Source organism: Sebastes umbrosus, chromosome 6 (genome assembly GCF_015220745.1).
Source record: "Sebastes umbrosus isolate fSebUmb1 chromosome 6, fSebUmb1.pri, whole genome shotgun sequence".
NCBI lineage: Eukaryota > Metazoa > Chordata > Actinopteri > Perciformes > Sebastidae > Sebastes > Sebastes umbrosus.
In genome coordinates this window covers 15,261,389-15,507,604 of record NC_051274.1, presented here as the reverse complement: position 1 = coordinate 15,507,604, position 246,216 = coordinate 15,261,389, and the positions used below count along the sequence as shown (strand labels likewise).

At 39.9% G+C, this 246,216-nt stretch overlaps 12 protein-coding genes across 22 annotated transcripts; 6 read left to right on the top strand and 6 right to left on the bottom strand.

Moving 5' to 3' along the window:
- Nucleotides 1-4,226: 4,226 nt before the first annotated feature.
- On the top strand, nucleotides 4,227-47,884 carry LOC119489501 (adenylate cyclase type 6-like). Of its 2 annotated transcripts, none has more exons than XM_037772021.1 (24): nucleotides 4,227-4,459; nucleotides 9,447-9,669; nucleotides 9,792-10,734; nucleotides 34,347-34,496; nucleotides 35,474-35,595; nucleotides 36,404-36,515; nucleotides 37,160-37,287; nucleotides 37,407-37,565; nucleotides 37,879-38,020; nucleotides 39,033-39,161; nucleotides 39,256-39,284; nucleotides 39,371-39,518; nucleotides 40,224-40,321; nucleotides 40,984-41,071; nucleotides 41,174-41,290; nucleotides 41,382-41,540; nucleotides 41,697-41,872; nucleotides 42,501-42,527; nucleotides 42,644-42,673; nucleotides 42,766-42,898; nucleotides 43,113-43,376; nucleotides 43,480-43,684; nucleotides 43,773-43,897; nucleotides 45,066-47,884. In XM_037772021.1, the coding sequence occupies exons 2-24, from the start codon at nucleotides 9,650-9,652 to the stop codon at nucleotides 45,192-45,194; spliced, it is 3,633 nt and encodes a 1,210-aa protein (XP_037627949.1). In that variant the 5' UTR covers nucleotides 4,227-4,459; nucleotides 9,447-9,649; the 3' UTR covers nucleotides 45,195-47,884. The 2 variants fall into 2 exon arrangements, with proteins under 2 accessions (XP_037627949.1, XP_037627950.1); XM_037772022.1 differs by lacking the exon at nucleotides 4,227-4,459 and adding an exon at nucleotides 5,922-6,124.
- A 1,396-nt stretch (nucleotides 47,885-49,280) lies between these two features.
- LOC119489503 (testis-expressed protein 49-like) lies at nucleotides 49,281-53,438 on the bottom strand. Its single transcript, XM_037772025.1, has 4 exons — nucleotides 53,217-53,438; nucleotides 49,746-49,925; nucleotides 49,523-49,646; nucleotides 49,281-49,428 (listed from the first exon to the last, which is right to left on the bottom strand). The coding sequence occupies exons 1-4, from the start codon at nucleotides 53,305-53,307 to the stop codon at nucleotides 49,380-49,382; spliced, it is 444 nt and encodes a 147-aa protein (XP_037627953.1). The 5' UTR covers nucleotides 53,308-53,438; the 3' UTR covers nucleotides 49,281-49,379.
- Nucleotides 53,439-55,947: 2,509 nt separating this feature from the next.
- LOC119489289 (polypeptide N-acetylgalactosaminyltransferase 6-like) lies at nucleotides 55,948-63,561 on the top strand. The gene is made up of 11 exons (XM_037771524.1): nucleotides 55,948-55,993; nucleotides 56,596-57,009; nucleotides 57,720-57,892; nucleotides 58,240-58,389; nucleotides 59,772-60,006; nucleotides 60,407-60,524; nucleotides 60,616-60,816; nucleotides 60,916-61,047; nucleotides 61,326-61,427; nucleotides 61,820-61,981; nucleotides 62,149-63,561. Exons 2-11 carry the CDS (start codon nucleotides 56,630-56,632, stop codon nucleotides 62,260-62,262), a joined length of 1,767 nt encoding a protein of 588 aa, XP_037627452.1. The 5' UTR covers nucleotides 55,948-55,993; nucleotides 56,596-56,629; the 3' UTR covers nucleotides 62,263-63,561.
- Nucleotides 63,562-64,958: 1,397 nt separating this feature from the next.
- LOC119489914 (glucose-6-phosphate 1-dehydrogenase) lies at nucleotides 64,959-80,336 on the top strand. Of its 6 annotated transcripts, none has more exons than XM_037772942.1 (14): nucleotides 64,959-65,053; nucleotides 68,176-68,217; nucleotides 68,323-68,447; nucleotides 70,740-70,777; nucleotides 70,884-70,992; nucleotides 73,343-73,560; nucleotides 74,023-74,181; nucleotides 75,911-76,036; nucleotides 77,249-77,342; nucleotides 77,494-77,680; nucleotides 77,779-78,014; nucleotides 78,170-78,246; nucleotides 79,039-79,131; nucleotides 79,218-80,336. In XM_037772942.1, the coding sequence occupies exons 1-14, from the start codon at nucleotides 65,032-65,034 to the stop codon at nucleotides 79,306-79,308; spliced, it is 1,617 nt and encodes a 538-aa protein (XP_037628870.1). In that variant the 5' UTR covers nucleotides 64,959-65,031; the 3' UTR covers nucleotides 79,309-80,336. The 6 variants fall into 6 exon arrangements, with proteins under 6 accessions (XP_037628870.1, XP_037628873.1, XP_037628875.1 ...); XM_037772945.1 differs by lacking the exon at nucleotides 64,959-65,053 and adding an exon at nucleotides 65,089-65,177; XM_037772943.1 differs by lacking the exon at nucleotides 64,959-65,053 and adding an exon at nucleotides 65,105-65,255.
- Nucleotides 80,337-83,558: 3,222 nt separating this feature from the next.
- LOC119489188 (glycerol-3-phosphate dehydrogenase [NAD(+)], cytoplasmic) lies at nucleotides 83,559-92,520 on the bottom strand. The gene is made up of 8 exons (XM_037771353.1): nucleotides 92,373-92,520; nucleotides 90,018-90,195; nucleotides 89,576-89,716; nucleotides 89,239-89,377; nucleotides 87,914-88,026; nucleotides 86,445-86,681; nucleotides 84,791-84,897; nucleotides 83,559-84,680 (listed from the first exon to the last, which is right to left on the bottom strand). Exons 1-8 carry the CDS (start codon nucleotides 92,414-92,416, stop codon nucleotides 84,584-84,586), a joined length of 1,056 nt encoding a protein of 351 aa, XP_037627281.1. The 5' UTR covers nucleotides 92,417-92,520; the 3' UTR covers nucleotides 83,559-84,583.
- A 2,612-nt stretch (nucleotides 92,521-95,132) lies between these two features.
- Nucleotides 95,133-158,625, bottom strand: LOC119489187 (acid-sensing ion channel 1-like). The gene is made up of 12 exons (XM_037771352.1): nucleotides 158,492-158,625; nucleotides 157,860-157,991; nucleotides 153,457-154,687; nucleotides 147,241-147,436; nucleotides 103,690-103,840; nucleotides 102,729-102,856; nucleotides 101,325-101,475; nucleotides 101,179-101,235; nucleotides 100,869-101,022; nucleotides 100,036-100,127; nucleotides 99,866-99,945; nucleotides 95,133-98,637 (listed from the first exon to the last, which is right to left on the bottom strand). The coding sequence occupies exons 3-12, from the start codon at nucleotides 153,816-153,818 to the stop codon at nucleotides 98,515-98,517; spliced, it is 1,494 nt and encodes a 497-aa protein (XP_037627280.1). The 5' UTR covers nucleotides 153,819-154,687; nucleotides 157,860-157,991; nucleotides 158,492-158,625; the 3' UTR covers nucleotides 95,133-98,514.
- spryd4 (SPRY domain containing 4) lies at nucleotides 158,588-161,262 on the top strand. The gene is made up of 2 exons (XM_037771354.1): nucleotides 158,588-158,785; nucleotides 160,305-161,262. Exons 1-2 carry the CDS (start codon nucleotides 158,653-158,655, stop codon nucleotides 160,844-160,846), a joined length of 675 nt encoding a protein of 224 aa, XP_037627282.1. The 5' UTR covers nucleotides 158,588-158,652; the 3' UTR covers nucleotides 160,847-161,262.
- Nucleotides 161,260-177,678, bottom strand: LOC119489186 (glutaminase kidney isoform, mitochondrial-like). The gene is made up of 18 exons (XM_037771351.1): nucleotides 177,461-177,678; nucleotides 175,208-175,295; nucleotides 172,900-173,021; nucleotides 170,231-170,360; nucleotides 170,070-170,149; nucleotides 169,776-169,939; nucleotides 169,240-169,298; nucleotides 166,593-166,625; nucleotides 166,439-166,497; nucleotides 166,294-166,360; nucleotides 165,372-165,422; nucleotides 164,741-164,917; nucleotides 164,509-164,640; nucleotides 164,322-164,414; nucleotides 164,113-164,174; nucleotides 162,737-162,813; nucleotides 162,573-162,636; nucleotides 161,260-162,449 (listed from the first exon to the last, which is right to left on the bottom strand). The coding sequence occupies exons 1-18, from the start codon at nucleotides 177,676-177,678 to the stop codon at nucleotides 162,293-162,295; spliced, it is 1,833 nt and encodes a 610-aa protein (XP_037627279.1). The 3' UTR covers nucleotides 161,260-162,292.
- An 8,502-nt stretch (nucleotides 177,679-186,180) lies between these two features.
- col2a1a (collagen, type II, alpha 1a) lies at nucleotides 186,181-210,409 on the top strand. The gene is made up of 53 exons (XM_037774132.1): nucleotides 186,181-186,462; nucleotides 189,539-189,555; nucleotides 189,690-189,722; nucleotides 190,475-190,507; nucleotides 190,650-190,703; nucleotides 190,922-191,014; nucleotides 191,621-191,698; nucleotides 191,985-192,029; nucleotides 192,149-192,202; nucleotides 192,537-192,590; nucleotides 192,995-193,048; nucleotides 193,150-193,203; nucleotides 193,302-193,355; nucleotides 193,473-193,517; nucleotides 193,670-193,723; nucleotides 193,825-193,869; nucleotides 194,019-194,072; nucleotides 194,561-194,659; nucleotides 194,753-194,797; nucleotides 194,909-195,007; nucleotides 195,112-195,165; nucleotides 195,252-195,359; nucleotides 195,467-195,520; nucleotides 195,658-195,756; nucleotides 195,865-195,918; nucleotides 196,451-196,549; nucleotides 196,766-196,819; nucleotides 196,924-196,977; nucleotides 197,068-197,121; nucleotides 197,328-197,381; nucleotides 198,050-198,094; nucleotides 198,337-198,435; nucleotides 199,348-199,455; nucleotides 199,597-199,650; nucleotides 199,740-199,793; nucleotides 199,896-199,949; nucleotides 200,905-200,958; nucleotides 201,053-201,160; nucleotides 201,303-201,356; nucleotides 203,190-203,243; nucleotides 203,363-203,524; nucleotides 203,721-203,828; nucleotides 204,141-204,248; nucleotides 204,405-204,458; nucleotides 204,583-204,690; nucleotides 204,778-204,831; nucleotides 204,923-205,030; nucleotides 205,130-205,183; nucleotides 205,788-205,895; nucleotides 205,994-206,282; nucleotides 207,239-207,426; nucleotides 207,534-207,776; nucleotides 208,567-210,409. The coding sequence occupies exons 1-53, from the start codon at nucleotides 186,369-186,371 to the stop codon at nucleotides 208,711-208,713; spliced, it is 4,257 nt and encodes a 1,418-aa protein (XP_037630060.1). The 5' UTR covers nucleotides 186,181-186,368; the 3' UTR covers nucleotides 208,714-210,409.
- A 1,759-nt stretch (nucleotides 210,410-212,168) lies between these two features.
- aaas (achalasia, adrenocortical insufficiency, alacrimia) lies at nucleotides 212,169-221,469 on the bottom strand. 2 transcript variants are annotated; one of them, XM_037772352.1, is made up of 17 exons: nucleotides 221,289-221,469; nucleotides 219,168-219,313; nucleotides 218,262-218,389; nucleotides 216,953-217,008; nucleotides 216,762-216,853; nucleotides 216,618-216,664; nucleotides 215,562-215,660; nucleotides 214,985-215,128; nucleotides 214,508-214,628; nucleotides 214,293-214,417; nucleotides 214,022-214,082; nucleotides 213,817-213,907; nucleotides 213,540-213,636; nucleotides 213,197-213,264; nucleotides 213,009-213,090; nucleotides 212,801-212,885; nucleotides 212,169-212,407 (listed from the first exon to the last, which is right to left on the bottom strand). In XM_037772352.1, exons 2-17 carry the CDS (start codon nucleotides 219,276-219,278, stop codon nucleotides 212,255-212,257), a joined length of 1,560 nt encoding a protein of 519 aa, XP_037628280.1. In that variant the 5' UTR covers nucleotides 219,279-219,313; nucleotides 221,289-221,469; the 3' UTR covers nucleotides 212,169-212,254. The 2 variants fall into 2 exon arrangements, with proteins under 2 accessions (XP_037628280.1, XP_037628281.1); XM_037772353.1 differs by having other exon boundaries at nucleotides 213,540-213,633.
- map3k12 (mitogen-activated protein kinase kinase kinase 12) lies at nucleotides 219,212-236,202 on the top strand. Of its 3 annotated transcripts, none has more exons than XM_037772350.1 (14): nucleotides 219,212-219,339; nucleotides 225,314-225,846; nucleotides 227,806-228,001; nucleotides 228,100-228,291; nucleotides 229,157-229,315; nucleotides 229,591-229,749; nucleotides 229,953-230,061; nucleotides 230,214-230,323; nucleotides 230,545-230,661; nucleotides 230,748-230,882; nucleotides 230,990-231,713; nucleotides 231,810-231,877; nucleotides 232,016-232,313; nucleotides 233,780-236,202. In XM_037772350.1, exons 2-14 carry the CDS (start codon nucleotides 225,375-225,377, stop codon nucleotides 233,933-233,935), a joined length of 2,895 nt encoding a protein of 964 aa, XP_037628278.1. In that variant the 5' UTR covers nucleotides 219,212-219,339; nucleotides 225,314-225,374; the 3' UTR covers nucleotides 233,936-236,202. The 3 variants fall into 3 exon arrangements, with proteins under 3 accessions (XP_037628278.1, XP_037628279.1, XP_037628277.1); XM_037772351.1 differs by lacking the exon at nucleotides 219,212-219,339 and adding an exon at nucleotides 222,962-223,228 and having other exon boundaries at nucleotides 227,818-228,001; XM_037772349.1 differs by lacking the exon at nucleotides 219,212-219,339 and adding an exon at nucleotides 222,962-223,228.
- Nucleotides 236,203-236,922: 720 nt separating this feature from the next.
- Nucleotides 236,923-243,488, bottom strand: pcbp2 (poly(rC) binding protein 2). 2 transcript variants are annotated; one of them, XM_037772354.1, is made up of 13 exons: nucleotides 243,311-243,488; nucleotides 242,380-242,516; nucleotides 242,210-242,233; nucleotides 242,089-242,121; nucleotides 241,850-241,966; nucleotides 241,616-241,747; nucleotides 240,688-240,816; nucleotides 240,513-240,587; nucleotides 240,181-240,240; nucleotides 239,770-239,842; nucleotides 239,618-239,673; nucleotides 239,319-239,488; nucleotides 236,923-238,170 (listed from the first exon to the last, which is right to left on the bottom strand). In XM_037772354.1, exons 2-13 carry the CDS (start codon nucleotides 242,446-242,448, stop codon nucleotides 238,134-238,136), a joined length of 975 nt encoding a protein of 324 aa, XP_037628282.1. In that variant the 5' UTR covers nucleotides 242,449-242,516; nucleotides 243,311-243,488; the 3' UTR covers nucleotides 236,923-238,133. The 2 variants fall into 2 exon arrangements, with proteins under 2 accessions (XP_037628282.1, XP_037628283.1); XM_037772355.1 differs by having other exon boundaries at nucleotides 240,199-240,240.
- Nucleotides 243,489-246,216: the final 2,728 nt, after the last annotated feature.

Here is a 246,216-nt window from a genome sequence, read left to right as displayed (position 1 = left end):
TCAGCCTTGCATCAAGTTCATTTCAGCTGTTTTTTCTATCTGAATTACTCAACAAATTGGAGATGTGGGAGGTGATTTAGAGATCTGGAACCAGGTTAACTTTGTGCCATTTTCACCTGTTGCTCCAGCATCTGGGCAGACCCCTGAATGGTCCAGCCTTCGTTGCCCAAACTGCTTTTCTGAGCAGTCCAGCCTGTCTCACTGCAGTCACTCAGCCCTCTCAAGCTTACAGGTTGTCAACCCTTGACCTGCCTCATAGGTTGACCCTAGTGTGTGATATTCCTCATTGCTAATGTTGACAACCCTGGTGCTGTCCACCGACAGTCAACTCATATTATCTATTTTTGCAAGTTCTGCTTATCCACTGTAACATGTTCATTTTTGTTTCAGTTTTTGAGAGGGCCTTTATCATCTGTCACCTTTTGTACACACGGCCCCGTCATGTCTGATTTACTTCAGACACTGACAATTTAAATCATTCGATTTTTCTTACAAATCAGACCCTGTAATGAGCCTGGCTCATGCCAAGAATTCACTGTGATTATTTGGTTGGTCACTACCGATGGATTTGTTATTTCTGCGTTTGAGACTTATATTACTTAAATTTTTAAACTAAAATTGAAAATATTAAACACCTTGGAGTGGTCTCTCCTATTGTATCAACATATTAATCAGTGGTTTAGTTATATAAAGGGACAAAACTGAGTCACTGAGCCTACGGTTTGCTATTACAAACCACTTCCCAGCAGCTGATCACATTTGCTGTATGCAAGTGATGGAAATTACATTTATGATAAAATATACGATATATACTGTATACCAAAATAAATAAACTAAATAATGCATTGGTGTCGAGGAAGGGTAAATACAATGGCGGAAAGTAACTAAGTACATTTACCCAAATAATGGACTTAATAAAAATGTTTAGGTACTTGTATGTACAATTTATGCTTCTTTATACTTCTACTCCACTAGAGGGAAATATTGTACTTTTTACTTTGCTGCAGTTACTTAACAGCTACTTACTTTGCTGATTTTTACATTAAAAACTTGTGATCAGCTTATTAAATATGATCATTTATTATAGATTAAAGGCCCCACATACCCCTACAGGTGTTTTCAGTGATGTTACTGGTTATACTCAGGTTGGAGCTGTGCAAAGCTTTATGATGGGATTTACGTGAGGTCATCAATGTACTTATAAAAGTATAGTATAAAGTTGTAAATTAACTAACAGGAGAGCCCCTGAAGTCCTGAAAAAATAGTTTCTAGATTGTTGCACATGATAATAACGTGTGTATACAAATCATTATCTTGTGTACATATGATAAAAAAGGATATATCATCATGCGAGACATTGAAGGCTGCATGATTTAACACACTTTGCAATGTTAGTACTTTTACTTTTGATACTATAGTATATTTTCTTTCAAAGGTATTTTTATTAATTGTCAATAATCAATAGAACAGTCTCTATACAGGGAAAGTTCATTTTTGTTTTTCTGAACAACACTCACCCGTGAAACAACACATCATTCAATCATACCTGACAACAACATACACACAGACAGCCACAGCTGGCCACAAAAGACCTAACTGATTCTCAATCATGGATACATAAAATACAAATTGTAGAGAATACAACACAGGGAGAGTATCCACAAATAAGTCATGAAATAATAAGAAGAAGAAAAAGAAGAGAAGAAAATAAAAATAATAATTTTATATAAATATATATATATATATATATACATACCTACATACACACACATACATATATATACATATACACATATACACGTATATACATATACACACATATACAGATATACATATGTACATACACACATATACACATACATATACACATACACATATACACACATATATATACATATATACACATATACATATACACACATATATATACATGTATACACATATACACATATACAAATATACATATACACACACATATATATACACATATACATATACACACATATACACATTTACATATATATACATATACATATACACACATATACACATATACACACATATATATATATATATATATACATATACATATACACACATATACACATATACACGTATACACATATACATATACACACATATACAGATATACATATATACATACACACATATACACATACATATACACATACACATATACACACATATATATACATATATACACATATACATATACACACATATATATACATGTATACACATATACACATATACAAATATACATATACACACACATATATATACACATATACATATACACACATATACACATTTACATATATATACATATACATATACACACATATACACATATACACACATATATATATATATATATATATACACATACACATATACACACATACACTAGTATATTTTGCTGGTAATATGTATGTATTTTTACACTGTGGAATTGTTAAGTAAAGGATGTGAGTACTTCTTCCACCGCTGCTGTGTGTCACAGTCAGCCTTTTACAAGGTTTACAAACTCTATTCAGTAAATAAGAATGAAGTTGTAATGTGACTTATCCTCCTCCACATCACTGTTTTCCCCTCTGGGACTCCTGCTGGAGATCTCAGCTGGTGGTGTTTGGCCGCCGGGCTGCTGCAGGGACTCGGCTGCACCGCTAGAGGGAGTACCGAGTTACTGAGAGTGGGAATGAGAGAGAAGTGGTGTGAGCAGCTGGGCCGAGGAGAGATGAGTCAAACCAGACACAGTTAAACAGCATCACACCGGAAATCTGATTTCAAAATAAAAGCCGAAAATTACTTGCTCCTCTCACAAGAGAAAATATTGTGTTTGGTATTAAGAGTGACTTGAGATTGAACAATCTGATACTGCTGGCAAATTTTTTCATCCATGCATCCAAATGAAGGAAAATGAAACCCCTATTTTCTGTTTTCAAAAGGGACCTTGTGGACAATCATCTCAGCGCTTTAAGACTAATGAAAGGACAACATGCAAAGTCTCTCCTCAGAGCTTATGAAGAACTGAACATATATGATGATGACCCCTAGAGTTACTATGGAAGAGTGCCGTCTTATTATTATTATTTTTTTAATGCATTTTCTTTTTTGTGGCTTTAATTATTTTCTACCCTCTTTTATTTTTGTTATTATATATATTTTTTTATAATTTAAGTTATCTTTCCTATCCAATTGTGCCTTGTATGTTAGAAGTAATGAGTTTAGATTACAATGCCTTAAAGGGACTGTTTGTAACTTTCAGAATTGCTTGTTAACAGCGACACCTGTGGCCGTTAAGTCAACGAAAGTCAACGTCGGGCTCGCGCTTGCTCGCTCTACATAGACATGAACGAGCATCGCTCAAAACAGTGAGGCGACACACGTCAGCTAAAACCACAATATCACTCTATATTTCACCTGCTTGGCAGTAATGTTAGCTGACCAGACGGTCTCTCCATGAACATGATTTAGATCTGATCCTAGTGTTGGCTTTTCCTGCCTCAGCCTCCTGACTGCGGCCGGCGGACACAGGGGAGACACCGGAGTTTTGGTGGGAGACGATAACGTTACTCGCTGAAGAGCCCCGTCACTTCACAAGACACGGGGAACCTCTGTTGGTCTGGAGGAGCTGCAGCAGTTATTTCTGCACAAACGTCCACTGTACATTCACTAGATATTCTCAGAGCTAAACTAACTCTTCTGCAGTGTGTAGTGTGTGTGCATGCACGTGAGGTGGAGCGCGAGACAGCTAGAACGCGCGCGGTGTGTGAGTGAAGAGAAGCAGCAGAGCAGAGACTCTGGCCCTGGAGCCCAAAGTTACGGTCTCCCCTGTGTCTTCTGGCCGTGGTCGGGGGGCTGGAGCAGGAAGAGTTTACACTGTTTAACAGACGGACTTCACTAGATATAACTTTGCGAATTTTGGTGCTTCCGTGTAGTTTGTGTTGGAGTCTGAGTCTGAACAGCGTAGCCACACACGAGCGCACATGGGAAACCGACCCGGGTGATTTATACGTGTAAGAAGTTACAAACAGTCCCTTTAATGTTTGTAAATGAATTATCTTCAATAAAAAAAAAAAAAACAGTCTCTTGAAGTTCTTCCTTCAGCAGTAGCTGGTTGTGAAAGGAGTTTTAATTTGAAAAGCACTAACCGGAAGTGCGCTGTTTGTATTTCCCGCCGTCTTGACAGCTGGTGCTTGGAGCCGAGAGGGTCAGGGGGAGGAGAGGAAAGGGAGTGGAGCAGAGAGAGAAGACGACAGACAGGAGGAGATCCACCAACAGGGTGACACATTTTAACCAGGACCATCATCCTCAGGAGGACAGCAGCTCGGCTACAGATGGTGCTGCACCCGGACCAGTCCGACCCACAACAACATCACAGAACCGGATAGTCCGCTGCGGTGCTGCCGGGAGAGAGAACCAGAAGATGATCACGGTGAGTCCGTCTCTCTCTCTATGACTGCTGCTGCTGCTGCTGCTGCTGCACACTGCAGGCCGACATATATAATATATGTTCTCCAACGCTGTTGCATTGAGCCTCTTCTCTGTCAACACACCACGTCTGCAGGAGTGAATGACATAGCTGGCAACAGTTGCTGTAAGGCCTTCAACACACTGCTACTGCTGGTGGTGGAGGAGGTGGAGGAGGATACACGGTCAGTACATGTTTAACCACTGGCTGGCCAATAACAACACATATATCTATGCTGGGGATAAAAAAAAAGAAAAAGAGCATCATGCATGTTTCTTATTCTCTATACTGACAGTCCTGATGGGTGTTATTATAACAGGCTGCATTCAGAGAGGCTGCATCTGATGCTCATAATGATTCATTTTTTTAATAACTTTAAACACCTCCATGTATATACACCCTACTTATACAAACACTTGCATGATGAGTATTATCCATGTCGTCCATCAGCTGACTGATTGATGCTGAGGAATGTGCAGCAGCATGTTTATTATATCTGTTTATTTATTTACCCCTAGACTCGTGTTTGTCAATACACTTAATCTATGTGTGTGTGTGTGTGTGTGTGTGTGAGAGCTTTTGCTGCAGGCTGAAGGACATTTGTGCACAAAAAAAATAAATAAATTGCAAGACGGATGTGTATATATGTGTCTTAACTTGGACTACTAAACCGGGAATGTTTTTTATGATGGTCCCCGTTATATGGTTGTCACATAGGCCACGGTGTTATGTAACAAGAAGCCTACGCTGCTTGAATGCAGGCCCTTACACTCACACTCACACACACACACGGCCTGCCTGTGCTGTGCATGGCATTTTATATACACCGGATTGCAAACATCCTCACATGATGAAGGAAATGTAAAAAAAAATAAGAAATGCCACATGCATATCTTTGATTTCCCCTTAATTTATCTATTTTTTTTGCATCTGGATGACAACTGCACACCACTACACACACACACACAGATAGAGAGAGAGAGATGCATGCACAGCTTGTCTAACTGGACACAATGAATGACTTTATGCTCGCTGTTTGTGGCTGTTTGTTAACGCCAGAGAGTAGCGGCTGTCCGGTTGAAAATGTCCCCCAGGAATAGTCAGTCACCCCTCCCTCCTCTCTGTAACGCTAGTGGGGGGAAACCGGAGAGTACAGCCAAGCACCATGCATGCAAACACACACCAAGCGACTGGCAACACCGCGACAAATGGGTACAAGCTGGTCGACCTTGTGCAGGGGAGCGAGGGACGCAGCCGGGGAAGAGGAGGAGGAGGAGGAGGAGGTGGTGGCGGTGGAGAGGAGGAGGAGGTGGAGGAGGAGGTAGAGGAAGAGGAGGAGAGGAGAGGAGGAGGAGGAGGAGGAGGAGGAGGTGGTGGAGGAGAGGAGAGGAGAGGAGGTGTGTGAGTGTGTGAGTGTGTGAGAGAGAGAGGGGGGCTGGTTTCTCCTTGAATCTTGTCGATCCTCTGCCAGAGAGGAGGGATAGGCTACTGCTTGGACGGATACGTGCCAGAGAAGGCGCATGCATGCAAAAAATATAGCGAGGAAATGCTATTTTTGCCTCTCCGGTGAAAATGCCAGTCCGTGTGTCTCTCTGCACTGTGTGGAGTTCAGGGGTGTCTGGAGGCCTGGTGAGATCAGCTGGTAGCATGACGTTTAAAGGTCCCATATCGTGCTCATTTTCGGGTTCATACTTGTTTTTTGTGATTCTAATAGAACATGTTTACATGCTGTAATGTTAAAAAAAAAAATTAAATTTTCCTCATACTGTCTGTCTGAATAAACCTGTATTCACCCTCTGTCTGAAACGCTCCGTTTTAGTACATTTAAACGGAATTGCAACGAAATTGCGTTGCTAGGTAACGGTGTGTGTCCATGTTTACTTCCTGACAGCTGATGTTATTAACATACACTGCAACCAGGAAATAAACTGGGACACATTTAGAATGTTTATGTTTAAAACCATGTAATGATTTATATATATCGTATATTTGTGACCTCACAAATGGACAGAAATCCCAACGGCTTATTTCAAACGCACAATTTCTAAATACGGGCTGTGTGTATTTCTCCGTATATTGAGCATTTTGATAGTTTAACAGTATTTATACAGCACTTAAATCTGCTTTATAATATAAAAGACATATATATACAATATGGGACCTTTAATTCCATCAGGACAACCACACTACTAAACTATATTAACTACTACTATACACACAAAAATGCTGTAGGGTTATTATAGTAATATTGGAGGTGCAGGTACTATAAATAAATGTGACCAGGTCAGCATAAAAAATGCAATTTGAATATCAAAGAAATGCCCACTTTAAATCCCTAGAGACTTTTTTTAAGGGGATATTTTATGGAATTTTTTATTGGACTTTATTAGTTGTAACCCACAGAAGACATTACACAAATGTGTACCATGATCTGCAAATATTTCACTATCCACAAACATGTATTTTTGTATTTGTGTTGTGTAAAGTCACATCCACAAAAATACAGGGCGAATTGCAAATACACATAACTTACTCTGTAAATACGTATTTAAAGGTTTACATGTAAAGTGATAAACACGCATTTGTGCATCTATTTCTACACGTGGAATGATATTAAAATGTTTTAGATTTTCTCTGTCAGGACTATACCCACAACCACAATGTAGCCTCATAAAATGGGATGCAGCATCTGACTTTTTTCCTCTCCCGATATCCCAATATCATTATTCATAGTTCTGCTTTTGGTGTGATAATGTCCTGTTTTGCCCTGGATGATGTGTATGTATGTACTGTTTATATCCCTCTCTACCGCTTGTATAGAATAGCATTTTTTTTTTTAAATGTCATATTAAATCACTCTATTTCCTCATTCACAACATCTCTTACTAACAGGCAGGAAAAGGGTATTCAATATAGGCTCTATATACCTACACAAACTGTGCTTATCTTTGACCTGTTAAAATCTATTATTGCTTGGTACTTTGTCCTCATTCGCACACCATATAAAATACCTCACGTTATCCGATACGAGTGCTCTCTTATCCCAACTTTATAGGGTCATTCTCTAGTGAGGTATCATGAGGGCAGGCATCGCTGTGGCACTGAAAATGGAGTCAGCGGCCCACCATGACTGAATAAATGTAATTGATAATAGAAACACAAAAGAACTGTATATGATGTAGATCAGTCTTGTTTGGTGCATACACAGTCCAATTAAACCTGCAGTAGGCAGAATGTTTCTGTCATCATTGGGCAAAATTTCCATAATAACCTTTCAGCATATTGTAATTCAAGTGTTCTGAGAGAAAACTAGACTTCTGCACCTCCTCATGGCTCTGTTTTCAGGCTTTAAAAAAAATCTAGCCCGTGAAGGGCGACTTTGGCCAATCACAGGTCATTTCAGAGAGAGAGTGTTCCTATTGGCTGTTCATTCAACGGAGGGAGCTGTCAATCACTTGTGAACTCCTGATCAAATATGAATCAATATTCTGTTACTGTAATGCACATTTCAATGTTTTCAGAAACATCTTGTAGTGTACTGTTTAGTTGTAAAATGAGAAAGTTTGCTCCGGCTGGTTGGCGGTGCTTGGTATTTCCTCAACTGATCTCAACATGGCTGCCGGGTCACAAACTTTCTCATTTTACAGCTAAACAGTACACTACAAGATGCTTCTGAAAACATTTTATGCAAGAAATAGGCATCACTAGTAACATAATATCGATTCATATTTGATCAGCACTGCCTAATTTGAACGTTTGATCGGAGTTTGCGACTGATTGACAGCTGCTCAGAGATGGCAGGCTCCAGCTCGGCTCTGATTGGTTGTTTCCCTCGGTCTGTGAAATCTTGCAGATGCCATTAGGAGCACCGCAGGACACAGAGGCACATGATTTTTTTCAGATTACCTGTCTCATGCACTACTGTCAGGATATAGTGACCTTTTTATAAAAAAAAACTATTTTTAATCATATTTGCTCCAATTCTACCCACTGCAGCTTTAACAAGGGCTTAGTTCATCCCTACTAATACACAAATGACTGTCATACAATCAAAGGTGCCCAGCCCACACGGGCTTACAAGACACAACTTACTGTACACATACACTGGCAAGAGAGAACAAGCAATATCAGAAAACTCAATTCATTCACAGGTGACACTTCTGTCCTTCTCTAGTGCTCACATATACAATATATTTCATCCAGCAACAACAGACTGATGCAATTACGTGTATCTCTGTGATATAATGCTAAAAGGGAAGTAGCTCGATTTTCTAGTAATTTCCAAACAACTTTTGGTTTAATGCCGCAGGGCCCACAGATCCCGTCATGCTGTCTCGAGATTTGTCTTGACAGTGTCCTGTTGTCCAGTGGCCTTTATCTGTATTTATTGCTCGTCTTTTATCATCGATTGTGATAATAAACAGAGCTCGAAGGAGTAACTCTTTATCTTCAGCCCAACTGACTCCAAAAGGCTGTTGTGTGTTTATACCAGAGGGTGTGTTTTTGTACGGGGGGTCAAATCGAGTCAAGCTCTGGTTCACCTTAAAAAACCCGGCCTTCAAGCTATTTTGGTCCCCATCCTCCCCCTAGTCCTGGAAGTAGCTTGTTCTACTCCTATTAATCAGTCCAGTTTTTATGAGATGAAATATCAAGTGTGTCCGGTTATCCAGGAAATGGGATTCATGACAATGATGTTTTTTATTTCCTGTCAGATTTGGGATGAAGGAGATCTTTGCTAACATGCTATTGAAAGAGCTAAATGTGTGTCAGGCCTGTTCATTAGTATTAGAGTATTAACATCAACGACAGACTGGACATCCACATTACTATTGTGATCTTGTGTTTCTCACCTGATTCCAACCACTGTTTAAATTTGAGCCACGACACCATCACATATCTATTTGTGCATCAGCTTTTGTACAATCTACTCTGTTTTTGTTTTTTCCTGTAGACCCAGCAGAAGCCGCGGAGATAGGCCTGGCAGCAGAGACTGGTCTTCTCATTAACCTTGGTCTCTGATCACCTCTTGACCCCATCCAGTCAGTCCCACCCCGTGGCCCTGCAGTGTGGCCTCTACAAACCCCTCCTCACTACTTTAACATTGTGTCCACGGGGATAAATGAGTGAACCGGCTGCAAGGGAAAGGGCTGGGACATGTACCAGAACCCCAACAGGTAAATGAACAACTCCTGGATAGAGGAGGAAATGGTCCTCCTCCCACATGGTATCAGCGCTGTAGCTGTTATCTGTCTTTGACCTGTTCCTGCACTGAACGTTCCTCTCTCTGCTCACACAGAATGTCCTGGTTCAGTGGTTTCCTAGTCGCCAGAGTGGACGACCGCAAGACTGCGTGGGGGGAGCGCAATGGCAAGAAGTCCAAACGGAAGGGAGGCTCATCTCTCTGCAACCCGCGTTACATGAGCTGTCTGCGGGACCCAGATGCCATGGAGCCCCCCTCTGGAGCCCCCCTCCATCAGCACCACCACCGCGGAGGGGTGGCGGGGGCCGTGGGAGGCGGGGGCAACTTCGGCGTCCGTTGCGGATGGCAGGAGGACCACTACGGCAAGAGGGGAGGGGCTCCCGGGGAAGGGGTGGGGCTGAAATCGGTCGACTTGGGCTTCGAGGACGGGGATTTGAAAGGGAGGAAAGGCGGGTGTAACGGAGGAAGCGGGGACATGGGCGACGACGGTCCCAACGGCGCAGCAGGGGTGGTGACAGCTGCGGACTGCTGGCTCAGGGTGGTGCGGGTGTTCCAGTCTAAAAAATTCCAGTCCCGCAAACTGGAGCGCCTATACCAGCGTTACTTCTTCAGGCTGAACCAGAGCTCCTTGACCATGCTCATGGGGGTACTTGTGATCGTGTGCGGCATCATGTTGACCTTCCACTGTGTCCACGCTGCCCCTCACGTGGCCTACGCGTCAGCCCTGTCGGTGGCGATGGCGCTCTTCATGGCTCTCATGGTGGTGTGCAACCGCAACGGCTTCCACCAGGACTACATGTGGATGGTCAGTTACCTGGTGATCGGGGTCTTGCTGACCGTGCAGGTGTTCGGGGTGCTCATGGTGGCACCCAGGAGCGCCTCAGAGGGCATCTGGTGGTCCGTGTTCTTCATCTACATCATCTACACTCTGCTGCCTGTCAGGATGAGAGCGGCGGTGCTGAGTGGAGCAGTGCTGTCCATCATACACGTGGTCACCAGCTGGCAGATCAACCAGGAAGACCAGTTCCTCTGGAAACAGGTAAGAGAGGTTGATATCTGTCTGTTTGACCGTTTACAGGTTTACCTGAACTGACACTGATGGTGAACAGGGTGGAAACTATTGTGACAGTTCTACATTATTTTTCCATTTCTGTTATCTCTCAGACCCTCTATATATATATATATCTATATAGATATATATATATATATCTATATATATATATCTAGATATATATATATATCTAGATATATATATATCTAGATATATATATATATCTAGATATATATATATCTAGATATATATATATATCTATATATAGATATATATATATATCAGCATTTTATTCTACAGTTTTTCCGATAAGTTTATGTTAACTCTGATCGAGTTTTATGTTTCTCCTCCTCTGACTCACAGATCCTTTAGTGGGTCCATCTGCACAATTGCATGTTGTGTAGCTAAGCATTCTTCTAATCCGGATAACTTTATTTTAAGGATCGGGAGTGATGAGGTCTAGAGCAAACTGTTATAGTTGGTGCAACTAACGTATAGCATGTTTTCATGAGAGTAAGAAGAGGCAGTGGCAGTGGAGACATTTACATTGCCTGCATCCAGCCTAGCTGTATCTTATAGAATGAACAGGCTCTGTGCATTGCATATGTCTTGCTGATGCCATATTACAAATACACATGATCAAAAACGAGGTCTCTCCATTTAGTCTACATGATTCAGTCGTTACGCATCCAGCAGACAGACAGGAGGTCACATTAGCATTCATCCTGAGTTGTCTTCGTGGCCACTCGCTGTCCTTATAGCTTTGTTTTGGTCTCCACCAACTCCTGAGGGAAATATCTGGCTCTGAAACAGCTATATCCTTCACCGTGTTTACCAGCTAGTCACTAGCTTTGTCTGTACAGTGGGTTTATTATAGTTTTTTTTGGCTGAGAACAGCTGCCTGCAGCTGCTCAAAACAGGGTCGATAAGAGCTGTAAAAAAACGGTAAAGTTGCGGGCCGTAAAACCAAAACAATGAGCGGAAAGATGCTAAACACACTGCTGAGTTGAGAGGAACTTCAGAGTTGGTTGATAGTGCATCACTAACCTTTCACACACACATAGGCTGCGTCCAAAATGGCATAATATGCACTACATACCCAATATGCGTACTATCGTTCAACATACTTTTGTGTGAATAAACAGTAGTATGTATCTTTTCGAACGCATTGAGCAGTAATTTACGTTGTCGCTTCCTGAGAGCCTCCTTGCCAGCTGGAGAAGTGTAACCATGGTAACCTGTGCCAACCACATGTGATCAAACAATGTCTGTTATGATCATGTCGTCATTACTGCATTGCATCGTAGGATATTTATGCCGCCGTAGTGTAACAGCGTTGCATACTATACATATACATAATATATAATACATAAAAATAATATAATACATAATATTTCACCGGAAATAGTATGCAATTCACATACTATTGGTTTCCTACTAAGGGTTTAAGACATACTAATAAATCTCACATACTGTTTGAGCATACTAAAGAGCATGTTAGTATGAAATTTCAGAAGCAACTATTATCTTATTTTTTTTTATTGTTAATTTAAAAATATTGAGTAGTGCAGCTTTAAATCCCAAGGTTTTCTAACACACCAAATATATCATTTTAGAAATCATACACAGGATGCATTTTTCATTTAATGTAACTGCTCAACCATTAACAAATGTCATCCGGAATATAAATTCATATGAACTCACTAAGTGTGATGTAGTTGCCAAACAAACAGAAACAACGCAAAACTAATAGCAGATTAAACGATAAGAATTAAATTAATTAAAAATAATTGTGAGGTGCAGGCCTAAAAACATGTTTCATCAAAATTTGAGGCTATTTTAAGTGGAAACATTGAAGTTAAAGTAGCTGATAAGTAATTAAATACATCAGGAAACTGAAAATAGTGATATATATTATATATAGTGATATGTTATCGGGGGCTATTTAAAATGTCTCCTCTGTCATATTTATGATAGGGTGGTGTTATACCGTGTGAACTGGTGCAGTGTATACTGTATATTGCTCTGCTGTGTGTTTTCGTCACCATGTTGTATTTACATGTATTCTGCGGCTTATGGGTCTTTCTGTACAGTGTGTTATTTGTGCGTCATGCCAAGGACCTAGGGGCTCGCTGAAGGTCAGCGGGCTGAATGAACTGCCGCGGCTGGACGCCTGTATGTGTGTGTGTGTGTGTCAGTGTGTGCTGCTGTGTGACAGTGGGAGAATACCATGATATAAAGCTGTATCACACAGGTTTCTGTGCTCTCACACAAGGGACGCTTTGTACTTTACTCCAAGGGTGGGGTGACGAGGGTAAGGCCGACTGGTGGTGGTGGTGGGGGGGCGCACAGTATGGTGGCTGCTCGCTGTCTGTAGAGCCATATCTGTTTTGCAACTGGCGTCTCCTTGGGGAAAAGTTATGGAAAACATAATGGGAAGGCCATTAAATGAAAACAATAGAGGGATATAGGACTTAATGATGAATCACTGATTGTCACTGTAATGTCTCTGCCATTACTGTAAGGTATGCATTCAGTAACTAACACATCCCCTCACGTGTCAGCCGGACAACAACAACCCTAGAGACAGATCCCTTTGTTATAATATTGTGATCATTCATTAGAAGTACAGGACAAGGTTGAGGATTCGTGGGAACTCAGTAACTCCTGTGTACTCTGTAACATCGTGCATGATATACCATAGTACAATCCATCTCAGGCTCCTACATTGTTTGCCATCATTAAGTGAGTGAATGTCATGAGAAAGCTGCGTCCATGGCAATGCTGTTTGTTCCTAAGGTCGCCTGTGTACTATATGTGACACAGTAAAACAGTATCATCAATCACTGCTTCGTGCTTGTGTGCAAGTATTTCCTCTTTCTCCACTAACTCATTAACCTCACTGGGTTTCTGTTGGTGGGTACAGATAATGATGAAGTTGTGCTGTATATGAGGAATGATCTAAATGCAGATTCTCTTTTCTGTCTCTTCTTTGCCGACTTCTGTGTGCTGGCACTACAGGTGTAAACGGGGAATTGAAAAAGAATCTGGGCAGTTGAGTTGTTAAATCTATCATCGTCTTATTTGTATATCAGACCGTAGTTTCATGAGCTGAGTGGATTGCTGAGTTACATCAGGGACCATGGGTAGTTTTAGAATACCCTTTACCAAAAATCTTGTATTTTCCTATTTATGTCAATCTCATAGTTCATTTACAGTAAGAGCAGAAGTGCCTGAGATATGAGGATCATACACAACAATTCATAAATACACAAACATTTATGTACAGCTTGTTCAGAAGCATGGACACTTCTTCACCCGACTTAACTGCTTCAGAAACACTTGGGCAAAAGGTCAGGGGTCAATGTCTGTGTCGCCCCTGATCACCACATCTGGGTCAGAAGCTCTGCGACGACCATAAAACCACTGAAGAGAAGTGCAATAAACTGCATTTAAAGGCCTTAAAAAACAATCTTCCTGTGAGCCATGTCCTACATAAAAACACAATTTTATATAACAACAATTTTGGTGACTAACCCTGAGAGATTTTCTTTCTTTTTTGTAGTTTTCTCTGACATTTTTTCACTTGTTTGATGTTTGAAGTGGGGGTTCATTTGGCAAAAGGTGATGTCACGTCACATATGTCCGCTTATGTTGCCCAGTCGCTGTCAATCAAATCTGAACGGCGCACACACACATACTCTTGATGAAGCAGATTAACAGAGTTTTTGACTGTTAGACATCCTTTATGATCAAATTAAAAGTTTATATAGAAAGTTTAATTATGATTGTTGCTTATGTAGTCATAAATACCTCATCTTACACACATATATTTAAGATAACCAAGTTCTTAGGAGCTTTAAAGGTGAAAGGCCTTCACATTATATAGCTTTGTGTTGTTTTGTGACCAAAGAGGTTCTAATTATTGTGCAATATGGCATACAATTTATATAATAAGTAATGTAATATATTCTGTTAAATTCTTGCTTAAAGAGTAAAGCCATACACACTTACTGTATGTACAGTATATAAACCAGTGGCTCTCAACCTTTTTCATGCCAAGGACCCATAACTTGATAGACATTAGGTCACGGACCCCCATTTGATGAGATTTCACATCAGGGACCTCCATCTGATAGGATTTGGTTGTTAAATATGACCATGATTCTATAGTTGTCAACTACAGTTTAGGAGATAACCGTGGAGGAGTGAAACATATTATCAGAATAGTCACACTTGTGACTCTTATGACTCACATTGGGCTCACTTCTATAGTTAATTAAATAGTGAAAATAAACTATTCCCCATTTTTCTTGGGACTGCTTCGAGGACCCCTGGGGGTCCCTGGACCCTGGTTGAGAACCACTATAAACATTTTGACAGGTAGGCTGCCCTGTTAAATGTAAACTACTAAATGACATTGTCAGTGACTTACAGTATATATTCCAAAACACAACACAAGTGCTCCAAATCAGAGACATGAAAGACTGTAATAAAAATGATAAAAGTCTTGACAGAATGGCTTGACAGGCCATTTATTCATTTATTACCGTGAAGTCTTATTTGAAACATAAAAGAAAAGACCAATTTAATTCAAGACATCCACAAAGAATATAAACTGGAAACAGGATGTAGTAAAAATAGTTTACTTAAGAAATTTAATTATATTTTCTTGGCCAAAATATACTACAATATAATAAAAATCCCACATTACAAAATTGTATTACTGTATCTTTGTACATGAAAATGGGTATTATTGGCTATTATTGTTCTCCTGTTTTTGTTCTTGTCATGTAAGACCAGAGTTAACTGAGGCTCTGGCACACATCCCAATGGTTTCTGTCTGCTAAGTAAGAACTAAGAAGTATTTCATGTTCTTGAAATTTACGGCCCTTAATCCCTTGAAACCTTTCAAAACACATGCAGTCCATCTGGTTGTTTCCTAAGCTGTATTGCTCTTGGCGTTGTTTGATATGTGTGTTTTTACAGCTGCGTACAGTAGAATCGAGAGTCTGTTCTTAGCTTCACTCTGAGTGTCTTTTTGTACGACGCTAACGCCATAAACTACACTATATAAGTGAGTTTGTACCACCTTGTTTATACGCAGGACTACTCTCCAAACAAACACCAATCTGTCAAAGCTTTAACATGTATTTTGTAACGGAGACGTCCTGTTGCATGTGATCCTCACTCTGCTGTTGCTCCTCGTGTCTTTTTGTGTCGCCATGTCTGTGATCCTCAGACTCCTCAGCTGAAATCAATTAGCCATAGCAGTACAGTACACACACATGTGCATGTCCCGCCCATCAATACACACAGACACACACACACATACGCACACACACCATCCCATGCTTTGTTGTGGTTGTCACCTTCCCTTCTAGTCTCTATTGAACGTTTGTCAGAATTGCTGCTGTTTGTTTTCTTTGAGAAGTAACGTCACAAAAACTATTGTCCTGCCTGCATGTGTGGGTGTTTATTTGTGTGTCAATACTGACATGTACAGTACAGTGCGTGCTTCTGTCCACGATTAAAAAAGAAAAATTCTCCAGTAAAGCCCAAGCACGTGGGGATGTCACGAGAACCGTTTCAGTACCAAGTCAATGCCAAAATTCTGAAAACGTGACGGTACACGTTTTTCTACAATATCGCAGGTACCGTAGGGATTGAGACTAGCAGCGTCCCGTCATAAAGGACACTCTAAACTCATGCTACATTGTGAACAACAAATCCGTGTTGAAATCGGCAGGAAAGCTAGTTAACATTATCTGTTAGCAGCTGTTGGGCAGCATAGTCCTGCTTGACTAAATAACGGAGCTAACCAACACATTCTCACTCCCAACTCACCAAATACCGCCGCTTGTTCAGAAAACGTGTTAATAAACGCTCGTTACATGCGTAGTGTCCTTTCAAAATAAACATCCGTTTTCACAGGAAGTTAAGTGTAGGCAACACAACCACTTAGTTAGGGTTAGGAAACGGTCATGGTTGACGTTTACTTCACTGACTAGCGACTCACGTGACTAACGGGGCTGACGATAGCAACGGGTCACGTGACTAACGACCGACTCAGCGTTACTTTTAGTTTCACACGGGACACAAACAGCGGTCTCTTGATTATGTTTGTTTGACCCATCAACCTCCACTTCCGCCCACCCTGAGTTGACTCCCACACTATTAATACTACGTCATTTTCTCAGACCGTTGAATAACACTGCGGGTGGGTTTACATTGGAATTAGTTGCAAGCCCGGTTTTCGCCACATACTGTCGATAAAGGGTGCCTCCGTGCGTCTGCGGTATTTGAGGAGTTGGGAGTGAGACCGGGTTGAGCTAACAGCTGTTAAAAGAGGTTGCATTGAGTTACATTATGATGCTTTCAAGCTCTAGAGGAAAGAGAGACGATCTCAGTCGAGAAAATTGGGCGACAGTTAAACATTATCATGATGTGTAAAATGTTGTTTTTGGCGACAAACTTAAATAAATTCAGTTGTTTGAAATAGGAGTTTTCACAGCAATTTAACTAGATATTAGAGAGGGAATTATGACCTGTTTAACTTCCTAACACTAGCTCTAAGTATTTATTGTTTTACTTTAGTTTTTACCGTGGTATCAAATTGGGTATCGGTATGAATTTCACTGGTACGGGTATGGACTACAGAGGAGCACGTTTTCTACTACTGCTTTTCTCACACACTGATCACTGCCGATGTTTTTGTCAATGAAACTCCTCGTGATTGTACATTCCCCACCCCTGGCGTTATTTGCTTTATGGTCCCCCCTACAACAAGCATTGTTGTATGGCTGCTGTTGACACAAGTGCTGTGAGAGGTCAAAAACTGGTTCCTAAAAATACCCAGCCCTTGGCGTTTCTGCTAACTGTTGCATCACATGGGACAGTCTTATCAGAGCCTGCGTCAGAGCAACAGGCAGGTCACTCTAACCTCCTTTTCACTGCATACACATGGGCCTGCGGTTTTCACATACCCCGAAGGCTAATACTGTATATTCACAACGATATCTTTATCTTTTTCCGCTGCGTGTCAGTGGTGCGTAAGCTAATGCATTTTGGGATGGATCTTTAATCTTTGACCGCAGCAGAGATGGCGGGTAAAGCCCCTAAAAGCTCATTAAACAGCAAAGAGGGCAAATCAGGCCTCTGTGTGGATTCTGGGTCAGGGGACAGTCAATATGTTTCACAGGTCTCCTTGTCAAGCTCCCGCTAAGTGTTTAAAGTGTTTTATTCAGTAGATAAGATAAGGGACTAGTGTTTAAATAATATTACGCTGCTTATGTAGTAATGCGCTTAGTCCACTCTGGTCTCACGTCAAACTTTCCAAATGGCTGTTTACTCAATCCTCAAATTTTCCAGGATGTTACACAGAGAGAGAGAAAAAAAAAAAAAGCATTTTAATGAGAGCAAATCTCACACTGTATCAGCTGTTCACAGTTTCACAGCAGCCTCCCGGTGCTGGAATAACCTTGTGTGTGCATCATGCATCAAGATGGGGAGTACTTGGATCCCAGTGGAGGAAGTGTCAGCGTGTGATGATCACCTGTGCAAAGCCGCAGCTATAGAATAAGACACCCAGTATAAGTGGAGGAGGAGGAGGCGGCGAGGCGGTGTGTGATCGGAGGAGAATCCGATATTCTCCCCACGCAGTCCTTTTCCACAGCCTCCTTGATAAATAATTTGTGTTTAACGCGGCAGCAGCATTTTAACGAGGATACCTGTCACATGTACACTTTGCTCACGACCAGGATGGTTGTTGACTGATGGGATCACACATACGCACACACACCACAGCTTTACTCAAAGGCTCCAGAGAGGCTGTAGTAGATACTGTCGTATCTTTCCTGCGACAGTGCTGTTGAAGTGATGAGAAAGGATGCTCCGCGGACACTGTTCTTGCTGGTATAATAGAGTTTATTACAAACAAGCAACAAATGTCATAACGAACGTCTAGAGCGTCCGGAGGTCTCAAGTCAAATCTGAAAGTCCTGCACTTCGGGGCTCTCGCGCCTCCTTATAATGTGTTCATGTCATGCTACATCTTGAGCTGAGCGCATGACCACGAATGGCTCCTTTGTCCTACATGTATATCCTCCAGCCCCCGGTCATATCATATGATCATATGTCTCCACGCATGCTTCTTACTCATAAGTTTACAATTAGGGGTCTCACTGTTTTGTGCAAGACTTGAAAATATACCACAATACAAATGTAAGCATTGATACACTTGAATGTGATTGTGTTTCGAAATTGTTTCTCCATATAACTACATTTCACTTGTTTGTAACTGCTTATATGAGGATTACGTGGATGCAGATTCACACACACACATACTCAAGACACCCATACCCCCACCGCCAATCTGTGGACCAATAAGAGCGCCGGAAAACGAGTTATCAGTTTAGCATCACTTCTGAGAATGATGGGGAATAAACAGCATTGCTAAGTGTCTCCCTCAGTGCTTGTGTTCAGTTGGTCCAGCGGTTGCCATGGAAACAACTACGACTCAAGCAGCCAGCAGACCCAGTTCAGCCTGCTGGTGTACAGTTTGGTAACCGTTGCTTGCTTCAAGTAAAAAAAAAAAAAAAAAAAAAAAATCAGGTCAAAATTGATTTCTGCTGTTCACTTTCTCCTTCTGAGAAATCTGAAAGCTCGAGGACCTCGGTGTCGGAGGGGTCCGAGCTTTCTAGACACACTGCTGCTCGGATGGATTCGTGCTTTGTTTTTCCTCCCCCCTGCTGTCGAAATGAGACGGTCCATAATTAAACATGGCGATGACAGAGGAGAGGTCATATGAGTGGAGGTGCTGCTGGGGAGTGGAGAGGGAGGGGTGCATATAGGATGTTGTTTGCCATGTTGTGTGGTTCAGTTAAGCTTATCTCTGGTCGACTGTGCATGTGTGTAGCCCCCCAGTACAGGGTGTGCTTTTAGGCCTCGAAGATTTTAAAGAAATCTCTCTGGCTTGAGTAATTGACCTTGTATGGTTCTGTTATTTCTACGAGTTTCTTTTTCTGGCACAGATCATTGTTTTTAATGCTAATTACAACTCCTTTACATTCCTGTAAGGTTGACATAACTCCTTTAAGAGGCTTTTTGTTTAATCACAGTAGTAATCCATGAACCTATTGTCCGTCCGCTGCACGTTAAAGCAGCAGTGGGTAGAAATGGAGCAAATATGATTAAAAAAAGTTATTTTATATAAAACAGTAACTTTATCCTGACAGTAGAGCATGAGACAGGTAATCTGAAAAAAAATATCATGTACCTCTGTGTCTTCTGGTGCTCCTAATGGCATCTGTAAGATTTCACAGACTGGAGGAAAACAACCAATCAAAGTCGAGCTGGAGCCTGCCGTCTCTGAGCAGCTGTCAACCACTCGCGAACTCCAACTAAACAGTACACTACAAGATGTTTCTGAAAACATTTGAGGCAAGAAATAGGCATCACAGTAACAGAATATTGATTCGTATTTGATCAGCGTTGCCTAGTTTGACCGTTTGATCGGACTGACAGCTGCCTCTGTTGAATGAACAGCCAATAGGAACGTTCTCTCTCTGAAATGACCTGTGATTGGCCAAAGTCTCCCGTCACGGGCTAGATTATTTAAAGCCTGAAAACAGAGCCATGAGGAGGTGCAAAAAGTCTAGTTTTCTCTCAGAGCACTTGAATTACAATATGCTGAAAGGTTATTATGGAATTTTTGCCCAATGATGCCAAAAATATACTGCCTACTGCAGGATTAAGGCGTCCTTGCAGGGGTCCCGTGCGTTCCAGAAAAACTTGGTGATATTGTGAAAAAAAGGTTTTAGTTTTCTCAAGCTCCTGTTTTTTTTAATGCAGATTTTATTGTTCTTTAAATAAAAACAGTTTTGCAACTCCTATGCCAAAATACTTTAATAGTCACACTCTCTCCACAGAAGTCACACCCGCCTGGTTGCCAGCAGAAATGTGTGTGGTGTGTAGTTGTTCAGTGTTAGGACCCCCGGCATGTCCCTGTCCATGTTTACAGAAACAGGACTGAGGAAAAAGGAGTTTGGTCAGTTTGATCAGGGTAACTAGCTTCTTTACATTTCAAGTAATTCTTCCAGACAAGGGAAGTGCATTATTTATATGGTCTTGTGTTTCAGTGCCTCTAATACTCAAAGATGTCTAAAACAGGAAATGCAGAAAAGTCAACAAATAGAACTATTTATGGAAATCTTCAGTCATACTTTTATGTTGATAGATAAGAAAAAAAATGTTTCTTCACAAATACAAGTGGTGACAGGGGAAAAGAGAATCAGTGTTTTTTTGTTTTTTTAGCTTAAAAAAAACATGTTTGTTGCAATAAAATATATTGTGACTGTCTTTCTGAATAGATTGCACTTTGGGGAGCAGTAACAATCGCCAAAACATTTGCACCATTTCCTGTTTTAAAGGAACATATCAGCCACCCACTTCCTGCTCTTTTGTTATGTATCACACTTTTGTTTAGACTCATATTTTGTATTTAAAATCCACAACAAATACAGTACTTCCTCCACAGATTGAAAGAGTCCATCTGCTAATGTAGTCTACAGTAAACTGAATCTACTATTACTTACTACAAAGCTCTGTGTAGATCATTTCTGGATGTCAGACTGAGGCTATGTCCGAAATCACTCTGTATATACTCTAAACTGCACTATTCGCTGTCTGTCTTAGTGTGAAATGTATGCTCCATATAGTGCCTTTAAATATTCCCATGATGGAATGAAAAAAACTATAGTACTTCCTGTTAACAATCACACAATGTAAAAGCTCAATTTACTGCTCATTATGGAGTAAACTATCATACAGAGTGAACTATTGAGTGTTTATTACAGGAAACAGTGAATGAGGGGAGGATTTTGGACACAGATCTGAGCAGTCCATATTAACCTTTTTTTTGTTTTTTTTCTTTACCACAAATAGATAGAAACAAGGATCCGTGGACTGGACTTTGTCACAATCTGTCCATGTAAAGGAGGACATATATCCATGATATTTACACAAGTCAACATTTCCCTTTTTTTTTTTTTTTCCCCCCTGTTATACATTTCACTGCACATCCTGTATGAGTACGTGACAAATAAAACTCTTGAATCTTGAATCTTATGCGTGCATGTGAAGATCTATGGTGGTATACCACAGTCTGCATTTATATTTTAAGAGCAAGTAAGATGTAAATCAAAAGAGACTTGCTATTCGCTGTGATGGAAACAAAAATATAAGTGAAATTGAAGTGAAACTATATGTTGGAGCAAAAATGATTACATGTTACGTCACACTGGTGCAGTTTTGTTTAGAGGACACTGTTTCATGTCAGTTGCAACGATGACAGATTTTAGAAACTAAGAATACCCTTAAACAGTTTGATTGATGTTTTCCTGGAAAATATTTTCCTGAGAAAGGACAAAACTCTTCCCTGCTGTTCATCACAAATTACATAAATGACAAGACTGTACAGGTGATTGTGCTCCAAAATATCCTTTCATCCGCAGCTTAAAAGATTATTTTTCCACTGTAAGACACAAATGTTTGATTGTAGTGCGTCTCAGTTAGTCGACGCTCACCTCCAGACAGTGTACAGACCACCCGGCAGAGTGAGCAGGCGGGGCTCCGCTCTTTATCTGTTGATGTGGTTCTGGTCATTTCAGATAAGGGCAGTGCGAGCTGTGTGTAGACATGAGGCTCAGGCTGAGTACACAAACCCAGCAGCTGCCTGGCACCGCACACACACAGACTCTTTCACAAAAGGCTAAAAGTGACAGCGAGCGCGAGTCGGAGCGGGAGGAGGCAGGAAAAAATAAATGAAATGAAAGAATATGGAAATAAATAACCGACCGCTCTCGAGGAAAGATAAGGGGCAACCTACGGGGGAGACTCTTGTGTTTTGTCACGAGTAAAGAACCGTCATTGTGTTTGGGGTGCTGGAGTGTGTTTTACAGAGCCTGATCTAACACAGATGTTCTAAGGAGTTCCAGATGCTCCTCAAAGGCCGATGAGCTTTGACTTGTACTCTCGCTGGCCCCGTTTCAACAACAATATCCCATCAGTCATTGCTCCCTCTGGGAAAAGCTCTTATAAATTTAGAGTCTTGTTCTTCACACAGTTTTCTGTATGTGAGCATGAAATATTGTCCTCAGTGTATTTAAGTGACCCCAGGAGTCCAAGACGGCTCCAAGTAAAAGCAGCGCAGAGAGGATTAGCTGATTAATTGACAGAACAGCGACTGTCCAATCACAGCTTAGCAACCGTAACTTGGCAAAGTTTTGGATGTCTCCACATGTTGAAGACGTGTGCATAGGACGTTTAGTATGAGTGATAATTGGCATTTAAAGATTTTTGAAGATGTTAAAAACACAAGAACAAAAGTGTAAACAGTATTTGTCTCATTTTATCATTTTGGAAATGTCCCAATCTGTCCACTCATTAGAGTCCAATCTTCAAAACACTGTCAGATATTTTCAAAATGGTAATTCAGCCAGATCCTATGATAGCTATTGTTGGCATAGTAGGAGAGAACAGTAAAATTTGAGAAATTAAGATTCACAATACATGCATCCTGAATGTTACTCTAAAGGGAGTAAGTCACATTTATTTATTATCTTGTATCTGTTTCTGTCATTGTAGCCCGTCACAGTGAGATAAGCCTTTGGCCTGTACTTTGTGCAACTGCCTGTTTGTTAATATGTCTGCGTATGTTTTTCTTTTTCTACATTGTCTTGCCTGACTACCATTTCCAGAGGCATCATGTTTTCTTGTGAACTCAATACCTCAGGGACGCCCAAAGGGAATTTCTTCAAATTTGGCACAAACGTCCACTTGGACTCAAGGATGAACTTATTTTATATATATATATATATATATATATACTGTATATATATACATTATTAACTATATATGTGACATTTGACATATTATATTTATTGCTCGTGAAAACAATTTGTAAGGGACAAACCAGAGTGAGAACACACTGAGAATACAGCATGTTCTGACTGTGGTATGTCGGCATAATGAGCCTGTAAAGACAAAGTCATCTACTCACCTACTACACCCCCTCCCTCCTCAGCCGGTCCCCACGCTGCACCCTCCCTGAACCAACCTGGGTGGGGGACGGCAGGTCATTGGAGGGAGGCTGTGGAATGTGGGTGATAGTTGCTACAGACGTAGGCAAAATTGTTGGTACTCTTCCGTTAAAGAAAGAAAAACCCACAAAGGTCACTGAAATAACTTGAAACTGAGAAAAGTAATAATAAATAAAAATTTATTGAAAATTAACTAATGAAAATGAGACATTGCTTTTGAATTTTGGTTCAACAGAATCATTTTAAAAAATAAACTAATGAAACTGGCCTGGACAAAAATGATGGTACTCTTAACTTAATATTTAGTTGCACAACCTTTTGAGGCAATCACTGCAAACAAGCGATTTCTGTAACTCTCAATGAGACTTCTGCACCTGTCGACAGGTATGTTGGCCCACTCCTCTTGAGCAAACTGCTCTAGCTGTCTCAGGTTTGAAGGGTGCCTTTTCCAGATTGCATGTTTCAGCTCCTTCCACAGATGTTCAATAGGATTTAGATCAGGGCTCATAGAAGGCCACTTCAGAATAGTCCAATGTTTTGTTCTTAGCCAGTCTTGGGTGTTTTTAGCTGTGTTTTGGGTCATTATCCTGTTTGAGGACCCATGACCTGCGACGGAGACCAAGCTTTCTGACACTGGGCAGCACATTTCGCTCCAGAATGCCTTGATAGTCTTGAGATTTCATTGTACCCTGCACAGATTCAAGACACCCTGTGCCAGATGCAACAAAGCAGCCCCAGAACATAACCGAGCCTCCTCCATGTTTCACATTAGGTACAGTGTTCTTTTCTTTGTATGCTTCATTTTTGCGTCTGTAAACATAGAGCTGATGTGACTTGCCAAAAAGCTCCAGTTTTGTCTCATCTGTCCAAAGGACATTCTCCCAGAAGCTTTGTGGCTTGTCAATATGTATTTTGGCATATTCCAGTCTCGCTTTTTTATGATTTGCTTTCAACAGTGGTGTCCTCCTCGGTCGTCTTCCATTAAGTCCACTTTGGCTCAAACAGCGACGGATGGTGCGATCTGACACTGATGTACCTTGACCTTGGAGTTCACCTCTAATCTCTTTGGAAGTTGTTCTGGGCTCTTTGGTTACCATTCGTATTATCCGTCTCTTCAATTTGTCATCAATTTTCCTCTTGCGGCCACGTCCAGGGAGGTTGGCTACAGTCCCATGGACCTTAAACTTCTGAATAATATGTGCAGCTGTAGTCACAGGAACATCAAGCTGCTTGGAGATGGTCTTATAGCCTTTACCTTTAACATGCTTGTCTATAATGTTCTTTCTGATCTCCTGAGACAACTCTCTCCTTAGCTTTCTGTGGTCCATGTTCAGTATGGTACACACCATGATACCAAACAGCACAGTGACTACTTTTCACCCTTTAAATAGGCAGACTGACTGATTACAAGTTTGAAGACACCTGTGATGCTATTTACAGGACACACCTTAGTTTAATATGTCCCTATGGTCAAATTATTTTCAATCTTTTCTAGGGCTACCATCATTTTTGTCCAGGCCAGTTTCATCAGTTTGTTTTTTAAAATGATTCTGTTGAACCACAATTCAAAAGCAACAGCTGATTTTCATTAGTTAATTTTCAGTAAATTTTTATTTATTATTACTTTTGTCAGTTTCAAGTTATTTCAGTGACTATTGTGGGGTTTTCTTTCTTTAACGGAAGAGTACCAACAATTTTGCCTACGTCTGTAAGTGAAAGCTGCGCTGCCATCTCTGATAATTCACAGCCTCCGTGGGTGTGAGTCTCGGGCCAACACTAAGCAGAACCTTTCACAAGACTGAGAAAGAAGCACAGAGAGAGAGACTCTTCAACAACATTGAGTTATATATATATAAAATCACCACCATCGTCACATCTCCATCTTCCACGCATAAGAGGTCTGTAATGACTGCTGGCTTCAGAATGAGCTCTCTAACGGGAATATTAAATCTGGAAAGTGAACATAATACCTGCATTAACATTATAGCACAGCTTGTTTCTGCATATCAACAACTTCTAAACTGACTGACGAGACAAAGCTTGTGTGTGGGGAAAATGGATCTGATTAAAGGGATTTAAAGTGTAAATTGCATGTCCTGAAAGAGCTTTTGGTCTGCAAATTCATTTCATTTGAAGCCTCTGAACTTTCCATTCTGACTTGTAAGGGCTCTGAGTAAATGAAGCGGTACAGTAGTAATACCAGGTGTCTGTGTAAAATGTTTAGATCTTCCCTGACCTTTTTAATTTTATGCATTTGCATGTATGCACACACACGTACACACCTTCCTGTGATCAGTGTTGGGTGTTGGCTGAGTATTGTTAAGTGGGATGGAGAGCAGGATGTGGGAATTAAAGGAGGGGTCGGGTCACCTACTGCTGTGTGAACATGCTGAGAAAAAAGAAAAGAGACACTCAGCTGACATTCTGCAAGAAGCACTGTGTGTGCACTATCCGGAAACCTCAGCCAGTTTGATTAAGATTGTTTGGTTTGAAATGGAATTGGCTTGTGAGTGCTGACTATTAGTCACATCCTACTGTCTGTTTTGGAGAGGCTTGTTTAATTACTTCATTGCACAGACAGACTATTTTTGCTTTTCCTGTTGATCAGTTTTCCTTTATGTTGACCCTTTAACCTGCAATAACAGATATTTTTAAAGGGCCACTTGGAGGCAGTGGAAACAAAGTTGAGAACACAACACTGACATATAATCAACTTTAGTTGGTTTGGTGTTAGCAAACAGTTGCTTATTTACACATACAGTTATGGAGCAACATTAGCTTTCATTTGGAGTCGTGTTTCTAGTAGGGCTGTCAAAGTGAACGTGATACACTTGTATCGTGCACTTGTGATTTAAGCATATTTTTTATGCTAAATGCAGTACCTGTGAGGGTTTCTGGGCAATATTTGTCATTGTTTTGTGTTGTTAAGTGATTTCTAATAAAAATTAAATACATACATTTGCATAAAGCAAGCATATTTGCCCACTCCCATGTTGATAAGCGTATTAAATACTTGACAAATCTCCCTTTAAGGTACATATTGAACAGATAAAAAATGTGCAATTAATTTGTGATTAATCACGGTTCACTATGGACAATCATGCATTAATCAGGATTAAATATTTTAATTGATTGACAGCCCTAGTTTTTGGACATTTCGCATATTTAAGTCCAATATTCTCTCTTTTAGCTCTGTTTTTGGTCTCCACCAACTCCTGAGAAAATATCTGTCTCTTTAGTTGTTAAATGCTTCACTGTGTTCACAAGCTAGTCGCTAACTTATGAGAGCGGTGAGAGTGAATCACAAACGTAAAATTGTGGGTCAGAAAACCAAAACAATGAGCTAAAAGATGCTCTGAATTGGGTGATAATGCTCTGTGGGTTCATCGCTACGGCCCCTTTCACATACAAGTCGCCATGCGATCCATTGTTGATAAAAATATTGACTATATCTGTTTTAAATAATCTTATGTAAGTACGTTACATTTGTGTCTGTCTTGTAGGTTGCTGTTAAATGTCCCATTTGTCCACGTCCTCTCACATTGCTCTCTCCTTCTCACATAATACTCTTTCCCAGTCTGAAAAGGGGCCTGATGGCCTTAAAAGTCAATGTTTATAGACTCACTGTCAGGACCAGAGACTTCCTGCTAAAGTAAATGGCTGCTAAAATCCATCATAAAGGAGGAGAAAAATTATAAATAAAGTTTCTGAATGTTCCATTAGCGCCCCTCTCATCCTCGTCTGCTCGTCCAACTCTGAGACAGTAGCTTCAGAGCGGTTTCGTGAGGTGTAGGGTGGTGGTGAGTGTTGTGTTTGGATGAGGAAGGAGGGTGCAGTGTTGCTGCTGAGGCATTTGGTGGATATCGTTGTTGCATTTGCCACTTCTTTGTTTAGACACCTGTATTTTCGTTTTACACCACCACCAGCTATGCTAGCGGCGTGGCTCTGGGGATGTTGGTCCACCACTTTGGTTCAGACTGAAATATCTCAATTGTTGGGTGGATTGCTCTGAAATTCTGTAAATACATTCAAGGTCCCCGGAGGGTGTATCTTACTGGTTTTGGTAATCCCTGACTTTTTTTCTAGCACCACCATGAGGTTGACATTTGTGGTTTTGACTATTGCCATGAAATTTTTACAAACCTTCATGTCGCCCTCAGGATGAATTGCAGTCACTTTGGTGATCCTCGGACTTTTCCTCTCGCACCATCAATGCCATTAACATTTTTTTGGTTTGTCCAATACTTTGGTTTATGACCAAATACATGCAAAACTCATTCCCATCAGCCTCAGCTGTACTTTGTGTTTTGTGGTAACTAGCAAGTGTCAACATGCTAACACACTAAACTAAGATGATGGACATGATAAACATTATACCTGCTAAATATCAACATAGAATAGAATAGAATAGAAAGCTTTATTGTCATCGTATTAAATACAACGAGATTCACAGTTACCACTTCTAGTCAGTGCTTTAAAACAAATACTTGACAAGACTAAACGTGGCAGATAAAACATATAACAGGTAAAACACACACAGTTATAAAGCAAATAAAACAGGTAAAGTAGATGTAATAAATAAATATAAACAGAAGTGTTACACTAGTAGTATAAAATATAAAAATAGATGTAATGTAAACAGAGGTAATTGCACTTGTAAAACAGGTAGGGTAGATGTAATAAATAAATAAATGTAAACAAAGTTGCACTTTAGGTGTATATTGCATCAACGATATTGCACAGACAAATGTAGCTTTGTCTTTGGGAACATTTAGCTCAAAGCACAGCTGTGCCGAAGAGCAGCCCCACAGTTAGGCTGCATTCACACCAGATCAGGCGTTGCGACTATTTGCCGCAGGGTTGTGCGGCGGTGTGGGAGAGTCACTTTAATGGCACATTAACTGCAACAAATCACGTCTTTTGTTCCTTTCATGTCTGGGTTGTACAGCTCTGGATCGCCGGTTCTGTCATTGGCAGTGTGACGTCAGGTTGCGTTTCTTGAAAAGTTGATTCTGTTTCTACCTTTCCGCCACAGGCCGCTATGGTTTTTTATGGCACCCCCTGTGGCCGCCGCAGCCCAAAACGCACTACCCCCATTAAAAATGAATAGGAAGACTTGCCTTTTTGCACTGCCTGATCTGGTTTGAATGCAGCCTTAGCCTTGTTTCAGCATAATTATAAGATACCAAGTCATTTCACGTACACTCTAAATAAAGTATCTCATAATAGTATCTTATGATTATGAGGAATAAAAAGTTACATCAGGCCATAAGGGGTTGGATTTTATTTGTGGCAGAATTGAACTTCCATAATGTTTCAGTTAAAGTAGCCTTACAATATGTTAAACTAATATACCCACAGTGATCGATTGAGTGAGTGCCACAAACACAGCTCACACATTCTTATTCTCATAATTCATATGAGAATTATGCAATTGTTAACCCCTTAACATCCAGTTTTCCACTTTAATCCCCCCCTTAAGTAGCTTTAAGGTTGTTAAAATCATCTTAGTTCACACTATCTGAGACAGTGTCACATATATTTCTGCATCAGCTCGTTCCAGCTCTTCATTGAAGCTATATGATGTTTACACTGAGGGAAATATTCAAACTTAAGACTGCAGGACTTTTACAGCTGCACCATTCCATCAAATGGTAATATTTTTGATTTATGCACATTTCCCCAAAATTCATTCACATGTATTTGTTATCTCTGTAAACTTTGGGATCCCCCATGATGGTTTAAAATACCTTTTTTATTCTTTAACACTCTAAATATCACAGATCATATCTCACAGTTTTCCTAACACCTACTTTATTACAGTAATTAAAATGTACTTTTAAATGTATGTTAGAGTTTTTTAACTTCATTGTGGGGGTATTTCAGGTATGCAGTGTACTTGTTAAGCACAGAGGTGGTCATTTATTCAGCAATGCATCCATAGAGCCATGTTGATCATTTATTGATTAAGCCTGCACATCCTCCCTAAGCTGTTCGGGGGCTTTCTGTAGGAAAATACATTTTAATCTATGTTGTGTGTACTGTTGTTTTGCCTGTCCTGTCTAGATCAGAGCAGCTCTTACATAATGCTATTTTGATATCCCGGGATTAAGCTGAGGTCCTTTCTACAGACTGGCTGGCTGCTTCCATCATGTTACCCTTCTCCACCCACCTCCCGGGGAAATGACGACTGCTTTTATGGCAAAAAAACAAACTATGTGATGTTACAGTGACGTGATGTTCAATTCCCGGTTTATTTTTGTCTCCACAAACTGAACATAACCCTTTTAGTAGGGCCGTAATCATATTGGTAACTCAGTCATGAACTCTACCTGACAGAGGGAGTGAGCAATGCAGATCATAATGCGTAGCGGTATGATTATAATGGTGCTGGACCAAACCGGAGGAACAGGAGAGAGGCTGGGCAGGATAAGGTAATAAGTGATGAGTTTAGACAAATGAGTGTGTTGTTGAGCTCAGAGGAGCAGGTGCCGCGGCCCTGCACCGGGAGCATGTACAGGTAGCAGGTAAACGCTGCCAAGCAGAGCTCCTAAAGAGGCGGAGTGCTGTTGCGTAAACACAGGACCTTACTGTGTACTCTGTAAACCCACTAGCCCTTGCCCTCTTGAGAAAAGCAAGCAATTAGTTTGAGCCTGTGAGCTCAGACGCATGGAGTGTGATACGCATGTTAAGTGAATCTCAACAGATAAATACTTACAGTAGCTGCAGCTCGTTGCATTTGGAGAGAAAACACACAAAGTCTGCACACAGACGTATAGACTGACGGGAGGCCTTCACCTGCAAACACACATCGCGCTGCTGCAGGTTTCACTTTTGTCTCATGGCTGTTTTTGCTTGATCAGTGAGAGTAATGTAAACAGAGCTGAGCGCTCCGAGCCATCTGCCTAATGTCACTGTGGCCCATATCTGTCCTGCTCTCTCTCTTTCTCTCTCTGAACATCTCACTCGTACTCTTCTCACTCTTGTCATGCTCACATTCAGTCTTTTTCCTTCCTCATCCTGCTCCTTTCCACTTATTTCCTTCCTATACCCTCAACATCTGTCAGTCTTCCATGTTATCTGTGTTGTCCATTATGCTGCTGCTGCTGGTCTATTTTTGACCCCACGCCTTGTTTGCTTTCTTTTTGAACTCATCTTTCCATTACCCATCTGTTTCTATTCTTGTACTCTGTAAACTATGTCACCTTAGGTCACCTTTATCCTCTGTTATTCTCATTAGTCCTTTTGTAGCCACTGTGTACACTGTATATTTGCATTAATGCATGCTCTTCTGTTTACATGTACATTTCTTTTGATTTAATATTAGAACAGGAAGTTTGCACCAGGTTTTTTTTTATCATCTCTTGTTCTACCGTAAACAACAGTAATATTTGACTTCACTAGTGACTTCACTACGGCATAATAAAATAAAAGTGCAGGAAATCCACTGAATAAACAAGGTTCAAACACAATGTGGAGCAGAAGCTTATGTTAAGATACACACAGATCAATTCAAAGCTGAAGGCTCGTTATTGTGAAATATAACATTTAGACTGCTTTCATACACCTTTGGATAAACTTTCCGGGGAAATTTCAAAAAGTAAAGGAAGCATGGTGATCAAACACGAATTGCTGAGGAAGAACAATCTATCTTAACAATGAAAGGTACTTAAGGGACCCAAAGTGACCTGGATCATGCTGAATAAGGGTGTTAAAAATAATTCTGGAAACCAAGTTGGATTGTTTTGATAAAAGCAGAAGAAAAAAAAGGTTGTTTTTGTTAGGCCTGTCAAAAATGTTTGAAGTATTGTACATTCAACATGGGCTACTTGAGATAACTTAACTTTTCTCCAGACCGGTCTTTGGGGCTGGAAAAAGAGAATAGTTTCCGACAACCAATTAGACTTGTTCTGTTACATTTCTCAATTTCAGAGGTCTTACTGTGTTTTCTTTATTATTTAAATGTGTTATTAAAGCATCAACAGTTCTCTCCTGTATTCACCTTTCTAATTCTATATCTAGATGTTTTTAACAAAACCCCTAAATTGATATTTCTGATTTAAAAATACGTTGATATGAAACATTTTAATGAATTTAAAATGTAAGTATTCCTGTTGCATTTCTGCCGGAAATGCATATTTTAAAATAAATAACAAACAAACCATAATTTTATGCCAGATACCGCAACGATTTGTGATGAAACAGTTTGGGAATAATATGTGGAGCTTTTAAAGGTGTTCTAAACAATATTCAGGGCATTAATATAGCAGTAAACATCTATTTGTTATGTAAAGATATAGAGGAGTAATGTCTACTTGAGCAGAGAATGAACTCTCTCCCTCCGTTGTAATCTGAGCTCTGTGCGTTGTTAACATAGCCGGGCCGGCCATGCTGCTTTTAGTGCATGTTAATGCACGTGAACGTGTCCCACTGGGTAGCTCAGGGCCGCCGCTCTGCACTACTCTCATAAGGCGGTTACAGCTGATCATCGCAGAAGCGTAGCACCCACCCTCTAATCTTCAATGATTTATGTTGTGAGTGTGGTTTAAAGGACATTTGGTTCTTAAGTTCTAATAAAAAAAACAACAACAAACACTTCTCAAAGGTCTGATGTTAATAATATACAGTATAATAGCATGTGCTGTCAGTTCAGTTACTTTATCAGATAGTGAATGTTGTTGTATTAGAAGTATTATGCTGCAATGATTTAAACATCTGTCCAGATTTGGAACATTTAGAATATTAATACTGGAAATTGTATATGTATTTATATCAAGAGTTATTACTATTGATTATAGCTAATATATGAATTCTGCACATAACATGTTACATGAAAGTGGTGAAGATCCTTTTAGACTAGATTTAGAGTTCTTTGGATGAGACTACGTGAATCCCCTCCACATAAATAAATGAACCTGTATTCACTTGATTAACAAACATTGTGATTGTGGTTGTGATCGTAGCTTTACCAGAACCCCTTGGCCTTTTGTGTATTTCCATTTTCACCCAGGAGATGTCAGTGTGTAAAAGATTCTGGCCACACACTGTTTAAGTATTGATCATAACTACTTGAGAAAGAAAAGAAGTACAAAATATTTTCTTTGGAAACTGATCTTATGGGATATCTGCAGGGTAAAATAGCAAAACCTTGTTTGAATTAAGGCTTCAAACCTTTTTCTTTGTTTCTTATTGGTGTTTGATACAGGGTGTATCATTTCTGCACAACTCAACTCAGTGTAATCATTGAGTATTGTGAGTTCAATAGGTTAATCACAAAGATTTGTGAAAGACAAAGCTAATTTAAACTGGTGTGTTTAAAAGAATGTGAATCATATTTTATATTTATAGAAAGCTTTGACCCAAATATTTGGATAAACATGTTTCTGTTTCATTTCACTCACTGATCTACAGCCGAAAACATCCTCTGAATAAAAATGAAAAGTGAGATTGGGCTAACAAAATCTTGGTAGAAGTCTGTGTCAGACTGTACGATATCAATTTGAGTTATGTCAAATTGTGCGATGCCTGTGTGGTGAATCGTAGCGCTATTATGTTGAGAGCAGAAGCACGTTGTCAGCTTGCATTATCCACCTGAAAATGCAGCAAAGCAATAAACCATGTTTGGCCAAAATGCCACAAACTATTTTTCGTTTTGCCTTCATCATTTTGATTTCTATGTTCACCCCATAAAATATTCAAAATGTCCCTTGAGAAATGTTATACCAACCAGTGTATTCTCCGTCATTTTATGTTTTATTCTGATTGGTTGGTTTATAGACGTGGGCAGGAGCTGCAGTCACATTGTGAGAATTTGGTCAAATCAGCCAAGTTTCTCTCAGGATTGTCAACTTTCGTCTCAGACAGCCCAAAATCAGAGTGTGTGGAGGGGCCTTAATGCACGTATACAGTTTGTCTTGAGTCTCTTGAGAGAGATGGGGAACAGAAATGTTTGCGAAAAGATAATCAATAATGTAACCCTTACAAAGAGTGCAATAAAACCCCATCACCAGTTCATGTTTTTATGTCTTTTTGTAAAGGTTTTCCCGTAAAGTCGAGCACTTGAGTTGTACTGTATCTCTATCAATCTATCTATCTTACTGTCAATGAAACCAGTTTTACTATGATTTAAGGTTGAATCCACAAAAACAAATTACATCCTGACTTTTTTTCAAATATTTATTTATACAATTTAAACGTGTTCATCTTGTGTGCTTTTGTTTCTCAGTAATGACTGAAGTTTTGATTCATGAAACCATTTTGTCCCAAAAGCAATAACAACAACACTGGTACATGAGAAATGAATGTGTAGTCTGATGAGAAAGTACTATCGGTGTTTTATTTTATGAGAATATTGCAGAATATTACACCTGCTTACCTTTATGCTTAAATCATGATCCAATCACTCCCTGAGTTACCTCTGCAGGATTAGCAGTATCCTCCTTCCGGCCTTATATCTTAAGCTTGACGACCTCTTCCCTCTCTCCTCTCTTGTATCTCCAGGTGAGCGCTAATGTCCTGATCTTCCTGTGCACTAACATCATCGGTATCTGTACCCACTACCCCGCTGAGGTTTCTCAGAGACAAGCCTTCCAGGAGACCAGAGGATACATCCAGGCCAGACTACATCTGCAGAGGGAGAATCAACAACAGGTAGGCCTGCACACACACACATGCATATATACACATCTGTCTATGTATATACAGTGTAACCATGTTGGCCAGAATATAAGACCTATTTCCAACACTTATTTTTGGAAAAAGTCCTCAACCTTGACGCCTTTTCTCTCGTAAAAATAAATAAATAATAATCCCACATTTGTGCAGTAGGGTTTTCAAGTGCAGCTAATTCTTCACATCAGTCTCATATACACTCTCCTGTTGGGCTCTTGGAGGCCGTTACTGGCAGTTGTCTGTTTGAGAGATGATCCGGTCCCTGGTCCAGTTTCTGCAGGAAAGACATCAGGAATTTGTTTCCTTCCTGGCAGCAAAACATGAGCACAAGCAGTCAGAAACTCTCATAGTTTGAACTGGATTAACTCTAAAATACACACTATAAAAGGACTTGAATTAATTTGCTAGCCTAGCAACATGAAGGCTACAAACAACCCTTAATGCAACACACTCCGTATTAACGGAATAGTTTGGGTGTTACAGTAGATGACGGTCGGCATGCTCCCGCGAAGTGCAGCCAAACAAAAGTTGGGAAAAGTTTAGCTTTTAGTGGCGAAATGCGAGCAGAGAGGACCTGCAGACAATCAGTAAACAGATCCTGTGACTCCTGTGTTGACCGACATTACAAAGAATTTCTTCCCACCTGAAACAATATCAGTTTAAGTGAACGTTATATTTAGAATATTTAACTTTAATACATAACATGTTCGTGAATATGATTTGTGCCTGAGCCACGTCAGATCGACTTTCATTAGCAATCACGGCGTCATCAAAATCTGTCTTTTGTTATTGTTTTGATTGAGAGACTCCTAGCGGCAGAAATTACATACTGTGCATTTAAGTCTTATACATGTTGCCTTGTGACTAAAATAAGAAATACACAGTGCACATAGACAATAATATTGTGAATGACACAATCTTTATTTTATTTCCTTTTTTTGTGTTTTTTTTTCCAGGAACGTCTGTTGCTTTCAGTGTTGCCAAGGCACGTTGCCATGGAGATGAAGGCTGACATCAATGCCAAGAAGGAAGACATGATGTTCCATAAAATCTATATCCAGAAACACGACAATGTCAGGTCAGCCGGGACACTTGGCCTCAGGGCTTGAGTTCATGCTTTATCCATGAATTAAAACTTATCTTACTTTATCAACCCTGTTTTCTGTTATAGTAGTAGTAGTAGTAGTAATATTTGAGTGCATGATATGGTGTACTATGATGTCACGTCATCCTCAAAACCTAAAATATGTGTTGCTTAATCCCATAGAAAACACAAAACAAATTTTTTTTTCCCGTAATTCTTCCTGAGAATGATTCACAACACATTCATACACACACACACACACACACACACACACACACACACACACACACACACACACACGCACACACAAGCGCGCTCACAGAGTCATAAGAGGGTAGAGTGGTTTGGCAGAGTGGAGGCTAATTAACACTAGTGAGGGAATACTTAATCACCAGCAGCCAAGATAAGATAATCCCCAAAGATAGAGAGCTTCAGCACACATTCAATTACAGCACTGAGCAAACAAACTGCACACACACACAAACACACACACACACACACACACACACCCACACACACACAAACACACAAACACACACACACACACTGGCACAGATCTCCTTCAGAAGACTTTAAGGTCAAACTTCCTGCCTCTCTCAAGGTCAGCAGCCCTGATAGTAACATACTGCAACATACTAGTGCTGCTGCTGCTGCTGCGTAGTGATGGAAATATGATCAGTGTCTGTTAGAGTTGCACAGTTGCTAACGCTAAAACTTCCATACTGAACCTAAATGAGGATGCTTGATAAGTTTAGTCAAACATTAATAGTGTTTTATTTTCTGTCTTTTATCTCGTCCTCAGTATTCTGTTTGCAGACATCGAGGGTTTCACCAGCCTGGCCTCTCAGTGCACGGCTCAGGAGCTGGTCATGACACTCAATGAACTCTTTGCCCGTTTCGACAAGCTGGCATCGGTAAGGATCCACAGCGTCATATGTCTGTTGTGTTTTTATGCCTCCAAGCCAGCGACAGCCATAGCCGAAGGAATTACGTTTTCAGGTTGTCCGTACGTACGTACATCCGACCCATTATCGTGAACGCGACATCTCAGGAACGCCGCAAAGGAATTTCTTCAAATTTGCCACAAACGTCCACTTGGACTCAAGGATGAACTGGTTAGATTCTGGCGGTCAAAGGTCACTGTGACCTCACAAATCATGCTTTTGGCCATAACTCAAGAATGAATATGCTAATTATGACAATATCCCACACATGTCTAGCAGGATAAAATGATTAAGTGATGACGTATTGGACAGACATGGATGTAAACTGCAACTTGTTGGCGGATGCATACAAACTAGTCTTAAGGGAGTAATTTGACATTTTGGGACATAGCTTTTGACTTCCTGATAGTCGGATTATGTTACCAGATCCTGGTTTACTGTTTCCCCTCGCCTCCAGTCTTTACACTAGCTAATCTTGGCTGAAGCGTCATTCTGACGACAACAGACAGATATTACAGTTCCCAAAATGTCCAACTATTCCTTTATTTTTTTTTGTCCTTTTAGACACTAACACTTTCATCTTCTGTCGTCCCTTTTCCCTCTCTCTTTCTCAGGAGAATCACTGTCTACGTATTAAAATTTTGGGTGATTGTTACTATTGTGTGTCCGGGCTGCCTGAACCCCGGGCCGACCACGCCCACTGCTGCGTGGAGATGGGCGTCGACATGATAGAGGCGATCTCGTGAGTGGAAATAGTTTTTGCATACGTGTGTTTGTTTCGGAGTTTGTTTGGTGTCTTGTGCAAAGATTTGTCCTCCCGCTGCGGAGGAGATGCTGATCTCCTGGGCTGTGTGTCTGCAGGCTGGTGCGCGAGGTGACGGGGGTCAACGTTAACATGCGCGTTGGGATCCACAGCGGGCGTGTGCACTGCGGCGTGCTGGGACTCAGGAAGTGGCAGTTTGACGTGTGGTCAAATGATGTCACGCTGGCCAATCACATGGAGGCGGGAGGCAAAGCAGGGTGAGGGAAATAAACACAGGTTCACACATACATGTACAGTTTACTTTTATAAAAATGATCACAGGGTACAATAGCTGTAAACACCATTTACTGGTGGTGAACAGTATTTCCTTTATTTGATAAAAACATGTTTACAAAGACACTTTAAGATTCTTTATAACCGATAAAGTGAAGGAAGTTCACTTAAAATGCTGCATAACTTTTTTTGACTAATTTATTATTAAATATAGAGATAATAAAGATACTTCTCTGTATTCGAAAAGCACAAAAAAATATAATTGATGTAATTCCTAGTCTTTGTGTCTTTCTGTAGGCGGATCCACGTCACTGAGGCCACTTTGCAGTATCTTAACGGAGACTATGAGGTGGAACCAGGTTTTGGAGGTGAGAGGAACGCGTATCTGAAGGAGAACAGCATTGAGACCTTCCTGGTTCTCGGCTGCAGCCAGAAACGGGTCAGTGCACAAAAACACACACCGCTTAATAAAGATATAACACGTTTATTATGGCATCTTGTTGGCATTTTTGCTGTACAAAAATATGCATTTTAATACTTATATTAAATATATTCATAATTGTTTTATTTTGAAATGTTATCCTTTGTATTCCCTTCTTCTAATCCTTATTTTTTAACCTTATTTAAATCATTATTATTATTACTTTTAGCACATACTTTGAGTAGGCCACTCCTGCATTTCACTGCACATATTAATTAGGTCTAGCCTTTTCAACATAAAATAGTGAAAATGATCTTTTGACAGTATATTGACATCATACCAGCAACAGTACTACAGTTTCAATGTCTATATCTGTAGAATATGTCACAGACGTGAAAAAAGTAAAAAAAATTGTTTTAACTCAACACTTCCAGTTTCTTTTTCAAAATAAAAGCCCTCTAGCGTTTTTCTGTGGATAGAATCCCTTCAATTGTTAACACAAGGCTTTTATTCTGAAATATTTGTAGGACAGTGTTGTGGAAAATGCAGTGAATTGCACGGTTCCATAAATGAATAGAATACTGGCTTTTAATTGTGAATTATTATTATTGTTTACAAATGAGCACACGCTTCTTAACCTTCTTTTCTGTCTGAAATAGATATAAATTAAATTTATAATGAAATGAAATGGCAAACTCTATGTAGAAAGAAAGGGCTGGCAGTGACAGACGCATCCCCACTGAGTAACTAAGCTAAGGGTCTAGAAGCTTTAAGCTGGTGGTGTTGAAGTGCAGGTTGGAATAACTGTAACATAAAGAATGGTGAAGGATGCATAATCTAAACAGAGAGAGTGGACAGATTTGTGAATGAAGTAATCTTTCTAGATCCTGAACTGACTGCACACTTCCCCTCGTGGGCGTGATAATAAAATGAAAAAGTGCTCTTCTGGTGTATTTAGTCACTTGTATTGTCATTGACTGTGTTGCATGAGAACAGTTGGTCAAGCCTTCATGTTCTTCCCTCTGAGCAGAAGGAGGAGAAGGCGATGATGGCGAAGATGCAGCGGACGAGAGCCAACTCTAATGAGGGTCTGATGCCTCGCTGGGTCCCCGATAGAACCTTCTCCAGGACCAAAGACTCCAAAGTCTTCAGACAAATGGTGAGAATGAGCAACAATAGACTCCTTCACGGTGATAGCGCCGGGCTGCAGCTTTTCTGAGACAGTCATATTTTGTGTCTCTTTTCTTCTTCAGGGGATTGATGAGACCTCCAGTAAAGACAAGTGAGTACTGACTCTTGATGAGTACTTGTGGTCACGTGACATGTGCTTCACTGGATTTCATTAACAACATTTTATCTTTTTTGCAGCCGTTGTGTTCAGGAGGCCATGAACCCGGAGGACGAGGTGGATGAGTTTCTGGGGCGAGCCATCGATGCTCGCAGCATTGACCAGCTAAGAAAAGACCACGTTAAGAAGTTCCTGCTCACCTTCCAGACATCTAGCCTGGAGAAAAAGGTTCAGACTAAAACCCCTGATTATCATCTGTGCTTCTTCAACTCAAATATAATCAGAGACAGTTCAGTAAAGGAGACGGCGCACTGAGAGTCAGTTTCCTGTATCTGTGTCACGTGGGTTTTGCCGCTGTATCGCCCCTTTAGGAGATTAGCGGCATGTCCTGAGTCTATTAACTCCAATGGGAGAAGTGAACATGAGCACAGATTATGACTGTCTTTCACCCTATAGTCACCAAAGTAAATATTGGAGCATTTTTCACAAGCTTCATATCTTCCGAACATTCTGACATTTTTCAGACGGACAAATCAGGAGAAAATCAACTTTGTTCGAGACCTTTCTCTCTCTCAGCAACACACTCTGGCGAGATCTGGCAGCTAACGTTCACTATCTAATTTTTGTAATGCTAAATATGTCTGTTAGCTGTGTAAATATCTAATGTTAGCAAAAGAAAATATAAATACATTATGCAAATATTATCCAGTCTACTTTCATCCATCCACACAATGTTCACAATACTTCCAAACGAGGAGGGGGGATGGGTGGGGAGAGGCAAACACGCCATGACCACGCCCACTTAGGAGACAGGAAGTGAATACTATTTCAAACAATTGGCGGAGCTTGTAATAAGTCATCTTTGTTATAGAGCATCTTTGATATAATTCATGTATGTATCTGACTCTCTTCTTCTGCTGTTTCCTGTTGCAGTATTCCAAGAAGGTGGACGATCGTTTTGGAGGTTATGTTGCGTGTACTCTACTAGTATTCTGCTTCATATCCTTCATACAGATTGTTATTTTTCCACAGTGAGTACTTCACATTGTTCACAAACTGTAGATCCACCAGTATGTTTTTTAAGGTTGCTTTCACACCTATAGTTTGGTTCACTTGAGTAAAATAAATACATGAATAATTTATTTATTAATTTTATATATATATTTACACACAAAAAATTATTCTCAGAACCATCTCAGAATTATTATTATTATTATTATTATTATTATTATTATTATTATTATTATTATTATTATTATTATTATTATCAGTTACAATGATCCTATAATAATAAACAGACACATAAACATGAAAAAAATGCATCTAACTACTGAATGAAAAATAACATCAGTGATATCGGTATACCATTACAACCCTAGTGTTACGTTTTATTAATGAAATGCTAAAATACAGTCGGACACAAGCTCAACACATCAGCTTTTCACTTTTAGTGAAAGATCTTGCATAAATATACATATGTGTGTTCATCACTTGTATATAAAACATAGAAAAACTAGATCTTAACATTTCACAATCAGCAGATGAATTAATATAAATGAGCTTTTGAATTCATGCTCAGAATATATACATATATCTGCTCTTACACAGTCGCATGCAAAAGAGTTGACAGCTTTAGCTGTGAGAGCACCTTAAATGTTTCTCTATAACCGTGTTTATGCATTCTATCTTGCAGTACCCCGGTCATGCTGGGAATCTACATCAGTATCTTCGTCATACTCGCCAACATCCTTTTCATCTGTGCCATATATTCGTGCATCAAGGTAGCGGAGCTTTTCAAAACACACACAAACAGATATTTTTGCTAATATGTGCATTCACTGTGTGTTTAATGTGTAAATCGTCTCTTTTCCCTCCTCTCGTAGCTCTTTCCAGCTGCAATGCAGACTGTTTCAAAGAAGATTGTCCAGTCTCGCACCAACAGCACCCTGGTTGGAGTGTTGTCCATTATCCTCGTTTTCATCTCTGCCTTCGTTAATATGGTGAGATTAAGGAGACAGCATATCCATACAATACACAAACTGTTGAACATCATGCTGAATACATGTGTACGTATGTTTGGCTCCACTGCAGTTTGCCTGTGACACCAAGAGCTTGGCACAATGTGTTGCCGAGAAGCTGAACACCTCCGTGACGCTGGTGACGCCCTGTTTGATCCGCAGCTTGAATGTGTCCATTGATGGGGGTCTAGAGATCTGTCCTAGTGAAGGCCCCTCCTGCCCCTTTCCCGAGGTGAGTTCATTGTTATGTCGCCACTTCACCGTTTGTGTTCCCCCACGCTACTGGTCAAACCTTTTCAAAAAAAGAAAATGTCACATTTGCATTTGTGCTTTTTTTTCTCTGAGATCTATTGTTGATAATAAACCTCTTTGTGACGCCGCTCTCCAGTATTTCAGCTACAGTGTGCTACTGACGCTGCTGGCCTGCTCGGTGTTCCTGCAGATCAGCAGCATAGGGAAGCTGGCCCTCATGCTGCTCATCCAGCTCACCTTCCTGCTGCTGGTGGAGTGGCCACAAGTAGCACTGTTCGACAACGCAGACCTCTTTGTCACCGCCAATGCCATGTAAGGGCTACAGGCTGTGGATGCTAATGCAGAGGGGAGGGGGGGCACAGGATAATGTTATATGTATAAAAAACAGGCAGCTTTTTTCTTGTCTTGATTGTAGGGCTGGGTATTGAACCTCAATACGTTTTGAATACCGGACTGACTATCAATGTGTATCTAGGGAATTGAAAGTTGGCATCGAATGCTTGGTCGGAGTCTTTTTTACTTTTTTTTTTTTTATCAGGAATGTTCTTATCTAAATCCGTAAACGTTTCCTACTTTAGACTTTAGATAAAAAATGTTTTTTATCAGCCCTGATGCATTGAGCAAGTTTGGCAGTATTTTGTATCATGACAAAAATATTTTAACATGCTCACATAGGGAATATGAGCATGTTAAAATATAGGTATATAAAGGTAAAATAAAGGTATCAAAAAAGTATTTTGGTATAAGTATCAAAACTAAGGTATTGTATTGGCACCAATATCAAACGTTTTGAAACAATACCCAGCCTGACTTGGACGTTTGGACCTATTTGTGCCATGAATTAAAGCAACTTTGAATATATAATATTATTCTAGTTAAATGTCAGAGTTTTGTTTATTCCATTATGTGTTCTAATGTTATTTGTTTTTATCCTTTTTAGTGATTTAAATGAAACCAGTGCTGAATGGTAAGAATTAAAATTTCTATTTAGACTCAAAAGAAACACTTTTATTATAATATTATAGCGATTATTTGCTTTATTTGTATTGACCAGAATGTTTTTTTTAATGTTTTTAATTTTAGGTCCAGTTTCAATGAAACTTCAACCCAGTGGTAAGATTACATTCAGTGTTTTTTTTATCTCTGATTCTATCATCTCAAAGCTTTTGTCCATTAATGTGACCGTGTTGTTCGTCACTTTGCAGCCCATTTGTTGTGACCAAAGTGTCCCTGAGGGTCATGACTCCAGTGATCCTCACAGTCTTTGTCCTGGCACTGTACCTGCACGCCCAGCAGGTCGAATCTACCGCACGCCTCGACTTCCTGTGGAAATTACAGGTATGTACAGCGTCCACTAGAGGGTGTCATCTGACCATGTGAACTACAAACCCAGACTCTTCACATTTCTGCAGAAGCTGATGAAGATGATTGAGCTCTCTCACAGTTTATTAATAGAATATCTGCAGTCTTGTCTACACCTCGACCCTGCCAGACATTTTATTACAGCATTCATAAACGCTGAATATATCTAACAAAGAACCTTCACTCCTAGGCCACAGAGGAGAAGGAGGAGATGGAGGAACTGCAAGCCTACAATCGCCGCCTCCTCCATAATATTCTGCCTAAGGACGTAGCCGCTCACTTTTTGGCACGTGAACGGCGTAACGACGAGCTATACTACCAGTCCTGTGAGTGTGTGGCCGTCATGTTCGCCTCCATCAGCAATTTCTCTGAATTCTACGTGGAGCTAGAGGCCAACAACGAGGGAGTGGAGTGTCTCCGGCTGCTCAACGAGATCATTGCTGACTTTGACGAGGTAAAGTTTGTTTGTAAAGCTCAGTGTGTCGTCCCTTTGACCTTTGCTTACTGCTAATTTTAAAAAAGAAATGTGCACAAATGTGATCACTATCTGTTCTCAGATCATCAGTGAAGAGAAGTACAGGCAGCTAGAGAAGATCAAGACCATCGGTTCCACCTACATGGCGGCGTCCGGTCTCAATGACTCCACCTACGACAAGGAGGGCCGTTCACACATTCTTGCACTGGCCGACTACGCCATGAGACTGAGGGAGCAGATGAAGTACATCAACGAGCATTCCTTCAACAACTTCCAGATGAAGATAGGTAGGCGACATTCAAATGTTTGGAAAGTTTTCTAACATGGTAAACGGGTTTGTTGATGCAGTGAAATGTTTTTGTCTTTAATTCCCAGGTCTGAACATTGGGCCAGTGGTAGCTGGGGTTATTGGTGCGCGGAAGCCTCAATATGATATTTGGGGAAACACAGTCAATGTGGCCAGTCGTATGGACAGCACAGGTGTACCTGACTGCATACAGGTAGGCGTCATTTAACAACTGATAAAATTCAGAACTAAATAGGTTTCTAAAGCGAAGTCAAGCTGGTTTTAAAAAAAAAAAATTGAAATACATTTAAGATTTAAATTGAGGTAGCAACAACAATACTTATGAAACATTGTTTGTATAACGTATTATTACATTAGGTACACCTGTACAATATATTGCAATTCCATTATATTTTTCCGAAGTTTAAAATGTTGAGTTTTTGTTGATTGTCATAAATCTGTGCATTCAGTTCTGTTTATTGCTGAGGTCATAGTTAAAGGTGGTATATTATATTCAGAGAGGCACAATATTAGAAATGCTTCTGAATATAAAACAGTCCAATACAACGCCACCACTAACTATGACCTCAGTGCTCAAACATCCCCAAAAAAACTGGAACAGGGAAAAAATGGAAGCAACCGCGGAGGGATCTCTCTCGCAGGACGGACAGACATGCAATAGATGTGTGTACAGAATAGACCAACATGATCAAATTACAGTATAGACAATCAGCATGACAAAATGATGCATAGAATGTGAACATACGTATATGAAAAATGTGGATGTCAAGCTGCTTCCAGGTGTTACCAAATAAATAGTAGACTTAAAGGCAGAACCGCATTCGATTGTACAGGTGTGTCTGATAAAGTCTCCGCTAAGTGTCTGATGAATACCTGGTAGATTACTGTAAGAACTCTTGTGTCACATTGAGTCACTGTTGATTTTACAGCTGAGATAATTTACCTTTCTCACAACCACCCAAGCAGCCAGCTCAGTCCAAAAATGTTGTGCAACCAAGCCAATAGGCAGCAGCTGAGGAAGATAGTTTTATGAATAGTCATTTGTATTTTGATGATAAATTTGTCACAGAAATTGGCCCCCAATGACTATGTGTGAATACTGGTATTGATTAGAGCAGATTTAAATGGAGATTTTTACTGTCATTATTTTTGGAATGAAGGTTACAGTACTTAGTTATTGTTGTCTCATAAGAGCTGAAATGAGTACCCTTCCACCTGCAAAATTTTAAATGAGAAAATTAAAATAAATAAAATAATAAACATTCGTAGTTTTCCACATTAAAAAATGTGTTCCTTAATTTGATCAGAAAAATATTTACACAGCTTCATATAAATCTGGCCTTTTTCCGTTCTGCTCCCAGGTGACTACAGACCTCTACCAGGTGCTTGCAAACAAAGGGTACGTGCTGGAGCATCGCGGGGTGGTTAAAGTCAAAGGTAAAGGGGAAATGACGACCTACTTCCTGAACGAAGGGCCGCCCAACAGTTAGCAGCCGTGGCAGCAGCAGATGTTGGGATGACCCCCACTGCAAGGACACAGCACCACTGAGCAAGGACTCACAGTGTGAGCGAACGGCTAAAAAACTAGAGACGCCATCACTTGAATCCCAAGTAAAGAGGAAAAAAAACTTTAAAGACTTCAAAAAGGAAAGTGTTCTTGATGAGAGGAAAATGTTCTCGTTTGACGGCCATTTTGGCTCACACACACATGTTGAAGGACACGTGTTTTTCTCATGTCTAGCCTCTCTCTCAGGCTTCTTGAAAGATGCAAAGTCTGTTTATTTAAAACTACGCCTTTTAGCCTGTGTCAAAAGAAGATTAACGCTGTACATAAGGCTACTTTTTATTTTTACTTTGACTTTTGTTTTCTTCCGGTATTTTTTTTTTATTTCACATGAATTATGAACAGGTACTCATGTTTTGTTTCTGGATTAATTATTTATTTTGATCTCGATGTTTTGTGCAAAAGGTCCTTTATGAAAAAGTGTGAATAGATACGTGCACAAATATCCAGTTTATTACACGTTTATAAGTGTGTATGTACTTGCATATTTGTGTGTGTATGAATATATGTATAAACTGAAGAGGAATATATTGACCAAAGACTAAAGTATTTACTAAAAGCAAGGCAAGACATGTTTGATATGTTCTCGCTAAAGTCAGCAATGATCACCGCCTCTGTTTTTTAGGCAGAAGGCCTGAACCCTCTGTCTTTTTGGCCAACTGCTGGCAGCACAGGCTGCTTCATTGTTTTCATACAATATGTACAATTAATTTATTTGGTCTGTCATTCAGGCAGCAGAGAGCTGATCACTTTAACTCTAAATTATGATGTTGCCTCAACCTCTAAACAAAATGACTAAAGACGACTAAGGATGTTATTAGAAGGTGATATATGAAATCTATATTTTTATCTCTGAGGAATAGAAGCAGCTCCAGCTGGGATCCTCTTCATCCTCATTTCATGTCAGATTGGTTCCTTAGAGCTTGGGCAGCCAGCTGGTTTCAGCCGTTACAGTATATATTATCATCGACTGCTCCTTCCCTTACAGAGAAGTATTTTTTTTTGGGTGCAAATGGAAATGAAGGAACTTAGATCCAGAGCCATCAAGGGGGGGGGGGGGACCTCGGATTTCAACGCAGTGGTACCACACAGCCTGATTCTTCTATGAAGAAGAATAGATGAAGGAAAGAAATATATATTGATTTTGACTGAATACTGTGCTTTGTAATCCTGAAGGGGCATAACTATTTTCACTGTGAGGTTTTTATGATACAACGAAAAACTGCTTTCTTGCCAAACATAACCGCTTTGAAGCATGTCTGATCTTGTTTTCATTTTTGTTTGTTTTAAACGTAGGGTATTTTGTATCACTTCTGTATCCATCATTTGTATATTCTTAATGTTGTTATTATTATTATTATTATTATTATTATGATGATTCTGATTAATTATTATGCTTATTATGATGATTCCATTCCAATGAAAAAGGATCAAAGACCAGCACGCTTTCTTGTAAAACGCCAGTTGTAAAGCTCAAGCTCACTGGTACCAACTGATCAACTGCAGCCGACAAATTCTGCTGTTTAATCCGAAATGTACAATACAGTATTTCAACTGGCGATAGGTGTGATCATGTATAGCAAGTAATAACCATTAGCTGCCTTTGCAGCAGAACCCGAGTGGTGTATGCTCACATAAGCATAGCAGTAAACACACACATATACAGATGATTCACTGTGCTTTTTTTATTTTATTTATGCCACTACTGCAGTATTGTAAATCTCCGTCAGGCTTTAAGGTGACCTCTCCCTCCCACACATTCACCTCTCGGTAGTAACAAATGACACTGTGTGAACAGGACAGAATTAATAAACATATTTATTGTATTATTTCCCCCTTCACTCAGTAGAAGTACTAATAGCTGAGTTTGATTGCCTTAAGTTAATATAAAACAAATCATAGTATATATCAGTGAACAGGAACAGTGCCTGGACTGCTGATGTTTGGACGGAGAAAAAGGGATAAGGGCTTGTCGAGAATAATCTCCAGTACACATTCTCATCATTGCAATGATCTCCAGCTTCAGCTTTTGTAATTGAGAGAATCAGCCCTGATTTAGCTCTTCCGCCACACTCCACAATGGCAACCAACAGTTGATCATGTTTGTACCAAAGCCAGCTCGCGCAGCCTTGTGCTATTGGTCCCCTCCTGTGCAATGATAGGGGGGGGGGGGGGGTTGGGAGGGGGGCACCAGAAGACAGTAATGTAACGGAGATCACCAACTCTCACGTGAACTGTGACCAATGAAGAGTGATTCATATAAGCAAAGAGTTTGGACATGAGTTTATAAAAATGTGCATTGTATGTATTCTATTTCTATTGGCTGTCCATAGACTTGTGTTGATTGTTAACTTGGGATGTTTTTTTTGGGGGGGTGGGGGGGGACAGGAGACGGGAGGAGGGTTGTCCCCCATACTACTGAAACAGTGTTTTGCTCAGGCCTGATGAATCCTTCCCTATTTGTTTTTGTTTTTATTTGTATTTTCCCTGAGTTGGAGGAGTTGAAAGGGGAGTGTTTTTTTGCAAAGTTGAAGGACAAGAAGAGTTGAGGACTATGACAAAGAGAAAAATAACATTTCCCCTTGAAGAAAAAAAAATTAAAAAAAATCAATGGCTGTTTTGCGTGTCGATATATTTACTAATGTTGTTAGATGTACTGCAAATATGTATTACCTGTGGCTTAAAGGAACAGAGGACCGTCATACATTATGCAATAACAATAACTAGAAAGTGGTATACACAAACTTAATAACCACATCTAGATTCTTCTAAGCTTTTAAAATTAAGTCATTATGATATAATATTATAATACTGACTGTATCCAATGACCCTGTAACTGGGAACAACATCCCTGCTTTTGGTGTGTTTAGAGTTACTCACACAGGCCACTCCATGTGCACAAAGTTTCACTTACTTCACAGAATCAAACCTTATCAGCACCATTATAAAGTATTTTAGACAACTCAAGCCTGCAAACAAGATATTCTCAAAGTTAGATGACAGTAATTGTAAGAAACATCAAAAAGAGATGCCTTGATGTTCACTAGTCGCCATTTTTACTGTGAAATAAACAGACTGGTTAAGAATACTTCAGGCTTTTTTTGCAGAGTCGCCACCTTGTTTGGACTCACCCACCAAAACAAGGACACTGGAAAGCACAGGAAACCAAACCAATATCCAGTTGCAGAGCTGCAGGATCATCGGTACCACTGAGTGCCACTTTGCAGCATCTACAGGCACGTTATGGTAAGTAACAGCCTTTTTGAATTTCGACACACTAATCTGCCACTTTTGTAGGCATGACTTTTGTAATGAAGTAATTTTGGGACATTTCGTTTGAGTAGCTAGTGCTCAAATCCAGCCTGAGAATTTCTTTGACTTCCTGTGTCTCTCTGGTGACCTGAGAAAACAATCCTGTGTCCATCATGACCCCTTCAGGATTTAGTCTTTCTGCACTGAAATATCAGCAAAATATTTCTTCAGGAGGAAAAATGTAAAACATGTTTTCTTTGCTTTCTTTGAGTGATGAAATGTTCCTGAACAGCTTGACATTTCTTGATTTTTGCTGCTTGTAAATTTGAGCAACCATCTGCAAGCACTGTTATGTCTCTCAGTTTTAGACAACCAGGTCACCTGCTGTGCATCAGGTAAAGAACTCCACATGGTCCAGTTACTAAACAACTATTCACATGAAGACCATTATCTCCTAAAATTTAGATGCAGTTCTTTTCATATCCTCTAGGGGGCAGGACAACCCCACTCTGACCCCTAGAGAGGTGGCAAGATGACTTCTTACATTATGATGTATGAACAGTTGACTTGTAAAATAGAAAGGTTGTAAGTCGATTTGAATTATTTGTTTAAGTTTAAGACTTCCTTAATAAAAGTTGTAAGATAAAAATATTAAGAAGTATTGTTCTTGAGAGGCATTTACTCATAGATCGTGTTAAAAAAAAAAAACAGGCTACCATAAAACTAGATTTAAAAGAAAAACACATTAGTGAAAGAATCAAAAAGTGTATCTGTTATCAGTTTAATCTCACAAATTCACATCAAAACTGATGCTGCTTCTGTTGTGTTAAATAATAATAACTGAAGAAGAAAAGTTGTCTCAGAACAGGCTGAACTCCGGGTTTGTCGTTGACATTTCTTTAACAAACCTGTGAAAGCAACAAGTGGATTAAATTCACAGAGATCTATCTTGTATTTATATAAAAAGAATAACACAATATTTGATTTGGAAATGTTACCCACTTTGTCATCTCGCTGTTCTTTTTGGGAAACCGTTTGACCTGGGTCCATGGTTCAGGACTCCTGGACATCATCCATCCATACTGCTGGTTGTCCGTTAGAGGCATTATGTACAGCTGGTTAGGGGCTGGAGAATAGAGCAGACGGACACCAGGAACACAGATGTGGTTTGGATACAACGTAATCCATCGGACTCTAAATGTCAAATTGTTCAATGTCAACTCACATCTGGGTGTTTGAATCCGTTTGACCATCTCTTTGTATTGCTCATAGCTCCCATGGTGTATGTCTGTGCTATGGGGAGGAGGCCGGTGGTGCTGCACGCTGCATATGTCTGTGCATCTGAGGGGTCGCTGTTGTTCTTGATGAGATGGAGGCGGTCCTGCTTTGCTGTTTATCCCACCATCTGTAAAGAGATATATAACGATAGTAGTAGATTAGACTGATCATTCATTCATTGGGGCCTTTGATCTTATTCCACAGACTCACATGCAATAAAGTGTAAGTAGCACCTGTGTCCACAAGCGCTTTCCCATGACGCCGACGTACCGTGATGGGCACAACCAACTGTTTTAGACTAGTGGGCGGGTGAGATGGAGATCCCACCACACTAGTAGACTTTTGCTTCTGGCAGTTCTTGGCTGCAGGCTGACTAGCAACAGTAGCCATGGAACCTTTTTTACTGGACGCTGAAGTCTGTTTTGACTCTGACTTTTGCTGTCTACTGTATTTTGAGCTACCTGGGAAGACATGAAACTGAGGGCAGAACCCTGGTGCATGCTCACCATGGCAACGCCAACACAAAACCATTTCAGGTCTCTTTATAACCTTCTTTTCAGTTGTACCATTAGCTTTGTGAGATTCGTTCAGAGTTCTCCTGTACCTTTTCTGGTTTTCATAATCTACTTCTATTTGACTCCCAATGCGGATCATCTCATCTATGGAGGTAACCCGACCACGGAGCTGACATGCCAGAAAGGGATTCATAGCCTTCAATATTCTTTTTAAAATCTCATCATCTGTGGCCGAAGAGTGCCAACGTTTGATAAGTGCTTGAAAGGAGAAAACAAAGTCTCGTAGTGACTCATTTCTTCCTTGCACCCTGGTTCGAATCTGTTCTTCCAGAACATCAACATAGTCCTCGGGAAGAAAAGATGATAGGAAAGCTCTCTGAAATTCCTCCCATGAATGGATTTTCTCCCTAACAGTCTCCCACCAATCACGTGCAGAACCATGCAATACACTTCTCATGGTCGCTAGGATCTCACCATGGGTAAGTGGTTTCAGAGACAGGAAGTCACTGCATCTTTGCAAATACACCAAAGGATCTTTCTCATCCTGAGGCCCGCCATAGCAAGGGAAAAACATCTTAATTGGAAGTTTGCCATCAGTCACTCTACAACCATCATCCTGGAAAATTTCACCCTTAGGAGCAGCAGCTCCTGAGCAATCTGAAGGAACTCCCACAGGTGCGGAGGTAGGCAACAAAACCACATTTTTAACAACTGGAGAAACAGAATATGTGTGTGCTTGAGACAAAACTGCAACAGGTGTGACTGCTTCTTTAAGGACCCATTCCTCTCGCTTATGTATTGAATTGACCTGAGAATTGAGTGCACACTGTTGACGCACAAGAGACTCAAGGGTAGCCTGCACTGAACCCATCTGCTGTTGCAATGTACGCACCTCGGTCACCCGAAGTTGTACATCCTTGTTTTCAGTGACCGCGGATGTAATGGAGGTCATCAAGTTTTGACGGTCAGTAATCAGGGACTCTTGGAACTCAGACTGTGTTTGTTGTGCATTCCACTGAATGGCATTTATGCACTTTGAACCAAAATCCCTTACTTCTGCGAGCAAATGGTTACTTGCTTTCTCCACCACATTTGTTATGAGAGTAGTACACATTTTTAGAGCTTTATCGATGGGTATGCCCTTTGAAATGTTTGACAGCCACTCACGCTGCCAATCCACTGTATTTTTAAACACAAGTTTCATCGACTCTACAGCATTAGCAAAAATGACTAAATCCGAATCTGAGTGTTCCTGGGTGGGAGGAGCTACAGGAACTGGGGATGAAGGCGGAAGTAATAAGCCCTCTAAAGCCAAAAGAGGATGAGTGTCCACAGACAATTGTGGTTCTACTGGAGCATCTACCCATCCCTCTTCATCATCATCATCATCATCATCCCGTAAGTGCACCTCCTGCCCAACTACAGGCATATCCAAGCTAACATTTAGAGAAAGCTCGGATTCCAATTCCGCAAGCGACGGTTCAAATGCAGTCATTGTAATGTCTGGATCTTCCCAAGACATGATGGATGGTCACTAGTAATTATTTGGACTAATAGTCAAGCTACACTCCAAATACACATTTCAGAAATATACACTCAAATACACTTGATAAATAGATATCAGAAGATGGGACACAAAACTTAATGTAAAGGGAAACAACAGCAAGCACCAGAGAATTGGCAGCTGCCACAGACTGATCATTCATTTGATTACATTAATACACGTGGCTATTACAAAAACATACAAGAGACTCAAGTTAAAGTTTAGAGTGTATTACTTGAGATTTCATAAAAATGCTAAAATATAGATTGTTCTATACAGCATCGAGGTCCCTAAAAGACATGCATTTGAGCACAAGGTCCTAGTATTTGATGGGATTTATGCATGACAACCCCAAATGAGAAAATGTTGGTAATTACAGACTATTTCTTGAGAGAGAAAGAGAGATAGATAGATATGGCATTTCAGATAATATCCTATTACTGGATTATAATTAGTGATGCATCAATGTGTACATCACTTTAATGTTGCAGCCAGTAAAGGTGTGGGTCATTATAATTATATTAATACTGCTTGGAAGCTTAACCTATAATGATGTATCAGAATGTATTAGTTGATTTATATTTTTATTAATAATCTAAATCCGCAAAGTAACTAAATCTATCAAATACATGCAGTGGAGTAAAAAGTACAAACTGTAGTGGAGTAGAAGTATAAAGTAGCATAAAATGGAAATACTAAAAGTACAAGTACCTGAAAAATGTTGTTAAATACAGTAACTACTTCAGTAAAGGTACTTAGTTACATGATTCCACCACAACCACTATACTATAAGTTACTATTATACTGTTAATACTATTTTAGTTGGAGTAAAGGCCTGCAGGGCAACAAACTGCAACTTCAATTCAATTCAATTCAATTTGCTTTATTGGCATGACTGTCAGGTGAACAATATTGCCAAAGCGTCAATTCAATAATAAATAAAAAGAAAAAAAAGAACAAAATAAAAACAAAAACTGTATATATATATATACAAATATACAATTCATTAAACAAATTACAATATATAGTTAGATATTTAAAAAGATGCATGCATGTAAATGGAAGAAAAACAATAAAGAAGTAATTAATGTTTGTTGTGTCAATAAAAACAAAACAAAACAAAATAAATTAATAACAATATATTGCAATATCAAAGGGATAAATGTAAAAAAAAACAAAAAACAACAACCATGAAACCATATCCTATATAAGCTAGCCTGCTTGTTAAGGTTGCTGTTTTTAAAGCCTGAATGTTGTTGAATAAGTCAGCTGTCAGCAGACTGCAGGCTCTGTTTTCACTGTGTGTAGCTTCAGTTGACTTTAGGTTAGTCTATCAGTGACTATCAGCAGCTCCTCTTACCTCGAGGATGAGACGCTCCTCTGGGATTCACTATCATCTTATCACCTATGGGGTTTTGATAACCTAGGTTTGTCACTCCGAAGAAGGCCATAATGCGGCAAAGTTAGCCCCGACCCGAGAAACCACCTTGAAACCGAGACACAGAGAAACAGAGAGAGAGAAACTGAGAAAGAGGCAGCCTGTAAATAAATCACAACTTTGGGTTTTGGTGTAACCATGGCAGCAAGCCCCGCCCACCACAGTGTCTCCTTAGGTCAGAGGTCTCTAAGCAACCTTCACTGTCTAAAGAGACATTTTAGCATTTAGCGTTGTGATGAAGGTAACACAGTTTATAGTCTAAGTATAGACTATATAAGTCTAATGCAGTGAGGGCCTAAGTGCAAATGTACTACGGAGTATTAGGGACACATTGAGGGAAAAAAACTGAGATTTCCAGAATAAAGTCATGACTTTACGAGAAAAGAAATCGTAAGATGACAAGAAAAAAGTCGTAATGTTACGAGAATAAAGTCAGAATATTACGAGAAAAAAGTCGTAATGTTACGAAAATAAAGTCATAATGTTGCAAGAAAAAAGTCGTAATGTTACGAGAAAAAAGTCATAATGTTACGAAAATAAAGTCATAATGTTACAAGAATAAAGTCATAATGTTACAAGAAAAAAGTCATAATGTTACAAGAATAAAGTCATAATGTTACAAGAATAAAGTCATAATGTTACAAGAATAAAGTCATAATGTTACAAGAAAAAAGTCGTAATGTTACAAGAAAAAAGTCATAATGTTACAAGAATAAAGTCATAATGTTACAAGAAAAAAGTCGTAATGTTACGAAAATAAAGTCATAATGTTACAAGAAAAAAGTCGTAATGTTACGAGAATAAAGTCAGAATATTACGAGAAAAAAGTCGTAATGTTACGAAAATAAAGTCATAATGTTACAAGAAAAAAGTCATAATGTTACAAGAATAAAGTCATAATGTTACAAGAAAAAAGTCGTAATGTTACGAAAATAAAGTCATAATGTTACAAGAAAAAAGTCGTAATGTTACGAGAATAAAGTCAGAATATTACGAGAAAAAAGTCGTAATGTTACGAAAATAAAGTCATAATGTTACAAGAAAAAAGTCATAATGTTACGAGAATAAAGTCAGAATATTACGAGAAAAAAGTCGTAATGTTACGAAAATAAAGTCATAATGTTACAAGAAAAAAGTCGTAATGTTACGAGAAAAAAGTCATAATGTTACGAAAATAAAGTCATAATGTTACAAGAAAAAAGTCATAATGTTACAAGAAAAAAGTCATAATGTTACAAGAAAAAAGTCGTAATGTTACGAGAATAAAGTCAGAATATTACGAGAAAAAAGTCGTAATGTTACGAGAAAAAAGTCATAATGTTACGAAAATAAAGTCATAATGTTACAAGAAAAAAGTCATAATGTTACAAGAAAAAAGTCGTAATGTTACGAAAATAAAGTCATAATGTTACAAGAAAAAAGTCGTAATGTTAGGAGAATAAAGTCATAATATTACGAGAAAAAAGTTGTAATGTTAAGAGAAAAAAAAAGTCATAATGTTACGAGAAAGAAGTCGTAATGTTACGAGAATAAAGTCATAACTTTACCAGAAAAAAGTCGTAATATTATGAGCATAAAGTCAGACTATTACGAGAAAAAAGTCAGAAGTTTCCGAGAAAAAAAGAAAATAACAAAAAACTTACTACTTTTTAATATTATGACTTTATTCTCATAATACTACGACTTTTTTCTCATAAACCTATGACTTTCATTTTGCCGCTGCAAATGACCGGAACTCACTACGAAACACGCTCAAACTAACAGCTCTCACCTCTCTCAACATGTTCAACCAAAAGCTGCAACAAGTCATAGTTGACTGCTGTACTTGCTGACCAGCCCGTCGTACCGGCGTACCGGCGTACCGGCGTACCAGCGTACCGGCGTACTGCAGCAGGCGTAGACCTACAACAATGATAAATAAAAATGAAAATGTAAACAAAGAACAGTTATTAATTTCCATTTTTGAAAATCCACAGGGAGCCACTAAAGAGCCGCAGGTTGCTGACCCCTGCCTCAGGGAAAAGTTGAAACTATAAATAAATACACATTCAATGTTTGTTTGTGGGGTTTTTTTTGCAATAGAGAGCCAAAGTTATTGTCACTCTCAGGTGTTTTTATTTTTTTTTAGTTTTTAAGATATTCATTAAGATTCTATACCAAAATCTAAATCTAAATCAGGAATATGAACATTTTAAAAATATTTGACACAAATCATGATGTAAAGGACAAAATAAAATTAATTTCGTTCTCAATCTCATTTAGTTCACAATATTGACACAGTCTTCCGTCTTCAATTGCACCTCTGTATCTTCCTGTTTCAATATGTATTGGTCATATACCACATATCTTAACTGTGCACAAAGTGGACTTTTAGGCAAATTATATTTAACATATTTTTTTGACATTTGTAATCTTTCTTGAATAAACAGTAAGTTCTCAATTTTGGCTTTTGCCAGATTTCTTCTGCCCATGATTGTATGCATTTAGCCCGGACTTGGTATTTAAACTCCTCCACCTCCAAATATGCTTCTTGAAAATAGTGTTAATAGTGTCATTTGTAAAGTGATGCAGTGTTGCAGGTATGTTCACACGAGGATCTTTAGACCGGTTTGAGCAGTTGGCATTCTTGCTCTCCATGACTGTGTTGACTGCATGGCACATAATAAAGGAGAGCACAGGAAGAGGGCAGCCAAAATACAGTAAGTACTGATTCAAAAAGATATTTTAAATATAATTTTAAAATCTATTTCCTTTGCTAGCTCAGAACTTGGTAGGTCTACACAGGCCTTTTATGACAATGTGTTGCCTAATTTATCTTCTTTATTTGGCATTTTACCTCCAAATATTGTTGTAAAATTGTAAACTTGTCTTATGTCTTAACTTTCTACAACTGTCTACTTCTTGAACTAAAACAATGTCTTGCATGATTAAGGCCACTTTCATACAAGTTCTATGTCAATTTTTTTTTCTCACATTTTTATTGTTCCATGAAGTCTGTATGGAAGTGTCTTTAGCCATGTAAGGCAAAATACACAAACACAAGGTATGTTTATCATATGCAAAATGTATGAATTTCACATTTTACAAAATTGTTAGTATTTTCAATACACACTCAGTATCTTAAATCTTAAATCTACCCTTATGGATATACATATTTATTGTTGTCATGGCTATAAAACTTGAGGGCCTGTAAAAAAAGAAGAAAAAAAAAGAAAAAAGCAATTAAAGAAAATAGTACTTGGTATCTAAAGTGTTGGTATATTCAGATTCATTGCTTTATTTTCATGTGGTCTCTTTTCAGCTCTGTTTCAGGTCAGCCCATCCCTGTGAATACCATGCGTATGTTTTGTCGACGCACCCGTCTAATAAAGGTGACAGCTTCCTGCTTGCTGATTGTACTATTCATTAAATCCTACAACAACACATCACACTTAACTGTGACAGATGTGGTCAGAGGAGCCACCCTTGGTCTGTTGCCAACTTCCACTTGTTCATCTGGCTTTTACACTGATGACGAGCTCAAGCCTCACCTCCAGAGGCCTCCCCAAGATCCCAGGGAGCCAGGTGCACATGGCAAAGCCTTTATGATGGGTCGAAAGACTGGTGTAGAAGTTGCAGAGAAATTAAACGGGTTTCAAAAACACCAGTTCAACCAGTTTGCCAGTGATCGTATCTCCCTGCACCGTGATCTGGGTGAAGACACCCGGCCACCAGAGTAAGCATGACAATTGTTCATTATCTCAGAATCATGTCAGTGGCCTTCTACTGTTACATTTATGTTTTTCTTCTTTCCTTTTTCTTCATGTATTATTTACATTTGAAATAGTTTTGCCCCAAACAAAGAATAATTAGCAAAGTGATTAAACCATCCTTTTAGTTGTTGTCCCTATACAGTGTTGCATGACATGGTAGAACGCTGTTAGAACCATTTCTTCCCCAGATACCCTTTGATATTGAATTTGTTTTCCAGTCCAGACAAGTGCAAGTGAAGCAAGGTCATTATTGAACCATATTGGTGCAATTGGGCTCTAAATATCTTTGGGAAGCCATTTTTCTTTGGGCCTGCTGCAGTCTGCTCAGTGGTCAGACAGGTTTAAACTGTGATTTGGCAGTCCATAGTGTGTTCAGATTAACCTTCTGTTTCTATTGTGAAGTTTTAAGAAGAGCTTTGCTAAAGCAACATGCCTGTCAAGTACAGCTTGTTATAGGCATTATTGTGCACTTGATACTGAAACAAAAATAACATCTATTTGTTAAGAGGACTTTGTACAACCTAAAAGCATGAAAGACCATTTAAATAGAGCATGCAGCCATCTGACTGTACCCAATTCAGCTTTTTGTGGTAGGTGACTCCAAACCTTTCAACGGTAGTGTACATCTTGTTACAGATCTGATACCTGTTAACCTTCAGTTTGCCTCTGACAGATGCGTGGAACAGAAGTTTCGGCGTTGTCCCGGCCTCCCAACCACCAGCATCATCATAGTGTTTCATAATGAAGCCTGGTCCACCCTGCTGAGGACGGTCTACAGTGTCTTGCACACAGCGCCTGCAGCCCTGCTCACAGAGATCTTACTAGTGGATGATGCCAGCACGGATGGTGAGTGTCTTCCCAATGCTGTACGTCAAGATGGATCCAAATTAATAGACAGATATATTTCTGTTCATATTGTATATCAGCGATTTCTAAACTCTTAAACTTTAAAATCATGCACATACTGTATATCAGTGGTGGAGGAAGTGATCACATGCTTTACTTAAAGTAAAAGTAGCAATACCACACTGTTAAAATACATTTCAGTATGTATTATTCTTATAGTGTCATTACCAGTCATAGCAGGCAGCTGTTTTCAGCTAAAAAGCTCCTAAGACCCACTATATACTACCTGCTTTACCTGTATTTCTCATTCCCTCATTCAATTTACTTGTTGACTCCTCTCTCTTTAGATCATCTTAAGACCCGTCTGGATATCTATGTGCAGCATCTGAATATAGTGCATGTTTTACGCCAGAAGGAGAGGAAAGGCTTGATCACAGCCAGACTGTTGGGAGCGCAGGCTGCACGAGGAGAGGTCCTCACCTTCCTGGATTCCCACTGTATGTGTCTCATAACTAGAGATGGGTATTGTATGAAACATAATAATACCAGTACCAATTCCAGTATCCTTAAAGTGATACCAATACCAATAGAGTACTTAATTTGATACTTTTTTATGCCTCTGCATTGGCGACAGCCGTGGCCGGAGCCATTATGTTTTTGGGTTGTCGGTCCGTACATTCGTACTCAAGGATGAACTGATTCGATTTTGGTGGTTAAAGGTCAAGGTCATTGTGACCTTACGTTGGTGACATTCTTGTGAAGGGGATATCTCAGGAACATCTGCAGCAAATTTCTTCAACACAAACGTCTATTAGACATAGATTGGTCAATTTCACGGTGACCTTACAATAGACGTTTTTGTCCATAACTCAAGAATTCATATGCTAATTATGACAATTTCACACAAATGTCCAACAGGATAAAATGATGAAGTGATGACATTTTGGATAGACATGGATGTAAACTGCAACTTGACTGGTTGGTGGAGGCATACAACCGCGATACGGTAATTCTAGTTTTCTACTTCATTCGATACCCATCATGTGAATGGAAGTATTCAGTCGCGTAAAATGCCACCACCACATTTATTTTTATCAGGCGCCACCGGCGTGTAGTATAGCCATACTTTGGAATGTTTTGGTGACATCTCGTGTGTCTGTTTGTAAATTGTAATACAGCTGTCTTTAATTACATTGTTAGGTGGGTTCCTTTTACAAGCCCTCAGGGTTTTTTCAACCCACCTGTGCATTTCTTTATGTTATTGTATATCTCTTCTCTTATGTTTTATTTATACCCAAAATAAAGAACCAAAGAACTATCTTGGCACGCTGAACTGCCAACTCAAATACACCACGCTTGACTTCACTACACCACAGACTGTATAGGTTGTAGCTGCTGCAGTAGTGGGCCAATCACACGTCGTATTGAATCAAAGAACGCTTTGGTGATTGGCTGCAGGCAAAACCATACAAAGTCATTTTATTCTAGATCTGGGAACAAAAAGGATCAAATGTAGGTATCGTTTAGATGCTACTTGATACTGGGTTATTTCAGTTGAGACCTAAAAAGTATCAAGTACAGACCTACCCATAATGCAATGCTCGTTGTCATTTTCAAGCAAGATTCAGTTGGTTGTTTTGAACTGGTGTCTGTTGATCAAAATAATGACCGTAGTGTAATGAAATGAGTATCTGTTGGAGTGTTTCTCTGAATGTTCGGCACACAGTAGATGTCAATGGTGGAAAAGGGGACAAGTGAAAACTGGGGGGGGGGGGGGGGGCCTTCAGTCATCACATTGGACCAATAACTTCCCAGCTACACCTCTGATTGTGAAAACTATTTTTACTGACTGACAAATGTCTTCTACATTCCTGTGTAGGCGAATGCTTCTCTGGATGGCTGGAGCCTCTTCTCGCTCGGATAGTAGAGCAGCCTAACGTGGTTGTGTGCCCAAATATTGTCACTATTGACCACAATAACCTAAAGGTCAAGAAGCCAGTCCCTGCACCGCAAACTCACAGACGAGGGAATTTTGACTGGAGGCTCACTTTTGGATGGGAGATCATCTCCAAAAAGGAGGAGAAGAAAAGGCCAAATGAAACATATCCTATCAGGTATAATACACACAGTTCTAGTTCTGTCGAAGCTGCACAATCCTGTTTGTATCATCTAAATTTCACTATCTTATGCAGTTTGTTTTTTTATTAGTCACCAACAATGAATAATACCAGGCAATAGAACAGAAAGTTAAAATGCTCTCCACAAAGGAATGATAGAAGAGGACCAATATACTGTATGTCTATCCACTCTAAACGGTCTCAGTTTATGAATGAAATATTGACCTTTCTATTTGAATTCCATGAAAGTTTGGCATGTATTATTGTTCCATCTACCACTTCAATAATCTCCCCATCGATACTCAATTGTTGGTGGGTGTTGCTGAACCTACACCAACCAACGAACTGATCACAGTTATGGTCAATGATAGTGACTGATTTGTGTCTGATTTTGTAGAACTCCTACTTTTGCCGGTGGCTTGTTCTCTATATCAAAATCATACTTTGAGCATATCGGGACTTATGATGACCAGATGGAGTTCTGGGGAGGTGAGAATTTGGAAATGTCCTTCAGGGTAAGAGGTTTTCAATGTTTTTTTTAATATTATGTTTTAAAGTGTTAACAGCTCCAGTCTTACCTTGTGCCGTGTGTCTTCTCTACTGCAGGTCTGGCAATGTGGAGGTCAGGTGGAGATTCTTCCTTGTTCTGTTGTAGGGCACATTTTCCGCAATAAGAGCCCTCACAACTTCCCCGAAGGCGGCCTTATGATCACCCGCAACCTTGTCCGCATGGCTGAGGTCTGGATGGACGACTACAAATGGGTCTTCTATCGTACAAAGAGACAGGCTGCCACCATTTTTCAAAAGGTTAGTACAAATGCACAATATCTCTACAACCCGGGAAGTTAGTCACATTATATTTATGATGCTGGATGACCTGCCTTATCGTTGTCATTTTCCCCTCAGAATTTATTTGGAGATGTTTCTGAACGTCGTAAACTCAGGGAGAGATTAAAGTGCGAGAACTTCTCGTGGTACCTGAAGAACATTTATCCAGAGGCCTACGTGCCTGACATCAAGCCGGTCATGCACGGACAGGTAAACTACTTTATCATTCATCAACATCTGATCATCTTCAGTGGGATGTTACAGTTTGTATTTCTAAAACGTACAAGTGTGCACAATTTTCCAATGCCCAAAATTTTGCTGTTTGTTGACATAAATTACACTCATTAATGTCTTAACTTTGAATCAACCCGTTTTCTACGGAACATAATTTCTCTTATTTTATCTAAACCTTAAGAAAGAAGTTACATTAAATGGACATCCAGACTGTTGGCTGTCCAGTTACTATATTATTATTATTTTTTCTGCAGTTGCAAAACGTTGGTCGGAAGTGCCGCCTGGATGTGAAGAAGACAAAAAGGCGATGGGAGCCTCTTCGAAAGTTCCAATGTATAGATAAGGGTGAAGCACAGGTACGCTAACTTCTGTTAGATCAGTGGCCCCCAATCTGGGTGGGGGTCATAAAAATCTTGGGGTGAATGAATAAAGGGATAAGAAACTGTGTTACACATAATTATGTTAATTTTTGGCACTTTTCTAGTTAAAATAAGGAATACTTTCAGCTCTTCAGGACTTCAAATACAGCCATATAAAAAGGAAAAAATCCCTCTGGTGAAATTGTTTCCACACTGAGTTCATATCCTGTAATGTCAGGTCACAAGTTTACTTTATTTTAGGGTCTTACAAACCAAAAAAAGGCTGCAGTCACTGTGTTAGATACAGTTTAAAATGTACTGATGGTAATGTGATTGGGTATTATTTTTGCCCATCTTTAAAATACCATTTGTTCTGTGTGATTTTGTAGTATTTTGAGTACACATCCAAGCAAGAGGTACGGCTCAGCGCCGGCATTCAGTTGTGTTTAAATGCAAACCCTAGAAGAGCTCGGGTGTCTCTTGAATTCTGTCAAGTGAAGGGAAACGTAACCACAGCGGGGTCTGAGCAAGTTTGGATCTACAACACACAGGTACAACATGTATTTCTACATTAACTCAAACTCTGAAGCAACTCATGTTACAACACTGTTCCAAGCTGCAAAAGGAAATACTTTTCCATTTCCTCATTCTGTGTCTCAACCCTCTACCTCTCGCATAAATGTAACCCTCTTACAGTTCACATTGTTGTTGTTTTCAGACAAACCATCTGTTGAACCAGTTGTCGGGGAAGTGTTTGACATTATCAGAAGGAAACGTGATTCTGACTGCCTGCAAATCCACCGAAGTCAACCAAAGCTGGGTCTTCGTCTGACTCCAGTCATGGATGTGAATAGTATTTAACATTTAACTTAAGATTTAAAATAATATATCTTAATACAATTCTCACAGGCCCTTATGTATATTCAAAGAGATATTGGTTCCTGTAATTGTTCCTCCTGTCCATACTGGCTGTGAAAGAATCCCTCCTAGTGCAGCTCAAATGTAAAAGATGGGGAATAAATCCACAGTCTTCGTTCTGTGCAAAAATGCCTGTTAAAGTTCAGCCGAAGCTAATAAGAGCCTTCAGCAGTCTGATTTATCAAGTGATATCTTAAAAAGTTATGGCCTTTTTAGCCCGAAGTTCCCTCTTTGGTGTTAATTTTCCTGCCACAACTCATAAAGAAAACTCTGTTCCTCGAAGGAAAAAGAGGGAGTTTTGTAACTGTATGGAAAATACCCTCTGGGTTTGATTAACTGAAGCCTCATATTAGCTTCGGCTGAACTTTAAAAGGCATTTTTGCACAGAACAAGGAGTCGCACCAGGAGGGCTTTACGCTTTACGGCCAGTATCAACAGGAGGAATCATAATAACTCTTTCTGTCGATGTGCATTTGGGCATGTGAGTATTCAATTAAATGATAAGACTTGTGATATTTTATATTTTTCTAATGGTCAACAAATGCCATGAGCAGACCAAAATCATCAATGCTCCTATGACCTAGTATTGCCTGTGTCAATGTATCCTCATACAATATTTGATATCTTACGAAAAGATATTTTGTTATTTTTCATGCATTTTCCTACGAATTTCCAGCAACGGGAGAGATCAGTGCACAAGCACAAGCCCCTGTGGTGTTTAGGCAACAAAACTACTTAGTTAGGTTTAGGAAAAGATTGTGGTTTGGGTTAAAATAACTACGGAAGTGGCGTTACTTAAGTACAGAAGTTACATGACAAATAAGTCAACAACCTCAATCATCTAAAATGCAGCAGCAATATTAATCCAAAAACATACAGTAAAAGACTGACAGGGACCACTGCACAATGAGTAGCCTACTTCTACGTTTGATAGGCTATTTCAAGTAAAGTTTTGAATGCAGGATTTTTACCTATAGAGTATTTCCACAGTGTGGTATTACTGTAGTAGGGTACTTGATCTGTATACTTCTTCCACCACTGGAAATAGACGATCGCCAACATTTTCCTTTAAAACAGACTCCAAAAATGAGCCTATCTTTTTTTTTTAAATATATTTTTTTAGGGCTGTCAAAGTTAACGCAATAATAATGTGTTGTTGCAGACTCAGTTTTAAAGCTAAAGTGAAGATACTGGTGTCGTATGAAACTAGAAAACCTAAAGAATCCATTGGTATCCATGTCATACTAGCTTTTCGGGAAGGAGGTTAAACTTGCGCTAAATTTTGGCGAGGAAAAACTGTCATTGCCATTTTCAAGGTCCCTTGACCTCTGAACTGCCCACTTTATAATAATCACAGCTGTTGTTGCCTGTTCGGCTTGAGTTTACCATGTTATGAATTGAGCATATTTTTTATGCTAAATGCAGAACCTGTGAGGGTTTCTGGACAATATTTGTCATTGTTTTGTGTTGTTAAATATATACATACATTTGCATAAAGCAGTTTATTTGCTCACTCCCATGTTGATAAGAGTATTAAATACTTGACAAATCTCCCTTTAAGATACATTTCGGACAGATAAATCAGTTTGTCTCCGGTCCTGGTGTAGAGAATATAACAAAAATCATGTCTGCGGTTCCATTTGAGCTCCTTCATAAATGACAAACTAGACCTTGATGAAGAAACCATTTTAATTTTGTTTATTTTGTTTATTTTTTTTTTTTTTTCCCAGTGATGCGGATTCTGCATATTTGTGTTTCAGATGATGTAGCTAAAATCTTGCAATTCCTCTGTGCAATTAATTGTGATCAAATATTTTTTAATTGATTGACAGCCCTAATTTTTGTTTTTGTTTTTTTGAGCCAATAATTGAGAGATTGTATTTAAAGAAAATAAAAAATAAAACAAGATTGAGTTGTTTCTTGTCTTTCTTCATCATTTCTTACTTTGTTTCCTCATACACACCCACATTGTTGGGAAAAATGAACTACATTTCCTCCATCCACCTGGCTGTCAGTATCGTATCGTAAATTCGTGAGCCTGGTTTGATAGCTCAGGGCTTATGCCCTTTTCCATCCATAGGAAATAGTTGGAGGGAGGAGAGAGGAGATGGTGGAGGAGCCCCGTTGGTGTTGAGGCATCGTGGCCCATGCCCGGCCAGTTGAGGAGTTTTTTTGTTTGTTTTTTTGTTTTATATATATATATATATGTGTATATATATATACACATATATATATACATATATACATATACATATACATACACATATACATACATATATGTATATACATACATATATACACACATATATACATACACACACACACACACATACATTTTTCCTTTTTTTTTCCTTCCTTCCTTTTCCTCATAACAAATAAAATATAATGAAATATGGATAAAACAAAATGGAGAGAAAAATAAATTAAAGAAATAAAAAATAAATAAAGAAAAAAATAAAGAAAAATAAATAAATAAATAAATGAACAAATAAATAAATAAGGAAATAAAGAAAGAAAACTTTAAAAAGATGTAAATATTGGATAATAACCTCATTGTATCTCAGGTTTCATTATGGGCTTTATGGTGTGAGTGTGTGTGTGTGTGTGCGCATGTGAGGGTGCGCGTATACTGTTAAACCACGCCCCCACCGGCAGACTCGATGACGTCACTGGATCGACAGTGATGGGAACTCGGGCGAGCACTGGTGAGTTTCTCCTCAAACCAATAATAACCTCTCGTTTTCTTCTTTGTCACTTGAACAGGGAAGTAGGCAGGGCTCCGCAGACACGCACCACAACCCACAACCTCGACTGGTTGTCTGCTGTTGAGTGAGTGTAACGTTAAAGCCCCGTACGGTGTCGGTTTAGGGTTTAACTGCCGAGGTTATCATCTCGTTAACGGACGTTGTGAGTAACTTAACCGTTGTTAACCGTTGGTAACCGTGGTTACCGTTTGAATGTACAGATAACGTCAGTTCGTTGTAAGCTAGCTAGCTGCTGTTTGATAGCAGTATCTTGGGATGTGTTGCTTTTCAAGTCATGTTATCAACACAGCATGTGAAGGGCTGACTGTTTTGGTATTAGCTAGCCCAGCATGCAGGCAGCGAGATAACAACTAGTTTTATAGCAGCATACTCCTTGTTGTTTCATCCTGGATGTTAGTAGCTAAACTGTCCAAAAAGACAACAACATGTCAGCACGTGTTATCTTGATTTGTTAGTATGCAGCTTTTATCACGGTTCTCTGCAGTCACGTTTAGCCCTCTAAACACGGGGATTTGTGTGGAGGATTTGACTAATATCATTATAGTTTGTTGTGAGTCAGGCCAAGTCTGGCAGCTATAGTGGCCAGCTGATATTAATACAACGTGCTGTCAACTCTTCAGTGTTGTTTTTATGTCAGGGGTGATGCTCATAATAGATAGATAGATAGATAGATAGATAGATAGATAGATAGATAGTAACTTTATTGATCCTGAGGGAAATTCAAGTTTCCAGCATCACAGTTCCATAGTGCAAAAACATGTTCGTAAAAAGGAAGTAAAAAAGTTAGTAGTGCAAAGTACAACGTACAAAACAAAATATACCAGATATAAAAATACAAGGAGATGAAGAAAACTGTTAAAACTGAATATAGTGCAGGGTAACAGCTGTGATACAGGACTAAAAGAGAATATAGTGCAGAAGAGACTGTTAAAAATGAGTATAGTGCTTTATTATCTGTCCTATAATGTAACCTTTCATAGCTGTTAATGTTTTTAATTCAGACATTTGATTTGTCTCTTGAGCCTGCAGGCTTAGTTAGTTAAGGGTGGAAATAAAGAAGTAGGTTATGAAATCAGTGAAGAAGAAAAAAAGAAGTACTTCCTGATTTGGCTCATTGTTACCACATTAAATGAGTCACAAAGAAATTCTAAGTTTGTTATCGCTCAAATGTGCTGCTCCTTCCTAATCTTTGAATGTTGGATGATGGAGGAAGTAAAGGATCAGTACCACTGGTTTTTCCTGTTATAACCCATCTAGTAAAATACATACTTTACATTACAGCAGACTATTTTCAAACAATAATGCTATGTTTTAAGGATTTAATCTTTTATTTCCTGTATTTCCAGTATGCACAACAATTACAGGGAAGCAGCCGTTGGGAAAAAAATATTGTTCTCAGGCTTCCTCCAACATTGCAACAACAAAATGTAAAAAAAATAAAGAGCATACAAGTTAAGAATATCCATTATATACTGTAAGACATAACACATAAAATAGTTCAGAGGTTAAATATAGAAGTAAAATATAATATATAGAGAATGTAATACTGTGGTTTCAGGCATCCATTATAGGGCTGCAGCTAACAATTATTTTGTTATTGATTAATCTGTTGATTATTTTCTTGATTAATTGCTTAGTCTATACATTTCTATCCCAGTTCTCCAGAGCTATTCAGTTTACAATCCTGGAAGATTAAAGAAACCAGCAAATAATTTGTGAAGCTGGTATCAGATAATTTGAGTATGTTTTTTTTTAAAATGACTTAAAGGACCAGTGTGTAACAAATAGGGGGATCTATTGGCAGAAATGGAATATAATATTAATAAGAATGTTTTCTTTAGTGTATAATCACCTGATAAGAATCGTTTTGTTTTCGTTATCTTTCTATCTACATGGGGAGCGGGCCCTCTTCACGGAGTCTGCCATGTTGTACCACCATATGCAGTAGCCTTGAACGGACAAACCAAACACTGTTAACTTTCCTGCTTGGGCTGGAGTCGATAATGTTACTTGCTCCAATCACCGCTCCTCTCTCTCTCTTGCTTCACCACTCACTTCCTACATGCACACACACTTGAAGCATTGGCTCTGCTCCAAATGTCTCTACAGAGGGTCATTTGGGTTTTCGCGTCGGCGACCGTAACTCTACAAAACGCTTGGCACACGGGAGAGTTCAGTTGGTTGCAATCTCCTCACCTCACTGCCAGATCCTACACACTGGACCTTTAAAACAATAAATTGCAATCGATTAATCAACTAACCGTTGCAGCTCCAGGTAAATCAGTCAATTTATTTATTCATTTTGATTAATCAGTTGAAAAAAACAGGAGCAGTGTATTTTGTGTCTTTTTAAATATCCGAAATGGTGAACTATGCCAAGTGATGTTGGCAAATGTCTTGTTTGTCTGACCAACCTTCCAAAACCAAAGATAATACTTTACAATTTTATAAAATGGAGAAAATCCTCACATTTGCGAGGCTAAAAACAGTGAATTTTTGGATCTTTTGCTTGCAAAAGTACTGAAATGATGAATTGTTATCAACATTGTTGACGATTCATTTTCTGTCCTGTCTATCATCTAATTGATTAATCACCTAATCATTTAAACACCATTCTTTTTATTTATTCTTGGTATGAGAACTTGTCGCTTACACAACGACCAATGTCAGTGCAGATGTTTCAAATCAGACACTGCACTGCTTCACATAAACTGCACCGATTATATAGGGATATTTAGGGTGCTGCCCGCCATGAGCAAAAGTCCATTGAATTCACATATGACTGAAGGACTCACAAACTTTATTCTATTAATTAATTTACTCTATTAATCATCGGCAACAGTCCTCTGCGATCTTCAATAGGCTGCTAACTGATTGTCATAACATACAAAAATAAATGGAAATCAATAGCATCCTGCAACTGACTAAAAAATGTATCCAAAGCACTAAAACGGTAAAACATGCGTGCAACACAGGTCAGCAGAAATGTAAAGTTAAACAGGGTTTGTAGTTATGGAACTAAAACTTTTCCTTTTATTGTTGTTGTTGTTGTATGTAAGCAGAACCTCCACCTCCGCCTGGAGACAACGGTAGAGTCCCGTTAGGTAGGGTACAGTCTGTGTTTGTTTTCGTGATGGTCGATTTAACATGAAAAGAACATTGGTACATTTTTTTTTTTTTACTGTTTTTTCTTTTTGTCTGCTTTTTAGGAAAAATGACAAACAAAATCCCCCTCTCTCGCTCTGAGGTGTTTGGGGAGCTGAGGAAGGAGCTGCATGAAGATGAAGAGTTCCATCAGTCCGACGTTCACGTCTTCATCATCATGGGTGCATCGGTGAGAGCAGGGGAGGGGAGTCGCAATCTAGACAGTCATTTATATAAATAAGGTGTAAGAATTGGAACTGATAATGCAGTGTACATTTGAGAATTTTAATGAATGGTCTTGATCACAAAATTTACTACGTGATTCAGAAAAGAATGAATCTATTCGGAGCAGCCAGGAACATGTAACTTTTCTCTGTGTTATTTTTGGCACATTTACAGCACAGGCCGTTAAGGCAAGAATTGTTGGCCATAATTACTAAGAAAGTGTGTTGAAATCTTTAAAAGTACTGCAATAATTGCACACGATGTGTGTGATTAAGGAAATGTCGAAACCGATTTCTCCAAGCTTATGCAAACAAGCAGTCATCCGAGCTTTCAAAAGGTTGAAATTGAGGCAATGAAAACCTCAAGGTTCCTCTTTGCTTATTTCAATAGTGTGTGTGATACATCTGACTGGGTATCATTCAAAAACCAGCATCAATGTAATACCTGAGTTTTGGTCCCATAATAAAAATATTCTTTCTAAAACCTTGCTTTGCTTAGCATAAACATATTTCTTGCAGAAACATTTTTTGTTTTCATTTAATGAATTAAATCAAACACACCCCTCAAATGCATCATTGATTACTTATTGTATTAATACAGACAGTTGTATAACAACCTTACTCAAATTGAATTAAAAAAATACGTTGGTAAATTCAACAACACTTTTATTTAAATTCTGCAAAACAGGATTTGATTGTTTGTAACACTCACTGTCACAGACTCAGTTTGGTTGTTATTTGAAGATTATTGGCGTTTAATGCACATGCCTAATCATAATGAAAGTTAATTTTGTTTCATTGCTAAAATAAATTAAATAAGTTGTTCAATAATGTGATAAGAAATGTCTCCCTTTCACTGTTTTACTATTTCCTCATACTCGTCAGGTGTCGAATTCAGGAACTAAAACCATTTACGGGTTTCTGAAACTATTTAGACTTGTTTCCTCATTTCTCTGTTACACAATCTTTGTCTCTTTTCCTTCTTCATCTCTACCAGGGCTTCAGTCTGTCCAGATATGTCATTTTCTCATTCATTTGTTTCTATCATTTAAATTAGACACGCGTAACACGATTGTAAATGGAAAAAAAATACAGAAACATGTTTGTATCTATGAGAAAATGTAAACTGCTTTGCTTTCGCTGCTCAAACTGTATTTTCTACAAAATAATTTTTCAAAAGAACCATTTTCAGATCTTTTTTTGTTGCCATTGCATGCGAAAAAAGATAATTTTTTTCAGTTTTTAGAACATCTAGTCAAGTTACAGTCAGTCATTGGCTGTGTCCTTTTTTCTCTTTCACTGTTTGCTCAGTTGGGAGAAGAGAGTGTCGCGGTGTCGCTGATTTTTGCAGTGTCACTGACAGTCAGCGTTTTTCTTTCAGTGTGTAACACTGGCAGGTCAGGGGAAGGGCTGGGCTGTGTGCAGTCTCGCTCTGGTTGTACTTGTTTAGTGTAGATATGTGTGTTGCTGCAACAGTTTTAAAAGGCTGCACTGCAAGCTAGTTTTTCATGTTTATCTCCAAGTGATTACATACAGTCACACCATATTTTCAAACATTTACTCACTGCTACTAATTCAATAGTTATAGCTGTTCAGCTTCATGATGATATGAAAGGTGTATTCAACAGGTTTGTCCTTTGCTTATGTTGTAGGACGTTGCACATACAAATGAATGGCCAACTTCTTAACCTAAGTGTGACATTAAAGACACTTTAAACAAAGATGCAGGGTTATAAGTTGAGTTGAGTTCCTACCAAGCTGAGGAATAGAGTCAGATTTTGATTTAGGCCAACCATATGCTTTTATGGGAATTACTTTTAATTAAGTTGACTTCTAATGTCCAGTCCTGTCCTTGTATTGATTGGAGGTTTCCCTCAGGTCGTCTCTGATTTCTAAGCTCCTCTTGTGTCATAGCTAGTAGTAGTAGTAGCAACAGGTTCTTCAACATGACTTGGCAGCACGACCGTCTTTTGTTTCCACACTGTCTGTTGGTGGTTTGCACTTGCTCTCAGTGGAATTACTACGGTTGCGCAATTCTTAAATAAGCCAAAGCAGCCTACTTACCTGTTGCCAGACGTTGTGACCTGTAGTGCTGCAGCATCTTGGGTCACGGAAAATAATTACCACTCTAGCAAAGTACACTTGTTAGATAAGCTGCACAGTAACTCCAAAACACAGCATCAACACTTAATGATTATGTTTGAGACCTACATTTATAAAGTGAAATCATATTTCTGATTGTGTGTTTGCACCTGTAGGGGGATCTGGCTAAGAAGAAAATCTACCCGACTCTATGGTGAGTGAACCTCTGACCCCGGTGAAAGAGTCCGAGGAAAGATACTCCTCTAATCTGGATTTGAGCTGCTGAAGTTTGAACCATATGTTTCTCTGTTCTCTCCCAGGTGGTTGTACAGAGACGGCCTCCTCCCTGAGCAGACGTATTTTGTGGGATTTGCTCGCTCTGACTTGACAGTTGATGCCATTCGGACTTCTTGCCTGCAATATCTGAAGGTAAAACTGGTCCATAGTTAATTGCGATTAATCACAAATTAATCACACATTTTTTATCTGTTCAAAATGTACCTTAAAGGTAGATTTGTCTTGTATTTAATACTATTATCAACATGGGAGTGGGCAAATATGCTTGCTTTATGCAAATGTATTTATATATTTATTATTGGAAATCAATTAACAACATAAAACAATGACAAATATTGCCCAGAAACCCTCACAGGTACTACATTTAGCATAACAAATATGCTTAAATCATAACATGGCAAACTGCAGCGCAACAGGCAACAACAGCTGTCAGTGTGTCAGTGTACTGACTTGACTATGATTTGCCCCAAACTGCATGTGACTATCATAAAGTGGGCATGTCTGTAAAGGGGAGGCTCGTGGGTACCCATAGAACCCATTTTCATTCACATATCTTGAGGTCAGAGGTCAAGGGACCCCTTTGAAAATGGCCATGAGTTTTTCCTCACCAAAATTTTGCGTAAGTTTGGAGCGTTATTTGCGACAAGCTAGTATGACATGGTTGGTACCAATGGGTTCCTTAGGTTTTTTTAGTTTAATATGATGCCAGTATCGTCACTCCAGCTTTAAAACTGAGCCCGCTACAACCTCCGAAAGATAAATTCCGTTAGTGCATTAAAGAAATTAGTGGCATTAAAACAATTATCACATTAACTTTGACAGCCCTAATTATTATTATTATAAGCAGAAAATGGAAATACTTTAGTAAAATACAAGTACTTCAATTGATTGTACTTAAGTACAGTACTTGAGTTAATGTATTTAGTAACTTTCCACCAGTGGGGTGGGACCATGGCTGACATCATATAAACAGCCACCAAAATGTCACATTATCATTATGTCACTTTTTTTTTTTTTTTAAAGCATCTCCATTAACTGAAAAAACAGTCATCAGCAAGTCCTCCTGATGGCTTATGTGACACAATAATCACTCTTACAACAATTAAATTGAATTACAAGTTCCCCATAAATGTCAAGCCAGGAAAATACAGCCTTGCACTTAGAGCCAGCCCCTCTCTTACAAAACCATTAGTCTTCACATTAGTGTAAATACCTCCTGTGTTTGCCTTCTTACTGCTCTTATGAATACAGAAAAGCTGATTTTTTTCCATGTAGACTTCTGGTATATTCCTGAAAAGCAATTTCATCATAAAGCAGAAATATGCAGCACTTCCAATACTCCCAAAGTTTAGTGTAGGCTCCAAGTTCATCCAACTTGTTGGCGTGCAATCTCACATTTCCCGTGATAAACCATGGGATGCTTGAGTATTCTGTTTCTTTTTCTTACATTTAGCATAACAAATATGCTTAAATCATAACATGGCAAACTGCATTCCCACAGGCAACAACAGGTGTCAGTGTGTCAGTGTGCTGACTTTACTATGACTTGCCCATAATTGCATGTGATTATCATAAAGTGGGCATGTCCGTAAAGGGGAGACTCGTGGGTAACCATAGAACCCATTTTCATCCACATATCTTGAGGTCAGAGGTCAAGGCACAACTTTGAAGCATTATTTAACCTCCTTTGGGACAAGCTATGTCATGGTTGGTACCAATAGATTTCTTAAGTTTTCTAGTTTCATATGATGCCAGTATTCAGTCTAGCTTTAAAATTGAGCCCGCTACAACCTAAAAAATCCCAGGTTGCCTAAATGCATTAAAGAAATGAGTGGCTTTCAAACGAATTTGCATTAACGCGCTACCCCATTAACTTTTGACAGCCCTAAAAAAAAATATGCAAACACTATGTAAATAAAAAACTTTCAAAGCAAGAAAATAATGTGTGCAGGTCCATCTTCCATTCCTCCCTCCCATCCCCTCCGCTCCTCTTCCTCTCTCCATTGGCTTAACCCTTAAAGCGATGATGAACCTACAGAGAATTATCACCTTAATCTGCAGCTCCACTCAGCTTTACAGCGCTTTAGTGACTTTAAGCTCATTGTTTAGCTGTCCAGCCCACAACTTCACTGTTTTGGTTCACTCTCGCCACTCTCATAGCGTCATTTTCGGCCAGAGCATGCAGCTGTTTTCAGCGAAAAAGGTCTAAAAACCCTCTAGCAAATTTGCCATGTGAACTTAAAAGGTGATGATATGTCAGTGTTGTGTTTACAGCTTGTTTCTGCTGCCACCAAGTGGCCATCAGCTCTTAGTGGGGTTATACAGTATAATCAGCCCATTTAGACCACAAGTCTTTTTAGAAACACAATAAATCTTTCCATTGCATGTATTTCATTTATCTTCCATTTCTCAGTTCCTGGTGTTTTTTTTCACTGCATTTTTAAACTTCCTTATTAAATCCATTTCTTGTGTGTGACTCCAGGTGACAGATAAAGATGTAGAGCGGTTGGAAGCCTTCTTCAGCAGGAACACGTATATCAGCGGGAAATACACAGAGCAGAGTTCCTTCTCCAAACTCGACAAGCACATCCTGTCTCTTCCCGGAGGACCCGAGGCAAACCGTCTCTTCTACCTGGCGCTGCCACCCACCGTCTACCACGATGTTACCAAGAACATCAAGCACGGCTGTATGAGCACCAAGTCAGTACACTTCTCTTACTTACTGTTGCTTTGTCACACTGTTTACTTGTCGTTTTGCTAGCAGATGTACAGTGTGCCAAAATCTCATCCTTTTTTTATATAAAGCTTTGTTGTTTTACTGCATTTTAGTGCATACAAAACAATCCCTCCAATAAAATGTGATTATAGATTTTACATCACATAAGACAGCACTAGTACCATGGTTCAGAGTTGTGTATTTGGGTGTCTGTCTTGCAACATAACCAGCATCAATGGAAATGCTGGGTGCTTCCATAGGTGCAGACATACACTGGTGTTTCTGTTATTTCATCCACTCCATTTATATCAATGAGGGTAAGCTGAATAAGAGAAACACCTCTCTGTATAATGCATTACAGTTAAACAGCACCATAACCTATCAATCAAAGTGGACTTGACCTGTTCCTTTTCTTCTCTGTGTGTGTGTGCATGTATGTTGTGTAGAGGCTGGAACAGGGTGATCGTAGAGAAGCCGTTTGGACGCGACCTTCAGAGCTCTGAAGAGCTGTCCACTCACCTCTCCTCCCTCTTCACTGAAGAACAAATCTACCGTATAGATCACTACCTGGGCAAGGAAATGGTGCAGAACCTCATGGTGCTCAGGTGAGAAAACCATCTTCACATATGGTTGCTTATTTTACATCCATTGATTTATTAGATAGGATATTGTCAAATGTTTGCTGGTGAACATGTGTAGAGGCACAGAGTCTCAGAGAGCCTGGCTGACCTGACTTTACAGTCAACAGTAAATGAGATACACCCACTAATAGGTTAAATAATAACAACATCCAATAGAATGAATACAAAAATATACTGGGTCAGATATGTCGGATTGTGGAAATCATTTGGGAGAATGAGGTAAATGTAACTATATCACCAAAAGTATGGAAGACTATAAGCTGTAATACATGGAAAAGAAGTTCATCATGTTGAAGAGAGTAGTCTTTGAAAATCAAGTTACGATTTTTTAAAAACACGTATTATTCACCAACATATTCTAATGAGGTTACATGAAATTATTGGCGAAGATGTGGGGAGAGCAACGCCAATAAAACCCATATATTCTTTTCCTGGCCGGTGTTGCATTAATATTGGACAGAATCAAGTAAAATCATGGATACCCACGTGTCCAGGAAAACCTGGAAAACAGCTGACTAATTTTCTTTTTTTTTACTGTGTTACCTGATGCATCTTGTTTTTTGCACTATTCCCTTTGCTGCTGTACACTGCAAATTCCCCCACTGCGGGACTCATAAAGGAATATCATATCTTATCTTATCTTACATTATCCTTCAGATATAAATATAAGTCACTGCTGGCTGGTAACTGTGGTAGTTTTTTTTATTATTTTATGATCAATTTGCCATAATTACTAAGCACTTAAGTAATGATTTCATAGATAAGTCATAGCCATAAACTGCACATCTTTTAAACCAGACTTCCACAGAGAGGAACATATTAGTGTATGCTGTGAAAATAATCCCTAGAAAAGAGTGGAAAACCTGCTCATTTAAGTGCACACTCTTTTTGGAGCCAGAGCAATCACTACTGGGCACAACACCCCAGTTTGTTAAGAGAGCAGCTGATCTTTGGAATGATAAGAGTAGAAGCACTTAAGCAGATAACAAAAAAAAAGGTTGAATACAACTGCACCACAAATAGTCAATTTGCAAAATGGAGAAGATAAATCATATGAATTTAGTTAACTTGTTTGAAATACGATGAAAGAAGATACACTAAAACTAATATTATACAATGAAAATTGTACAACATGCACAGACATTTCAGCACACACATGTCCTAGTATATCTCAGAATATGGAGGATATACCTAAGCTAAAACTACCTTTTTATTATATTTTATTTCTTTTCCATTTTCCCCTAAAGGTGCAGGGGCGGGGATAGATTATTGTGATTTTGTTTGTTTGATTTCTTGGGAAGTAATTCTTGTAGTGGGTTACAACTATCACATAAAAAGCCTATTGCGTCCTGATGAATAAAACTCAAATCACACAATACTACCAGCACATCTTTCTTCTTAGAGTTGTTGGTATTTCTCACTGAGCTTTGTAATTCTTTGTTTGGGCAAAGAGAATTTTCTTTTTTGATTTATAGGTAAATTGAATTATGCATAACACTTCAGTTTCAGCTGGTTTGTGGTTTAGAAAAGCCTCTTTGAATATCATACAAAGAAAACAGAAATTGGCCTCTAACCAAGAACAAAACAAAAATGTTTTGTTGTTTGTTCATGCATGTTGTCACGAACAGATGTCTTTGCACTGTGTGTGTGTGTGCACGCTGCTCAGCAGAGACTGATATGATGCTCATTGCAGGTTTGGGAACCGAATCTTCGGGCCGATCTGGAACAGGGACAGCGTGGCCTGTGTTGTCCTCACCTTTAAAGAACCATTTGGCACTCAGGGACGAGGAGGCTACTTTGATGATTTTGGCATCATCCGGTGAGTGGAGAAAAAAAAATCCCTGAAGTTTGTCTTTGCACTGTAATATTAAAGTTGAATGCTTTTGTACCCAGGTTTGAAGTGAAGTTGTATAAGAATGAGCAGATAGCAGTAACGGGAGCTTCTATACTTAAACACTGTATTTTTAGTTACTGTATACTGTAACAGTATTCAGAACAGAATTCTTATAAAACTCACCCGTTTAAATCATATTATGGCTCTTCAGAAACCTATGTTTTATCTATAACCATTTTTAACCATATTTTATACAGTCTATGAGCAGTACCTGGACCATATTTGTTGTTGTTTTGTGTTGTTTATTGATTTCCAAATATACATACGTTTGCATAAGGCAAGTATATTCTTCCACTCCCATGTTGATAAGAGTATTAAATACTTGACAAATCTCTCTTTAAGGTACATTTTGAATGGATAAAAAAGTGTGATTAACTATAGACAATTATGCGATTAATCAATATTAATTATTTTAATCGATTGACAGCCTTAATTATGGATATTTGAGTGCTTATAACTATAATTATACAGTGTTATAAGTGGATTATAATGCATAATAAGTATGTTTTATAATGCATTATAGACATGGGCGTCATAGAAAGTTTACAGAAATTTTAATTGAATACACTTAAATGTCCTTATATCTGTGTAGAACTACATCATAGTGTGTTATAAACCATTTATTAAATAAGGGACAATGTACAGCAAGCCGGTCATTGTTGTGAAATAAACCCCGACAGGGCGACGCAAGACTCTAAAAGGATTTATTTCATAACAATGACCTGCTCGCTGTACATTATCCCACTTATTACATGGCTACTTACTTAAGAAATCAATAATTTAACACAAAAATGGTCCTCCAGAGTCTGACATCGGAACTGTGTCCATAGCAACGGCCTGTATAAAGAAATAATAGACCGTTGAATGCCGTGATTGACCAATTAGAATGGAGTATTCAACAAAGCCGTTCAACTGTTTATATACTGCTTATGAATGTTAAATTGGGGGAAGTTAAAGTAAAGTGTTATTTTTTCATCAGTAAATAATCATTAGCAGCTCACTGCGAGGTAAATTACCTTTTAAATGATGGATAGACTTTACCAATTTTAACACATCTATCGGTTATAATTTGAATGAACATGATAACAGCCATCAGCTGTCTTTTTTCTGACCACCTGTTCCTTTTGTCCTGATCAGCGATGTCATGCAGAACCACTTGCTCCAGATACTCTGCCTGGTTGCCATGGAGAAACCAGCTTCCACCAGCTCTGATGATGTCAGGGATGAAAAGGTACAAAATCGTTTCCCAGAGTCCCCCGACAATCTCAACGCCTCCTCACTATTAACTACTACTAATTACTACACCAACACTACTACAAATATGGAGAGATATGGTTTGTTTCTAATGAATGGTATCTGTTCTCTTGTGTTCCCGCTTGTAGGTGAAGGTGCTGAAGTGCATCGCTCCAGTGTCCATATCAGATGTGGTGCTGGGTCAGTATGTGGGGGATCCAGAGGGTGAGGGAGACGCCAAACAGGGTTATCTCGATGATCCCACAGTTCCTAAAGGATCAACTCAGGCCACCTTCACCACCGCTGTACTTTATGTGCACAACGAACGCTGGGATGGTAAACACACCGTGCCCTTTACAAAACAAATCCCACTGATCTCCCATTCTCCCATGCTCTTTCATAATGCATTGACATTAAAATGTTTCGCTCCTTAGGTGTTCCTTTCATCCTTCGCTGTGGAAAAGCTCTGAATGAGAGGAAAGCTGAGGTGCGGCTGCAGTTCACAGACGTTCCAGGGGACATTTTTGGAGATCAGTGTCGCAGGAATGAGCTCGTAGTGCGTGTGCAGCCCAACGAGGCAGTCTATGCCAAGATGATGAGCAAGAAACCCGGCGTCTACTTTAGCCCCGAGGAAACCGAGTTGGACCTCACCTACAAGAGTAGATACAAGGCAGGTTCAAGTTGATTTGTTTATGCCTAGAGCAAGTGATATGAATAGCATGACAAAGAAAGATAATAAAGCTATCTATATATCACATCGTCAATTTCTTATCCATATTTTTCCAATAAAAAAGTAACAATGTAAAATTTGTGTTTTGTTTTCAGGATGTGAAGCTTCCAGACGCTTACGAACGTCTCATCCTGGACGTCTTCTGTGGGAGTCAGATGCACTTTGTACGCAGGTCTGTCTTTGTTTTTCACTAATGTTGTCTCATGTTACTACTTGTATACTAAACCTGTCAGTAAACATACCAGTTCTTCACACTAGATGGCGACATAGTGCATCTTTTGTCTGCCTCAGCATTAAGGAAAGGGTTGTACAAACCTTAAAGTGGCAGTAGGCAACAATATTTTGGCATAATTTGGCAAAAATTCCATAATAACCTTTCAGCATATTGTAATTCAAGTGATCTGAGAGAAAACTACACCTCTGCACCTCCTCATGGCTCTGTTTACAGGCTTTAGAAAATCTTGCCCGTGACGGCAGACTTTGACCAATCACAGGGCATTTCAGAGAGAGCGTTCCTATTGGCTGTTCCACAAAAGGAGATGCGCGTTCACGTCTGGTCTCTGCAGATAGTGAAAGCCTCGGTCAATGGCGGAACAACCTACTGGAAAGCTTGCTATTCCAGCATTGGCAGCAACTGCCTACACCTCAAAACAACCCAAAAAAAGAAAGACAGACTTTCAAAAAGACAGTCCAAACTGTTGATGTCGTTAGAAGGTAATGTGTAGCTCGCTGCGGTAGCCTCCTCAGATGTAGCGAGCACGTATGAAGCGCGTGCATATGCCCGTTCTCGTGTGGGGGGAGGGGCTTCGGACAGAGAGGGGAGAGCGGAGAGAGGAGAGAGAGGAGAGAGCAGCTCGAGGGGATGCAGGATTTTGCGTTTTCCGGATTTCTACGCACTGCAGCTTTAACCTACAGCTCTGATGTTATGTCCTCCACCACATGCTGAATTGTTTGTCTTTTGCAGTGATGAACTAAGGGAAGCATGGAGGATCTTCACACCTCTTCTTCATCACATAGACAGAGAGAAGCCCAAACCTATTTCTTACAAATATGGAAGGTAGGAAATGTGATTCTCTATACAATCACCTGGAGGAGTGGTTTAATACTGAGTGTTGATAGTGATTATTTCTCTTTTCTTCTCAGCCGGGGCCCAACAGAAGCAGACGACCTCTCAAAGAAAGTTGGATTCCGCTATGCAGGCACTTACAAATGGGTCAACCCTCACAGACTGTGAATTGTGATGGGAGGAGTAGAGGTAGAATAGTGGGAGGGGTGCAGCAGGGGTAAGTGAGCCATGTCATGTTCCAATACTAGAGTGTCTTTTGAGGAAGGAGGCGTTTCCACTATGTGGATCCAGCATCACAGTAGCAGACCAAGCTATTATTTCTCAGGTATGGCAATTATTCCTTGGAGCCAGTTCATCAGACATTCAAAAAGAAATGTATGCTGTACTGGTGGTACCTTTTTATGTGTCTTCATACGTTCACAGCAACTTTCCATGTTTTATTTGAGAGGTGGGACCAAGTCAGTTTGAGAGGGAACAAAAAATTTGAACCAGGATATTTATGTGAACCAATTAACTGTCTGATGAACTAGCTCCATGTCCCTGTCTCTATTAATTAGGTCTTAATTTGTCAGGATGTTAAATGGAATAACTGATTAACAAGAGCAGAACAACAACAACAACAAAACACTCAGCTGAGTCATGCTCACTCAGTGTAAGCACCGTACCAAAGATGGTAACTGAACACAGCAGAGACGAGGAACAACAGGAATGATTGTTCACCAGTTGTCACTCTTAATAACCTTTATGATTGTAATGCCATTATGCTTTGACTGCTGTTATTAATCACACTTAGTGGAGTTTCATTTTAACAACTTGCGTACTCTCTCTTTGCCTCCTCTTTAAGATAAATAGACTCTGTGGTTTACAAAGGGCAATGCAGGCAGTTTCTCTTCAAAGCATTCATACTGGAATAGTCTCAAGTGTCCTTATGGACAAACAAAACAAGCTCTCTGTCTTGTTTAGTAGCCTCCCCCTGAGCTTCATTCCCTTTTGTTTACATTTGTTTTCAGGTTTTATTGAAGTTGCTGATGTTCCATCCATATTTCGAAATATTCAGACAGCAGCGGTGTCTGCCATAGGTCAACAGTGAATGTCTTTGTAACGACGTATTGAATACTGCTGTTAACTGCACATGCACATATAAAGCTAGCTACATTTCCACTACTTGTAATAAACTAGTTTTGCTTCTCTGTTAACATGTTTCATGTTTTTATTGCTTCAAAGTCACTAAATTATGTTATGATAAATAAAATAAATAGTTTTGACAATTTGAGAAATAAGCTTATTCACTTTCTTGCTGAGAGTTGGATGGAAAAATCAGTACCACTCATATATGTACATTTAATATGAAGCCACCTGGAGCTTAGCTTAGCTTAAAGACCAGAAGAAGGGGGAAACAAATAGCATGTCTCTGTGCAAGATTTAACAAAAATACCATCGCCTCTCAAGCTCACTAATTAACATGATATACATGTATCTTACTTCTTTAGTTTTTTTAAAAACTACAAAGTTAACTGGATTTACTGCCTGTAAATTATATACCTCCACCAACCAGTCAAGATGCATCCATGTCTGTCCAAAATGTCATCAGCTCATCATTTTATCCTATTAGACATTTGTGTGAAATTGGCATAATTAGCATATGAATTCTTGAGTAATGGCAAAAAAAATGTTTTTAGAGGTCACAGTCGCCTTGATCTTTGACCACCAAAATATAATCAGTTCCTCCTTGAATTGTGACATTTGTGCCAAATTTGAATAAATTCCCTCCAGGCGTTCTTGAGAATTTGCTTTCGGGAGAATGGGATGGAACATAATGCCTCCGGCCATGATTATCACGATGTGGAGGTATACAAATGTAATAAAGTAGTCATAGTATAGTATGTCACAAAAGAGTTATGAAAAAGGTCAGAGTACAGTATGCCATAAACATGTCTTAAAGAAATCATAGTATAGTATGTCATAAAAATGTCATAGTAGCCTATGGTATGTCATAAAAAAAATTATAGTATAGGATGCCATTAAAATGTCATAAAAAAGTCAAAGTATAGTGGGTCATAACAATGTCAAAAAAAAAGTCAGAAAAATTATGTAGGCCAACATCATTCCTAGAACATGCACCACTTTTGATGAAAGTTGTTTTAAAGGAACAGTACGTAGAACTGACAGCTAGTGTTTTGATGCAATTGAGGGTTACCTTCTAGAAACGACTGTGTTAGCCTTTGGCCAGTGGCAGTCGGAATCACTTCCCCGGCTGTGTGTCTCAAATTCTCGCTGCCTTGATAACCCAGCTGCACATAGACCACAGAGAGATGTGAGGAGGCTTTCAAGGTCGGGTAGAATCTAACGTTAACGTTATCTCTGTTGATCCAGTGTGTGTGCTTGCTTTCATGGCTGCAGAAGGCTGTTTGTGTGCCAATTTGTTTCATATGTGGCAACAGGGTGTTGAAATGGACAGTGGACGGGATCACACCGTTCAAAACAAACACACACATTTCAAAAGAGAACATACTGGCTGTAGCATTGTTGTCGGAGATGATAGTACTTCAATTCAGCATGTTTCCTTAATCTCTGATGACAGGTTATGGTCATTTTATGATCTATTCCAGTAAATATTTATATTACATATTGGTCCTTTTAAAGTTTTTGCACCCTCAAAAAGTCATAGTATAGTATGTCATAAAAAATGTCATGAAAATGTCATAAAAAGTCATGGTTTAGTATGCCATAAAAATATCATAGTATAGTATGTCACAAATAATGTCATAAAAAATATCATTAAAAAAGTACTGATAGACACCGATATTCAACTATTTTTTTAACACCTTGGGATTACAAACATGCATGAATGTTTTTCCAAACCTTTTGGAAAATGCTTTTTATTCAATAACAATAACAACAATAATGTATAATAACAGAATACTTAAAAATGTATGCCTATTAATTAAACCGAAAGACGTGTTGCAGAGCTATGCCATCTATCTCAGCCGGGAACAAAGAAATGTTTGTCTGAGTCCTTCCTGAGTCATGTTATCGAGACGAACAAGTCAGAGCCATCGCCGCTGTTGCTTGTGTCGGAGTGTTCTCCAATGCAATCCATTGGGGTCTGAGACCGAAAGGTTCTCCGGAAGGTGTATTACTCAATGACCTGCAGCCGGGTACTGCTGGACACACAGTGCGCAATGCATGGAGACATCAGCTTCAAAACACCACCGTTTAGGGTAAGTATAGTATGTCGAAAAACATCATGAAAAAGTCATTGTATCGTATATTCAAAAAGTCATAAAAAAGTCGGAGCATAGCGTGCTGAAAAAAGTCATAGGATAGGATGTAAAAAAAGTGATGTATAAGATGTTGAAAAACGTCATAAAAAAGTCACATTGTGGTATATGGAAAAAAGTTGCTAAAAAGTCATAGTATACAGTTGTATGTTGAAAAACGTCACTTTTTTGACATACTATACTATGACTTTTTTTTACCACTTTTTTCAACGTATTATTTTATGACTTTTTAATTTTTTCAACATAATATACTATGACTTTTTTCGACATACTATACTATGATTTTTTCATCACTTTTTTTGATATACTATACTATGACTTTATCACTTTTCTTTTACATATTATACCATGACTTTTTTCGACATACTATATTATGACTTATTTAACTTTTTTCCCCGACATACTATAGTATAACTTTTTTATCACTTTTTTTTACATACTATGCTATGGCTTTTCTATCACATACTATACATACTATACTATGACTTTTTAATCACAGAAAAAGTCATAGTATAAAATGTCGAAAAAAGTCATCAGAATCATCATGTAGTGCGGTCTAGCTGTAAAATGATAAAGTTTGTGACCAGGCAGCCATGTTGAGATTTCTTCAAGAAATACCAAGCACCGCCCACCAGCCAGAGCACAGCCGATAGGAACGCTCTCTTTCTAAAATGACCTGTGATTAGTCTCCCATCACGGGCTAGATTTTTTTTAAAGCCTGAAAACAGAGCCATGAGGAGGTGCAGTAGTCTAGTTATCTCTCAGGACACTTGAATTACAATATGCTAAAAGGTTACTATGGAATTTTTGCTCAATGATGCCAAAAACATTCTGCCTACTGCAGGTATAAGACTTATTTGAGTTTGAACAGAACCATTTTGGATATGATGCAGAGCTAGTATTGTTATATAATCACTTAACTTTGAACCTCCTTCCACTGTGATAGTTTGTTTTTAGAGCATCAGTTTGTTATTCTGTGCTTTTTTTAATTTACGGTTTTATTCGTCACGTACACAAAACAGAATATTCTAGCAGTATTTCTTCCAACCAAGATTCCCACTGTGGTGCTGTAGAGTTAAAATAATAGAGATAATTGCCTTTCTAATACGAGAGGGTGAAAAATGATTCCAGCGATGATTTGACGACAGAATTTGTTTATTCGCATACAAATGTTGACACAATTTCCAACACACATTAGCCATAACTAAGTGAAAACGGGATCAGGCAGGGTCACAATGACAAATGGAATAGTGGACGGACGTTAAGTACTTAAGTCTTTGGTTGGACAAAAAAAAAGAAAGACAATGGCCAAGACTTAGCAACCGTGCATTCTAAGGCACTTGCATTTTTTATGTTAAAAACAGTTGCTGTGCGTTCAACAGTATATTAATATACAGTACAAGACAGGAAATATCATAGTGAATTTTTTTAAGACACTTTAGAGCATACAAATACATTAAATGAGGTATTACATCTATGATTATATAACTTGCGGTAATGGATAAGCATTCACTGGACGGCAACATTATTGTTAGATAACGATAATTCCCTCTACAGAAGGCTGTCAATAGATCTTTGCCCTGAGTGGTTGGCCCTGCCAAAATCTGAATGCATGATGTAGTGCTATATAAACATCGTACAAACATGTTACTAACCAAATGGCAGTCAAGGGTCGACTCAAACAGGAGTCAACAAATGTTTTTTTAAAAATTCATATTGAATTATGATCATTTTGATATCCAGTAAAGTCTGGATTTTTTTTATTAGTGTTTTTTAATTTGGCTGCCGTCTTGAAAAGTGACACCATGCATTCTGATTTTTATCTGGCTCAGAGAGAAAAAAACATATCTCAGGCAAAAAGAGCTATCTGACCATCACATGGGGAAAGCACACCCTTCAACAAATATCCTTCAACTTTCATGTATATGTCAGGAAATGAAAGAAAGCACTTAAAAAAACAAACTAAATGTTAAGGACAAAGTGGTAAAACTAGAATAGCAACCTCTCCAAAAAAGTGAACATGAACTACACTCACTGGCTGGAGCCGTTCAGTTGCATGACAGCTGAAGAGTGAGTGATCATCCCTGTCTGTTTCTGATGGGTAACCGGTGAGAAGTGGTAATGTTCTCCATTAAGAAGGCACTTGGTCAGTTTGTTGTTTTTTACATGTGCTCTGGGTGGTTCTGCAAACAGCTTATGAACTCTGCGACTGGACGGCCCTGATAGCAGATATGATACACTGCATTGAACAGTGGGAACCTGGGAGGAGGAGGAGGAGGAAGGTATTGCTCAGTGCAAAAATAATGCTGGATTTATGTATTTTCTAAATATCTATGAGATTCTCTGTGTTGTGTTGCTGCTTAACTTACTTGTCAATTAGGTTTTTATGCTTGAGGATGAGATGGACCTCAGCTGCTGTTGCTGGTCCCTGCAGCTTCTGACCGTTCAGCATCTCTTTCTCCAGCTCCTCTATGGACTGAGAAGAAAAACATGACGTGTGAACTCTTGTTAAATGGAAAAAAAAAGAGAGATGGTCCATGCACTCAATTTTACAACTTTTCTCAACTCGCATACCTCTAGCGGACTGTAAATTACCTTTAGTATGGTCCAGCGTGCTTAAAAAAGTTTTTCATTTTCACGTTTATTCATTTTATAATTATTTTCTTAAGGGTGAGGGTTGTTATTTGTCCCTTTCGTTATTATATAAAAGGTTGAAGATTTTATTTTGAAAGAGTTGTAACTGTAGGAAGCGAAAAAAGCACAAAACAGCAGTTTGTCTTCACAGTAAAAGTGTGTCTTCAAAACAACAGAAAATGTACTTTTTCTTTATTTAGTACCTGGCACAATGTTTGTCAGTGTTTTGTTTAATATTGTACTTAATATTGAGTAATATTATAATGTAATTTTATAGTTTTTCTGAATTTCAAAGTTGGTATGTGTGTGTGTAAGCTAGCAAAACTGCTATATTAGCCTAGTTCACTGCAATTTAGATTTGCTAATCTGCATCCATTATCTTTAACCGCTTATCCTATTCAGGGCCGTGGGAGGGGCTGGAGCCGATCCCAGCTGATATTGGGCGAAGGCGGGGTACACCCTGGACAAGTTGCTAGACTATCACAGGGCTGACACAGAGAGACAGACAACCATTCATGCTCACATTCACACCTACGGGCAATTTAGAGTCAACAATTAACCTAACCTGCATGTCTTTGGACTGTGGGAGGAAGCCGAAGAACCCAGAGAAAACTCATGCTAACACGTGGAGAACATGCAAAAATTCCTCAATCCAAACAGCTATTGGGCGAGATGGGAACAAAAAGCTTTCTGACAACACTACGCACTTGCAAATACCTGAAAAATTTGATTTAGGTACGTCATGTTCTCTAACAATGTGCTCCAAAGACAAAGTTATTGTTTTGAAAAAGATCCCTTATACATCGTAGCCCCTTCCTGAACCATAGCTGGAATGCAGAGTCTATTAATGAAGGTGGAAATAGCCCATTAGAGTTAAAGTGAGCGCCTGTTTATGTTTAAAGTGTGACCTAAACTGGGACCATATTTTCAGTGAGCCCATACAGTGGGGTTGACTGTCTGCCTTTTTTTGCTGAGAGGTAGTGGTGCACAAAGCATTGATGGTAAGGATACTAGATTGCAAGCAAATTGTTCCATCTCAGCCCATAATGGTCCTGTGCCCTGATAGAAATTTGGTACCCAGTAAATAACTTTGAATTCTAGAAACTGCACTATATAAAAGGTGAAACATGTTTAAACTAAGCTGCATTTCATACATAATTTTGTACGATATTCTAATTTTTTATGCTGAGAAAATGGTGGCGATATTTCATTTTGAAGTTTGATATATTTATATATAGCACTCTATTGGAGTTAAAAAAAAGTTTTAAAAGTTTGTAATTCATAATTGGAATATAAATGATAATTGGAAAAAAAGATAGATAGACAGACAAACAGACAGATTTAATTTTCTCATAAAGGGTAAATGTATTTGAAAATCGAAGCTCTCACCTTCCCCGTCTTCACAAAGGCTTCGGCTACTTTGCGGTTGCGGCCGCCGTAGCAGGTTGTGATGAGGTCGGCCACACCGCAGCTCTCCAGGAAGGTTGCGGAGGACACGGTACCAGCAGTGCAGAAAATGCGGGCGAATGCAATCATCTCCATCAGGCCCAACCTGATCACTGCTGCCTTTGTGTTGTCTCCGAAGCCCAGGCCGTCACAGAAACCTGCTCCGACCGCAACGATGTTCTGAAGGACGGACGAAGAGAGAAAAGCGTAAGCAAAGAGCTGAAGACACACCGGGACACTCTGGACAGAATGCAGACTATCTGGAGGATAGTAACAGCATTCAAATACTGTCTAATGCTCAACTTTCTAATTATATTCGAAGCATTAATTATCCCTTATAGAGGGCAATTTTGAAGTTATACCAACCCAAGAAAAGTGGCGGTAGTCCATGACGTTTTCAAATACTTTTGTTTTGTTTGAAACACAGTCAAAAATCAATTAATCCTATACGTGGGATAAGTTACATCTATACATTTTTATTAAAGTGTGTGAAGCCTATGATAAGTCTAATGGCTTTAAACTCACAAACCAACACCATGAAACATATTTCATCCTAAATATGCATGTTAAATTAAATATGAATCTGTAAATACTGGGCCTTTAACAATTTTTTAAGTACATTGCTTTGTGTTTTATTAAACATTTGGAGCTGGGCATGTTTCCCAGAGGCCAATTCATTCATTCAGTGTTGCTGCTTAGACGCAAAACTACTCTTGGTGGCGTAATGTTGTGTATATATTAGAGTAGTTTTACCGTCACAAAGATATATTTGACAGGACTGCCGTGATGGGATGTAACCAAGTACATTTGATTTTTGTCTCTCTTCTGCTCAGTGTACAAAGACAGAGCTGCTGAGAGTTTTGCAGCTGTCATGCTCGTGTAACGGAAATTTTCATATCCGAGTAGGCCAAAGTTCACCATGTACCTTTAGAGAATCTCAGGGCCTCAAATAGCAGACCTTGTCACCATAAGCATTAAAACAGTGACCAGACAGTTTTGTCTTCTGTGACTGTAAACAACAGAGGGCTGAAGTACTCGTTATGTCTTGTGATGCTCTGTTGTCTGTTCTGTGCTGACTTAAGGATAATGACTCACTTTACTATTTTTTCACGACTCTGCACTTATCTGTGTGTTTTGTATTAGTATGTATAAAGGCCTGACTATTTTTGTGTTCGGGGCTCACTTGTTTCAGTTCACTCAGGTGACTGTGCTCGTGAGTCCATCTGCAGATGCTTTTCTTATTGAATTATGCTTTTCTTATTAAATTTACTTGAAAGACAAGTTGATCAACTTGGCTAAACTATTTTCCATGTTGCATAATGGTAATTTTGCAAAATGATTTAGTGTAAGACGTAACAGGCATGAACCCCAATTTTTGTTGCATGCAGCTGTGTTTTGTAATAAAAGCTGACCTTCAGGGCTCCACAGATCTCCACCACATCACACTCCTCTACCACAGTGACTCGGAAGTTGTTGGTCTGCATGAGTTCCTTCAGCAGAGCCCCGTGGTTTTCATTCTTACACCCTGCAAGCAGAAAAAAAAGAACTTTACAAGATGACTTGTTGTCACCACCACTTAAAACTGGTAGACTTTTATTAAGAGTCATGATTAAAACACAGTAACTTTGCATCTTTTAGAGCAGGGATTCTCAAAGTGGGGTCCGTGACACTCTCCGCAAAATAATTTGCTATAAATTATAGAATTGTGCTGTATCATTAAAAAGTGCATATCTACAGATGGGGACCATTTGCGCCAATAAAACAAGCATATTGTGTCCATTACTCCTACCCACGTTAGATTTGGGCCAATACAAACTCTGATATGATCGGGACACATCACGTCAATCTGTCATGAATCACTTCACTCACTGTAATGTAATGTATTGTGTTGTATTGTGTTGTACTGTAAATTTTCTGAAGTAATAAGCTTAATTACTATGATGTGTTTTGTAACACTGATTGATTATGATAACTTCTGTTATGATTTGTTCAGAGCTTTATGCCAATGATTTGAATAAGGAGCAATACGTTCATTGTTTTAAAGTTGAAGCCCTTACTGAAAGTCAGCATTAAACTGGTCATTTTAAATGTCTGGATTCATTAGGACAGTGGTATATATATGATTCAATTTAAATGGGTTTCTGTTTATCACTATGAAATAGGTCTGAAGTAATTATGTTAAAATAATTTACAATACAAATAGTTTTCTAATGACTAAGAGTACAAATGATAGTAAGCATATGCCTACTTCTGATTGTCAATTACGATTAATTGTTATGATTATGAGGGGTCCTTGGAAAATGTTCTACCCTGTACGGGCTCCCTGGTCCCAAAACGTTTGAGAACCCTGTTTAAGAGTACAGCAGGAATGCTCCAAGGCCTCAAACAAGTTACATTTGCCAGCACTGATCCAATAAATATTAATCCTGTCACGCACAAATAATAAATCCCATGAAGCATGCTGCACACTGGGTTGTGAAGAAAACAAATGTCAAACTGAACCAACTCACGCTGTCATTTACACAGCAAGATTAAACTGTCCACTCATGCTGACGCTGCAGAAAGCTGGAGAACACAAACCGCGACAAACATACTTCCTGCTTCTAGGCTTAAACCTGCTTATTGTAACTTTAAAAATCTTGAACAAAGTGCAACTTTGTCTAAATTAAACAATAACCCTTTCTTTCAAAACAACAACCCTATGCTGAGCAATCAAAAATACGCATATCAGACTAACCGATGGTGGTTTCGCAAAACTTCTCATCAGCAACCTCATTGGCGATGTTGGCCCCCATCAGCACACTCATGGCGATACCGAGCTTCTCCTGGATCACATCGGAGATGAGTTTAAGTCCATCGGGCCCCTCGTCTACGCCCTGGAGGAACAAAAACACACACACAAGCAGCGTATTTACATTGAGTCATAGGAAGCTGGTATTTGGGTCAAAGGCCACACTGCACAACTGGCTCACGGCTGCTGTAACCTGGACACAGACTGTATGAGACAACATGAAGTGGCGTCACACCAATATTCAGACACGAAAAGGTGAAAAATTCAAAGAGCAAAGTTGAACCTTGATAAGGGATATCCCCAGCGCATCAGTCTTTATCTTGCCCTTTATGGTGTCGCACACTTTCGCAACAAACTGGTGCGGGATCACAAACACCAAAATGTCTGCATCGCTGGACGCCTCCACCAGGTCTGGGACGGCCAGCTGTGGAGGAAAAGGAGGGTGAGGATGATGCTGAAGGAGATATGATCTATATTAAAGAAAACTGATATTTTAGTGGTTAAACTCATTATAAAAACAGACTAGTAGTCTATAAAGGGAGGCTATTGCAATAAGAACAAAGGCAGATACAATGTATAATGTGTCTCTCTACACATAATGCCTCAAGGGCTCAAAACATTAAACATTTTGGTTACTACAGTACATCCATGCACTAAACAGACAGTAAAGCCAAAGGCAGAACACTGAATTACTGTTAAATGAGGAGAAACCAATAGTTTCTTACCACATTTTCTGGCAGCTTGTGCCCAGGAAGGTACTTGACATTTACATGGTCCGTGTTGATTATTTCAGTCAGTTTGCGCCCATTCACCGTCTCCTCAAACACCCACATTTTTACAGCGGTGTCAAAAGTTGAATTCTGAGCAGCATTGGCGCCCACTATCTTGGCGATGGCAGAACCCCTGCATTGTTAATAGATACAGAATAGTATTTCATTTGCATAAATAAACCATGTTAAAATTCCCACTGCATTTAAATATCTGTTTAAACTGAAAGTAACATCACGGCAAGAAAACAGTGTGGAGAAGAGATCCATTTATGATAAGCAGAGGTGCATTTAAAAGGGGAACTACGCCCATTTTCAAAATCCATACATGTATTTATGGTCGAAGAGAGTCCAAAAAATATTAGTAAACATGAACAACTCTCTTTAAATTCCAAAAACTAGAGTGCTAAGTCTCAAACTTGTGATGTCATCGGGTATAAAGTGTGTAGCTGCTCCATAAACAATGAATATGGAGAGATCTTCTAGATGACACTGAGAGCCCCCTGGGGAATGATCGGAGCATATGGGAACATTTTCTGTTTCAAATCACTACAGTAAAATAAAGCTCATTTAGGTATACAAAATAAAACAAACATCCTGCGGGTCCACAAAACCGGTCCCCAATTCATTGTCTATGGAGCAGCTCCAGGCTTTATACCCTATGACATCACAAGTTTGAGGCTTACTTCTCTGGTTTCTGGCTTTGAGAGAGAGAGTAGCTCATGTTCATATTAATTGAAATTTCCTAGGCCATAGGCCATTCTTAATTAAGGCGGTGTTCCCCTTTAAGTCTTGATGTTAAACACTTCACAGAGTTATTAATATCACGTGACTCCTAGTGTGATCACCGTGGCTCCTTATGTGTTTTCTACTGGTTCACTCTAAAGTTGCTGCACTACAATCTTCTGGCAGGCTGCCCTCAAGATAAGCTGAAATAGGTGGCCACCTACTGTACCCTTGATACGTGGAGGCAACACTGTGCCAAACTGCATTGAGAAATCTGTAGCTTTTACATTTGTTTACTCAAAAATGATGTTACATAGGTGTTAAACATGATTTTAGGGCATTCTTCATAATAATAATAATAATAATAATAATAATAATTCGGGGCCAACACATTAATTTGGCATAAAAACAATACATAAAGCATCAATGTGATGTAAATTTCTTCCAAACAACAGCTCCTGAACACTGTGTATAAAAACAGAGGTTTTAACTAGTTAAATACATCTGTTTGGTCAATAAACTAAAGCTATATTCAGAATTTACAAGAAGACTTACATAATTCATTCAATGCTTGAAATTCTGTTTTACCATTCTGGGATTTTGAAGTTGAAGTAGTTAACTATAAATTATAAGACTGTTGAATGGGGTTTGTTGTTCACCAGAGAAAACCATGCATTTGAGGAATGGAGGAATGTAAAGCCATGCCCATTGTAGATGTGTGATTAGATGGTGGCTGTAAAATAACAAACATATATTTCCACTGTAGATGTGCTAAGGAGAGGGAGCTAACATGTATTTCTGTTGTTGACACAGTATGTCAAACTCCATTGAGATCTCTGCTGATTTTATGTTGGTTTAGGTTAAGGTTTTAACTAATAAAATGTATCTGTTAGGTTGAAAGCTATAAGCCGAATTTAATAGAGGACTTAAACGATTTAAATAATGGCTTAAAAATCATGTTTTACAACTCTGGGATTTGGAGGTTGACATGATAACCTTAAATTATGAGATTGTTGAATGGGGTTTGGTGTTGACCAGAGAAAACCAGGCATTCTAGGCATCTGTTGGGAGGAATGTAAAGCCATGTCCATTGTAGATGTGTGATAAAATAACATAAACATGCCCATAAGCTATATGCCGAATTTAAAAGAAGACTTAAAAGATTCAATAAATGGCTTAAAAATCATGTTTTACAACTCTGTTACTTTGAGGTCGACATGGTAACCTTAAATTATGAGATTGTTGAATGGGGTTTGGTGTTGACGTTATATAGCTAACATAACTGCAGAACCGCAGTAATCGTGACTGACATGTGGCCAGTTTTCCGTCCACTCAGCCGGTTTCTCAGCACCTTAATTAATGCATAAACTATCTTATGTTGTAGCTAACTAGGTGTTATATAGTAGTTAAAGGTATAAACTTATCTAATCATGGTAAATGAAGGCTAGTTAACGATAGCTGGCCGGTTGCCCAGTGATGCTAAGTTGCCTAGCTACAGTTCACCAGGTTCACATCATTAAACACACAAAGTTAGTAATGTTTACCAGCTTAACAGCAACAGTTCAATACATAAACATGTCAACTTGCCAGTTCCCAGAGCCGATGATGCAGACTTTCTTCGGAGCTGCCATTGTGAAGAGGTAAAGCGATGAATGGAGGTTGAACCGAGGCTGACTGTGAACCTGCAGAGTTACGCAACAACAGAGCTGCAAAGTGTGCTCGGGTCTTATTGGCCTATCCGATGAGGAGACACTGACCCGCCCTTCAAAACGTCCTGTCATTCATTCATCCAGCCGTAAAAGGTTAGGAGGCTCAAAGTAAAGAGAACAAAAGTCACAATGTGAACTCTGCAGACTGTTATTAGTGATGTACATGTTGTGATAACTGAATGTGCACACATCTTGTGGACTAATCTTATTAACCAGACACATCTAGGCTTACACTAAGTACCGCACTGAAGTACACTTTTGAGGTATTTGTACTTTACTTGAGTACTTCCATTTTCTGCAACAAAAAAGAAGTACACATCAAGTTTATTTTACGTCAAGTAAACTTAATTATAGTTCAAGTTTATTCCCAAGTATACTTTATGTAATAAGTGTACTACTATCAAGGTACTAGTACATAAACTTAGTGGCGGAAAGTACTGTACTTAGAGGTCCCATATTGTAAAAAGTGAGATTTTCAAGTCTTGTATCTTATAAAACAGGTTTAAGTGCGAAATAAATACTGTTAAACTATCAAAACGCTCAATATACGGATAAATACACACAGCCCGTATTCAGAAATTGTGCGTTTGAAACAAGCCATTAGGATTTCTGCCCATTAGTGATGTCACAAATACACAATATTTAGACCATTACACGGTTTTAAACGTAAACATTCTAAATGTGTCCCAGTTTATTTTCCTGTTGCAGTGTATGTAAATAACATCAGCTGACAGGAATTAAACATGGACCCAAGCTGTTGCCTAGCAAGGCAATTCCATTGCAATTCTGTTGAAATGCACTAAAACGGAGCGTTTCAGACAGAGGGTTAATACAGGTATATTCAGGCTGACAGTATGAGGAAAATAACTTTTTTTTTTTAACATTACAGCATGTAAACATGTTCTAGTAGAAACACAAAATACAAGTAGGAACCTGAATTGGGCACAATATGAGACCTTTAAGTACAATTTAAGGTACTTTCCATTTTTACTTTCTATACTTCTACTCCACTATATTTCTGCAGGATATACTGTAGGCCTACTGTGCTTTTGTACTTAACTACATTTATTTGACAGCTGTAGTAACTTCATAGATTCAAATATATCATCCAAAAAATATATTTTTTCTTCGTAGAGAACAAAGTTACCTTGTAGAGTAAATTGATGAAATGCCAATAAAGTAAAACTACTCACAAGTTAATGCTTAAATGCTAATAATCAACTTTAATGTGTATAATAATATAAGCTTTTGAAAGGTACCATTCTGCATTCTGGATACTTTTACCTTTGATACTTTAAGTACATTTAGCTGAAACTATTTAAGTCCATTTTTAAATGCAGGACTTTTACTTATATTTTACTTATAATCGAGTATTTTTGCTACTTTGACTTAAATAAATGATCTGAGTACTTCTTCCACCACTGGTGTAACCAGTACATATTAGAAATACTTCTCATAACACTAATAAACTGGCGACTGACTGATTGTATGAATGATGATGCATTGCTATACATTAACCTACCTAATGTTATATAAGGTTGTTAAAAGCTCCACCCTCAACACAATAAAATGTTGCTTAACTGTTACAGTACATTTTGCAAATCGTGCTTTACTTAGTAAAGTTTTGAATGCTGGACTTTTAATTGTAATTGAGTATTTTTATTGTATGTTATTGCTACTTTAACTTAAATAAAGCACTGTGGATTTCCCCCATTACATGTCTTCTCCCTGCTTTCTCCACAGGACGCTAACAGGACACAGCTTGTGCTGAGTTGTCAATGTGCAGAATACAGCCAGCACATTGAGAGTCACAAGAGCGATCACAGAAAGTTCACTGTGTGAGAAATTATTTTTGGTCTGGAGGACTCACACAAAAGGGGAACTTGTTGTATAAGAGTTGGGACTAACAGAAAAGTAGGAAGGAACAAAACTCCAGATTCAGCAGTCTGGTTTCTATATGAGCAAAATCCAGCTTATGGAAAATATTTTATGGGAGTTTTCATGATTATATCCCCACCATAAACATTAGGATCATAAAGTCAAATGAGCTTTTATTTGTGGTTCAACCTTCATTTGCCTTGTTGAAGATTACATCAGTGACCTCTGGATAATTAATGAAGCAATGCACTCTAATAAAGTCACTGAGCCATCTCACGGCAGTGTTTTGAAGCTAAATGCTAACGTCACCATTAAAATTAAACATTATACCTGCCAAACAGTTTAGCAGGTATAATGTTTACAATGTTCACCATCCTAGTGTGTTAGCTTGCTGACATTTGCAAGTTATTTATATTAGACAAATTGATATTTTGATCCCCAATGATGGCTCTTCATAAAAAGTAAAGGGATCATCAATGTTATTACAATTCATCCTGAGGGGAACATGAATGTGTGAACAAAATTTCCAATCCTTCCAAAAGTTGTTGAGACATTTGACATTTTACTCAAAGTCAGAGGATCACCAAAGTAATTAAGGTACATCATCTGGGAACCATGAATGTCTGTCCAAAATATCATGGAAATTGATTTTTTTTTTTTTAAACGTACAGAAAATCTATACAGAAACTTATATCCACTGAAAAGAAAGATATTCCTAGCTTTAATTTCTAGTATAAATGATGACACAGGACACCTTGAAGTGAATAAAAGTAACATAAAGTTAGCGTTTAATTAATGTAATTTAATATAACAACTGCTCCATTATTTATTTATACATCACCAGACTAAAATAATCATCCTTTCGTATCTAAAAAAAAAATGGAAAATTAAAAATGGAGGCAAAAAATAAAACCTGAAAGCATGGCTTGTATTGAGATGCATGACCTCATGCAGTGGATGCTGGAAAACAACAATCCAGATGTTCATTTTTAATTTACTGATGATACATTAGAAGCAGCTGTGACTGTAGCAATACAAACAAAAAGAATAGAAATAGCGTCGTACTTTAATATTTGATAAATATACTTTTCATAAATAAACCTACAATCATGTACAGAAAAAGAGACACACAATATTTTATATTAAATAAATACAACAAGTACAGCATTACTCAGATCAGACTATGCTAATACAATGAGATTATTATCCAATATTTACATTACGTTGCAGTTGATGGAATGATTGTGCTTGATAATAACACTACACAGCTACACGCTATACAATTCCCATTTCCTGTTAAGAATAACATTGAGCTCAATGGGAATGAGTGCAAGTAGATTAACGCCAACAGAATATTGTTTGATTTTTGTAAACAGAGTCAGAATAGAGACAGTATTAAACATGCACCGCCAGAGCCGACATGTTTCCTAACTGATAACAGATACAGTGTTTTGGGATATGAGGGCAGCAGTTTGAATTTTTCCATTATCAGCTTCTGATTTTGCTGCAGATGTCGGGGCAACATTAGTAACACACTCACACGCGCACACATAAATACATGCTCACGATATTCAACCAAACACACAGACAGATGATGAACTGCAGATTAACTTGTTCATCAATGGACCACGTTTAGAGATGCCTACTGTACAGTGCTACATGCAGTTTAGAGCCCTAGAAGATGGCAAAACACATTCAACATATTTATACTCATTAATTTGATCTTGCCATGTTAGAACCTACCGAAGGTAAATTTCCTTAAATGTGATGAACAGCATCTACATGTGAAAATGTAAGACACTCCCTTAAATCAATATCTGTTTTGTACTCTCGCCAGGAAATACAAGTTTATGTTTTTAATTTCTCTGTATACAGTGATTGTCATTGAAAGGGAATTTGAAGGCAAATCATACAGTATGTAGCACCTGGTTGTATATACCTGTATGTGTACATTTAGTTTTGTGGCTGTGTATCCATCCATCTCTTTTTCATGTTAAAATACTTGTTTTAGCTCATTTAACTGTTTGTTCTTCAAAATACTAAAAGTGTTTTAAAGCTGCAGTAGGTAACTTTGAGCAAATATGAGAAAAAAATATTTTTACAAAACTGTCACTATATCCTGACAGTAGTGCATGAAACTGATAATCTGTGAAAAAAAAAAATCTGTTCCTACGTGTGATCCTGTGCTCATAATGGCATTTGCAAGATTTCATTGCATGCAAAGGAAAACAACCAATCAGAGTTGAGCAGCCGTTGGGCGGTGCTTGGTTTTGGCTCAACTGTTTTTAATATGGCGGCCGGGTCATAAACTCTCACTTTACAGCTAAAGAGCACGTTAAAATATGTTTCTGAAAACATTTGAGGTGAGAAATAGGCATTACAGTAACAGAACATTGATTCATATTTGATCGGCGCTGCCTAGTTTGACAGTTTCATCGGAGTTCACAAGATTCGTGAGCAGTGATTGACAGCTGATGTAGAGACTCCTCAGCTCTGATTGGTTGTTTTCCTTCGCAATGCAAATGAGCACTAGAGGATACAGAGGAACCTGATTTTTTCACAGATTATCTGTCTCATGCACTACTGTCAGGATATACTGACAGTTTTATAAAAAATAACTTTTTATCATATTTGCTCAAAGTTGCCAACTGCAGCTTTAAAGCAAAAGTTCAGCATTTGGGGTAAAAACGTGCTTTTGTTCTCTAGTGGAGAGAGAGAGTGGAGAATGTCTACAGCCAGCAGCCAGTTAGCTTAGCTTAGCATAATGACTGGAAACAGGGGGAAACAGCTAGCCTGGCTCTGTCCGAAGGGAACAATTTCAAAGAGTAAAAATGACACGTTATGGTTTTACGGGTTAGGGTTAAAGGCAGATTTTGTTGTCATTTGACGCAGCCAGGCTAGCTGTTTCCACTCTTCTCATCTAACTCTCTGCCAGAAAGCAATTATGCTTATTTCCCAAAAGTTGAACTATTGTCAATTCAGTTCAGAACAGTCAGGGATTTTGCTGCTACTAGCCTTACGTGGTCTGGTGTGACCAGTAGCTTATGGTGGCTAATGTGAGCAAACTTGAGCAAGATACTGCTGCACTACACTACATACTAACATTTACTATTATCCTGTAATGGTCCCGTAATTGTGGCCTTTTTGACAGCAGACCTTTTGACTAGTCATAGCAGGAAGAACACAGGTGTTATTATTAACACTATTAATAATGGCATGACAGTGTGACAGCGAGCCGACATACACAACACAAAGACCCTGCAACTGAAGCAGCTTAATAGAATTCATCATTAATTTCATTATTTACACCTTTGATTTTCCTACTGTGACGCTCCAAAATGTCTTCTGTTATAAAAAGACCTTTGACTGCTGCTCAGCAAATGTTACATGGGCTCGCTTTAAGGCCAGATATATTTTTTTCAACCTGTTCTACTCATTTCCAAAAATGGAAATGACCTTTTTCATTATTAATTTGCTTGGCTTGTAAATTCTTAAGGGCGCTCTCACCCTGCAAGATGAGGTAGTACAGTATATTGGCAAAATGCTCAGGTTTTTAACGAGGGAAGACGTCGGTCATAAGATGAGGTTTGATGCCATGAATATAAAAATGGAAAGTTGGTGGAAAGAAAGGGGGGAAAAGTCAAGAACAAAAGAGTGAAAGCAAACCTCAAAGACAAAAGTAAAGAATGTGCAGCACTGACATGCAAATACCTCAATATAAAACTAAAATAATAATGAAATGAAAACAAACCTGTCACATCAGATGACAAACACCACCACACAGCTGGGATTTCTAATGCTGATTTACTGAACACAGATGAACCTCAGCTCAGTTCATGCCCCCATTTACTGTATCTGTTACTATGTCTTGAGAAGCTGTTTACAGATGACCATGCAGTTATTCTGACATTTTTGAATTCATCACAACATGTTTGATCTCTGGTTTCTGCTGTCCTGCTGTCTGTGTGGCTTCTCCTCTCTTCAGCCACATGCTGTATTTACCTCACAAACCTTAACCAGGCACAGTTAAGACACTTTCGCTCCGTTTGCTCCTGCAGTCTGGAAAACTGCAACGAACAAAGTCCATGAAACCGCTCAGAGACGGGAGAGTGCAGCGGCTCCCTCCTCGCGTCTGCAGAAGCCTAGTGAAAGTTACTGACGTGACACTTGACGTCGTCTAAGCTCAGGACCGTTCCCTGGTCGTTGTTGTTGTTGTTGTGCTTGTGCTTCTTATCAGAGCAGCGACACAACTTGTACTTTATCACCTGAGAGGGTTAAAAACAGAGCAGGTCACCACGACAAACTGCCATTTGTGGCTCAACAAGGATTTTAGGAAAAGAGGGACAGCATTGTTTCTGATAGAAATACTGAGGTAACCACAACGCAATTTGAAATGTTTCTAATTATCTAATGATTTTTCATATTTTATTCAATTAAAGAGGTACTGCCATAGACTGTATATAAGAAGTGGACGTAGTCACCGTGACGTCACCCATTGGTTTGTGGACTGTCGTTTTGAAGCCTTGAGTTCGGCATTTTGGCCATCGCCATCTTGGTTTAAGCTAAGTACAACCGAACTCTGAATAAGACATTTTTTAGACGACCAAAAATGTAAAAATTTACTTTCATGAATTGAAAACACACTGAGAAAGGGTTAAAGATGTAAGACGAAAACGTGGATAACTCCCAGACCGGACAACACCGTGGTAGCGACCTGTCAATCACTAGGTAGCCACGCCCTAAACCATACCCTGCTTTATGGTCTATTTGACTCTAAATGGGACCATCATTTACTAAATGAACATCATGTTGTATTGAAGAAGACTTGAAACTAGCGATTGAGACCATAAACTCATGTTTACAATGTTTACTGAGGTAATAAATCAAGTGAGAAGTAGGGTCATTTTCTCATAGACTTCTATACAATCAGACTTCTTTTTGCAACCAGAGGAGTCTCCCCCTGCTGGCTATTAGAAAGAATGCAGGTTTAAGGCACTTCAACAGTGGCTTCACTTTTCACACCTGGTTGCCCACTGGGTACTGCATACTTTAACGTGTGTTTTGATATGACTGAACTGTGATGAAACCCATCAATGCTGGTGTTAATGTTGACATTTCTTACCAAATTTATGAAAATCAGCATTTCATTGGTTAATAATTCTCAACACGCCATTTACTGTTTTAAATCAGCCCTGAACCTTGCAAGGCCAATACTGACATAGAGCTGACCGGTTGGGCCTTATCTACGCCATGAAACGCCCTCTAATCAGAGCACTCACAAAGCAACTCCTGCCTCACATATCCACGCCAAAAAAAACAACAACTAGTGGAATCTGCCTATAAAATACAACCATGTGTACATTTTTACATCCCTTATGGTTGTTAAAACACCCCCATTCCCAGAGGACTACATGACCTCAGTGTCCTCAATGGTCCAGTAGCTTTAACTTTGTATTAGGTATATACTTACATGCAGCAGGATATTAGTCTCACCTCATAAAGGTAATCAAATATCTCCAGAATGGTGAGTATGCTTGCCCCGATAAAAAGTCCCATCTGACCACCGATATCACCTGGAATAATCAGATGAAAGCTGATGAAAAACATCATCTACCATAAAGACAAAAGATAATCCGTCGACAGTATATAATGGACCAATGTACCTAAAAGTCCAGCCACTTCATACGCTTTCTTCTGTTCAATAGTTTCATAGTTGAGAGCCTCAAAAAAGATGTCCAACACCAGAATATTCTCTCTGAAAAGAAAAGCGAGCAAGTCAAGACATTAGTATTCTATTTCAGGAAACACTTGAATCACTCTATTCAGCACTAATAAGCATTTAATATGGTTTATAACACACTATAAAGTAGTTGTAAGCAGATATACATGTTTATTAATGTATTTGTCATTAACTATACACCTCATGTGGGCACCCATAAGTGGAGGCTAGCATAGAAACAGATAATGACTGACAATATAATAAAATATGTTATAATTGTTGACAAATTATCTTTGCATATGCCTATGCTTCTAGTAAAATCATGTATTAAATATTCATATACTGCTTATAAATGCTAAATAGAGGGACTTTAATTGACACATTTTTGCTTGGATTAATTTAATGAAAGTATTATTATTATTATTATTATTATTATTATTATTATTATTATTATCATAATTAATTTAGTTTTATTTTTTGGTAATACATTTACACATTATTAGTATGTTCCTTTTTTGTTTTGTGTTTTTCTATCAAATATGTTTATGAATTAAATATATAATTATGTGCCATTTTTTTCTTTTTCATTTTTTTCTTTTATATATGGTTCTTTTTTTTTCCTTTAAAGCAAGAAATATCTTGAATTGCAGAAATAATGCAATGTAAGCAAATGGAAATTTGTGCACTCTTGCAATAAAATATATTCATGTATATAAAAAAGAAATACTTAAGAGGGTTTGTTTGCGTTTTACAAAAATGCAAACGGTTGATTCTTACTTAATATACTGCTCAGATTTGTTGTACTTCTTTGCCAGATATTTAGCAGAGGCCTTGCTGGGGATCTTGACGAAGGACAGCTCTTTGCTGTATCTGGTCATGTTGCATGGCGTCTCGCACACACAGAAATCATTGTCTCTCTCCACCAGGAAGTCTGCAGAGAAGAAAACCAGAGCTCGGTTTGACCTTTTGAACAGATCAATGCGGCTATGACTTTAAGATATCATTGGATGATGTGTGCATGTGCGTGCGTGTTTTTTATCTGTTGCTTAAAGACTCAGACCAGACGTGGACGAAGCCTTTTCCTTACCGAGAGCTGGGTCAGCACATTCTTTGTACAGCTCGGGGGTGCAGTAGGGAGCATCGCCTGCAGCCAAAGCAACACACACTCACAGTACAGTCATTTCTCATTAATTTAACTCTGATACAACACATAATAAGTAAGTGGTTTCCTACCAGGCATGTGCACCATGCGACAGTTGCAGTTGTCCACCAGGTAGCGCGTTTCACAGTCGATGCGACAGGCTGTGATGCTGTAGCTGTCGAAGAAGTCTGAATCCATCGCCGTCACCTTACAGTCTCCCCAGGGAGGAGGGAGATATATCAGCTGCAACAAACACACATCACTTACTATACACAAGCCGTTTCCACACTTATAAATAGTATTACTGACACTTTTTAAGAAGAAAAATAAATATATATACAGTACTATATATACAACACATACTTTTATTTAAAAGTAAATTAAAGCAAATAAAGGACAAACATCCATGAATTAAAAAAAAGGATGCTGCCAATTCCAGAAGAATAAATCATGCAAATACAAGAATAAATCAGCTAAACAACCACAATTAAGAAACCTCGGTGTCATTTTAGATTCTGACCTCAATTCTAAGGCACATTTTAATTAATTGACAAAAACAGCGTTTTATCATTTTTAGCAAAGGTGAAACCTCTATTGAGGCAGAAAGATTCAGAACAGCTTGTTCGTGCTTTTGTCTCCAGTTGCCTTGACTGTAATGCAGTATATACTGGCCTACTAAAAGCAGCCATTGCAAAACTACAGACCATTCAGAATGCAGCTGCCAGGGTTTTAAGAAAAACTAATATGAGAGATCATATAACTCCTGTTTTACACAATCTACACTGGCTCCTTGTATCTCTTGGAACTGGTTTTAAAATCATTCTACTGGTTTTTAAGGCACTATATGGGCTCGCCCCCTCTTATTTCACAGAATGCCTAATGTTTTATGATCCTCCACAAACTCTTAGATCCTCCACAAACTCTAACTGTTCCCAAGGTCGCCACAAAAACCTCTAGGTATGCTACTTTTAGCTACTACCCCCCAATAATATGGAACACCGCCTTTAAACGTTAGACTTGCTGACTCAGTGGACAGTTTTAAACGACAACTCAAAATGCATCTTTTCAATATTGCCTATAACTAGCAGCTGTCTGTTTTCAATCTTTTATAATAGAAACACTCATTTTCTCCCGTTTTTGTTGCTACATTGTAAATCACTTTGTGCTGCATTCATCAAGATGCATTCATGCATCAAATTTAGTTTTATTGTATTTCTGTATAAATTGACAAGTGATTTAAAATGACTTTAAACGAAAATGCTGGTTTATCATGACATCGCTCATTTTTATACTTTTGGCTATTTATTCCTCCTCTCAGTAATAGTAAAATTGTATTCACCAAGTTAATTCCTGAGATCTAGAAACAAAGCGATATTGCTAAAAAGAAGACCAACATGGCAAGAAACACAAGCAGATGATCATTCAGGTTTTAGACAAACCCCAGGTTGGGCAAACCCAAATGCCACATGTTTATAAAGATGATCGACAGTGTGTACCCTCTGTTCCTGGCAGGAAACAAACGTCTGAAACCCGGGTGCCACTCCAAACCCGAGCTGGTCGATGAAGGACGGCTCGTCCTGACTGTGGATCTGAACTTTGACCCCAGCTTCAAATGAAGTCTCATCTGCAGGAAGATAAAAGAATGTTGAATCAAAGTGAAACATCACGTTGAAAATGTGTTTCACTAATGAATACAGACACTCAGCAGAGTTTTGTCTCACTAAGTACATTTGCTCAAGTGAAGTTTTTTAATTTTATGCAAATTTATACTACATCTCAGAGGCAAATATTGTACTTTTTACTCCACTGCATTTGTCTGACAGCTTTAGTTACTTTTCAGATTACTATATTTCATACCCTTCCTGTCCAGTGGAAACAATGTATCTCCAGATTTGTTGATTTTTAATTTGATTGTTTCTGATGAATTGCAGGTTTAAAATGTTCCTTTATGGGTTGAGAAAATTCTCAATAAGTCACTGAGCTAAAAATGGCTGTTTTTCTGAGCTCATGAAAAGCAGTGACGCTACAAACATATAATGATCTTATAGAATATGATGCATCGCTGTAGATTAAACTACCCAACAGTATATACAGGAGTTAAAATTAGCACAACCTTAAACATCTAAAGCAGTAAAATGCAACATACACATTAATACAACAGTAATATTAATCCAAAAACATCATATATAATAGTAAAACACTGACAACTGCAAAATTACTACTTTTACTTTAGATAAGTAAAAGTACATTTTGCTGATAATACGATCTTTTACTTGTAGTGGAGTATTTTCACAGTGTGGTATTGCTACTTTCACACTAGTAAAGGATGTGAATATTGCCACCACCACTGCTGAGTTTCACTCTCTGAGGTATCAACACCTGCCCACACACACTGTGACACGTTGCCATATCTGCCAGCCACTGAATGAAGTGAATGATGCCTTCCCCCTTCCTCACCTGTTTCTCCCCAGATCGGCAGGTATTCATCCTGCTGAATGTCCAGCATGAGCTCGAGTCCATTACCCATACCTCCCTTAGTGGTAATGAGGGGAGTGCGTCCATCACCGCCGGCGTTAAAGGTGTAACACTTCCCGTAGCGAGTGAAGACCTGAGAGACACATGAGAGAGATTTTTTTTATTAGCTCTGCAAAACTGCAAAAGGTTTCTTACCAATGCTTTTCCACTGGGGGTCAGTGTTCAACTCTATTTCTGATATGTGTGTATGAACATGTGTGTATACGACAGAGGTAGTAAGAGAGAAAAGAAGGATGTGTGACAGGAAGAGAAAGAGGTGAGAGATGAGTGGAAGAGAATTAAAGAGAGGAAAGAGGGAAAAAGGAAGTCTTTCTGTGAGGTTTGTGAGTTACACAATCAACCCAGTGAGGTGATGGAGACTGGCAGACATTCCCTCGCATGCTCTTTATGGCACTTTATAATGGTCCTGAAGTTACCATGGAGACCAAGCATTCCAGCCAGTACGAATGCAGCCTTAATTTTGAAAGAAAAGCTAAGATTGTTAGATTGAAAGCTGTGTGAGATATCAGCAAAAGCCCACATGACATGTTCAAACAGCCATGAGTGCACGATAGTAAATAGACGGATGAATACTGAGATTTCTTTGGCGAAGAGTTAATCTTGCATTAGAGCGTTTAGTGTCATATGAGTCACATAACCCAAGCAGGGAGAGAGTGGGAGAGCAGGGAGCAACGGAGAGCAGGGACGTAAAGTGAAAGAGACAGAAAGAGAGGGAGAGGGAGGGAGAGAGAAAGGGGGAGTTTAGCTGCTGACGCTCGGAGCTGGCTATTGTTCAGCGTTATGGCACAGAATGACATATCTATGATTAGAAAGAACAAACCAACCAAGTAATCGTTGAGAGAGAGTTTGGGGCCTGCCAAGGGCAATTTAAACATTTTGGCCATATATCGTGTAAAGTCCGTGAGACACAGCTGGTTGTAGAAGCAAGACATCGATCTGAGTGGGGAAAAAACAATCAGCGCCATAAAGAAAGGTAAATTAAATGCACGGCGAGCCACAAACAATATGGGTGCACACATTTACACTCACTTACACACCTATAACAAGACTTAGGATTTAACACGTGTCTACAGCTATGGTCGCATCTCTGTAGATTCTGTCAGAATCAGGGGGATCTGTGTCCGACCATTTTCTGTAACTTTCCAAAGCCAACGACCCAACATTCACACACACTTCACACTGTGATTGGCCAGCTGTGTGGAGGTAGGAAAGGGTTTGAACTTCTCTCTCAGGATCTCTTTTTTCTGTCATTTTTCACGTGAACAACCGAGTGCAACACTACGAAGAGGGTTGACAGATTGGGATGGTTTCCGCCCAATTGGGCTACTTTTGATTAAGTTGGGCTGGGAATTATAGCCTTCGGCTGATAGATGAAATTTGGTGTAAAAATGGAGAAACCCCTCCAAATGCTTCTGTCAACATTTGCTGGGGTTTTGCAAATATTTTGAAACAATATTACCAAACAAACTGTAATTTTATGGTCAAAAACGCTTACAAAATTCAGTAAACTTCGTTGTGTCCACTCACTCATATTATTGACTCATTCAATCTGAGAAATAATTTTTCTCCGGGTACTCCGGTTTATTCCCACAGTCCAAAGACATGCAGGTTAGGTTAATGGTTGACTCTAAATTGCCCGTAGGTGTGAATGTGAGCGTGAATGGTTGTTTGTCTCTATCCGTCAGCCCTGTGATAGTCTGGCAACCTGTCCAGGGTGTATGTACCCCGCCTTCACCCAATGTCAGCTGGGATCGGCTCCACAACCCTGAATAGGATAAGCGGTTACAGATAGTCGATGGCTGGATGGATGGGATTTGAGAAATATTTGATTGACATGAGTTGTATTCAATTGTTGTTAGGGATATTGGACGTCAACATCATTGATAATGACATGGGCATTTGTGTATTTGGTTGCCTGACTGCACTCTTGTTGCGATAACCTGTTTATCTAACATTTTATATTTGGTTATTTGATGCAGATAAGAAGCTTTGCATGCTTATGTTGTGTTTTCTATTGCGCGTGTAATGATTTCATGGTTTTGCACAAGTTTCTGACAAGGTTATGATTTGAGCTGTTTTTTATTGAATTGGGCAGGTTTTAAGTTGTGATTGGGCTGGAAACGGTCAATCTGATCTGGAAACACTGACTACAAATTTCCTCTAAGAGAGACTGTCTGAAAATGTGCGCTGGTAAAGCACTATTTACCAGCTTTTCACTCCGCCTTGAAGTGCGACCGCTCTGAAAAACTTTCCACACTTTTTATTTTGTATGAACAAATTCTGTTTGAGCATAACCCTTTAGGCACAGTGGTTAAACATCCTCACAATGCTAACATGCTGATATTTAGCTGTAATGTTGCTTTCCATTTGAACTGAGAAGTCAGAATTTCCGAGTTCCCAGTTGGAAATTTCAACTTGAATGCCCCCTGAATTCGGATTTCCGACTCGGAAAGTCGGACAAACCTCATCAACGCTGACCTAAAAATCAAAGATGGTTGCTCCGCGCATCAATAGTAAAAAGAAAAGCTACAGTAATATACGCAGTCAACTCGTGTGTGACGTTATTCCCAGCTCCTACTTCTGATTTCCAAGGTAAATGGAATGCATAATGTTTGGCAAGTTCACCATCTTAGTTTAGCATGCTAACATTTGCTAAATCACACTAAATGCAAAATATAGCTGAGGCTATTTGGTCATAGATAAATTCAAATGGTGACCTGATGCTGCCGCAAAATGAAAAGTCAGTTAGGATCACCAAAGTCATTAGGATTCATCCTCTGGGGGCCATGGATGTCTGTACAAAATGTCATGGCAATCCATTTTAAAGTTGTTGAGATATTTCAGTCTGGACCAAAGTGGTGGACCGACCGACCAACAGACCGACATTGCCATCCCTGGAGCTAAGCAGATAACATGACTAACAACCATCCAGTAAACACAGCCTCTTTTAAACTATCCATTCTTTCTTTTCTTATCTTATCTTCTTTCATCAACCTGCTGCAGGTTGGCCTCCACTGCACATTCATTCACACGTATTGATCTGTGAACCCGGCCGGCTCGTTAAACATCTGTTAGAAGTAACCCGGCTGTCAGAGAGGCTCTGCCCTTTCTCCGCATAAATGTGTCAAATCATACAGCGGCTGCACTGACTGTACTTCATAAATAAATCAATCTTTACATAAATGTAAAATCCATGTGTGTGACGGGAGCATGATGTTCAGCAGCATCTGGATCGATACACTGAAGTGAGCTGACGTCGTGTAGCACTTGTTCTCTGCCTCTCGTTGAATAGTTGATGTGACAGAGGTGGTAAGAATGAAGTCATCAAACATGTATAATGCACGGCATGCATACTGCAGCTGCTTGTTCTGCTTGTTAGGAGGAATGAATAAATTATTGTGCACGTATGAAAAAGGTTTTCTGCAGCATATGGAACATATAGGAAGATACGTACGTGACAAAGAGAAATTCTGATTTTGAAAAGTGACAGTTTAATTTGCTTGTTAATTGTGACATGTGTACACTTTTAACACTATTTTACCGTAATTAAGGTACTTCAAAAAATCAATCTTTTTTACTTGCTGACTGCAGTTTACACAGACTATAATCGTCAGAGCTCTGTGATCAATAAAGCTGTCACTCACACACAATTTCCCGTGTATAGAAAAGCACTCAACAGAGCTCTGCTGTAATTAATCATTATGCACATAGTTATACATATCTGTTTTTAGAGCCACATCAGGTTTTGAAAAAGTCTCTAAAACACAAATCTGTGCACTTTCCCATCCATTTAGCGAAGTCTTTGCAATCTGTGAGCTGCTAAAAGATGTCTCAGCAGGGCAAATTCAATCCATTAGTGCTCTGCTGTTTTATTCCCCATTTTCCAAAGATTTTAAAGCCGTCTCCGTTAAGTGCCAACACTTTCACTGTTATTATGTTGTATGCTTAAACAGCTATCACTGGGAAAATGCTATTTAAATGCAACAGCGAGCAGGCAGCAGCCCACAGTGACCGGCACTAAAATACATCCACATTTGTTGCATCTTATTGTGCAGCTTGGGTAATTTAGGACTCTTAATCCGACCAGGATTTCAGTTGACCTGGAAAAACTGTACTGGGTGCCTTCACACATGAATAAACTTTATGGAAGTATATAAAGGGATTAATATTAATAAGACCAAGAGTGTATACGGCAATGCCAGCAGCTCTGAGAGGCTGTATTTAGAAAAGATTAACATCAGCATTCTAACATAACAATCACAACGCTAATATGCTGATGTTTAACAGCTATACTTTTTACCATGGTCAACATCTTATGTTAGCAGTATTTGATCATAAACTTTTTTTTTTTTTTTAAAGTTATTTTTTTGGGGGCATTTTCCATTTTTATGACAGGACAGTGGATAGAGTCTTGAAAGGGGGGAGAGAGAGAGTGGATGCGGAAAGGGCCACAGGCCGGATTCGAACCTTGGCCGCCGCGGTCAGGACCAAGCCTTAATACATGGACGCCCGCTCTACCAACTGAGCTAACCCAGGCGCCCGATCATAAACTTAAATATTGGGCAAATTCAAATTTTGACCTGATGATGGCAAAAAATACTATTATTATAAACGTGTCATTTTTTTTGTATTTTTATATCAAACGCTCTTTTTCTTTAAAGGTCCAGTGTGTAGGACTTATGGGGATTTATTGGCAGAAATGGAATATAATAATCATTACTATGTCTTCATTAGTGTATAATCACATGAAACTAAGAATGGTTGTGTTTTCGTTAGCTCAGAATGAGCCCTTCATATCTACATAGAGAGCGAGTTCTCTTCACGGAGTCCGCCACGTTACTCCGCCACGTTTCTACTGTAGCCCAGAATGGACAAACCAAACACTGGCTTTAGATAGAGGGCTTTTGCATTTTTACGTTACCTGAAAGCCACCGTAGTTCCCGGACACGCATGGAAAGGGAGGGGTGAGCGGAGGGGTATTAAGTTGGTTGCAATTTGAAACCTTAAGGCTGGATGCCACTAAATCCTACATACTGGTCCTTTAAAATCTAAAAATATTTTTAAGATCAAATGTGATTTTTTCGGTGACGAGCTAACCCCACCCATCATTTAAAACCTCACTAGAGCAAAATCATGGTTGGAGGTGTGTGTTTGGATTTCCACTAACAAAATATTTGTTTACATCTCCAAAGAATGTGGTTGACGTCTAATTTATTGACTTGAACTTTTATCCTCCTCCTCCTAAGCTAACATGTACCATATTCCCATTTTTGAATATCTGTACCAAATTTCATGGCAATCCATCCGATAGAATAAGCCAACCTCATGATGGCGCTAGAAGAAACATGAATGTATAAAATTTCCAAGCAATCCATCCAATAGTTTCAGTCAACAACTGACCGCCAGTGTTGCCAACTTGGCGACTTTGTTGCTAGATCATTTAGCGACTTTTCAGACCCTCTTAGCGACAAATTTATTGATTTATCCACATCAGGGAAAAAGTGAGAAATATATCATATTGTCATTCATTCCCATGCGTGGTGCTCAGAGTCATCACATCACGGCTGGGGTCTCTCCTCTCCTCTTGAACCGTGCACAGGCAGGCAGTCAGCTGACACAACCACTAAGCTTTATGCAAATTATGTGGGGTGACGTCACCAATATGCAAATGAGCGCATGACGTCATCTGGCGACTTTTAGCGGCTTCTGGAGCTAGTGCTAGCTACTTTCATTGGAAAAGAGTTGGCAACCCTGCTGACTGCACGATTATTCAGATGTGTGTTAAAACCAAAGGAAATCAGCAAAGCTACAAGTCAATAAAGCCAACGTGAACTGGTGACTGATTACGGTTTACACTCTTTGCGATGGGTGATCTGGGAGTCCGATCACTAATGTTTGCAGCACAAAAGTAAAAAGAATTCAGGTATAAAAGCATCAGAGGCAAATCCCCCCCACCCCCTGCCGCGGTTTGGTTCTGAATGAATAGCTGACTCGCCACGCTAATAAACAATCTTGGTGGAACAAAGCGCCTCTCCAAAGCGAACATAAACTATAGGGGATTGAAAGCCAGAGGCACAGTGGAGTTTGTATGTGTGTGTGTTTGTGTGTGTGTAATAATGATGCTCTGAACATGGAATCAGACCCTGAGTCACTGATTGTCAAAATAAAGTAGTCAAGACCAGAGGCTAAATAGAGTAGGTAGAAGCGAACCACAGGGCTCCTCTGGGAGTATGGATAACTAAAAAGCTTCATACAGAAACTTTCTCTTAATTAGAGGGAGAAGACCAAAGGCCCTCCTGCTCTGACAAAACATTACAGAGATAACAGCTGCATGAGTATCTGCCGGTAGTTTCAAAACGCTCAGAAAGGTCGGTCCACAACTTTGGCCCAGACTGAAATATCTCAACTACTGGATAGATTGTCATGCAATTTTGTACAGACATTCATGGCCCCCAGTGGATGAAGCTCAGTGACTTTGGTGATCCCCTGACTTTTCCTCTGGAGCCACCGTGAGTTTGACATTTTTGTTTTTTATTTAAATGTCTCAATAACTATTGGATAGATTGCCGTCAAATTTGGTACAGACATTCATGTTCCCCTCAGGATGGATTGTAATAATAACCTTCCTGATCCCTAAACTTTCCGTCTATTTGTTGAGGCATTTAACTCAAAATCACAAATGTCAACCTCATGGTGGTGCCAGGGGAAATGTCAGAGGATCACCAAAATCTGACTATACTGTCTTTTTGAGGTTGTAACGGGCTCAGTTTTAAAGCTAGAGTGAAGATACCGGTAATATATGAAACCTAAGGAATCAATTGATACCATGTCAGCTTGTCGGGAAGAATGTTAAATAATGCTCCGAAATTTTGACGAGGAAAAAATGGCATGGCCATTTTCAAAGGGTTCCCTTGACCTCTGACCTCAAGATATGTAAATGAAAACTCTACGATGAACAAAGTGAAAACTGTAACTTATTAGATAAAACAGATGTTGACAAACTGCATAATTTGCCATTTAAAAAAGGTAATAAATCACAATATATATTATAGTAATACTAAAATTGCAATAAGATCGTATCGTGACTTAAGTATCGTGATAATATTGTATTGTGGGTCCTCTGGTGATTCCCACCCCTACTGAAGAGCTGCTGGCTGACTAAAAAAGCAGAAAAATCTCCTAAAACAGCTCGGCAGTGTAATTTTTAGTAAAACAGGAGTGAATAGTGTATTTCTTGGGAGTTAGCAATATCAGGATTTGTCCACACAGCCAATTTATACTTTGAATATTTGACCAGTATTCTGCAGAACTGTAAAGTGCTTGAACCATTGTATTTTTTTCTGGAGGTCAAAGTCAGAATAATGAGTGTTAATTGATCATGCAAATCAAGACCGTCATGTCCAGAACATTGACTGGGGGATGACACCTTGGGGTGGTGCAGGCTGCAGGGCAGAACCGTGTAATGATCGCCTAATCGGTTCGGACGGCCGGTCCTCCTGACGTTATTGACAACAGAGGAGAAAACAGAGGACACGAGCTGTAAGCTAAACCTTTCCAGTGCTCGAGGAAAATGAGTTTGAAATCAGTTTAAATGTCAGAATTCAATATTTCTAGGAGACCATCATCAGTCTCTGTCTTACTTTACCTGCTACTTTACAGATGAAATATCATAAAAACCTCCCCCACTGTTGTGAGGGGAATTTTTATCTATCATATTTGGGATTTCAACCACCAGCTCCCACACAATAGAAATATTTCTAACCCTCCTACATTTCCTTCCTCCCTAGTCTGCATCACTCTTCCCTCCCTTGTGTCTCCTGGACTATGATGTTCTTTCCCCTGTGGACCCCTCTCCATCTCCTGCCGCACTTCCCCACCCGCCCTTGCTTCATTTGATGAATATTTCACAGGCCAGTAGAGACAGTCCTCCTCCTCGCTCATCCTATTCTCAGACACCGTCCGGGCTCTCAGTACCTATCACCTTCAGAGACGATAGCATCATAACGCCGGAGAAGGGCCACCTCAGGAGACTGGAGGAGAGCGGGGAGCATATCATATGAAGAAAAATGGAAGTGTGTATTCACTTAAGTTATATATGCCTCAGAGAACTGCCTCCATCTAAAAATCTGGACTGTGCTGACCTTAGCACTATCTCAACCTGACAGAGTGAATTTGAGATATGGGTTAAATCAGGCAGGCGTTATAATATAAGACCACAACATCTGGCAGGTGAGAGAAGAGGTGAAGACGTTGTTTATAGTCTGTATGGATGCATAACCCAGCCTGGTTGCATGAAAAGGAATGCAAATGACCAGATAATGCACAAGGCAAAAGTGTGCAATAAGAACGCCGTTCTTGCTTTAGGCGTGTCACTTTATGTAGTCATGTAGTCTGTATTAACTGCAATGTAATGATGTAGAATAAAAGGGGAGAAAGACCGCTAATGGCAGGCGGGAGGGGAGACCGGTGTTCGAGACTGGAGTTTTGTTGCGTAAGTTACGTTAGTCACGTGTTTTCCGTAGTGATGTTGTTTCCGTATGTATTTTACTTAGGTTACGTACTTATTTTAATGTTAACAATCAGGACATTTATCCTAAACCTAAGTAAGGGTTTTTGTTTTCTAAACCTATGTGTTTTGTCGCCCCCCTGCCAGTACTGCATACACGAGTGTAATATTCACGCCTCGGCAAGGCAAAACGTGTCACTGACACGCTATCCTGTGGTGGACAGGCGAAATGCGCCCATTACAAGTAAAAGTCCTGCATTCAAAATCCTACTTAAGTACAGAAGTCTTTATGGCAAAATGTACTTTAAATATCAAAAGCAAAAGCAGTCATTACACAGAAAAATGGCCCCTGCGACTGATATATTATTACAGGTACTGTATATATCACATTTTTACAGACATTTCCTTTGAAACGTGACAAGGAGCCCCAAACTAGACACTGCTTTTCTGTAAAGGATCATAAGAAAGAAATTGGGAATCACTGGTTTAATCTATAACAATGTATTCGGATTTATAAAATGATATGTTTTTCATGTAAAATCTTAATGATTTATTAACAAAGTCATTAGTTACAACTTTTAACCAATTTAGAGCTGAAACAACTAGTCGATAAATCAGTTAGTCAGTCATCAGAAACTATTTTTCAATCATATACTGGATATCTAAGCAAAAATGGCAAAAATCCTCCAGTTCCAGCCTCTAAAACGTGAATATTTGCTTATTTTCTTATTCTTCCATGAAAGTAAATTCAACATCTTTGGGTTTTAGACGGTTTGAAGACGACACCTTTGGCTCTGGGAAACTTCAAAGAGCATTTCTCACTACTTTTGGCATTTTATAGCCCAAATGATTCATGAATAAATCCAGAAAATAATAGGCAGATTAATCAGTAATGGAAATGATCTAAGAATACTATAAATTGGCACCAATATTTCATTTCATTTAGATGGATGAGGCACTCTGGGATCCAAATCTGCAGAGAATTAAAGAGAGACCCTTTCTGAGCAAAACAGAGGAGATTCACAACAAAACAACAGGCAGCAGAGCCTGCGGGGCCACTATCTGTCTCTGAGGACAACTAATTGTTGCTTTAATGCAATCCCTGGTCTCTATGGTGGATGGACTTGCAGTAGCACCACACACCGAGAAGAAATGACGCCCTGAGGGAAGGTTCCCCGTGATTCCTCCCACCGACTATTCACCGAAAAGAAGAGGGAGGGACATTTTTGTTCAAAAGCAACTTCAAATAACTACTGAGAAATGATACTTTCAAATTCCTGCAGTGCAGGAGCCTCTTGGTGAATAATGGAAATGGTCTTGTGAATTTGGATGAGCAACATAAATGTCTTAGAATTGTCGGTTCACATTCATTTAGAGCTGTTCAATTTGCTATAGAGTCTCTTGCAGTTAGCAGCCTCCCTCGTATTCGCTCCGAAGTGACCAAAAGTAGAGTGGGATGGTAAATGGCTGCTTTGGAGGACGAAGACATTCACTATCTGCCAGTAATGTGGTGCAGTTATACAGTACATTTTTTACGATTTAATTACATTAAATAAAATAGCTCTATGGCAGTTTAAAAGTACTTGCACTGCTTGCAAATTGTGACATGTAACATTAATCTCAGCTTCATCACCCCCTCCCTTTCCTCTCTCTCCGTCCCTTGTGCCAACCTCCTCTGCATGTCCCAGTCGTCACCGTCGCCTACAAATCTCCTGCCTGCCTGCTTGTGCCAGTCGTATGCAGAAGAACCCACGCTCAGCAGGCAGGCAGCGAGGCCATCACAGCAGCAGCTACAGTAGCTGCCCTATAACTCCAGTGTGCACCGCCCTCTTGTTACACAGCTGAGTAAACATCGAAGGATAAACAGCCCCGGGCCCAGTCGGGCCTTACTACAGCTGAGGGCACTTTAAGTGGCAGACAGCAGGGTTAACTAGGATTAAATTCTCATGTGTCAAGTGCAATGTTTAGGTTGTGCAAGAAAAATATGTACAAAATGTAGTATGAATGCTAGAGGTGTCCCTGACTAAGAATTTACATAGTCGAATCTGATTGGTCGAGTCTTGCCTATAGTCGACTGATCGTAAAATTATGTTTGTTATTTTTGCTCATTGACCCTCGTCTGTTTAAAGACCCTGACGCACCAAGCCGACGGTCGGCCGTCAGATAGTTTGGGGCCGTCAGTGAGCGTCGGTCGGCTAGTTTTTGTGGTGTGTCCCGCACCGTCGGCCTTTGTCTGCCCATGTTGGAAGTTTTCTAGCTGATTCAGCGGGTTGAATCGGCGGAGGAGCCCATCGGTGAAAGAAATCACTCTGATTGGCTGTTCAGCTTAAACGAATCAGTGCACAAAAAGAGAAACAGACGTGAGGAAAGCAAGTCAAGAGGACAAACACAGAAGGCTCTTTTAAGTTTTCATCTTCATCTCATCTGACTATCCAATACACAGATATTTTCACAACCACATGGCTATCTGGAATGAAGCTAAGTGGTGGGTGAGGGTGGTGTGAAAATGGTCGGCAATCCAAAGACAGAAGGGAAGCGACAGGGAAGCGAAGGCACGGTCAACAAGAGAGAGAGAGAGAGAGAGAGACAAGCCGCAAACAGCTGTTATATGCACCTCCCCCAGCTAATTTTATTCTAGAAAATCGTTCATAAAATTCAAAATATATTAGGTGCCTTGATAGTGCTACATTCCTATGTGAGTGTTCTGATTAATAAATGTAGGCCTATTCTTTGATTTGAAACAGTAGCCTTATGTTCTTGTTATGTATAAATTATCCTTTTTTCGTAACCACGTTTTCCCGTCGCTGCGACGATTCAATTGTGAGATTGGCAGTCGAATCAGGCTCCTTGGATTCAACCGTCGCAGAGCTGACTATTCGCGGTCACCCCTATTACATGCAATGCAAACAAAGGCAATAGATTAAAATAGAGTGACATGATAATATGAATTTGAGACTTAACACGACCATATGATGAGCATGAGTGAGGTGAATAAAAAAATTCTAATAAACCAGACCTTATATTGTGGCTGAGCACAAAGTCTCTAAGGAAAGTCCATGTAAAGGTGTCTGACAGTCTGAGGAAAGAAACGTCTCGTCAGCCTTTCTGAGATTGCCCTCAGGGTGCAGTAGTGCTTCTCTGACGACGGCAGAGAGAAGAGGCCATTGTTGGATTGGCTGGTGTCCCTAACAATTTTTTCTGGCTTTCATCCTGTAATGTTGGCGGTAAATGTGGTAATGCAGCCTGGACGGTGCGCTGTGCTGACTGCACCACCCTCACCACTCTCTGCAAGGCCTTCAGATCCTGCAGAGGGTGGTGCCCAAATGCTCTCTGTCAGGTTGCTGTCAATTAACCTGATCTGCCAGCAGTCATTGGAAACTGTTTGGAAAGGGCAGGCACTTTCATAGAATACTTGGCAGGTGATTGGATGAACCATCTGTCAATCAAACTCTTGCCATATCCAGTCGGGAGAAGAGAGAAAACCTCTTTTCCATCGAGAAAAGCCTTCAGTGCCGTTCTTTGCTCTTCTTTCAATGAAGAAAATACTAAAATAAATGTCCGATATAACTGATGCTATTGCAGCATCTATGCTAACCTTTTCAGAAGCCGCCATTGGTGTTTTGAACGAACAGTCGCCTCTCCGTATCGCGTCACACACATTAAGCACCTAAGCCCGTAGCTGCCCGTAGCTACCAGTAGCTCCTCACAGGACGCTGATTGGTCCGTGCTCTGGCTTGTCGGACACCAACACGTTACTTGAAGCCTGACAAGATGGATTTTTGTGTGATATATGATCCCGCGATTCTCGCATGATCACGTGACGTGGCGAGCATCCAGCTGCCATGCGAGGTAAACTCTCAATGGCAGTGTTAATAAAAACTATGACAAACTACATAAAAAATTTTACTACATTTTTCGTCAACAAATAAAAACTAAACAATAACATGAAAGAAAGTCAAATGGACAAATTATTGTTTTAATGCAAAGTATTATTCAATTTCCTGCATGCATCTGCATGAATCAGACAGGCCAACCAGGTTTTTTCTCCAGTTTTCTAGGACATGTGCTTATTTTTGTGCTAATTATTCCAAATTCTATTATCAATAAAACGTTGATGATATTACACAGTTTATGAATAATGCAAATAATGTCATCGTACTGATAAGTCAGCATCAGTGCTCTATAATCTTTAATATATGTGGTGGATGTGGTGGTGTCAGGTCATATAACCTCAAAAATGTGGACATGAGAAATTAATAGTAAAGGCTGTGTGATCCGATCAGGACCAAAACCGGCCGCAAAAGGTCAATTAAACCACACTTGCTGTTACCACGGTAACCCAATAAACTAGGAATGAAACAATTTCTGTGCTTCTGTCGCAGGTTTTTAGACAATTATATTATAAATGTTATATTATGTATATATTATCGTAGACATCGGTTGCTATAGGCTAAGCAAATTAACTGTACACCAGAGCCCAGATGGAATTATCTCCATGAGATAATAATAATGACGGGTCATTTCAGGTGAGTTTAAATTAGTCTCCAGACTCAGCATGTCTGTCTGGCTGCAGAGACCAAGACAAAAGGTTATCTGGGAATGATTATTACTAGCTAATTAATGATATATTTCTGCCTTACAATGGGTAGATGTTTGTTGGTGGGCACAGTGTGTGTATGTGTGTGTCAGTCAGTCCGTCTGTCAGTATATGTGTGATCATCCGAATATTTAAATGTGTGTGGATGTCTCCTCGGTGCATGTCTAATAATATGCATTGTATAATAATGAGCCGTAATCACCTTCCAGCAGGATGGAGGAAATTCATTTCGGAGAGCCGAAAGGCTGTCATTTCGCCCGACACCTGACTTGAACTCTCTAATGGCCCCAGAAGGCTCTCGAAATTGCATGTTTCACTTTGCACATTCATCCTGACTTTTCTCATAATTTACGCTGACTTCAATCGATACCGTCTTCACCCGCTTAATTAAATTGTGTATCATGCTTAAAGTCACTTTTAATGACTTTTTTTCCCATGTCGTCTGAAGCAGACAAAATAAGTTAAGTCAAATCCGCTTTACAAGAGTCCACGACCACTTTCCTCACAGTATCGCTGAGGCGCAGTGATGCCATTGTGCTCCTATGTGTGCGGTGAGCGCTTGATAAAATGGACACCTCCCTTTAAAGAAGAAATGCTGTGGATGCTGTGCAACAGTCAGACGGCTTCCTAGGAAAAAGCCATATAAATAAGTAAAACGCAGTATGTTCTTTGGTGAGATGAAGACCGTAAGTAAGAATGGACATATGGTAATATGTCAGAGGGTAACAGTACACAAACATGCAGAGATGCACAATGGAGAAGCGCTGACGGATGATGCGTGACATACATGCATCTCCATTCCCTCTGGACACCCCTCGTAAAACACACACACACACACACACACACACATATATATATAGTTCAGTTGCACAATAGAGTACTCATAGATTTATGTCAGGAATAGCTCCATGATTCAACATCTGAGTGGCTGAAATAAAGTATGTGCTCCTCAGGGGGATGAGCTTCGGGCCAGCTCGTACAGTAGATCTGCCCCGGGATGGAAACTGGACATGAAGAGTCACTGCTGCCCCGAGCTTTTGTGTACCGGCCAATTTGATCACTGGGGACTGTATCCCAGCGGCGGAAAAGGAGGAAGCCATCACCCTCATTAGTTATAAAACATCAAGAGACAGATAGAGGTGCTGCTGGAGAGGAGCACCTCTCTGCTTCTCTGCAGCTAACAACCCCCTCTTTCATCAACTGTCTTTCATTTTGCTATTCCCAAAATACCACCCAGCGAAGGTGGGACGAACCTCAATTAATAAATGCATTCATTACGGGACTGCTGTCACTTTTTGGTGCAGTTTATGGGGCGGGAAAACTGTCAGGAGGGAAAAAAGGCCCCGCGGCTCTTCCCCTGGAGTGAACCTCCTCCGTGTGACAAATTTCACACTCTGCTGAGAGAAATGCGCTGAGGCTTTAGATTTCCCAGCCTGTCACATGCTGTTGCTGAACACCGAGAGATTAATTCATTTTGCAGATGGCGCATGTAAGCAACTCGGACTCCCGAACATGCAACGTTCACGCCGTCACTACCTGCTCGATCTCAAAGCGACAACAAGGGAAGATTCAAGCCGGGAGGCGAGATAACAGACAGCGCACGCAAAGGTCAACATGTCAGGGACAAAATACCGCGTTTGTCAAATGAATCCTTCATAATATACGGTAGATTGCATAGCAACAACATGTTGGGCAAACTAATTTAACAACTTCAAGACATAATTAAATGAATGAAAAATGCTTTGAAGCGGCTATAATCAATTACAACAATGTGAAAATAATGTAACAATGTGGAAGTGGTTGCTCATACAGATGAACACACAGAGAATCACTTGACTCCCTTCAGCTTTACGGAGCTTTATAGCGAATTTCAGCTGTTTGGCTCGAAACCTATTGTTTAGGTTCACTCTCAACGCACTTTTAGCGTCATTTTCAAGTTCTTAAGACCCACTGTAGACCATAGACTGTATATAAAGATGGACGACATGACAGCTCCCAAAGGTGAAGCCAAAATATCTTGATCGCCCCCTGGTAGCTGGCTGCAGTATAGGTCATAAAGCCCACCTTCTTCATGTTAGTGGATGGGACATGAGCCAAACTAAAAAATCAAAGTACACGTCAAATACATTTTTACCAAAGATGGTTTCTGTCATTTTAGGTAGTTTTTATCACGCTGATGTATGTTCAAGTGTTAATTCGTCTGATAAGTTTGGTTTTAATTAGTTATTTGATGCTATGAAAAGGGGTGAGACGTCATGATTGACCAGCCCATTCTCATTCCCAGGGCGTCAAATACTGACGCTTTGCTATGGCCGACGGCATTTGATACCGCAGCACAAGGTACCCTTTAGAGCAGGTATATGACGCACCGGGCTTTCCATAAACTACAATGTAAACCCATCTGCAGCAACAGATAGACGAACAGGGAAAGTGCGCCGGGACTATGGTGATGTAGTTTAAAGAGTGAAAGAGACACACAGAGCAGGCGGGAGGGGAGGTGGATGGGTCCAACAACACAGGGCTTTCATCCAGGAGACCGTTGTTCATGTCCCATGCGTTACATTTCACTTTCACTTTACAATCAGCTGACTGTTTGTGTCCCGTGTTCACAACATATAGTCACATTTTCAAGGTAAAAACGTAGTAATTTTAAGCCCAACCATGTTGTTTTTTTCCATAAAGTGCTTTTCTTGCATAAGCAAGTGTTGCCGAGAGTCAATATTGGACTTATATTCATCAGGTGGCCAGAAAGACTACGTTGCTCCGTAACTGCTGGATCTGTAAGTTTGGTAACAAGTTCGCCATGTGAACTTCAAATCTTAATCAACTTTCTGCTGCCCCTAAGAGGCCAAAAAACTCAGTTATGGCAGCTTTAAATGTACCATTTTTGATACTTTACTGCAGTTGCAGCAATCATTAAACAGACTATAACTATATGCCCTGTCGCTTATGAGTCTTCTATCAATTGAATAGCAGAGCCACGGGGAGTTTTATTAAAGACCTCATCATACTTTTTTACAGAAGCAGAGCTCAAAGTATATTAGAAGATATGTTTTAGAAGTCATCTTCTGTTTAAAGATGCATCAGTAGCCTACATGTCCATACCCTCTGGCTTCCTATGATTGTTTTTGCTACTTCTATTTTGGAGAAACTGAAAGAAAATCTGTTTTACTTTCAAGAGGAATGAGCCATAGTTCAGCCATTCATTTTTGTGTTGTGCACAGTGTTTCAAAGAATCAATCCTTTTTTTTATTTGTCTCCCGCTGTGTTTGTTTCTTTTGTTGGTTAGATGGATGTGTATTTGTGTTGGGGGAAGGGGGGACACATCCTGCTGTGTGCTGTCAGAGATAAAGGGACAGCAGGCAATGACACAAACAGCAAATACTGCACACAAACTTTACTTTCAGTCCAACTGAAATCACATTAATCACCCCTTTCTGCAAAATAGCGTCAACATGTTTTAATGTATTGTTAATAGTTTTGTATTTTCAAAAAGGAAGAAAAAAAGGTCTTTGGATAAATATCAGAAATGCTCCTTTTCATCTCAGCTGGCTGGAGGGGCGTGTCGGTAGGATGAGCACATAGATGTATAAAGGGACCTCAACTACTCAACTACTGAGTATAAAATTACCCGGATCCTCCAAAAGAGCAAGAGTACAAACATTTCGTTTTACCCCGCCTCCCAACTGCTCAGTCTTGGCTCGCTCACATGAACTGAGCAGTTCATTATGCCGGGGAAAATAACTCTGGATTCAGCTAATGATTTAAATAAGGGCTTTTCAAGTGTTTGTACTGGGAAGTTGATTCACCTGAAGAATAAATGATCTGCTGATTTACAGATGTCTCTTTCCCGTTGCAAGTCTATGGGAAAAGTTTTTTGGGCCCAGTGGCATCACGTGATGGACACGGAAGTTGTAATTCCACGGTTTAGCCACTATGAAAATTGGCTTCAAAGCTCGGCACACTTCCTGGGAGCTTGGTTGAGTGCCGTCAGGGGAGCAACAGAAAAAGCAAACAAACTTGTGCTTTAATTTACAAGCCATTCGCAGATCCTATGTTAGCAGAGGTGTTGAAGATTAAGCACCACACCAGCTTCTAAACGGACGTGACATTTGCAAGTAAGTTTCTCTTGTCGAGGAGCAGGATGCTGTCTGACTGTTAGTCAGTGTGACTGTCCATCTATGTAGACGGAAAACGTGTGGTGTTCCATTGAATTAATGCGAAAAAAGATGGCGCCATCATGAAACAAAAAAAACGTTCTCAAAGGAGACCACAGGACAAGAGATTTACAGAGCAGATATGTATGCTGCTGTGGCAGACAAAAAATATGCAATTTAATTTGAGTTGGACTTTAAAGGCCCCGACACACCAACCCAACATCAAAGAACTAGCGGTGACAAAGGCCACCAGCTGCGTTGACTCACGTCGCCTTTGTCTTGGCAACTACCACGTATGTTCTGCACCTTCGTGACATGAAATAACTCTCCACACCAGCAGGTAGTGGTAGTCTGTATTTGACATTCAAAAAGGAAAACTGGAAGACCGACTGGAGGACTGCGGATATACAAGCTGTTGTTATGATACGCACATGAAACAAAGCGGCGTTTGCTGACCATTTTCAAACCACTCTCACTCACCACTTAGCTTCATTCCAGATGGCCATATTCTTGTGAAAATATCGGTGTATTGGAATAATCAGATGAGATGAAGATGAAAAATGAGAAGAGCCTTCTATGTTTTTCCTCTTGACTTTTCTCCTCACTTCGGTTTCTCTTGTCGTTTCACTCCATTTATTGTTGCAATGTGGGTGGTATGTGCAAATGAACAATGTTTGGCTTCCCTCCACGTTGCCGGTGCCATCGTCCGGCAGACTTTTCTGGGGGGCTCTGGGTGCAGCTTGGAGGGAGGTTGTATGTTGTTCATCTGCATATATTACCCACATTGTAGTGATACAAAGCTGGTTGAAAATCTGCAAAGTTTCCCTTTAAAGCTGGAAACGAAACCTGATGGGAAAGTCCCACTAACAAGACACGGAGCTGATTAAAAAAACACCGAAGATGTGACACACAAAAGAGTGCAAAATGAAATAGCAGAACTATCTCAGGCCATTTGCAAAACATTCAAAAATAATTGGAAGCTGTTGAAAATAAGGAAAATGATTTCAAACAATATTTCACACAATCAGTAAATGATAGAGGGCAGCAATTATAAACAGAGGCATACCAATCTGTGACAAATGGATATGAAATTGATTTGCATCTGTAAACGATTGTCTCCGATAAATTATTACCCCTGATTTTTCTCCCTTGAATGGCCATTATGGATTTCAATTCTTTTCTTATCAGTTTGTTAAATGGTGGATGAAAAAAATGCTTTGGCTGCGGCGCTTTTCTCTTTTCACTTTTACTGGGAACTGGTTCATTTTATAAATCCCACTCAGCTCACAGCAAGTGAGTAGTGTCGATGAGGGTCAGGACTGTGCAGCCTCTTAACAGGCTGAGGTTGCCATGGTGACCTAAAAAAAGGGGGATATTGGGAGGCTAACAGCTCGTTTAGACAGAGTTTCACTGTTATCCTAAACACCCATTTTACAACAGGTGTCAGATTATTATTGTGAGAGTGCATCGGTGAGTTTATTTGTTCATTTTCTGTGAGTAAAGATGTTTTCAAGGTATCCTACAGGGACAGAAAATAAAAGAAATACTGCAGCCATCATCCTCGTCTGGAGGAGCAGCCCAGGTCTGAGGCGCAGCTAATGAGAGGCATCATTCAAGACGCTTGGCATCTTTTTTTATCGAAACACACGATGCAATCAAATGATGACTTGATGAGCGCCTCGCTGCTGCACAAATCAGAGAGAAAGCAGAAACACACGGCGCTCTCTCTGGAGCAGCATTCTGCATATTGACAATTTGCAACTGCATGTGATACTGAGGCATGTTAGAAATAGAAGAGAAGTTTGAATTCAACTCTTATAAAAAAACATCAGATTTCAAAAGTGAGACTGTTAATGCCAGCAGCGTGAAAACTAGCTCAGTACTGCTGAGGATTGAGTTCTCTTGAGGGGAAAGGAGGAGGAACGAAGAGAAACATGGAAACATATTAGTTGTTGTTGTCCATCAGTGATTTTATAGGCCTGGCTGCAAATAAACTCTTATATAAACTCCCCTCAGCATAGCCACGACTGGCTCCTTCATACGTATGTCCTTAACTGACATTCTCTGAGCATTTGAGAGCAGCAGTGCACAGGTGAGTATCCACAGTGAGCGTACATCTAAACCCTCCATCTAAACTTTCCTGAAAACAAGATGAAAAACCCTGATCCATTTTTTTCTTTTCTGGACTACTGCAAGGTGTTTTTTTTAAGCTGTATATTTTGTAATTAGGGCTGTCAATCGCTCAAAATATTTAATCGCGATTAATCGCAAATTAAATGCGCTTTTTTTTATCTGTTCAAAATGTACCTTAAAGGGAGATTTGCCAAATATTTACTACTCTTATCAACATGGGAGTGGACAAATATGCTTGCTTTATGCAAATGTATGTATATATTTATTATAAGATCGATTGTGTTAACACGTTAAAGAAATTAGTGGCGTTAAAAAAAAATTGCGTTAACGCATTAACATCGCATTAACGGTGACAGCCCTATTTGTAATATATTAATGTTCTGCACAGTATGGTGGTTCACAGCATGAAGGTCCAGAGGGTATCCCAATGCATGCTGGGTTATATGTCCTGTCCCTTCTGGGATGATGAATAAAAATAAGCTGGTATTGTGTTTTCAATTATTCCGTCTGTGACAAGAGCACAACAGGCTCCATGTGCTAATGGAGCTACTAGGAGGGATATTTTGGCCGCCACAGGTTCAGGAAGTCCCATTCATTTTCTTTACAGGCATTTTCGGTGACTCACAGTCGGGGAATCATCAGTCCAGAAGATGAAAAACTGCGTTAGAAAATATGCAGTTCTGTGTACCTAAACACAAAAGGTTACGACCGCCAAGGTGCATTTCGGTAACAATCACTGAGCTTAAAAGTATGTTACGTGTCCCTTTAGGAGCCCTAAGGGTGGAAGCTAACGATGACTTTGTTGATAAAACTGAGGACACGGTGTGCAGCTTAAATAAATTCCCTCACAGATTCTGGGTCAACTTTAGGTGAATTCAGCAACTATGGCATTGTGTGCAACAATGAAGATAATATTAAAAGAAAAATTTGAAATGGGAGAAAAAAACACCTCTGCAACCAACTCTATAATGGTGCAGTCAGACCGAAATTCATTTCCTATTAATTTTCTATGTGGAACGTGGCGAGACACATTCGCTTCCTGACGCTAATAGACCTCGCTTCTTTCGCTTCACGCACAGCTCAATCTGATTCATTCACCGTTGACCTGTGAAATCGTAGGGCTCTCCGATGTCCAGCCCGTCTTATTAAGGAAATATTGTTAGTTTATATTCTTGCTTTGGAGAAATAATACAAGCAGCAAAAAAGGAAGGATGCTGCGTAGTTGCAAAGGACAATGACAGTGAGATTAATAACTGAAGTGTTTGATAAGAAGCATAGACTGTGTATAAAGATGGGGAGACTCGCTGCCTGACGACATATCCTAATCTCGACTATTCAAGGTCAACGCCGAACCTCAACCATATCGCGAGAGTTTTGCGATTTGCATGTTACCTTCTAGACACGACCTTCGTATCCGGGATATTTTGGCTTCACTTTTGTACAATCGGGAGGAAGTGGAGACATGTCATTCATCTATATATACAGTCTATGATAAGAAGCTGTTTAATTTAACTTTGTGGAGTGCTCTTGTTAGCCATTTAGCTCATGCAGTTTATGTTTACAACTCTAAATTCACCAGTGTGATCTTTTACAAATCTGAGAGAAAGGTTTTATTATATCGATGTTGTCTATACCGCATCTGACCTTTTCTTTCCCGTCACCTCTCTCTCTGTTTCCCTCTTTCTCCCGCTGCCTCTCTGTCGCCCTCTCCTATTTATTATGCAATCCTTTCTCCCTTCTCCTATCTGAACCCGCGCCGCCCACTTTCACAAAGTGGAACTCATTGTCTGTCTTCACATGCTAATAGAACACATAATGAATACCACTCAGAATTATCTCCACTCGCTGATATCAGTGTATAATTAAAACAACAGTGTCCTTAATAAGGTGTCAGAGGTGATAACGCGGGGCGCTGATAACTCTTTTAAAGAGACGCACATACACACGCATGCACCCAATCACTCCCTCGTTACCAAGCAACAATAGAGTTATAATGAGAGGGACCATCAGGACAAAATTAATTTGCAAGTGTGAGGATTAATGCTCTGATTGCTCAGTGGCCTTCCATAAGTAGGTTATTGTCTTTAGTTATTTACTATTTTAATTAACCTTTCCCACCACCCACACACACACATAATTTCTCTTAAGCTCAAAAGTTATTTTTAAGCTATTTCTTATGCTTTATATAAAGCCCTATAATCAATATTTTTAGATTAATAGTGTATCACATGACTACTCATGTGAAAGAGATCGCTCGTAATGACAAACCCACAGAGAATTATCACCCTTCCTCTCAGCTCTACGGAGCTTTTTAGAGTCTTCCAGCTCATTGTTTTGGTTTCCTGAAGACTCTACTACTAAGCAGGATTTGGGGTTAGCGAGGTAACTTCAGGGTTTCAGTCCTACGACGGTGGTTCACTTCTTACCGGGCTAGATCGCCATGGTAGTTTACGCTGAACACATAACCTGTTCCGGAGCAGGTAGAAGAGATTACAGCTAAGACGTTGGAAAAAATTACCTTAGAAAAGAAGGTTGGTGAGTTTTATGGATGTAATAAATGCAAGTCCATTATGATGTAAGGATACCGATTTGTCTTAGAATATTGAAAGTAAACTCCAGGAAAAAACAAGCTTTATTTTTTTCAGAAACACTGATGAAAGAAATGTCAAATGAGAGATTGTATTGAGTTGCGTAAGCTCTTTATAACCTCCTAATATCAGGTCATCTTGGGGAAGTTTCTTGCATCACTTTGCTGACAAACACTTGCTGTACTTTGAAGGCTGCTCACAAGATTTAAAAGGCAGAATCTCTGAGTCACGGCAGAGGCTATTGGAGCCAAAACTACAACTTGAGGCTGTCTAAGAAGAGTGACGCACCGTTCCATCAACCTTGTTTTCTGCAGTTCTGACTGAAAACATATTGCCCGATTCCCTTAATTGAGCACTGAAGTGCCATTGAGGTGGAGAGGACGGAGAGTAGCTGGACCGGCGGGGTCCTGCGGGGCAGACAGCAGCATCTGCACCCGGCGAGGAAGACTGGCGACTGGAGCAGCATAATAAGTTCCTGCTGCTGCTACTTTAAACAGGTGTGTCCCTGTCAACCGGAGGATACCGAGAGAGCCTGACAACTCTGCCTCGGCTTCAACTTCAGCTCCGCTCCACTTATCAGAGCAGCAGAGAAACAATGACCAGCAGAGAGTAAACAACGAACGCAAAGCCAATTTGCTTTTTTCCAGATATGCCTGTCACTCCCGCAGTGACTGATGTCCTCTATTCCGGGTGGCTGTCTGAACATCACTCACTAAGTGGTGATGCCTGCTTTACCTATAATGTCAATGCATAGTGGCATGAGGGATGTTTGTAATTTCATTTCATTATACAAAGAAAAGAGTTGCATCATATTTACTGTGGGAGGTAAATGGAGAAAAATGTTTATTCATCCCAATGATGGGTTTGATGTTCAAAGATAAAAAAGGATAAATCGTTTCTCCACTCTCTTTGTTTGTATCTCAACTTGATGAAAGAAGTGATCATTTTTTACGTGTCTGATGAGCCCACATAATTGTCCTCGGTGTCAATCCAGAGCCATCTCAGCTCCTCACATCTGACAATAGTGTATGACACTATTACACTTACACACCAAAAACTGACAATAACTGCACTATACTGTATAATGACTGTGCAATATCATTATCATTATTACTACTCAGGTGTAATTCATACTGTGCAATACTTTCATGTGGAATTTCATTTCATTCTCACTGTGCAATACCATTTTCTACTTCTGCAATTTTTTAATAGTCCGTTTATTGTCAATACTGTATATACTGCTCCTATTTTTATACTTCCTTCTATTTAAATGGTTCATATTTTGTTACACTTTGTTTAGCTCTTTTTTACTGTGTTAGCTGATGCTTCTTGTTTTTTGCACTATCCCCTTTGCTGCTGTACACTGCACATTTCCCCACTGCGGGACTAATAAAGGAATACCTTATCTTATCTTATCTTATCTTATCTTATGAAGTCACAGAGTAACAAAGAATATTAGCATGTTCAAATGCAGTTACAGATGGAGATTAAGTGGACTAATTGTGCAGCTCCACTATACACGACCAGACTGGTGGCAAAATTCGACCCCATTCAATGTGTAAAGGAAGCGACTAATTTGCTGCACAAAACATGCCGGGATGACCTGCGATGCGGACCAAGCTGGCGGTGCGACAAGGGGGGCATGACAATTTAAAAACATCAAGCTGAAGCAACGGCTCTGAACTGTGTGTACTACCAGGAAATGCTAAAGCGAAACTAATGATCGGATTTGATAATCTCTCCATGTAAAAACATATTTTTTTCAGCCAATGTTTTAGTTTCAATGATATTGTTAAGCTGAGATCAGAGCAGAATCCACTTTTTGAAAAGCATACATGTTTTAACAGCTTTTTCTCCCTCATTCATTTATGTTATGATCATTCATCTGACAGAAAACGGTTTGTACTGTTGCTTTTTCGTAAATTAAACACCTTTGTGTAGAGCTTGTAGAGAAGGGGGTGGGGAGGGGTTGTAGGATGGACGCAAATTTAAGCAAATTGGTCGCGTATAGCGGGGCTGCAATGTAAATAAGATTTCCGTTGCATGTGGTATTGAAAGAAACACACGAGTACTTGTAATAATCAGTAATCAATAGATGAGCAAAGAAGAGCTTCTTTGGCAAGCAGAATTATAAACCACTTGTTTATGGACTTTAAAGGGAGCTGTTCCATCACTATATGACTTTTCTTTTTTCCTTCGTTTGAACCTGAATTGATTTATTTACAAGCTGTAAACAAGACACTGACATTGCAAAAAGTTGATATAGCAAACTTGCTATACAGGTAGAGTACTGTAGGGAGCGAAAAGAGTGAAACGCACCCCTAACTACGCTTCCGAGTAAATAGCATCTCTGTGCTCCTGTGCTATTTGCATGTATTTAAATCAGGTAATATGCAGACATTTGGTGCACAATTGTCTGCTTTCAATGCAAAATGAGCCTCATTGCAAAAATAGTCCAATTCACCAAGATCAGCGTAAATAGCCACACGTCGTTACAGTGAAATTATTAGCGTCTTCCAAGAGTTGGTGGTAACTGAAGCGCATTTATAAAGGTTTAAGGATATATTTTCTTTTGTCCTCCGTTTCACATCATGCCATCTTCTTTTACAGTCTGAAGGTGAGCATTTGAAAACATCAACAGCACCGACAGACTGGAATATTAAATCCCAAACACGTTGTCTCTCTGACGTTTCGAGGAATGCCTCTGCACCTCGTCGGTCAGAAGCAGTAGCTCGCAGTCTGAAATATTTTCTCTCCCATTGTTCTGCCTACTGTGTTCTTGGCGCAAAGTCAGCATTTATACTTTGTCACATGGATAATCGGAATCAGACGCAAAAAAGGGTAAATTGCACTCCGCTGCGATGTAATATTATTAGCGCAATATCTTTTATGAATCGGACCTTGAGACGGGGCAGAGAGCGGTAAAAGCGCAATTCATGGTGCTACAGCATAGACTGTATATATAGATGGATGACGCGTCTCCACTTCCTCTCACTGTACAAAACTGAAGCCAAAATATCCCGGATACGGGAGCTGCCATCTTGAGATTATAATAATTAATCGTAATTTAAAGCTCTGTACAGTCTGTACAATGCAAGAGCACAATTCTTTGTGAATTCGTCAGTCTTTAGAAAAAAAAAGGACCTCAATGAAAGACATAAGCGAACGAAAACAGCTAAGTTAAAGGCCGTAAAATCAAAACAATGAGCAGAAAGATGCTAAAACGCTCTGTAGAGCTGAGGGGAACTGCAATCATACGTGATTTCTAGTCAGTACAATTTGTAAAGGTGAAGATGCTGCATTTAATGAAAAAGAAAATGTTATTTTTTCTTGTGAAATACTTTTTAATTGAGCCAATAAGTGAACCTCAGACATTTATTAATAGTTATTGAACAGTCCCCCAGGACATTTTGTCCTTTCCTCCTCCCTGTCAGCCTGTAAATGTCTTTCTATCTGTCTCCCAACTCTCCTGTCAGCCTGCATTGTATTCTGTGCGATAATCATAAAATGTCACAATGATAATCTTTCAAGAAAGTGCAGCATTCAGAGGAACCGAGGCCTCAACCAATCAACAATGCACCACACACACACACACACACGGGCCCGTGAACTGTGGCTCTGGCGGACGTGCCGTTATTTCCCGCAGACACATTAAAAAGGAACAACAACGGAAAGAAATGTTGCCTAAACTCAGGCTGCAGGCCAGCGCTGGTTAACTGATTAGCTCAGTAATTGCGGTGGAAATGCCAGTCTGAGGTTGATATAAAAGTGCAAAAGCGCATCCAGGAAATACTAATCAGTCTCCCGGCTGTTTTCCCAGGAGGCTGCTGCTGTTGTTGTGAACGCGACGGCCTCCTGCAACAACTCTTTATCTGTGTTTAGGTGTGTGTGTGTTGCATGTGTGCACCTGTGTCTGATCTTACTGGCATAGAAATTAATATCTCCTACTTTCCCTCAGACAATAATAAAAACCTTTAATATGAGCAGAGTAAATTTGGGCAGGATCTTCCCTGCACATTAAAATAAATGACTCATTATAGCAGTGTCAGGGTAAGACATGCAGAAAGAGCCGTCCTTGTTCCCTACTTGTTCTCATCTCCTGCCGCTTTCTCCCTCCATTCAAAACCTCCTCATTATAACCTTCATTTTTTGTTCTAAATAACATGCCTCTAGCTCATTTTTTTTTCTTCTCTCCCCCTTCTTTCATCCGTTTGTCCTTGACTCGCTCAGTTCGTTTCTGCACAGTTTCACACCTACAGTGACTACAGTCTACATCCTCACCTGTCACTACGACTGCTCCCATCTGTCTTTTCTCACTTCGTCCTGCCCTGCGTCCATTCCTCCGACCTCGTCACACACTGAGCCCCCGTCTGTCTGCACAGTTTTTGAGCGGTTTACACAAAAAGACATAAAAGCGGGTTTATTCTGCAGCTGCCTCTCTCTCTTCTTCTCTGTGTGTTTGCGTCTCTGTCGGAGCTGTTTGTACTGTGGCAGGATTATTTGATTGTTTACAGGTTTAGTGCTGTCTGCCATCGTTCAGTTGTGTTTACAGTGCATGTTCCCCGACAATACAGGACTATTAGGAGTTGTTGTTTGTGTGTGTGTGTGTGTGTGTGTGTGTGTGTGTATTCCTTTGCATCTGACTGGATAACCTATTTTAAATCACAAAAATGTTCCTAATGTTCCTAAACATTAAATTCCTGTTACGTAGCTTCATTTCTTCCACTCTGTTTAACAATATCTCATATATTCTGCATCTGCGTGTCACTGCGCTTCATTAAAGCAATATCACATTCATACTGAGAGAAAATGTTAAAATCCAGTATGTCATGTTTTCATGGCTGTGCCGTTACATCAAATTTGAAAGTCTTGTGATTGTGACTCGGTCTGACATGGTAACCATAGAAACATTCAATGCTGTCTTGAGTGGGTTTAAACAATAACATCCTGCACATCACAGCACATCATGTCAAAGATGTTAACCATCCTGATCCACCTCAGACCAAAACACTGCTCTACCCACAGTGGTGGAAGAAGTACTCAGATCCTTTACTTAAGTTAAAGTACTGATACAACAATGTAAAATACTCCATTACACGTAAAAGTCCTGCATTCAAAATCCTACTTAAAGGTTCAGTGTGTAGGATCTGGCGGTATCTAGCGGTGAGGTTGCAGATTGCACCAATTGAAGCCTCTCCTGTGTGCCAAGCGTGTAGGAGGACTACGTTTGCCAACGCGAAAAACATGAATGGCCCTCTCTAAAGTCATTTGTAAGATTAGCAGTAGCAGAGCCAGTACCTAGAGTGTGTGTGTACATGGGAAGTGAGTGATGAAGCAAGAGAGAGAGAGAGCGGCGACGGCAGCGGCGACGGCAGCGGCGACGGCAACGGCGACGGCAGCAAGTAACGTTATCGACTCCAGCCCAAGCAGGAAAAGTTAAAGGAATAGTTTGGATGTTTTGAAGTGGGATGTATGAGGTACTTATCCATAGTCAGTGTATTACCTACAGTAGATGACACGCCCCCAGTTTGGAGAAACAGCAAAGCAATACAGTGGTGTGGACAGGGATGGCAGGAAAACTTATTTTAGCCACCTAAAAGAAAGGCTCACCTAAAAAAATGTATATCCATTTAAGTGTAAATTTTTTTTTGAATATTTTCCGACGGTGAACTGAACCGAAAGTGAAACGTATCTATACTGTTTTTGTCATGCACTCAAATTAATATTGATTTTTTTAGGTGAGCCTTTCTTTTATGTGGCTAAAATATTTTTTTTTCTGCTGCCCCCCTCCACAGCACTGTATTGCTTTGCTGCGGTGTTGGTACTCTTGTCTGTTTCTCTAAGCTGGGGGCGTGCCGACTGTCATCTACTGTAGGTGATATACCTACTAAGGATAAGTACCTCATACAACCCCACTTCAAAACACCCGAACTATCCCTTTAACAGTATTGGGCTTGTCGGTTCTGGGCTACTGTAGAAACATGGCGATGCAACATGGCGGACTCCGTGAAGAGGGGACCCCCTCCCTATGGAGGTATGAAGGGCTCATTCTAATCTAACGAAAACACAACCATTGTTATTATCAGGCGATTATACACTAAAGAAAAATACTTATTAATATTATATTCCATTTCTGACAATAGATCCCCCTAATTGTTCCACACTGGTCCTTTAAGTAAAAGCACAGAAGTATCATGTACTTAGTATCGAAAGTAAAGTATTGACGCCCGTGACTGATATATTATTATATATTACACTATTAGACTGTTAATACAGATGCATCAATGCATCAGTAGTTGTTGTAGGTTGAGGTGGAGCTAGTTCTAATTACTTTATATACCAGTAGGTAGTTTAGTTTAGTGGTTCCCGACCTAGATGTCGTGCTCCCTCCGAAGAGTCACAAAATACATTTGAGGGGTTGTGATTTTTTCATGCTTTTAATGTGAAATATTGGATAATTTTCTCATTGGACCCAAAATTTTAAATTAAACCATCTGAGAAATTTAGAGGGGAATTGTGTCTTTGGTGGAAATGCAAACAGCTAACAGACATCTGAAACATTACAATGAGCCCCAACTAGACAACTGTTTTTTATAAAAAAAGATTGGAGACCACTGGTGTTTTTTTTATGCAAAATCTTAATTTGAAAAATAACTATAGTTTTCAGATAAATGTAGTAGATTAAAAATACAATATTTCCTTCTGAAATATAGTTGAATAGCAGCATTGGGTAAATGTACACAGTTACGTTCCACCTCTGAGTAACCAATCTCGCTGTCGCATCTCTCAAGAGCCCTTTGTGTCTCCCAGCCAGCCTCTGGAAACAAACAATTAGCCTGATTTAGGGTCAGGCGAGTACAGAGGAGCATAGTGGTCTGAACTGTGGCATCATTCCTTCTCCTAAACTCCATCCAGCAGTCTGAGTCACAGCTAGCCCTTTGCGAGCCTGCCTCCAGCCCACACAGAGCCCGGCCCTCAAGTCACCTGCACTAATCCTCAGGATAAATAAACCATGTGCAGAGCAGTGCAGCCAACCCGCGCTATTTTCAGCCCTGCATTTTTTTTTTTCTTCCTCCTTCTTCCCCGGTCCGAAATGTCTTCATAAAAAGCGTTTCCCCCTCTCAGGCCCAGGCAAATAGAGCGTGCATGAGCAGTATTACTGATCTGTCTAGAAACCAGCTGGAGTCATGGAGATGCTGTGTGACTGTTCGCCCTTTAACAACACAGGATGAGATATCTCGGGGGTTTAAGATGAACAGATTTGTTTGGGGTTATTAGAGAGGGAGTTACAGTTAAAGCATTGAATAGGCTATTAGTGTTCTAAAACAACTGGTGCTGTTTTGAAGTTCAGTGATTGCAGATGATCCCTCTCCCAGTGAAAGCTGATTTTTGCTTTTCATGACAAAACTGCACCTCTCCTGTATTCTTCCATCCTTCCTTCTCCTTTTACCTGCACATGATGCACTAATCTTCCCCCTACTAGTCCTTAAGAATCATCAGTTTCTCTGGTCTTAAAGGTGCTAAATGCGGGATTGGGAGCATTTCTACTGCCTCTGTACGCTTGTTGACATGGCGACAGATGAGCCGGTGGCTCGCAACTCTACAGTTAGTTGAGCTAGGCAGTAGGGCACGCTCACATGCAGGAACATGAACTAAGAGCACACACGGCCAGCCAGGCGATGTCAAAAAAACAGACAGAAGCTCGGATTACAACACGCACAGAGGGAGAGCAACTTCATTCTCTGCTCAGGTAGACATTACTCCTCTATATCTTTACATAGCAAATAGTTGTTTGATGCTTCATTAATGCTCTGGTTATCATATAGAGAACCTTTAAAGGAACAGTGTGTAGGATTTGGCGACATCTAGTGGTGTGGTTTCAGATTGCAACCAACTGAGTACCCTTCGGCCCACTCCTCCCTTTCCAAGACTGTGGTAATGTGAGCTGCCGAGTGCAAAACCGGGATAACGCCGTTGGCCTCGCTCACAGGCCATCCTAACCATAATAAAACTACTTTAGGGGCAACAGAAGTCAGACAGCAGCTGGCGGTACCACGGTTTAGCACTCTGCGACTCACCTTACCGCAGTTTCACAAGTATGTCGGAGAACTACAGGGCAGTCAGGTTTGGTTTGTCCGTTCTGGGCTACTATAGAAACATGGCGGTGAAACATGGCGGACTCTGTGAATAGGAACCGCTTCCTATGTAGATATGAAGAGCTCATTCTAAACCAATGAAAACAGCGATTCTTAGTTCCAGGTGATTATACACTAATGAAAACATAGTTATGAATATTATATTCTATTTCTGCTATTAGATCCATGAAATGTTACGCAATTTTCCTTTAAGAGCTGATTAAGAGACAGAAATGGAGAAAAGGGGAGAATTTTAAATTAAAAAATGAAATTAAAAACTTTTCAAATTAAATTTGTACATTTAAAAACAAAGTGAAACTGAGTAAAAACAATTAGAAAAGTCAAAATATTGCTGTTTTTACGCTTGGCTGAGGTGGAAAAGCTGGTGTGTCAATTAAAAAAAGTGATTTGGTGCCATTGAAACAGGCTTAGCTAATAACATTCCTCAAATTAAGGTTTGACTGGTGCTTTTTTAAGAACATCATCTTGTTATGCACTCTTCTTCTGTAATTGTTTAATGGCACCCAACTGGAGAAGTAGCGCCACCAGCTGTTCATCTCAATACGTCTAATATTTTGCATAACAGTAGTGGATGGAAACACACATTAAGTCACATTTTCTGGAAATTTGTTTCAAATTTGAGCTACATTTGGATGGAAAAGACTACAAAGGTCTTCTCCAAGTTTGGGGTTTCACATAATATCTTGTAATTTAACAAGGCTTTAAGTTGTATGCATGATGGGTTTAATCTGCGGGGATGTAAGGGAGGTGGATCTTTATTAAAATCCCTGTTTTAAAATATGTTTGATAAAGTTGCACTTGAGCTCTCCTGCTGCGTTTGGCAGTCTCGCTGCTGACAGTTGGCTTTCGTGTACAGGATTACTCTCCATTATGAGGCCTGAGTATTCACCTGCTGATCGGGATAATGTGGTTACTCTGCCCCTCAATCAGTCTTTGGAGGTGGTCAGCACTAAATAGCCCTCGTTCAGCACGGTGCGGCGGATATTAATTTAATCCTAAGTGTGCTCATTTGTTTATCACAGTGGGAATACATTTACGTTTAAGTGATTTTCTGTGTACTTAATATCTCCACCTAACCTCTCTTCATCAAGATTTCTTTTTGTCTTGTTTTTTTGTTTTTGAAAAGTCAAGGTTCCTAAGTCGGGGAGTGATGGGAGCAAAGAGAACAAAGGAAAGGGCATACGAGTGAGGGAGGGAAAGAGAGAGAGAGAGAGAGAGAGAGAGACAGGAGAGAGCATGACATGAAAACATAATGAGGATTGTCATGCCCATAGGGGCTGATGTGAGGGATGTACTGCGCAGGGGTTGAGACGAAGGAGGAATGCAGAAAATTGCTTAAGAAGGAGGGAGAGAGGGGGGGGAAATGAAGATAAACACTGCGACCGAGAGGTGACATAACTTTGCTGGCTCAGCACAGGAGAATGCGACAGGTTCAGCAGCCAAGATGTGGAGCGCAGCTGTGCTGACCCGCACGCCGCTGGGCAGTGTGGGTGGTGGCTGTGCTTCACATCTGTCGCTTCAGGCCACAAAACCCGGAGGAAATGCAAGCCTAAGTATATTCTTGCCAGGGGAAAGAAGAGCTGCCCCCACCCCCCACCCCGCCGGTTCTTTTCCAGCTCCCAACACGGCCGGAGTTGTCAGAGCAATCTGAGCTCATCATCACCCTCTGGGTTGCTTTTAGAGAGGTCAGGTTGGGGCTAAAGACCATCGCTACATGAACTTTACAGTGGTCTAACCGGAAACCAGACATGAAAGCAAACTGGATGTGTTTGCAACTGCAATCCTGCACTCCAATGACAACATCACAGTGCAGAAAGGAAACCGTATTTGGGATTTCAAGGGAGCACAGTGGCGGTGTTTTATGTTTTATTCCATCGCTAGAGGGTTAGGGTATATTTTACATTACTGCTGACCATTTTTCCAAAGCATACCATACATTTTAGATTTCCCACCTTTCAGACAGCCATTGGACTCAGTTCATGGTAACATAGTTTGAAAATATTGAAACTTCAGAAAAGTAATCCAAATGTTTTGTCAACATTACGTATTTATCTGCACCCGATTTGACTGTTATCAGGCCATTAAATAGGCATTATCAGATATCGTGATAGATGGGTCATTAGGGGCCTACCACGCCTATAACATCGTAAAAGTGAAAGTGAAATTTAAAAGCAACACATTCTAACATGTTGTGAAACTGAATGAAAGGTCAACTTTTGAACACAAACAAAAAGGCTTCTTTAGGTTAGGCAACAAAACTACAACTTCATTTCTTTAGGTTTAGGCAAAAAAAACAGTTAAGTTTAGGGAAAAACACTGTGGTTTCACATGGGATGCAAACTCCGGCGTCCTGGGTGAAAGCTTTGTGTTTCGTATCCCACTCCCATCCATCGCCCCCGACACCTGATGGAGTTTCAGGGTGTCTATACTACAGCACCTGACTTCGGCCTCTGCTCCTGTCATAATTACTACGGTCGCTAGAGATTGCTGTCGTGTTCTTTTATACCTTCTTTTGGTGATCTACCATGTGAATAGAAGATAAAACCTACTAATGGGTGTAGTAGGCCCCAACTGACCCACATCTATGGGGCTTATAGCGACTGATAACGCCTATTTAATAGCCTGACAACAGTCTAATCGGCTGTTATTTATTGTCAAAGTTATCTCTGCTGCATTATGTAACTGTGAGCAGTGACTGTTTTAAAACTGCAATGCTTTGGGAAATGGTCGATCGTAATGTAATGCAGATTTTTTTTAGTGAACGGGTTCAAACATGGAAGAGTGGTCCTGTTACATCAGCATTTCTTAAACAGAATCCTTTATACATTTACAGCTGCACAGCTTGCCAACGATAAAGGTGATACAATATGCAGTAATTCTCATACCACCGAGCTGTCTTGTCTCTTCTCTGAGGCACAGCATGTCTCACATTTTGTCTACAAAATCTACAAATGCGTGTTGCCTTCTTGAGACATGACAGCAGCGATCAGAGTACAGTTATTATAACACAACTGTCACGGTAGCAGTGTGCTGGGAGCTCACAGACACACATCTATTCCCAGGGTAGAGCTGTCAAAGCCCGAGTTTGACAAACGAAAGAGGGCCAAGCATCAGACCAAGAGAAGCGCTCGTCACGAGTGGGACTCACGCTCTGTTCTACTTTACTGGAGTTCACTGGTGAGTGGGTTTTTATAAGCGCAGTTTGCCGTCTACTTCAGAAATGCCTCCGAGTCCAATTAGCGCCGATGATTCTCTGCAACTGTTGAGGAGCAGAAGGGGAGCGCTGGGTGCATTCGATAACTCCGTAATAACTGCCGGAGTCAATTCTCCGTTTCTCAAAGTGTTTCAATGAGTGAAGGAACAATAACTTTTCACATGAGCCTGATTGGTTTTCCTTTTTACAGTCTTATAGAACTGAATTCAATTATCCAAGGAATATCATGGAAAAACACAGCATCAACAATGAGAGAAAAACAAATCACCTTCCTACACCGTGTCCTCGTTATAAGCGCTTCTGTTACATCATGTAAACAAACCACGGAGGCTACCTATCAGCTGTGCGCTCGAGATCAGACTGGAGACCTAACCACTTATTATCCTACGTTTGTTCTTTTTAAATAGAAAACATATATATTTAATATTGTAATATTTACTGGAAATGACTTACAATATAGCCAGCAATAGGAAACTTTCAGTCGATCTCCTGCCAATCTCCCTCCAGCCTGCTGCCACTTTATTTAGCTTTTTGTAGTGACATGAGGAGGTATCGTATGGATAACTCCTCATTTCAGCTTCACCAATAAGCCGTTCCTCGTCCATTGATGCGATTTCAAGGTGAGTGACCGGAATAAATAGAAACAGCTGGGCGTCTGACAAAAGTTCAGCTCAAAACATCCTGCCACTCCGTGGTGCTGATCACAGGCTGGTTTGCAGTATGGGAGTTGCATGTTGAGCCTCTCCATGGTGGCATAGCAATTGTCTGCTTTCCAATTGTCTGGAGTGGTGTGTACGTGTGTGTGCACGCGCCTGTCCCCAAGTCACCTGAGATGGTGGTTTAAACATTTTGGTAGGAAGAATAAGAATTCTTTTGAAGGAATTAAACTGAAGTTTAAAATCTCAGAAGAATCCAGTCAAGTGAATCCTGTTTTTAACTGGGAACAGTGTGTTACAATTATGGGGATCAATAGGCAGAAATGGACTGTTATTATACCAATATAATAATATAATATCATCATCGGCCGTCATGTTTCTAGTTCAGAAAGGACACACCACTGTGTTAACTTTTCGTGCTTGGGCCGGAGTCGATAACGTTTTTCGCTCAGAAGATAACCCCTGTCATTCCACTCAGCCGTCAGGAAACAAGAAATGGGAAACCTGTCGGTCTTGAGAAGCTGCAGCATTTATTTCTGCACACACCGCTTCTTCCACGGTACATTCACTTGATATTCTCAGAGCTAAGCTAACTCTGTTTTCTGCTCCACTACCTCACTTTTCCCTCACACACATTCGCCACAACTCTCTCTCTCTTGCTTCACCACTCACTTCCCACGTACACATAGAGAGGGCCATTTGCGTTTTCACATGGGCCACCGTAGTTATCCTACACGCTTGGCACGCGGTAGAGGTTTAAATTGGTTGTTCAAACAAATATTCAAATTCCCTTTTTGGTGCCACTCTTCATAAAACTCCTATATTAAAACACAGGAAATATTAGTGGTGAAGATGCAGAAAAATGAACAGGTACATTTGTAATTCTGTGACAGGAGATTCAAACGTATTGTCAACTTTCTCTACATCTCTACGTGCCATCAAAAGACTACCCTCTAGGCATCTTGCGATCACTCTATTGTTTTCCACATAATATGGTGTGACTTTTAAAGATGTGATCCCGTCAATTCAGTTGAGTGCTGAATCTGTATTCTTATCACATACAGCCTGAAATAGTTTCTTATCAGCCTCTCTTTTTCTTCTTTTGATCTTTTCACAAGGAACAGTCAGCTGGGATATACCTCTTTCCTTATTCATCATGCACTTTGCAATGAAACAATGAAAAGATTAACAATGCAATGCATCAAAGACGGTCTTCAAAGGAAGAGCGTTTTCCAGTTTTCTGGAGCTGTTCGGTGATGTAGATAACAAAGGGGAGTTGAGAGGAGAGAAATAAAGGCCTTAAACCTCTCCAGGGGGAACACCTTTCTGCTGCCACTATGTTCTGGCCAGATGCAATTTCCTGAACGCTGCGCCGCTCTTCAAAGAGAAGAGAAATTGCTCCATCACAGATGAGAGCTGAGAGGAGGAGGAGGACGTGGGGGACAGTTTAAGAACCTGTCCTGGACTTGTGAGCTACATAAATTAACGACCACATAAATTATCCATCCCCCTCAAAGTAGACAAAAACACGGAAAGGTCAAGAAGATGCTTGAGTGGGTGTTAGGACTGCACACACACATACACTAAAAACAACTATTTACATGCTTAACATGTGTGCATTTCATATTCCACTGCTGAAATGAATTATTGAAGCAGCATTAACCAAAGGTTTGGGAGCATGTGCTCAGAACCAGAAGGCTGTCAGGGAAAAGTCATGATGTAATGTTTGGGTTAAAGAGAAGAGCCCTCGGCTCAGCCAACAACTACTGCATCATTTAAGCGCCACAGAGCCACGATCGTCACCTCTCAGAGCAAGAGACTGTTCTGTTTGGAGGATTTAATATTTTTCTCTTCTTATTCCGAGGACAACACACTCATGGCAGGCCTTGTTATGTTTCTAGTGGGTGGGTTGAAAGGTGGTCTTGGCTCACGTAATCTTAATAGATCTTTTCACAGCAGACATTTTGACTTGTTGTAGTAGGAACAACTTATAAACGATGGCTCCGTTCCCAGACAGTAAGCAGGCATGCACAGTACCAGGACCTTGAAAGTGAAGCAGCTAAGTAGAGCTCAGTTCAGCCATAATTCATCTTATCATTTACACCTGCTGCTTTTCCTTCTGTGTCATGTCAAAATGTCTGCTGTGAAAAAACTACATTACTAGATTTCAGCAGTGGTGTGATGTAACAAATAGGGCTGTCAAAGTTAACATGTTAATTCATGTAAATTCGTTTTAACGCCACTAATTTCTTTAACGTATTAACGCAATCGATCTTTCGGAGCTTGTAGCGGGCTCAGTTAAAGTCAAAGGGAAGATGCTGGTATCATATGAAACTAGAAAAACTAAGGAATCCATTGGAATCCACACTAAATTTTGGCTAGGAAAAACTGTCGTGGTCATTTTCAAAGGGGTCTCTTGACCTCTGACCTCATGATATGTGAATGAAAATGGGTTCTATGGGTACCCACGAGTCTCCCTTTACAGACATGCCCACTTTATGATAATCACATTTAGTTTGGAGCAAGTCATAGTCAAGTCAGCACACTGACACACTGACAGCTGTTGTTGGGCTTGAGTTTGCCATGTTATGATTTGAGCATATTTTAATGCTAAATGCAGTACCTATGAGGGTTTCTGGACAATATTTGTCATTGTTTTGTGTTGTTAATTGATTTCTAATAATAAATTAACTATTTTAATCGATTGACAGCCCTAATAACGAAGTAATAATACTTTGTTATTATATCTGTACTTGTGTACCATAAATACTGTACTTTTACTCAAATGTGGCTTTCAGGTACTTCATCCACCACTGGATTTTAGTGTGCTCAAAAGGTACCAAAAACACATTTAAACTTCTCCATATAGATGGACAGCTGCTCTAACTGAACTACAGGTTGTAATGTATGTATTTATAAAGTTCCTAATGTCACAAGTAATAACAAATTAATCAGAATTTATCTCAAGTTTAGACTTACCCAAAGTCACAGAGTGGATCAGCAGCAGTTCCACACAATTACGTAGTTTATTGCTATGACATATCTGCTATAAAAACTTTGCTAAGAAATAATAAGCGCTTCCTAAATACTATACACAGATCTGACTACCAATTCCGACACCATTGCTCTCTTTAACGCGGTGTTGATATACAGTATGTGCAATGCTACTTCCAGAGGGGAAATTAACATGTTACAGCAGTACAAGAAACTGTCACGAGGGTGAGGAGAGGAAGGCACGCAGACAATCAAGGCAGATAAGGACAGCTGAATGATTTAATGGCAAAAGTGTCGGTACAGAGGCTTACTGGTGAGGGTAGCAAGTCCAAACACAAGTGGCTGAGAATCCACTGGCAAACCAGAATGAGGCAGGGAAAAGGTGCACATAAGCAGGCACAGATTCCAGTTTACAGGTTAACAGCTTAACAGGTAGAGGGATGGAGAGAAACGGGAGAAAAGCTGTTGTGTAGCAGGTTAACCGGGGCTTTCATACTGAAACTTGACGCACATAAGATAAGTGAATATTCACAGTCAGTGTGGTAAATCGCTAAATGATGTTGTGACAGTTACTTCTGATGGATAAATTAGCTTAGCTATAGCTTGAGTTGGAGGTTGCTGCAGTACAGCAACATCGGACTGTCGTCTCCAACTAAATCTCAGCCTCAAGATCAAATAGTTGGCTGTTAACAGGTTGATTATTTACAGACAACACTTACAGCCTTACAATACCAGAGGCCTGTACTACGAAGTGATTTCAACATACCCAGGGTATCTTCTCATTATCTGGCTTAACTAAACCTAACAAACGTGATCCTGCTAACAGTCCAACGACGGTGGTTATCAACTCAGTAAGTCAACCCAGGGTTTCCCAATCTGGCTATGAGCGCGTTCATTTGATAGGGGCGGTGTTTGCAGCATATGGCCAATCACAAATATGGACAAATCTACTGTATGCAGAGTGGCAGATTTTACAAACAAAGAGCAAAGTAGAATATTAGACAAATACAAAGAAGTTAAACACATAATCCAGACTAAAATGAACACAGTTGGAGCTGCCAAATGCAGGAAGGACAGCTGGCAAAAGAAAAAATTGCCGATGTGTGAATGCGTAAATTAACAGACTTATCCGATCACCGAGCTCTGATTGTAGGTGGTGCTTTTATACGAGTTGATCTCTTATCTCGAACATAACCTGCTCCAGAGCAGGTTAGGTGTTCAGCATAAGTTAAAATGGTGATCTGCCGGTAAGAAGTGAACCACCGTCGTAGGACTGAAAACCAAGGGTTAACCCTGAAGTTACCTCGCTAACCCCAAATCCTGCTTCGTAGTACAGACCTCTGGTGATTCAATCAAATATGTAGTGTTATAGATATCCAGATAAGCAATATCCTGCCACTGTGTTGAACTATGGGGAAGACTGAAGGGGGTTGACAGCGATCAACCATAATTCCATAAAAAATCAGAAATACGTCCATAAAAACCACTGAGAACAAGTGATAACTGTCACAGTCTTTCAATAAGCTGTAAATGAGCTGACAACGGTGCTGTCAGTTACCCGTGAGCGGAGCTCCACTGCTAAAAGCTACTGATTCTTTCAGTAACAACAATGATTCAGTCACTTCACTTTGAAGATTTGCTCGTACCATATCCGTACATGTACTGAACACCTCAACTCTGCAGGGCTTATTGAGGTAGAATTGTGACTCACTGAGAGTCATACGGAAATTGGAATCATCATCACATAAGTTTGCACGAGGCTGTAAGTGTACCTATATATAAGTGTAAAAAGTTAGACCCCCAGCACTATAGGAGGTGTATTTCTATGCCTTCAATCAAATAATTAAGAAATTAAAGTTTATTTCTATAGCAATTTTTCTTCAAAATAAAACACAAAAGCAAAAGACATTGAATCAGAGCGTCTTTGTAGCTGAGTGGTTACGGCGCATGCCACATTACTGCAGCGACCCGGGTTTGATTCCAACCTTGGGACCTTTGTTGCATGTCATACCCCTCATTATAGTCTCTGTCTCTACAATGTCAAATAAAGACAAAAATGCCCCAAAAACAATCTTAAAAAAAGACAATCAACTGCGGGTGTAAAGATAGAGTGTACTGATTGTATATTACAGATACAATATGAGTGTGAATAAACAAAATAAAATAAGTAGATAAAAAACTAAGGTAACACTTAATTTTACAGTTCCGCAAATTTCATGGTAATTAGATGATAATTAGCAAGTAACCTATTTGAAATTTCTTTGGAATTACTGCCAAATTACCTCAATATATTTACCTCAAAACTGATCAAAAATTACTTTATTATAAACATTATTTAATAATTATATTCCGCTATTTCCCAATAGCTGGTTATTTATTTAATACATTTCCAGGAAAAGAATACAAAGTTAATTGAGATGTTTTATTTCCATGTCTGCTGATAAATAGATGATAATAAGCAAATAACTTCTTGAAAATTTCTTTAAAAACTCCCTGAATCATGACATCAGCTACCATGTTACATTTTATGTAGACAATAAGTCATAAAATGGTGAGATTTGTTCCTGATCAGAAGTGTCTTCTATTAGTTTCGGTTTTCCACCTCCGATGAAGAGCAGCGCACAGACGCTTCTAAAGCCTAAGGGCCCTATTTTAACCATTATATGCTATTTTAGCATATAATTATTAAATTATGTTTATAATAAAGTAATTTTCGATACATTTTGAGGTAAATATTTGGGTTAATTTGGCAGTAATTCCAAAGAAATTTCAAATAGGTTACTTGCTAATTATCACCTGATTACCATGAAATTTGCCGACCTGTAAAATGAAGTGTTACCAAAACTACAAAACAAAAGCAGTAAACCAATAAGTCTTGAGTTGCATTTTAAAAAGGTATTTGCAGTGTTCAGTTCAGGAGCCACAATCTCGAAGCCATTGTTTCCTTTATTGTACATGTAGGCAGGTTTCTGACCATGCAGAGCTCTAAAAAAAGACCACAAGAGTCCCGAATTGAATTCTAAATTTATAGAGGAGCCGCTGCAAAGAAATCAAAACACAGAGTCAGAGTCGCTGCTACCAGAGACATCTAATAATTGAGTTGATCCAGACTAATATCACTACTTCAAACTGCATACAGAGACATAAAAAAAGCCTTCCAGTAGTTTTGCTTTCACTGGGTTAGTGAGAAAAATAGTAAAATTGCCCCTGAGCAGAAATATCACTTCAAAGCTACTTCAGTGCAGCTGCTACAGCAAGTGGCCGCGTGTAGAGCTCCTCTTTGGTGTCATTGTGTATGAATGTGTGTATTAATGTTCCCCACCACCAAAAATAAATCTCTTAAGCCAGCCTGCTCTGAGCCAGCTCAGCTGCTTAAATCAAGGTAAGAACCATTTGATGCTTTAATATATATATATAAATATATATAGGAGGATCTACAACCACTGAAGATAAACAGGAATCTTCTTGGGCAAAGATAAACTGCCATTAAACTTAATCCAATCTATTCAGTGAGGCTGCTGTGTGGAAAGATCAATGTTCAGCTGCAACTTAAACACCACGTCTGATGCCAGTGACCGTTGGCAACAGTGTCTGGGTGTGCCAGCAGCAACAGCCGGCTTTTATGGCATGGAGACATTACAGACACTACTTTTTGCTGCAGGGAAGACTTACATGTCAGTCAGTATCAGTCAGTATCAGTCAGTATCAGTCAATATCAGCCACTCAAGCATATGTAATGTCAGGCTCACGATACGATATTATCACGATGCTTAATTCACGATACAATCTTATTGCGATTTTAAACATTTTGAGATATACTGAGTATTGCGATACGGTATATTGCAATATATTACCTTTTTTCAACTGCAAATTATCCAGTTTGTCAACATCTGATTTATCTGATAAGATACAATTTTCACTCTGTTTATCTCAGAGTTTTCATTCACATATCTTAAGGTCAGAGGTCAGGGAACCCCTGTGAAAATGGCCATGGCAGTTTTTCCTCTCCAAAATATAACTTTGGAGTGTTATTTAGCGTTCTTCCCAACAAGCTAACATGACATGGTTATTAATCAATTCCTTAGGTTTACTAGTTTCATATCTTACCAGTGTCTTTACTCTAACTTTAAGACTGAACCCGCTACAACCTCTGAAAGACAGAATAGCGACCGGATTGGTAAGAGGTTAATAGTTTGAATAATGAAAGATTGATACATGACGTCCATGTATCGATACAATATTGCCACGCAAAATATCGCGCTACTATGCTGTATCGATTTTTCCCCCACAGCTTATTAAACACATTTCTTTGACCAGCTCCACTGCATTATTCCACATCTTTTCTCCACGAGGGTTTAATTTCAAAGGAAATTGCTTTACAATGCCAGCCCCACCCTTGTTTTGCAAGTAGAAAATGATAATAAAAAAGATGAAAAGGTAGATGTAACAATTTACTCGGAGCTGTGGGAATTCAATTAAATAAATAAAAAGCTTAAAAGAATGTTTGATCACAAATTTGAATAAGGACTTGTCGGCACAGATGAAAAACATATTTCATACACAGACTGATAAACACACCCCGACGTTCAGAATCAATCATAGAAGTGCATTTCTGATTTTGTATTATAAATGGTCTGGGAATAAAAGACATACTCGTTCACACAACAACATGTGCGGTGACATATTTACACCAGAGACGGTTTTGATTGAAACCAGCAGCATCCACAGACAAAAACACAGCAGGTATCCCCAGGTTATCAAACTAACCTAGAAAAATGTCTTTTGCTTCAGTTCGCTCAGCGGTTTGCTCTCTCTTTGCTGTGTTCATCATTCTTTAACTCACTATAAATAGATAATCCTATGATTTATACAGTGTGTGTTGTCTGCACTCTACTATTCAAACACAGAATAAAATGCACAGTATGTATTAAAAATGACCTTAATTATAAAGGAGAAGGCTGGTGTGATATTCTATATTTTTCTTATTTAAAAAAATAATCTGTGAAAAGACCAAAACTAACAATGTGTCAACAATGTGTTAATCCGCTTCACAGTACATCCCCACTTATCTGTCTGTCTGTGGCACTAAATCCCAAACTCATTTGTTCCAACCGAAGACGTAAATCTTTAAAAACAGGTCAGAATTTTTTTTTTTTTTTTAGAAAAGGGCACTGTAAATTTGAGCAAACGTTACTCAAACAGGATTAAACGGTGCTTTTGTTGCGGACTATTTTCAGCGCCGGATTTGGTGCATGCATGTATATGGGATAAACTCAAAATAAACGACAGTGCCCACACGTTCATTGTGGTTCATTGATGTGAGAAATCCGCATAATATCCTTGGTGTTTGTTTTGACTTGAGTGCTTATTTGGTCAAAATTGTAATTACATAATAATAATTGCTTCATCTTTCAAAGTGGAATACAAACATAACAGCAGGGCGCATCCTCCCAAATGTTGAATGTTGTAAAGGGACGGACCTCTTGAATCGCTAAGGGGTGAAATTAGTAATACAGTATCAACATTTTCCTCAGAGATATAAAATTACGAAGAAAAACAATATATATATAAAATTGCAATATATTAACTTCCATGGCCTCCACCATTTCTTTCTTTTTTTTTCTTTTAGATTATATTTTTTGGCTTTTTTGCCTCCACTAGATAGGACAGATTTATAGAGAGGAAAGGAGGAGAGAGAGGGGACGACATGCAGCAAAGGGCTTTGGGTTGGATTCGAACCCGGGCCGCTGAAGTAAGGTGAACTTGGATCTTTCAGAAACTTTCCACCTACGAGGTTATGAATACTACAAGAGGGGGGCTTTCATGGACCCGTCTCGTGAACAGGGTAAACACGACCCCATTTAAAGGCACCATATTTCCTGTTGTAGTGTATTTGAATGACATCAGCTGACAGGAAGTAAACATGGACCCAAGTTGTTGCCTAGCAATGCAATTCTGTTGAAACGGTCTTTATTTGTGTGGAGTGCTGCGCTAAACTACCTACCCCTCGGTTTGTTACCTGGGCTTGTAGAAAAAGAGGGAAAAGAAATGTATTGTATCAGCATTTGTAACCTTTACAGGGCTATGATGTGCTCCTCCACATCCTAGCAACGACAGCTCTCAAATATCAGTCAACTGTTGCTATAGAAATGCCACCCAGAGGCCAGAAGCTTGGACGCTGTTTCCACAAATATGTCCAAAAAAGAGGATTTATCCTTTTTTGGATAATGGAAAAAAATGTGCACAATGGCTGCAGTGTCATTGTAGTTTATATTTCCTTTCACAAAAAGTTTGAAGAATTCAAATGTTTCAAAAGACGAACAAGCTCTATCAGGCTTTGGCTACACACACAATACTTGTTAGCAGGATGAATTGTCATTGTTGGTTTTGGTCTTTAATGGGATTTTTTTGACAATCACCAGACTTATCCTCTGATCACGATTGGATCAAATGTTCTCGGGAGACAACTCACCACTTTGAAGTCCTCCGCTCTGCACTCGGTGCCGTGAAAGTGGCAGGCGAGCAGCATTTCGTTGATGTCGTGGCCTGTGCGGTCGTAGAATTCCAGCATGTTGAAGGGTCGTGGCTTGAAATTATGAAAATCGGCTTTGACCTTGAGGCTCTCCAGGACGCTCTCCTCCACAAGATGTATGTCCCTGATCTCATACCTGGCCGAACAGACAGAGAGAAAGAGAGGTCAAAGAAGTATTCAATACATTTCTAGTGCAAATTTTATGCCTCGTAGGTTGGTATGGATGGATGAATTTCCTTGAGCAGGCCGTCTTCACAGTGAATAATCACTGCCTGATGATAAAGTAGACTTCACATAAAGTGAATTTCAGCCTTGAAACATTTTTTTGCACACTTCAGGAAGGTTTATGAGTCTTTATCTGAACTCTTGCTCCTCTCAACCAAAGCTAAAACTAATACAGTCCAGAATGAATCACAAAAGACAGGAAACCGACTGTAAAAATATATAGATGGTTTTCTGTGACATTTTCTGGCTTTGAACTGATGGCACAACCAGAGTGTAACGCTTTATTGTACAGTACATAATAAAGTTCAGACAAGAACTGTACGGGCCCATAAAGACAGTCGTCCATTCACTGTCGATGTAGCAGCTGCAGGCTACACTTCAACTCTCACTTAACTGGATTCAGACTTGGAGAAAAATGTGTTTGTGTTTATGTTGATTGGATTATTTTGGCCATGAGAACATTTAGTTAAACTTTCATATGAAATCTGAAACATAAAAGCAAGTCTGACTAAAATATTAAAAGGTAGGGCAAGAAGAAAGGGAGTCTTTTTTGGGGGAATCATGTTACTTTTGACTCTGACTGAATTCAATCATTACAAGTATCTCTGCTCACCATTTCTGTCACTTCTTTCAATACAAGAAAGATATATTTCCATAAATGAAGCCATGCTTTACTTTGATCAAAATCCGACATAAAAGAGTAAACAATAACATGTAGCATTAGACGTTTTTCATGCTGTTTGTTTTAGCGTGGGTCCAAGTATGGCAATGAAGGTCTACTACTTTGGTCCAGACACAAATATCTCATCAACAACATAACGGATTGACATGAAATTTGGTAAAGACATTTATGGTCCCCAGACAATGAATCCTAGTGAATTTGGTGATCTTCTGGCTTTTCCTCTATTGACACCAGCAGGTCAAAGTTTTCACTTATCCTGACAAATATCTCAACCTCTACATGATGGATTACCACAAAATTTATGACATAGACATTTATGTTTCCCAGATGATGTTTTCTAATTACTTTCATGATTCTTTGAATTTTACATCTAGCGCCACCATTGTTGGATCGTTTGTCTTGAATTTTGGTACAGACATTTGTGTCCCCCTCAGGATGAATTATAATCACTTTGCTTATCCCCAATTTAATAATCAGGTCATAATTTCTTTGTCCAATACTTTGATTCATGACCAAATACCTGCTAAACTAATAACATTCCCATCAGCCTCAGCTGTACTTTGTATTTAAACCTGCGATAACTGATATTTTATAGGCCACTTGGGAGCAGCGGAAACAAGCTGTGAACACAACATTGATATATTACTTACAGAACGACATTATCATTCATATGGAGTCATGTTTCTGGCCGCTTGGCAAATGTAAGCCCAATATTCACTCTCTTTTTAGCTCTGTTTTTGGTCTCCACCAACTCCTGAGGGAAATGTATGGATCTTCAGCTGCTAAATGCTCCACTATGTTCACCAGCTAGTTGCTAACTGTGTCTGTGTGCCGTTTTAGAGCTTTTTTGCTGAAAACGATGCTATGAGAGTAGAGAGAGTTAACCAAAACAGAAAAGTTGTGGGCCGTACAGCTAAAGAATGAGTTGAAACTCACTATAAAGCTCCATAAAACCGATGTCATAACTCTTTGTAGGTTTATCACTACGAGTGACGCCTTTCACATTATCACATTATTTTAAAGTTGTCATCTGATACATATTTATAATAAAAAATATAAAATAAAACCGCTTTAAGCTTTGGCACATGTTAGCACAGCTAGCATGGCTGTAGACTGTTACTCATGTTTGTGTGTCAGAGATTCTTTACAAGCAACTGTAAGGTTTGTTTTTTATATTTGTTATCCATATTTAAAATACATGTATATATACGATATCATAATATTGAGACGTTAAGGTTGTATTTACAGTAACAGTGATACTATGTTCTTAATTATTAGATTGTTTAACGAAATGAACAATGAATGTTTTCCTCATGTTTCATCATATATTTATCTCTAATGATAAGTTCTCAACATAGACTGTATATCAGAAGTGGATATAGTCACCGTCACCCATTGATTTGTTCCCCATTGGCTCCACTTCTCAGACCCGATGGTAGCCCACTGGTTCTCAATGTTTTTCTTGCATGGTAACAGCTGAGCCCCAAATATCACCACATTATTGATAGCTTGGTTTTCAGTTACACTGTGATATTTGATTTTGTCTGTATCATCAGCCATAGTCTTTTTTTCTCTCTCACTACATTAAGAATAAAAGGCCTGCGAGTAGCTGAGTGGGGAGCCAGACAACCCACATCACACCCCGCATTATCGGTGGCACTGGGAAATTTCCTTTCATTTAATGGAGCTCACAGAAATCTGACCAAGCTGCCTCGTATCAAAAGAGAGCAGAATAGCTGTAAATGCACCCAGCCTCTACCCTCGCTGTGATCTCCCACTGCGCTATTATTAAAAATGTCACCATTTTAATGGACTCACCAAAGAGCAGATTGCGTTGAGTTCTTTTTTTTAGCCTCAAATGAAATTTTCTCATCTGAATGTACCCACTCTTGTATGAATATGGCCTTCTACTGATCATTTTTGTGACATACTATTACTGCACCCCATGTGTGTTTATGTATAATGTGAATAAGAATGAGATACATTCTTATTTAAACAAGAGCTGGTAATGTATTATGTATAATTACACCGCCACTATTAAATTTCTTATAAAACTTGGAAGTAGGTGCAGCAATCCTTTTGTTTTTAATTTTCATGAGGGCAAAGGGACATTTATCGTCTAAGTGAAATCTTCCAAGTATCAAATCAATAGCCTCATTCAGGTTTGGAAATTAGTTCATGGATTATTTTTGTTACATTAAGATTAAGCTAAGCCTCATTATGGAAGAGGCGGGGAGTGTTTTTGTTTGATTGAAAGAGAACTTAATTGAGGAGAGGCACTCTCTCCCCACTGTTTGTGTAGTGGACGAACCTGCCAAGAAGGCACTTATGAGATAGAATCCCTTAAGAATGAGCCGACGGGATCGGCGAAGGCTGACACTTCGGGATGTGTGCAGCTTAAATATCATGCCACAAGACATTTCCCAGACCAGTGACTCCAAACATGGGAAGTGGGCGGAGAACAGTCTTAAATGGATTTCATGCCACAGGCACTTTCATTTCTGGCCGGCGGTATAACAGCTAAGTGTGCCGTTGCATCACCTCTATGCCTTGCCAAGGGAGGCAGGATAATGAGCACTAAACCTACTTCAGAGCGTAAGAGTTGAGATGAGTACATGGAGAAGGAAACTCAGCCCCATTTATGCTTTGGTCTCCAACTTTGAAAAGGGATCCTTGTGAACCGCTGCCTGGAAATGTGAGATTAGAAAATGTATTCATTATTAAAAAAAAATCCAGATGGCAAGTGTTGATCATCAGTCACACCAGCGTCGCTGAAAAAAATTGCTAATTTTAGTGTTCAGTCTGGGATCTTCATTAAAGATTTAGGATAGAAGTTTTTTGGATACCCTCATAAAAGCAAAGTCACCAGAGGCCTACAGCGCTGCGTGCTGCGAGCCCTGTCCTTGATCTCTTTAACTGACAGCCTGTCAGAGGTTCAAATCATCTGAGCCTTTACTCTTCTTTTTTAAGTTCTTGATCACTCAGATGACAGATACTGGTCACAAAATGTGGCAAATGACACCATCTTACTGATTTGTCTCTTTATCACTGCCTCTGTTGACCTGAAGACTATTAAAACACCACAGGGAGAGCAACATTATCAAACATATTTCAAAGCCACTCTCTCTGTGAGATATTTCTCCTCTGCTCATTTGACAGCCATGTGCATGATCTTAAATCAACTCAAACTATCCAGAGTAGTACAATCTTTGGATTTAATGTGCAGGAGTTGTGTTTTCTGCAGCTCCACTGCACTTACAGAAACATGAACTGACAAAGATACCCTGAGCATCTGCCATTTCACGTGTAACCAAAGTAAGCAGACTCCCTGCATCTTTTCCTCCTGTGCATACACAGTGCATGCGGTTGCCAGCTCCCGCATCCAGAGTCCTCAGCTGCACCGACAAAGCGGCTGCCGTTCTCTGATTATAATGCCTCAGTTAATTCAAGCCTGACAAGCCTGCTCTCCAAGCACTGAAAGACTCAACAAGGTAGAAACTATTAGAGCTTGCTGCATGAGTGAGACACAATTGCCAGTGGATGAAGTATTCAGATCATTTACTAAAATAAAGTAAAAGTACAAATACAATACTGTCAAAATACTCCATTACAAGTACCTTTCCTTATTAGCCAAATTTATTTAAATTATCAAAATGCAGAAAGCTGGCCCCTGTGAGTGTTAGAGTATTATATTACTGATGCAGTAAGCAGCATTTCACGGTTGTAGCTTGTTGATGTGGAGCCAATTTTTTTACATTTTAGATTATTGGGCTCAATGTGTAACAGTATTTTACAAGAGCATTCCAAGATCTGTCTAAATCTTAACCTGCAAAGTATCTAGTAACTATAGCTGTCAAATAAATCTGATAGTGGAGTAAAAAGTACAATATTTCCCTCTGATCTGTAGTGGAGTGGAAGTATAAAGTGGTACAAAATGGAAATACTCAAGCACAGGTACCTGTTTGTACAGTGCTTGAGTAAATGTATTTAGTTACATTACACCACTGACATTTGCAATATGAAACTTTTTATTATACTGTATATAGCCTATATATTGTATATTTACGAGAGGGTAGAGGTTTTCTATGAGGAAATTATTTGAACTTAAAGGGTAACTTTGTTATTTTTCAACCCTATTTTCCCATATTTTTGTGTCTAACTGACTAATAGGGACAACAATTTCTAAGACTGGTATTGAGGGAGAGCGCTGTAGACGGCAGCTGCTCAGGGGCTACAATATGGTGCTATTGGGGCAAGTTGGCACTGTCATTTACATCCTAAAAGTGCTTGTTTTTGTCATGACAGGCTCTGGTTGTTATTATAAGTGTCTGGAGTGCCGGCCAGACAGAGTTTGTTGTGTTGGAGTACAGAAAGCGTAGTCATGGCTGAATATTTAGATGATTTCAACAATGTGGATGAGGTCTTTGAAATTGATGGCCACACGTATTTATTTGAGTCAGAGTATACGGATATTCAGATTTCACAACGAGACTCCTCCTTGAGCGGGACTTGGACATAATAACAAACAGACCAGATCAAGCGAAAGGTAAGAAAATCAATTTATTTCTCTGTAGGGTCCTTTCCATAATAATAACAATCAGAGCGTGTCAGTGGTAGAAAATGAAGGTGCCAGGTTGCCCCATATGATTACATTGCAGCTTGTTTAGCGGCTGGCATGCTGCAGCGTTTTCTCTCAATTCTGGACCAATTTCAAAAAGGGTTGCCCCATTAGTCACTTAGACACAAAAACATAGCAAAATAGGGTCCAGGTTGAAAAATACCAAAGGCATCCTTAAAGTACAGAAGTATTTGAGTACTTTGGACCACGGATAAAGCGAAAGGTAAAGAAAACCATTTTATTTCTCTGTAGGGTCCTTTTCCATAATGTTGTCATACACTTATAATAACAATCTGAGCCTGTCAGTGGCAAAATCAAGCACTTTTAGTGGACGTAACGTTACACTGACGTTGCTCATTTGCTCTCGCAGCTTGTTTCGCGGCTGCCGGTTACAGCGTTATCCCTCAATACTGGACAAATTAAAAAAAATGCTGTCCCCATTAGTCACTTAAGACACAAAAACATTGGAAAATCCAGTTTGAAAAATACCGAAGTTACCCTTTAAGGGAATGAAAATACAGATAATAAAGAATAAGCAGTAGAATGCAGTAGAAAACAGCTTTAAACAGGAATTATGAGCTAAATTTTGCACTTTTTTAAAAACCTGTTTCAAATAGCCTATAGTGGTTACCTCTGGTTGAGCAGGGCCAGCAGCTCTCCAGCGTGGTACAGGTCGTTGCGCGTCACGCGGCTGAAGCGGAACGCGTTCAGGTTGCAGAACGTGACCGCGGGAAACGTCATGATCGGGGTCGTGACCTCATCCAGTTTGGTGACGTGCGGGTACTCCAGGTAGAAGTGGATCCGGTCCACGCACACGAACAGCAGGATAGTCAGAGAGCCCAAGAAAAACACCACCCACAGACAGCGTTTGATGCAGAAGCGCTCGTATGTGAAAATGTGAGAGATCCCGTGCAGAGTCGAGGTGTGCGCAAAAACTTCTATGGGCGGAGGTTGACTGGAGTCCATCTCTTCGGTTTCTACTTTGAGATCCATCGTCGCTGTGTGCAACAAGCTCGATTGCAAGAGTCAGAAAAACAGCTTCAAAAACACTCAAACTGAGTTGATATTCATTCACCTGTAGCATCCACTGGCATTATCCATCTGAACAGGTGTGCAGAGATAAACCTCTCTGGGACTTGGTCTGGTCGCCATCCCTCCTCATGCAGACAGATGGAGGAACATTTTGAGCATCCTCTTAAAAAAAGAAGTCAGACGAGCAGCAATTTACGAGCACAAGTGATGCATTTCACAAAAGCACTCATGCAAAAGCAGTGTGATTGATTGAAAAGCATGCATAACCAAGATGGTCCATCACCACCGCACAATACTGTGATGTTGTGCAGGTTTCTCACTGGGTTGCAGTACAGCAGAGAGAGAGAGAGAGAGAGAGAGAGAGAGAGAAGGGATTGACAAAGTGTTTCATCAGCCTGTGAATCCGCTGCTCGAGTCCAGTGAAGCACGGATCATTCTTGCACGCCAACAAGAGGAAACCGAGGAGACCCAGAGGAGGAGAAGAGGAAAAATCCCTTTTGACACTTTCTAGCTCATTTATTAAGAGTTCCTCTGTGGCTGCGCTTTTACGCACGTCCGTTTAAATCCGCAGATTTCCAGGTCAAGTCATGGAGATCCTTCTCTTACTCAGGAATCAGATAAACGTGTTTGGGAAGTCAGATGGTTTGTTATTCTGGTCTGGTTGGTGGTGAGTCGTGAGCTTTTTCCCTTTCGCTCGTGTTTGTGTGTCTGCCTGGCAGCAGCAGCAGCAGTGGACGGCAGAGGAGAGGAAGAGGAGAGAGAGAGAGAAGAGAAGAGGAGGGTGGACTGACGCGCTGCTCTTCACCTCCTGAGTTACTGTAGTTTCACATCTTAACCGCAGCCAGAGTCAAAACAGAGAGAGAGAGAGAGAGAGAGAGAAAGAGAGAGAGGGACACCCAGAGGAAGAAAATTGTGCAATAGGTACATACAAAAAAAATACAACAACAATGTAGTATTGTGATTCCATAAAGTTATTGGTCTCATGAGCGCTGGATTAAAAGAAAGAAAGGTCAAAATCAAAGCAACAGAGGCAGATATATCCTGACTATATTAGATAAGCTACAAAAACAATTGTTTTACTACATTTCCCATAATGCAATGTGATAAGGTCTTTCAACCAGTGGGCAACCTCTGGGTCTGAAAAGTGAAGCCAATGAGGAAGTGCCTTAAGCTTGCATTCTTTCTAATAGCCAGCAGGGGGCGACTCCTCTGGTTGCAAAAAGAAGTCTGATTGTATAGAAGTCTATGAGAAAACGAGCCTACTTCTCACTTTGATTTATTACCTCAATAAACATTGTAAACCAGAGTTTATGGTCTCAATCGCTAGTTTCAAGTCTTCTTCAATACAACATGATGTTCATTTAGTAAATTATGGTCCCATTTAGAGTCAAATAGACCATAAAGCAGGGTATGGTTTAGGGTGTGGCTACCTTGTGATTGGCAGGTCGCTACCACGGTGTTGTCTGGTCTGGGTGTTGTTAGTGTTTTCTTCTTACAACATTAACCCTTTCACAGTGTGTTTTCAGTTCATGAAAGTTAATTGTAACATTTTGGTCACTTAAAAATGTCTTGCGTCATGCCTCTGTTCCATAGTGTCTATAACTCAATACAGTCTCTCATACAGCATATCTTACATCTGTCTTTCTGGGTAAAAATAATAATAATGGTGGAGTGTCCCTTTAACCAAAAACAGACTGAGTGACCAATACCTGGCCTCTGAGACTGGTGGACCCAGACAGATCTGGCAACTCAGAGTAAACAGACTGTGTCAACATAATGCCAACAATAAGAGATGGGGACAGAGCAACACTCCCTGCAGCCTGTAAAGATAATAAAACTCAAATACCAAGAATACAAAAGACCAAAACATAATTCAGTATTTACTTTGGGGGGAAAATATATTTCTATTGGCGCATGTCACAGCCAACATGAAAAACAACACACAAAACTGTACTGAGCTCCCTCAAAGCCTGCCTCCTCGATTTGATTTATATTTTATCTGTTTTCTTCTATGGGCATCATTACCATTGCATTATTAAACTATGTCCCATCTTGTAATATATATTATGATTGCCACTGATAACTATTTTCATTATCGGTTAATCTGATTATATTCTCGATTCATCAAGTAATTGTTTGGTCTATAGAACGTCTAAATAAAATCTATAATATGTGATCCATGAAATGTCTATAAAGTTAAAACAGTGAGAGCCCAAGTTAACATATTTAAATAGCTTGTTTTTGTGTGACCAACAGTCCGACAGTTTTTTGGTTTTGCTAAAACAATTACAATTTATTCATTGATTTTTTTTCTTTCCTTATAGTGTACCATGTAGAATAGTAATGTTGTACAGTATAGTGTAGTGCTATATGTTTTTTTTTGTCATCACCTGTCTTTTTTGCTTGTTTCATTTATTTATTTACAAGTTTATTTGACAGGGACCACGTAAAATAAACATAAACTTCAATACTTGAAATCTGATGCATTATACAGAGATATAGCTAAAAGCTCATTTTCATCCCCAGGTGAACAATCTGAATTAATTGAATTCAGTGTTGAATTTGAGAGAGAGATTTGAACGGGACCCTACATATTTATCAGAAGTGTGAAGAGATGAGGGAGTCTAAACAGCCACTCTCTAAAACAAAGTCATCATCAGGCACCACAAAGGAAAATAATGATATGTGCCATGTTTAGATTGGTCCATGAATAAACAATGACATTTATTCCCCAGCTGGATACTGCTGTGAAAAATGGATCTGGCTGTGCAACAAAGCTGAACCGAGCTTTGTTAATATGACAAAATATTTAATACATGTCATGAAAGATGCATCACCCATCTTAAATGCATCAGCATGAAATAAATATTCTTATCTTTGACATTAAAAGTCCTACTACATTTGCCACTGTGCCCAGGAGCAATTCTTATCTCAAATCCAGCATAAACAGCTATTACTAATGCAGAAATCTGTATTACATTTAATATATTTATGAAGCTGAAGCAAACTTTCCCAAAGGTTTTTGACATGTGACTGTTACCAAGCCATTTACTCAAGTTCTGTATTAAGTTAATTATCTGAACACGTCCTCCAACACTGCTGTAGAGTAACAAACAGTTGTAATAATATGGCAGAGACCAAAAGATACTTTTTGTTATCGAATCCAAAATACGAGTTTGAAGTTTAAGTATTCAACAGCTGTCCTAACCCACATTCCCCTCATTTGAAGCTGGCACTTAGTTAATATGGATCCCCATTGCTTTTTGTTTACAGCCAAATGCTGATCATCAACTCTATGGCTGCGTTCCAAATCACATTTTCTTTTTACTTTTATTAGATACTGCAGCTGCCCTTACAAAGTACGTACTGTTGCATGCAGTATGCATACAATTGAGACAATTGACTAATTCGTCGCAACATTGCACCTTGAACTTTGCCCATCTTGCTCATATATCTGCTGCGCAGAGGATTCTGGGTCAGAATAGCCAGAAAAGGATGCTGGCTTGCGTACTGCATCCTGGTATTTATTGATATACTACATTTAACATACTATGTATTGGAACATACTAAATATTTTTTTGGCATCATAAATAGTATGGGTACTGGAACGCACGGAATGTGATTTTGAGGGTTTTTTAATTAAATCACGGAGGATATTGTGGTTTTAGCTGACGTGTGTCGCCTCACTGTGTTGAGCGATGCTCGTTCATGTCTATGTCTACATAGACATGAACGAGCATCGCTCAACACGTCGGGCTCGAGCTTGTTCTTGCTCTAGCGAGAACAAGCTCGAGCCCGACGCTGACTTTCGTTGACTTAACGGCCACAGGTGTCGCTGTTATCAAGCATTTCTGATTCTTACAAACCAGTCCCTTTAAGGCTGTACCGTTCTATCAAATTCTAGATGTCTTGTGGATCATTTTATACACATTTTCCCCCGAATTTCCATCTCCACTATAATTTTAAATAAAGTTGTGTGGATCAGTTGGGGTTTATACTTACTGAAAAGTGAAACGGTTGCAGATGTTGAGACTGTCTTCATGCTGTCCTTGGTGCTGATGTGTCTAACTCAGGGGTCAGCAACCTGCGGCTCCGGAGCCACATGCGGCTCTTTAGCTCCTCTCCAGTGGCTCACTGCGGATTTATAAAAATGGAAATGAATAACCGTTTTTTTCTTTACATTTTAATTTTGATTCATCATTGTCGTAGGTCTAATGTACAACGGTACAACGGAGTATTAGGGCCACATTGAGGGAAAAAACAAATCTGAGATTTCGAGAATAAAGTCATAATATTACGAGAATAAAGTCAGAAGTTAACGAGAAAAAAAGTCGTACTACTATGAGAATGAAGTCATAATATTATTAGTAGTAATTTTCCATGTTATTTTCTTTTTCCTCGTAATATTATGATTTTATTCAGGAAATCTTAGATTTTTTTCCCCACAATGTGGTCCTAATACTCTGTAGTACATTTTACACTTAGGCCCTCCCTGCATTAGACTTATATACTATATACTTAGACTATAAACGGTGTTACCTTCATCACAATGCTCAAATGTTTTGCAGCTCCAGACAGAATTATTATTATTTTTTTTGCCTAAAATGTCTCTTTTGACAGTAAAGGTTGCTGACCCCTGGTCTCACTGGTGTGTGGATGGTCTGTGTTGTTCCTCTCCAGGCCAGCAGGAGGCAGCAGAGTGAGCTGCTGCTGCTGCTACATCTTCATAACCACAAAGAACCAAAACATGTGAGCAGCAGCAGCAGCAGCAGCAGCAGCAGCAGCAGTGAACAACATGGCGATGCCCGTTAAAGCAGCCCGTCTTTGTCTCCTGGCAGGACGAACTGTCGCCTCGCAGTCAGTCAGACACAGCCGGGCTGTCCGTCTGCCGGAGAGGAGATGCTACACCTCCACCTCGACGAGCAGCAGTGAGTCAATGTTTAGTACAAGTCTGACAAAGAGCTTCTGAGTTCAGCAGCTCAGAGGTCAGTCAGAGTCCCAGCAGGCTGACAGCTACTGACTCATGTTGTTATTGTTCTGGACCTCTCCCCGTTAGAACCTGCTAACGTCCTGACACGACAAACAAACAACGCTGTAACGAAATAACACCTAACTAACTAAGCAACTAACTAGGCAACTAACTAGGCAACTAACTAGGCAACTAACTAGGCAACTAAGTAGGCAACTAACTAGGCAACTAACTAGGTAACTAAGTAGGCAACTAAGTAGGTAACTAGGCAACTAAGTAGGCAACTAACTAGGCAACTAACTAGGTAACTAAGTAGGCAACTAAGTAGGTAAGTAGGCAACTAGGTAACTAACTAGGCAACTAAGTAGGTAACTAAGTAGGTAACTAGGCAACTAAGTAGGCAATTAAGTAGGCAACTAGGTAACTAAGTAGGCAACTAAGTAGGTAACTAGGCAACTAAGTAGGCAATTAAGTAGGCAACTAGGTAACTAAGTAGGCAACTAAGTAGGTAACTAAGTAGGTAACTAGGCAACTAAGTAGGCAACTAGGTAACTAAGTAGGCAACTAAGTAGGTAACTAAGTAGGTAACTAGGCAACTAAGTAGGCAACTAGGTAACTAAGTAGGTAACTAAGTAGGTAACTAAGTAGGTAACTAGGCAACTAAGTAGGCAACTAGGTAACTAAGTAGGCAACTAAGTAGGTAACTAAGTAGGTAACTAGGCAACTAAGTAGGCAACTAGGTAACTAAGTAGGTAACTAAGTAGGTAACTAGGCAACTAAGTAGGCAACTAGGTAACTAAGTAGGCAACTAAGTAGGTAACTAGGCAACTAAGTAGTCAGTTAACTAGTTAGTTAACTGTTGGCTAACAGTTAGTCATTTCTTGGAGAACCACTCCACGTTAATTCTGATCCGATTTGGTTTATAACATATCCGAGGGGTCAGTGTATCTTTTGGTCATTTGATTTTCCTTTCACAAACGGATAATTAAAAAACAAAAAATTTGTGGTTATTTGATTTTCGTTTTAAAATACAAAAATTAATATTGAAATACAAGACGTTTTTCTTTATCAGGGTAAAAACAGGGATGAACTAAACTTCAAAAACGGGTTGATTTTTTATTTCCTATTTCTAAAAACAAAAACTAAAATCACTAGAAGACAGAAACGAAAAAACGCCCCGTTTTTTTCATATTCTGTGACTAGAAGACAGCACCGTCCTCATACGCGCTCTTACTTTGTAAATGGCAACTTCCGCTTGTTGCCATTGTCTTATGTCAAATCCCGCTCTCTCTGCATGTCCAGTCTTCCACTTCACTGCACACTGTCTCATGAACCTGTAAATGCCACCCAAAACATGACCAAAATTCCAATATTTTTTATAGACACAGAAGAGTACAAGCATAGAGACAGATTTGGGTGATGAGGCTTCCATTATCAAATATCAAACTGAAAACATTTTTTGTTCTTGTTTTCTGTAGATCTTCAGTTCAGGCTGGATGAGCGGACGGCTCACAGCAGCCTGGACCTCTTCAAGAAAGACACTGCCGTCATCTACCGCATGCTGGGTCTGGTCCCCAGCCGCGTGCAAGACAACCCAGAGCGTTTCCAGGACTGGGCCGTCGTGTTTGGCGACGAGAAGATCAGCAGCGGACGACACTACTGGGAGGTGACGGTGAAAAAGTCTCAAGAGTTTCGTCTGGGTGTGGCCGAGGCGCTGATGCCCAGAGAGGACTGCGTGGGCACCAACAGCTCCTCCTGGGTGTTCGGCTACGCTAAACGCAAGTGGTTTGCCATGCACAGCAATAAGATAGTTCCTGTGACGCTGGTGGGCAAGTCGGACCGCATAGGCATCCTGCTCGACTACGAAGCGGGCCTTCTGGCGCTGGTGGAAATCGGAAAACCCTCAATCATTCACACCATCAGGGTTCAGTTCAAGACTCCCCTCTGCCCCGCGTTTGGACTTTGGGACGGGGAGTTGCTCACACACTCTGGTCTGGAGGAGCCTGAAGGCCTGAAGTGAAGCAGGATGAACTGTGATGGCGATGATAGTGATGGCCGCGGGCTTTTGTTTGGTACCGTGGCAACATTTATCACAACGGTGCAGGGAAAGAAAGTAATATCTTTGTAGGGAGTCATTTACAGCTTAATTACAGGTGTTTGTTTATTTCCCATGGTCCAGGTGGTTCATAATGACAATGCAAGTTCATACTTTGAGTATGTCATCCAGCCTCAGGCATTCATATCACAGAAGCTGTTTTTGTGTGTACCTCATGTATTACCTCTCAGGTGTGAAAAGGATGTGTGGTCTTTTTTGAGAGGAACATTAACTGCCAAGTTTGTTTGTTTGTTTATAAGCTGTGGTTTGGTATTACCCACATAATCTTTTTCAGTGTCATGCTCATACTGTATATTGTTTAATAAAATCACTGAAACTGCTTATTTCTCTTTTATTTACAGCAGGATGATACATATTTACAGTGACAGACTAAAGTCATGTTGAGGAATCGTTTCACTGCCTTTCACTGAGTTAAGTGAAATAAAATACAATGAATAAAATGCGTTCATTTGAGATGATTAAACTGTAGAATATTACATTTTTATCACATGACTTTTGAGTTGTGTCTGAGTTTCTCAGTACACCGCATACTAACAAGCAAAAGCTTTAATTTGCTTATATCAAAAAGTCACTTCAAACACATCTGTGTGTAGTCTGCAACAGTCATTTGCATAAATTGAATTATATATTTTGTGCTAGAGTAACACAAATGTGCACTGTTCCCAGCACCAGAAACATGCAGATGTTTCTGTGATACACAATAAAAAGAGCTAAAAAGAAAACCACATCAAAACAAGGTATCAGCAGTGAATAAACTGGCCTATGAGCCTCAATGAACTGGCACAAACTACAATGAAACAGTCCTTCCAGTGCAACTGAATCACCTCCTGTTGAGCTAGAATAATTAATGAAGCAACTTTGGGAATATTTATACAGTTATTACACAGGGGGGCATAAAAATCCCCTGATTAACTGACGTACTGATGAAGCAAAATATATTTCCATATCTTAACAATAAATAGGCACAATATATCAGATATTTACATCACAGTGGCATTTTCTATCAGAAGCTGAGCACAAAAACAGTTCATTAATATTGCAACACAAGCCAAATCATGGCTTAAATGAATGTTATCTTTCCTCCACACAAACAACAGATTGAGTGATTATTTAGTGCTTTGTTGATACTTTACATTGTTGAGCAATTTCTCCAGTCTGCAGGAAAAACATCTCAAATGGACTTCATCCTGCACCGAATAGCTTTTCAACAAATATATTATGTAACATCTATTACCATATTTAAGATAAACTCATTCATTCATCAGGTCTCTCAATCGTCCTGTGCCCTTTCAGTCCTCTCATAATAAAACAGATTCATCTCCATCACAAACCCGTATGATCCCTTGTGGTTTAGACGATGCTCTTCAGCGTATCCAGCGTGGTCTTCTGCTCCTCCGTGTCGCACGGCGCCTCGACATCAGTGCACACACGCTGGTACTCTTGCAGGACTGAAACAACAACATCATGTCCAAACTGCATGGCGTCATCTAGAGGTGTGTTGCCCCATCTGATAGATAACACAATGTGATATGGAGATGGATGGATTGTTATGATTAGTAATATGGAGATGGACACCTTTTTTCTACCATTTTTTAATCTAATATCAGATGTTTATATCTAAAATCCCTACCTGTCTTTCATGTGGGGATTCACTTTACACACTTCAGTTAGGAAGACAACAGCTTCTGCGTGACCTGAAAGGCAAAAGTGAGCAACGCCACATTTCATTTATTCTTGTTTGCATATCAAAGCGGGGATTATTGAGGAATGAATGAACTAATAATGAAGTGTCACCTTCCGCAGCAGCGACGTGGAGCGCTGTGCGAGAGTCGTAGTCTCTCTGCTCCATGTTCACAGCTGAAAGGGCAAACCTGGATAACAAAGAGAACAGAAGAGAGAGAGCACACATGGAGAGGTTGACTCGAGTGATGGCAAACTGTCAGAAACTCTGCTGAGTAGCTCTATAATTACACAAGCAGAGAGATTATTAATATGAAAGCAGACATGTTTTGAAAAGTAGAGAATGAACTTTTGAAAGTTCAGCATTTTGTGGGAATATGTTTGCTTTCTTGCCAAGAGTTCCCACTCTCATGTCTGTAGGTGATATAAATATGAAGCTACACCCAGGAGATTAATTTACAATAGCATAAAGACTGGAAGCAGAAGGAAAACAGCTAGCCTGGCTCTGTCCGAGGGCCTTCCAACACCTGTAAAGCTCAATAATAGAGATGTGCAGGAATGAGTCCTAAAACCTGGAAATGAGTTGGCATTTTAGCACTTCCGGTTCCTTGTCGGGAAGTCAATGGGTCTTTTGAATGGGTTTTTAGTTAGATCTCTGATAAAAGATTTTAACGTTTTATTCTACGGTATAAAATACGTCAGTAAATATCCGACTCTTATATGTGTCTTTAAAAAGGTGGTTGCTAACAAGTGGCTAAATGAGTCTACAAAACTTCATCACGCCGGCTCGTCCGCCTTTACAGCCTCGTTGTGTATACTCGTGCTCATGCGACCGTGGTGTAGTTTGTTTATGGCCTGACGTTATCTTTTTACTTCTGGCGATTGCATTTACACTTCACAAATCACAAATCACAAATCATAAAAGTGGTGTGCATTTACGAAGATTATCTTGCTGAACAAAATGTGTAAGTATCATAAACGTTTGTTTGCCACAGAGCTTATTTTCTGCAATAATCCAAAACCCAATTGAAAAATCCCATTGGCTTTTTGTCGAGGGAACCAGGGCGATGCTAACTTCCTGGTTGGCCTACAAAAGGACTGGTCAAGTTGCGATTTTATGGGAGGTTAGTTCCTCGACCAACCCCTGTAAAATAGGGTTAGGGTTAGGGTTGTCATTTTTAAACTTCATTTGTACGGGTTAAAAAAACAAGATATACTGTAATAGATTAAGTTTTTACCCTTGGACAGATCCCGGCTAGCTTTTTCCCCCTGCTTTCAGTCTTCATTCAAAGCAAAGCTAACCTGCTCCTGGCTCCTGATATGAAAGTGATATTGATCTTCTTATCAAACCACTTGGCAAGAAAGTGAACAAGTATATCAATGTCAGATTGTTCCTTTAAGATTGCATCATCCAACCGTTTCAGCTGTATTCGTCTGGTGTCGGAGCTTTGTGATGAAAAATGAAAGGCAATGTTTTTGATTTTATTTACCTCCTCAGAGCAGTGAGGTCACCACTGTAGGCTGCAAACATCAGGTTTACCACTGACTTGTTCTGAGGGATCAAAAGGCAAACATGACCATATGATAGTGGACTGTTTCGTAAACTTTTTACATAAAAATTCTTTTGCATTATTTCTAAGTCACCCAAAGAAGTATCAATGTTTCTAGCCTAAATGAGAATTGCGGCCTCTACACTTACTGGATCTTCATCTGATCTTCTCCTGGGGTCGTGTTTCTTGGTGAAGTGTCTCAGGTTGTCGTAATTGTGGAAGTTGAAATGAGACAACAGGTCCTAATGAATCAAAAGTTGATTAATATTTGAAGCATGCAGACACAGACAAATTAGATAAAGACAAATAAATAAAACTGTGATGGCGACTGCATACCTGACAGAAGTGAATGCCACGAACACTGTTTCCAAGGCGATCTAACGGTGGAGACCAGCACATCATACCCATGACGTTGGGGACGACCAGCAGAACAGCACCTGAAACGCCAGATTTAGCGGGCAAGCCCACCTGAACAAGAGGAGCAAGCAAAAAGTCTCAACATCTCATGACATGCTACCACTCAGAGCAACAAGCATTCAAACAGATCCTTGAATTCCAGGTGACTCACGTGGAACGCAAACTGTCCGGAGAAGTCGTACATCCCACAGGAATGCATGAGGCTCAGGGTGTTGCGAACGGCTTCGGCGCTCAGCACACGCTCGCCTGTGATTGGACAAATACCCCCGTTGGCCATCGTGGCGGCCATGACACTTCCTGACTCACACGTCACCTCAATAGAGCACAACTGGAAAAGCAGTTGAAGGAATAGATTGACATTTTGGGAAATATACTTGTTTGCTTTATTGCAACTAAATACAGCCAGCAGCTGGTTAGGTTAACTTAGCATAAAGCCTGGAAAGAGGGGGAAACAGCTAACCTGGCGAATTAACATCTTATATTGGAAAATGTTAATATATGAAAACCGTAATAACACGAACATGACTATTTCTTGGCTGGGTGCAGTGACTACCTGGAGTCCTGTCGATCAACCAGCCAGCAGACGGTTTATGCGTAACTAAGCTAACCGACTCCCAGCTCTAGCTTCATATTTATAATACAGACATGAGAGTAATATTAATGTTCTCATTTAACTCTCGACAAGAAAGTGAGTCAACCTATCTCCCAAAATGTTGAACTGTTCCTTGAACCTTAAAAGTTTCATCCACAGAATAGAATATGTTAAAGACAAAGAGTCTTACCTGAAAGTAGAAGTCAAGGGCTGCCATCATATCTGCATTTTCAGGAAAGCACTGCAAGGATTAAAATAAAAGAGTCACTTAGGGCTATCAATTGATTAAAATATTTAATCGCAATTAATAACATGATTGTCCATAGTTAATCATGATTAATAGCAAATTAATCGCACCTTTTTTATCTGTTCAAAATGTACCTTAAAGGGAGATTTGTCAAGTATTTAATACTCTTATCAACATGGGAGTGGGCAAATATGCTGCTTTACGCAAATGTATGTATATATTTATTATTGGAAATCAATTAACAACACAAAACAATGACAAATATTATTAAAAACTCTCACAGGTACTGCATTTAGCATAAAAAAATATACTCAAATCATAACATGGCAAACTGCAGCCCAACAGGCAACAACAGCTGTCAGTGTGTCAGTGAGCTGACTTGACTATGACTTGCCCCAAACTGCATGTGATTATCATAAAGTGGGCATGTCGGTAAAGGGGAGACTCGTGGGTACCCATAGAACCCATTTTCATTCACATATCTTGAGGTCAGAGGTCAAGGGACCCCTTTGAAAATGGCCATGCCAGTTTTTTCTTGCCAAAATTTAGCATAAGTTTGGAGCGTTATTTACCCTCCTTCCTCTTCATGACTAGTATGACATGATTGGTACCAATGGATTCCTTAGGTTTTCTAGTTTCATATGATACCAGTATCTTCATTTGAGCTTTAAAACTGAGCCCGCAACAACCAAAATAACGCAAGTTGCGTTAATGCATTAAAGAAACTAGTGGCATTAAAATAAATTTAACTTAACGCCTTATTATCGCGTTAACCTTGACAGCCCTAGGGTCAGCACATACTTTCTGAAAACCTGAGCACCGAACAAGCACTTGAGTTGATTGCAATTAAAAATAAAAAACTTACTTTTTTCTCTTTGAGGTAATAACCAATTGCATAATTCCTATCACCGGTCTCCCTCTCTGACTGGAAACTGCAAGAAGATAATAGGTATTCGGAAAGTTGCATTTCACGTGAAAAGGACAACAATTTCTTGAAGCACAGTACTCACGTTGCATTGCTAAAGCCCACATACTCTGTCCCAGACAAGCTTTTCAAGAAATCCATCACCTGCAATAACGTCATATTTTCACATGGTTCAGTAGGAAGACCAAACAAATACATGGAATCAAGAAAATCTTTGAAAATGAAAAGCATTTACTCACATAGTCAAACCGCTCTGCCTTATTGGAATGAGGCTGTCAACAGAGAGGAAACAAATGACTTTCTGATGCCAGTTTTACATCAACAGTCAGTTAGTCCCTATAGGTGGCAGTGTTTGAGTGCTCTGACACCGAAGCATAGTTTTGAGTCCAGTCTTGGGTGGGTGCCGAGGTATGACATGGACATGATGTCTTTGTGCCTGTCAGTCCGCGTGGCACTGTGGCCTCGTGCTGTTTATGGCTGTGCTTGAATTTCACGGACCAGTAAGGGATTATTATTACCAAGTTGTAAAGTTGACAAATAGGGGCCGTAGTCACATTCATATTTAATGACTCTACCTATAAATGTTAAGGATCATATCAAATATTACTGTGAGTAGGAGGGATAACCTCAGGAAAAACATCATGGCCAATAAGGGAGTTGATGTTATTTCTTTCCAGGCGGTTGCTCTCTGGTGCTCCGACAACTCGTCTTTGAACAAAACACATACATTTGTGACATTTAAACTTTTGCAGGTATAGCTGTTCCCACTGGGGTGTGAGTATTGTAGAAAAACAGCTTTTATCAGCTTTGTATTTGTCTCTGTCCTGTGTGTAAAATATCAAGCCTCCTGAGTATGTATATAAATTATATGCAAATATCGTAACAGACTATGTTCAAACAATATTGTTCCCCTCCACACACGCACACACACAAGCGAGGGTGGCTATCACTCCTTCTGTTCTGAGGGCTGTAATTGGTCAGAAGCACACACACGCCCCTGCTGTCAAGCTCCCACACAGAGTCCCTCCCTCATTGCTGAACCTGACCCACATATGATAAAAAGTCCAGAGTGTCTCTTCAGTCAGTTGAGAGACATCAGGACTCCACAGAGGAAAAAAGTAAACAACCATATATGGCTAAACTCCACCCCTTCATGTTTTATAATAAGGCCAAAGCTCACAGATGACTTTAATGGCTGGTCAGTCAGGTGGTAATGACCATAGTCCAGCTGCTGCGGGCGGTAAGTGACCAGCCAATAGATGAGTGATTAGATAGTACGACATCACCAATAGATTCTGCTCCTGAGAGACGCACCATAGACCCGTTTTTGTCTTTTTTAGGGGGGACAGAGGGTCTTTAGGGGGAGACAGCAGGTCAACAGTAGACTTCATCTGAAAGCTGGGAACCTGAAGATTAATTTGAGATGCAGCTCACAAACAAACATTAATTAATTAATTCAAATAAATTGTGAAAGTGTAAAAGGGTTTAGAACATTATGATAGAAACATATGATGGCCATTCCCATGCTCTATTATGTCTCTTAAGTTGTTAGAGCATTCTTTGGGTTGATACCATTTGTTACACAGATTTGGTGCTAAATTTAATCATTTTTTACCAATCGAGAATTGATAAAAATCTCTTTAAAATACCACATTAAGACACCAAGACCTTGAGCAACACCATAGAAAAGCCATGCTGTGATTTGGTATAACATTTTTGACATTTGGAGATTTCTGCAAGAATTTCATTTTACGGTGATTGGATGGCGAGCACTTCTGTTCTGGAAACTGTTCAGAAACCCCCTTATTGTCAATCTAGACCTAGAAAAGCCATCCATCCTCTGAATGTATGAAAAACATTTGAGATGCATGGTTTTTACCCCAAATCTGCATATCCAAAGCGATGATTTGTGAGCTCTGCTTTTACGCAGATTGCAAATAGTGACAGCGTCACGTTTCAAAATGATTTTTATTAGCAAATTTCAAAAACATTTGTGAGTCCCTCCGGGCTCTCACATGCCCATGTACTGATCGCAAGCACAGCATTTAATTGATGAGTGAAATGTGTCAAAATTAAAACGAGAGGAAGTGATCTCATGTTGCCCATTGCAGCTTTCATTTAGCAAATTTGGTGAAACAGATCCCTGTACATTTTAGTTGCGGCCAGCAGCTCTATAGCTCAGTCGGTTGGTCCACAAAAATTTCCCACCCTTTGGCGGTTAAAATTTGGCAGGTCAAGGGCGTGGGTATGCAAGTTTGTGTTTGTGTTCATGCCAATTGGCAGTGGTCTATAACAAATAGGTGTATAATTTCTAAACGGATTCATGTACCATGTTCAAACTCATTAACCGTTTGTCGTAGCCTCTTGTGGGAGGCGTCATTGTACTCAGCAGAGAGTTCCTCTTTCACTGGTGTAGGTCATGAACCACTTGACGTCTATATTTGTGGGAGGTGTGTGAATGCATGCGCGTATGTGGTCACAGCTATCGTGAATTCGCGCTTGTTTTTGCACAACTTCCTGCTTCTAGTGAGGATGTAGGTTGGAGCTGTTTTAAAAAAAATACTTGATATTATAGTGCCTCATTTGTGTCTGGTTATCCTGTTTAGATTCTTGCTTTTCATCATTACTTTTTAAGGCCTACACGATTGCCCCTTTGAACTGTGTTTACGCCCAGTGAGAGGCTGCAGCAGAACGCTACGTTGCATAGCAAGGTCTGGATTTAAAAACAGAAAGCCTATTTTTAGGCATTTATTTGTTTTTTACCCTGACATCCTCATTAATGACAACCAACTCCGTAGTATGTTTAGGGAGTATATTCTAAAATGAAAACATTTGCATCTACTATCATATCAATGTATTCGTCGCTGACAAGCCTTTTGATTTTACCTTAATCAAAGAACTGATGACGATAGCCCCGGCATTCACCATCGGGTTGTGTGGTTTATCTGCACAAGAAACGAGAGCATCTTATCATTAATTTGCCCCTAACCACCAGAGCAATAAACTACTGGGATTAGAGGTGATATTTCATCAGGGGAACTTAGAGTAACATCAGCTAATAAACTGAGCACATAAAATGCAATTTGGTTTGCTTCAGAGTGGAGTATGTATTAGCAAATGGCTACAAAGGTGAGGTAATAAAATGGTGCACAATTTGGATAAAAGTCCATCTGGATGGCTTTTTTCCCGTAAAATTAGGGCTCGTTGTTGCACTATCTTCGTTCTGCCAACAACCATAGTCTGTTGAAATTACTGATCAAGACTTGCCAAGATTTCTCAATAACATACTTGGGGGGGAGAAGATGAATTTTGGGTAGTTTTGCTTGCTGATTAATCATACATTTATGTACACAGTTGTAAGTGCTTGTTCCTGTGTAGAGAGGATAACTGGAGTGAAAGTCTCCATTACGCTCATCACTTACCTTCATCATTTAGTGACAATTTGTTGAACTTGAACCCACTGGGCTCTTTGCCCACATACTGGTGAACATATTCAGTGCCGAACTCGTGCACAGCGATGGCGTACTCCAGAGGCTTCACACACGACTGCAGACAAAAGGGAACCTTGGTGTCACCCACAGAGTGTCTGCATGGCATGAGGATGTAATGGAGAAGCATGGGAACAAAACAAAAAATGGAGGAGTGTTAGTGAGGGAATGCACACGGTGGAGGTTTTCAGAATGGAAACACACATTAAAGTGAAGATGTTACCGTACCTCTGTCCATCTATTGTGCACAGAGACACACCCCAGAGATCAGGGCTGAACTTAGCCAGCTGAGGGATGTAGTCAGCTACCTACATGAAGACACACGTGAGTGTTGCTGTAATGAACGAGCAGACAATGAGTCAGTATGTGTGTGTTAATACGTTACTTACTTGTCCTGCCTCCTGCTGTTGTGCGCTGTCGTACATCCTGTCGATCTGCTGGGTCATCTCATCAAAGTTTGGAATGATGAACTTTTTTCTGAAAGCCTTAGTCAGCAGCATGATGTTGTTGCCAAGACACCTATCACAGGAGACGTTATTAAACAGACATCATGAGGAAGATTTCAAAGAACTTCACAACAAGAGATCCCGCGATTACCAAAATACCTCAAACCAAACAAAAAAACAAAAACAACATATTTTCTACTCACTCCTAGTGGTTTATAAGCACATAGATAATTTTAGTTTTACTTACCCAGATTTTGGGATGTCAGCCTTTAAGATTTCTAACGCCACTCGGATACCATGGAAGTGAATTAAATTTAGTTTTTGGTGTCCAATGTTGAAAATGTGCATTTAAGAAATGTCTTTTGATGTCTTTGCCCTGGTTACTTTGATTAATACAATTCTTATTATTTATCTGTTTGGCCGATTAATTGGTGCCGACAGGACGTTTTACATACTATCGTTATCGGCGGAACTGGACTTTGATAGTGGCTGACGGCTGCATAGTCGCCACCAGTCATGTGGGGACAAAAATAGCCGAGCAGGCTGCTGCAGAAGTAAAGAAGATATCGGCCAATTAATCAGCTATCAGCTTTTTCCTGCTCCAAACTATCGTTATTATATCGGCCTATAAAAATCCACCATCAGTCAACCTCTTGTTTTCATTTAAACTACCTTCTACTGAAAAAATAGTCCCCGTAAAAATTGTTGACAGTGTGTCTTGTAGATTATCCAGAGTAACAGGGACACCGTTTAAGGAAAGACATCTTGCTGTAGATTTTTTAAATGTAATTTTATGAGAACCTCAAATGATATTTCATTCACCGCCATTGCATCGGTGTGGAGGCCGAAATCTCTGAGACGGATATCTCAAACCTCTGCAAGTAAAAACATATCTGCATGTCCAGAAACCACTAGAGTTGTAAATCTCAAGTATAATCACGATACGATATTATATCAATATCGATTTTTTTTGGCTACGGCACAAAATTTGCCAATATCACAAAGTCTGCCACGATACGATTTTGATTTGATTCAAATGAGGGGCCTTCGATCGATATGAGATGATATCATATGTCCATTTAACACTATCAGTTACATTTATATCAACTCACAAAAAACAACTAAAAATATGATTTGACAATTTTATTACTGGGCTCTTCCAAACATTTAAATGAAAAACAATGTATTCTTTTTAACAAAGTGAATACATTTTTTTAAATTTCTCATGTTTAAGCACTGTTTGAATGTTTAGGAAGGAGATGTGCTGCGCATGAGAATTTCAAAATAAAGGCGTATCTTAAAGATGACGATATACAGTATATAGATGTTTTTACAATGCATCAATGATATTGGATCATTGATCATTGAATCGATACATATCGATATATCGGTACACCCCTAGAAACCACTAGAGGTAAGTGAGAAAATATCCCCTTTTCTCTCTGAAATTAAGTCAAAGTCGAAAGAATTTAGCTTATTTGACTCAAACACGCAAACACTACGGCCTCAATCACTGTGTCTGGTTCTGCCTGAGAAATGTTTGTATAACTGAAACCGCAATCAATTCATATCTAATTGAAATGCTCAACTGGTCTTTCATAATTTTTTTCATCACACTGGAATAAAAGTCACCTGCTTCAGACCAATAAATACCCAGCTAAAAGGGTAAACAAACACACCTGCACATATCTGCAGATCCTCATAGTTATTATAGATTTTCATTGCTATAATTGTCAGCAATGCTGTATGCTCTCAAGGAAAGGAATGTGCATTCTCTCACAGCTAGTCTGAACCAAAATATCTGGCCTGCAGCCCTCACTGATCCAAGGCGATGCTATAGCGTGAGGTTTTGGGACACCAGGAGTAGAGAGTGGAGAGAGCTTACATTATTCATATGGGTCATTTCCTAAAAAAAAAATAGGAGATAGCTCTCTCTATCTCTAGTAGCCTATTTATAGTGAGCTCTTAAGTGTTCTTCAGGAAAGGATAACCTCGCAAATCAAAGAAAACAAGCAAAGAAAGATGGCCTAGGCCAATTAAATTCGACGAAGACTACCAGACTGTGTAACCCTCTTCTGTTCCAGGCCAAAGGATGAGATTGAGTGAACTACACCTACAAACGATACCGTCTGCATGGAGCTTACTGTAGCTTACTCTACAGATCTGTTGAGTAAACTAATATAATTACGATAGTCTGGGGCTCAACCAGAATGATGCCCTTCCTTCTGTCTTTCTGCACCCCCTACTGCTTTGGCTGCCATGTGTGCATGTGAGTTTGGTGTATAGCAGCTGTCAGCCATAAAACACATGTCTCCGTCAGTCTCTTGGACTCAAATAGCGCTGACCCCAGACTACTCCTCCTGTTACACCTGTTACTTTACCGCAAAAAAAGTGTGAAAGACCCTTCACCTTACCTAACCTTGCACGCTGTCGTCGAACAAATTTGATTATGTAATTTCTAAGTAAGAAGAAGCCTATTAGGAACAACATTAAAGTGTTTTTTTAAACAAACAGATGGTGTTGTGTCTGCTTTTCACATTCAGGTAAAAGTTGAATACTCAACTGTGTGTGTGCTTAACTGTGTCTTCATAAATAAACAAAGCTTTTCTCACCTTCTGAAGAGCTTCTGGTCCATCATGACTGGCCCAACAGAGTCACGTGAGGATTGTCGCATCTGACGGACACAGTCACGCAGCCGAGGGTCAGATGTCAACAAACCCGTCTTTCTCAAAGCCTGGAGGAGAGGTGGTTTTGAGCAAATTAATACGCAAGGGAGAAAAAGGGGGAGTTGTACATGACAAACTTTATAAAACACTTTGGTGTCATGCACAGCAGTGTGTATGTAATGTCAATTGGCAGGATATCAAGCATGTGTAGATGGATATAGTTAGGGGACTTCAATGGCTCAGGGGTGCCCACGTGGGAATAGGCGGGAAATACAAGTGTACACCGGATCCTTCTCGTAAGTCACACATCAAGCTGACAGCCACTGTATGAGCCATGTGCATCTATTTTGGGGAAAAACATGTGCACGACCCTCTCGACCGGAGAGGCTCAAGAGTCATCTCCTCTGATAACTGGTTCAGTGAGCAACAAGCACATGGCTGCGAGCTCGCTGTTGCTGCTATTGAATATCTGTGAGTGATTCTTAGCTTCAGGGCAGGAAATGCTAAAGTCGGGGCTGCCCTCATAGTTTTTTTGTGAGCTTATTTTAGAGTTTTATCCTTCAACTGAATGTGCGAGAAGGTTTTCTCTTTAGGTTTGTGAGCAGTTTTTGTATAACCGCACAAAACAAACATAGATGGGCCTTGAGAATGATAGCTATATGTAGAGTTTATTACCTAATATATCTTACCTAATGAAATAATTAAGTATCCTTTATATATTGTCATGTAGAGCTGAAATGATGATCTGATCTGACCTATACTCGACCCAGTCGGTCGCTATACTCGACCCAGTCGGTTGCTATTCTCGACCCAGTCTATCGCTAATCTCGACCAAGACGGTCGCTATTCTCGACCCATTCGGATTCTATTCACGACCCAGTCGGTCGCTATACTCGACCCAGTCGGTTGCTATACTCGACCCAGTCGGTTGCTATTCTCGACCCATTCGGTTGCTATTCTCGACCCATTCGGTTGCTATACTCGACCCAGTCGGTTGCTATACTCGACCCAGTCGGTTGCTATTCTCGACCCATTCGGTTGCTATTCTCAACTCTGTCGGTTTCTCAACTCTGTCGGTTTCTCGACCCGGTCAGTCGCTATACTCGGCCCGGTCGCTCGCCATTCTCAACCCAGTTGGTCACAATACCCGACCCGGCCGGTCGCAATACTCTCGACCCAGCCGGTCGCTATACTCTATACTAGATATACCAACCCTACCTTTAATGCTGTATAACCCAATTCCGCTATTTCCAATGCATATCACCTTGTTTCCAAAACTTTCTGAAATTCAGTGTCATTTTCTTGATACTAGTACATTTCCCATCTTATGTTGCCATTTCTACAACAGAAACTGGAATTAACGAACCATAACTCTGGCTTTAAAAACAACTATTTCTTTTTTAACAAGAAACAGTGAGGTGAGTGAGGTTAGAATTAATGTTTTGACACGCATTGATACTGACTAACACTATCACCATTTATGTCCTAACCCGGTCACCTCTACAAACATATCCAGTCATCCGTGGCGCGACAACAAGCCACTTGTGTTGACACACGTCTCTTCTCCTAAATGCATGCTCCTTCTTAAAATCACTGAGTTGCCATAGACACCGAGGTCACCAGATGTCCATGTCTGCCTTTTTTTTTTATGTGACTGTCTAAAAGGTCGCACCACGTGAAGCTAAATGAGGGTGTGATGATTTGCATTAGCTTGTTAGTTATCAGAGAGCACAAAAACACCTCACAGTCTATGTCCTGTTCATCTTCTGAGATATGTACGATATAGGACTGTGAAAGTATCAACTGTGGCACAGGTTAACAGAATCTTGACATCTCTTCAGTAGTCACTAAGTAAGTCTTTAGGTTGTGTTGTTTAAATGAAAAGCCTTTAATCTAATGAGGTTATCATTACGTCTGCTGGTACAACAGATACTTATCGTAATTAAACCCCACAAATAAGTACACTCTGTGAAAATGCATGTTGTTCTCTGATACTGATTACCTCAGTGTCACACCTACTATATTTAGTCCTATTACATGAGAAAGTCCCTTTAAACTTGACCCTGCATTCAGCTGGAGACGCTCTGGATTCCTGTTGTGGGCTCCTATATCACTCCCCAAGGTTCAGGTGCTTTTCCGATATACAATACTGCTGTAGGTCAGAGTTTGTGTTGTGTGTTTGTCCACATATGTCATGGAAAGTCAAAACAGTCCATGGCGTGACAGAGGAAGCGTGAGTGTGTTGTTGACTCACAGAGATGAACTGGGACAAGGGGATCATCTCTTTGCCTTCAGTGATGGTGTAGAAAAGTAGGTCCTCCATACTGGACATCAACCTACTTCTGCCAAGACAAGCAACACACACAATGTTGTGATCTCTGAATTTGGACTGGCTCCAATGTATCAAGTCGAAACCATGAACAGTACGTCAACGTTTATGTCAATAACATGGGCAGGAGTGAAAATACTGGCAAATATCCAGCTATTGACTAGGTTATTATCATAAAGTGTGTGTTTGAGAGAGGCCATGGCCTATTTGCCATGACTGTTTGTTTATAAAACACTATCATACAAAAGAGGATTCCTTTACAGGATGTTTTCTCAGGCCCCTTTACTGCTTGGGCATACCTTAAACATACAAAAATATACTTTGAAATATTGTTCACCTTGTCGATTTTTATATGAATAGTACCAATTTCTTTTTTTTTTCTTTCTTTTTATAACAACAACTATTTGCTAAACCTTTACAACAACTTAAGTGTAAAAAGACAAGTTGTGGTTTTGCAGGCAGCACTAACACATCTAACACAGCTTCATGCCCAACTGACCACCTCTCATAGGAATGAAACGATGTATCCGGTTGCAAACCATTGGTGGAGCTTATAATGCGTCATCTTTGTGATATAGCATCTTTGCTATCGTTTGCTTTTCTTGTAGATTTTTATAAATGTATCTTTAAAGTAAAAATATTAAAACACATTTTTGTTTTTTAACAATTTAGTTTTGTGTTTTCTGTAATTGGAGTCACCTCTGTATCCACTTTCAAATCACTGGCAGCGTTTTTTTTCATGGTGCAGTGGATATGTGATGATGTAACTTCCTCAACCAATAGGGATGGCAGACACTTCCAATCATCCAATCATATTGATTAGGTGGTGTTTAAAACAACACACACCACAATTTTATCTTCTTAATGTCCTGATGAAGGTCCTTGTTGACCGAAACGTTGACAAATAAGGCAGAGAAAAGTGTATACGGGAGCAATTCATTTTTTTTTAAAAGTACATATTGGAGGGGATCTACTCCCAGCACCACAAACTATTTTGAGAATGTCGATGTTTTCCTCTCCTTGGCGCTTATAATGCGTCATCTTTGTGATAGAGCATCTTTGCTATCTTTTTCTTCTTCTTTTAGATTTTTGTAAATATATCTTTAAATTAAAAATATTAAAATGCATTTATGTTTTTTTTAACAATTCGTTTTTTTGTGTTTTCTGTCACATATTTTCCTCATTTATTACACAGGCACAGTGGGGTCACATTTTCTGATGACAGCCAGTCAGAAATATGGTGACCTCATGTGTTGCTGGCTGGACATGTGCTATTTCTTAGCATTAGCCTGAGCTGAGGTTGCTGGGGCAACCAACTGCTGGGTCAGTAGGAAACAACCTTTTAAAACCACAAATTTAAGTTTTTATGCTTTACTTTGTGTATAAATTAAACTTAATATATAACATATAATAGTAGTATAGTAATTGTAATTCACACAAAACATTTAACACAAAAGTTATAATTAGTCATGTTACAGTTCAGAGTCACATGCTCAAGCTAAAAACTTTATTTTAAGCTTTTACTGCACAATATACAATATGTGATGAATGATATGGTAGCAGGAGTTAGTAACCAGCATGAATTATGAGATGACCATGGAGGTATTAAGACACACATTTAAGTATATGTATATAGAATATTATGTGTGTACAACTATGAATAATATTTTTGACTAATTAGTGGTGATTTATTGGTTTAGAGACAGCCTAGTCTACTTGACCCAGTCAGTCACTATACTCCATACTAGATATACCAACCCTTTAATGGTGTAACCAATTCCTCTATTTCCAATGCATATCAGCTTGTTTCCAAAACTCTCTGAAATTCAGTGTCATTTTCTTGATACTAGTACTTTTCCAATCTTATGTTCCCATTTCTACAACACAAACTGAAATAAACGAAGCATAACTCTGGCTTTAAAAACAATTATTTATCTTTTTGAACAAGAAACAGTGAGGGGAGTGAGGTTAGGATTAATGTTTTTTACACGCATTGATACTGACTAACACTATCACCATTTATGTCCTAACCCAGTCAGACCATGGAGGTATTAAGACAGACATTTAAGTATATATATATATATATATATAGAATATAATATGTGTACAATTATGAATAATATTTTGACTAATTAGTGGTGATGTATTGGTTTAGAGACAGCCTATAGTGTGACCTACTTGGGGTGTACTTGATCCACTTCAGAGCCTTTCTGGTCGTGCAGGCCTCTGTGTTGGTGGGGTGATGCCCAGCAGGAGAGGAGGAGATGAGGAGGAACAGGTTGCTGCATCCTGGACAGAACAATGTTGTCAGCTCCAGCTCTGGCAGAGATCCCTGCATTTTTAAATAGCTGCAAGAGTCCCGGGTTAGCTGTCCTCAGACTTTTCAGGCAGTGCATTGTGATAAGTAGGGCTTAATCATTAATAATTCAGAAGAGTTATTTTGTTTTTCTCTCTAGCTGATCTAGAGAGATATTTGTGACCAATGCCCTTGGTCCTCAGAGCTTTAATAGCAGCTGCTCTCTTACAGACTGGATCAAGTACAGGCTGCTTGCAGGAGGCGGGGCTGTGACACAGACAGCATGTTGACTGTGGGGTCAATAACCAGCAGTTACTGAAACCAAACCCTCTTTGATTTAGGTATGACTTGCAGCTGCTGATTCATAAGGGGGGGAAATCACGCTCATACTTCAGGCATATTCCTACTTGGGTTTAGTCTAGTCTCTGATTACAGGCTACTCAGTGTTTCTGGAAATTAACTTTTTTGTCCATCTGCCACTGTGGCTGGTGGACTCCAAAATCTACCAGCCATTCAGTAGATAACCATTGTTGTTTTTTGGCGGGTGAGGAGTGAAGCAAATCTAGCAGACACTTGCATATTTTAACCAGCATTTGGGTGGTGGCAGCTTTTTTTTCACTTATTGCTCTTTCAAAAAACTTGCAGGGTGTTATGTTACGTTACGATACAATACGATACGATACGATACAACTTTATTGTCAGTTTGCACTGAAATTCATTTTGCATCCATAGGCAGCTCAGTTTGAGAAAAAGTACAGATACAATATACATATTGTTACTATAAACAGACAGACAAGTAGGATACATCTGACAAAAAACAAAACACATCACAGTTATTCATACATAACCCATTACAAAATTACCATCTGTCCTCTGGATTTACAGAGTTGTATGAATGTGTTGTGTTGTGTTGAATGTTCAAAATTCATAGAAAGAAGGACAGATGAATAATGTCACTCTGGACAGTATCTATATAAATAACTGTTGTGATATTTGTGGCCCAAATTTCAAAGTAGACTGAGATTAAATTGGGTTAAAATGCTGGAAAGAGCTCAAATATCTACAAACTATTTTTATTCTCCAAATGAATAATGAATCGACTATTTTTCAACTGTAAGTTATTCAGCAACTACTTTAATAATCATTCGATTTGAGTAATTTTTCAAGAAAAAGAAAGTAAACATTATCTGATTCCAGCTTCTTAAATGTGAATATTTTCTGGTTTCTTTACTCCTCTCTGCCAGTAAACTGAATATCTTTGAGTTGTGGATAAAACAAGATCTTTGAGGACGTCATCTTGGGCTTTGGAAAACACTGATCGACATTTTTCACCATTTTCTGACATTTTATAGACCAAACAACTAATTGAGAAAAAATAATCAACGGATAAATCAACAATGAAAATAATCGTTAGTTGCAGCCCTACAGTATTTAACATAAACGGACATAAACTGGACAAGTGAGGACCAGCAAACAAGTTTATTTAACTCTTAACACAGAAATTAGACCATTCAACGCCTGGAAATCTGTCAACAGTATACTTGAAAATCTTGTTATATCTTGTATCTTTATATTTGTTTTATATTTGTAGTGACATTCCGTATGGATCATAAAATGAGCCACAAACGAGCTGTAGGCACAGTAACTTCAGTCTGACGAGAATGACGTGAGATGTAATCCAGTTTAGAAACGATACTGAAACAAGTTTCAAATTACATTGTGTCACACGGTAGAAAAACTATGTGCTCCCGTGACTAACGCAGCTCTATGCACACTCTACTGCACACTCACTCATTCACTCACTCACTTACTCACTCACTCATTCACTCATTCACTATATTAAAGGGAGCATCAATCATCAAAATTCAGTATACATGCATTTGTCTTTTTACCTTTTTATACATTACCTATGTCAGCTACAATGACTAGAAATTAGGAATTTGCATGTTTTGTAATTTAACTTATATTCACACATTGTCACTCTTGTATATATTTTTGTTTCTGTGACGTTTTATGCTGTTAATTATGTAGATTTACAAAGCTTTTGCTGTAGCAGAACTACTACTGTTACTAGATTATGCTGTTGTTTTTATTAGTATTATTAATAGTAATAATTGTAATTGTGTTGATGGTCATGATAGTGATAATAGTTACGGTAGTAATAATAACGATGACAGTAATAATAGTAATTTAAAAAAACATATATTTCATGATCTATGTCTGTGCTCCAATGTGACATTCACTCGGTGAGTCAGTTGTCGGTATCAAAACAGGAATCATTATAAAATCCTCTATGATAGTGTGTGAAGTGTGTCATTAGTTAGATTTAATCTGTTATTAGTCACTTAATCTAAACATGGACTGGTGTAAACGTGTGTGGTTGTTGGTAGTAAATAATGTAAGTCAGATAGTCACTAGAGAACATGGGGTGTTGCCGTCAGATGGCGACACCCAATGGTGAGTTTCCCACACTGACACACTGAAACCTTACTGTGTTGTCCTCTAGGTGGCGTACTCACTCCAGGACCCCATTCTCAGGTCAGTCTGTGTTCTCTGACTGTTGTTTTGTTGAGAGGACACATCACAGTCATGCGTCTGAGATCCTTCCTCTCTATAGAGTGTGTTTTGGCAGGTTTCCTGGTGCTTCAAACACACTTTATTGTATTATTTGTGATCTCTTGAGATTGAGCCCTGGCTTCCTGTCTTTGATGTCAGCTGCTGTGTGAGATGCTCCTCGGTGAGACAGTGGCTGACTGTCATGGAGGCTTTTTAGAACATGCTAATTGGTTGGAAATTTGAATCCCTTGCTATTTATCTCACTTTTTAAACTATTTTTCATTTTCCTCCTACTACTCTTTTCAAGGCGGTTCTTATGAAAGCAATTTAAATCAATCAGGAGTTCCTGTTGATAGCCCACCACACCCATGTTCATTTTCACAGCACACACATGCTAATCATTCACATTCTACCCTCCTAATGATTGCAGACTGTGCACTATTCATTTCCAATCAGACCTTAGAGGGTGACATGATATTATCTCCATTACCAAATAAACGAGGCCTCGCTAGGTTCTGGTGGTCTCTGCATTTTTGGGCGTGCGACTTCTCCAAATGGGTGCATGCTAACTAACCCATGGCCTCCCTGCGCTACCTCGGCCGGTTGTAGCTTCTCTGTTTTCAGACGAAAATGTTTTCCATTCCTGGGCCAATGAATGCCACCTTTGTCCCCTCATCCTCCATCTTGTGTGAGAAAGCCCCCCTCGCTGCACTCACCAACCCTGCACAAACTTAACCTCTTCCCCCCTCCACCTCACACAGGAAAAGAAACATACCGGGTCTGGTGCTTTGATTCAGGCTCAGTAATCTGGAGGTCTGGATAAAGACCTGGCTTAGACACTGCTTTGGACAGCCAGTTTTGGGGACTTCAGGAAAGGAAAAGGTGTAGTAGCTACTGAGATATGGTTGGATGAGCATTCGGATTAATGAGATAAAAATTCTACTTTGGGATCATAAAACAAATGTAAGATACGGACTGGTTAACATCTTAAAATGAGATGGCCAAAGATGTAGACTATCAATCGTTACTCAAAGCTTATTTAGAACATTGAGTTTATGCTAGAAAATGTGTTGTAATAAACATGGTAAGATATATTTATTAGATCTAAAGCAATTGAAAGCACTGGGACACATTACTTATGCACATTACACCAATTACACTGCCATTTTCATAGGATGGATTATGCTTATATTTTTCCAAATCACCCAAAGCCCCTCTGAGCCTGAAAATACTACTCAGGCTACCACACACCACTCATGTTGGACTGAATGTTTTATCACCGCAGAGACAAAGCGCTTAAAACACCTTAATTTAATCCATTTCCAGCTTCCCATAAGCCTAAAACCCGCTCCACTGTCCTATGTAAGACTGTCTGCACGGTAATAATTTGACACCAAGTAGAGGTATGAAATAAGAACAGTGCATGGTGAGACTAAGCTCCTTATTAGAAACTATTAAATGCTTGTAGAGATTTAATGCATCACTTAATGCATCTCTCAAATGAAAGGGTAAGGGCCATTATCCCTGAGCCACCCAGAGAGAAAGGAATTCCAATCTCTTCTCTAAAGTGAACCTCACACACATAATGACACACACACACACACACACACACACACACACACAGAGCGCGAGAGGGAGAGGGTATAAAGGTTATATCTATCCATCTATCTATCTATCCATCTATCTATCCATCTATCTACCCATCTATCTATCTATCTATCTATCTATCTATCTATCTATCCATTTACCTCCCTACCTACCTACCTTCCTATCGATCTACCTTCCTATATATCTATCCATCTGTCTATTTGTCTGTCTGTCTGTCTAGATTTCATTGTCTGGGGACAATTATGGCCCCCAGAAGATGAATCCTACCTTTACAACTAATGAACAATTTCCAAAGTGACCAAAAGCAGCATTATTTTCACAATAACAATGTATCATGACAGTGTGAATTCTCTTCAGCTCCGAGGCTAGCTGCAGATTTGAGCGATTCAGGAGCTTTAGTGGGTTTCATCTCAATGTTAAGCTGTCGGCCTGCAAAGTAGGCCGCACAGCAAAACTACTGTTTTGGTTCTCTCTCACCGCTCTCATAGCAGCAGGCAGCTGTTTTCAGAGGAAAAATCTCTAAAAACCCATTATACTCTACCTGCTCAGCCAATAGCAGACGGACTAGCTGCTGAACATAGTGGAGCATTTAGCGGGTAAAGAGACAGGTATTTCCTTCAGGAGTTGAGCTGAAAGTTGAGCCAGATCTGACAAGGTAAAGTTGAGGCTGACAAATTGAGCCTGAGATGTCCTAAAATGTCCATTGATTGCACAATGGATAAAGTCTTTTGATATAGATAATAATGTGGCCCTTCCTCTTGCACTGCCCTCAGGTCAATCTGTACATTTTCTGACCCAGCAAAGTTGTTTTTTGCATTTGCATTTTTTCATCCAACAAGTGATTTCAGGTGTGTAATGAGCAATACAGCCTCATGGGGGCGCTAGTGTGGTTATTTATCCTTGTTGCATTGGTAATTACTGTAAATCACAGTATTTAAATATTCTCTATTTTTATCATCAAAGTGTGGTTTTATTACTTGAAGGTATTTTTTTTTCTTTTGTCACAACAACTGTGATTTTATCACAGTAACGAGGCTCTTTGAGCATCTTATTATCTGTCCTCTGATGATTCCCTTTTGGTTAATTACAACCGGAACATGTAGACACAGTTAGTTTTTCAGGAGGATTGGGATGCATTGTGAGACGTTGTCTGTCTGTGCTCTCCTCTCCCCCAGGTGGGCTGACTACCCTCCCGTCACCAGTTTGTGTGTACACAGAGGACCACAGCCACCCCTCTGCTGCGGTCACTGTGCCGAAACCTGGACACCCTCTAGACCCCTGGAGCCTCTGTGCACCCGTACAGTTGTGAAAGGTCAGCCCCCCCCCCCCCCATCACCACCCTCCTTCCTACACTGCCATCTCTTCCCTTTCCCTCAAACCAACCCCTCCTCCTTCATCCTCCTAGCTTCCACACCCTTCCTCACCCACCAACCCCCATCCTCACCATGCAGCTATCCCACTGCCCTGCCATCTCGCAGCATTCCGCGGGCCGTGCACACAGAGGCCTATTGTGTATGCTGGGAGACGGCAGAAGGCAGTATACAGTCAGAGCACCGGAGAAAAGGGATGTGTAGAGCTGAAATGAGCCCAGTATTCCTGCTGTACATTGACACAGATCTGTAGTTGCACCAGTATTCAGTGACATTTCTGTTACATAGTTTTAAAGAGTGCAGTGGCAGATGAATGTTGAGTGATTGCTCCACAGCTCTCAGCTGGGCTCTCGTTTTGAGATTATACATCCTCGGCACTTGTACGATGCTATAAATGGTGGCAGTAATTTCTTTAGCATCTCTAGATTCATCTTGATTTCTGTTTTTTCTCAGTGTTGCCTCTTGTGATGAGGCATAATCAGCTGATCTTTGTTGTCTTCTTTTAATGTCTTGCTGTGATTTCAGGGTGGTTTGGTTCCTCAAGCTATTTTTACTATTTAAAGAGAGGAGCTTTTAAAGCCTTCCTATGTTGACATCTGTAATATAAAAGGCTCTCAGTCATTCCCAAGTTAAAGCCCCTTCCAACAGAACTGCAACTTCATCTTTCTTTAGGTGACGCAGTAGCAAAGACGTGACCTGACACGGCGAAATAGACCCAGTGTGGCACTGAATACTCCCTGTATTGTCTAAAAGCCACAGGTTATTTATTCAGCTGGGTAACTGGCTGTATAAATTCCTGAAATGTTTTGTTGCCGTACTCATCAGTATCATCACTGTGCTGGTCAATTTGAGATCACTATAATCAGAAGATCCTATGAAACCAGGATACTGTGCTGTGCTGCCTAAAGCTATGAGGATCACTCTTTATAGTTACAGAGGACGAGGACAGCAAGAAAAGTGGAGTAAAAAGCACGCAGTAGTTTTCCACCAACTTCTTCCTGAAGCATAATTCCAATGTACCTGGTAGTCGAAAGCTAAGATGGTGGCTTTGAATCTTTCTTTCCTGTATGTGGAATGAGCGAGGCTCTCCAGAAGGTCGTGACCCTGGAATTACTGTGCCTCTCCTCATGACAAAGACCCCCTTTCAAGCTCACTCACCTGGGCTATCTAGAGAGAGGTACATGATAGAGATCACACAGACGTTTCATCCCCTTTCTGGCTCAGCTTCACAATACATAATTCTGGCATATACAGTATGTGCTATTTCGTCAGGAGTGTTGCTATGAAGGTAAATCAAGACCTACTGGGCAATTACACTGTATATGGGGAGTTGAAATACAGACATGAATATATTATTAAACTACTGAATGTTACTTCTATCTCAAGGGAAATTCCCCTCTATGTGAGCCTCTTGTCTGTGGTCTTTGTCCAAACAGACAAAGTTTGACTGCCATGTGAACACGACATAACTGCTCTGCTGATTGGTTGGCTCAACACTTTAAGGTTGTCTAAAGTCTGCGGATTAATCCATAATCCAAGAGACTAGACCGAAACAAACAACCCGCTGACCCATTGTTGAGTTCCCATAACCTGAGAGTTTAACTGCACATGGGACCTCATTATTCGAGGAAAATTAACATTTATTTTTTTCGTCCTTGCTAGAGTATTTGAGATGTCTTATATACATATATAAAAAAGGTTTCTAGCAGTCAGGTAAAACTTTGATTAATGTGCACAGCAATTAGATGAAAACTAGGTTTAATCACACAATGATTTTGTGTCTGTTATAATTTCACCAATATTTTATGAGTGAAAAAAATCACTTTGCCAGTTATATACACTTATTTTTCTTATAGGCTTCGTCCAAAATCGCATACGCTGCACTACATACCCAATATGTGTACTATCGTTCGACATACTTTTGTGTGAATAAACAGTAGAATGCATCTTTTCGGTCGCACTGAGCAGTAATTCATGTCGTCACTTCCCGAGAGCCTCCTTGCCGGTTGGAGACGTGAAACTATGGTAACCCGTGACAACCTCATGTGACCAAAACAACGGTTTGTCAGAATCAAAGTCTGAATTCATTTAAAATATATATTACGACTAGCAAAGTTAAATCTTATACTTACAGTTGAAGCGTTACTGATGTTACAAGCTGTCCGTCTGTTATGAACATTGTCGTCACTACCTCATTGCCCAGCGTTGCATACTGTAATATTTTACCTGATATAGTATGCAATCAACATACTATTGGTTTCATACTAAGGTTTCTAACAGACTAAAACAATATTATGAGTAAAAAATGACTTTGCAAGAGTATTTACTTCTTCTTATACTTATTTTCTTATACTTTGTTTGGTTTATAGAGATCAAGCTATGTTTTTAGAAAAGTCTGACCCAAGTCTTGAAAGACCAGGTTTAGAAAACATCTACGAATTTCTAGAAGTTGTTTTTTTTATTGTGTTTAGTTAGTTAGTTAGTTAGTTAGTTGTGTTAAGCGATGTACAACATAGTTTTGGTCATTCGATGAAGACAGTACTATAGTTGGTCTGTAATCAGTTTCTAAATTCCAGTCAAGCAGTAAATCATAATTTTCTTCATAATGTTATCATGTATGTGTACATATGTACCTCAATATTAATGTATACTTTAGTTTTTTACAAGAAAGCTATTACTTTTATTAAACTACACCATTGTAACACAGAGAATTTGCCTTAAAATTCATCTGAAAGTTCTTCTACCATTTGTTCAGTCAGCTTTGAGATTTTTGAATCCACTGACACCATGACATGTGGTGGAGTAGTATCTGGACCTGTGCTCCCTTTCTAATGTGAAAGTGAAGGTGCATCTCTTGGCCAGGCCAGGCCAAGCAGGGCAAGAAAGGAAGGAGGGCTTGAGTTAAAAAAAAAAAAGAAACACCCTGGGAGAGTAGATGCTGCTGGATTGAGGGGAGGGAGATGAGGTTCAGGTTTCAGCTTGACAGGGGGTCTGGGGGAAGGACTGGTATTTTGGAATATACGAAGATCCATACAAGGCACAGTGGACATAAAACCGCGGTGCTTGCCCTTACGCCGTGGGTGCAGAGTACCAGCTGGGGCCCCGCGTTGGATTCCACTTAGATTTTGGAGGGTTTGACTGCATGGTGCCATAAGTCTCTGGGAACACAAACTTTAACACGCCACTGACTGAACGCCGGGACTCGTCTCCATCCCTTCAATTCTCACCCGAGCTAGTGCGTGTCTAATATTTAGACATGTTCAGCTTTGTGGACTCAAGGACTGTTCTGCTACTTGTAGCATCCCAAGTTGTTTTACTATGCGTGGTCAGATGTCAGCAAGAGGATGACCGTAAGTTGCACTGATTTTCATTACTTTTTACTTGCAAAAAAAAAGTGGATTGTTACTCTGATGACAACTTTTTGTTGCCTTCCCAATCTTCTCTACCTGATGTCTCAGAAGAATAGTGGAAAGTAAATCAAATGCCAGTGGTGTGATGTCAAATGAAGAGCAGGAAGAGCACAACTCTTTTCTTCACTATGGCCAGCATTAGATGCTATTTACAGTTATGTTGTTAAATGTTTCTGATGGTTTGAGTGCATAATGTCAAGCAGGCTACCAGTGGTCTTGCCATGTATTAGCCTGTCCATTTCTGTCTGTAGGATAGGTGAGGCTGTCAAGGCACATCTGTGTGTGATGGAGGACCAGGTGAACAAGTGTCCATTTGTCCTCACCTGGCTCCTGCTGCTCAGCCTTCCCTGTGTTGTTTGCTCATACTGCAATGTTATTTTTTCAGCAGCAAATCTGCTTAATCAAGCTTATTGATGCCCTAAATGCCTTCGGATTACTTTTTTCCCCCTACCATTTGTAGCAGAAACACTAGTCTGTAGATTGTCAGACAAATCAGGATTTTCCTGAAAATTAGTCTACAGAATTAAACTGTTTTTTAAGGACATGTATTAAATATGTAAACCTCACCCACAGGGTTTAGCTGGAGCAGATTCGGGGGTTTTCATGATGTGAAGTGACAGGGTCAGACAGTGCTTGACCCCAGGCTAGCAGGCTCAAAGGGTAGCTGTATGGGAGCAGGACAGAAGACAGGGTGCAACAGATGATGGACACATAGTTGTATTTATAAAACGATGGACTTTACTGCTTCCAGTTCCCTCTCTTATAGCTTTAATCAGCTTTTAGCATTACATTAACCCTTACATTGTAATATAAAAGAAATGGCGGAGAAGTAGAAAGTTGCAAGTAGCCAAACTCATTTCTATGTGCTAAGTATCCCTTTCACAAATATGCTTAAAAAACAAACAACAGTAGTTATTAGGCCCAGCACTAAGCTGCATACGTTAAACAAATCACCCATTCTTAATTCCCCAAAGTGTTTGCACTGGCGCTTGACACACCTATGGGATCCAGATGGAGAAACTTAGAAGGACCCAGTGTTTACTTAAGTCAGCAGCTTGTCAATTGGGCACAGTATCCCTAGTAAGAGAGGTTCATTCATACGAGCAGGCCCTGCAGGTTAAACACACTCAGGCAATGACGTGAAATACCTCAACTAGGGCTTCAGACACAACTGTTAACTGTGGCTCTTGTTGACATTACATTTTATGCTGCTGTATGATAACTTGGAGCATTTTCTTTTGCCTGCTTCATGAGTTATTTTTAAAACTCGTACTGATTTGTAGCAGTGTATTTCTGGGTCAAAGCACCACCTGTTCATCCGCATCAAAGGCCACTTACTCCTTATTCATGAACATCATGCATTTGTTTTATCATGTTTTGCTGTTTTTTTTTGTGCACTACTTTTTGAAGTGTTCAGAGCTTTTATTTGGCACAGAATAACTTTTATCTTCCTCCTTCATTCACTGACCCCTCCTCCTCCATCTCACCCCAACACTGCAATTACTCCTCCTACTTCCTTGCGGTGCCCCTTGACCCCCTTACATCCTCTTACTGCCCTCTTCAACCAACATCTGCTTTACCGACCCTCAACACTGTATAAACCCCAATAACTTTCCCTATCTAATTCTCTCTTGAACCATCCTCTCTGTCCTCCTCCTCCACCTGCCACGCGCCCCCTGTTGGCCAACCACAGAGGAGGCAGGTGGCTGCATCCAGGATGGCCAGCAGTATAATGATAAGGATGTGTGGAAGCCCGAGCCGTGTCGCATCTGCGTGTGCGACAGCGGAGCGGTTCTGTGCGATGAGATAATCTGCGAGGAGATCAAAGAATGCGCCAACCCTCTCATCCCATCTGGAGAGTGCTGTCCCATCTGCCCTGCTGATGCCAGTGCCCCCATTGGTTGTAATTTATTTATTCACATACCCATAAATAAATTACTCTTTTTTTTTTTTTGCTTGCATTTATCTCACCCTGGCTCACACTTTTGAATGGAGAACTGCCTCAGGGAACCAAATATTGTGCCTGATCTGGGCGGCAGCAGCAGTCACAGATTATAGTCTCCAAATGTGATTTTAATAGGTTTGGCTGCTCTAAAACATTTTGATGATTTGGAAATAACGTTAATGATGTTCCCCATTCCAAAGTGGCCTTCTTCATGCTTGGTTTGGATGGAGACCAGATACGCAACATTATCAGGATCCTCTCGTTCCAAGATGAAAGTCTGTTTCATGTGGAACTGGATGAATCCTGAGATGTGTTGTCTGGTTCCCTCCTAAACCAGGAGAGACGCTTCTGCTCATTTTAACTCATGACTAAGATGAAGCCCACATTCATATTGAGCCTCAACTCAATGATTTGTTTGATGTCTTCTACAAAATGAAGGCATCTTCAGACCTTTTATGTTTGAGGCCTCAGGTCAAGACTATATAGATGAACCTGTCAAAGATCCAAGGCCTTGTAGAGAGCCACTGTATCCCTGTGGTGTCCTCAGAGATGGGACGATTTGACTGATTTATCTAACCAAATAGATACAAAGCTGTTAAATAGAGATTATATACAGTTTTTATATTTGAAAAACACTAAAACAGAAAAAGAATATGTTTAAGATCACTTACACATAAATTAATTCCCACAAATTTGGTATAAACAGTCTTTTATAACAATATAAGATATACAACTGGACACCAGCTATTACTTTGGCTGCGACAGTTTTACTTACTGTCACATTTTGCTTTAATGATTAGATCTAAATACTCTTACTAGAATACTACATTCTCATCTGCTAGTCCATGCTTGCTTCTGCTTACATCTCATCATTAATATAATCTGGATGGGTTGTTTGCCTTTGGGTTTGGTGAATGGTATTTGATCACTTAGATGTCCTTGCAGGTCTCCTTTCCTAAGAATCACAAACTAGGATTCAAATCAAGTGTCTGAAGTGTTTTTACTTACTTGTACACTTTTAATGTTTTGATCTTCCTTTCCTCCTCGTCACACATCCATCTGCAACAACAGAGACAATTGGTGCTCAGGTGAGGCATTGGGTTGTGGGAAAACACTGATATCCATTCATTCAACAAGCAGCAGTATGAAAACATCAGAAAATAACTCTGTAGCTTTAAGTCGTTTAAGTCCACTGATATCACTTCTTTCTGTTGTCAATCAGGGCCAGAAAGGTGAACCAGGAGAGATTGCAGATGTAAGTATGAATCCTCTGTAGTTCGTCTCATTGCTGTACACAAAACTTCCAGTCTAAACTGCTTTATACACAAACTCATTATTATTATACACACTCATAATGGCCTGAATGTTCATTTTGCTCAGAGAACAAATAAACAAACCTATTTTTCTCTGTGTTGCTATTATTTGGAATGAATAATTGCATACTTTTGTTTTCTTTTCTTTTTTCTATTTCTCAAGAGTTTACTTTGTGGAATTTGACATTTCTCTGTGGACTTTGAGTTATTCTCAAACCCTGAAAAATACTAGTGTTTTTATTTATTGATTTAGTATCCCACTTTTTAATGAGTTTGAAACATTCTTGATCATTAGAGGGGCAATGTCTCGCTGATAAGAGGCTAACCACAATGTCCCACAATCCCTCATTGAACTTTCTGTTACACGAGGAAAAGCCTTGCATTCCTCGGACATAATGAACCCAATCAAATCCTCTTAGATCCTCTCAGCAACTTTGCTGCGAGTGCACATGTCAGGTGAATAAAGTCAGCCAAACCAGAGGTTAAGAGGAGGTGATGTTTTTACCAAAACTTCGTCCTGTCAAACGAAATCCTCATCAGAGTGTGTTTTTAGCTTGATGTCCACCTCCTACGAAGCTGGAATGTTCTTCTCAAATTTTAGCTGTTCAGAAACGGGTACAACCGGACATAACATGAACGATTGGTCTTGTAATAAAGAGTCATTGACCAAAGCTTTCTTTTCACATTTGAGCAGGTTGTAGGACCAAAAGGACCAGCAGGCCCCATGGTAAATATTACACATTTGTTTATTATATTCATTCTACACTTATCCAAGCATTGTTGGGTGAACAATAATATGATTCTTGCTCTTAAAAAGAGTTTTATCCATTCTGGGAATCTTATTGAGACAAATATCTTTGTTTTTGCAGGGCCCCTCAGGTGAGCAGGGAGAACGCGGAGAAGCTGGCGCCAAGGGTGATAGGGTAAGAGACAACACACTGTGTGCAAAAAAACAATTGCAGCACAGCATTCAGAAGGAACTGTCTCATATTAATGTGTGATTTCAGCAATATTGAGTCAATGCATGTCAATACATGTTTTGTTGTAAAATGCTTTGATAAAACAGACCATTTCTGACCTGAACTCGTCTTTAGTGTTCCTGATGAACTTAGAGAAAATCATCCTGTCTCTTTTTCCCTAGGGAAATGTCGGCCCTAGTGGAAGAGATGGTGAGCCTGGCACCCCTGGAAACCCCGGACCCCCCGGCCCACCTGGTCCAGCAGGACTTGGAGGGGTGAGTCTGAAACACATGGCATAAACAACAATTAACAAAACCACCTTTTTGTTCCTCAGATTTAGGTCCCATTAACACAGTGTTACTCCCATATCACATATCACACAGTGAGAGGAATATTTGGAGGTATAAATATATAGAGATGACTTAATGGTAAATTGTTGATATGACTCATAAACATTTTCAGTGGCTTTACCATCACTAAATCCATTGTTGTTGTTCTATTTGCAAAGTACAGGGGGCTTCACATTGGCTACATTTGACTTGATCCATACATATAAAAAAAAGCCCAGAATGAGTCCATGCATTTAAGAAGAAAGAGGGAAGAGTGTGAAAGCACACTACAGACTTACTGTCCTAAATGGACTGCAGTATTCTTGCACAGTATGCAGAGATAAGAAGGGTAAAAATGGCGCTTTACTTGAGCAGGCAAATGTATTCTTTCTATTTTCTCTCATGGTAACTGAACCACCATTTGAGTCATTAATTCAGTTAATGTCGTTCTCTTGCTGCTGTGTGTGTAATGGCCCACTTAGCTCGGGCAGCTAAGGCAGGATAAACTACATTAACTGACTCTCGGTCTCTGTCTGTTTTGTGTTTTTGCAGAACTTTGCTGCTCAGATGGCTGGAGGTTTTGACGAGAAGGCCGGAGGCGCTCAGATGGGTGTGATGCAGGGACCAATGGTAAGTAGTGCCGTGTACGGTGAATATATCTAACAGGGAGAGTGTTTTTAGTATGTGAATAGTTTCATCTCTCACAATGACATCATTACATACATTTAGCTTGTCTCAGAGTTGCTGCTGAGGAGAAGTGATAAACAATAATGATTGCAATGATGCCACCTTGTGGTTCAGTAGTTTCATTCCAACAAAAAGATCTCAAGCTTCCTATTTGATGAATTCTTCACACTATCTGGTAAAAAATGATTCCAGCTTACCTTTCTCTGTACATCTTGTGTTTCTCCTTTAGGGTCCTATGGGTCCCCGTGGTCCTCCTGGACCTAGTGGAGCTCCTGTAAGTACAGTCATTACAGCACTACATCATTATGTGATTGGTCATTAAAATCAAACAGCTGAATTGTTGGCGTAAATGAATAAATCTTTAATACTTTGCTTTGTCATTTGTACCTACAGGGACCACAAGGTTTCCAAGGTGGCCCTGGAGAGGCTGGAGAGCCTGGTCCAGCTGTAAGTATTAACACATATCCCAGAATGCATCTGTGAACCCAACAGACTGGTTCCATACTGTACTGCTCACATTTGCCGTAATGTTTAGGGTTTACCAACAGCACCTACTTCCACAGAAACAAATGCTCATTATAAATAATATCATAAGCATATTTAAAGTCATCGCAGTTTGACCTCTCTCACACAGTGAAAATCAATGTCACTGTAGCTACAAATTGAGTTCAACGGGTGGACAGTATGAAGGCAGTGTTTGCATTTTGTAGCCAAAAAATCTTTCCAATTTTCTTTGAAGCAACTGTCACTAATGATTTATCTTTGTTTGTTTTTATAACAGGGAGCAATGGGACCTCGTGGACCCTCTGGATCTTCTGGAAAACCTGGAAGCGATGTAAGTGTTGAGGCAACACATTCGTATGAAACCCACAGCTCATTAAAACATAAATGCAAAACTACACTGAGTGTAAGGTCTAAGCAAACCACAATTAAAAATTGTTTCCTTACTCTCTTATGTCCCAAGTAACAATGCAGCTATTTCCCTTTATTGCCTTACTATTATTTCACAATGATGTTTGAGTCAATTAACATATGAAGAACTTTTGATAAGCTCCCTGCCCTCTAAACCATACGTACCACCAGGGGGCACTCTCTGTCTCCTAACAATACTGGTGACAATGATGACTTCACCAAACACAGTCTGCATGCATGTCTTTCCTCTACAGTAAAGTGGTACAGTGACACCTTACCAAGCAGCTGCTCTAACAAATACTCATCCAACTTCCTGTTTGTTTCTAGGGTGAGGGTGGCAAACCTGGAAAAGCTGGTGAGCGTGGACCTGCAGGGCCTCAGGTGACTAACTCCAGGATTACACCACATGTCAAAGTCAAGAGAAGAAAAGCAGAGATGAGGTTAAGTATTCCTTGTGTAAATATTTTGCTTGTGTATTTCAGGGAGCTCGTGGATTCCCTGGAACTCCTGGACTTCCTGGAATCAAAGGACACAGAGTGAGTGGTTCAACTTTGCTTATGCAACCTGCAACTCTTGTTCATTCATTACACTTGAGGACAGAGGACCTGATGAATCCTGTTGTGTATCTCTGTAGGGTCATCCTGGTCTGGATGGAGCTAAGGGAGAAACTGGTGCCGCAGGAGCCAAGGTAAGACCGCCACGTGTATTTTGTTGTGATAATATAAGCTGATTCTAATTGTTTAGCTATTGTTTCCATCATTTTCTGCTCACTTCCTCTAATGTTTCTGATCTCTGTTCCCATCAGGGTGAGTCTGGTTCTGCCGGAGAGAACGGCGCCTCTGGACCCATGGTGAGTCTCCAGTGCTTTATCTGCTCTGTCACATTATTTCAAACTTAAAAGAGTAACAGAACAGGATGCTAGGGAAGATGAATAATGGGTTTATAAAGCTATATGTTCCATAATGATTAAGATAAACTGACTGATTGTATCTTTTGTTGTAGGGCCCACGTGGTCTGCCTGGTGAGAGGGGACGTTCTGGAGCCGCTGGATCTGCTGTGAGTAACAAACTCAATCCACAGAGCATCAATATGTTTCTAGTTTTCTGTACCATGCTTGTAACTTACACAACTGACTGTCTTGTCTTTTTACTCTTCAGGGTGCCCGTGGAAATGATGGCCTGCCCGGTCCTGCTGGTCCACCTGTGAGTATCATAGTTCCCACTTAGCATCCAAATTGATTTTTCTTTTGTAATGTTGTTTATAATGTTTGATAATGTTATTGCCTTTGATAACACAGCAACAAAGTGATGAGACATGAAAACTAACCTGCAGATTTGTGCTTTGTCTACAGGGGCCTGTTGGTCCTGCTGGAGCTCCCGGTTTCCCAGGATCTCCAGGAGCCAAGGTTAGTGCAGATCACGTTATCATAAACTAGTATTTTTCTGTAGCAGACCTTATAGAGTAAAATAAAGCAACAACAGCCTGGTGAGTGTGAGTGAGCTGCATCATCAGGTTCTACTTTATCACTTTCAGAGGGTTTATCTCTCTTCACTCAGTCTGGTTACATGGAATAAAACCTATAAACTCCTATATGCCTGGTTCTTGTAGTTACTGTTTTTCATACACAAATGATCGGCTTCAGTAGTATATTCTACAAACTACTCTATTATCTTGTCAAGAAAGAAAAAATGCATTAATAGCCATCTTGTATATTCAGTTGACTTACTTAGAATAAAGGTAATTGTTCTTAAATATATATGGGAACATATAATAACAGACAGAACACACCATTATCTTCAGCTGTGCCATATGAAGCTACAAATGTTGGAAAGAACTGTAGAACAAATTGTTTTTTTTCTACCTGTTAATGTTGAACGTATTGTGTCTTGTCAGGGAGAGGCTGGTCCTACTGGAGCCCGTGGGTCTGAAGGAGCACAGGGACCCCGCGGAGAGGGCGGTACCCCAGGATCTCCTGGACCCTCCGGAGCATCGGTTCGTTTGCCGTCACTCATCCTCATCATCCAGATTTTCATTTACTCATAGAACCATTCTCACACTGTGTTTGTTATTTCTCTGTCTGTGTAGGGTAACCCCGGTACTGATGGTATTCCTGGAGCTAAAGGATCTGCTGTAAGTCCCCTCTCTGTATTCATGCTTTGAGAGTCCTTGTGTTTCTTTATAACTCATAATATTACTGTTTTACTTTATTCTGATATTGTATTGTGTCTTTCTTCCTTGAAGGGTGCTTCTGGTATTGCTGGTGCTCCTGGATTCCCCGGACCCCGTGGCCCACCTGGACCACAGGGAGCTACAGGATCTCTTGGGCCAAAGGGACAGTCTGTAAGTCACTTTGGGAATAATCCAAATCTCTGTGAAATAATTAATACTTGTGTTGTGTTATGATTAGTTATTGTTGTGGCTGTCTTCTTTCTTGTCACGTTTAGGGAGACCCTGGTATTCCTGGATTCAAAGGTGAAGCTGGACCCAAGGGAGAGCTTGTGAGTATATACTATACACCATATATGCCATAACCACTGTGAAGCATCTACAGAGAAGATTTACTTACATATTTTATTTTGTCCAGGGCCCCGCTGGTCCTCTAGGCGGACCTGGACCTGCTGGAGAAGAAGGAAAGAGAGGCGCCAGAGGAGAGCCTGGAGGTGCTGGACCACTTGGACCTCCAGGAGAGAGAGTAAGTCATCAGGATGAACAATAACACTGGTAAAAAAGTGACATTATGAATTAGTTGTTGCTTTTTTTATGCACAATCTAATCAAATGTATCTCTGATTGTTTCAAGGGAGCTCCTGGTAACCGTGGTTTCCCAGGTCAGGATGGTCTTGCTGGTGCTAAGGTGGGTCCTGTCAGAACTGATTTCGGCTCACTGACACCATGAACATATTGACTTAATCTGAGCATTGCAGCATCAGAAAGATGCTGTTATGGTCATAAAACTAGCTGATATTTAACTGACTGACTTATCTTCCTCAGGGTGCCCCTGGTGACCGTGGTGTTCCTGGTGCCGCTGGGCCCAAAGGTGGTACTGGAGACCCTGGACGCACAGGAGAGTCAGGCCTCCCCGGAGCCAGAGTGAGTCAGAACAGTCAGACAGTGTTGCTCACATTTGATCCGATTGATTTTTATTTGATTGTGTCCCTCCTCTTGAATGATGCTGATGATTTCTTAAATGTGTCATAGGGTCTTACCGGTCGTCCCGGAGATGCTGGTCCTCAAGGCAAAGTTGGACCCTCTGTGAGTACAATATTAATCCTTAGTCATTGCTTCCTGTCATGCTTATGAATGGTTGCAGTGTTTATGTTCTGAAATAATAAAAAATCCCAAGTAAAAAAAAAAAAAACACATCATCACTAGTAGTAGTTTGATTTGTTATGATGTGCTGGCATCACTATTTATATACATTTTCACAACAGCAAAATGCACAAAAAGTTAGATTGTGGTTTGCACATTTACTTTACTCATAATTAGACACTTAAACACACAAAAATATTACAGCTGACCCATTCTAAGTGACTTCTCTGCAGCATTTTAAACAAACAAGAAAATAGGACTGTAAAATATGACCTGACTATTGCACAAACCACAACCTTTAATTAACCACATCTTCTAAAATAAAAGCCTTAAGTATTGAATAAGACTATACATTGTATTGTTACTCACAATTAACTAGAAGAACATATGCAAGCACACACACGTTTCAACTCCTAAGTTAATATCTGTTATCTCTGGGTTTCAGTGCTGATTTCTTACTTTGTGCCATTGACAGGGTGCTGGTGGTGATGACGGTCGCCCCGGCCCTCCTGGCCCTCAGGGAGCCCGTGGACAGCCAGGAGTGATGGGATTCCCTGGACCAAAGGGAGCCAATGTGAGTTCTTATAAGAGTAGAGTAGGAACACAAGGGCCGTCTTCATACAGCATAACGAAAACCTGATAATACACAGTCTAAATGCATCCATGTCTAGATGGGACAGCATTTAAGTAGTCAAATATCACTACTAGTACTACTACTGTCGTTTACCTTGTAACACTCCAAGCTAAAGAGCCTTTCTACGGATCATTTACTGTGATTTCTCTTCAACAGGGTGAAGGTGGAAAGACAGGAGAGAAGGGTCTTGTGGGTCGTCCTGGTCTGAGAGTGAGTACATTTTCTCCATAAATACTTTCAAAACCTCACACATGGATTCATCATTTTCTGTCTCCAGACCACTTATCCTAACTTAAATCCTCCTCTCTGAACAGGGTCTGTCTGGAAAAGATGGTGAGACTGGTCCTTCTGGACCTTCCGGCCCATCTGTGAGTATTTCAGTGTGATTACATGTTGTGAGATATGTTTTCCCTTGTTGTTTGTCCTTGACTGATCGTCTGTGTTTGGTTCCATTGTAGGGACCTGCTGGAGAGAGAGGAGAGCAAGGACAGCCTGGACCTTCCGGCTTCCAGGTGAGTTTATTCTCTCATCAAATCCCAGATACACCAGTCTAGAAAACAAGAAAAATCCAAGCTAGAGTATTAGTATGATTCATTTTCAATAGGAGGTCAAACTTTGGACATTATAAAGTGTTCAACAGACAATTAATCAGGAAGTTAATGACCTAGTCTATATTTGCAGATGTCATATAACTAATCCCTTTGCTGTTGTTGGACAGGGTCTACCTGGACCATCTGGTACCCCAGGAGAGGCAGGAAAACCTGGAGACCAGGTGAGTGAAACTAACGAACCTGTTACTTGAGATTTTTGTTGCATCTGTATGACTATCATTGATGACAAACTCCTTCAACCCTCTGGAAGCAAACTACAAGTTTCCTAGAGCTTGTATAGTACCACCTACATGCCAAATGATGGTTTTTCTGAAAACCATTCCTGAAAATAGCAGCATGTAGCAATAAAGAGAGCGAAAGACGAGCTAAAACAGTCTCTGGTTCAAGAAGGTAAAAATAATTTGGTGTATTTCTGTAGCAACAAGAAGAAGCCACTTAAATATACCAGTGCTAATGCTTAATGTTAATCACCAACTGGCTGTTAAACACACTCATTAATCTTAACATTTTTAAACTTTTATATTAGATTTTAAGGTAAAATCAACCCTGCAGACAAACATTGGGAATCAAATCTTCTTCTAGTAGTTCAACGTTACTGTTTAGTTAACTTTAATAGTCTCTATTGTCAGTTATTTTACATTATTCTGCAATTCACATTTTATTAGTCAGAATACTGGACTTTTAATTGCATATTTTCTTACCTGTCTCATTTGCTTTTGTGATTTATGTGAAGTGGCTGCTGTAAAAATGCATTTCCCCTTTGGGATTAATAGAAGTTTGTGTAACTATTTCAAAAACAGGAATAAACCCATGTCTTCTCTGTGTGCAGGGTGTTTCTGGAGAGGGCGGAGTTCCTGGTGCTGTCGGACCCAGAGTGAGTTTCCATGTTAAAGCTTCACGTCTTCATCTCCAATTATTTCAAAGCAAGGAGTAAAACACATATAGCCAGTTATGACCTTTATGTGCTGCTGTCAGATACTGTTTATACATGAATATTACAACTCATTTACCTCAATTTTATCATCTTGGTAAAACCCAACAAGCACTCCTTACATTACATACCTGAGCACTTTTAGTTTCTCCCGTTGATTTCGTGTCTTTTTTGTCTCCTGACAGGGTGAACGTGGTTTCCCTGGTGAGAGGGGCGGTGGTGGAGCTCAGGGTCTTCAGGGACCTCGTGGACTTCCTGGAACACCTGGAAGTGATGGACCCAAGGTCAGTGGATGACTCTGATACAGATGTTGTGTTAAGAATCAAATCGTTGCTTTGAGGCGACTGCATTTATGTTTGTGGTTCAATTAGAAAATATCAAAATATGTGCAAAAGTCTGTTTCATCAAGGTGGACCTCTTGTCCTAACAACTAGTTCCCTGGTTGTTCTTGAAAGGCCGAAATTTAAATTACGCCTCACCATTGCTATAACATGTTAATTAGCGAGCTTTAAAGGACCCTTGATTCCAGTCTTTATGCTAAGCTAGGCTAACTGGCTGGCTGTAGCTTCATATTTTTAGATTATTTTATAAGCATGGTAGATTATAAAAACAGGATTAAAGACTATTTGACCATTGAATGCACATGTCCGGTTACTGAACACTGCTAATTCATTGTTTGATGTCATTTTCTGTTTGTTTTAAGTCTGTTGCTTGTTTCTTTTATGTGAAACTTGTATGCTGCCATCTTGGCCATGACCCCCTTTAAAAAAAGAAATTTTGAATCTCATTGGGAAATATTGGTAAAATAAAGGTTAAAGAAAATCAAATAAATAAAAATATTTATGGTACAGACATAATACCTTAAGACCTTCTTGTCTAATTCTCGGCAAGAGAACAAATAAGCTAAAATGTCAGACTATTCCTTGAAATGAATGAAGAAGAAGGAGGAGTTCCTCTCTGGTCAATTCATTCCTTGTTTGACATGTTAAACATGAACCTGCAGCAAGTTCTCTGAGAAATGATGACATATTTTAGATGAATAATGAAACTTTATTAGGTCATATTTGAGGCTTTTCACAATATTAATAGATTTTCTTTTTGCCAGGAAAAGGATAACCAGCATGTCCACACTCACAGTTTGAATTACATCAGAGGAAACTAGTAGACTAACAAGTTATCTCCTAATTCTAATTCAGGGAGCCATTGGACCAAATGGCGGCGCTGGATCCCAGGGACCCCCCGGCCTTCAGGGTATGCCCGGAGAGAGAGGAGCTGGTGGCATCTCAGGAGCCAAGGGAGACAGAGTGAGTAGCGGATGGACTTTTATTTTCATATTATGGATTATTTCGTGAGTTAAATGGTACATTTAATAGATAATATGTCACGACCAGAGGCCTTTTGGTGTCATGTATGTTTAACATGCAGCCTTCTTCTTTGTCCAACAGGGTGACAACGGACAGAAAGGACCTGAGGGAGCTTCTGGAAAGGACGGAGGAAGAGTGAGTTCAAAATAAATCCTTGGTCATCAAACATAACATTCAATCACACCCAAACTCTATTCTCTATAACGCTCTTTTCTTATTCTCAGGGTTTGACTGGTCCCATTGGTCCTCCTGGCCCAGGTGGACCCAACGGCGCCAAGGTAAGAATAAGTAGTGTTGCCCTTTGGATTGCTAAAGGGAAATGTAATCAATTGAGTTGAATTATTTTGGTTGGTTTCACTGACTGGTTCTCTCCTATCCAGGGTGAGAATGGACCGTCTGGACCTTCTGGTGCTTCTGGTGCTCGTGGTGCTCCTGTAAGTACCTCTTTTTATGTCATGTGCACAGTATTTAGTATACACCACAAGTTAATCAGCTGGTGTGTGTTTGGAACTGAGCTGGTGCTTGAAATAATGAAGAACAAAAATCAAAAACACTAGTCACTAGTTAGTCGAAACACTAGTGTAAAGAGCATTGTGTGTTTTGGTCTTTTCAAATCAAGTCTCAAATTAAATAGCATGTTTTAATCTGAGAGCATGAGGCTGCTGCTCACTAATTAATAACATTACAATAATCACTAGGGGGATCACTAGGCTGAACTTATACAGTGTAGGGACTTTGCTGGTGACTGTTAACCTCAAGTTGGACAGGATTGAGACTTTGCTTCACTCTCTATGTTTCCATTCATAATATTGAACTAAAAGAAGAAGAAAAACTGACTTCTATAATAAGAGATTAAAGGTGCCATTGATAACATTCAGCCACTAGGTGTTGCATTCTCCCTCCTCCGTTCCACTGCATTCACTTCACAACAAGTGGTTTCCAGTTCTCTGCACTACCTGCATATGTTATGGTTGAGTGGAGTGAGACTCGGACAGACAGTCATGTCAAGTGATGAATGTGTTGTGGTAGAGTAATGAAACGATTTTGCAACATGTGTTGATGCCTATAATCAGACAAGGATTGGTAGTACTGCTGTCACTCAAAGGTTGTAACATGGCTGTGAATATGCAGTGAGATTAGGATGATGACCTGATACTCCTTGTCTGGCAAGGTCGTTCTTTTGAGATGTACATATTTATCTTATTTATCTATTTTATCATTTCATCCCCCCCCCTCTATAATTACCTATTTTCATTTAATATGATTGTATATGTTTATACATTTCCCCCTTTTTTCTAAATGAACAAAAAACATTAAACATAGTGTCATAATAACTGATAATAAAAACAGCATCAATATCTCACCCCAAGCTCTTCTGTCCTCTTGCAGGGTGACCGTGGTGAGGGCGGTCCTCCTGGACCTGCTGGTTTTGCTGGACCTCCTGTAAGTAAAGTCACCGCAGTACCTTTTGTTCAAATGAAATAACTGAAAAGTGTTTTTAATATAATAAAATTACCGTTCTGTTTCAAATATCCAGGGTTCAGATGGTCAGCCTGGTGCCAAGGGAGAGCTCGGTGAGTCTGGACAGAAGGGAGAAGGTGGTGCTCCTGGACCTCAGGGACCATCTGGGGCTCCTGGACCTTCGGTGGGTACTTTTCTTCTTATTATATAAATAAAGTCCTGGAACCTGATCTGTATGTGTTAGGTCACATTTCTGGATATTTAAGGAGCGTTAGAATCATTGAAGTGTAAAATCAACATGATTAATTGTGTGTTTGTTTTTTCAGGGACCTACTGGTGTATCTGGACCTAAAGGAGCGCGTGGTGCTCAGGGAGCAGCTGTAAGTAACTCCTATTTGTACTTAATCACATGAATAATCCATCACACAACAATACTTCTGCTGAATGCAGATACAATACAGACACAGTACACTTCAGAGTTCTGGACTTGACTGATTTATTGATTCAGTCATTAATGTATTGACTGATTTCAGAGATAAGGTAAGGTTAGTAGAACTGTAACGATTAGTCGATTAATTAACAAGCCTATTATCAAATATTTTTTTAAATGCATTAGTCATTTAAATCATTTTTCAAGCAAAAATATCAAACATTCACTAATTCTCTATTTTCAACTTGTCAGTTGTGATGACTGTTTTTATTTGTCTTATGTGACAATCAGTAATTTTTGGGTGTTGGACTGTTGGCTGAACAAAACAAGCCATTTGAAGGCGTCATTTTTATAAATTGTAACATTTTTCACTATTTTCTGACATTTTATTGGCCAAGCAGTTAATGGAGAATAGAGAATAATCAGCAGATTAAGTGGTGGACATAATCATCAGTTACAGCCCTAAAGGAATGTAAAAACATATACAGACAAAACACAATATCAGGGGTAGCTAAGTTGGACATAATACATACAGTTAATCAATTTGTTGTCAATTATGTAGACGTAGACTTGCATTAAAAAAATATTCTGTTTTGATCTACTTGAAAATATTGATAGAGATAGCCTCTCTAAACTTATACTGAAGTGAGCTCCAAACGTGAGGAGCACGGATCCCCATGATTCAAGTCAGGTGACCTTTATTTGTGTGACTTAATATCACATTCTGTACAGTTTCTGACTCATCCTGAGCTCTCAAATAAGATAAGGAAAAACTGCTACCCTAGTACCTCGAGGAAAAAATGATGATTATCTAATATAAATATATAGGAGGAGAACTGTACAATCAGCTCTAGCCTTTATTGGCAGTATAATAAGACATTTTGACTTCTCATAGCAGGAAAAGCCCAGGTGTTATAATAACATTAGCGATGACTCCATTTTATTCAGGTGTCTCAGTAAGGCCCCACGATACAATGTTAACGCGATATTTAAGTCACGATACGATTTTATTGCAATTTTAAACATTTTGTGATATGCTGAGTATTGCGATAAGATATATTGTGATATATTGCGATTTATCACTTTTTTTTAACTGCAAATTATGCAGTTTGTCAACATCTGTTTTATCTGATAAGATACAGTTTTCACTCTGTTCATCTGTTCATTTTCATTCACCTATCTTGAGGTCAGAGGTCAAGAGATCCCTTTGAAAATGGCCTTGCCAGTCTTTTCTTGCCAAAATTTAGCGAAACTTTGGAGTGTTATTTAGCATTCTTCCCGACAAGATTACATAAAACTTTCATATGATACTAGTATCTTCACTATAGTATTGGGCCGTCGGATTGTTACTAGGTTAATAGTTTATATAATAAAAGATCGATACTTGACGTCCGTGTATCGATACAATATTGCCACGCAAAATATTGTGATACTATGCTGTATTGATTTTTTCCCCCACCCATAGCTTTTCCTACTGTGACATGTCAAAACACCTATCAGATTCAGAACTATTCTTTTAAATTGCACAGTAGCTTAATTCTGTGCATTCAAAAAGCATAGAGGTTAACTGTATTTAGTTTAGTTTACCTGCATACAGGGACAAGAGGTGTTAGGCATCAGACCAGACCGCTGTGAATTCAGATGTATGATTTATTTTTGCAGAATCCTTCCCGTTAATCTCATAGCATTCTAAAACACCCTAGTTATTGATGATAGAGTGATAGATATGTTTCACAGGTCAACAGGTTGGGTATGTTTACTGAACTCTTCTTCTCTTTTAAAGGGTGCTACCGGTTTCCCTGGTGCTGCTGGCAGAGTTGGATCTCCTGGCCCTAATGTGAGTGTTTCATCAATAATGAAATTTATTTACTGAGTCAATCTAAAAATGATTTGTGTACACTTTTTTGAGTGTATTTATGCCCTTACCCACTCAAATTCTCTCTCTTCCCATCACAGGGTAACCCTGGTGCTGCCGGCCCTGCTGGTGGTTCTGGTAAAGACGGACCAAAGGGTGTTCGTGGTGATGCCGGCCTCCCAGGAAGACAGGGAGACGCTGGGCTCCGTGGACCTGCTGGCCTACAAGGAGAGAAGGGAGAGGCTGGAGAGGATGGACCACCTGTGAGTTTGATTTTGCACCTCACAAGAACCCATTAGTACCTGTCACTGGAGTCAAGAGTCTGAGGGAACATCCAGTCTCAATCACCTGCTGTTATTCACAAAGAAACTGAATGAAAACGGATCCTCACTGACATGAGAAAGAACATTTAATAAGAACATTTCACAACGTCTCTTCTTCTCTTTCCTGCCTCTGTAGGGTGTCGACGGGCCTTCAGGTCCTCAGGGTCTGGGTGGATCTCGTGGTATTGTTGGTTTGCCTGGTCAGCGTGGAGAGAGAGGTTTCGCTGGTCTCCCTGGACCTTCTGTAAGTACTTTCGCCAACATTTAGCTTCCATGTAAGCTGTTTGAACATTTCTATAGGAGCCAGATCCTTATGTTCTAGTAACACATTCACTCAATCCAGTCAGATAAACCTTCATCTTACTGTACTTTTACATACAATTGTAGGCTTATTCTTGTCATTTATCCTTGAATTTCCACTTTTACTTTCATGAACAGTGATTCTATCGCTAGAATAGACACAAAATACTGATCCAATGAAAGTTAGATTATTCTTTCTGCCTTCAATGTCAAAGGAGTTACTGAAATCTAATAAATATATTCCCTCTGTGTTTAGGGAGAGCCTGGTAAACAAGGAGGTTCTGGTTCTGCTGGCGACCGCGGACCCCCCGGACCTGTGGGACCCCCTGGACTTACTGGACCCTCTGGAGAGACTGGAAGAGAGGTCAGAACGACAACAAAACGTTACAAATCAAAGCATCAGTTGTGCATCACTTTTATGGCCGTAGAAACAACAATATACTCAAGAAATAATACCGTCATCTTGATTGAACAAACTGAATGCCTGACATATCATTAAAATTCTGTTTCTATATCTCAGGGTACCCCTGGATCAGATGGACCTCCTGGTAGAGACGGATCTACTGGAGTCAAGGTGAGAGAGACTTCAGCCTCACGTAAAACTAGTCAAATCACACAGTTTTGACAAAAGCCTACTAGATCTGCTAGTTTGCAAAAACAGAGGTAACCCTGAGTCATCACCTTGTGTCCTCCTGTAGGGAGAGCGAGGAAACACCGGTCCTGCTGGCGCCCCCGGAGCTCCGGGATCCCCCGGTTCCACCGGACCTGTCGGACCTCTCGGCAAGCAGGGAGACAGAGGAGAGGGCGTAAGTAACACAACATACTGTAGGCACTGCTTCATGTTTTTGATGTTAACACGAGGAAGCACCCACACTGTTGTTTTCTTTCTTTAGGGTGCTCAAGGACCTGCAGGACCCTCTGGACCCGGTGGCGCTAGAGGCATGGCTGTGAGTATCATCACCTATAACGATAACAATACCATTATGTGTTTTTTCAGATTTTTAATTTGATTTGCATTTTAATACACCTTTACACCAGGGACCCCAAGGACCACGTGGAGACAAGGGAGAGGGCGGTGAGACCGGAGAGAGGGGACAGAAGGGTCACCGTGGCTTCACTGGTCTGCAGGGTCTTCCTGGACCTCCTGTAAGTAATCCAAATCTAATAGTTCATCCCTGCCGTACCACTTCCCTTCCTCTGTCTGCTCCTCTAACATCTGATCTGTTATTGTCCCCGTCCTAACAGGGCTCCGCCGGAGACTCTGGAGCTTCTGGACCCGCTGGACCGAACGGAGCTAAGGTGAGAACACCGAGCAAAAGCAAAGAGCGAAAAAGTATTCTTTTTCCATTCCCATCCTGCAGCTTTAACACCCGAGATATGTGATGGTAATGAAGGGCACAGGTTAGTCTTTTTTGTAATTCTCAAATCACTTGACGAGGACGGGGACAGGAAAGGCCACGCGCTTTAATTACCCACCGCTGCGATAAGATGGGCAGCTGAGTAATTACTCTCTGCAAAGAAAAGGAGGCAGACGGACGAGAGGGACGGCGATTCGTGAAACCACTCCGGCTGAGATCAGAAATGAACTTCAATATCTATTCTAGATTAGCTAAGCGCTGCGCCTGATAAGGGAAATGAAGAGAAATGTCACCATACAAATAATCTTCATGCATAATAAGGCAAAGGGGTCTGGAGGTGATTGGGGCAATAGAGAGGAACTGCTGGCACATTTGAATTGCTTAATCAGATTTTTTTTTTCTTATTCAGACCGCATGATGGATCTTAAAAAACTGTGTAACTCTACACTTTGAATAGAAAGTTCAGTTAATGAAGTCATGTTTCAGATTAACGCAGACATGTTAGCAGCCACTGGCTTTTACTTTAACACTCACTGTTTCTGTAGGGACCATCTGGACCATCTGGACCTGCTGGCAAAGACGGATCAAATGGAACGCCTGGCCCCATTGGACCTCCCGGACCTCGTGGACGTTCTGGAGAATCTGGTCCTTCTGTACGTAACATGTCCTTAAAATTAGATAAAATCCACAATCCGTCTCGCTACACCTGATTGTACCTGAACTTCCCTCTGATTCTTTTCCTGGTGTTCAGGGTCCTCCTGGTAACGCCGGACCCCCTGGTCCTCCCGGTCCTCCTGGCCCCGGCATCGACATGTCTGCCTTCGCCGGTCTGGGTCAGACCGAGAAGTCCCCTGATCCTCTCAGGTACATGAGAGCCGACGAGGCCTCCAGCTCCCTGAGGCAGCACGACGTGGAGGTCGATTCCACACTCAAGTCCCTCAACAACCAGATTGAGAACCTGCGCAGCCCCGACGGCTCCCAGAAGAACCCCGCTCGCACCTGCAGAGACCTGAAACTGTGCCACCCTGAGTGGAAGAGCGGTAAGTAGGGCGGGGGGGGTCGAGAATGATAAAGAAAGGAAAGAAAGACTGCTGATGTGTGGACTTTTTACCTTAAAAATCTCCTTAACTGGTGAAGCAAATTATTCTCTTTTAGATATTTCTTTCTAAAATACCTCAGAAATGCTCTTATTACATCCTGGTTTGAAAACTTATTGGCCTGAAATACATGTTACAACCAATTTAGCAATCAGTTAACTGGTCACAACTATTCTTAGTCCAGATTTAGCTACCATCATAGCACCGAGACAGTCTTTGGGTGTGTACAGACTGCGTTGACATTAAGTACATTAATGTAAATGACATAAATGAAATCAAAGGGGGAAAAAAATCTACATTATAGGCTCATATAAAGTACATTACACATCCAAAGTGCTGTTTTCAGGTTCAGAGGTAGCTGCAGCTTTACTAACAGTGAATTGAATATTCCGAATTATTTTGTTCAGTGATACTGGAATAATCATGGCTGCAGCAACGTGAGAGAGAGAGAGAGAGAGAATCAGACAGACAGCTCGCTTAAATGTGCTATCTTCATACTTTAATGAGTGCGTGTGTGAAAGTTTCCCTGCCTGAATAAGGTCATACCGAAGGTCATTTTTCTTGGACAGGAGGCAGAACACTAAGACAGGAGTGTCATTATTTCTGTGAACAAGATCAGCTTCCTCTTATCTTTAACAAAATACAGCAAATGTCCTCACTTGACCTACAAATGCTAAAACATGCTTTTTAAAGGTCTGGTTTCCCCCAGTAATGGGCAGGTACAATGCAGCTTTCAGATTTCTGATCATCCTGCTATCATCAATCCATATTAAGTGGCATTCCTTTAAGATACATAAATGATTTGGTCTTTTGGTGTGAGCCATTCAACAGGCTTGCCGTCTATTTTTTAGAATATAAACAGACACCTCTCCTTATTAACCCACCACATTTCTCTCCAGATTACTACTGGGTTGATCCCAACATTGGCAGCACAGCCGATGCCATCAAGGTCTTCTGTAACATGGAGACCGGAGAGACCTGCGTCAACCCAAGCATCGCCGAGGTACCAAAGAAGAACTGGTGGACCGCCAAGGGCAAGGACCGCAAGCACGTCTGGTTCGGAGAGACCATGAATGGAGGATTCCACGTGAGTGCACTTAAGATCATTTCTTTGTCTATAAACTGATGTTGAAGTAAAACGGAATGATCCTAAACAGGAGAGCTGCTAATGAACTCTGTCTTCTGGTCGTGCAGTTCAGCTACGCCGACGACGGCCCCATTGCCAACGCTGGCAGCGTCCAGCTGACCTTCTTGAGGCTTCTGTCCACTGAGGCGTCCCAGAACCTCACTTACCACTGCAAGAACAGCGTTGCCTACATGGACCAGGCCACGGGCAACCTGAAGAAGGCTTTGAAGCTGCAGGGCTCCAACGACGTGGAGATCCGCGCAGAGGGCACCAGTCGCTTCACATACAGCGTGTTGGAGGACGGCTGCAAGGTAAGGGCTGCAAAATAGAGCGAGAAAAAATGATCTCTCTTTAAGTTTTATATGTGTTTGATTGTCGTTGTACCATAAGACTGCTGTTAACTAGGGCTGTCAAAGTTAACGCGATAATAACGCGTTAACGCAAACTTGTTTTAACGCCACTGATTTCTTTAACGCATTAACGCAACTTGCGATTTTTAGGTTGTAGCGGGCTCAGTTTTGAAGTTCTTAACTGTGAACTGGCATCATATGAAACTAGTAAAAACTAAGGAATCCATTGGTACCAACCATGTCATACTCGCTTGTAGGGAAGGAGGTTAAATAACGCTCTAAAGGTGCGCCACGAGTCTCCCCTTTACAGACATGCCCACTTTATGATAATCACATGCAGTTTGGGGCAAGTCATAGTCAAGTCAGCACACTGACACACTGACAGCTGTTGTTGCCTGTTGGGCTTGAGTTTGCCATGTTATGATTTGAGCATATTGTTTATGCTAAATGCAGTACCTGTGAGGGTTTCTGGACAACATTTGTCATTGTTTTGTGTTGGTAATTGACTTCCAATAATAAATATATACATACATTTGCATAAAGCAGCATATTTGCCCACTCCCATGTTGATAAGAGAATTAAATACTTGACAAATCTCCCTTTAAGGTACATTTTGAACAGATACAAAATGTGCGATTAATTTGCAATTAATCACGGTTAACTATGGACAATCATCGGTTTAATCGCGATTAAATATTTGAATCGTTTGCCAGCCCTACCGTTAACACATTTCTCTACTCTCACCCAACAGAAACATACAAGCCGGTGGGGCAAGACTGTCTTTGAGTACAAAACACAGAAAACCTCCCGTCTGCCAATCGTGGACATTGCTCCCATGGACATCGGAGGAGCGGATCAGGAGTTCGGAGTGGAAGTAGGCGCAGTCTGCTTCTTGTAAAGTGGAATATCACAATGGCCCCCCAAAAAAAACACAAGAAAAAAATAAACTCAACCACGAAACATTACACACACATCTTCTTCCACAATAAAGAAGACTGGAAATTATAAAAGAAAATTGATACTTTTTCTCTCACAACGAAGTGCTCTCCAAGTTGTACTCCCTGGATGATAGCACTGAAGGGCACCGGCAATATCTGTACACCACACACCAGCATTCTCCGTCAACCCGCTTCCTGAGATCCAGTCATGTTTCCCCATGGCCCACTGTTGACGGGAATCCGAGCCAGGAGGAAGAGGGACCAAGCGAACAAGTTATGGAGAACAGAAACATGGCTTGATGTCACTTATTTATTGTCTAACCTGAATGGGCAGAGATGAGGTAGGACTGGACGGGTTTACTTTGTAAGTAAGACAAGCCCCCTTTCCACTACAGAACAGCCACACAGCCTCTGTCCCAGTCCTACTCCACCTCCCTCCCTGTCTCCCTCCTGACACACTAACACGGCATTTTGAATCAGTGTAGACCAAAATAAATATCCTCAGTAAAAATCTAATCCAGGTGCTCCAGGCCTGTCCATCGTGGAGTAAAACCTTTACTGTGTATTATAAATCCTTGGTTCTATTGTTGTAAAAGTCTGTGTTTATAAACAACCAGATGGTTTTATATATATATTTCCACATAATGTGTGTACATGTGTCTATATGCACACCAACACTTTTTGGTAAAGTGAGGTTACATTTGGGATGTTCTGTTTCGATGTCCTGTACCCCTTGACTGTCCATCAGAGAAAGGCCCAGATTTCATAAGAAAAAAAAAATGTTTTGAAAGAATTTGAGGGATTTTTTTTTATATTGTAGTCATCCAGATTGTTTAAAGCTACCTCACGCTGAAAAACAAAGTGAAAATGTTTAAATCTGAGCTGACAAAAACTAGCTTTCAGGTGGATTTGGGGCTTAATGGCCATCTTTGCTTTGGGTTGCTCTCTCTCTCTTCAGAAGGTGCTATGAGTTCTGTAATTCAGTCCCCCCCTCCCCCACGAAACCCCAACCCTAATTCCCACTAGCCTCACACCACACACTCACACTCCACCCTGGAGGAGGGGTGCAGTCGGGTTAAGACGGGGGAGACAGGGGCTACTCGGAGGCCTCCTCTGGAGCCCCAACAGTTGAACACGGGACTCCGAGGACGGTCGCTCTAAAAAAACAACCAGGGTGGGTTGTCTCTGTGTGTGTGTGAGGGCGTGTACATTTTTTTAATTAATTTTATTATGATCATTTTTTTTTTGTTTTTATTTTGTTACACTTCTAATTGATGTAAATTGGAAAAATAAAAGGAAAACCGAATTAAGAAATGAAGTTGATTTTTAATTGAATAAAAACAGAAATGGCGTGGGGACGTATTTCTTCTTTCAACAGAACGATTCATGTGTGCTTAAATGTTTTCTTGTTTTGTTTTACTTGTATTTCATGAGGTCAGTTACTCTTGACTGTGAGTGCATAGTCCATAGAGTGTGTGTGAGTGTGTGAAAGTTAAAGACTGTGATGCAAGTGTGTGTTTTCATATGAGAGAATCTCATAACAACAGGAACAAAAGTACTGTATTCGTTGTGCGGTGTCAGGGTGGGGCTGGGCGAACACGGCTCCTGTTTGTCTGAACTAATAGGCATAAATAAAGAACATTTTGTTGACTGGAATCAAGTATTTTGTAGATTAATGATGCATCTGAACGGCTGCGTCTTGTACTGTGGCCAGCTTCCTCTCCGGTCTGTCCTGAGCAATAAAAGCTTGACTTAAGCCTTCACAGTGACACATTCTTATTTAAAATATGTGCTCTTAGTGATCCAAACGTACAATCTCATGCATATGCAGATAAAAAATAAGCCTGACAAAAATATGCTATTATGTTTTTTAACACCAAAAAAGACTGAAAAAAACAGGGCAACTCCACTGCGTGACGCCTGCCTCAAGTGATGTCACTTGAGTCAATGGCGGCTGGGGCCGAAGACTACAAGTTCAACATTAAAATACAATCAGGGGGTGTGAAGTTAGAAAGAAGTGAGCTTACCAGACCTCTGTAGCTGCTCCTCATCTCCTCAGGCTACATTAGTTGCTAGACCTAACTGTCGCTGGTTAGTTGCATCGTGGGTGATGTAGGCGCCAGGTTTTGACACGGATGAATGCGTGAAATAAAAAAGGTTAGCTGTGGACCAAATCCAGACGACATAATTCTATACAGTATGGACTACATACTAAATCGTCACAGTATGTTTTAGCAGATACAATACAATAAACATACCATTTTATTCCTGTACATTTCTTATGTGCATTGCATTGTGGGAGATTTGACCAGATTTAGTATATGTTAGGATCAGAAATCAAAATACTTGTTTTCCGGGATGAAATTGGGTTATGTTACAGTTGCTCCCATTCTAGAAATATATATAAACATAGAAAAATTATAAGAAATATAGAGTATGTACAAATATGTGCATTAAACTACAATATATAACAATAAATTATGGAAAAATAGGAATAAGAAATATACTAAATATGTACACTACAATATATAACACTGTAAATAATAATAATGCTGAAAATTGGATCTATGATTAAAGCTAGGGTTGGTAATCTTAATGAACTAGCAAGAGTACACTAGATTTTAAAAATCATCCAACAGAAAAACTAAGCCCAGTGTTAACAACGAAAGTATTTAGCAGCACTAGCTCCAAAAACCCCTAAATCTAGAGAGAAAGTCGGCAACACTGACAGTCCGTCCCTTCAGGCCTCCCTCCAAAGCCACTCCTCCAAAATTATCATAATAAACATAAACAACGAACATGGCTATTGTTAGCACTCACTGCTGTGAAGCTAGCAGCTGGTGGAAGACTCTGGTGACGTGCAATGAGTGCACGCAGCCAGGCAGGTAGGCAGGTCGCTGAAATGAACGGGTGGGCTTATTGCAGTCCAGCGACAGACAGAGATACCAGATTTTTGTCTTTTTTTGTCAAAGCATTGGATTTGATTGCTGTCAGGATGTAATGAGAATTTCAACAAACACAAAAATGAATTTGAAAATTACCAACTCCAGCTTTAAGTGTGTTAAAACGCAAGAATAGTATGAATAATAAATAAATAATAATATATACAGTATTCTGTCTGCTTTGAGTATACAGTACTTTATTTTATCACTTTTCTAGTGTGAACACATTTCAGACTAAAAACCCTCTAAGAATCAGGTTATAATATGGATTTGGACACGATTTTCGATCGATTTTGATCCTTTAAAAAAAAACAAAAAAAAAAACTGTCCATCGAGAGCCGGACAATGTTAGAGAAGTGTGTTGATTTAAGCACACACAAATCAGTGGAGTACTCTTTCAACTTAACGGGTAAATGTTCCAGCTTTGGAGCACATCTCACAATGGTGTCTAGAAATAAGGATGCTAACAAGTCTTAGTTTAGCAAGAACTTTACACATTTATTGATAATCCATGATAACAAAAGTGATTTGCGAGTGTGTGATGGTAGTTGAGAGTTGGTCAGATGAGCTCTGTAAAGAGCGACTGATTGGCAAAGTCTGCAGGCCTTTCTTGAGGGCGTGGCAGTGACGGACTGCCACTGAGGCCAAAATGTGGGACGCCAGCACTCAGGAAGTAGAAAGGTATGTGGGTGATTCTTCCACTGGACCAACACTGAGAACACAGAGAGGTGATAGAGTTATTTATTTATCAGTGTTTCTGCAGGGTCCACCAAGTTAAATTTGAGACTTTTTAAAAATTATTAATTAATTTAAGTTTTTGCAAAAATCGACACAGGCCCATTCAGAGTCAATGAGCTTCCTAGCTACCGTAGCTAGCGGTAGTGACAGTGATTGCTACAGGTCTGATGGTGCAGGAAAAGGTAACAGGTAACACGTGGTGAGTAATTGATATACAAAATGGTCATTTTGTGGGAGAAATATTCTTTTAATTCAAGGCTTTTTAAGACTTTTTAAAACCTGCATAACCCCCATTTATTCTGAAACCACCACATTATTAAACTAAAACATAATATGAGAGAAAAAAATTGGAAATGTATAGACTGACCACAGTGAGCAGAGCTCCGTGCTGGAAGTTAGGGTGGAACTGCATCAGTCGTGGCTCAGCGCCAGGCTCCCCTTGAACAAAACCACTAAAGCAGAGAAGCACGAGAAGAATTCAGTGCCTGCAGATGGGATGAGCAGTAGTACTACACCGGGAAATGCAATGTTTGATGTGTAAATATGAAATGCGACCACACATAAAAAGTACAAACCAAGGCAAAAGCTCAAAAATAGGGTTGGTTCTCGTCTTGAACACGGCTATGATCGCAGGCCGGTCTGCTGCTTGTGGATCACCTGAGAGAACAGATAAGATACGGAGAGTTAGATGAGTTATTACAAATAACACCAACGTAATACTAATGGGGTTCATCAGGGTGAATAGAAGAAAAGTGAGACAGACCCTTGAGAAGCACAGCGAGCCTCTCTCCTGTTGGGTCCCAGGCTAAAGACTGGATCTCTCCACCAACACTGGCAAACAAATTAGACAGTGAGTGACACTAAGCTTTACTTTACTGTAGCTGTAATGTTACATGTAGACAGGAACTCAAGCAGCACTGAATACTGCTCCTCTGCTGATTTGTGCTCATCAAATGCTGTAATGAATATATTTTCATTGTGTTTTGCAAGCGAGGTGCTTCAAACGGTTTCTCTCTGAGCCCTTTTTGGAAACCCTGTTCATCATCGTTTTTGATGTAGTTCGGCTAAAAATGCAGCTAATTAGCGATGTAGTTCAGAGCTCTTACATGATGTCTCCATCTGGTGTGGTAAAGGTTGTCTCTGATAGGTCGGCCACCACCGCTGCTGCCTGCGGCCCTTTTGATGTGCATGTAGGCACGCCTGCTGAATAACGATGACATCATACAGGTTATCAAAACTCTTTTAAGTACATATATATAGATATATTTTTTTCATCCAGCTTTTGAAGCAAACAATTCAAGCTGCATATCAATTATCAACAAGGTTGTATATTCTACAAAACAACTGGTTATTTTATGTAAAGATAGATAAGAGACGGATAACCTGGTGCATCAGTGAAGGTCAGAGCGTAGATGACCGCCTCTCCCTGTACGGTGAAGAGAAGTCGACTCCCATCTGGACTCCAACAGCCGGACTAACCAAAACAAACAAACCCAGACGCTTAATTATTCAATAAATATACAACTTAGAAAATGTTGTGTTTGTTGTAATTGAACAACAGCGTTGAAACATGGTGACAAGTTCACACCTGGCAGCGCCCTTTCACACATGGCCAACGCTCACAGGTCCACATCCTGGTCTCCCAAACCCTGAAGAAACAAACTTCACTGATCAATCTATCTTATAACACCTGCTAAACTCCAGACTTTGCCACTAATCCCTTACATGTTCATAATCATGGCACATATTCTTTGGCAGCTTTACATAACTTTCAAATGAAATATGCTATTGTAGCTCAAAAAGTAAGGTCGATTAGAAAATATTGTGAAACTTTTGATCTGTGAAGTGCCGTCTCTGACCTGAACAGGGCCGACGGTGTCGAGGCCAGGACGTGGCTGCCGTCGGGGGACCAGGACAGGAAGGTGACCCCGCCTCCTCCAACACGCTGAAGAGGCACGCCGCTTTCTGAAGCTACGTCCCAAACCTGAAAGGTACGACTGCCCACAATCACTTTGGGGAATCACTTCTTTGCAAGATGAGTTAGACTTTAAAAGATGAAGCCGTTGCTTCGTACCATCATTGCGGTGTCCATAGGCGAGGCCGACGCCAGAAGAGATCCGCTTGGAGACCAGGCGATGGAAGTGACAGGAGAGTGACCGGGATGAGACAAAACTTGAGCACAACCGGACGAAGGCCTGGATGGGTCGAGAGGAAGAGGAGCATGGCACAAGACAAGCCAGTGCAGTGCAACACTTACATTTAAAAGCTTTTTAAATAATATTCCAATAAAAACAATTATTGACATTTATATCACATTTGTATCAGCTCTTTCTGACTAAAACACTGCAAAAAAGGATTGAACAGCCTCCTGTGTGCAAGGTCCACTGTCAGCCCAGTCTTACTTGTAGTTTAGAGATGTACAATAACTCTCAACAGTCACCAAACGCAAAAACAATATATTTGTAATACCTTCCAGGTGTTTTTTTTAGGGGAACTGACCCAGTGATTTTAGAACTTTTCAAGAGCTGCAAATACACTGGAGTTTACGTACCTGGTGGACAGTGAGCAGGGGTCCACGTGCCAGACCAGTAAACAGTTTTGACAAGCGACAGCGAGGGCGGATGCACACAGTGGCTTCCACTGCACTGCTGCAACGCTCCTCTGTAGACGGTGCTTCAGTGTGGGGGTGGTGGCACTGAAAGACAAGAGGACAAAAGGAGAGGCAGAGTAGTGACTATACTGTCACAGAATGATGGAGAGATAAAAGAACAACACTGACTTGAGGTCAGATTTTGTGTTTGGAGACTGCCCTGGAGACATACCACTTCATTGTTTTTAGGATCAGATGTTCACTGTTGCATCAAAGTATATCTACAGACTAGCACTGACTTTCTGTTATCATTAATGTGAATGCTTGGACGCTAAGGCTGGACTCTGCTGTTTACAGTCAGAACAGATAAATAAACATATATATGTACACAGTATACTACCACTCTATTCCTGCTGCGTTAGTGTTTCAGGTCATTAATATCTTGTACTGTAAAGCTTTGATCATCTTTGTAATTACAGATAAACAGCGGAGGCTTTATTGGCGACAGTGTGCCTTCTTTAGAGCTGAGTTACGATACCTTTTGGGGTTGTAGATCTTAATGGAGTCGTCCAGGAGGGCTACAGCAAATTTATCTGTGTGAGGATGCCAGGCGAAGGCTCGCACCACACAGTCAGACCTGGTGAAGCAAGAGGGATTAAAGCAGAGGAAGGTCACCGACTATTTAAGTGAACAATTTTAACATAAAAAGCATTTGTTTGTAATTTTGTCATTTCATTTTGATTTAAAACGCAGTTTCAAGGCTGCATATGTACACAAAGATCCCACAGTTACGTACTTAAGTAAAGCTTCAACTAAGGATTGTTTTCATTATCCATTAATCTGACGATTATTTTCCAGATTAATTAATTCATCATTGGGTCTATAAAACATCAGAAAAAAGTGAAAAATGTCACAAGTGTCTTGTTTTATAACCAACATTTCAAAACATAAAGATATTCAGTTTATTTTAATGTAAGACAAGCAAATACAGCAGATCCTCACATTTGAGAATCTGGAACCTTGAAAAATGACTTAAACTATAAACTGATTGTCAAAATTGTTGCAGATCAATTTTCTGTTGATCGACAAAAAAATTAATCAACTAACTGTTGCAGCTCTACAGTCATATTAAAAACTGCCAGCCCTTCACCAGCGTGTCTGCTCACCACCAGTTTATTAATAATAATTATTACATGGCTGTGATGAATACTCGATTCTGATTGGTCAATCATGGCGATCTGCGGTATGTAATTTCTTTATAGCAGACCGTTGCTATGTACAGCAGACTGTTGCTATGGGCGCAGTTCTGATGTCAGACTCTGACGGACTGTTATTGTGTAAAAATATTGATTTCTTAAGTAAGTAGCCGTGTAATAAGAGGGATAATGTACAGCTAGCGGGTCATTGTTGTGAAAGAATCCCCTTCAGAGTGATGAGAGACCCCTCCGCTCCGCGTCCGGGTGCTGCATCGCCCTGTCAGGGATTCTTTCGCAACAATGACCGGCTCGCTGTACATTATCCCTTCCATAACATCTTTAATCATTTGCCCCTTTGAGAGCAAAAATAAACTACAGATTACAAAACTGGCACTTACCAGTTCAGCACTTGTGAAAACTCAGCAAGCATGTCCTCACTGCTCATCTACAAAACAAATGACAAACACATTTACATGTATCACAACAAACATCTGCTAATTAAGTTTATTCAACAACATATTTAATCAGCAAGCACAACTTACTGTGAGATGAGGAAACAGGGAGCCGTGAAAGGAAGAGAACCATCGGAGCAACGCTAGGGTGCAACCAGAACTCACTGACAGCCATTTAGGCACTACGAGAACACAACATACCAGAGAGTTCATGTACAATAACACATCAGGGGATAATACACAGTATATGTGGTGAAGCAAAACAGAAGATATTGGCATACCTTCTGTATTTGAGTTGGTAATTTCATCGAGTAGCCCCGTGAAGCCACCGTCCCGCCTGAAATGGACAAAGAGAAGTTGCATAAATGAGCTTCGTCTGTGAAAGACGTGGGACAAATTATTGATATGACAGTATACTGTGATATGATCTCTTATGATATTGAAATACTGGTACAGTGTTGACTGTTAGACCAACTTGTCTGGCAGATTGCAGTGATTTTATTAATTAATTTGACATTTATCCAAAGCAATTTACATTTTTTGCACACACATATTTGGGAACAATTTGGGGTTCAGTGTCTTGCTAAACGACACTTCAACATGCACCCAGATGAAATTAGGGATCAAACCACCAACCCTTGCGGTTGAATGCCGCACTACATGCCGTATGGTAAGATTCCTGGTAAACAATTTGTATTTATTGTATTGTAGAATAATGTGTGATGTAATAACATCTAGAGCTACAGCTGTAAATTGGGTAATGTTAGCTTATTGCAGATGTACTGTATCTGTATTGCATATATGTTGACCGATAAGTAACAAGACATTGCAGTACAAAAATGCCAAAGAAATGTTTGAGGTAGTTTCAACACAATTTGTTCATTTTTCAACTGTAAAAATGTCCAAGTAGATTTCTTGGTCACAATTCTTTAAAAAGATAAGTCATACAATAAATCCTACCTTAATGAAAGTTAGAATGTTCAGGTTTTGTTGAAACTGTTTTAGAGATTGCCATGGTAATCGACCTCCAAATCACTATTCGAATGCATCGTTTGTTTTACATACAAGTATATAATAATAATGTATAAATCCCCAAATATACCATGAAATAAAGAATAATCCCACAACATTATTCATTATTCATATTCAACATTAATTGTTCTTAGTTAGTCTCAGACGGATATCGCTGTTTGTGATGTGTAGAGGTACGTGTGTATGTGTACAGTAGTGCAGCAGTGGCACTGTCCTGAAGCTTTGAATACTTTAGAATATTTCTCACCGAAGCTTCGAAGACCAAAAAATTGTATTCGGGACAACCCTGGTTTCTATTATCTTGTCCAACCCATTTATATCATTGAGGGTAGGCTAAATAATAGATACACCTCTCTGTATAATGCAATACAGTCCAACAGCACCACAAACGACATCATCCAAAATGATCATAAAGTTGCATCAACACTTCTCTAAACCTGTTTCAACAAATAGCCTTCATGAAGGGAGGATATATTGCAGGGCTGTTGTACTGCAGTAGGTCTGCATTAGTTTTAGCTAGGTGAACCTAATCTGTGTGTGTGTGTGTGTGATACATACCAGGCTGAAGCACTCCTCATCCCCAGTGACTCAGAATGGTCCAGGAAGGCCGCCCTGCTGCTACTTTCTGTGCGACTGTGGAGCTTCAGAGACTCTCGGGGGAAATACAAACTCAGAGGACTTGACTCCTGCAGATAACACACACACAACCATGTAATTAACCTTTTTTACTATACACAGTACAAATACACAAGCAGTGTATACTCTTATTTAATTCTTATTTATACCATTCTGTCATTTATATTTAACACACTAAATAGAACCCACTTCCCAGCATTTTGTATTGTATTTACTCATTTGCACTGTGGTTATTTGTTATATATTCCACGTCTTAATGCAAATATTTGTTCATATTTATTATATTCTCATTTTAATTTTAGTACTTACTTATATTCTTTGAATGAATGACTGAATGAATGATTTTATTTCGAACATAAAAATAAATAAAAACAGATACAAAATAATAACAAACAAAACAAGAGTAATAGTGTCTGAAAAGGAGTAGGTAGAAGTAAAACTTATATTTCCCTACCCCTTTCTCACTTCTCCTCTAATAACTCATATCTCATAGAATGATAATATAATATAATATATAAACTATCCCAGATTTATTTACAACCCAAATTAAATATATGAACAGCATCCCAAGTTTATTTACAACCCACATATCCATCCGGAATTAAAAAGTAGATATAAACCAACCCTTAACACAACCCTTATCACAACTTTGTGCTCCCCTTCAACCCATCACCTAACCCATTCCACAAATCCACCCCACAGACTGAAATACACATACTCTGCTTTGTTTCTTTACATAGATGTGTGTGTTTATACACATTGCATTATGTACACTATTGTAAACAATGAGCTGTATGGTGTGGTGTCCACAGCAGCTTTGGGCCAGACCTGCTTCAGTCGGTCTTCAGTGGTGGTTCCTGAAAGCAGCTCGTTGTTGGACTCGCACAGGGTGGTCAGTCCGGAGGCCAGCGGAGGGGGGAACAACGCCAGAGAGCACATCTTCAACACGGTGAAACCACTGACCACTGAGAAACCTGGAAACAAACACACAATGAGTCAGGTACACACAGAGAGTAATGAATGTCATGTTAACACCTCAACAACTGGCTGTTTAACGCTACACGGTGGACAAACAGCTTGTTAGCTAACACTAAATGTTAAAGTTAGCTGTAAAGTTAACCAGTAGACCACAACCAGCACTGCTCCCAGTAGACCACAACCAGCACTGCTCCCAGTAGACCACAACCAGCACTGCTCCCAGTAGACCACAACCAGTACTGCTCCCAGTAGACAGCTTACACACCAAAAAACTGACAATAACCTGATATTTTCAGGTGGAATTTCATTCATTTCATTCTCACTATGCAATATCATTTTCCACTTGTGCAACTGTGTTAATAGTCTGTTTATTGTCAATACTGTATATGCTGCTCCTATTTTTATACTTCCTTCTATTTAAATGGTTCATATTTTGTTACACTTTGTTTAGCTCTTTTTTTACTGTTAGCTGACGCATCTAGTTTTTTGCACTATCCCCTTTGCTGCTGTACACTGCACATTACCCCACTGCGGGACTTATAAAGGAATATCTTATCTTAAAGTTAGCTAGCTAACACTAACTGTTAACAGTTAACACTAACTGTTAATAAAGTTAACACTAACTGTTAATAAAGTTAACACTAACTGTCAATAAAGTTAACACTAACTGTTAATAAAGTTAACACTAACTGTTAACAGTTAACACTAACTGTTAATAAAGTTAACACTAACTGTTAACACTAACTGTTAACACTAACTGTTAATAAAGTTAACACTAACTGTTAACACTAACTGTTAACACTGTCAATAAAGTTAACACTAACTGTCAATAAAGTTAACACTAACTGTCAATAAAGTTAACACTAACTGTTAACACTAACTGTTAATAAAGTTAACACTAACTGTTAACAAAGTTAACACTAACTGTTAACACTAACTGTTAATAAAGTTAACACTAACTGTTAACACTAACTGTTAACACTGTCAATAAAGTTAACACTAACTGTCAATAAAGTTAACACTAACTGTCAATAAAGTTAACACTAACTGTTAATAAAGTTAACACTAACTGTTAACACTAACTGTTAATAAAGTTAACACTAACTGTTAACACTAACTGTTAACAGAGTTAACACTAACTGTTAACACTGTCAATAAAGTTAACACTAACTGTTAGAAGTTAACACTAACTGTTAACACTAATTGTTAACAGTTGAGACTAAATGTAAACAGTTAACTGTTAGTGTTAACTGTTAAGACTAACAGTTAACAGTTAACACTAACTGTTAACAGTTAGCTGACTATAACTGTTAACTGTTAACACTAACTGTTAATAAAGTTAACACTAACTGTTACAGTTAACACTAACTGTTAACAGTTGAGACTAAATGTTAACAGTTAACTGTTAGTGTTAACTGTTAACAGTTAGTGTTAATAGTTAGTGTTAACTGACTATAACAGTTAACTGTGAACACTAACAGTTAACACTAACTGTTAACAGTTAGTGTTCAGTTAACTGTTATAGTCAGCTAACACTAACTATTAACACTAACAGTTAACAAGTTAGTGTTAACTGTTAACAGTTAGTGTTAACAGTTAACACTAACAGTTAACTGTTATAGTCAGCTAACACTAACTGTGAACACCAACTGTTAACAGTTCACAGTTAGTGTTAACAGTAAATGTTAACACTAACTGTTAACAGTTAGTGTTAACATTTAGTGTTAACAGTTAGTGTTAATAGTTAGTGTTAACAGTTAGTGTTAACTTTGTTAACAGTTAGTGTTAACAGTTAGTGTTAACATTTAGTGTTAACAGTTAGTGTTAGTTAGTGTTAACAGTTAGTGTTAATAGTGTCAGCTAACACTAACAGTTAAAGTTAGCTAACGCTAGCTGGCTCGAGCTAACAGCTAACGTGTTTGATATCGGCCTCATTTAGTCGCTCCTCTCTTTATAAGTCGTGGTAGTTACCTTGTAGTGTGTCCCGTGTAGTGTGGTCAGTGACTCTGCGCTGTGTTTCCTAAGTTAATGTAAATGCTCCGTTGTTGTTGTGACTCTTGTGGTTCCCAGCAGACTTCAAGTCAGTCGCGCCGTGTGTGCTAACTACAGCGAGCCGGAGGGACAAACTGTGCGGGGTCTGCTCTACAGTACAGAGCGTCTGAATGCTGCCCTCTACAGGACACGCAGCAACATTACATCCACACTGAGACACAAACAGGCTCACACTGTCTGTCGTTAGAGAGTTGATATACTTGAAATCATTTTATTTAACTCATACAAATGGAGTTTTCCCCTGTAGTGCATTTCCTCCATTTAAAACGTTCATTATCACGTTATAAGCCTAAAATAAAGCGTCGGATTATTAGATAAGATAAGAGATAAGATATTCCTTTATTAGTCCCGCAGTGGGGGAATGTGCAGTGTACAGCAGCAAAGGGGATAGTGCAAAAAACAAGATGTATCAGCTAACACAGTGGAAAATGATATTGCACAGTGAGAATGAATGAATGAATGAATGAATGAATGAAATTCCACCTAAAAAATATCAGGTTATTGTCAGTTTTTTGGTGTGTAAGTGGTCTACTGGGAGCAGTGCTGGTTGTGGTTATGATGAAGATAGTGATGCTCTCTTTCCTTCCTCATCACCAGTGAAGGACAAACGGCATGGTCAGGTGCACACGAGCCTCCCAGGAGCCGGAGGGGGATCCAGTGTGTCTTGCTCAAGGACACATCAGCAACATCAGGGGGGTGGATTCAAGATTCAAGAGTTTTATTTGCCATTTGCACCAATAAGTACATTGGAATCCTGAGCAGTGTACACCGAGTCAGCTTTAAGAAAAGAAAAAAGGTAGAAAAGGTAGAAAATTCATAAATCTTGAGGTCAAAGGTCAAGGGACTCCTTTGAAAATGGACATGGTAGTTTTTCCTCACCAAAATTTAGCGTAACGTTGGAGCGTTATTTAGCTTCCTTCCCGACAAGCTAGCACGACATGGTTGGTACCGATGGATTCTTTAGGTTTTTCTAGTTTCATGTGATACCTAGCTTTAAAAGTGAGCCCGCTATAACCTCTGAAATACAGAATAGCGGTTAATCTAACCATTTGGCAGCACCTTCGTGGCCCACTAGGTGGCTCTCTGAGTCCCACCAGTGGGCCCCGGCCCAGTGGTTGAGAATAGCTGGTGTATTCAATAAATAAACTAAACTACCCTCTGCATAGGAACGATACCCCAAGAATACAAATATACAGTATATATATGCTCCATGACCATGTTAAAAGAACTTTCAACTCTCATAAAAATATTTTTAAAAAGAAATAATTAATATATTTCAATTTGACAAATTACACAGTGGAAGGCAGCATATTGCACAGCATTTCAGTCCATTCACAGTTCAGGTGTACTGTGTGTCAATAATGGTATGGAGGTGAGGTGTGGGGTATTTGTGTGTCCCTCTTTGCAGGCTTGACACTGGGGGTATGATCCTGTTTGAAGCTCAAACATAGAAATCAGTGAATGAAATGCACATTTTTCGGGGGAATGGAAATAATGGATGCAATGATGGAAAACTGATGTGTGTGTAAATGGAGAGATGGTGATGTTGGTGGCGCCCCCTGGTGGTGCATTACGCATTTCCGTGACGTCAATTCAGCACTGGAGACAGGAGACAGCTCCCTCCCCCCCAAAAAAACCCCAGCGCGCCTCACGTTGCATGGGTCCCCGGTTATTGATAACACTATTTGCACCGATGGGATCCGTCCCAGTAACGTGAAACTCGTGGATACAGCAGGAGACTGGAGATAACAACACACAGCCTGGACCCAGAAGAAAAAAACACCGATTTGCTCGACAAACATAGGAAGCCGAGCCCACCCCTTATCACTTGACAACGCGACATCAAACCAGGCAGAAAGGTATGGGAATGTCATACTATACTATCCGGTTAAATGCTGATTGAATAAGAAATCAGGTATAACGTTAAAGGTAACGATGGTGCGTTCACACTGCACCAACCAACCGATGCTGCCAAAGAAAACACCAATCGGCGTCGATGAAATGCTAGAAAAATCTGATTTTGTGCAGCATTCACATCATGAAAATGTGTGTGTTTTGGTGCCAAACGTTGAGTATAAAAAAATGTGGAGACGCTGCGGCAGTTTCACTTGGCATGGGCTCTATAGTAGGCTTGCAATTCATGCACGTCGGTTATGATGCTGCTGAGTGTCATCATCACATCCTCGGTTATTTAAAGATTGATCTTCCTGCGTTGGTGCCTGTGTGTGCGTGTGCGTGTGTGTGTGTGTGTGTGTGCACTGCTCCTTTTGCACAGGCCCCTTGGTTTGGTGCTTGTTTATTGCTTTTTTCCACGCTCTCATTTCGTGCAGTGGCTCCTCTCATGCAGTGTGGTGCAGTGCAAGAAATGGAGCTGCTGGTGTAAAATATGTGAATTGGGGTACATGTGCTCTCTCTCTCTCTCTCTCTCTCTCTCTCTCTTTTTCTCCCCGTCTCTCTCTCTTTCACACACGCACGCACGCAGGCAGGCAGGCACGCACACGTCCACGCTGAGGTGGTTATGCAATTCGTCATATTCTTCAAATGCATTGCACACAATGCTGTCTTTTGCTTGATGCGTGACATATGGGAGCTGCTGCTGCTCTGATGTTGTCACACACTGATGCTTCTCAGAGGGACAGTTAATGAACACAGGTGACAGGACTATACAACCTCATCCTCTGGTAGATTCATTCATAAAGAAAGCCCATCTTCACTCACTGTGGTGATGGCTCCACTGGGCAGGCTGGTTTCCCCATTCATAGGCACACAGATGAGGGTTTTACTGTATGATTCAGACAGAAGCTGGTTGTGGGAATGGAGTGGTTAAACTGTCTGGATGCCCATCTCACAACACGACAACACTGTTCTTGGTGTATTGCATTGTTTGAATAGTTTAGTTTAGTTTATGAAGATCATCCATTAGCTACAGCATTGCAGCAGATATTCTTCCTGGGGTCCACACTTACAATGTGACAGTGCGAGAATAATAAGCACAAGACTGAAAGACAGACTCAGACTCAGACAAGCTCTTGACAATCAGAAAGAATTTGAAGTTACACTCCATTGTCCTGTAGTTATTGCAAAGTAAGTAGCTTGCATGAAAAATAGCTCCAGAATTTCCGGTTCACTGACTCAGACATCCTCTCCACATCCACCAGACCAGTTAACGTAATCCAACTCACAGCATATTATCTATAACACAATTTGTTCAAAACTCAGCCAAACTAGTATCTCCACAACCAAGGCTGACACCCATATGAGAACTATTAGGACTTTAAGAACTTTAAACATACACTATCTACCTTTAAACATGCACTATCTGCAACCATCTTGGACTCTAACCACTGACGCACTTTACGCTTACTTTACACTATACATCCTATATACCACTTTATAGACTGCACATATGCACATATTACATTTATTTATTGACGGACTGTACACACTATGTTCACCCATTCACTCTGTATCTTTTATATCTCTATTATTGTTTTTATAATTTTTGTATACCTCTCCTGTGTTTCACTTTGTTTGCTGATGTTACTGCTTTGACACCTGAATTTCCCTCTGGGGATTAATAAAGGTTCATCTTATCTTATCTTATCTTATCTTATCTACATTTTTTCACCGTCTCTGATTAAAAGATGCTGTTTTAGAAAAAATCTTGAATTGCTGATTTCTTGTGCAATATGTTTACGTAGCAAATTCCATTCATGCATAGAGCTCGGTTAGTGCAAGTTAGTGCAAACTCCAGTAATAGAGACAGTAGAAGTAAAGGGAGCAGTGGTTTCAGCACTGGAGAGCTCCACACTGTAAGTGGAGCTCTCCAGTGCTGAAATGAATCTACACTTGTTTTTATTTTGAAAAGCAGTAAATGAAATATGGCTACACCAATAATTAGAAATCATTCTAATGCATCTCTTATCATAAATCTTCTCCTCCAGGCTCACGTCTCATCTCTCCACCCTCTATCCACCCTAACCTGCTGTGTTGGGGAAACCCCTAATGAGTGGGACCTGTATCCATGAGCCCCGCGCCCCTTCCCCCTCCCTGTCAGGCTTCAGCACCCCCATCTCAGAACCCCCCTATCGACGGTTCGATGGAGACACCCCTACTGCCTGCACCCCCGAGACAGACCTGACCCCCACACAGTGTGTCATCCGCAACGTGCTGTCCATCGACACCGGTGGACCGGGGGCGCCGCCGGGCGGCAGTAGCCCCACTCCCAGCGATGGTGGACCCTCGGCCCACTTTGACAACAGCGTGCTAAAGCTGCATGAACATGAGGCCTGCCAGTGTGGCGGCGGGGCCGAGGCGGGCCACAGTCCAGAGGCCGGTGCTGTCAGGAGCCAGTCGGAGAACATTCGGCTACAATCAGGAAGTGGAGGTTTTTTGGAGGGACTGTTTGGCTGCCTGAAGCCAGTCTGGACCATGATTGGAAAGGCCTACTCCACTGAACACAAACATAGCCATGAAGGTATGTGGCAGGAAATGCTCCATCTCTATGCTAGATGAACCTCTGTATAGTGTATTCAAATACCATCGGACAAAGGACAAGACAAGTTTTTGACTGTAACATGTCATTCAGTCACTATATGAAGTTATTGTGGTGCCTTAGTAACCATGGAGATGCATGGTTACATGTTAAAGTCCTGCATTTAAAATCCTACCTCAGTAAAAGCACAGAAGTATTATTAGCAACATGTACTTATAGTATCAAAAGTAAAAGTAAGAAATGCACCTCTGACAGATATATTATTATATAGTACATCATTAGGTTGTTAGTAATGCATCGATGCATAAGTGGCTGGTAGCGGTGGAGAGTTTATCTACTTTATTAACAGTCAGGTAGTTTAATCCAGTGGTTCCCAACCTAGGGGTCGGGCCCCCACGAAGGGTCACAAGATAAATCTGAGGGGTCGTGAGATGATCTTTGCCTTTTTGTTTTGTTAAATGTTGGATGATTTGGCGTCTTTGGACTTCAAACAATTATGTAAATGAACCATCTGAGAAGTTCAGAGGGGAAATGTCGCTTTGGTGGAACTACTGACAACTTATAGAGTGGTGCAGGATGAGTCCTAAAATCCGGAAATGAGTTCGCATTTTAGCACTTCCGGTTCGCTCGTCTCGAATTCAATGGGTTTTTGGTTGGATACCTGAAATAAGGTCTGTGGTTAACACAAGCTTAAGCTTAAACGCTTTGTTCTACGACATAAAATACATCAATAAATACCCCACTTGTGAATTTTTAAGCTTTTTGAAGACACGTAGTCTTAAAAAAGGTGGTTGCTAACAAGTGGTTAAATGAGACTTCTAAAAGTCATCACCCCAACTCATCCACCTTTATAGCCTTGTTATGTAGCCTAATAATAGCTTTTTACTTCTGACAATGCATTTACTTAAAAAATCATAAAAGTGATGTTCATTTGTGAAGATTATTATTTTACAGAACAAAACGTGTAAGTATAATAAATGTTTGTTTGCCACAGAGTTTATTTTCTGCAATAAGTGGTCACAACTTCACACTTTTAAGAGGTCATAAGCCAAAAAGGTTAGGAATCACTGGTTTAATCTATACGCCTTTCAGATGTTTTTTTTATGCAAAATCTTAATCTGAAAAGTAACCAGTAATTTACAGCTGTCAGATAAATGTAGAGGAGTAAAAACTGCATTTCCCTCAGAAATGTAGTGGAGTAGAACTGCAAAGTAGCAGAAAACGGAAGTACATGTACCACAAATTGTACTTAAGTACAGTACATGAGAAGTATTTACTTTGTTATTTTCATTACTTTCATTGCTCTCTGACTGCCACCACTGTTTAGGGCTCCGTCAGCCCGCTTCATTCACACTCATCAGCTACAGTTGAGTTTTCACAGCTGGCCAGAGGGAAAGCATCATGTGCATCTGCCTCCGCTGCAGCAGCTCTCCAGAGATCTCGACACTTCAGTGGACCTCATGAACAATTGATCTGCCTGTCTCTTTCATTCTGCCTCTCTTTAGTGACCGTGCTCTCACAGTCGTTAAAGTCGTGTCAGTTTGACAGATGACAGACAGATTAGACTTCGAGTGGATTGTTGTTTTCCCCTCAATTTTTCCCATTATCTCTGTGAAGAAGTGCAATTCTCTACTGGAGAAGTTATCAATATACCATTTGTCTGAACATGGCAGGTACTTTGTGTGATGTAATTGTGTCCTGCCAGCCAATTCTAATGTGTAGCATGGAGTTAGAATTTGCTCAGCAACCCCCCCGACTCCTCCATGCCCAAACTGGCAAGAGTGTATATTGACATTTGGAGGCTTTGCAGTGTGTGATGGATATAAATTAAGTAATTACTCAAATGGGTGCTACTGAAAAAGAAATCTGTTGCAATGTCCGTGTTAATTCTGCTTCAGGCTTTCACATTTATTCACTGGGTTTCTTTCTGTGGACTTGTTGGTCTGAGTCTAGAGTCCTGGGAGGTCCCTTTTGAGGAGATCTCCGACCTGCAGTGGGTGGGCAGCGGGGCGCAGGGGGCCGTCTTCCTCGGCAAGTACCACGGGGAAGACGTGGCCGTGAAGAAAGTGCGGGACATCAAAGAGACCGAGATCAAACACCTGCGCAAACTCAAGCACCCCAACATCATCACTTTCAAGTGAGGAAACACCCCACAGGGTCATTTAACTGCATAAATGTCTCGTGCTTTCCCTTTCTGTTCACCATGTGGGATCTGACCGCTGTGCTTCCTTCCAGGGGCGTGTGCACCCAGGCTCCTTGTTACTGTATCTTGATGGAATACTGCGCCCAAGGCCAGCTGTACGAGGTGCTGAGGGCGGGTCGTAAAATCACCCCCTCCCTCCTGGTCGACTGGTCCATGGGCATCGCAGGTGGCATGAACTACCTGCACCTCCACAAAATCATCCATCGAGACCTCAAGTCCCCCAAGTAAGTGGACGGACTCAACACTGCCAACACAAGACTTACATTTCATCCCTGCACTGTGAAGAATTTCCCAGTAAAATAACAGTAAAGAACTGGCAGCAGGGTTGCCTTTATGTTACTGTAAAATTAACATTATTATACTGTCGCTGAAATTTACAGCTTTGTACTGTTAATGAAAAATACTGTTTTTTTTTTATTAATTTCACAGTATTTTACAGTTAATTTACTGTTTAAAGATACATTATATAGCTGTTTTTCATCTTTCTTTTACATTATCTTACTGATTTGTTTTAATGCACTATTTAGGTTGTATTTTTTACATACATTTTAATAAACATTATTTTTTGCCTAGAGGAATAGACTTAGCAGGTTACAGACATAGGAATAGTCACACTAAATACAATTAAAGGGAAAAAAGGCTATAGACTTGTTGACACTTTTCCCAAAAATGTCTGTCTATAGCTGGCTACAAGCACAGAATACAAACCATAACAACATGTGAGTGAAGAACAAAGCTAATTCACTGATTTTACAATCATGTACAATGTACAAGCCTCACATGTGCAGATCAGGTCCCACAATTAAAACAATACTGCATGAAACTGTTACTGATGATACTTTAGACAGTTGATCAGCAGTAAAGTACTGTTTTTTAAGAATGCATTATAGTTCAGTTAAAAAACGGCCTATGAGCGTAATTTAACAGGTTTTCTTTTGTATTAACAGTAAAGCACTGTTTTTAGCAATAACAGGTTAATACTGTAGAAATCCTGCTGTAAATTAACAGCAATTGTTTACAGTGTGACATTTCATCCCTGATTCCTAGTTATTTCCACGTAAAAATTACATCTAATCCATCCTTTTGCAGCATGCTGATTACACATGACGACCTGGTAAAGATCTCTGACTTTGGCACCTCGAGGGAGCTCAGTGACAAGAGCACCAAGATGTCATTCGCCGGCACCGTAGCTTGGATGGCTCCTGAAGTCATTCGGAATGAGCCGGTGTCGGAAAAGGTGGACATTTGGTAAGTCTGATAAACACTGACATATTTTTCTAGCTCACAAACACATCAGCACATGATTCTTTTTCTTGACTCGGTGCAGCAATTTATCAGTTATCTTTAATGTACAGCACTACAGTAGGAGAGCAGATACTGTATCTATATTAATAGTTTGTTGTTTCAGTGTTTCAAATACAGTCATTTCACTAAGGGATTTAAAGTTCTACTTACTGATATTTTGTGTGACCTCTTGACCTCTTGACCTTCCTGAATGAATAAAGCTTGACTTAAACTTTCAGGTCCTTTGGAGTGGTGCTGTGGGAGATGCTAACTGGAGAGGTCCCTTACAAAGACGTGGACTCATCTGCCATCATCTGGGGCGTGGGAAACAACAGCCTTCAGCTGCCCGTACCTGAGAGCTGTCCCGACGGCTTCAAGATCCTCCTCAGACAGTGCTGGTGAGCAACAACCTGGAAAGGGAGAATGAGGAAAGCAAAAAATAATGAGCACAGCAGGGAAGAGAGGACAAGAGAGGGAGATTAGAGTAGTAAAAGCGAGGGTTGAGAGTAGATGCACTGGGAGGCGTTAGTCTGCGGTTTAAGGACTTTATTGATTTTACAGTTTACATTGTAAATGTAACACAGCTGTCTTGTTTTTGCAGGAACTGTAAGCCGAGGAATAGGCCCTCTTTCCGTCAGATCCTTCTTCATCTGGATATAGCGTCAGCCGATGTGCTGTCCACTCCACAAGAGACGTACTTCAAGTCTCAGGTACGGCTGCTGAATATGGAAGACCTGTAGCTGCACCAAAAGACACACAAATTATATGTTTAAATACACAGACATGGTGTACACAAAGTAATCAGACTTTAACTGCCGTGCAAAAGAGACGGAGCTGGTTAACAGAAATGTGCTCTCATCAGGCTGAATGGCGAGAAGAGGTGAAACAGCACTTTGAGAAGATTAAATCTGAGGGTACTTGTATCCACCGACTCGACGAGGAACTGATCAACCGACGCAGAGAGGAGCTCAGGTCTGTTTTTTTTATACTTTTAGATCTCGCCTGCTTAGTGAGATTAGTTGCAACCAGTGGATGATGGTACTTTTAGCTCACATGTATAAGGCCACTTCTCGGTGTCATTCCTACCCCGCCCATGTGGATGAAATAAGTGCCCTGAGTGCACGTCTATTGTGGAGGATTTGGAGTCTCTCATGCGGATGCACAATGACATCAGCAGCCTCTTTTCTTCTCAGGCATGCTTTGGACATTCGCGAGCACTACGAGAGGAAGCTGGAGAGGGCGAACAACCTTTACATGGAGCTCAGCGCCGTCATGCTGCAGCTGGAGCTCAAAGAGAAAGAGCTGCAGAGGTACAAATAAAATCAACACAGTATACATTCTTTACAAATGAATAATCCACAATGCATTCACACTTTGGTGTCTATTTTTTTCCCAGGAGAGAGCAGTCTTTGGATAAAAAGTATCCAGGTTTGTTTAAGCATCATAGCTCCAAGCAGAGCAACTCCTCCAACTCCATGGACAAACTCATCAAGAAGAGAAACGTCCCCCAGAAACTGCCCTCGGGAAAGAGGTGTTAGATCTCATTTCAGTCGTTATTTCATAAAAGATTGATGCTGAAATGAATATTCATCAGGTTTGTGAATTGTAGTTGTTGACTAATCCCTCCTACTCTTCCAGGCCAGACATCCTCAAGTCTGAGGTAATCATTCCCAAAATGGACTCCTCCGTGATGCAAGTCACTATACCAGCCTGCCCCAACCGGAACTCCACTTCTCCCAGCCGGTCTCGGAGGGTAAAGACCCGCCATCGCAAGCCCGGGAAGGGCAGCAGTGGGGACCTAGCAGGACTTAAGGCGAATCAGTCCTCCCCTAACAAGGACACAACTGCCCAGGGTAACGGTGCTACCACCAACACCTCCAAACAGCTCCTGGAGCCCTCTGCAGCTCTGCGAGGCCTCAGCCACGAGCAGCAGCAGAGGCAGCTGTCCTCCTCCAGCCCCGACCTCATCTGCACTACACTGGAGGAAGAGGGGCAGGGCAAAGGGGAGCCCTCTGTGGGCGGGCTGGAGAGAGGGGGGAGTCTCAGCGCTTCTGCAGGGTTAGGGGGATCAGAGGCGGGAGCAGCCGGTCTAGATGATCTCACAGAAACGCCTCCACGCAGCGACACGCCAAGCGAGGATGCTGCGTCGTTCCCGTTCTCCAGCAGCCCAGACTCGCCGTGCGGGAGGGGGGCGGCAGCAGGGCGGGGGTCTCTGGGTTCTCCACGTCTGCCTCACGATGGGGAGGATAAAGAGGAGGGAGCTGGTGCTGTGAGGTTGCCTCGCGGGGCATCGGGGGGAATTGGGAGTCAGCACCTCACTCCGTCAGCCATTCTGTACAGGGCAGCTATCTCACGCAAACAGGTACAGAGCCAGATGTCTCTGTTCATGTTCCTCAGTATTCCTCTGGTGATACTTTGATCGTTTTCACTTGTGCATCTTTCCTGTTTCTGACTACAGAGGCGTGGAGTGTCATCAGAAGAGGAGGAGGGTGAAGTTGACAGTGAGGTTGAGTTACCAAGGAGACGGTGAGTAACTTGCTGTCCTTCGTCACTGGAAAATTCCCTCAAGCCATCTTTCCTCTCTGATAGAGTTGCTGATTTATTCAGAGAACAAAGAATACTTTTAATTTTTGTTGTTTTTTTGTTTGTTTTTATTCTCTCCAGACGTCCGACCAGCATCACAAAGTGCCAGTCGGTGTCCACCTTCAGCTCGGAGAACCTGTCGGTGTCGGACGGCGAGGAGGGCCACACCACCGACCACTCTCACAGCGGCACCCCGGACGTGGTCAGCACTAACACAGATGACCGGTTGGATGACCGCAGCGACGACCTCCTCTCTCAGGGGTCAGAGATCCCGGCGGACAACACCGATCCCGCTCAGGCTTCCGATGGCCTGTCGGAGAGAGACGGAGCGCTGGGACAGGCCAAAGCTCAACTGGACGTCGGGCAGAATCCTAATGAGGTAAAGCAGCACCACCACGGAGGATCACATGTGTCAGTTTGTGTCATCTTCTTTCATCATCTTCGTAAAAGCACTTACTCCAAAAAACAGCAGCTGAAATTAACTAAATACATTTACTTGAGAACTATACTTAAGTTGAATATTAAATCCATTAAATCCATATCCATTTTATGTTTCTTTATTCACTTACAGCTCAGAGAAATTATTTTACTTTTTACTCTAAATACAAAGCATTGTTAAGAATTAAACCTGTGGTTTCCAAAATGTTTTGACCTTTGACCCCTTACAAGAAACAGTGTCTGGTTGGGGCCCATTTCAGATGTCTATGAGTTTTCAGACAGTTTCATTTAAATGACAGTTTGAGGCGCAAAGAGGTAAAATGATCCATTAATTAAGAAGAGACAAGTCCAAAAAATGCAAACAGATTTGTGTAGCAGAACTTTTCATCATCCCTAAACCATTAATCATATCTTGTGACCCTTACGAAGGGCCTGACCCTTATATTGGGAACCACTGGACTAAACTACCTGACTGTCTCTTAAGTAGACAAACAAAGTTACACATTGGGCCTCATGCAGCAACATTCTCTTACATTTCTTTTAAGGGAAAATAATAAGAGAAATCAACTCCAGATGCACCAAACGTTCTTACCCATCCAGAAGGGCAGCTATTGTGCTCTATGCAAATACTCTGGCACATGCCCAAAAACTGGCGAGATGCCACCAAAGAAATGCACTTGCACAATGAACTTCAGCAAATAGATAGGATGGATGGATATTTAATTGATCGCAAATTGGGAAATTCTAAAATTGTGGTAATGAAATTGAAGTACATTTGAATAAACTTAAACAAAGTAAACATGTGATTTTCCAGAGTGTCAGTATACTGGCGTTACAGGAAAATCAAAAACATCTAAGAGCAGTATGTAAGCACGCAATATCATCTAAGGGTTTTATAGTTTTAATTGGGATCAATGTACCAATGGTATTTCTTTAATGATCCAATCATTATGATTACTCTAAAATGTATAATAATCTAAATTTGATTATATGAAATTCATATCTCAATTTTAAAACAAATTTAAAACTTTCCTAGGCGTTGGACAAACAATTTGTGGACAGTGAAAACAACACGTTTTTTTCTTATCTTGGTAAGAGTGCGCTCGACAACTCTTCTTACCCAAGAGAAAAGCAAAAATAAGAAAACATTTGTTCCTATATCGCTTCCTGCATGAAGCCTATTGTTACATCAGTATTAAAAATGTAATATTATATCAGTCACAGAGGACATTTTACTGCAGAACGAGTACTTTTACTTTTGATACCTTAAGTACATCTTGCTGATAATGCTTAAGTAGGATTTTAAATTCAGGACCTTTCCTTGTAATGGAGTATTGTTAGTAAAGGATCTGAATTCTGCTCTAGGTCATGTATGACATTGTTTTCTGCTTCCCTCTCTCTCTGTAGAGTCGGGCCCTGTGTGACGACTCTGACTGCGACAGTGCTGAGCTGGATCAGCCCGGTAGCGGCGAGCCAAGTCGTCCCCCCAGTGCCGGAGCGTGGGTGTCGCCTTCTCAACCCTATCAGGGGTCTCCACAGGTGCCCCATACGGGACCTCCATAGACCACTGGGCGCTAGCAAAGACCTCCAGCTACTAGTAATGCAGTACATTACTGTTGTCATGAGGGATCACACCTACTACACCACTCAGACTATGACAGGTTGACTTATGATGTCTCATAAGTTTGTTGGCTCGCAAACCTACATCAGATGACATAGGACATTTGTCATAACCTGACATCAGATATTTTGGCAGCTTGTGACATCAGATAAATGTCAATTAAGTTCAGTAGGGGTTTTGTTTTAGGCAAAATAGTTACCAAGGTAACCTTAGCCACTGCTCCAATTCAGCAAAAACCCGTCCACAGACGCACACGCACGCACAAGATACCACACTCGTTGTCCTTTAAACACTCTAATCCTCACTCTGGGAGCATCCTCCACGATACTCCACACACTAATGCATCAAATACTAATGAATAATAATGTAAATATCCATTACATACCACATGAGAAATATCTAACTTTATTTTATTTGTAAGATAAAAAAAAATGTAAGACTAAACGGTATGCAGCCCTGTGAACAAATGCATGACTACATGTTTATAATTTATGGTTCGAATGTGTCAGTTTTATATTTTGTGAAAGTTTACACTTTTTTAATCCTGAAAGTATTACTTCCGTTATTTTGTTTTTTGTTAATAAATGTCAGCACTCAAGAAAAAAAAAATGGAATGAAAATCTCACCGAGACGTCGACCATGATGCATAATTAGGATTCTCAGTAGGTGATATATTATTTTTTTTAACCCTCCTACTACTGAGTTTCAAATACACGTAAGACATGATTGAGGTTTTTTATTAAGCTTATCAAATTTGTGATAGGATGGGAGACCTTTGGGTTCACTCATGCACTTTTGCCATTGTATGTATACCGGTGTTGCTCCACCGGTTTCTGAAATTGTCAGCTTTTTGATTGTGTTTTATTAGTAGGATCTACATTCATAGAAATGACACACTAGCATTGCTAACCAAGGTACCATCTAAGCAAATGGTGCTGGTGCTTTATTAAAGGTGCAGTCCGCCGATTTAGCATTGCACTCCTATAACATTGTCAGACTCACGATGAACAGTTTCAGCAAACAATTGTCAAAATCGATGCAACAGAACCAGAGATATTGTGTGTTTTAATCCACACTGTTTTTTTCTTGTCGAAATCTGGCGCCTACATTACCCACAATGCATCTCGACCAGCAACAGTTTTGTCTTATGGTGCATTCAAATGAAACTCGTGAGCTCGTATTTACAACATGGGAAGCCATGTACACGATATGCTTGGTGTTCAAGTGGTTTAGTCGTGAGAACACCGCTGCTAAGCAACGGCAATATTAACGTTACTGTCGGCATCTAGAAGCAACAGAGGCTAACAATTTAGCAAGCTAGCAAGAAGGTAACATAATGCAGGAAATGCAAAGGCATAATGACAGAGGAAAAATACGAGGCCTTTGGGAATCTCAACATTTTCCTTAGACATATAATAAAATTATGAAGAAAAACAATATACGAGTAAAAATTCCAATAAATTCACATATTATGTACCGAAAAATGAACTTCCATGGCCTCCGCCACTTCTGAAAACGTCAACAAACACGTCACAAGTCGTGAACTCTGAGCTTTCAGAAACTCTCCACTTATGATGTCGTGACTACCACAGGAGGAGGTCGTTCATATGGACTCTTCTAGTGAACACGGTAAACACGACCCCATTTGAAGGCACCATTATATTCGGTTTGTGTTATGCTAGCAGCGGCTAATGTAGCCTCGAGCCGCTAGCCTCAAGCAGACATGAGAGGCGGGCTACAGAGGTCTGGTAACCTCACTTCTTTCTAACTCCAAACCTCGATTATTTTCATTTTAAAAATTGTCATCTTCAGACCCAACTGATGCTGACTCAAGTGACATCACACAAGGCACTTTAGTTGTATAAACCACAAAAGGCTTTATGCAACTTTTTAAATCATGATGTGTTGAATCGGTGGAGTTCCCCTTTAAGTAAAGAATCAAAAGGACTCCTGTAGTTCATGACGTTCATAAGCTTCATAAGAACCTCAACTGTTCATTTTACCCTTTAAGATAACTGCAGAAGTAGCCAGATAAGGAATAGAGCACTTCTCTGTGGTGGTTACTAGTAGAACAGTAAGTATCCTTTGGGTTTAAATAGAAATGTTTTGTTTTTATACAGCATTGCACATTGTACCTGTAACATAGGAATTATATCGAAAGCAAAAATATTATGAGCAACAATAAATAATGTATTGGTTAAAAAAAAAAGGACAGTGTTATGTTTGTTTAAAAAAGACGGGTTGTGTCAGAGCTACAGTTTGGGGCTGTTGCTGCATCACATGAGACAGCTGAACGAGAAATAAATGACTATTTTCAATGACTTTAAGCATGTCCAAACTGTTCCAGTGTCTTTTCTTAAAGGTGCTATTGATAATATTGATAACATTCAGCCACTAGATGTCCCATTCTCTCTCCCTCGTTCCATTGCATTTACTTCACAACAAGTCGTTGCCAGGCACTTACTGTCAATTTCAGCCATTTATCCGTTTTTTTCCACACTAACTGACGACAGAGATACCGCGATACCAATGTTGTTATACTATTTGCTCACAAGTCTTGTTAGAAGTGGGAACCGAACGTCTGATATCTTTAACAGAGATAAACAAAACATTAATTGTTGACCCGCAAAATTTTTAAAAATGATTAATTCACAATCATTTTTTTCAGGAAAAGCCATACTTTTAATCGCCACCTTTCTAAAGGCTCTGTAGATGTATTATTTAAAATATATATATATATTTGTCTGAATCAAAATGTTATCAATAGGAACTTTAATTTACAACTTTTACACCTGTATGTTAAAAAAAAAAGGATTCCTCCCATGAGACAGAACCATGTTTATGGATTATTAATAAATCTGCCATCAGAGTAATCCATTTGTCTCGTCGGCTGCCTTCATGAATACGTAAATATTACAACATACAAATGTTTAAGCATTTCACATCTTTTTTATTTCTGCATTTCATTTCTTCAACAATTTCATTGCACCCAGATCTACAATAGTTTGAAAACGTGCACAAAAACGTGAGTTTCTTCATCCTGCAAAGAATAATAAAAAATAAAATCTGACCCAGGCAAAAAAAGATAGCAGGAAACTAGTGTTAATTCTATAATTCTCCTTCTAGTTAATCATAATTTAATACCTCAGCATAATATACTTATAAAGACCAATATGTCTTGTAGTTTTTGCCCCTTGCAGCATTCCCCAGCCCTGCAGTTAAAAAAAATATTTTCTCTATTTAAAACAAACATTTCAATGTTATTATTATCATCATCCTCATCATCGTCATTACTATGGTCTTAGTAACTTCAGAGAAAAGAAAATATTTTCCTCTCATTCAGGCCCACACCTGGAGACCATGGCCCGCCCACCCACCCTTATCAGAATCCAATACACAACAATGCTCAAAAGTCCTGATCGAGAAATAAAACGGATGGAAACACAGGAATGACACAAAACAATTACTCGGCAAATTAGAGGTGAGACAAAACGTAGCTTAAAATTCTCCTTTGAACCCGCACTCAACGAGGGATGAATTACCTTCCGACTAAAAAGGATTTTCCTGCATACATCTTCACCTGGAGATCATTTACACCCGCCGAAACCCGTTAAACCCACAATGCCTCATTCAGGAAGTACAGCTTCAAATAGGAAGATGGCAAATATCGATGAATTCTACTCTTACACGGAGCTGTGTATTAAATAAAAAATAAATAGATATTTAAAAGGGAAAGAACAGTCCATCTATAATGTTATTGTGTCTTTTTTTCTTCATTTTTTACATTTTCTAAGAAAAATCTGACATAAGAAAAACATCATTTTATGCCTTTTCAGATTTTTCTAAAACGTTTTACCTATATCAAGAAGATCATACAGATATACAGTAAAATAAGAGGAAAAAATACAACAGGAGGAAGTCTTTAAAAACTATAAGCAAAGGGAATTTAAAAACATAATAAATAAATAAAATACCAATATCATGATAATGGTGTAATTACAACGGAGTAGGTGTCTAACCGAAGCAGAGGAGAAAACAGTGAGTTTAGAGTACTTGGTTTTTGCATTAAGTTCAATAAGGGACCTCTTGGTAAAAAGTAGGGGGAGGGGTGACGTTAGGTGCTGATGAAGATCCTCCATGTCAGTTGGCTGCGAGTCCAGTAGCTTCAGAAGAGAGCCTGAGGAGCACAACAACAAAAACAGGAAGAATTTAATACCTTAATATCTGATTCAAAATACTTAAGCTCAATACAGCAAGCTTAAATGTTAAGACATATTTGTTGCGTTTCATTAGCTTTGAGTTCTGTGCTACAGGATTTTCCCGCAGGTCACCCTCGACTCTTACGAGCTACCTTCTGCATTTTGGCCATAACAAAAATGACGCCCAAAATGAAGTCCGATAAGTCTGGAGCATGACAAATATTTTATTATTCACTTCCTCCTACCATTTTTATCCTCTCCGAATGGGACTTCCCATCTGTAAAAGCGGACCTGCTCAATAATAAATACATTACCTCTCTTCCCACTCTAATCCCACAATAAAATCAATCACACTATTTGTATAGCACCTTTCATACAGGTTAGTGCCATTCAACGTGCTTTACAAGCGGATGAGACAGCATTAATGTAAAGAGTAAAAAAAAAAGAAAAGAATAATGCAAACAATAAATAAAAAGGAAATACTAAAATTGATGAAAAATATAGATTTCAAAATAAATAAATATATATTAATATAAATTAAATAAGATAAGAGACAACAAATAACAAAGGTAAGAGGGAATAAAAAGATTTCAAAATAAATATAATTTTATAAAAAATTAAATAAGGGAATAAAAAGATTTTAAACTGTGAATAAAATAATTAAAAAAAATAAACAAAAACTGATCAAAAGACTAAACAGGAAGATTTGAACTTTGCTTTAGGTTTACTTAAAACCTACATACTTAACATTATATTCTAGTTACAGTTGGAAGTGGGGTGATGTGATTATTACCAGAGTATTGGAAAGGTCTGTTACCTACCAGTAAGTGACCAGTAAAAACTGCCTTTAACATGTAATAGTAGTCTGATACGAATAAAGCGTTGGTAAATAAAAAACTATTTTGTTTCCCAGTCTGTTCTCTTATTAATAAGCATGAGGGTGTCTCTACTTCTGAAGTCTTTGACATGACTACTGGCAGGCCAAATTAACGCAAGAAATCTCTAGAATATAAATTAAAGAAACTTATTATCGTCCTGTGAATGTTGAACTCCTGTAAACATTGCTGTGTTCCTGTAAACGTGCTGCTCTGTGATGGATGTGTTGCAGTAGCATAGAGCCTCTTACCGGGCATTGATCAGGTACTCAGCCAGGCTGATGCTGGCGTGGGTGCCAGTGATGGTGACCTGTCTGTCAGTGGAGCCCTCCACAGGGTTGGCAATCTTGATCTGAGCCCCTGACATCGAACGGATCTCATTGATCTTTGTGCCCTGACGGCCAATGATGCAGCCAATGAGCTGAGGGAGGAGAAGAAGAAGAAAAACCGTCAGCACAAAGAAAAAACATAAACAGCAAGAAAATAAGCTGCATTAAAACGGCATCATGTTTCTCTGCAAAGAACAAAACACAGTAAATTAGCGACTTACATCGTTTGGAATGGTCAGCTCATGAGAGCCAGTTTGTGCAGAGGCATCCATCCCAGCTGAAGGAACGCAAAGAAAGCCCATGAGAGTGTTGACTGGGTGGATTATTACAAATCTACAGTAATCACATTCCCTCTTTCAATCTGTCCACCTACCCTGGAAGCCCTGGTTGCTATGTGCAATGGGGAAGGGGCTCTGCTGCATGGCCAGCTGGTGAAGTTTGGTGAGCTGTTGAAACAACGGAGGAAAGGACGCGGAGAGCAAACAAACAGTGAGGGAAATCTAGTTGACACTTCAAAGCTGAAATTTTTAAATTATTTCCCTTTTCTAAGTGGTTATAGTGATGATGAGAGGAAAATATGAGATGGAACATGGAGCTCACGGAGTTAGCCTTAAAGGGGTAAAAACAATAATCATTATAAAAATGTTAAATAAGTATAATGTTTGGAATTGTTAAATGGATATCAGGCAGTGGGGGTTGGAAAAATATAGAGTCAAAGTGGGATGAAATAAGAAGGTGGCATGGCTTCCGAAGACCGAAGTTGCAAATATATCGGATCACTTACAGAGGGCCCTTCACTTACATCAGGCTGTGGAATGGCGTGCTGCCCTTGGACAGCGTATGCCTGCAAGGAGAGAACGACACTTAGTAGGGTGTGGCAGTGTCACATACACAGTATCCTCAATATCCATCAGTCCTCTGTCCTTGGTGTGCTACAGGACCAACGCCAGGCATGATACAGAGAGCTCACACGCAACTAGAGTGATAGCTGGAGTATTATTAAATTCCTTTGACCAGAAGTGCTTCAGTAAAAAAAGTGTGAATATTTCCCCCCAAAAAACAGTGCCGGGACAAACAGCACACGCGACGGATCTAGAGCAAACAAACGTTGTTTACCTGACCACCTGCGAAGATGACAGGAGAGCCTGAGGGTTTGGGTCTGTACGGGATGGTCACTCCCTTTGGTGGAGACTGAAAACACAGAAATATCCACCGTTGACTATTGAAGTCACATCAACAGAATATAATAAACCATCAGGAGTCTCAATGACAAATCATCACATGTCTGTACCTCAAGCATGACGACGCAGATCTGCTTGACACACTCAATAATGGACTGTGGGGTCCCTGCAACAGTTATGGCACGCTCTGTTGAGTTGGGCAACATGTCCCCTGCTACTTGTACCTGAGCTCCTGCTGACTGTAAAGACACATCCACAAACAAAGAAAAATGAGTTAGGACTAGGGCTGTCAGTCGATTCAAATATATTAATCGCATGATTGTCCATAGTTAATCACAATTAATCGCACATTTTTTATCTGTTCAAAATGTACCTTCAAGGGAGATTTGTCAAGTATTTAATGCTCTTATCAACATGGGAGTGGGCAAAATGCTGCTTTATGCAAATGTATCTATATATTTATTATTGGAAATCAATTAACAACACAAAACAATGACAAATATTGTCCAGAAACCCTCACAGGTACTGCATTTAGCATAAAAAATATGCTCAAATCATGACATGGCAAACTCAAGCAACAACAGTGTGTCAGAGTGCTGACTTGACTATGACTTGCCCCAAACTGCATGTGATTATCATAAAGTGGGCATGTCTGTAAAGGGGAGACCTGAGGGTTCCCATAGAACCCATTTTCTTTCACATATCTTGAGGTCAGAGATCAGGGACCCCTTTAAAAATGGCCATGCCAGTTTTTCCTCACCAAAATTTTGTGTCACTTTGGAGCGCTACTTAACCTCCCTCCCGACAAGCTAGTATGACATGGTGGGTGCCAATAAATTCCTTAAGTTTACTAGTTTCATATGATGCCAGTCGTCACTCTACATTTAAAACCGAGCCTGCTAAAACCTTAAAAACGCAAGTTGCGTTAAAGAAATTAGCGGCGTTAAAACAAATTTGCGTTAACTTCGACAGCCCTAGTTAAGACCAATCAGGTATAAGACACAAACTTTTCAAAAAGAAAAACACATGATGACAAACCTCTCTGATTTCCTTGATCTTGCAGCCCCCCTTGCCAATGAGTGAGCCACACTGGCTGGCAGGCACGACGAGGCGCATGGTGACCGGTGGTTTGCTGGTGGCTGTACTGTTAGTCATTGAGGTGCTAATGTCCTGGAGGGAGGGAAGGTGACATGACAAGAGATGAGTTAGAAAACTTGAAAGGTGTCAATTCTGTTTGCAGTCTAATTTCAGACGAAAGCGAGCGGATCTAACCTCCTCCAGTTTCTCGATGATCATGGAGAAGGCTTTAAAAATGGAAGTGGTGGGTCCCGCCAGGGTTATGATCCTCTCCGGACAGTTCCCCTCTGAGATGTTGATGCGAGCCCCACTCTGCACGGAACAAAAACAGGAAATATCTGTTATCATATGATGCGTGAGTCAACGTCGCTAAAAATAATGGACACATTTCTTCTTGTTTACCCACGTTTTTTTTTTATTTTAAAACATCTTACCTCCTCTCTCATCTTCTTAACAGATTCTCCTTTCTGTAAGGAAAAACACACAATATTTACAAAACAGATCTGAGGGGGCAAGATGTTGACAGCAATCATCCTGGCAGTAAACACAACTTACCTTGCCAATGATGCTTCCAACCTCCTGCAGAAAAGAACAAAAAATTGCATGTTAAAGATATCAATTCAGTCTTTGGCAGAGGAAATACTGATGTTTGTTTTCATTGAGATGGAGTGACTGCAGACTTATTTACTCAGATTTACAAACATTGCATGCAGCCCCACACTCACCTTGCCATGCATGAGTAGCCTGATGGTTAAGGTGACATTAAGTCCTCCTTCAACCAGGCTTGAGTCCATTGCTGCTGCTGAATCCACGATTTAAACTGGCCACAACAAAGTGGTTCTTTGGTCACTGGGTTGAATGTCTGCAATAAGAGTGGGAAAATGTGAGCTACTGGAAACTGTGAGGACATGTAGAGCAAGAAAAGCCTTGTTTACTAAAAAAAAAAAGCTGCTGTCAGTGCAGATCAATGAAGCAACGCAGGCAGTTTAACAAGGTGTTAACTTGAGCTTGTGCTGTACTTTAATAACGTTAACTAGTCATGCTACAAGAATGAGGCGCTTCAGTCCAGTAATTCACGTTAGACTGGCCCTGGTCCACTCATTCACATTAAGCACAATGAGCCACTGTCTCCATGGGGGGGCTACGGCTAATTCCTGGCGTCAAACAGCTGTGGCGACATAGTTTTGTGGATTTTTATGTTAAAGCCTAAAAGCTAAAAACATCTTTGAGTGTTATAGTTTGTGTAGGATAATGTGAGTAAGAAGAAGGCTCATATGAATGACGTTAAGATGCTATTTTAAGAGAGAGCATCACAGCTAGTCACGCAGGCAACAACTGGAGGCTAGTTAGCATCGCAACGTTTCTATAGCAACTAAATACAGGATTAACTACGGGGATATTTATTATAATAGTCTATAATAATACACTTTAAAAGACAGTGGTTTTGCAGAAAACTCCTGCTCGGCTATAAAGTTAAATTTTGTATTTTTTTCCATCCAGGTTAGCTGTCGTTAGCATGGCCCGCTCCAGGAAGTAGTCTGCGCCCGCGGCCTACGGAGCGGAGCAGCGCAGTGAGGCACGCCGCCCGTCCTTCACTGTGAGCGGGGGAGCAAACAGAGAAACAAAGGCTGCTGTGTTGTCGTCTGGAGGTCTTACCGAGCCGTCCCTTGAAGAGTGCTCCGGGTGAGGGGTAGGGTGGCCGGGGTGGAAGGGGAGAGGTTCGGGAGGGAGTTGTAGAAGGATCCGGGGAAGAGGGAAGAGACGCCGCTGATCGATCGGACTCCAACTCTTCTTCTGCTGCTTCTGCTGGCACAAAAGACTAAATGACTTCAACTCTCACCTCTCAACCAGCCCCGCCCCTCTCTCCACCGGGGTTAACCCCGCCCACCCCGGAGCGCTGCCCCCATACATCATAAAGCTGCCCCCACCACCATGACGTTTAATGTTTATTGTTTGTTTATTTGTTTTGCACAATTTAAGACTATACAACATACCATAAATGAATAATATACAGTGCAGGAAGAGAGCACTGAAGCATCCACCTAGAGACAAGATTAATATAAAGAAATAATATGACTACATAATAGTGATAACAAAACAATTAGGACAAGATATATATAATAACAACAATAACAATACAGTAAATATATAAAAAAAAGACAAGTGTGTGTGTGTGTGTGTGTGTGTGTGTGTGTGTTGCGTGGAAGTGTATGGTTAGTGTTTGTGAGGAGGATATTGATTTAAATATCTATAAAGACTTGTGGGAAATCATTGCCAAACAACATTGTGAGTGGGAAAAAATAAAAAACATAAAAACAGATACATGGACAACATAGGGAAAAGCAATTACAAGACAGCAGTTAAATAAAGTTAAATTAAATTAAATGACCCTTTAAGCGACTTTTGAAACATTTGACAGATGAACAGTTTAGACGTTTAATGTTTGGCAAAACAGTAATTCAGGTAAGAAAACACTTGAGTTTCTTTCCACGGTGTTTACATGCATTTATTCAATACAGATACGCAGAGTGTTATTAATTAATAGATAATAATGCACACAGCGCACTTTCATAGACTAAGCTACTGGAGTTACCCTGCACTATATTCACTTTTTAACAGTTTCTTCTGCACTATATTCACTTTTTTAATAGTCCTTTTACTTCCTTTTTATTAACATGTTTTGCACTATGGAACTGTGATGCTGGAAACTTGAATTTCCCTCGGGATCAATAAAGTTACTATCTATCTATCTATCTATCTATCTATCTATCTATCTATCTATCTATCTAATTTCTTTCATCGTTTTATTGTGAAACACAACAGTATGGGACCTTGATTAAACATGTGAAGAGCTAAAAAGCTAATTTATTATTATTATTACAACCAGGGTATTTACAATACTTTTGTAGGACTATTGTTGTATTTTATTTTTATTCAATTATATGTAAGTAGCCTACATTTTACTGATAATACTTCTCTTGTAAAAGTTTTGAATGCAGGACATTTACTTGTAAAGGACTATATTTAATGTTGAGGTAGGCTATTTCTATCAAGTAAAGCAGTGGTTCCCAAACATACCCCCATTTGATAAGATTTTGTCCCAGGGTCCTCTATCTGATATAAATATTTTTTTTTTGCTTTTAGATGTTTTATTACAGAAAGTGTATGAAACCATGACCAAAATAGTAATACATTATGCCATTATGTTACTTATGGATGGAATTATTGTGAAAATAAATGATTCCCCTTTTTGCTGGGGACCCCCTGGAACCCCTCAAGGACCTCTGGGGTCCCCGGACCCCACTTTGGGAACCACTGAAGAATAGGATCTGAAAACTTTTTCCACCATTGTTAAATCTTTAGTGAATAGTTTGATAAGCTCAAAACTTTTTTGACACCTCATAGGCTGCCAAAACTTAAATATACTTACTTACTTACAAAGGCAAATCTTAAATCTTTTCTGAATAAATAACACTCTAATAAAAAATAGCATTACCATACTCACACACGACTTTGCACAAACGTCAACAACTCAGAAACCAAACTATGACTGACGCATCAGTATCTGCAGATGTAGGTGCTTGTGATTGTGTTACATTTGTTCCATGCAAATATATTGCATATTTTACTTGAGCTGAATACTTCTGCCATAGTTTCTATAATTCAGTTGCCAGTTAAAAAATAATTTGTCCAAAGATAATGTTGTGGTTTCCATGTATGAAAATGGTTATCTATGCAAATATAACATTCTGTTGACTATGCAGCATGGTTGAGTAATTGGAAGAACTGTAAAAGAAAACAAAAAAACAAAAACAAACTACACATAATTATAACTATATATAATCTCAGAAAGCCAGCTCAGTTAAATTAATTAAGTGCATTAATCACATTTTGTCATTAAAATGACAGTAGATATCGTTTTCATTAATGTGTATAGGCCCCATAATCAAAAATAGTGCAATGAATAATAGACTAGAGGGAAAACACATTTTGAGTATTTCCTAACAACTTTAATAATAATAGCACTTACTGGCTCACTGGTGACAGTATCTTTTATCAACACGTCTAGTGCAAATCATTCTCACTTTTAGGATTTTGAATGAGGGTAGATAAAGAATATTTTGTTGGATGTGTCCTGAAGCTCTGTCCCCACTAATAACACACCGCTGCAGTTATCTGTGAATCCAGCAGATGGCACAATAACTCTGAGAGTGTCAGAGATCTGAATTGAGCTGGTTGCAGTCCTCTTTTAAATCCTTTCTGGCTGTTAATTGCTGTTAAGTAGCACTAACCATAACCTTATTAAAAAAAAATAGGCATTTCACCCAGTTAAATGAATCTAAATGTAGGCTAATAGTGATGGTGAAAAGTCGTCACTCCCAAGGACATTTTGTTGAATGAGTCAGCACTCTAAATTAGCATTTTACAGATCAGGACAGCGTAATAATTCCATTAATTATCTTGCTGTAGTTCATCCTTCAGTATAGACTCAGGCCACAGTGGCTTCTGTTGGCTTCGTCGTGTCTGTAAATGTCTGACGATGAAGAGTAGACAGTTGGTCA

Bases quoted from the DNA above. Each gene is read 5' to 3' on its own strand.
- LOC119489501 (XM_037772021.1), top strand. From the start codon at position 9,650: ATGTACCAGAACCCCAACAG. The intron at 43,685-43,772 runs GTAGGCGACATT...TTTAATTCCCAG, and splicing joins CAACTTCCAGATGAAGATAG to GTCTGAACATTGGGCCAGTG. The intron at 43,898-45,065 runs GTAGGCGTCATT...TTCTGCTCCCAG, and splicing joins GTGTACCTGACTGCATACAG to GTGACTACAGACCTCTACCA.
- LOC119489503 (XM_037772025.1), bottom strand. From the start codon at position 53,307: ATGGCCTTCTTCGGAGTGACAAACCTAGGTTATCAAAACCCCATAGGT. The intron at 49,647-49,745 runs GTGAGTTGACAT...TCTATTCTCCAG, and splicing joins ACGGATTCAAACACCCAGAT to CCCCTAACCAGCTGTACATA. The intron at 49,429-49,522 runs GTGGGTAACATT...TTGCTTTCACAG, and splicing joins AAGAACAGCGAGATGACAAA to GTTTGTTAAAGAAATGTCAA.
- LOC119489289 (XM_037771524.1), top strand. From the start codon at position 56,630: ATGCGTATGTTTTGTCGACGCACCCGTCTAATAAAGGTGACAGCTTCC. The intron at 60,525-60,615 runs GTAAGAGGTTTT...TCTCTACTGCAG, and splicing joins ATTTGGAAATGTCCTTCAGG to GTCTGGCAATGTGGAGGTCA. The intron at 61,428-61,819 runs GTACGCTAACTT...GTGATTTTGTAG, and splicing joins TAGATAAGGGTGAAGCACAG to TATTTTGAGTACACATCCAA.
- LOC119489914 (XM_037772942.1), top strand. From the start codon at position 65,032: ATGGGAACTCGGGCGAGCACTG. The intron at 77,681-77,778 runs GTAAACACACCG...TTCGCTCCTTAG, and splicing joins GCACAACGAACGCTGGGATG to GTGTTCCTTTCATCCTTCGC. The intron at 78,247-79,038 runs GTCTGTCTTTGT...TGTCTTTTGCAG, and splicing joins CAGATGCACTTTGTACGCAG to TGATGAACTAAGGGAAGCAT.
- LOC119489188 (XM_037771353.1), bottom strand. From the start codon at position 92,416: ATGGCAGCTCCGAAGAAAGTCTGCATCATCGGCTCTGGGAACTG. The intron at 89,717-90,017 runs GTAAGAAACTAT...TTTCCTCCACAG, and splicing joins ACAAGCTGCCAGAAAATGTG to CTGGCCGTCCCAGACCTGGT. The intron at 84,898-86,444 runs GTGAGAGCTTCG...TTTTCTTCTCAG, and splicing joins CCTTTGTGAAGACGGGGAAG to TCCATAGAGGAGCTGGAGAA.
- LOC119489187 (XM_037771352.1), bottom strand. From the start codon at position 153,818: ATGGATCTCAAAGTAGAAACCGAAGAGATGGACTCCAGTCAACCTCCG. The intron at 102,857-103,689 runs GTGAGGAAGGGG...ATCTTCCTGCAG, and splicing joins GCCGATCTGGGGAGAAACAG to ATGAGACTTCATTTGAAGCT. The intron at 101,236-101,324 runs GTAGGAAACCAC...CTTTGGCTGCAG, and splicing joins TCGCATGGTGCACATGCCTG to GCGATGCTCCCTACTGCACC.
- spryd4 (XM_037771354.1), top strand. From the start codon at position 158,653: ATGGCGATGCCCGTTAAAGCAGCCCGTCTTTGTCTCCTGGCAGGACGA. The intron at 158,786-160,304 runs GTGAGTCAATGT...TGTTTTCTGTAG, and splicing joins CTCCACCTCGACGAGCAGCA to ATCTTCAGTTCAGGCTGGAT.
- LOC119489186 (XM_037771351.1), bottom strand. From the start codon at position 177,678: ATGCACTGCCTGAAAAGTCTGAGGACAGCTAACCCGGGACTCTTGCAG. The intron at 169,940-170,069 runs GTACGGTAACAT...CATGCCATGCAG, and splicing joins TGCACAATAGATGGACAGAG to ACACTCTGTGGGTGACACCA. The intron at 166,361-166,438 runs GTGAGTACTGTG...ATCTTCTTGCAG, and splicing joins GTGGGCTTTAGCAATGCAAC to TTTCCAGTCAGAGAGGGAGA.
- col2a1a (XM_037774132.1), top strand. From the start codon at position 186,369: ATGTTCAGCTTTGTGGACTCAAGGACTGTTCTGCTACTTGTAGCATCC. The intron at 195,008-195,111 runs GTAAGTCACTTT...TGTCACGTTTAG, and splicing joins TTGGGCCAAAGGGACAGTCT to GGAGACCCTGGTATTCCTGG. The intron at 195,166-195,251 runs GTGAGTATATAC...TATTTTGTCCAG, and splicing joins CTGGACCCAAGGGAGAGCTT to GGCCCCGCTGGTCCTCTAGG.
- aaas (XM_037772352.1), bottom strand. From the start codon at position 219,278: ATGTGCTCTCTGGCGTTGTTCCCCCCTCCGCTGGCCTCCGGACTGACC. The intron at 214,083-214,292 runs GTCAGAGACGGC...TTGTTTCTTCAG, and splicing joins ACACCGTCGGCCCTGTTCAG to GGTTTGGGAGACCAGGATGT. The intron at 212,886-213,008 runs GTTTGTACTTTT...TCTCTGCTTTAG, and splicing joins ATTTTTGAGCTTTTGCCTTG to TGGTTTTGTTCAAGGGGAGC.
- map3k12 (XM_037772350.1), top strand. From the start codon at position 225,375: ATGAGTGGGACCTGTATCCATGAGCCCCGCGCCCCTTCCCCCTCCCTG. The intron at 228,002-228,099 runs GTGAGGAAACAC...GCTTCCTTCCAG, and splicing joins CCCAACATCATCACTTTCAA to GGGCGTGTGCACCCAGGCTC. The intron at 230,662-230,747 runs GTACAAATAAAA...TTTTTTTCCCAG, and splicing joins AAAGAGAAAGAGCTGCAGAG to GAGAGAGCAGTCTTTGGATA.
- pcbp2 (XM_037772354.1), bottom strand. From the start codon at position 242,448: ATGGACTCAAGCCTGGTTGAAGGAGGACTTAATGTCACCTTAACCATC. The intron at 241,967-242,088 runs GTAAGATGTTTT...TGTTCCGTGCAG, and splicing joins TTAAGAAGATGAGAGAGGAG to AGTGGGGCTCGCATCAACAT. The intron at 240,588-240,687 runs GTACAGACATGT...CTGTGTTTTCAG, and splicing joins TCTGCGTCGTCATGCTTGAG to TCTCCACCAAAGGGAGTGAC.